This window comes from Pteronotus mesoamericanus, unplaced genomic scaffold, assembly GCF_021234165.1.
Source record: "Pteronotus mesoamericanus isolate MK-2021 breed Mesoamerican mustached bat unplaced genomic scaffold, CSHL_Meso_final contig_124, whole genome shotgun sequence".
Classification (NCBI taxonomy): domain Eukaryota; kingdom Metazoa; phylum Chordata; class Mammalia; order Chiroptera; family Mormoopidae; genus Pteronotus; species Pteronotus mesoamericanus.
In genome coordinates, this window is record NW_026555051.1 from 6,793,124 (window position 1) to 7,081,481 (window position 288,358).

At 35.7% G+C, this 288,358-nt stretch overlaps 1 protein-coding gene and 3 pseudogenes across 1 annotated transcript; 3 read left to right on the plus strand and 1 right to left on the minus strand.

The window, feature by feature from the left end:
• The first annotated feature begins 31,199 nt into the window (after positions 1-31,199).
• IZUMO3 (IZUMO family member 3) lies at positions 31,200-33,598 on the plus strand. The gene is made up of 6 exons (XM_054587872.1): positions 31,200-31,431; positions 31,562-31,636; positions 31,782-31,871; positions 32,505-32,585; positions 33,056-33,146; positions 33,461-33,598. Exons 1-6 carry the CDS (start codon positions 31,200-31,202, stop codon positions 33,594-33,596), a joined length of 705 nt encoding a protein of 234 aa, XP_054443847.1. The 3' UTR covers positions 33,597-33,598.
• Positions 33,599-79,146: 45,548 nt separating this feature from the next.
• LOC129082272 (spermatogenesis-associated protein 31A3-like) lies at positions 79,147-82,716 on the minus strand (annotated as a pseudogene).
• A 7,850-nt stretch (positions 82,717-90,566) lies between these two features.
• LOC129082283 (40S ribosomal protein S24-like) lies at positions 90,567-174,240 on the plus strand (annotated as a pseudogene).
• Positions 174,241-183,771: 9,531 nt separating this feature from the next.
• Positions 183,772-201,999, plus strand: LOC129082292 (elongation factor 2-like; annotated as a pseudogene).
• The last annotated feature ends 86,359 nt before the right edge of the window (positions 202,000-288,358 follow it).

The window sequence follows — 288,358 nt, forward strand, 5'->3', positions numbered from 1 at the left end:
AGCACTCATACATGAATAGCAGCAGCCTGAGGGGAAGCGATATCCCAGCCTGCAAAAATTACTATGCCCTACCATGTAGTGCTTAAGCCAGACTTCTGAATACAGCTTGGTTAGATTAATAACTGTTAAAGTCAGCAGATGTTTACCTTAACAACTAAGGTGAAAAGTACAAAGCAGCCAAAATGTGAAGACAAAGAAAAAGACCTCAAATGATAGACTAAGTGAATTTTCTAGAAGAACTAGATGAAATGGAGGCAAACAATTTATCAGATAGAGTTTAGAGTAATGATTAGAAGGATACTCAACAGCATGAAAAAAGACACAGAAACCATAAAAAAAGGACATCAGAAATAAAGAGTGCAACATCTGAAATAAATAATACACTGGAACAAATAAACAGAAGGTTAAATGAAGCAGAGGATAGAATCAGTGTTTTAGAAGACAAAGTAGAAAACAACACCTAGACAGAGCAGCAAAAGGGAAAAAGAATTTTTAAAAAATGAGGAGAGCTTAAGAAACATTTTGGACAATGTAAAGTGTAACAACATCCTCATCATGGGAGTACTAGAAGAAGGAGAGAGAGAGCAAGGGATCGAGAACATATTTGAAGAAACAAGGACTGAAAACTTCCCTAATCTGGTGAAAGAAAAAGTCACACAAGTCCTGGAAGCTCAGAGAATCCCAAACAAATTGGACCCAAAGAGCCCTACACCAAGACACGTCATAATTAAAATAACAAGGCTTAAAAATAAGGAGAGAATCCTAAAAACTGCAAAAGAAAACAGGGAGTTAGTTACCTATAACAGAGCACCAATTAGACTGGCATCTGATTACTCACCAGAAACATTTCAGGCTAGAAGGAAGTGGCATGAAATATTCACAGTGATGAAAAGCAAAGACCTATAACCAAGGCAACTATATTCAGCAAGGCTATCAAATAAATTGGAGAAATAAGGAGATTCTCAGTCAAGAAAAAACTAGTTTGTTAACACCAAACCAGAACTGCAAGAAATGTTAAAGGCCTTGCCTTAAGACAAAGAAAAAGAGAAAGAAAAGAAAAACTAGGAAAACAGTCTTTCAATAAAATGGCATTACATACCTACCTATCAGTAATCACCTTGAATGTAAATGGCTTAAATGCTCAGACAGAGGGTAGCTGAATGGACAAGAGAACAATACTCCTATATATGTTGCCTCCAAGAGACCCATCTCAGATAAAAAGATACACACAGACTAAAAGTAAATGGTTGGAATCAGATATTTCATGCAAATGGAAAAGAAAAGCTGGGGTAGCAGTACTTATATCTGACAAAATAGACTAAAACCAAAGCTATAGTAAGAGACAAAGAAGGACACTACATTATAATAAAGGTAACAACCCAACAAGAGGATACAATCCTAGTAAACATTTACAAACCCAACATAGGAGAACCTAAATATGTAAAGCAAATCCTGGTGGACATAAAGGGAGAGATAGAGAGAAATACAGTCATAGTTGGTGATTTTAACACCACATTAACTTCAATGGATCTTCCAAGAAGAAAATCAATAAGGAGTCGTCAGCCTTAAATGATGAGATAAATCAAATGGATTTAATTGATATCTTCAGAGCATTTCACCTCAAAGCAGCGGAATATACATACTTTTCAAGTGCACATAGAACATTTTCTAGGATAGACCACATGTTAGGACACAAAACAAGTCTCAATAAATTTAAGCAGATTAAAGTCATATCAACCATCTTCTCTGACCACAATGTTATAAAACTAAAAATCAATCACAAGAAGAACACAGAAAAACATACAAACACATGGAAGATAAATAATATGTCATTCAATGAAAGGACCAATAATGAAGTCATAGAAGAAATTAAAAGATACTTTGAAAAAAATGAATGAGGACACAACAATCCAAAATCTGTGGTACAAAGGGAAAACAATCCTAAGAGAAAAATTCATAGCATTACATGCCTATCTCAAAAAAAGAAAGAAAGAAAGCTCAAATAAACAATCTAACTTTATACTTAAAGGAACTTGGAAAAGAAAAACAAACAAAGCCCAAAGTGAGTAGAAGGAAGTAAATAATAAATATCAGAGCAGAAATACACAAAATAGAGTCTAAAAAAATAATATAAAAGATCAATGAATCCAAGAGCTTGTCCTTAAAAAAGATAAACAAGTTTGACAAACCTTTATCCAAACTTATCAAGAAAAAAAGAGAAGGACCCCGTAAATAATATCAGAAATGAAAGAGGAGAAATAACAACTGACACTAAAGAAAGACAAAAGAAAATTGTAAGAAAATATTATGAACAACTAAATGCCAATAAACTAGAAAAACTAGATGAAATGGATAAATTTCTAAAAACATACTATCTCCCAAAACTAATCAGAAGGAATCAGAGAATCTGAATTGACAGATTACATCTAAGAAACTGAAGCAATAATCAAAAAACTTCCAACAAACAAAAGTCCTGGATTTGGTGGCTTCATAGAGAAATATTACCAAACATTTCAAGAAGAACTAAGTCCTCTCCTTCTCAAACTATTTCAAAAAATTCAAAAGGAGGGTAGGCTCCCAAGTTCATTTTACAAGCCAAGTATTATCCTAATTCTAAATCCAGACAAAGACACTACAAAAAGAAAAGAAAAGAAAATTTTAGTCCAACATTCCTGATGGGCATAGATGCCAAAATCCTCAACAAAATATTAGCAATCCAAATACAGCAATGCATCAAAAAGATCATACACCATGATCAAGTAGGATTTATTCTGGGAACACAATTTGGTACAACATTCACAACACAATAAATGTGATTCACCACATAAACAAAATGAAGGATAAAAACCACATGGGCATATCAATAAATGCAGTAAAGGCATTTAATAAAATCCAGCACCTATCTATGATAAAAAGTCAGCAAAGTGGAAATAGAACATACTTAAACATAATAAAGGTCATATATGACAAACCCACTGCCAGCATCATACTCAGTGGACAAGAACTACAAGCATTCCCCTCAAGATTGGGAACAAGACAGTCTTGTCAGCTTTCGCCTCTCTTATTCAACATAGTATTAGAAGTCCTAGCCATAGCAACCAGACAAGAAGAATAAATAAAAGGCATCCAAACTGGAAAGAAAGAAGTATAACTGTCTTTATTTGCAGATGACATGGTACTGTACATACAGAATCCCAAATATTCCATCAAGAAACTACTCAGACTGATAAATGAATTCAGCAAAGTAGCAGGTTAAAAAATTAATATTCAGAAATCAGTTTCATTTTTATAGGCCAGTAATGAACTAAAAGAAAGGAAAATTTAAAAAACAATCCTATTTACAATTATTCCAGAAAAAACAAAATACCTAGAAATAAATCTAACCATGGATGTAAAAGACCTGCACTCAGAAAACTATAAGACACTGAAGAAAGAAATTGAAGATACAAAGAAATAGAGGCATATACTGTGTTCATGGATAAGGAGAATTAACATTATTAAAATGTCCATACTACCCAAAGCAATCCATAGAGTCAATGCAATTCCTGTCAAGAGTCCAATGACGTATTTCATATAACTAGAACAAATATTTCAAAAAAATTTATATGGAGCCACAAAAGGTCCCACACAGCAAAAGCAATCCTGAGAAAAAAAGAACAAAGTGGGAGGTATCACACTACCTAATATGAAACTATACTATAAGGCCATAGTTATCAAAACAGCATGGAACTGGCATAAAAACAGACACGTAGATCAATGGAACAGAATACAGAGCCCAGAAATAAACCTGTACCTTCATAGTCGATTATTATTTGATAAAGAAAGTGAGCACATACAATGAACTAAAGATAGTTTATTCAATAAATGGGCTTGAGCAATTGGACAGATATGTACAGGAAAATGAAACTAGACCATGTTCTTAAACCAAAAACAAGAATAAATTCCAAATGGATTAATGACTTAAATGTTAGACAGAAAATCATAAAAATTCTGGGGGAAAACATAGACAGCAAAATGTCAGACAGTGCTCATAGCAATACTTAGTTGGATATATCTCCCAAGGCAAAGGGAAAAAAAGAAAAAATAAACAAATGGGACTGCATCAAGCTAAAATATTTTTGCATAACAAAGGAAAACAACATAATACAGACAACCCACATAATGGGAGAACATATTCATTGATACATCTGATAAAGGATTAATATATGAAATTTATAAAGAACTTTTAACACTCAACATCAAAAAAAAACAAGCAAGCAAGCAAGCAAACAGCCCAATTAAACAATGAGCAAAAATGTTGAATAAACACTTCTCCAAAGAGATCATGCATATGGCCTATAGACTTATGAAAAGATGCTGAAGTCTCTAAATCATTAGAGAAATGCAAATTAAAACCACAATGAGATACAATCTCACACCTGTCAGAATGGCTATCATCAATAAATTAATAAACAACAAATGCTGGTAAAGATGTAGAGAAAGGGGAATACTTTTGCACTGTTGGTTGGAATGCAAACTTGTGTAGCCACTGTGGAAAGCAGTATAGAGATAATTCAAAAAATTAAAAATGGATCTACCTTTGACCCAACAATCCCACTTCTGAGGATATATCTGAAAGAACTTAAAACACTAATTTGAAAGAACATAAACACCCCCTATGTTCATTGCAGCATTATTTACAATTGCCAATATATGGAAGCAGCCCAGATGTCCATCCGTATATGACGGGATAAAACACCTATGGGATATTTACATAATGGAATACTACTTGATTGTAAAAAAGAAGAAAACCTTACCTTTTGTAAAAGCATGGATGGACCTGGAGAACATTATGCTAAGTGATATTAAGCAGTCAAAAGAAGACAAATACCAAATTATTCCATGCATATGTGGAATATAATGAACAAACTGAACTAACAAGGATAGGAAAGACAGACTCATAGAGAACAGAATAACAGTTAGGTAAGGGGGGTGGGGAGTTAGAGGATGGAGTGATTGAACAAAAAGGAAAAAAAGGACTTATGGTCATGAACAACATTGTGATGGCTGTCGAGGCAGGGGTGAGGGGGCATGAAAGGGGACTAGGTGGTAATGAAAAAAATACAAGAAAAATTATTTTTAAAACTTTAGTTATCCAAGGAAAGTTTTTAAATTATTTGTTGGGATTGAGTATATCATATTGTACTGATTTTGCTTTATTTTCTTCCCAGTGAGGTGCCCAGAGAAACCTCAGACCAATTACAGAATATGAAGAAGTTATGTCTCCTTTGTATATCTGAGAGTAGTGTTAATAAATGTGTTACCTTGCAAAATAAACACCATAATATTTAGCTCTCAAGGCAAGCCTACATTTTTTGTTTATAAAATATAAGCCTGATGTTCAGAGATACTAAGGAATGTGCTGAAAGTTATACACTGAATAAGGGAAAGGTTTGGGGTTGTAACACAAATATGTCTACTTTTCAAGTTCATGTGTCCCCAAATATCAAGATTTTTTTTTGAGTAGAGTTAATTCTCGCACTGTTGTCCATGTCCTCAAATTAACAAAAATAGGTTCCCTCAAGGAAATTATTTCTGATAGAAAAGAAAAATGATTTGTTACTTTCAATTTTTAATAAATGGAGTCTATTTAAATAAATTTTAAATAAATAGTGTTTATAATCCCAAATATCTTTTAATATTTCTCTGCACACCCAGTTCTTTTTTCCCTTCTCCCTAATTACTCATATACAGGGTTTAGAGATTACATATGTTCTACTGTATCTTGTTTTCCTCTCAGTTAAAGATTTGAATTTCCTTTAGTATTATGTGTAAAGACAAATACATGTTTATCTGACTTACTTTAAATGAATACCAGAAAAAAATGTCATATTGCTTTTTTTCTATCTTCAGGGGAAATTAAAATACAGTCATGAAAACAACTATAAGAACATAAAAGCCAAAAACAAGAAGTAATATTATTGAACACATAGTCTGTGTGAAATAGTGTGTTCTATTTTTTACATGCATGGTCTTATAAAATCCTCATGCTAAGTAGTTGGTACTATCATTCCCATTTAGAGATGATAAAACTAAGGCTAAGTAGTTCAGTATTTTGCTCTGGTTTACAGAGCTCTGAAGTGGTAGAACTGGAATTCTTAAGCTAATTTCAACTGATCCCCTACCTATATTCTTTTAACTATTAAGCTCTCTTATCTTTTATTAATACCTTCTCCCCCAAAACAAAACAAAACAAAACAAAACAAAAAAAGCCCTGCCTCTATGCCTAATGAATTATCAAATTTCTAAAAAACTAACACTTTTAGTGTGTAAGGCATTGTGGCCTAGAATATGGCACTACATTCCGTTCTAATCTTGGTCCCTATGGTAACAGATTTCTCTTCAAAATATAGAGTCAAGATTGAAACTTGTAGTTGAACTTGAACTTCATGGTCACTACCGTTTAAAAACAAATCTTACTATTGATCATTCCTTTGCATTATACTATCTTCACTAATATAAACTTTTATATTTGGACCTTTCTATATTTGCAAAGTTCTGTTGTGGCCTCGAAGTGATTGAGTTTCCTTAGTTATTTTATAATATTCTAGTAAATATTTTTTGCTTAAATACCTCTTTTCAACACTACAGCTTTATTAGGTTATAATTGATCAGTCCATTGGGAATTTAATTAAATTCTGTTATGTCTTGTAGGGTCTTCTGAAAAAAGGCCTCAATGAAATTTACCATCTAGCTATTTACTACCTAATGACATAGGAGGAAACTGAAAGGGTCAACTGTGAGGCAGGAAGTTTCAATTAAGTGGAGGAAGCTAAGTCTTGGTGGAAGGGGTTATTAACTTTATTGGAATAAGCCACCAAAAAAGGTATGGAGATAAGGCGTCACTTTCTAGTGTTGGGCAGTCTGCCTAGGGTTATAAGTTCTTCCTTTTTCATACAGTTGCTATAATAAACAGAAAATGATAACTTGAAAATATATGTTTTATATTCATTTTTCTTAAACTTACTGCAAATTTAATAATAGAAATGTTTATTTATTATTTAAAGAATGTAAACTGTAGTATTAAATATAGTAGATGAGAAGACTTTTTCAAGTTTCATATTCAATTAATCATTGCCATATTTAGCATAAATATATTCACCAGGATGGATTCTAGGATCAAATCAGTTTTTTAAGTGGTAAGGGGAAATTTTGGAGAAAAATATAAATTGTTTTTCAGTTTCAGAATTTTACCATTTTATTTTTCCCCCGGTGCTCTAAGAAAAGACCTTTACAAAGTACATATTGACCACTTTTCACTTATGCCAGGTTTAGCTCTATGTCTAAAGGGCATGTGTGATAAATTGGTCATACATTATCTCATTTGCAGTCTGAGGTTTATGAGCTCCCGTAAAACAATTACCATATATACATTTTACAATAAATGGGCAAAGTGGTTGCAAACTATATGGAAAAGTCAATAATTAATTTTAGATTTTCAAATGTAACAGAGACACAGGACTTTTCAAAAGAGATGGTTTCTTTGTTAGGAATATGCTAGCGTGTTAATTCATTACTGTGCAGTTTCTCTTTTTCCAAAGCTTGTCAAAGGCCTAATTTATGTGCAAGACTGAAAGCTGTTTAAACGGATAATATGCCTCCTTCATGAGAAATACCACCCCTTTATGCTCCATTAAATTCAAACGTTGACTCTATAAGCTACATACCAATTATTTCTTTCCAGAAACAGCAGCATAGTTTTTTCCACAAAGGACAACAGATTATCACAGGCTGCTATTAATCTCCACATAGTCCACAAAATACACAAGGCACTAGGAAGAAAACAATTGAGTAGCTATTTTAACATTTGCAAAAATACTATATTGAAAGGAAATAAAAAGAAGATGCTTGTCTGTTCGCTACTTCTATATTATTTCAAATCACCCAAAGAAGATAGAAAAGACCCTTAGAATAATCAATGCTGACCAGCTAACGTTGAAGCAGTGCCTTAGATGAACACAGATGGATCTGTGTCTGCTTGATCTCTCTTTTCCTCCTCCTGTGTGGTTGACCACTGTGCAGTCCTACCGCACATTCCACAGGTGTGATGGCACAGTGTGTGAAATGCCTATTAACATCCTAAAATAGGTTATTAAAAAAATTTTTTTTTTTACCGTGGAAGCAATTCAAGAGCCCATCAACAGACAAATAGATAGAATGGGTTCTTTTATGATACAACACTGTTACATAATAATGGGCCAATTCTGATAGTAAAAATCAAAAAAATATACCAGTGTCTTAGTATAACCTGTCATAAACTAGAATTTAATGTATATAATATAATGGCTATAATCCCTTTGGGCGGGGTGAGGGGCACGTTGAACTACTCTAAGTAGCAGAATTATTTGCAAAACTATTAACACTCACTGACTCATATGTCAAAGTCCAAGGAGAATTTCAGCAATGAGAAGCCAGTAACTAATTATTTGTGTAAAAAAGTTTGACTTTTCTCATTCATCCAATCAAAAACATTCATGTTTCTACTATTTAACTGTCATTAAACATCTATTTATTGAACATTTGTCAATAGTATCAACAAAAGGAGGCCAAGGACAGAAATGTCCTGCCCTCATAGAACTTGAAATCAAATATTGTCCTGACATTTTAACCTAAAATGTTTTTAATATGCTTTAGTGACATTTTTCCCTCTCTCCTTTATTCCCTTCCTCTTATCCTGCGTATATCTTTTTAAATTAGTAGTTTCCTGAATGGGAATCTCACTTCATTCTGTTGAGATGGAGAAATATTTGAGTGGCCTGGTCCACAGATCAAAGAGATAGCTTTGACTAGCTTAAGCTAATTAATTTATTTCATTCCCCCAGAAATTGCATCATGATGTACTGACAAATACTACAGGGAGGTTTTGTGCTAAAAGCATTTCTCAATCCTTCCTCAGGAGTTACCAGCAGAAACTCTGACTGTCCCCCAAGACTTTGAGATGTAAAACTATGAACCTGAGTCACAATTACGAGAGATAAGTTGGAGCTGGCTCTTAACTGCTTCATGAGAGTGAGAACTGTACAATCCACTTTGCATTCAGTGACATCACACTGGTAATTCGAAATGGTCATCTTGGGAGTATTTACATCATAGAAATAACAAATTCTACAAATAGAGTCTGTCTCTCTCTCATTCTCTCTCTCTCTCTCTCTCTCTCTCTCTCTCTCTCAGCAGCTGCAGAGAGTCCATAGTATGGAAACAACATAAGGCCAATGGGCCAAAGGAAAGATGTGAAACTGAGTCTTGGTGATATAATTTAACTATTAGACTAAGCTTTACTAAAAACCTGCCCTTCTTCTGAAATTTATAGTTATGCAGGCATATAACATCCTCACAAAACAACAAGGGAAAGTTTCATGTATACATTTTTTAAGGTAGAATGTTTTAAATTAACATTACTTAAAGTGTGTTATTAGATGTTAATTGAACTTTCAGAAAAAGGGAACATAAGAAGGATTGACAAATTTGAATATGTAACTCTGCTTCTCAAGGTACATCTGATGGGCTTCAGGGGGTTGATAATTTGAGAAAGACAGCTCAATTGTTGAAGACATATATTTCCTGTAGAGGTAAAGGTTAAATAATTACACAAAATATGTCATTGACCTAAGAACTGAATCCAGTGATCAGATATACTCCAGTAGAACCTGGAACATAAATTTGCTAAGTATCACTCCAGTAAAATTTGCAAAGCCCAATTTGGGATTCTATCCTAGTTATTAGCCATCTAGGCAGTGAGCTTAAGAGCTGAAACTAAAGGGAAAAAAATCTAAAATAACAGTGTGATCCAGTTAAACCTTTTGTTTTAATATTACCAGGAAGTAGTGGAGTTACTTGATTCTATGGAGGCTGAAATATTTATGAGTCTCAACAGTCAACAAATAACTTCTATCGTGTTTTTACTAATTTATTAAATGTCAAAAGTAAAGAAACTAAAATTATGATTAACAAATAAATTATTAATAATTTTCCTCTTGGTAATGTTAATTTTTGCACAATCTTTTTGTTGTGAACGTATTAACAATGTTGGGACTAGATTTAGATTTTAAGTATTTCATGAAGTCAGTCACTTTTAGAAGTACTATGCCATTTCATTTTCATGGCAACCTCAAGGTCAAGGTCTGATATTCTCTATTTATTAAGTAAAGACATTGAACCTTCAAAAAGAGAAATTACTTGTCATAGCTCATGTGTCCTATGAGGGCAAGCATTTAGGTCCAACTCCAATGTACATACATAGCTGAATTAGATCACATCAACTAAATATCTTGATGCATATATAATCTTTCCCAGTCAAAATATAAATGGGTTCAGGAGGGATGAAACTGAAGAGGAAAATGATTTTATTTTTGTTTAGATTATGGAGAATATGAAACAGAGTATACCACTGTGATGGTTGAACTAATATTCACATTTTCAAGTTGGGTTATAAAATGACATTTTATGACAAGGCTTAACATGAATCTGGAAATATATTCCTTGATTTGAATTAGTATTTGGAATGCATAGAATAGAATTTGGTAGCATAGAACAAAAGCCCAAACATGTGGTGAGGTACATATGAATTTTTTAAATTATATTTTATTGATTATGCTATTACAGTTGTCCCAGTTTTTCCCCTTTGCTGCCCTCTATACAGCGGCCCCCACTCACTCAGGTAATCCCCATACCTTTGTTCACAACCACTGGTTATGTAAATAAGTTTTTTGGCTACTCCATTTCCTTTAATGTACTTTACATCCCTGTGGCTGTTCTGTAACTACCAATTTGTACTTACTCTGCTCAACTCTTCACCCATTCCCCCAAAACCCTTCCTATCTGGCAACAATCAAAATGCTCTCCATATCCATGATTCTGTTTCTGTTCTTGTTTGCATAGCTTGTTTTTTAAGATTCAGTCGCTGATAGATAAGTACTTATTGCTGTTTTATTGTTGATAGTTTTGATCTTCTTATTATTAAATAAGTCCCTTTAATATTTCCTATAATAATGGCTTGGTGATGATGAACTCCTTTATTATTTTCTTGTCTGGGGAGTTTTTTATCTGCCCTTGAATTCTAAATGACATATTTTCTGGGTAGAGCAATCTTGGCTGTAGCTCCCTGTTTTTCTTGACTTTGAATATTTCTTGCCAATCCCTTGTAGGTTACAGTTTCCTTTGAGAAATCAGCAGATAGTCTTATGGAAACTCCCATGTAGGTAACTAACTGCTTTTCTCTTGCTGTCTTCAAGATTCTCTCTTAATCTTTAACCTTTGGCATTAAATTATGATGTGTCTTGGGGTGGGTGTCTTTGCATCCATCTTGTTCAGAACTCTCTGTGCTGCATGTCTATTTCCTTCACCAAATTAAGGACGTCTTCTGTTGTAATTTTTTTCAAATAGATTTCCTCTTTCTTGTTCTTTCTCTTCTTCTTCTGGCACCCCTATGATGCAAATGTTGGAGTACTGGAAGTTGACCCAGAGGCTCCTTATACTATCTTTCCTTTTTGGGGATTCTTTTTTCTTCTTGTTGTTTTGATTGATTGTTTTTGGCTTTTTTATTTTCCAAATCATTGATTTGATTCTCAGCTGCATCCACTTTATTATTGTTTCTCTGTAAATTGTTATTTATTTCAATTAGTGTATCCTTCATTTTTGACTGAATTTTTTTTATGCTGTTGAAGTGCTCACTAAGTCCCTTGTGCATCCTTTTAACTAGTGCTTTAAACTCTGCATCTGACAGATTGCTCATCTCCAATTTGTTTAGTTATTTTTCTGGAATTCTAATCTGTTCTTTCATTTGGGCCATGTTTCTTTGCCTCCTCATTTTGGCAGCCTCCCTGTGTTTGTTCTATGTATCAAGTAGAGTTGTTGTGACTCCTTGTCTTGGTAGCATGGCCTAATGCAGTAGGTGTCCTATAGAGTACCCTGGCACAGCCTTCCCTCTCATCCAAGCTGCGTACTCAGGGTTCATGTTCCATGTCGGCTGAGTATACCCTCCTCTTTTGGTTGAACATTGATTGATATTGGCCGATCAATGGGAGGGATTTACTCAGGCCAATCAACTACAAGGACTGACTGTGACCACTGAAAATCAACCTCTGCCCTCCACGGAGAATCACCTGTGCAGGGGTGGGGTCATGGTGTTCTGACATGGTCTGTATCTGTCCACTGGGTGAGTAGGTTCTGGGGTTTCCTGGATGGTGCAGGCCAAGTTCAGCCTCCACCTATGTTATTCCTGGGGTCACCCTGCATGAACAATCTGCAGATGGATGCTACTTGGTCTGGGCTTAGAGGTCCCTAGGAAAAGACAAGCTGTAAACCTAGGCTAGCTGCTGCTAATGTCATGCCTGGGGTCACTTAGCAAGAAGTACTGGTCAAGATAGAGGCATAAGTAAACACAGCTTGCCTCCTTCCACAACCATATCAAAATTACAACTAAACTATAGAGCCATCATCAGTCAGAACTATCAGAAATCGAGTTGAATGGAAGTGGGACAACTACAGAGTTAAAGAAAACTCATCCATCAAGACCGGTAGAAGGGTGGGGTGCAGAGATGCAGTGACACGAATGCACTGATCCCACACCCATGTGTGGTGGATGAAAATTTAGGAGTGGTATCTCAGGAACAAGGAGTTCCAGCCCCACACCAGGCTCCCCAGCCTATTGTTCCAGTGCCAGGAAGATAAGTCCTCATACCTTCTGGCTGCAAAAACCAGCAGAAGTTGAGTGAGTAGAAGAAACTGCTGGATTCTTAAAGGACCCACACATGGACCTACTCAGATTCACTCCCTCTGAGCTCTTGAGGCTCAGCACTTGAGTAGCAGCTTGAAAGGCACCAGTGGCATGCAGAGAGGAACTGAAGTGTCTGGCAACAAGGAAAGAGCTGAAAGACAGCTTTCTCTCAGACAGAAAGGCAGGCAGTGGCCATTGTTTCTTTTCTGAACCCTTCACCCACAGAGCCACAGAGCTGGCAGGAAAAACTCCATCAACCTGGCTAACACTGTTTGCCCCACCCTATAGATCCCTTAAGGCTCTGCCCCACCCCCAACTTACGGTTCCACTCAATCTGTTAACAGTGACTTTTCCATATGAATACTGGTCTTGGCTCATGCTTCACAACTTCCTAAAGTCTCTCAGAAAACAACAGCAGTCTCAGTGTGCCCCAAGCCCAAGCACATGATCTTCAAGGTGTAGAGTAAATAGGGAGGTTTTCTGTTGTTATTTTTGTTAGGATGAAATAATTAAGTTTTTATGTCTCACAGAATCAGACAGATAACTCAGAGAGACAGAGGAATTTGGAAAAGCAGTATTGTTCCATCAAAATAGCCTTTAAATTATTAGCTGTGTGATCTTTGACAAGTCAGTTCACCCTCAGTGGCCTAAGATTTTACATCTGAACATGGGGATAATGAAACATTTCTCATAAAGTCATTGTGAGGATTAAATGAGAGGATAATGACCTAAGTACCTGATACTTGTTAAATATAAACATTCATATAATGCTGTTGTTATCATTATTACAAGTAAAGCAAAATGGTTTTTTCTCTGGCTTTCTTACTTAGTAACTGTAAGATCTTGCACAAATCATTGGGTCAAAGTTTTAGTGTTTTTTTTCTTCTTTTGTAAAAATTCATCTAATATACCATCATGCTGATCTTGTAGTATTATATTTTAAGAATTAAAGTGGAAAAATGCATATAAAAGTACTTCATAAAGTATAAATTGGGGAAAGATGTCCTGACTACAAAACCTTACTTATCTTCTCAATCCACATTTCTTTGGCTTCTGCACATTTGGGAGAAAATAGCATAATTCACATTTTTTTCATCCTCACCCAAGGACATTTTTTCATTACTTTTGGAAAGAGAGAAGAAGGTGAGGGAGAGAGAAACATCAATGTGAGAAAGAAATATTAATTCATTGCCTCCATACACATCCCAACTGTAACTGAACGTACAACTTAAGAATGTACCCTGTCCAGAGATCAACCCCACAAAATTTCTGTTTATGGGACAGGGCTCCAACCAACTGAGCTACACTGGTCCAGGCATACTTCACTTCCTAAAAGAATAACTTACTTTTTTCTTAATTTTATTTTCTCACCTCTTTTTTCCCCTGTCTTATCAGTTCCTTTAATTTTCCTTTGCAGAATATAGTTAGTTCCTTTCTTGACTACTCAATTGTAAATGTTCCACAGGCTTCTCTCAAACTCCTGGTATTCTAACTCTGCTTAATCTCTTCTACTCCTATGACTTTGACACCTAAATTCATATTTATAGTCTACTTCTAGATCTGAGTATCCCCATCTTAAGATGAAATTCCCCAAATGGGGCTTGACAAAGACTAAATGATTAGTGATTGTCAAAATATATTGAATATAAAAAAGAAAAAATATGTTGAATAAATTTAATAAAGCTCTTCCCAATCCCATTATTACACTAGATATTGATAAAGAAGTAATTTTGTAGTGCCAGACACTATTAAGATATTTATCATCATTTTTGGCTATAAGCTTTTGGGAGAAATAAATACCCTCAGAATATAAACTAGGTAAATCAAGCTTAATTCAGTGATGACAGAGATCAATCTGGCATTTAATTTATAATATCCCATTCTTCCTCATTTACTTTCTTCTTCATGAAATACTTATTTATCATTAATTGTGTATAAAGTAATGTGTGAAGGAAGGAACAGAGCAGTGATCCTAGGGTGTGAAGATTATTTTAGCTTCTAGTTTTCCATGTATATAAAATCTTATTCTTACTCCTTGCTCTAGCTCTAGTTTTTGGGTTATCATAAAAGTGAGTTACACTGAGAAACAAGAGTTCATTGATAAATACTCAACTTGACAAAAATTCTGACTTGAAGTCAATCTGAAAGAAGGAAAAAAGTTAACTCCATCAAGTGAAAATTGATACACAGGTATGAATTGAAAAAAATGATTTTTTCTAAATTGGAGGATAATGCCTTTGGGAGGTAATTACCATTTGGAACCTGCTTTTACACAAATTCATAATAAGAAATACATAAAAGTTAGATTGACATATGAATAACAGATCTGTCTAGTATGCTAGATTTATTTTACTTTAAATGTTTAAAGCTCTGAAATGTAGTTTTCAAATAGTTTCCTTATTTCAGGCTGCAGAACTCCTCAGACAGAAAGGGCAACAAAATTACCTAAGAAAAGCCACCTGATTAATTTAAATTGAATTCCAAATGCAGGAGACTACCCACTATTGCTTAAATATTTACATATATCGTGTTCCTGTACTCTTTTGTGGGAATATTTTATATAAAGCGGTTTTTAATTTTTGTTAGCAAGTGGTAGTATATTGCAGAGAGAAATGTCAGGCTATTTATTTACTCATTTAATTTTATCCTCACCTGAGGACATTTCTTTTTAAGTGCTTTCAGAGAGAGAGGAAGGGAGAGCAGGTTTTAGAGAAAGGAGAAGAGGGGGAGAAAGAGAAGGCAAGAAACATAAATGTGAGAGAGAAATACTGCTTGGTTACCTTCCATATAAGCCCCAAGCAAGGAATGAACCCAAAACCCTAGCATGTACCCTGACTAGAATCAAACTAGTGATCTTTTGGTCCAGGGACAATGCCCAACCAACTTAGTCACACTGACCAGGGAAGAAATATAAGACTGTTTAAAGAAAAGAAACCATTAACAAAATATAGCCAGTTCTTTGGAATTGTTTGATAGAAAATAAAGGATTTTATTGCTGAAACTATAAGTGGAAAAGTATCAATATGGAGACAACTGAGGGGTCAAGATAAAACCAAAGTCACACCAAATCCTTAGTTGATTCAAAATGATAAAATCTACTATGGATAATTTCTTAATTGTTGGAAAAACCAGTTATAATGTTAGGTATTATATCTCATTTAACCTTTTTTATAATTCTGAAAGGAAGGTATTTATAATTTTTATTTTTGCAGATAAAACATTAGATCTATGAATGTGAAGGGCCTTTCTAATGGCCATATAATTGGTCCATGGCAGAGGCAAGATTCAAATCCACAACTGTCTGATCCCTGGGCTTGTGTTCTTTTCACTGTTCTGCACTGACATTTTATTATCTCTCTATGGAGTAGAGCAACATTATTAAAATATTTTATATATTGTTGTATGATTTAACACTACCTAGTGATTAATTTTGTATTAATATACTTAAAGTAAATTACTCTGTCTTCCCTATGGTCTATGTCTTTATGGGACAGATGATATGATTTGAGGTCATGAAAGAATCATAATGACTGATCTATGGAGGAGTTATTAAGATGTATGACTTTAAAGAATCAGTCCTCCTTAACAAAGTTTATGAACATGAAAAAAATAATTGGTACACTAATTTTTAAAAATATATTTATGAAAATATGTATTGTTTTTCATCTTTCTAATAATATAATTCTGAGATGTTTAATAGTAGGACCAGTTAAAGGACAGTTTTTTTTTCTAATAAATAGAAGTTTATCATACTAACAGGCATAATTGCTCTAAGAATATATTACTATAGGTAATTTACTCACCGGACTAACATATTCATTTACTTTTTCTAATACATCAGGTATTAAGCTAGGTTCTGGGGATGTATAAGTTAGTGACACACACGGAACTTCCATCATAGCCTATACAAAGAAATTAATCATTAAAACTGATGTAAAGGCCCTAAGAGATTAGAACCTGGTTTTATGAGAGCACAGGAACCTTGATTATAATGAGTGCTGAAGGAAGTTTTTAGATGATTTGAGCTGAGATGTGAAAGTTAAAAAGGAATTAACTAAGATAAAAAATTTTGAAAGAATGTTCCAGAAATAGAAAGAAGTATGTGCAAAGACCCTGAAGCAAGATGAATGTAATAAATTCAAAGAATGAAAAGAAGTTTGATTAAATCAATGTAGAGAGTAATGTGATGAATTTGCAGAAAGAAATAAGGTCTACATTACACAAAGCTCTACAGGACAAGTTAAGGATTTTGGCTTTGACATCAAGGTAGGGAATATCCATTGAAAAGTAGCAACAGATCTGATCAGATTTATATTTGAAAAGATTACTCAAATTTCACTTTAGGAAACCTTTAAGGGTGCCAGGATGTATGGAAGGAAAATAGTAAGTTCTTAAGCAATAATGAAGGTAAAAGAGAATCTTAGATTGGACCAGGGGTATAGAAATGGAGGTGATGAAAGTGGATGAATGGATTTTGGATTTTCTAACTATGACTTAGGCTCTGGTATTTTAACTAGTAAAATTAGATTGTGTGTGTGTGTGTGTGTGTGTGTGTGTGTGCGTGTGCGTGTGCGTGTGTTGAGTGAACAAATAAGATATGGGGTACATCGGAAATTTTTCCAAAAGAACAAAAGAAAAACTGTCTCTACAGAACATGGTTGAATAGACAGATAAATGAGGGAAGAATTTCTCATTGCATCCTGTGATAGGTTCCTAGTAAAATACCATTCACAGAGATGGGTAATATAGGAAGAAGACCAGGTCTAGATAGGAAGATTTGGAAGTGATATAGCATAGTGGTTAAGAAATTGATCTCTACCCAGGAGACCTGGATTCAATTCTTGGATCTGAGACTTGTTAGTTGTATGGATTTGGGCAATTTATTTATATTTTTTGTGCCTCATCTTCCTCTCTATAAAATAAGGTTGATCATAATGATATTACCTAACTTACAGAGAGTATTACATGGACCAGGGCAAGAGTTTAATAAATTACTATCATTATTATGAGTCATTAAGTTTAGGTCCTTTTAAACATTCAGAGATATTGAGTAAGTTTTTAGATATATGGGTGTGGAGTTCAGAGGAAAGTTCTGGACTGCAGATAAACTTAGAAGTCCATAGTGTTTAAGTGGTAATTGAAATCATGGCTGTGGCTGAGACTGCCCTCTTAGAAAATATGGAGAGAAAACAGGAAAGGGAGTAATGGTAAGATTTTGTTTGGTGTAAGGAGCACTATCATTTAATGGCTGGGTAGGAGAAAATGGGTCTTATAAATATATGAAAAAAATTAACCAGATAGATAGGAAGAAAAATGTTTAAACAACTTATATACATCAAGGAGAATAATGTATGTGAAAAGGAAGGAGATGGTTGCCATTGTTCAATATAAGGTCATGTGAGACAAAAATTGAAAGATGGATGTTGAATTTAATTCATAGGGGATCATCATGTAAAGTCAAAGGTACTCTCACCAGGGGTTATTTCTATGGACCTACAGGGTCAGATGTCAGAGTATAGTAAATTGAAAAATAATTTGGAGCAAATAAAATAAAAAAGAGAGATAACTTTAAAAGATTAATAGAAAGAAAAGGACAGATAGAATTAGTAGGATGTGAAATAAAAAAACTGAGGATTTTAAGAGATAATGTGAAAAACTCAAATTATTCCATTAGGAAATGAGCCACATATTGTAATTCCAATTAGGAATTGACAATTACAGAAAAATAAAGTCATCAGAGTATGTATACTGAAAAGACAGAACTCAGATATTGGCCTTACATTATTAACTTTCTCAGCTGCTGATTCCTTCAGGTAGCCTGCCATGGGACTAAGCACACGTGTCTGTCATGTTCAAACATCTGCATATGCCAAGGTGCTGTTCACCAGAAATATATTAGACTAACCTGATCCTTTACAGAAAGGATTATATGACTCTAGGAATTTCCCTATATACTAGAATATATGACTACTCTTATTCTAAATTTTAGCAATTTCCTACTTGCTTCTACCCATTTCTATATTGATAGGCCCAGATTCCAGAACCAATCTTAACATAGACTTGGGCCTTCACACTTTTTGACCCTTAATAGCTCCTATTCTTTAGCTGGTAATTTATTTATGTTCCATACCTTACATTTCCTGACAGGCAAGCAGTTTATTGCCATATGTTTATAGAGTGCTTATTGTGTTGCAGTCATTGTTCTCAGTCCTAGGATATAGTCGGGAACAACAGAAAAACAAAACCTAAACCCTCAAAAAACTTGCTTTCTAGTGAGGAAGGTAGGCAAATATATACACATCTACATGCATAACTGACTGAAGTAACTTATTCAAGATCACACAGTGGGTGAAATTTTTGTATACTTGTGAATAATTCTATTTCACTTTATGTAGGAGCTTTAGAATAATATCCCAACAATAAGCCCAACAGCAATTCTGCCTACGTTTTGTGAAATTCTAAGAATTATGTAGAAAAATACATAGAAAATTATTTGAGTTATTATTGTATAATTCTGTGGTGCAATTGAAACATCTTGCAAATTTGGTGGGAATGCAGCTGGTGCAGCCACTGTGGAAAGCAGTGTGGAATTTCCTCAAAAAGCTGAAAATGGAACTGCCTTTTGATCCAGTGATTCCCCTGCTGGGACTATACCCTAAGAACACCAAAACGCCAATACAAAAGCACCTATGCACCCCAATGTTCATAGCAGCACAATTTACAATAGCCAAGTGTTGGAAGCAACCTAAATGCCCATCAGCAGATGATTGGATCAAAAAGTCATGGTACATATACACAATGGAATACTATGCAGCAGAAAGAAAAAAAGAACTACTGAACTTCGCGACAGCATGGATGGAACTGGAGAGCATTATGCTAAGCGAAATAAGCCAGGGGGCGAAAGACAAATACCATATGATCTCACCTATAAGTGGAACCTAACCAACAATACAAAGATGCAAGGAAAATAAGACCAGCAACACTGAAAGGAAAAGAAATCAACAGAGACAAGAGGGAAGGAGGGAGGAGGGGCAGGGAAAAGGAAGGGAAGGGGAAAGTCAAGGAACATATAGCAAGGACTCATGGACAAAACCAAAGGGGAAGAGCTGAGGGAGGAAAGGAGGGAGGGGGCAAGGGAAAGTGGTGGTGGGGGAGGCAAAGACAAATGTATCTGAAAAAATAAATTAAAATAAAAATTTTTAAAAAAAGTTTAAAAAAAAGAAACATCTTGCAAATTTGTTAGCATATGAGATCTGTCCAGAAAGTATCCAGCCACATGCTATGAAAAATATTTATTGAGGAAGATACAAGAAACATTGTACAGAGGACAATGATGCCTCAGTCTCCTTCAAAGTAGGCACCTTGGGAGCTCACACATTTCTCCCAATCACCATCAGCTACCCCGTTCAAGTATTTTCTTGAATCTCATGTATGGTCTGAAATCTCTTCCTTTTTAAAGGTGATTTTAGTTTGGGGAAAAGCCAGAAGTTACAGGGCACCAAATCTGTCTGCAGTGGGGCTGAGTCACCTGGGTGATTTGATGTTTTGCTAAAAACCTCTGCACAAGATGTGATGCATATGTGGGTGCATTGTCGTGATGAAGCTGCCAATCACCTGTTGCCCATAGCTGCGACCTTCTGAATGATCTGAATAGTTTCTGTGGAGGAATGTTCAAGCTTGAAACAAAGTTTGATGCAGATTCGCTACTCTACTCAGTCATTTTGAATGCGGTGACCACAGTACACATGCTCACTCAGTGGTGTCTACCACCCCTGCTAACTAGTACAGTGAAGTCATCATTGTTCATGCATGTGCCTTCCAGTCCACTCCTCTGGGCTGTAAGGTTACATCAATGTCACATAAACTGTCTCATTATATTAACAATGGTTGGACATTTTCCAGACAGCCTTCATATACTTACAGTTTTTTTTCATCACTTGCTATATTTCCAGGGCTGTGTCACCCAGAATTTACTCAGGTAGTCTGACCTCCTAACGTTCTTGTTAACCATCTTTAAACTGGTCACAAAATATAGGCATATTGGGGAAAATGGTCTTTTACTAGAGATGTTTTCCTGCAGCTACTCTATTATAGTTCTGGGTAAGCTCCTGTTTTACGTCAGGTACCAGCTTGGAGCCTATGCATGGTATAGTCCATTGCATCTCACTGAGTCTGATACTATGTTTTTTAGTTCTTCAACAATCATTCCTTTAAATATTTTCAAGCGGAGGACAGGAGGAAATCAAGATGAGGATTCTGTGTGAGCCTAATTCCCATGTTTAAGTTACTTGGCTATCCCAGTGTGCCAACAAATTACAGAGTGATGGGCACAAAGAAGTACTTAATGCTGCTCTATATATGAATAGATAAAACAGCATAAAATATTTTTTACTTAACTTTTATTATATTTTTCCCTTGCCGTTTTATACACTTATACCTCTTCCCCCCAGCTATCACCATACTGTTGTCCATGTCCATGAGTCTTTTTTTCTATGTCCCTCCACCCCCTACATCCAAACCCACTAGCTGTCATCTGCTCTTCATCTATGAGTCTGTCCCTGTTTTGCTTGTTAGTTCACTTTGTTCATTAGATTCCACATATGAGTGATACTATATGGTATTTGTTTTTCTCTTACTGGCTAATTCACTTAGCATAATGTTCTCTAGGTCCATCCATACTGTTGCAAAGGGTAAAATTTTCTTCCTTTTTTTTTTGCCAAGTAGAATTCCAAAGTGTGAACGTCCCATAGTCATTTTATCCACTCACCTACTGGTGGATATTTGGGATGCTTCCATAGCTTGGTGATTGTAAATAACACTGCAATGAACATAGCAGTATTCATGTTTTATCTGTGTAGTGTTTTGGGTTCCTTTGTATATATTCTCAGAAATGGGATTGTTGGGTCAAAAGGCAGATCCATTTTTTAATTTTTTGAAATATCTCCATACTGCTTTCTGCAGTGGCTACAGCAGTCTGCATTCCCACCAACAGTGCAAAAGTGTTCCCTTTCTCTACATCCTCACCAGCATTTGTTGTTTGTTGGTTTATTGATGATAGCCATTCTGACAAGTGAGAGATGATATCTGGTTGTGGTATTAATTTATATTTCTCTGACCATTAGTGACATTGAATATATTTTCATGTGTCTATTAGCCATTTGCATGTCCTCTTTGGAGAAGTGCCTATTCAGGCTTTTTGCTCATTTTATAATGGGTTTGTTTGTTTTTTCGTGTTTAATTTTGTCAGTACTTTATACATTTTGGATATTAACCCCTTATCAGATGCATCACTGGATATGTTCTCCCATTCTGTAGGTTCTCTTTTTATTTTGTTGATTTCCTTTGCTGTGAAAAAATGTTTTAGTTTGATGTAGTCCAATGTGTTTAGTTTTTGTTTTGTTTCCATTGCTTGAGGATATATATCTGATAAAAAATTTTTATGAGCAATGTCTGAGATTTTGCTGCCTATGTTTTCTACTAGGATTTTTATTGTTTCTGGTCAATATTTAAATTTTTTATCTTTTTTCAATTTATTCTTTTGTATGGTATAAAAAGATGGTAATTTCATTTTTCTTCACATATTGATAGTTGATACATAATTAGTTCCATTGTATTGTTAGGCTATTTTCCTCTTCTTTTTCTTTCTTTTTTTCTTCTTCTTTATGCAAGTCCTCTAACATTTGTTGCAGTACCAGTTTGGTGTTAACAAATTCCTTTAGCTTTTTTCTTGTCTGGGCAACTTCTTATTTATCCTTCAATTTAGATGATAACCTGGTTGGTTAAGTAGCCTTGGTTGTAGGTTTTTATCACCTTGAATATTTCATGTTATTCCCTTCTGACCTGAAATGTTGCTGTGAGAAATCAGATAACAATCTTATTGGAGCTTCCCTGTACCTACCTGCTTTTCTCTTGCAGCTTTTAGAATTCTCTCCTTGTCTTTAAGCCTTGTCATTTTAATTATGATGTGTCTCAGTGTAGTTCTCTTTGGGTTCAACTTGTTTGGGATTCTCTGGGCTTCCTGGACTTGTGTGACTTTTTCTTTTACCATATTAAGGAAGTTTTCAGTCATTATTTCTTCAAATAAATTGTCAATCCCTTGCTCACTGACTTCTCCTTCTGGTATTTCCATGTTGTGGATGTTGTTATACTTCATGTTGCCCAAAAAGTTTTTTATGCTCTCATCATTTTTAAAATTTTGTTTTCTTCTTGCTGCTCTTCCTGGGTATTTTTTTTTCCTTATCCTCTAAATCACTGATTCTATCATCTGCTTCATTTAACTTACTGTTTATTCCTCCCACTGTATTATTTATTTCAGATATTGCATTCTTTATTTCTTACTGTTTTTTTTTCTTTTGGTTTATATCTTTTTTTCATGCTGTTGAGTATCCTTATAATATTCTAAACTATCTGATAAATTGCTTGCCTCCCTTTCATCTAGTTTTTCTTGTGGACAGTACTCTCTTATTTGGGTTCTGCTTCTTTGTCTTCCTATTTTGGCCGCTTTTTTGTATTTGTTTCTATATATTAGATAGATCTTCAACCGTCTTGTGACACCTAAGTCAAACAGTGCCTGTGACTGGCCCTGGGCAACCTGTTTCAAACTATCAGTGATGCGCAGTGTGTGGCTCCGTCTGCTGGGCCTGGGTATGTGCTGAAAGAACCGGGTTGTGCACCAAGACCTACCTTTACCAGCACCAGGCCTGGGGGTGGGTCAGCTGACACCTCAGAGCTCCCAGTAATCCGCCTCTGCCTGCAGCTTTCTATAGTGTTAAAGAATAAATGTCTTCCAGCTGTACTCAGCACCAGGGCTTAAGCACCACAGAATAAGGCAAAATAATTCCTGTGGGCAGAGCTATCACTTCCTCAGGCTGATGCACTTGGATGGGATTGCTCTGCCTGAGAAAGATCACTCCTGCAGTATGGGGAGTAACTCAGCACAGGGATCTTGCTGGCTGTTCCTTCAGTTCTCTCCACAGAGCCACCAATCCCAGGTTCTCTTCACATGGTTCTGGTCCACATTGCCTGTCCTCTGCCAGAGCCCAGACTAAGTGGCTACATGTAGAATTTTGTGCATTGACCCTTTAAGGGGTCTTCTGGGTCTCCAGCCATCTCTCCCTGGCAGACAGAAATCCCACTGTTTTCACAGCTATATATTATTGGAGCTCCATTCCCAGTTCTGGTGCTGTAGGCTGGGGGGCCCAACTTGGGGTTTAGACCCCACACTTCTCTGCAGGAACCCCCAGCCACTGAAATATCCCACCATGACTTTAGCTGCCCCCCATGGGAGCCCAGCCAGCCTTCTTACAAATCCTCTGTACTCCCTACCAGTCACGTTATAGTGATGTGGTTTCTTCTGACCGTGATTAGGCGGCTTCTCTCCAGCTAGTGTTAAGTTGGTTATTCAGGATGATTTTTCTATAATTACGTGCAATTGCAGTTTGATCCTGGGAGGTGGTTAGTATAGCTTCCACCATCTTGGGAGCTACTCTAACTGCCTCTACCATCTTGGGTCCTCTCCTAAAGTTCTTTGGAACAATAATTCTTTCACATTCACATTTCCTTCCCCTTCCCTGCTTCTTTCCAAAATGGGGTATGAGAAATCATGGCGAGGAGGGTAGGCTAACTCCTGGAAGCCAATAGGTGCATAGCATGCAGAAGAACCTTTTCCACTTACAGAAGCACTTTCCTAGGAAACATGAAACTGCGCTTTCTCTGCACTGGTGCTAACCTGGTGAAACTGATAAGGAGTTATGAATGTTGAGTAACTCTGGGATGCTTGGCCTCCATTAGGCCTAGTTAAAATCTAGTCTCTGAAAACTCAGGCTTGTTTTAACTAACTAGGAGTCCAACAATGGACTCAGTTTATCTTATCTAGCATGCTAAAATGATATTAAGTACAGCATAACCTCCATGAGCACTTTCTAGTATTTAAAATGCCAGGCTTTTCCTCCTAAGTGAAATAAGTAGTGAATTTCTTCACTGATGTGTGTTCCCTTTGTACAGCAACAATTCTTTTTAACTATGAGGGTATTTGTCTTATCCTTTGACAATGTGTTCATGTCTTTTAAGGTAAGTATCACCCCATCTCTGACTCTTGTGGTGTTAGCTGGGTAATTCTACATGGGGCTGTTCTCTATTTGCTCAGGATCTGGGGGTATTTCCTGACAGTTAGGCCCCATTAGAGTTCTGGGACTTGCTGTGGGTGTTTCCTTTCCCTTCCTGGAGGTTTTCTGTCCAGCTTTCAGACTGGTGCCCTTTACCTGAAGTTTTGACGATATACGCTGGCAAGTTTCCCAGTCATATCCTGACTTTATTCACACATACTTGCCTAGCAGCCATGGAAGGGTATTGCTCCTTTTGTACCATGTGGGAACCTCACTGTCTCAGAAGGGCCTTCTATTAGCTAATCCTGACGTGCTGATACTTTTCCTTAGGTACAGTTGTCTGTATGTGGGTGACTAGTGTAGATTTCAGAGATTCTAAAGGATGCAGGGCCAAAACTCCTCTTCCCTCAGCATTGCCTTTAACCTGCTTAATGAATCTAATAAATCTTTGGAATCCTACCCCAGAGAGAAGAGGTTGTAACATACATCTTCTGCTAACATCTCTCCTTTCCCCTCATTCTTCCCATAGTCTCTCCTGATGTGATTGGCTTTACTTTCGGTTTTATTTCCTATCAGGTAGAGATTCCCTCAAAGTCTTCCAGGCTCCAAATTTATAAGACTTTTGCTAAAGGATGAATGGAATATGGAGAGAGAAATTAGCTTCATGGCAATGGACTATAAATGAACAGGTATATAGAAACTGTTAAAATTATTTTATATATGGCATAAACTAATGATTTCAACTTTTATAATTATGATCATTATGCTAACTAGATGTAAAGCTTATAACATGGCCCAAAACCAAGTAATGATTTCCTGCTCTCAAATTACAGTCAAGAAAGAGGTTAATCTCATCTTGACTACAAGAGGTATCATGATTATTTGCCAAACTCCTAGGGAATACTGGGAAGTGATGGGGTAGGAAGCAATGTATCAGGGCTCAGGTGGAATAAATAATCCACAAGAAAAGAGGTTATAAGAAGCTTGAGGCAGAGAGATCAATTATCTTTATTTTTTATGTGTTTGCAAAGGACATCTTCCACAGAATAAGGGGAAATTATTATAAGAAGCTTCTTGCTCTATATGAAAATTGTTTTTCAGATTTAAAAAATTTTACTGAATTTATTGGGGTGGCATAGGTTAATAAAATTACATAGGTTGCAGGTGTTCAATTCTAAAATACCTCAACTGTGTATTGTATTGTGTGTTCATCACCCAAAGTCAAGTCTCCTTCCATCACCATTTATCCCCACTATACCCTCTTCTACCTCACCACACCCCTCTTCTGGTGATCATCATACTGTTTTCTCTATCTACAAGTTTGCTTGTTTGTTTGTTTGCTTAATCCCTTCACCTTTTTCAGCCAGTCTCCCAATCCCCCACTGTTCTAACAGCCATCAGCCTGTTTTCTGTATCAATGAGTTTGTTTTTATATTGCTTGTTTATTTTGTTATTAGGTTCCACATATAAGGGAAATCATGTGGTATTTATATTTCTCTGAATGGCTCATTTCACTTAGCATAATATTCTCCAGGTCCATCCATGCTGTCACAAAACCTAAAAGTTTCTTCTATTTTGTAGTCAAGTACTAATTCATTGTGTAAATATACCACAGCTTTTTCATCCACTCATCTACTGATAGAAACATGGCTATTGTAAATAATATTGCATTGAACACAGGAGTGCACACGTTATTTTGAATTAGTGTTTCAGGTTTCTTCAGATATATTCCCAAAAGTAGAATCACTGGATCATAAGACAATTTAATTTTTTTAAAGGAAACTCCATACTATTTTCCACAGTGGCTGCATCAATCTGCATTCCCACCAACAGTCAAAAGAGTTCCTTCTTCTCCACATCATCACCAACACTTGTTTATTCATTTATTGATGATAGCCAATCTGACAGGTGTGAGGAGATACCTCATTATGATTTCAATATGCAATTCACTGAGATTGTGACGTTGAGCATCTTTTCTTATGTTCATTGGCCACCTGCATGTCCTCTTTGAGAAGTGTTTATTCAGGTCATCTGCCTATTTTTTAATTGGATTGTTTTGGGTGTTGAATTTTAAAAGTTCTTTAAAATTTTGGATTTTAGCACCTTATCAGATCTATCATTCACAAATATGTTCTCCTATTCAGTGATTTGTCTTTTCATTTTGCTGATGTGCAAAAACTTTTTAGTTTAATGCAGTCCCATTTGTTTATTTGTTTTCTCTTGTTTCCCTTTCCAGAGGAGACATATCAGCAAAATCATTGTTATGAGTAGTATCTGATATTTTACAGTCTATGTTCTCATCTAAGGTTTTAGTGATTTTGAGTGTACATTTAAGTCTTTAATCCATTTTGAGTTTATTTTTGTGTATGGTATAAGAAGGTGGTCTAGTTTTATTTTTTGCACATATCTGCCCAGTTTTATCAACACCACTTACTAGATAGACTATATTTACTCCATTGCATATTCTTGCTTCCTTGACAAGTATTAATTGGCAAGAAAGATGTGAGTTTATCCGGGCTCTCTATTCTCTTCCATTGATCTATCTTTGTTTTTATGCCAATACCACACTGTTTTGATTACTATGGCCTTACAGTACAGTTTATTATCAGATCCAGTGATTACTCCAACCTTGTTCTTCTTTCCCAAGATTGCTGTGGCTATTTGGGGTATTTTGTGGTTCCATAGAAATTTATGGAATATTTGTTATGCTCTGTGAAATATGCTATTGGCATCTTGATAGGAATTGTGTTGAGTCTATAAATTGCTTTAGATAGTATGGACATTTTAATGATATTAAGTCTTCCAATCCATGAATACAGTATATGCTTCTTATCTGTATCTTCAATTTTTTTCCACGGTGTCATAATTTTCCAATAGGTCTTTTATATATTTGATTAAATGTATTCCCACATATTTTTTGATATGCTTGTAAATGGGATTGTTTTAGTTTCTTTTTCTGATAGTTTATTATTGATGTATAAAAATGAAAATGATTTCTTCATATTTATTTTGTATCCTGTTACTTTACTGAATTCACTTATCAGTTCTAGTAGGGTTTTTTGGTGGAATCTTTAGGATTTTCTACATACAGTATCCTGTCATCTGCAAATAATGACCATTTTACTTCTTTCTTTCCAATTTGGATGTCTTTGTTTCTTTTTCTTATCTCGTTGCTGTAGCTTGAATTATTTTCAGTACTTTGCTAAATAATAGAAGTGAAAGCAGACATTTATGTCTTGTTCTTAATCTTGAGATAAACACTTTATAATTGCTTTTTCTGCATCTATTGATATGACCATGTGATTTTTATCGTACATTTTGTTTATGTGAAGTATCACATTTATTGACTTGTGCATATTAAACCAACCTTGCATCCCTGGAATAAACCTCACTTGATTCATGGTCTACGATCTTTTCAGTGTGATACTGGATTAGTCTGCTAATATTTTATTGAGGATTTTAGCATCTATTTTCATCATGGATATTGGCCTATAATTTTCTTTTTTATTAGTGTCCTTGTCTTTTATTAGATAGGATAATACTGGCCTCATAAAATGACCTTTGGGATTTTTTTGGTTTGGGAAGAGTTTAAGAAGGACAGGTATTGGTTCTTTGACTGTTTGGTAAAATTAATCTGCGAAGCCATCCAATCCAAGGCTTTTGTTTGTTGGGAGGTTTCTTTTTTTTTTTTTAATTACTGCTTCAATTTCATTAGTTGTAATCAACCTATTCTAATATTCTCATTCGTCCTTATTCAGATTTGAATATTGTATGTTTCTGTATGTTGAATATTGTATGTTTTTTATAATTTATATATTTTGTCCATAGTGTCCAATTTGTTGATATATTGTTGTTCATAATATTTTCTTACAATCCCTTTTATTTCTGTGGAATGTGCTGTTAATTTTCCTCTTTCATTTCTAATTTTATTTACTTCGATCTTCTCTCTTTTTTTTCTTGGTGAGTTCTTCAGAGTTTAAATCTCAATGCATCATGCCAGCAATTTTCAATCTTTTTCATTTCATGGCACACATAAACTAATTATTGAAATTCTGCATCACACCAAAAATATATTTTTTACTGATCTGACAAAAAATAGTTATAATTTTTATTCATTCAAACTAGATGGCTATTGTTGTGTTGGCTGTTATCATTTTTTTATTTGACAATCTAAAGGAAAAAAGATTAGTGTCCCTGAATAAATAGGTATTGCATGTTTTAAAAATTCTTGCAGCATACTGGTTAAAAATCACTGCATGATATGATCTGTAATAAAGCCCAAACACTGTAAACAACTTATTTTAGTTCTTAAAAAGGGGACTTCAATTGTTAGGACTGTCTAATAGTTTTGTAGAGCAAAAACAAAAAAGAACATATACAACACTGCCCATGAACATTTTATTTGTGTAAGTACCACAAATGAGTAAATATATATCTGGGATAATATGATGAATGCATGTTCTACTATGTATCTGTTATACTATTTTAAGCTATTCTATAGATTCACACTGACTATAAGTCATAGCTTTTCCATGACAGTCCAAACCAAATATTAACATAACCAATGAAGGATTTGGGTGCTAGCCTTTCACCTTTCACACAAGCTTTCTCTTTATTCTGTGCAATCCATAAGTAAATGTATGTAGTGTTAAGTAGAAAATATCTCTTCATAATGTATATTTCTCTAGAAGAGTTTTTCCTTATACCTGCCCACCCGCCTGCCAAATTTCTAAGCCCCTTAGTGTCTGACTTTGGTCTCCCAAGTTAATTTATTCCCATTTCATGTGCCTGTATACTTCAACATGTGAAAATCCTCTGGAGTATCATCTAAACATGTGGTAACCTAGCTAAGAGAAAGTAAAATCAGAGCAGAGAGGTGTTGATTTTGGAACATCAAATGATTTGAATTAACCCCTTCTCCTCTCCAATCTTCTGATTATCAGATTCCAAGAGTTCATTTTTGGCATCATCCCAGAAAATTTTGAGAGGCAGTGGATGAAGTTTCTAGAGTCTGAAATCAGATAGATATGAGTTTAAATCCTGATTTCGTAACTACTAAATTATTTGGCAATGAGTATAGTTTGACATCTTAAAGCCTCAGTCTCTTATCTATAAAATATAGATAATCTCCCAAGGTATTTCTGTGCTATGAGGACTTGCAGTAATCTATCTGATGTGTTTAGCACATATCTGGCATATGGTAGGCACAATATTAGTGGTGGTTCTTTTAACTTGCCTCATGTTAACCTTCTGCTCCAAGACTTTCCTATACATTAGGTATAAATTCTACCACTAAACATTTAGGATTTCTTAGTTTCTATAAGTGTTTCTGAGTCTCTTTTAGTCCATAGCCATACAAGGAATATATTAGAAAAGAGGTAACTGTGCTCTAAAATGTCTGCAAATCAGCCTTAATTGCTTCAAATAACAAAGAATGTTCTTATTCAAGTAGCCTTAAACTGAAGGAAACACATGTTGATTTGGCCACCTTCCATGTAGGTAGCTTAAGAGGTCAGTTCCTGATTGTGGTTATTTTCCTTTATGTCACACATTTTTTCATCAATGTTTTCAAGATGAGTCTGCTAAAGTACCTTGAGTGTTAGGAGATTTTTACTCCTTGTATAGCCCTCCACTATTAATTCTAACCTCCTTGCTCCAGACTCTTTATAAAAAGAATTATATAAAAAAGTTATTTAGCACAGCTGGAAAAATCATCCTACAAACAAAGGCAGCTTAACCTAAATTTCTAAAAAATATACAATTATATCAAAATTATTATTATTAACGGTATCAATTATATCCAGACACCTACTACTAATTTTCAATGATCCTACAACCATCAAGGACTGGGACCCCAAGGAACTCAATATTCTGGACTTTTCTTACCTCCTCTAGAGAAGCAGGATTTCAATAAACCAGTCTCTGATCTTGTATGTCTCTCCTCCTTGGGATATGACCCAATGGTCAGGAGGGATATGGGAATTTACTAAGGACACACGTAAGGGAGAGGCCTAAAGAAAACCTTTTTCTAAGATATCACCCTGCATGGAACTTAGCTTGTATGAGCTCAAGACTTTCTCTTTGTGTTCCACATTCGGAACTCAGGTATCTGTCCTTAGCTGGCAGTTCCCTGTCTCAGGAATGAAGGATAAAAGTCAAAAAACAACTGAAAATCCATAGGGAAATAAAATTGTCCACAGGAGGGATGAAAATGGAGGGGAAGGTAGAGTCAAACTATCCAGGACAAGGCTCTTCTATCTGGATTTTTGAGGAAAGGGGACTAGGTGAACTAGTTGCCAGGACAACCTGCTGTTGGTGAGGGGAGAAGTTGTGACAAGGAAATGGGAGATCTATGGTTGTTCCTGCTCCTGCCTCTGTGCCTGGCAGCCTTCCATGGAGTCAAAGGCTGCCTGGAATGTGACCCCAAATTTAAAGAGGATATTAAGTCATTGTTGGAAAAGTTGGTACCCTCAGAAGTCCCTGGCCGAACAAAACTGCTTGAATGGCAGATTAAAGAGATGATCAATTTAAGCTTCAAGGTCTCCCACGGGAACAAGATGCTTCGGGTATTGGGTGAGGGAACCTTGAGTCCTTGAGATTTTGGGGGGTTAAAGGGAGGCAGGGAAGAGAGCACCTCTGTCTACAGAATATCCTCCACAGATATAATTATTCCCCCACATGTACATTTACCTCTCTTTTCTAGCTGTTCAAAAGGTTGTCAGTTTGAAAGCATGGCTGAAGAATGAACTTTATAAAGTGGGCAATAAAACATGGAAAGGTGAGGTTCTGTTTCAGTGTCAAAAGATTGTATTGTCCAAGCAAATATGAAGAAATATCACTGGGGACAACAAGGCAAAACAATCAGGATTAAGTCCTGAAAGGAAGGGCCAACCTAATATTCTGTCCCTTCCACCCTGTCTTAGGTGTCTTTATTCTTCAAGGCAAGCTTCTCGATGTCCGCCAAGACTTGGAATCCAAACTGAAAGAAACATTAAAGCACTTCTCTGAACTTGGTAATAAAAAATGTCTATCTAACAGCACTGAGAGTATGTGAAAGGAATAGGAAATGACGGGTGAGGGGGGGAATGTAGTTTCATATTACAGTGATTTAGAATGGGGAGAAGAATGACTAAGTAAAGACTACTTGGGTATAAATGTTACAAACTCCAAGTTTATTGATTCTAAGCTCATTAGACTTTCTGATTCTCTTTTAGCTTGTTCTGAAGATTGCGGTGAGTACAGTTTATGTGACGCCTTAAGGTTTTAGTTCAAATTCCTTATCTCCTTTGCTCTCCATGACCTTATCTCTCCTAATTGTACCACTGAGAACCCAATTCCTAGAGATGCGGTTCTAAGAAAGAATGTCAATGATATCTGACAACAAAATCTAGCTTATGAAACCTTAGATCTCTCACAGAGTTTGGAGGTACTCAGAGGCCTCCTAAAGTATAGCTTACAACCCATTGCACCAGTGTAAGCTAAGGCATCATTTCTCCCCTTACTCCCCCAAGACCTAATTTAAATTACAGAAAGTTTTGATCCATGTGAAAACTTGATTGCTAAAGGAGAAAAGAATTCACAGAAGTTTTAGCTAAGGAAACTCCATGCCATGGCTTCCCTCCAATTTTCTTTCTTCTCTTCATCAGTTGTGACTGAAGGTCTTATCCTGGATTGTTGGAGCTGTGTTCGTATCACCACCCGGTGCTTCAAAGGAGAGTATTGTGGAGGTAAAAAAAAAAACAAACCAAAAACAAAAAAACAAAAAAAAACCCCTTGTGATGTGACATTTTGAGGGGTCAGTGATCAAGATAATTAGCTGTTCATTGATTTGTTCAACAAATATTTGTTGAGCATCTTCTCTGCAGGTCATGCTTACATCACAAATAAAAGTTAAAATTTTGGGTAAAATTTGTATACCAGTATGAATTACTAGACACTAGACCAACTGAATGGCTGAGAAATACATAGTCTGGACTGAAGATAGAGAAATTTATCTAGCAGCAGTAAGGGCAAAATTTTCATAGAGTCTAAGGGTCTAAGAATAATAAAGACCACATTGATCAGGAACAGTGATGAAAGTGGTGAATACAGCAAACAGTTTGAGGTTAAAAAGAATCTTCTATTATGCATAAAGTTCTCAAGTTACTATTTTTTCTTCTCTAAGACTTACTTTCTAATTTCCCCTTTCTCCTTCTAGAAGAGGATTCAAAGAAGTCTGAGAATCGAGAAATTGCACTACTTCTATTATTGATAGCAGAAGCTGTAATATTAGGAACTGCTTTGTTACTGTGAGTTTTCCTCCCTCCAAACACTGGGTCAAGCATTCTTTTGACAAAAAGACTGCCCAATCCTCCCCTTCCTTCTAATGAACATAAGGGGAAAGAGCATTTTAAACTTTAGAATATGATACTGTCAGGAACAAAGTGAATGGAAGTTTGATGGGATAAAAGCTGAAAGAAGAGAAATGGAGGAGGTACAATGAAGCATGAGGAAAACTTTTGGACACTTATCCAGAAAAGGAAGAAAAAAATAATTGTATAATTATTCCAGGAGAATTGGGCTATTGATATTGAAGTTGGAATTATCTTGTTCTCTTCTCTAGATTCCATATTTGTGTAACTCACCGGAAGAAAATGAAGACAATACGAAGGTCATTAGAGACATACTTGGAGAAGAAACTGGGAGAATTAATGGGGATGACAGATGAGAAGAAGGAAGATTTTGGAATCAGAAAATAAATACATGTAGAGAGGAGGTCTTTTGTAATTCTCTGAAGTGCTGACCCAGAGAAGAAAACTGGGAATTAAGTTCTTTTGCGATCGTACAATCATAGTATTTTAAAACTGAGATAAAATTTAGATTTTTCTCTAGCAAAGATCCTTATTGATATCCTGAGGCAAATGAAAGCAATCAGAGGGCAAAATATTTACCCTGAGATGTACAGAAAGTAAAGCTGCTATGTTGCAATGGACATACAAAATAATACTTTGTATGATTTAATAAAAATGCATGATTGGTAACTCTCATCTATGGCTGTAATTAGAACAACTTTAAATTTCTAAGGCTGCATTTTATTTCTATCTTTTCATTTTGTTACTGTTTCCATATATATCATTAATCTTAATTTGGACAATTTTTTTATAACACATAACATTTCATCTTCTTCATGCTATCATATACAGACATCAAAATGTCCAAAACATTAGTTCTGAGTAGCTAAAGTTCGTCCAATCATTTTCCCTAACTCTATGCTCCATGACTGAATTGTATATGAATTTCTGATTGTTTAAATTGTTTCTATTGACAATATTTTTTGTGTATAGTATCTTAATTTGTGCTTTACATCTATTACCTAATTGATTTTTTGCTATAACCTTGTGAGTAATATTGCATGTCAGAGATGAGGAAACAGGAAATATCTAACTCAAGGTCACACAGCTACTAATCTAGGCTATAACATCTCCTCTGGTGGCTGATCAGCTGATTGGTACTGATAGCTATAGACATAGACATGATAGTTGGATTAATGGAGAGAGAATAAATATGGGTTTATAGAGTGCTTGTTTGATATGCTGCTATATTAATAGAATATTGAATAAATGGGAATGAAACTAAGAAGGATCTTAACACTAATATCTCTCAATTGTTAAATTTGAACTTCATGTTAAAGATTCTTAACAGAAGTGCTGTTGGCATCTATCATTTCCCAAAATTTAATGTTCATTTCATCAAAAAATATCTTGAGACATATTAACTTCATTCATAGTATTAATTAAATTGTCTGTATATTGTTTTATTTTTCATTTTAAGTAATTATATTAATGAGATAGCATACTTGCTAAATTTTATGCAATTTTTGTTTGTTTTAGATCCAGTCTTTTAAATTTCTTGCGCCATCAGTTTATTGTCCCCTCCCCACTCCTTTCCTATTCTAATCTCATCATTCCACTCTAGAAAATCTGGGTGAACAAGTTAGAATATATATTTCATTGTTTTAGCAAAACCTAAATAGCTATAAATTAATGTAAACCAAATGGACAAATGTATTTACATTTGTAATTTTTTGCAATTAAAAAATTATGCACCCTTTAATGCATGTTGATTTTCACTCCTACTTTGTGGAAATTATTTTAGGCTAGTTGGTATAAGTCTATGCACTACTTTTGTAGTTGTATATAATTCCATGGTGTGATGGCACCGTAATTATCTCACCATTCCTCTATTTTGGGTTCTCTCTTCACTTACTTGTTTTGTCATTATGAATAAGGCTTCAATAAACTTTTGTATAGACATATCCTGACTTATTGATACTTTCTTTTGCAAGAGATAGTGTTGCAGAATTGGTATATCTGAAGTGAAAGCTGTAGATACTATGAAATGTAATAAATATGATAGAAAGCTGTAATAATTTACAAACATACCAGTAATATCCAGTAGTCTATATTTGCCACATCCCCTCTAGTAATAGATTGTATGTATCTCTTCACTTTTGCCAGTTGGATTAATCAGACAATCCATCTTTATCTACTAGTGCCTCAACACCTTTTTCAAGTGATTCAGTGCTGTTTCAATGGCCCTATAGTGACCCATTCATGTGTTCTGCTAATTTTGAGTTGCCTTTCTCTTGTCAATTTAAAATAGGCCCTACGCTTTATCATATCCCTTGCAAATATAAGTATTTTCCCAAACCTATCATTTGTCTGTCGAATGCTTTAAATGTTGTTGTCATTATCTACCTTCTCATTTCTTTCTACTTCTAAGTCTTTAATACCCACATAACATAAACTAAATACTCATTGATTTTTGGATAGTCATTCCATATCCAGTTGCTTAATAAATCTGTTTCTTCATTTTATTTTTGAAACTAAAATCTCTTGTATTTTCTAGGTTTTTAATTTTATTACAGAACAAATGTTTTATATTTTGTTTTCTACAATTTAATTATTTGGCTTTCTTAGTGCATGTGCAAGAACTTCTAAGACAGTGCATAAATAATCACCATTATTTTAATAAAAATAAGAATTCAATCATTGCAAAACCACAAGTCTTTAATTGAACAGCAACTATTAGAGATAGTTAACACATTGACTCATAAGGAAATTGTGAATTATTATATTTGACTTATCCCCTAACAATCTGAAACTGTATTTGAATATCCATTATGGTGGCTTCTTTGAAGTTAAAATAATGTAATCCTTTAGAAAACTCTGATATGCAGTTGTTTTCAGGTAATATCAGTGCCTTTATAAAGTAAAATCTCAAATTCCTTCTTTAATTGGTTATAATATTTCAAAATAAGGAAAATGAATCTTCATCAGTAATAGTATTTGTCTTCTTGGCCCCAGAAAATACAAGAGTATTAAGAAAACAAAAAACCATGGAAAGTAAGAAAGGAGCACCCAGGAAAATATCACAAGGAAGAAAAACTTTCTTTTTTATCCCTTGAACTTACCTCAGCTGTTAAGGAGCTCACTATTTCTTCTGGTGACACAAAAGTTTATGTAATAAAGATAGGAAAAAATTATAAGATGCAAAGTTTCAGAAAAATCTCATAAGCATGTATTAATATAATTAAATAATTACTATAAAATTTAAAAAAATCTTTGTGTTTAAAGAGAAAAGGAAATTAAATATTTGCATTTACAAAGGAAACAAAAAATAATAAAAGATCAGGGGAATTTAGATAAAAGCAATAGTTCCTAATACTTTGTATCATACACATCTGATAACTTTATACTTTGTTATGAAATATTTGAGGTTTGAATGTTGTTCTTAATAGAGGGAAATAGAATAAACAACACCCACATTTGCAAAGAGAAAAATAGGGAATAAATAAAATTCCATTGATCCAACAGAAGCAAGTAATAAATTAAAAAGAAGCAGAGTGCATCGCAAATAGAAAACACTATAAAAATAAAAATAAATAAAAATAAAATAAATACATTAATCAAATAGTCAAATGTTAGACCGAATATTTTACATTCTAATTATAAGCTATTTATGAGACAATGCTAAAAAACATAACAAGCTAAATGTGCATAAAAGAATTGACTATCAAGCAAAACCTAACCAAAAGAAAGCAGGTATTGATTATTAATATTAAGTGTAAGAAAAGTTACACCAAAGATCAAAACAAGGAATGATACTATACAATAATAAAAGTAATAAATAGAAGACTATATAGAAACAGTAAGTTGTATGAACCTAACAACATAACCTGGGTATAAAGAAAGGAAAAAAAAACATTGACACAACTTCCACAATCATCATGGGAAAGTTAGAATAAACTAGGACACGGACCTAAGCCACCAGCTATGCTGGAGCAAAGAAAGTACACGTCTCCGGCTAAATACTACACCACAGATTACCCATATAAGAAGCAACTGAGGCACAGCCGCCGGCATCCTGTTAGAAAACTGGCTGAATCCTCACTGCCTCCTCCCCTTTCCCTCAAGCTTTCTAAAGAATCAGCCCTCCCTGATCAGATATGCAGAACACCTGGAGCAGATCAGCAGGGTGACTCACCCGCCCCCGAGGGTCTGCTACTCACCTTGAAAGCCCTTCCACCCTATCCCTTGGGGCTGCTGACCATTGGGACCCAGCCAGCCTGATCACAGGCAGTGCCCTGCCCCAAATAAAAGCCCTTAGTTGGACTTTTCTGGCTCCAGGTCCTTTCTTAGACGCCTCAGCTACCTAGCAGAAAGTTTAACACACCTGACTCAGAATCTGATAAAGCTAAAGAAAAAATATTAACAAGTTACAGATTTGTATAACACAATAAACAACCTTAAACTATTAATATTAGTTGTGTTAAACCTGTATCCATGTGTTATGTATATGTTCTTGTTATATATATATATATCAATTTTCTTCATTCTAATACAGATGGATCATTTGTAAGCATTGACAATGTGCTTGGCTTGGCAGACAATAGCAGGTTTTCTCCTAAATTCTTATTTCCTTTGAATACGTGGCTAGACTACATTCCCCAGTCTTCTTTATGTTAGGTGTGGCTATATAACTGAATTTTGACAAATAGAATGTTAGTATTGTAACGGGGCACAGCCAGGCCCCCCTAAAGGGTATTTGTAACGGGGTCCAGAGATTGGGGTGTCCAAGAAAAATATATTCTCCTCACCCTAGGGCAGGGGTGCCATGGGGGATGGGAGCCTTGAACAGGGCCATTAAGAGTCATTTTGTATGTCAATAACAGGATAGCTTCATTCCTCATATGCAAAGAGGGTTATTTTGCATATCACCAAAGCTTATCAGGAAGGTTAAAAAAGACTTAGTAGAGAAGTAACTGAGAGAGAAGGGGGAGAGACTGAGGCCTGTAGGAGAGACAAAGGGACACAGGCTCTGGGGAACAGTGTGAAGACCATGAGAGAAGAAAGAGGGGAGAAAGGACTCTTGCTCGTGGGCCATGAGAAGGTGCCACATGGTTATGGATTAAGAGCTGGAGATGGCGACGCAGCAGATGGTGCTGAGACCCGCGAGAGGCCTGCCTAGCCGAGCCCCAGACTTCTGTTCTTTTTCTTCTGAAGGACGGTACCCCTGACCGGCCTGAGTGGCCTGACTGGGCAAAGCGGGGAAGGCAGGACAGTGTGTATGTGCTGGTGATTGTTTTGAAGGGATTTTGAGGTTTAAGGGTGACATTTAGCCATTAATCAAACCTGTATAACTTTCGAATAAATAATTCCTTTCCTTTTCACCAAACTCTGTCACTCAGAGCCATAATTCCAAGGGGGCCGGGCAAAGGACCCACAACAGAGGGGTCCCGGGGAAGGAGGGTGTCGTTTGGGTAACAGCATCTGGGCATCACCCCCGCCACGGTCCTTTTGTTCGGTAACAGTATAGGAAGCCATACATCTGCTTCTAGGTCTGGCATGCATAAACTTAACAGAACAATCCTCCAGCCTCTTCCTTTCCTGTCTAATACTGGGATGTCAATATCCAAGGATGTTTTAGAATACCAAAGATACCTTTAATGTGATACAGCTATTTTGTATTTCATAAAGCTTTTACCTAGAAACTTATTTCATTAAGCTTCTGACATGTTAGAATTAGCATTATATATTTACATAATTACGTTACACAAAGACCAAAAAGAAAATTTCAGCAAATTCAAAAAATATGAAGAATCATTTTCATATTATGGCAATAAAATTAAAAACTAACAACAAATGATAAAAATATTTCATATACTTAAATTGTAAAAATCATATTTCTAAATAATTCACAAACTGAAAATGAAACTACAAAGCATTCAAGTTTCCAATGGTGTGGCTACGATTCGTACACCTAGGTCTGGCCTACAGAGAAAGATCATAGCTCTTCAAGAGGATGCGTTCCACCGGCTCCACCCCCGGCTCCGCCCCCTCCCTCCTAAAATTTCTTCCTCAAACAAACTGTCCGTGAAAATTTGTCTTCTGAACTCCTAGCACTGTGATTTAAAGAAGCCAGTTTTGCTGTGGGTGGAGAAACCTCATCAACCGACAAAGAAGATTCATCAAGATTTAAGGGCTCAGTGTCTCCAGTTTCATCAGGGTTTTCTCATACATCCCCACCCCAGTTTACAGGATCCATTCATCCCTAATTAATGTCCTTGTTTTAACAACAGAAACCCTCAAAGACTGGGAATTTAGCTTGCATAGTAATTCAGCCAATGTCAGAATGAGGTGTTTGATTTCAGCAATTTTATCCCTGCAGCTACAGGAAATAAGGTTTTTCCTCAGGGCACACCTTGAAGCCCTTAAGTCTTGTATGCAGGTGTGAGCTGAGGATTTGAATCCCTGACCTCATCCTTTATTTCACTACTTTGTCCAGCAACAAGAGGCAACCAATCAATATCATTAGGTTCCCTAATATTAAAAAAAATGTTTAAAAGTATCATGTACAGAATCAACTAACTTCTTGCTTCTTATAAGCAGTTGATTAGGAATATTTAAGGCAGATATTTTACATAGCTTTATAAATAGTTCACACCGTGGATTATCAGTGCTCTCTTTATTACCAGAAATAGTCATTAGTATCTTTACATCTAATCAGATCACAGAGTAAATTCCAGGAATCTCACAACTAATTCAAAAAATTCATCCTATAATTCTGTTACTCTAGAACTACTTTTAGCCCTGGCTGGTGTGGTTCAGTGGACTGAGTGCAGGCCTTCGAACCAAATGATTGCTGGTTCTATTCCCAATCAGGGCATGCTTGGATTGCAAGCCACATCCTTAGTAGGGGTACACAAGAGGCAACCACACATTGATGTTTCTCTCCCTCTCTTTCTCCCTTCCTCCCTCTCTAATAACACATTTTTAAAAATCTTAAAAAAAAACCCTACTTTTATTCCTAAAACCTGTATTAGTCAGGGTTCTTCAAAGAAATAGAACCAGTAGGATATGTAGATATAGATATGCAAGATATGCAAGAGGAGATTTATTATGGAAATTGAATCACACTATTATAGAGGCTGAGGTATGCCACAATGTGAAGTCTACAATTTGGAAAACCAGGAAAGCCAGTGATATAATTCAGTCAGAGTCCAAAGACCCGATAATCAGGGGGACCCACTGGTGTGCATTCTGGAGTCCAAAAGCCCAAGAATCAGGAGACCCCCATGTCTGAGGGCAGGAGAAAATGAAAGCCACAGTTCGGGAGAAGGGAACATACCTTTCCTTTGCCTTTTTGGTCTATTGGAACCTTCAAGGAATCGGACGATGTCCACCAACAGTGGTGAAAGGAGATACTCTCTACTAAGTCTATTGATTCAAATGGCAATCTCTTCCAAAAATACTCTTAGAGACATACCCAGAAGTAACATTTTACCAGCTATCTGGGCATTTCTTAGCTCAGTCCAAATAACCACTACAAAAACATAACCTATCAAATCATAAATGATCAAAACAGCATAAAAATATTGAATAGGGCATTCAAAGTAAGCAGTTAGGAAAAAAGCAAAAGTCAACTAAAAAATATGTAAAGATGGAAAATTAGATTGCATTATAAATTAATGAAATGGAAAGCAGAAAATACAGAGATAACAGATGTTAACAAAAATGTCTTCATCCACACTGAACAAAAATGTTTAAAAAGACATATTAAAAACAGAAATAAAAGGAGCAAAACTATAGATAGAATATTTTTTATCTTAAGAGATGCTTAACCATATGGCTATAATATTAAGACTTGGATGAAATGGATGCTTTTAATAAAAGTACAAATTACCGATATTGACATCAGAAAAAGAGTAACCCTAAATTGTCAATGTTCTTTAAAGAAATTTACAAGTGGTATGAGTACAACTATTGAAAACAAATGTCATGCTTAAGAAAAAGCCTGAAATGAAATACAGTATTTTTACTTTTACTTGGATAGTGAAACTATGATTTCTTCCCAACTTAAGTGTCTCTCGCTTAGTTGTGTCCTTCATTAAAGTATGAAGTACATGAGGACAAGCAAGTCTGATAAAAAGGGCTCAAATTCAGTTTTGAAAATACTAAATATCGATGCTGTTGGTGCATCAAAAACACATCGATTCCATGTTTAGATTTACATAAAGGAATACAGCAAGAAGCACAAAGCTAATGAAACATTCCAAAGCCCTTAAACAAAATAAGTAGGGAATCTGAAATATGACAGAGAATACCAGGTAGAAGGCAGAGAAGTGATGAAAACCAAGGATAGGATACTAAAGATCCCCACATTATATTACAGTTAAACCAATAAGAAGTGGACAGAGAGGAGCAACCAGCAATGTTATGTTATTAAATACCTATAATATTATAAGTATTTAATATTAAAATCCAACCTGTTCCACATAGTCCTTTGAAAGCCTTTACTTGAGATTCTGAATTTGGATTGAATTCTCATCAGCTTTAAACTATGTATTTCAAATGTGTGATCCTTCTCTCTGCACATTTTACATAAATTGTTTTATAATATAAATCCAAAATGTGGTCTTTATTATTTGTGGAATCACCATTATGAGAAGGAGCTGGTTGTTTTGCATTTTCAGTGTTGTAATATAATAAAATGGAGATGACCTAATTAAACTATTTGTTCATCTACTAAGAAAGGTCTTGTACTTCTGTTTCCAAATGTAAACATAATACAAAATTAATTGCTTACAATCCCAATTTAGGCTTAAGCTAACTGTTAACATAAAAAAATATAGATATGTAAAAATATCTTTCCAACAAGGAAATGCTCAACACAAAACTCATTTATAGCAATAGCGAAACAATGCAAATCATTTTATTATTGGGACAATAGTATACCAAGAGCTAACACATATTCCAACGTTCCAAATGTCAACCATACACAAAGTTTAGTTCTAACATTTCCCTAGGATATATATAAGTCATTATAGGAATATGTATCTCAGATAGTCTGAGACACCAGCACCAATGGAGCAAATTTTTAGGGCCCCATCATTTTGGGGGCTACTTTATTAAGAATCATTATTTTCCAGGCTTTTTTTTTTTTTCAGGATAAAGAGGACAGAGGTGAGGTTTTACTTAGCTTTTTTACTGAATGAAAATTTAATAACTAATTTTATCTAGAGATAACATTAAAAGGTGTTAGCCAATTTAATTGAGGTGTTCAATACATAAGTTATTAGAACATGAAAAAAAATAAAAGCTAACTAACAGGATATAAACAACAGCTGGACTAACACTGGATGCTTCTTAGTTTCCATTTGTTAAAAATCTTTCTAACTATACTCTCTTTCTGACTCAAAGAGAGGTTGTACCTTCTTCCATCTGAAGCAAATGCTTTGTTTCCTCACATATTTCCTGACCTGCAACCTCTTCTAGAATATTCCTTCATTATTTATCTACCTCCTCTTCCTCAATAGTAGGTCTTTAGTCACAGTATCTATAACTATAAATTAAAGCCTCCTTTTCTCATCCTGGTCCACTTCCAACAACCACCCAGCCCTCCATGCCAAACTTCTCAGAGAATTCTGCATCCCATTCCTATGTCTTAATTTTCAGTTCTCCCCTCAGTTCACCACAATCTCCATTCTGCTCCTTACCACTATATGGAAACTGCTCTAAGGTTATCAGTGGCCTGTTAGTTGTTATATTCAAAAAGTTCTCTTTATTCCTTAAATTACTTGTCAATTCTGAGACCTGTTAGAGTTCCCTCCTTAAAGTATTCCACTTGTACAAGGAAGATTTCATTTTTATTTTCAAGGTTTTGTTCTGCTTCTTCCTCCTCTGCCTATTTGTTTATATATTGAGCACCAGAGAATTCACTTCAAATCTTTTCTAATTTATACTTGGTAGAATTTCATTCATGCATATTATATCAACTGTCACCTAAATAATTTTATCTCCAAGTTCTTAGGCTTTTATTTGTACCATCCCCCAAATCCTCAACCTCTATTTCCAAATACATGTTAGATATATCCATCTGCACATAAAAAATACCAACTTTAAATTTAACATGCCTGAAACTGAACTCATTATCTTAAATTATTTCTGGTTCTACACAATTTATCATAACTTAGAATGTCTTTCAGTCCTCACAAAGAAAATATATATTGAATGTAGATTATAGACAAGGCACTTTGCTAAGCACTTTTGTAGTTTTCTTTCCATAAATCCCACAAAAATTATTAAGTTGTGTTTAAAAAATAAGAAAACTGAGTCTTGGTTAGCTTAAGTAACTTCTACCAAGCAAGTGGTTACTTGGTGGTGGAGTCAGAATGCAAATCCCAGCTCTTAAGACTTTCTCTGAGCTAGCACTGGGTCCATAGATGGGCACCATAAATTACACACAATGTAGAAATCTCAATGTATTCTGGACTCCTCTATCTCATTGATTCATCCTAGCCAGTCACTCTTCAATCAGCATTTATTTTCACTCCTAAATATCTCTTAAATCTCCCTAGCTACTGTCAGAGTTTCAGTCCTTCTCTCCTCTCTCAGGACCTATTGCAATGGCCTCCTAATCAGTCTTCATGAGTCCAGCTTCTCCAGGAGCCAAATCCATCCTCCTTTTTACATTCGATGATCAGTCTAAAAACACAAATGGATTTCAAACTTCTAATTAATGTAGTCCCCCATTCTTAAAAGAGAAGTACAAATTCTTATAACACTTTGTATACTTTAAGTTGTACCACCATGCTCTCTATATGATCTTGCCTTTGGCCAATTGTCTTCAACTCTTCTCCCCTACTTAGGGTTGGTCAAACACACTGGTTTTTTGTTTTTGTTTTTGTTTTTTTCTATACTAGCCATTCCTTGTTATATTTTTTCCCATCTAAAGATTGCCTGGTCAAAACCCACATCTAAAGTAATCTCATCTCATAAAACATTTTTTGAGATGGCCAGACACAATCACTCACCCAAGACCTTTAGTATTCACCACAATTCATTAATTTCTATAGAGTATTTATCACAAAAGACTGTTATTACTGGTTTGCATGTCTCTTTCTTAGACATAACTCCTCAGGGACAGGGACTATGCCTCCCTTATCCTCATAGTCCCAACATCTAGCAACATATTACAAAACTATGCATCAGCTTAAATATCACTTATTCAAGGAAGATTTCCTGAAACCTCATGTTATTTGGGCACTTCAATCTACACTGAATTATCATCCATTCTTCTTGTGTTGTAGGAATTGGGGATATCTTATGATATGGCCTATCCAGAAGTTATCCAACCATGCACTGTGAAAAATAGAGACATTTATTGAAGAAGATACAAGACACAAGAATAGAACAATGACACCTCAGTCCCATTCAAAGCAGGCACCTTGGACCTCACACAGTTCTCCCCATCAGCATCAGCTGCCCTGTCATATTTTCCTGACTCTCATCAACAGTCTGAAATCTCTTCCCTTTGAAAGGTGATTTTAGTTTCTGGAAAAGCCAGAAGTGACTGGGTACCAAATTTGGGCTGTTGCAGGGCTGAGTCACCTGGGTGATTTGATGTTTCACCAAAAAACTCTTCAGAGTTGTGATGCATGAGCAGGTGCGTTGTTGTGCTAAAGGCCAATCACCAATTGCCCACAGCTGCAGCCTCTGAATCATCCGAACAGTTTCCACAGAGAAATGTTCAAGCTTAATGCAAAATGTGATGCAGATTTGTTGCTCTACTTGTTCAGTCATTTTGAATGTGATAGTCCTACAGTACACATGCTCTCTCAATGGCATCTACCACCCCCACTGATTAGTACAGTGAAGTCGTCATTGTTCATGGATGTGCATTCCAATCTACTGTCTCTGGCTGCCAGGTTACACCAATATAGTGCAAAGTGTTCTTGCTTTATTGACAATGGATGGACTTTTTCTGGACAGATTTCATATATGTAACTATAAATTGATCATTTATTCCTAGAGGTCAGAAATCATATCTGCTTTTTGTTCAAAGAGCTCATTGCAGTACCTGGCACAGAGAAGATAAAAATATTAGTTGGATGAAAGTACAAATATGTAAATGAGAACATTGATGAATGCTGTTATTTGGAATTGAGTATACCCTAAATATTCTTAATACTACCATGCAGAATTTGTCTACATTTGTTTATCTTCACTTCAGTCCTCATCTTTAAAATTCTTTGCAGTTTTATATCTAACACTGCCATGAAATAAGGGTTACCTTAATGTTCTTTGGAGCTAACACATTCCATTAAGTTTAGATAAGAATTTGGTAAGTACTGAGTTCCAAGATCAAGTGCACAGGTTCCTAACGTGAAACTCAGTTCAAGGGCATCTATGAGTTCTCAGGACTTCTTTTGTACCTTAATGGAATTTGGTTAACAATTTACCAGTAGCCTGCCTTATTGCAAATGGGATCCGAAACTTAAAGAAACCACAAACTACCTAAGAGTTCTCAGAACTTTTGGCATTGATCTAAATCTAGAAATTATCTCAGAAATCAGAGATGCTATAAATCCCCTAAATTATCCTGATTGTGAAGAATAGGTAGGAGCTTAGTAAGAGGTGGTAGAGATGTTACTATTCAGGTACTTAATAGTCTTAAAATCAATAAACACAGGAGGAACTGAAACATCATACTGAGCATTTACTTTTCCTAACTTCAAGATGCGTGTTTTTCTTTTTCAACTTACCTAAATACAGGTTGAATAGCAAGACTGAGCAAGTGGACAATAACTAGAGGAAAGTCAGAGAATGGAAATAAATACTGTATCTGAAGAATAGACAAAAGACACTTCACACTCCGCTTCATCTCAAAGAGCCTGCCTACCTCTAGGTTTTGGGGTGTGCATCCCCAGATGTAGCACTACTAAGATTGCCAAGTGATTTTACACTTGCCAGCACATTGTCTTCTTAAAGAAGAAACAAATACAAACTCCTTCTAATCAAAGGGTAACACTGGCAGACAAGCATGTTTGCACCCACTTTGGACCATTACAGGCCTTTCTGTGAGGCACTGCTCTCCAAACACTTCAAGCCTTTACCTAACAAGGCTTCATCAGTCTGCCTCATGAGGTGGCCCTTCATGATTTTGGCTGAAAATAATAATAAGCATAGATTCTTTGGGATTCAGAATTCATGTTTTCTGTCATCCACACTCTCTTTATCTTGCTAACAGTGTCAACAAATGTTCAACACGATTTTCTGGTGAATAAAACACTTCCTGATTTTATCTTTGGCACTTTGGAAATCTATGTGAATACTTTCAAGTCAACAAGACATCATTTATTAAGTTGTTTCTCTAACTGATAACCTCCATTTGAGCTATGAAAACAGTCCAAAGCAAGTTCAAAGAAAAGAACGAAGAGTATTAAACAGTTTGTGATGTAGCGCTTATTAAAACATACCAAACCCTGTCTAAAAACTGATGGTATCTTTTGAAAGGAAATGCAAGGGAAATTTATCGTCATTATTTCTGGGTGGTATAGGTTACAACTTATTATTTTCTCCTTTTTGTTTGTTGGTGTTTTTGATTTTTTCTACAGTGAGCTTGATTTAAACCTGAGGGCACAATTTGTTCCAAGCTGTCCAATAGAGTAATTTAATCTAGCACTTGGTTTATGGAATAGGTTTGACATACCGAAGGGGTCCAAACTATTGCTTCATTAGACTTCTACTCTTGGAAATGAACTTAGGTTTAACATTCTTTTTCCTGCCCTAGAATTCCGATGTCTTTTGTTTTAAAGGCTTATTGTGGTAAAATTCTTTCCATGCCTCTACACAATGTACTTAAAGAGATGAGAGTCTTAAAGAGATGAGAATGTAGTCACAATTTTTAAAAATGTTATATAATCCAAATTATTTATAAATACTTATATTTAATTATAAAATAATTAAAATTATTATTATTAAAGCAACGATGTATTTGTCATGTATTATGAGTTACAAAAAGCTGAAAAGTCATTCTCAGTCCTGAGTTCTTCAGCCAGTTCTGGCATTACATGCTACTCACCTGCCAAAACAGTAAGGTCAACCTAAGACATGTTTGTCTTTTATTTGCCACCTACTTTTACTGTCTTGTCATTAGTTTCTCACTCTTTTAACTATATGCCATGTATAATCCTGGTATCTCAAAGATATTTCCATGTGCTCTCCTCTTTGGTTTAGACAGCACTGCCCAATAGAAGTATAACGTAAAACACATATATAACTTTAAATTTTTTAGTAGCCACAATAAGGAAAATTTTATAGGTGAAATTAATTTTAATACTAAAATTTAAATCAAGCTATCAAAACTTAATGTCATTTGAATGTGTACAAAATATTAATGTTATTTATTTGAGTATTAAGTCTTCAAAATCTGGCTTGTATTTTATACTTTCAGCACATCTCAATTCAAAATTTGAAAATACTTGATCTGCAATTATATAGCATAAAATGTACAGGTGTAAAACTAAGTCCAAAGTTGTCCCAAATATGCTTAATTTTACCTTAATTAAAGTTGAATAAAATTTAAAACGCAGTTTCTCAGTAACACTAGCTATATATCCCAAGTTCTCAATAGCCACAGGAGGCAAGTGACTACCATATCAGGAGCACAAGTTTAGAATCCACAACTATTTCTGTTTCAAACTTTCCAAAGTTGTATATTTTTCTCCAGGTCTTAGGGTATTAACACTTCAGCCTACACACCAAAGCCCAGTGGTGGCTCTTACAGACACCTTCATGGAAGACATATTCAGAAAATAACCACCCTAATATATACACACATGCACAAGAAAAACACTTCAGAATACATCTCTGGACTGATTGTGACTCCTGGCAGATGATGGCTCCCCGCTACAGGGGACCACTACTGCACTCTGAATTTACGTGGAGAATATTCTTGGAAGAGAACAGCACTTTAAAAATATAAATGAAGGACTAATCTTAGAAAATGCGAATAAAAACATAAATGACTTACTTTGGGATATATATGAACTCTTTCAGGCAATAAGATTGATTTATTAAATCATCACCCCAAAGATAGACTACTGTAGTACCCCAAAGAAGTAAATACATGCTTCTGGATTTACAGACGGTCACCTATTGTGTTGCTCTCGCTGATGACAGCATTTGGGGCTTCCTCCCAACCCCACTTAATTGGTCCCATTGTTGATAAATATATTTCTTAAAAAAAAAGGAGCACATGGTTTATACAGCCTTTTTGTGAGAGGAGGAGTACTGTTTTGTTTTACCTTGTTTTTGCAGGGATGAATGGAGAGGCTTGGGCAAAGATTCTTGTATAATTGATTTGCCATGATTCCATTTAAAATTCTTCAGTGAGAAAAAATTCCACAAATTCTCAGGCTATCTGGAGGAATAAGTTACCTTTGTAATCACAATATCTATATTAATATAACCATACTAATGGATCAGAGGCAGGATCTATATTTCGGAAAAGAAATTTGTAACTAAATAGATACTTTGTTTTCAATTTAACAATGTTATTTTCCACACACACATAATTATAATTTATTTTTCTTGTGTTTTTTGTAATAAGTAATGTATTTGAATTAAATGATTTATATATAATCATTTACACACAACTTAAACAAGTTTTATGGCAAGAAAGGGAGCCATTTGAATGTAGTCTTGATGAGCTGAAGATTCTTTGTTCAGAATTTTATCTTTTAATCTATGGTTTATTTCATTAATCTAATAGAACCAGCACTATAAAACATATATATAATGCAAGCCATAAATGTAAATCAAATATGTGATTTTAAAATCACATTGAAGAGGTTATAGTTATTTCTAGTCTCCATATAAAAACAAACAGGTATGTGATACATTCTATTAAAACAAATATAAAAATGAAATATTTTCCCTTTTTTCCTAAAGCAAGGCATTGAAATCCCGTGTGTATTTTATAATTAAAGCTATATCAACTCAGACTAGCCACATTTCAAGTACTCAGTAGCCACATGTAGCTAGTGGCTACCATACAAAATAGCACAGACAGAGACAATATTTACAGTGAGACATCAGTGTAAGGTGCTGAATATTTTGCTTTGTCAAGCAAGGTGGAAACACAGGAGTAGGTAAAAATTATGTTTATTAATCAGTTAAAGGTTAAGTTTTCATATTTGCTAAAATAAAATTAAAAGAAATCTGTCACTATTTTCTGTACAAAGTATTGCCTGGCCTACAGAATGTAGCACTCATTCTTTCCTATTTGAGCTATCAGCAAATTTTGAGGTTAGGCTTGCTAGATCTATACAGCACCGACAGTTAAATATCCCTGATCATGGCTTAAACTGGTTCTTGAAATTAGTTCTCATAATTACCTGTCAGTGGAATTTGTCATTGGTTTTATTTTTTCTAAACATTTTTTAATCTAACATTTTCAGAGCTCCCTTAGAAAATTGAATGAAATATTAGAATGACACACTCTGAGTAAAAAATGTTCATTTCTATCTCACCACTTCTTCTATTCAAATGCATCATTTTTTCCCATGTTAAAAAATCTGTAACATTGATCTCTGAGAATTAAAGAATAACCTTATTTTACAGCATAGTTCAGTAAGCCATTGGATATGCTGTAGACATATTTACAAAAAGAAAATATCCACAAGCTATTACACTGACATACATTGGTGCACTTGTCTTCTTACATGATATTTTTCTCCATGTTCAATGGTGCATATCAAGTTAACAACCACAATTTATTATCTAATGTATTGTGTGATTAATGAGATAGTTCATATTTTAATCAGCCGTAGATTTCTTTTCAGTAAGGTCTACTTGCCTTAAGCTCAATACAGTCATACAGTCTTAATTTTTTACAATAGTTTTTCTTCTATGATAGTTTCTTTTCTATTTATTTTAACAAAAGATTGTATGTAAATGCTATTAATAGATTTAATAATTAATGTTATGATACTTCTTTATTTTACTTCTTATTTTTATTTTTGTTTATTTTTATTGTATTTTTCCATTTCCATCTATTCCCCTCATAACCTCCTCACCCTGCAATCACCACACTGTTGCCCATGTCCAAGAGTCTTACTCCTTTTCCTTAGACCCCTCCGCACCCTAAACTCACCCCCCATAACTGTCATCCTGCTTTCTATGAGCCTTTCTCTGTTTTGCCTGTTCAGTTTGTTCATTAGATTCCACATATGAGTGAAATCATATGGTATTTGTCTTTCTCTAACTGACTTATTTCACTTAGCATAGTGTTCCCCATGTTCATCAATGCTTTTGCAAAGGGTAAATTTTCTGCTTTTTACTGCCAAGTAGTATTCCATTGTGTATATGTACCATAGTTGTTTTATGTTTTACTCATCTACTGATGGACACTTGGGCTGCTTCCATATCTTGGCAATTATAAATAACTCTGCAATGAACATAGGGGTGCCAATATTCTTTCACATTAGTGTTTTGGGTTTCTTCAGACCTATTTCCAGAAATGGGAGTGCTGGGTCAAAAAGCAGATCCAATTTTAAGGTACATCCATACTGGTTTTTTTTGAGCCTTGACATTTTAATTATGATGTGTCTCAGTGTAGTCCTCTTTGGGTCCAATTTTTGGGGATTCTCTGAGTTTCCTGAACTTGTGTGTCTTTATCCTTCACCAGATTAGGGAAGTTTTTGGTCACTATTTCTCCATAGGTTCCCAATCTCTTATTCATCCTCTTTTCCTTATGGTGTTCTCCTAATGCAGATGTTGTTGCACTCCATGTTTTCTCAAAGATTTCTTAAGCTCTCCTCATTTAAAAAAAAATTCTTTTTTTCCTTTTGCTTCTTTGCTTGGGTGTTTTTCTTTACCTTGTCTTCCAAATCACTGATTTGATCCTCTGTTTCATCTATCTTACTCTTTATTCCTTTCAGTGTATTATTTATTTCAGATATCATTATTTCTGACTGGTCCTTTTTAATGCTTTCTATGTCTTTTTTCATGCTGTTGAGTATCCTTATAATCATTACTCTGAACTCTATATTTGATAAGTGCTGGCCTCCATATCATCTAGTTCTTTTTCTGGAGAATTCTCTTGTTCTTTAATTTGGGTTCTGTTTATTTGTCTTCCCATTTTGGCTGCTGCTTTGTATTTGTTTTTACATATTAGGTAGGTCTGCATAGATTCTGGTGCAGCTGTACTTTACACATTGCCTGTGCCTGGCCCTAGGCAATCTCTTTGGGGCTATCAGTGATCCACTACTTGAGGTTCCTTCTGTGAGGTCTGTTTCTTTGCAGAAAGAATCAAGCTGTGCACCAGACTGGCTTTTACCAGCACTGAATTTGGGGGGAAGGTCAGCTAAAGTCTGAGAGCTCCCAGAGATCCACTTTACCTGTTGGCCTTAATGACTGAAAGAGCCTCCATTTATACTCAGCAACTTGGCTTAAGCTCCACAAGGTGGGGGAAGAGTGATTGCTCAGGGGAGCTTATTGTTTCCCCTCAGGCTGATGCCATTTAGAGAGGAGTCCTCTGCCTGACAAAGATGGCTCCTGCAGTATGGGTAATGATACAGCACAGGGATTCTGGTGGCTGATCATTCAGCTATCTCCCTAGAGCCACCAACCCCAGACTCTCCTCAAGTGTCTTTAGTCCACTCTACCCTCCCCCTGCCGGAGTCCAAGGTAAGTGGCCATGAATAAAATGTTGTGCATTGGACCTTTGAGAGTCTCTGCATCTCTAGCCGTCTCCCCCTGTTGGACAGAAACCCCACTGCCTTTCACAGTCACGTGTTATTTGGGTTCCTTTTCTAGTGTTGGTGCTCTAGACTGGGGAGCCACGCTTGGGGTTTAGACTGCACCCTTCTCAGGGGAATCACCCGAGCCACTGAAATATCCTTCCAGAATTTCAGCTGTCGCTCATGGAAGCTCAGCCAGCCCTCTTGTGTCTCCACACTCCCTATCAGTCTTTGGGTGGTAAAGTGGTTCTTTCCATTTGTCCTTGATTATAAGGCTTCTCTCCAGCTAGTGTTAAGTTGGTTATTCAGGATGAATTTTCATTTAGTTATAATTCCAGGTTGTTCCTGGGAGAAGGTTAGTGCAACTTCCACTTACTCCTCTGCCATCTTGGATCCTCCCTGATACTTTATTTTAAAACAACTATTTGATTAGTTGTGCAAAAGCAACTTAGACTTGCAATTAGCAATAAGTATTGTAAATGTAATAGCTATAGTTTATTTATTGCCTCATTTTATATCAGAGGAATCTTCTTTTACTTCTTACCCCCAGAGAAAAAATTCCTCCTTTGATTTTGCCTATCACATTATCTTACATTACAGTTACTTGTGAATGGTCACTCTATTCCCTGTTTGAGTATAAGTTACTTAATAAAAAGGATATTATATTTGCTTCCCTATATTATAAAACCAGCAGAGTAACTTACATATAGTAGATGCTTCATAAAAATGTGTGGACTCTATATATGAATGTCTGTAAGTATAGGACCTCAATATTAATTATTACTAGTTAACAAAGTTAACCAGTTCAGTTCAAAATCAAAACGTGGAGTCACAATAGCTATATTAGCTATTGTATATTATACTATAGTAGGAATATTCAATGGTTACTCTGTTTTGGCATTATGTATATTAGCTTCAGTGTCTTAATTATCCTATAAGGATAATTAAACCTTATGAAATAGGCATTATGAATACTCCTATTGCAAAAACAAAAAAACAAAAACAAAAACAAAAACAAACAAGAAAATTGAGTTTCTGAAAGACATGACAAAAGTACTTGTTTCAGAACAAAGAGACTGAGTCAGGGTATCTGAATCCAAAATTAGAGTTCTTAACCATTACACAATAACAATACTAGTTGAGGCCTCATGTTCTGGGAATATTATATCATAAATCCTTTAAACAATTGAGTTACTAATCCTGAGCATGATGCCATTGAATATTGTGTACTAGATACATTAGGAAAATACAAAATAAATATCACTTCATAAGGATAAGAATGTTGACACAATATTACTGAAATTACATCTTCATCACTAATTTTGTTACTGATATTTGGTAACTTTTTCATTATTTTTTTTCTGAGTAGGTTTTATGCACCTACTATGAAACTTTCTAATTCTCTTTGAGTTTTTCATTCATTTGCTTTCTCCTCTACCATATTCTAACATATTTATGTTAGACTGAAAAATTTTCTTACCTCTGAGAATGTGTTCAAGTTTGTTGGTCTATAAATAAAGTCAAATTTGGAGTAGCTACTATTTATTTTTAAACTTGACTAGACAGTTGAATTTTCTCAATAACCAGAGATGATTAAGATTTTATTTGATTTAAGTGTCTTTCATTTTTGATCTGGGTTGAAAGATCATTTGCTATCAAACTGCCTACAACATCTGGTGAAACATGCTCCTGAGGGAAACAGAAAACAAATTTTAAAAACAAGTAAAAACACACAGAAATTATCTTATACTTTCATTTTTATATATTTCTCAAACTTGTTTGACAAATTGTAAAATGCCCTCTTCCTATTATAGTTGCATTTTAGTTATCTATATATATATATTTTACACACATAACATTAAATATAGTTATATATTTGATACATAATAATATAAATATATATTCAAAATACAAAACTGCATCAGAACATAGATTGAAAGTTGAGTATCATAGCAGAAGCTTTTTCTACATATCACAGTAATGTCTGCTTGTTACATTGCAAGTTCCACTAGTTGTTCTACAGATCTTAAAAGCATGATTCTTTTAAATGCCTCCATCTGGACTAGAAGGAAAATTAGAACATCCATTTTCTACATCCATTTCCTTTGTCCCTCTGTGTCCCTTGCCAGTTCCAAATTGAGCAACACAATTAAATTCTGAAATCAAAGAGGTTTTTAATTCCCAAGTACTTTGGTTTCCTTTCCATAATGTAGAGAGAGAATTGAATATGGAACATATTGACAGCTTTCTGGCTTAATCAGTTTCCACAGCCTGAATGGACAAGTGGTTACAATCAAATAAGTATTTCTAAGTAAGCATAAAGTAGTTTGTTTGCCAAAGTTCAGATTTCTGTCAGCTGGGGCTCACAGATCAGTTGGCACCCACACTCTTGATGAAGGGAAGGAAGGAGGGAAGGAAGGAAGGAAGGAAGGGAGGGAGGGAGGGAGGGAGGGAGGGAGGAAGAAAGGAAAAGGAAAGGAAGGAAGATGTATATGTGATATGTATTTCAGATTAGAAAATTCTGATATCCCCATGTAAGTAATGATGTCTTTAATATGCAAGTTAAATGAGAAATAAAGGATCAAAGGTCCAGAAAAAAATAGTATTTTCTGAGAAAAATTATTTTACTAAAGTTGCCTTCTTTTCATTCTTTGAAGCCCTTCAGCCAGGCCTATGAATTAGTCCAGCTGCATGCCCTAGGTAAATCTGCCTTATTTCCTATGTAATGCAAAATGATCTCAGGTTGACTACAATGTTTAGCACTCAAGAAGACTTAATTATATCTTGTACATTCAGATTTTCATATTTTAAAAGCATTCTATTTATTTCTCTTTCCCACTGTTTCTCCTTTTAATCAGACATCATCATCAACATCAGCACTATATCAGCATTGAAATATAAGGAGTCCTGGGGAAAATATATCATATGTATTCATTTCGATTGACTTCTGGGAAGTTTTTATGCTTTCCTGACCCTCTTTCTTTATACTGTCACTTCGACTACAAACCACTTTTATTATACTGCCAATTGTAGGAGTATCTCTATAGTGCTCTTGGATAGGTATATCTTAAATGCATTGTCTGGAATCTCCACCAAAAATCTGTACATGGAATTCAGTGTGATTCCAATTGCACAACGAAGAACTAAGACTCACACAGCTTCACTACTTCAGTATTATGAAACTCATGAATGAAAGAGTCAAACAAAATTAAACATGTCTCTAAATGTTAATGGAGACACATCTTTTACCCCATTATAATCAGAAACAGGAAAAAAGTGAACATTCTCTTCTCTAGATATTCTTCATTGTTTTAGACTAAACTTCCTGCACTGAAGTGTTGGAATGTAACACTATTTAAAACACATTACAGCATTCCTCTTCAACTGATGACTTTCAAAGCTATCTCAGAAACATAAAATCCACCTCACATACAGTATATGCTACCCCATCTTTTACACCGGACAATACAATGAACCATACATGATTTGCCCCATTTCCTAAAGGTTGGGTTAATTTGAATAGAAACAAAAAGAAATCCTGAAGGGTAAAAATAATAACCACAACAACAAACCAAGTCACTTAATCTGAATTCAGAGGTTCTGGTTAGTTCAAACAACTAATAAAGAAAATGGAAAGAATACAATTTGCAGCAATTTTGCAAAAAAAGGAGAAAACCTTACTTTACAAATAGCTCTGGCTTCATATCTAGCCAAGCAAGCAGCAAAGCAGAGGCAGATAATAATGTGATTACTCTGGTAATGATATGCATTAGATACATTATGGGAAACAATAATGCTCCCTACTGAATGCAGTCAGTCCAGTTATTGATTTTTCTTAATGTTAAAAGTGCTACTCTAAAACTGAAAAGAGATATCCTTTATTTATTCTCTTTCCCTTTTAGTTTCCAAGTCCACAGATCCTTTGATGCAGAGTAGTATACCAAGATAATGAAGTAATATATATCTAATCTGACACCTACTGGGCCAGGCTAATGTTTCAGTTAAAAAACTGCTAGGGTACTTGCTGCTTGCAGGAAAAGTGATGTATAAGAAAAAATCTGAACTTCCCTTTTATTTTTGTTTGGTTTTGTTCTCTAACGCATCCTTACAGACCAAGCATGTTTTCTTTTCATATTATAATGGTAACATATTGATTAGTCCACAGGTTATATCCTGCTGATAGATTTACATTAAAATGTCCTCTTCAGAATATGTTTCATCTATTTAAACTTTCAATGTATTATCATTGTATAAAAAACAGGTATATACATATGGACCTGGATATAATCTCCTTCTTCCATCTTCTAAAACTATAGTTTAAATCAGTTTTTCCTGCTCACACATGCACAAACACACATACCTATCCCTATGCTACATTGCCATCATTCTACACTTTATTCCTCCTCTTAATTAATACTTGCTACCTGGAGCTGCAAATTTCTAATGAAAATAAGAACAAGTATCTCAACAAATACAAGACAGTATGGCAAATCCTGACTTTCCTTTTCATCTCACAAAATAGAGGAGTTATTTTTTCGATCTTCACTAAATACTAAACACACTGTCCTTGTCAAGTGAATAATTATGTAAAATAACAGATGAGTGTCAAAAGTTTTTTGTAAGACTGATCTGTTCCATCAGAAAAATCAAGTAATATATTTGAATCACCTTTTGCCAGATGCCTGATAGTTATTTGCTTCATTCATCTCATGTTCCCACCACCTTTCTTTCTTTTTTTTTTTTTCTTTAACTCTAGAGGAGAATAAAGAGCTTTTCTTCTTGTCATTTTCACTTTGCCAATTTCATTTAAGCTGGCCCCGGAGGACCTGAAACAGCATGTCCAAGGCCACAGACCTAAGATCAGCAACACAGAAAATAAAAAGCATCTCAATAACTTCTTCAATTTAATCAATGGAAATCTTATGTGCATTTCTAATGAATCTTCCCATACACTTTAGGAATGGAAAGTCAAAACTGAAAGATAATTCAATTTTGTCAATATACCTAATCTTCTCTGGGTCCCTTAAAATTAATTATTAAGAATGTTAAAATTGCTTAATTGTTAAAAATTTCTCCACATGACAAACTTTTCATTTAGCATATTGCTTGCTTGGCCTAAAGCCATTTAGGTGAATAAAAAAAATATATTTTTGCCTGGCATAAGAAAAAAACACATAAACAACAGTAAGAATTAATTATTCAATTTTTCTAAATGGCTCAGGGCCCAGTTACGATTACTTCTTCAAAATTTTAATAAAGCGATGTGAAATATAAAACAGAATGAGAAATAGTTCCTTTTTTCTCAGTCCACTAAGACCACTATTTTCCCCTTTCTACCCAATAAGCCTTTGTTAGAGACAAATTCAGATATCTTGTCATTTACATGGTTTTCTACAGGGAATCTTTTTTTTGTCCTCCCTTCTACTTTACACTTAAACCTCTTCACAAAAGCTTTCTGAGACCTCTTATTTATGTACTTGAATTGGCCAAAACGGCTTGGGTATGAGAAACATTCTCCATCTAAGAGTTTCTTGAGCATTTGCCAAATCTTGTGCTACAGACATTAGAAGATCTGTAAGATATTACAAGAGGCTTGTAAGTGAATATATTTATCAAAGATAGTCTGTATCTTGAATATAGAATATGTCCTACACCTATTCTTTCTTTCTTTCTTTCTTTTAATTTTTAAGTTTTATTGATAATGCTATTACAATTGTCCAATAATTTAAAATTATACAGAAGTGTACCAAGTAGAAATTAATTTCAAAGAACCATCAAAATAATAATAGTAATTGGTCCTAATTTTTCCTTTGCTGAAAAAATTAAATAGGTCTGAAAAATTCCATTATAAAGTATAAAATATTTAGGGAATTATGCTTTCAAGTTATAACAGATCTCTGCAAAAAGTGGTAACTGTAAACCTTTAAGAAGATAGTGCCAATGGTAACAGATCCAAATAGATTATTTTTGTTTTATTTATTCCTTGTCCATGTTTAAAGTTATCATAAAAATGGAGAAACTAACCTGAGCATGTATCATTTCCATCTTGCAATCTATAGTATGGTTTTAACCAAAAATATCTATTCATTAATTTCTTTGCCAGCTTGATGATTATAAATATATCTTGTATTAAAGACTTTTCTATTATTTATTTCACATATTTGTATTGGATTTTACAAGAGTCACAAACTCTTTTAGCTTTGTTTTTCTAGTCTATAAAATGGGAATAATAATGACCATTCCAAATACTGAGAGAAAAATAAAATGTATTACCAGTATTTGCTTACAAGTGATAAAAAAGGGATGCAAAAATAATTGACAGATTATTTCCATGTTAATATAGTGTGGAAGAACTGGAACCCAGAGATTTTGTTTCTAGCCTAATTTACGCACTTATTTACATCCATATACTATAGCTTCTGGGGGTGTGGCAATAAACAAGATAAAGTTTCTGCTTTCATGGAGCTTATGCTTTAATGGTAAAAAAAAAAAAAACAATCAAAAGGTCATGTGATAAGCTAAAGAGATAAAAATTGCTGTGGCAGAGAAGAGTAAGTCATTTTAGGTTGAATCACGGAAAGAAGCCTCTGCAATGAGTCCTATATGAGCAGAGCCATGAAAGATGTAAGGGAGTGAGGCATGTAGGTATTTGGAAGGTCATTCCAAGATGACAAGTATGTTTTGGAGACAGTAATGTAGCCGGTGTGTCTAGAATAGGGTGAAGCAAGAAGATGAGATCAGAACTATTTGATTAGAGAGCAGATACTATAGAATCCTGCAGCCCTTCTTTTCTCACCACATTGCTGTCCTCTAATTAGAAAGCTTTGTCCATTCTCCAAAAATAATAATGCAAAATTTGAAGTTTACAATGCTTGTCTATCATCATAGTGAAGGTGTTGTTAATCACAGTTCATAGATGAGGAAATGGAGAAACTGAAGAGCTGGCTGAGATTTCCAGAGCCATAACACCAGACAGCAATACACTTAGTTCTGAAACACCAATCCCAGTCATAGTACCGAACAGCTTCTATCCCACCATTCTATTTTTCAATATGCTCTTAGAATAAAGCTCCATTTATAGTCTTCTGTGAGTCCTAATTATGTATGGGATGGGGACAGAAACAAATTCCATTAAAATATAAAATGTCCATCTGACTTTTATATATCATTTGTTTAAAATGGAGCATCTTTAAAAGCACATTTTATAGAACATCTCCACTCACCTTGACCATACAGCACTATCACACATTTCTGATATATTTGTATAGACATGAACCACATAATAGCAAGGAAACAAATATAATTTGTTCCTCAACTCTAATACCCAAAGCTAGAAAATTTGGGTATCATAAGTTAACAGGAACTTTTACAAATATTTTGTCCACAGCCAGAAAACATTCAAGACTTTTCTACAGCAGAAATAATCTACATGCAGGCCAGCCATCGCACTTAATTAAATTTGTAAGGGTCACATCAGAGGTAAAGAATATTATCCACATGGGTAATGCAATAGGAATACTAATTCACTCAGAGGGTCTCAGCTGCCCTTTCGGCTTCGCCCTTTCTTATAGAAATTCTTATTGTCAGAATAAAAATATCAAGCTAAGCAGATCTACTAACTCATACCCTTGTTTAAGTTCAATTTGAATGTCTCATAAAATCAGCCATTACTATGAGCAATAAGTATTTATATTGAGGCTTCACCCATCTGTTCTCATTCAAATAAAGGAGGATATTGTTTGTATACAGGAAAAAATTATATCCCAAGGAAATGTATCTTTGCCATTTGCTCACCACAATAATACTCAGAGTACAATAATTTTAGTGCGCTTCATACCTATAGAGCATGAGCTATTGAGTTAAATATTACAATTAGCAACTGTAAAAACCTTCATCAAAATTTGCCACCATACTCGTAATTCCTTCAAGCAGGTTGCTCTTTTATTGTACCTTCTTCCTGTAAACCCATTACAGACAAGCTGGTTCTTGATGTTTAAATCTCGGGTTCTATAATGGACTAAGACTGACCATAATTTTCTACTGAACAGATGAAGCTCATATATATATATCTTGAAACTGTCAACATTGCCAATAGATTATTATGTACTTGCTTAATTTCTCAAGCAGAAATTCAATGAAAATAAGTACACTGAACTTCAGAAATGAATAGACCTCAGTTAAAATCCTGAATCTTACTAATTGTGTGAAATAATGCACATTAATTGTTTAATCTCACTGAGCCTCAATCTCCTCAATACTAACATGTTAATAACACTCCTTACCTCATGGCATTGTTTTTTGGCTCAAATGAAACAATACTCATAAAATATTCGATATGTATGACTGTAAGTATAAGTTACAAAGAAGTATTATATTATAAGTATGTAATACTTGCCCTGACCAGCATAGCTCAGTTGGTTGAGCTATGGGCATCCTGCAAAGTGAAAGGTCGCTGGTCGGGGCACATGACTGGGTTGCAGGGCCATTCCCGAGGTGGGGGCATGAGGGGGGAAACTGATCTGTGTTTCTCTCACACGTCAATGTTTCTCTCCCTCTCTCCATCCATTCCCCTCTCTCTAAAAATAAATAAGTAAAATCTCTTTTAAAAAGGAATATATAATGCTTATTTAATATACAAGTATTATTTTGTGTGTGTGTGTGTGTACACCCTTCCATTTCCCTTGGGTACATTATCTTCTACAACACTACTCAAAAATAACCTTAGGCCCACAGGCTCCAAGTGAATTGATTTAATATAATCCTAAATAATTAAACATAAGTCAAATCAGTGAGTTAAAAAGTTACTGTACCTGCCAGCTATCTTGTCATTAAGCACAACATGCATTAGAAAATTTGGTTAAGTTTGGTTCCTTATCTACAACCTATATCATTCATAGCACTAACTTCCATACCATCCAAATTTTTTTCCTAAGTCCAAGTTAATTTGACTAAATAGATAAAAATTGAGAATCAATTTTATACAAGGTAGTAATAAGTGTTAAAGAACATAGAAAAATTAAGAAAATATTTCATGCTAAAATATAAGTAACTCTGGTTTGGAATTTTTGTGTATTTACCCAGCTGTTTCACATTGCTAATATCAAAGACTTATGCACATAGACAATTGTTTATCAAAATTCACCCAAGCTCTCTCATATTACTTTCACCATGGTTCAAGGGAACAACACCTTGATACAAAAGAATTCTAGGCTGTAATATTTTACTGCTCCAGACCTCAGTTCATACATATAGAATATAATGGGTTTAGTCTCCAATTTATCTTATTGGTTTATCTATAAATATACTTTCCACAAATTTCAAATACCTCACCAAATATTTCACCAATTAACAAGTAAACTTATTAACTCTTGGCTACTTAAATGTTGTAGTATCTCAACCAAACATGTTGACTGATTGCGATGTTTCCTGAAAATATTTTATCTGGAAGTAAGCATATGTCTACTTTTACTATAAAATTAATGAACATACATTAAAAACATATACAACTAAACAATTAAAACTAAAACAATTAAACAATTGTTTAAAAATAATTAAAACTAAAACAATTAAAACCAGAAAAGAGCAATATAATACTTTTTTCCAGAAAAATATTCAAGTTAAATATATTGAAGTATTTCATATTCAAGTGTGTTGGAAATATGTATGTACACTCATATACACATACCTTTTTTCCTAATGGTTATAATAGTATCTACTTTATACAAAGGACATAAAAGTCACAGTTTGCTTTGTGATTATCTCACTTTGAGATTAGGAATGAAAAATGTTTGCCAGGAATTTTCTTCATCAGAATATATAGAGAATAAGAAAATATTATGTACATTTTAAATGTAAATAAATCCATTTACTGTAATTTTCATTGCATACAAATACAAGATGTGCTAGAGTTTCCTTTTCATTTTCATTTTTAGAAAATACAAAATCCTTGTATATAAAAAGGATAGGGTGAACCTGAACAAGACTGACTTCTATTTAAAGCTACATTCTTCCTCAACTGTTAAATGTACCACATACACATATAGGTACATGCCTCAGAATTATGAGAATGTGAGTGTATGTTTTTGTTTGGTTGGTGGTTGATATTTTAAAAAAAGAAAGAAAAAGTGTCAGGAAAAAAGTCTTTACTCATAAGCTTTGGGTAAAAAGAGTGACTATTTCATTACACTTGCAATTGTCATTTCAAAGCACTGTTTCTAGTTTTTTAAAGCTCTGCTAGCTCTGTGATATAACTAGATGGAGAGCATTCTACTGTGACCAAGTTACATCTCAATACCAAACCCTCATTTTTCATGTCTCCTGTTTAAAAACAAACAGCAAGCTCCAGAGAAAGACATGCAGTTAACTGATATGAACCTATACTAGAACAGTGACATTTTCAGAAATGAAATAAACAATTCTCAAAGGATTCACTTCTTAAATTTTTATCTGTAAAGAGCTTCCTAAAATCTTGCTGTTTGAGATATGACTAGATTTTATCTCCCTTGGCAGGTCAGCACTAACCTGTTTGTGAAGCAGGTTTCAGGGCTATGTGAGGGGAAAAATTTTTTCTTCTGAATTTCTCACCTAATGGCTAAATTCTTTGCCTCTCACATGAACACTTGTGATTAAGATTGCCTGGCTGCTGATCAAAAAAGAAAAATCAAATTCTGGCACTTTTAGCAACACTGACCTCTGAATTTCTCTTTCCAAAAGAAATATGAATTTGCTCCTAGATTGAAAACCATGCCTTTCACCAAGTCTTAATCTTAACTCCAGCTCCTTTTCTTTAGGCAAATCTCAAATCCATGGCAGGCAATCCCCAACTGACCTCTTCCCAAGTGTTATCAATGTAATGGACTGTTGCAAGTTACACATTACCCTGGTTTAGTGAGTTTTCCTTAGTATCATGTTTGTTGTTTTTGTTTTTGTTTTAATTTTTTGTAACAAAATACTTATGGCAGACACTAAGCTCTGGGACTGGCAGTGGCTAACTATAGGCCTTAGAGTTGGGATTCCTTTTTCTCTTCGCTAATCTCTGGGGACTGTATTTTACTGTCATGGCTTACTGTAGACTTTGGATTTAGACTGCCTCACTCTCCATTCCATATGTAGGGTGGGAAGTAGGGGTGGGTGGGGCAGGGAAAAGCGGTGGAGGGGAAATGTAGACAACTGTACGTGAACAACAATAAAAAAATAAAAAAAACAAAAAAGAAAAGAAAAAAACAGATCTAGCATTTACTAGCTTTGTAACTTTAGGCAAATTACTTAATATTTTCAAGCGTTAGCTCTCTCAATGTTAAAACAAGCATGACAACAATATCTCCCTCACAGAATTGCCATTTGCATAAACTGAGGTAAGGCATGTGAACTTCTTAGCAAAATGATTGGCCATTGTGTGTGATCAATAAATGATAGATATTACTGTTGTCAAATTTTAAATTTATGAAAAGCAATAATTTATTTTTTTCTTCAGACTGTGTAAACAACACAAGGAACACAGTGGTAAATTTATGCATTAAACTGCCGACCTCTGAGCACTGGAAGTTTTCTGATAATTTTGGTCAGAAAGCTTATAATTTAAAAATAGAATAATTTAGATTAATATTAAATTGACTACAATAAGGTGTCTTGGGAGAGTGAGTATACAGTTTATTTCTTAATGTATTTTCTTAAAATATCTGCATGTATGTAAAATCATTTCCTTTTTCCTTCCCTTTCATTCCTCAGTGTGAAGAGAGAAAGTGGGCAAAGCCAGAGAGTAATCAGGTAATGATGGGATTGGTCAGGGAAGACTTCTCTGAAGAAGGACGATCCTTGCTGAATTCTATAAAGAATGATGGCTGCATTCACCCTGGGGGAAAGAGGAGGAGAAAATACAGGGAATGGGCAAAGTAGTACAAGTTAAAATCTCGCAAGGATCTCAAAGGCAGTATTGTCCTGATCTCAATGTGATGGTAACAAAACCCTTCCTGCCTGTCTTCAATCATGTGAATTATTTGGAAACTCAATATTCCCAATTGTTGCCTTGTCTGATATGACAATGAATTGGTGACAGATTTCCATATTTAAAGCTCCATCTCCCAAAGTCATGCCATATTGGATAGATGAAAGATGTCACATTATGCCCTTTTGTAAAATGTCATTCTACCCTTCAAAAAGGAAAAGAGGTTACTTGTTTCCATATTCTTCAAGGTGTAGGCTTCTACATAAGTTAATGACAAACATTTAGCATCAAGCTCTCTACCTTTGATGCCATTTAAGTTCTCATCACTACATATTAATTAGTTCCATTTCTCATAACCCCCTAGTCCCACTACCTTGCTTTGTATTTCTTCATGGCACTGACTAACATGAGATATACTATGGAATAATTTGGTTGTATTTACTTCTATCTTCCCATATTAAAAATTAAACTTCATAAGAGCATGATTTTATCTGTTTCATTCTCTGTCTCTCCCCTTCCCAGTCCCTAGAAGTATACCTGGTACATAATAGATATTTAATAGATATACGGTTATGAATTAATAATATCATGAAATAGAAGAAAATTACTCCAATCTCCATGTCCATAAAGAAACCACCCTTATGATGGCTAAATGTTTTATCTAAAGCTAGATAGTTCTACCAAAGAATCACTATGATATAGAGTAGAATAAAGCCAAAGGTGATAAAAATACTTAGGAAAATTATTAAATAATCAAAAATTGTAAACTCAAATATATGGCTCCCTACCAGTATTCTCACTCAAATCACCTGCAGATAAAATTAATTTAAAATTTCAAGAGTGAAAATCTAATTACTTTGTTTATTTTCTTGTAAGAACCAAATACCCAGATATTTAGAAACATACAGAAAGTTTATTGAATCTTTATTTTACCTGAATAAATGTGATCTTGCAGAGACAATGACTAGAACAACTGTTACAGTTATAATTTTTGCATTTTGAAAACTGCATTTTTCCAGAATTGGTTATATTTGTAAATCACCACCAAGAAGAACACTTACTTTTTTTCTGAATTTTTATTTTCTCAACAAACACCAAATAGGGAAAAAAGAGGCCAATTTGTCTTGTGAAAGCCCTGGGTTTGCAGAAGAAATAGTTATTTTAACAAGATCAATCCCAACTTGCTTTTCACAGAAATCTCACGCCCAACACTTCAGTATGTCCTTTGTCAGTGCACTGGGGTTTAACATGCTCAGCTCCATTAACATTAATGGTTGTCCTGAACACATCAATCCCTTGGCTGTCAATGACAGAGCAGACCCAACAGAAGACACTTGTTGAACAGCTGAGAGGCTTGTGCCACAGTTGTCCTCTACAGCATGACTGATATCCTTTCATTTTTCCCTTTTGTGCTCAGAAAATCAATGGCTATAATAGTCTTACTGCAGCAAACAGAGAGCAGTGGGATCTGAGCCCATCTGACCTATCCCAAGACACATTTTCCAGAACATTTGGGGGAGCTGTGTTAGTTGCTTAACAAAGAATATGTTCTTAAATCATATAACTGTTCTGTTGCATGGAGCTTAATAATGGTCTTTTTTCAATGGAGTCCCTAAGACCCAGACTTGTCTTTGATATCCTCTTTTTTTAATAAATATTAAATATTTCTATTGCAGATTTTGTCTTAGTGTCTTCATTTTAAAAAAAAGTAATTTGCCACTCAGGAGGGCTGCATTGCACAGAGATGCTATGTGGAAGCTAAACCCTATTTTCCAGTAGCTACTAACAATAGTAATCAGACCAAAACATAGTCTTAAAATAATTTTTCTAATATCAATCAATGAGGATAAACTTACAATAAAACATAAATGTGATCTGTATGAAAAAGACCAACTCCAATAGATGTATACTACTAAAGAAAGTGAGGATTTGTCTGATCTCTCTTGTCCAGGAAAGCTAGACTTAAACATTGCCTACATTAGAACCCTGCCATATAAAATTAATTCATTAAAGAAATGGTCAGCATGCAAATTTTGAGCATATGTATAAATAATATTCATTTTGTAATTCATATTGAAATATACTTCAAGCATTTACCTTGAAATACATACTTAACAAGAGAAGCACATGGCAGTATTCAAAGAGTTATGATCTAGGTTAAAATTCCTGGCTTTATCGTTTATGAGCTTTGCAACCTTAGAAAATTACCTAATCTCTCTCAAGCAGCTTTGTCATTAATAAAATTAGTATATTAGTGGTATTATCAAAACTTCATCATTCAATCTCTGTCAGAAAGGATACTCCATACATAAAAGCTTTTAGCATTCATTATTTAGTTTCATTAAAGTCATTATAAATAAAATTTAAGTGTCTTAGAATAGTACATAAATGGTGTATTTATACATATAAGGGGGGTCTCAAAAACCCCAGAATTTATTTATTAAAAAATGCATATATCTTCTTATGTATTTAAACTTCAGTCACCTCAAAGTACTCTCCATTCGATGCAACATACCTATTGAGATTTTTTTCCTCTGCTCGAAACAAGTCTTTGAATTCATTGATTCTGATGCTTTTTAGTGCTTCTGCCATTTTTTTAAAATTTATTATTGTTCAGTTACATTTGTCTCACATTTTTCCCCATTGTTCACCCCTACCCTGTCTGCGCTACTCCAACAATAAATCACCCCCATTGTTTCTGCCCTTGAGTCCTCTATTCATGTTCCTTGGCTTGCCCCTTCACCTTCTTTCCCCCATTATCCCCCCCACCCCTTTGGTCACCGTCAGCTTGTTCTTTATTTCCATGTCTCTGGTTCAATTTTGCTTGTTTGTTTTGTTGATTAGTTTCCACTCTTGGTGAGATCATATGGTATTTATCTTTCACTGCCTGGCTTACCTCTTCCACATTGGTGAACTGTTTCCCTTTGAGCATTTTTTTTCATCTGGGGAAACAAACAAAAAAAGGACTTCCGGGCAAGATCCAGTGAATAGGGAGGGTAGGGCACAGGGGTCATGATGTTTTTGTTTTGTTTAATTTTTTTGTCAAAAACTGCTGAACACTCAGTGTGGTGCTCATAAGGCAGGTGGGCTCATAAATTACCCATCATGAAATGGGCAAGTGTGTTGTCTTCAAAAAAATTTACTGAAGCTGAATGCAGCTTCTCACAACAATGCCAGCTAGTACACTGATACATGTGGGTTTCCAGAACACTCACCTAGTGAGGGCAGCTAAACATACAAGGGGTCTGCCCTCCAGAAGATAATTCTGTTATTTGGGTCCCCCCCTCTTATGCCCATATATATGGAACAAAGGTATATGTATGTGTGTGCATATATAATAGTACATACATAAGCATATAGCATAAAAGAAATTTAAAAGTATTTTAAGGTACCATTATATATTTGTAGGACCTGTATTATTTAATAAAATATGAGGAAATCATAAGTATGTAAGTAAAAACCTCAAATGATGACTCATTCAAAGACAGTAAAAATAATGATTTTTTAAAAAATAATTATTAAACAACTTTTACAGGAATTTAAAATAAAAGTGTTTATTCGGTATCTAGGAAAAGTCACTTGTAATAATATATTTTTGATCCACATTTATTGTTATTCACCCCAGGAGACTTCAAATTGTTTTTGATTCGGAGTAGGGGGAGTTTCTACTAAAACATTGTCGTAATTTCTCACTTTGCAAATCAGCCATTGAGTTCTTCATAATTCTTTGCCCTAAAGCTATCTTCCCTTCTCAACCCCCATCTTGGCAAAAGTTACATTCAAAATCAGTGTGCTCCCAGAATGGATTTCACAGGGAGCAGTCTCACAAAAGCCATGAATCCCCAATGTGGCTTGAACTATAGTGCAAAATATACTGTGAATTTACCTTGAAATACATATTTAACAAGAGAAGGCACATGACTGAAGCCTACAGCCCTGACTATGGAACTGGCCACCCTTGGGTAATCAACTCAATGTTGGTTAATTTCCTGTGCTTGTCTTTCAACATAAGGGGATACAGTGCAACAGCTTGAAAAATGAAAGACCTTCTCATTTACACATGAAAAACCATCTTATGTGGTAGCTCCACGGGGCTGTCTGCAAAGCTCTGTGTATACATTGCATTTAAGGGCTTAGATCTCTCTGTACCTGCTGTGTCACTACAGACCCCCACTAGTTTGAAGCCTGTCAGGGCAGGAGACTTTTCAGGCTCTGCCTATAGGATGCCAATACAGCTAGCTGGTCGACTCAGTTCATTTGATGAGGGAAAAAAAAAATCAGTCACTCCAGCAAGGGAAAATTCATCAAGCCATTTTTTTGGTGTTGTGTAGACATATAAATTGGTTACCTCCGTTTTCCATTTTGCCACCTGTTCTATGGGGTTATGTAGACTCAGCTACAGGCTCATCATTTGTTTTAATCACACTAAATGCAGCATTGAATCAACTTTTCAATCTGAAAGCTGCCATCTGCTCAACTCCAGAGAAGAGATTTAGAAGATGCTACCCAATTGCTGCCCTTCAGAAGCCTGAGGCAGCTTTTCCCAATGAAAAATGCAGTCTTGGTTATTGTTTGTGTGAGACTGCCCATAAGAGACTAAAGTATTTTGTGTATTACTATATGAAGAGATTTATGTCACTGACCAGTTGTTTATAATGGGGATGTAGTGTTCCTGAACTGATAAAAGGACAGTGACCATTATCCAGTTAATAGAGTTATTAACTACAGCCAAATCGGTTCGATAATCTGAAAGCAACAAGGAGTAGCTCAGAAAGTCTTTGACCACCCACATACTGTGAAGGACTTTAAGGGTTGTCACATAAATAGTCTACAGAACAGCAGAGAGCATTTTTGTGCATTGGCTTGTCTGTGAGCCACTTGGAGTGTATAATTTCTCTTGGAAGTTTCTTCTTAGCAGCTTCATCACTGATATCAGCTCCTGGGAGTACGAAACTTATCCATAGATGATAACATATTAAAAAAAACTGTAATATTATTTAATATAAAGGGTAAATATATTATTACCTATGCTTCATAAATTACTTGGAAGTATTAATATTTGTGTAATAAAACAGATATTTAGACATATATCTAATCATATTAATCATAATCAATAAATTTATATTAATCATATTTTCTACAAAACCAATGTGAAAAAGACCTAACCATTGGTTTTCAGTAAATTGGATGCTAGATGTGTCCTTAAATATGCTAGCATTTACCACTACATGACAGGAAAGAAAGAAACAGTAAATATCATTTATCTTTTAAAAAACAGCATTAAACTTAAAATTTGATCGAGCACCTAAAAACATAGTCCTATAGTCATGGCAATAAACCAAAACAGGAATTTCTGGGAAAGTAAGTCTGTTACAAAGGGCAAAAGACTAAATTTGTAAAACTTTCAAGGTCAGTGAATGACCACATCCTCTTCACATTTACAGGATGCAAAGGGTCATTCATTATGCTGCACAATTTCCACATCAGAAGACTACAAGTGGCAAAAGTTGTGAGTTGTGCAAAGTTAGCTCCCAATCTAGTCTCCTTTGTTTTGTTTTCAAGATGCCATGCTCGGTTAAGACAAAAAATTTTCACCCTCAATTTAAAGCAACCTAGATGAGAGAGGGATGGAGAGAGAGCATTGCCCAGCTGATACAATAAAGAAAAAATGAACTTCAGCAGCAATTTGAACGACTTTACCGAAACATAAAGAAGAAATTCTTAGCAGAGAGGAGTTAAGATGGGTCACAGAGGGAAAAATAATTTTCTTATAAAAAGCAGACATTAATTTGTCTAGAATATTTAAGTACAATTCTGCCAGAGGTAAAAGGATGAATTCTCCCTGGGTCTTACTGGTTAATTAACAATTTGCTTTAGCAAAACTGGTAAGTAACTCAGTACTGTTATAAACACCTAATATTTATTAAACCTGATATATCCTGGATTTTTAAAATAGAGAATCTAAAGACCAAGTCCCTGTGTTCTATAAGCACATTGTCAAATGGGGAAGGAGGAGTAATGTTACAGCATGAATGTTTTGTGAATGTCTAAAATACTCACAAACTGTGGTAGAATTTATCCACTGAAGTTTTCTAAGAAAGGATATATGGAAAGTAAATTGTTTTAATTGTGTATGTCTGGAAATGTCTTAATTCTATCCTCAGATTAATTAAAGCTTGGCTACATACAGAAATACTCATGGAAATACTTTAGTCCAAATTTTAAAGAATCATGTTCAGCTTTCAGTATTTCTACTGAGAGATATTATGCCAGTCTGATTTTGACCCATCATTGTAATCAATTTTTCTACAAAATCTAGCTCCTTCTCTATTTTCGACACTTAAACATGTTATGTTGCCTGGGAAAGAGTCATTTCTCAACCATTTTGCTGAATGCTTCATAGACCCACTCTAAAATCTCATATTCCCCATCTTCCTTAAAAAGTCATCTTTTGTTTCTTTGATATTTTCTGTCACCTGATTCTTTCCTTCTTTTTCTCTTTCTGAAATTCTTATGAATTGAGTATTGAATCTCTCTTTGCCTGTTAGATTACATTTTTTTAAACTTTCAGTTGTTAACTATTACATTTTTAATTTCAAAGAATTCTTCCTCAATCACAGAATATTTCTTTATCATGCTGTTTCTGTTTGTTGAGTAAATTTTCTCTTATTTACAGAGAGATAGGAGAAAATTTTCTCTTTATCCCTGTAGACTTTTACCATCTTATTCAATTTCTGTTCTCTTAGCTGGGTTTTAGGAGGCAGTGCCTGCTTTTAATGTACCAAACTTAAACCAAAGTTCAAATCTGTTCAACTGTGAATTGAAGAGAGATGATGTCTACAGCCCTTTAGGTGCCAAAGTATAATCTTAGAGGTAAGGGAAGCTTGTAAGTAGGGGATACCTGAGTAGTGTTTACAGATGGGAACAAAGAGGGGACAGTCTATAGAAATTATCACCATTGTCCTGCCTCTGAAAAAGGAACATTCAAAGTCAAAAACATTTGACTTCGAGAAATATGTTACTCACACAGAGGCATAGTGCCAACAGGAAGAAAACAAGGGGAAAGACTCAAGGAAAGCCAAGGAAGACAACTCTGAATGCATTTGCATTGACAGTGTTCTCTCTAGCCCTGGTTCAAGGACAAGGGAGGATCCAGAAGCAGGAAACATATGATCTATGAAACATATGAATAAACAAAACAATAGAATGAAGAGATCAGGAGCAGAAACAGTTTGCAAAAATAGTTGTAGCAGGGCACTGGAATTATGGGGGGAGGAGGAATTAAAAAAATAAAGGAGACATCAAAAAAAGTTAGGGACAATCTATTCTAACTATGTTAAATCCCAAAGGTTTACAGACGTGGCCATTCTATTTTTAAGAGAAAGTCAAAAGATATTTTTTTATTCTAGAATTTAAACAGCTAATGGGAGATGTGACAACACTCCAAAGGTCTACATTTGGAAAAGTTCCACATGCTAATTTAATTATATTTTTCTTATTTTACATTACAAAGTATGCCCAATTTTGAAAACTATCTAGAAGCATATTTTATGTAGTACATTTCTTGGCAATACACATGTAATAATTAATAAAGTTTGGAGAGGCAGAATTGTGTTAATAAAAATAAATATTGATGCATATTGGGGACTATTTTATTTACTAATCCATACATTTTATCACACAACTAATATTTCTGAGCACCTACCATGTACCAAGCACTAAGATTAAAACATTAACAGGAAAATTCAAAAGAATTCACCATAATTTTTATAGTAGGAGAAAAAAAACAAAAATAGAGTATTTTATGAAATTAGTAGTCATTTTCAAGGAAAAAAACAACTTTGAAAATAACATTTCTTATACTTAAAATCAAGTATTGCTATAAAACTCTTTATAGCACACATATAGTATGCACTTTATAAGGAGATATTATTTTGAAAAAACCCTTTGCAGACATTTTCAAAATACATAAACCTGGCACCAATGCATTTAGGAAAAGCCATTATTTTAGCAGCTCTGATATTGATCCAAGTTGACACAATAGCAAATTAAGAGAGAAATAGAGAAAAACAAGCTCAAGAGATGAAACTATGTATCTTTAATTTTAAAAACTTTGGGCTTCAAAAATGGAATATTTGGCATACTGGCCAAGGTGGCTTAGTTGGTTAGAGTGTCTTCCCAAACATGAGAAGGTTGTGGGTTTGATTCCTGGTCAAGTCACATACCTAAGTTGCAGTTCAATCCTTGGTTGGGACAGCCAATCATAGATGTCTCACTCTCTTTCCTTCTCCCTCTCTCTCTCTCCCCATCTTCGCTTGTTTCTCTCTTTTTTTCTCTCTCTCCAAAAGCAATTAAAAAATGTCCTTAGATAGGGATAAAATAATAATAATGATATAAAATGGAATATTTGGCAATTGCAAGCAGACAGAACAACTCTTTATAATTAGTATTCTATCTGCAATGCAAGAAAGTGACCAGCACCCAGCCCAATAAACGTCTAGATCAAATATTTATTGGGTGGATGAATGAAGGAAATATCATGAAGCAGAAATGTGTGTAGACTAATGTGGGATAAAGCAGCACATCAAGGAATCATGCAAATCCAGAAACATAAAAGATTATAAGGCTATTACAGTCAATTTTCTCTAAATTATTACCATAAAATGGTAGCTAACATTAAAAACCTATCTCTCATAATTGATGTACATTTTTCTTATGCTTAAGTAATCATGGATTACTTGTTTCATGGTATGATTTCCTTCCTTTTCTATATATTCTTTTGTCATATCTATAAATGTTCAAGTTAGATATAGTTTTTTTTTCTCAATTTTATGTCATGTATTTATTAGTAGTACAAAAATTTCAAATACATTTGCATTGTTAAACAAATTAGAAAAAAACAATAGAAGAATTAAGGTCCAAAGATTTACAGTCACTTTATCAAGACTACACAGTGACCCATGTATATCTGGGTCCAGAATTTGTGTTTTTTAATTAATTATGCAGATCTGTATCCCCAATTCAAAACTATTTCAAAATTCTACTTTCCTTTTTGATGTAGTGACTTTTCAGATAAGCTATGACGCTTACTAGAAATTACCTTGCTATATCGAAGATATATTTTCTACAGAAGTAATTTATGTTTTAGGAATCTTTTAGATAAGGTAAACACCAAAGGCTTACATATCAATGCCAAACATACTACATTACCAATTTTTATGGTTCAGTCTCCATGAGTTAGCAAGTTTTTGAAGTTTCTCTTTGAGGGTGATTTCCAGTTTCAAGCCCTTGTGGTCCGAGAAAAAGTTTGGTATTATTTCAATTTTCCTGAATTTGCTGAGGCTTGCTTTGTGTCCTATCATGTGGTCTACCTTTGAAAAACTTCCATGAGCATTTGAAAAGAATGTGTATTTTGCTTCTTTGGGATGTAAGGTTCTATGTATGTCAGTTAAGTCTATTTGACTCTGTGCATCATTGAGCTCCACAATATCCTTGTTTATGTTTTGTTTCGAAGATCTGTTCATTTTTTGACAGTGGGGTGTTAAAATTCCCTTCTATCAGTGTGTTTCTGTCTATATCTTTTTTGAAGTCATCCAAGATTTTCCTTATATATTTGGGTGCTGCTATGTTGGGTGTATATAAGTTTACAATGTTTATGTCTTCTTCATAGAGTCTTCCTTTAAGTATTATAAAGTGCCCCTCTGGGTCTCTTTTTATGGCCTTTGTTTTGAAATCTATTTTGTCTGATATAAGTATTGCAACCCCTGCCTTCTTCTCTTGCCCATTTGCTTGGAATATTTTTTTTCCATCCCTTTACTTTCAATCTGTGTAGGTCTTTTGTTCTGAAGTGGGTCTCTTGTAGGCAGTGTATGTGTGGGTCACGTTTTCTTATCCATTTGGCTATCCTGTGTCTTTTGATTGGGGCATTTAGTCCATTTACATTGAGAGTTACTACTGATAGAAACCTATTAATTTTTCCTCTTTGTACCTGTGTTTTTCTCTTTCTCACTCTTTTTCTTCATCTTCTTAAACCAGTCCCTTTAGCATATCTTGGAGTGTTGGTTTGGTAGAAATGTATTCGTTTAGCCTTCTTTTGTCTGGGAAATTTTTTATTCCCCCTTCTATTTTAATTGAGAGCCTTGCTGGGTAGAGCAGCCTTGGTTGTAGGCCCTTGCTTTTCATTACTTGGAATATTTGTTACCATTCGCTTCTGGCTTGTAGTGTTTCTGTTGAGAAGTCAGCTCCTAGCCGTATCGGGGCTCCCTTGTATGTTACTTTCTCCTACTCCCTTGCTGCCTTTAGGATTTTCTCTTTGTCTTTGACATTTGCCATTTAAATGATGATGTGTCTTGGAGTAGGCCTCATTGGGTCCCTCTTGAATGGGGCCTTCTGTGCCTCCTGGATCCATGAGACCTTTTCTCTCCTCAAATTGGGGAAGTTTTCCATCATTATTTTTCAAAGAGGTTCTCTAATCCTTGCTCTTCTTCTCCTTCTGGTATCCCTATTGTGCGGATATTATTGCATTTCAGGTTGTCCTGCATTTTCCTAAATGCTTCTTCATTCTTTTTGAGTCTTTTTTCCATTTCTTGTTCTTTCTGGGAGCTTTTTTCTACCTTATCCTCCATCTCACTGATTTGATCCTTGGCTTCATCTAACCTGCTTCTGATTCCTTCTACTGTGTTCTTCAATTCAGAAATGGTTTAATACCAGAGCTTTTTAACTCACACATCTTCCAATGGAAACTTGGTCAAAATCTTGGTTATTGTAAATAGTGCTGAAATAAATATAAGGGTGCATAAATCCTTTCAAATTAGTGTTTCAGATTTCCTCAAATATACCAGGTCTGGCCTGAAGGTATCCAGCCATTTAATATGAAAAATATAGACATTTATTGAAGACGATACAAGAAAATTTGTACATAGGACGATGACACCTCAGTCCCCTTCAAAGTAGGCACCTTGAGACCTCACACTGCTCTCCCAGTTGCCATCAGCTGCCCTGTCATATTTTACTGAATCTCATTGATGGTCTGAGATCTCTTCCCTTTCAAAGGTGATTTGAGTTTTGGGAAAAGCCAGGAGTCGCAGGGCACTAAATCTAGGTGGTAGTGGGGCTGAGTCACCTGGGTGATTCGATATTTTGCCAAAAAACTCTACATGAGAAATGATGTATGAATGGGTACATTTTCGTGATGAAGCTGTCAATCATCAATCGTCCATAGCTGCAGCCTTCTGAATCATCCAAATCGTTTCCATGGAGAAATGTTCAAGTTTAACACAAAATTGATGAAGATTCCTTGCTCTACTCACTCAGTCATTTTGCATGTGATGGCCACACAGTACACATGCTCACTCAAAGGCATCTACTGTCCCTAATGACTAGTATAATGAAGTCATCATTGTTCATGCATGCACATGCCAATTCACTCTCCTTGGCTGGCAGGTTATGTCAATGTTGAGCAAACTGTTCTTTTTATATTAATAATGGCTTTACTTTCTCTGAACAGATCTCATATTCCCAGAAGTGAGTCATAAGGCAGTTTTATTTTTAATTTTATGAGTAACCTCAATACTGTTTTTCAACTGGCTGACCAGCCTACATCCCCACCAATGTGCAGTAGTGTTCCTTTTCTCAACATCTTCGCCAACACTTTGTGGATTAAGTAATGACAGCCATTCTAACAAGCGTAAGGTGATATCTCAATGTGGTTTTAATTTGCATTTCACTGATGGTCAGTGACCTTGAGCATCTTTTCATATGTCCATTGGGCATTTGCATGTCCTCCTTAGAGTGATGTCTATTCAGGTCCCCTGCGAATTTTTTATTGGAATGTTTGACATTTTGGTGTTGAGTTCTTTAACTTCTTTATAAATTTAGGATATTAACCCCTTATCAGATGTATTGTTGGCAAGTGTGATCTCCCATTCAGTAGGCTGTATTTTCATTTTGTTGATGGTTTTTATTGCTGTGTAAAAACTTTTTACTTGATGTACTCACATTAGATTATTTTTCTTTTGTTTCCCTTGCCCAGCGAGATAATATCAAAAAGAAAAACTACTAAGACAAACATCTGAGGTTTTAATGCCTATGTTTTATTCTAGAATTTTTAAGGTTTCAAATCTAACATCCAAGTTAATCAATTTTAAGTTTATTCTTATAGATTGTGTAAGAAGGTGATCTAGTTTCATTTTTACAAATGGATCTATGCGATTCTCCCAACATTATTTATTGAATGGAGTATATTTATCCCTTTGTGTGTTCTTGCCTACTTTGTCAAATATTAATTGACCATAAAGGTGTGGGTTAATTCTTGAGTTCTCTCTTCTGTTCCATTGATCTATATATATTTTTATGCTAGTACCATGCTATTTTGATTACTATGGCCTTGTAGTATAGTTTAATAACAGATAGCATGCTACTTCTAGCTTTTTCTTCTTTCTCAAGATTGATGTGTCCATTCAGGGTTTTGTGTGGTTTCACATAAGTTTGTGGAATATATGTTCTAGTTTTGTGAAATACACCATTGGTATTTTAGTAGGAATTGCTTTGAATTTATGGACTGATTCGGGTAGCATAGACATTTTAATGATGTTAATTATTTCTAACCATGAACACAATAAGTGTTTCTACTTAATGGCATTTTCTCAGTTTCATTAGTATCTTACAATTTTTTGAGTACAGGTCTTTTACCTCTTAGGTTAAACTTATTCTTTCATAGGTCCTTTTTTATGCAATTTTTTTTTAATGTAAATGGGATTGTTTTCTTAGTTTTCCTTTCTGGTCATTATTGGTATGTAAAAATGCAACTGACTTCTGGATATTTATTTTGTATCCTGCTACTTTATTGAATATATCAGGTCCAATAGGTTTTGTGTGTGTGTGTGTGTGTGTGTGTGTGTGTGTGTGTAATCTTTAGGGTTACACACACACACACAGAGTATTATCTCATTGGCCAATAATGACAGTTTTACTTCTTCCTTTCCTATCTGGATGCCTTCTATTTCTTCCTCTTGTCTGGCTGCTGTGGCTAAGACTTACAGTACTATGTTGAATGACAGAGGTGAAAGCAAACATCCCTACTTTATTTCTGATCTTAAGGGAAATGATTTTAGTTTTTCCCTGTTAAGTATGATTTTGGCTATGGGTTTGTTTTGTATTGTCTTTATCATGTTGAGGTGCGTTCCCTCTGTTCACATTTTGCTGAGAGTTTCTATCATAAATGGCTGCTGAATTTTATAAAATGCTTTCTCTGCACCTATTGATATGATCAAGTAAATAAATCCCACGTGATCATGGTGTGTGATCTTTTTAATACTTTGCTGAATCCATTTGCTAATACTTTGTTGAGGATTTTAGCATCAATGTTCATCAGGGATATTGGCCTATAATTTTCTTTCTTTGTAGTGTCCTTATCTTGTTTTAGAGTTAGGATAATGCTGGCCTCATACAATGAGCTTGGGAAGCTTCCCTCTTCTTGCAATTCTTGGAATAATTTCAGAAGGAGAGGTGTTAGTCCTTCTTTGACAGTTCGGTAAAATTCCCCTTAAAGACATTTGGCCGAGGACTTTTGTTTGCTGGGAAGTTTTTGATTACTGCTTTGATTTTGTTACTTGTAATCAGTCTACTTGGATTTTCTGACTCTTCCTGATTCAGTATTGGAATATTGTATATTTCTAGGAATTTGTTCATTTTGCCTACATTGACCAATTAGTTGGCATATAGTTGTTCATAATGTTTTCTTACAACCTTTGTATTTCTGTGGTGTCTGTTGTTACTTCTCCTCTTTTGTGTCTGATTTTATTTATTTGGGTCCTCTCTCTTTTCTTCTTGATGACTCTTGCTAATGTTTATCAATCTTGATTATATTTTCAAAGAACCAGTTCTTGGTTTCATTGAATTTTAGTATTGCTTTTTTAGGACACTATTTCATTTATTTCATCTCTGATCTTTATTATTTCCTTTCTTCTAATCACTTGAGACTTTATTGTTCTTTTTCTGGTTCCTTTAAGTGTAAGGTTACATTGAGATTTTTCTTGTTTCTTGAGGCAGGCTGATATTGCTATGAATGTCCCTCTTTTTATTGCTTTTCTCTGTGTCCCATAGATTTGGGGTTAGGGTATTTTTATTTTGATTTGCCTCAAGGTGTCTTTTGATTCCATCTTGATCTCATTGTTACCACATTCATTGCTTAGTAACATTTTATCTAGCTTCCATGTGTTTTTCCGTTTTTTTTTCTTGTAATCAATTTCAATTCTCATACCATTGTGATCAGAGAAGATTCTTGATATGATTTCAAATGTACTGACTTGTTTTGTGTCCTAACGTGTGATCTATCCTGCACTTGCACTGGCACTTTCACCTGCACTTGAAAAGAATGTATATTCTATTTTTGGATGAAATGCTCTGAAAATATCATTCAAACCATCTGGTCTAGTAGGTCATTTAAGGCTTCTATATCTTTATTGATTTTTGTCTGGAAGACCTATCCATTCATGTTAATGGGATTTTGAATTCCCTACTTTGACTCTATCCCTGTCAATCTCTCCACTTATGTCCATCAAATTCTGCTCTTTATATTTAGGTGATCCTGTGTTGGGTTCACAAATATTTGTAAGGGTCATATCCTCTTGTTGGATTGTTTCCTTTATCATTATGTAAAGTCCTTCTTTGTCTCTTAATTTTGCCTTTGTTTTAAAGACTTTCTTCATCTAACATAAGTATTGCTACCCCAGCTTTTTTTCATTTACATTTACATGAAATATATATATTTTTCATCTCTTACTTTTAGACTGTATGTGTCATTCATTCTGTGGTGGGTCTCTTGTAGACAATCATATAAGTGGTATTCTTTCCTTATCTGTTGAAAAGTGATTATTTATAGGCACATATTTATTGCCATTTGTTCTTTATAATTATGTCCCCCCTTTTTTTCCTTTCTTCTTTTTAAAGTTTTGAAACTGGAAAAGTTAGCATTCATGCTGCCTGACACTACCAGAACCAATAAATAAAGACAAGATTGAATCTTCATGGGTGTTTTATTTAGGTGCTGGTGATCTGAGAAGATGCCCATTTTGTACCCTCAAACACCATCATAAAATCTCATTTCAAGCCAACCTTTTATAAGAGGAAAACATTGGTAAGGGGGGTTCACTGGCTTTGAAGCCCTTAGCTCTGCCAACCCTTCTTTAAGCTCTGCTGGGTTTGGCCTCTTATCATCCTCCCTCCCATCAGTGGGGATAAACATCTTGTGTTTGCTCTTAAATGGGTCCTTAAGTTTTCATATTCTGGGCTCCTGCTGCCTCTGGTTGCTCTGTCCACTCACTATAAGGTCATGTGGCCAGAGTGAGCACCCATGGCCATAACCAGAGGGGTCCCTCCCAGGGCCTCTGGATCTCCTCAGACACAGGTGAGGTGGTGGGGAGCTGTCCTTCTGGGGTGAGAAATGACTTTTGTTTTCACTTTCTCTCCCAAAAAGGAGCTGAGCTGAGGTGGTCTCCCCAAGACCTTGGTGAACTTGGCTTTTGAGTGGACCTCAGATACACAAGCAGATGAAGGGTGAAGAGGGGAATATTGAAAGAGTAATGTTGAGCCTCGCGAAGCTTGAGATTTATGGGCTCAAAGACCTAGAGGAGTGGGCCCCACCTGTGCCTCTCCTGAAGTCTTATCATACATGCTTCCAGCACCTGTCAAGTGAGTGGAATAAGGGAGGAACCCTCAGAGGAAGTGTTTATGTAAGGTAGCCAATCCTTCAAGGGTGCTTGATTTCTGGGATCCATGTGAGGGTGGCACCTAGGAAAATCATGGTTGGCAGCAAGCCAGGAGCTACCCACACTCATGGGATCAAACCCTGGTTGATCTGTTCTCACTTCCTGCCTAAATGGGGCACTAAGAGTTTTTCTAGATATTTTCTTTCTGGGCCTCAGTTTAAGCTAGTTCTTGATTCACTCTTCGAGGGCCTCATGTATCTTTCCGACTTCTTTGGGTTCATCCCAAGAATCTTCACTTTGAATCTGGCTGAACTTCTGAAGAGAACTTTTGGGGTCTTCCTCATACATTTCTGTAGACCCCTGCTAAATTCCTTCCCTAGTTCGTCCTTGCTATGGGACCTTCTATGGTACCAGGACTCCATCTTCTGTGAGTCCTGGACGCTTTTACTTGTAAATGCAGAGAGCTGCAAGAGTTCTTGCTTGTCCTGTGCCTGACATACCCCTGAGAATTGGCCCTAAGCCTTCATCAGTTCCAGAGACACCTGTACCCTGAAGCAGAGACCACCCTGTTCACCTGTGATGAGCTTCTTTTGAAGATGTTGCTCCTGGAGATTAGGGCTCATAAAGTGCCTGTGACGAATGGAAACTGACCTGTGGCCATGGGAGGTCCTACTATCCTGGGGAAGGTTGGGTTTGGGTTGTCTAAAGATTTCCTGATATCTTTTAGTCATTGATGGTAAAGCCCTCCCTTTGTTCAATTCCAGATGTTGAATATCAGTTGGAAAGAATGATTGTACCTTGTTTTAAAATGTAGGGCAAGATACCTCAGAAGTACTCATCTGGGGTAGAAAAGAAGGTGATCAGATAGAGAAAGAGCCATATGAGTCTGGATCTGGATCTGAGCCAGAGATGGGGGTGGGACAGGGGCAAGTTTCTAGTGAAAACTTGGGGTTGGGCCCCAGGGAGGGGCAATGGTGGGGCCTGGGAAAGCCCTGAAGGCCTTCTAGGCAGAATTGGAAAGTGGTTACAGATTCCAATGAATAAAATGGCAAGAGGTAAGAAAGCTTGCTAGGAATCTAGGCAGTAGCCACCAGGGACTCATTGTGCAGGAAAGGAAGAACACAGAATAGCTGGCTGAATGTCTGCTGTAGATTGTTCCCCTAAAATTGGAGATGTGAGAACTGCCAAGGACTGTGTACCTGCTCTGGTTTGTTCCTCATGCTCCAGAAGGCTTGGGCATTGTGGGGTCCTGCTCAGCACCCAGTGATTTCCACATATTCCCTAAAGAGTTCAGGAGGAAGTCTAAACTTTCTTGTTATGAAAATGACCCATCCTTTTCTTTTTCCTTTCAGATCTTCCATTCTGCTTTCAGTATCAGTGATCAGTGATTAGTATCTCCAGCAGCTTCTGGACATCGGGGTTGACATATGAGGAGCCACCAGCCTCTACCTGCCTGTACATGGGGTTTTCCCAAAATGAGGCTTGAGGTTGGTGGTGGGACAGATTTTCTTTCTGGAACTCATGCTGTGATGAGGTGGGGAAGAACAACGCCTTGGTAGTTACCCACTGCCAAGACAGGAACTTAATGGGACAGTCTGAGCAGCCAAGAGCTGAGATAATTGGGATGAGAGATGCCCAAAAGCAGTTATCTGGAAATTAGCTCTTTAGAACAATAACCAGTGGAATTGTCTTCCACACAGATTGGTCATAATGTTCTGCTGACAGGGCGGAAGCCAGAGGTAGAAGACACAGGATCAGAGGAACCAGAGAGTGATGTGGACATAATGGGAGCAGCATTTTTCATAAGCACCTGGCAGAGCCAGTGGGCTCCCGTGGGAGCAGTTTTTCACACTTCACCAGGAGGGTCTCAACATAAACACTGGTAAAAGGTTCCCTCGTCCAGGAGTCTCCCCTGGTGGCTGCAGGAGATGAAAGCAGAGACTGCAACTAATAGCAGATGGGCACGCTGGGCAGGGGTGAGCACCTGTGGTCCAAGGCTCCCCATGGTCCCCAAGCTAATTTCCCAGAGCTAATGCTGTCCCTCACCCCAGGGTTGTAGCCATACTTTGTCCCCATGGCCCCCTCCCAGGTCAGTCCAAGGTGGTATGTAGCCTTGAGGTCACATCATATGTTCTAGAAAGATGAAACTGCAGGAGAGAAGAGGAAAAAGATTCCTTATCTTTGCAGAAGAGAAATCAGGCCCTGAGCCCTTTTTAGTTTTTGCAGGCAATGCCTGCAGGCTGGAAATCAGGAGAGAGGGTCACATGGTGAAGCAGTGCCTGGGGGTCTTATGGGAGGCTGACTGCAATGGCCCCTTAGGGGAGGTGCCTGGGAGAGTTGACTGGAGCTCAAGCATCAGGGTCAAGGCCACAGGATCCCTGATAGTGATGGCAACACCTATGATAGGCAGCGCTTTGTTATTTACAAAGTGCTTCTACATTTACTCCCATCTCTGGCCCTCACAGCCACCAGTGGGGAAAAAAAGGACAAGGGCACCTCACAGAGAAATCTGAGCAAAGGTGAACAAGGTGCCCACAGTTGGACCTGGAGGTCCCACCTCCCAGTCAGGCACTGTTGGTCAGGGGCAGACCAAATGCCCCAGCTGGGACACCCCTACTAAGGAAACACCTATTTCCGGGCCCTCAAGGCTTCATTCCAAGTGGATTCTAAGGAGCACCTGTATCTGACCTCCTTCCCAGGAACCTCTCAAATGGCTATTTCCTGATGGACAAGCTGTGCAGCTGGCATCCTCGGGGACCTGGCTCTGGGTCCCCAAGGACAGGACAGATGGAGACAATTCTCAGGCACGAGGCTCACGGGCAGAAGCTCCCCTTTTAAATCTCCACTTTTCTTCCTGCCCCTCCACCTTGAGTCCTTGCCGTTGAAAGACAAGAAAAAGCGAGGGCATGGCACCCTAATCTCACTCTGTCTAGAAAATCTGTAGATGCTCACTGTGCACGCACAATTTGCCTTACAACATTTAACTAATAGGGCTCTGCGTTTTTTTTCTCTTTTATTTTGGAGGTGAATAACAATTATTTATGGTTTTACTTTTTTGAAACACATAAAGAAAGATTTTCTATATAAGACTGACCATGAATTTTTTCTGTCATTTCTTCTTCTGCACAAGAAACAGACATTCTCAGACCTACAGGCCCATCTGAGCTCCCTCAGATAGGGCCCTGATTTCCTGAGGCCACATCCCCACCCCTGCCTCTGCTCAGAGGCTCTCAGGGTCTCTGGCTTGCCCTGGGATCAGGCCCGATAAAGGAGAGGCTCATCCGGGTTGGGTGGCTCAATTGGTTGTAACACAGAACCATGCATCAAATGGCTGTGGGTTCAATTACTGGTCAGAACACATTCCTAGGTTGTGGGTTCAGTCCCTGTTTGAGGTGAGTATGGGTGTCAATTAATTGATATTTCTCTCATCTATGTTTCTCTCTCTCTTTTTCTCCCGCCCTCCTTCTTCCTCTCTCTCTAAGAAACATATCCTCAGGTGATATGTTTAAAAAAAAATTTAAATTAAAAGAAAGGCCTGCCCAAGATGCCTGCCATAGGAAGGTGGCTGGTGAACCAGGGCTCTGGGCCTGTTCCCCCTGCAGAGATCCAGCTCTTACTATCCAGTCCTTGGTCACTGGTCACTACATTTGGGGATGTGCCCTAGAGCCTCCTACCACACCTGGACTCTTGGTCTGAGATCTTTGAATGGAAACACTCATGCATGCTCTAACCTCTGCCCAGATTCCCATATTCCTGGTAGGGTGATGTTCTATTCTTTCCCGTCTCAGGAGTAGCTCTAGGTGATTCAGGAAAGTGAAAATAAGAATGGAAAAAAGGTAACACTTTTTGGGTCTGGGTCAAGGATTCTTTACCTCCTTGATATTTCTCTTTCCTAGGTGGTGGTAGGGATGGATGGATTACTCTCTAAGCAGGGGAGTGACAGGAGGAAGAGCAACAGTCCACATGAGTATGTGAGGATGATATCAATAATCATCTTTTAAAGAAAAGACAGGATTCTCCATAAACTGAATCCCACTGCTTCCCTCAGGCAACTGAGCATTGGGAGTGGCTTGTGGACTACAGGCCCCAGCCCATATCACAGAGCTGTGGTCTGGTCACAAAGGGCTGCAGAATGTGGGGAAGGGGGCAGAAGGGAGTAATCTGACCGCAGCCCCACCCTCACCCAGCCTAGTAGGCTCCATCCCTGCCCCCCCACCCCAGACCTTCTAGACCTTCATCAGTTTTCTATTTATTCCACTTGGAAGCCTGGTATCACCTACTTCCAGTGTGTCTTGGAAATCTTGGCTAGAATCCACCAGTTTCCAATTGTGTAGCTTTTGAAAGTCTGAAGTTCTCTTAGGAGTTTTGGGTATTTCACAAGGATTGATGCTCTCAGAATCTCCTCTGTCCTCAACTGCATTTTTTTCACCTCACATATTTACTTTTACTTATTTTTTTGTGAGAACATTTAAGTTCTATTCTCAGCAAATTTCAGACACAATACATTGCTACCTGCTAGATGTCATCATGTTATAAGTTAGATCCTCAGGTCTTCATCTTATAACTGAAAGTTTGTACCCTGTAATCAGCCTGTCCCCACCCTTTCCACCAACCCCAGTCCTTGGAATTCACTTTTTCTATAAGTTCATCTACTTTTTTAAAAAAAATTCCCCAGATAAGTAACAATATGAAGTATTTGTCTTTCTCTGTCTGGTTTATTTCACTTAGCATAATGCCCTTCAGTTTCATCCATGTTGTTGCAAATGTCAACCTATTTTTCACACATAATAATTTTTTTTACCTTCATCAATGCACAGATAAAACTTTATTTTCTATTAAGTTTGACAAATTTGGTATTGTTTTCATCACTCAAGTGACTGACACAAAAATTTAAATTAATGACATTATTTATAATTTATAAAACAAAATAATAAAAGATAACCTCCAAATGATATGTTCTATGTTAGTAGTATTTATACTTCTGAAGTTAGAAAAGCTTCACAGAGACTTATGGAAGATTCTGTGCAAACATACACACAGTGACACATGAATGCACACATGTACACATGCATGTACACACATTTTGACTGACCAGTTCAGTATTTTCAAATTCAAGAAATAAGCATTTCCTCATTTTATCAAATATTTTATATTTTGTCTTGATGTCATCTGTTCTTACTCTGCCCTAAATAGACAGTCTGTTCTCCAGAGTTTAGAAACATGTGTGATACACTCAGAAGCCAGGAATAGGTTAGTAAAGCTAAATTTCTGACCTTTGGGGTGGACATTGGGACTGAGGGACCAAGGCTTGGATTTGAGTCTAGTCTTCGACAGTCTTTTCTAATATTCCTAGTGTGTTCTATGCCTATTCACTTTTTCAGAGAGTGCCCTGCCTTCACTCTCCTGCCCTTTGCTGACCCCTTGAACTGTAACATTTACTGAAGTAAACATAATATACTAATTGGGTGGTAATCATAGAATGGGCTGGATTAACAGACTCATGATTCATGTATTAAAAGTTTCTTTGTAAGTATTTTATAAACATCAGCAGTTGCAGCTCCTGATTAACCAAGAAATGATCCTGACTACAAGGAAAGACCCTAACTACAAGAATTGGAGAAGCATCAGTGACTCATCTCAGAACCAGAAGAACACTGCCTGCAGGCCCTATTCCCAGATATTTCCAGTGAAACTGCAGATGGCTCAATGAAACTACATGATGATGCACTCAAAAGATAACAGTGAAACCACCAAAGAGCAGAACTGAGAACCTGCACAGTGCCAGAAGTTCCTTACCTCTCCTCTTCCCATGGTCCCCCTATACAAACGAGCCAGGATGGCTGAGATGATGAGATGGTCTTTGAGATGAGAGTCCTCCATATTCCAGGTTGCCAGCCCCTGAATAAAAGCAATTTCCTTTACTTCAGCACCTGCCTCTCACGTACTGGTTTTCAAAGATCTGGGCAGCTGGATCTGCACTCAGTTATAGTACCTCAAGTCTTTCCTGCACATTACAGAGAACTTTGAGTCCTACAGGAAATTCCCTTGGGACATCACTGAATATCCCTTTTGGCAGTAAGAATTGGGGATTTACTTAGGAATTGTACTTTTTAATCACTATATAATTAATTTTTCTTAATATGAAATATAGGCTCGAAAAATGTATAGTCTTTGTTGGTCATAGAGCTTTATAGAGTTTTAAGGGGAATGAGAGCATTTGTGTTCATTTGGCTGCACAGTCATGAATGTGCAGTTCAAGAGCACACCTTCAGCATCAACTGTTGTTTTTCTCTGTCCACAACCTATTTACCCTTTATGATATTGTCAATAGGGCATGAGAGTCCCCAGGGTGGACAACTAGAGACTGGGTAGCATGGAGGGTTCCAATGTGAACTACTAGCATCAATGGACAATTAGCATGGTGGGCCCTAATTGCTGCTCCATTTTCACAGTGTCTTATGACTGGAATATGGGTCTCATTTTGACTTAGGAAATCAACTGCAGGTATACAGAGGCCTAAACACCAACACAGCCTTCACATTCTGGCCTTCTCCTTCCCCTCCAGTGAGGAGCCCGTTCCTCTCAGTCAGGAAAGCAAACTCAAAAGGCTCAGCCAGTCACTGTGATGACCCTGGTGAATGTCCTCTATCCAGGTGAAGTTTTTGGTTGAAAAAGCAAGATCCACTTGAGCTTCTGGGAGCAGAAGGGATCTTTCAAAGGGTCTCAAGGAAGGTGTCAGAAGGTCCGAGTATCTGGCTGGAGGCTTTGGGGCAGGCCAGGGCCCCTAAACCATACTGCAGTGTCCTCCAGCAGTGACCCCTCTCCCGGCCCTGTGCCAGATGCCAGCCCACATACCCAGCACATTCAGCTTCTAAGAGGGGGGGGTCTGCTCAGTGGGGATGAAGAAAAGGGATCTCACCTCCTTCAAAGTCAGGTCAAGCAGAGTCCACTTGGTCTGAGGCTGACTGGTGAGATCACAATCCATAACGTATCTCTTTTCTGCCCTGAAAGGGGACTCCCTCAATGTGAGGATTCACCAGGCTATCCTAACAATAAAAGAAAAAAAGCCCCTTATGGTAGGGAGAGCAGGAGAGAGGTCAGAGGAGGAAATTTTTGTGAATGTCAGTCTTCTAACTGATTTTAAGATAAAACCACAGATTTGGAGAAAGTGCTTTCAAAACGTAGATCTGATAAAAAATCTGTTATCCAAATATACATAACTTCTACAATCTCAACATGAAGAAAACAAGCAAAGTAACCCAATTTTTAAAAATGAGTATAAGCTTTGGAGAGATACCTCACCACAGAGTACCACAAAGTACGTGGAAGTTACCCTCACCTCCTCCCAGGACCAACATGAAATTACAATTAAATTATAGAACAAACAACCTGAATAACAAACTAAAAACAGGGTGAGCATAAGTCTTATAACCAAGAATTACAGAAGAAGCTACATTCAATCTGATAGGAAAGAGAGAGATGCTAACTGTGCTAGTCCCACACCTATGTGTGCTAGTAGGGAATCTGTGAGGATAGCTCAGCTGCAGAAGTAGCCCCTGAAGATCCCACACCAGGTTCCCCAGCCCAGAGCACAAGCCAGGAAAATGCACCCACCTAACATCTGGCTATGAAAATCACTGGGGATTCTGTCTTATGGAGAGACAAGGGTCTGGTAGAAAACAAGGAGTCCTCATAAAGGGCCTGTGCCCAAAATTTCACACTAGAAAAAGAACAATAAGCAAAGCCCTAAGTGATTAAAAGGAAAGAAAGCAATAAAGACCAGAGAAAAAAAATGAATGAAATAATGTCCTAAAAAAAAAAAAAGTTCAATGAAACCAAGAACTGGTTCTTTGAAAATATAATCAAGATTGATAAACCTTTAGCAAGAGTCATCAAGAAGAAAAGAGAGAGGACCCAAATAAATAAAATCAGAAACAAAAGAGGGGAAGTAACAACAGACACCACAGAAATACAAAGGTTGTAAGAAAACATTATGAACAACTATATGCCAACTAATTGGTCAATGTAGGCAAAATGAACAAATTCCTAGAAATATACAATATTCCAATACTGAATCAGGAAGAGTCAGAAAATCCAAGTAGACTGATTACAAGTAACAAAATCAAAGCAGTAATCAAAAACTTCCCAGCAAACAAAAGTCCTCGGCCAAATGTCTTTAAGGGGAATTTTACCGAACTGTCAAAGAAGGACTAACACCTCTCCTGAAATTATCCCAATAATTGCAAGAAGAGGGAAGCTTCCCAAGCTCAATGTATGAGGCCAGCATTATCCTAACTCTAAAACAAGATAAGGACACTACAAAGAAAGAAAATTATAGGCCAATATCCCTGATGAACATTGATGCTAAAATCCTCAACAAAGTATTAGCAAATGGATTCAGCAAAGTATTAAAAAGATCACACACCATGATCACGTGGGATTTATTCCAGGGATGCAAGGATGGTTCAATATTTGCAAAGCAATAAATGTGATTCACCACATAAACAAAATGAAGGATATAAAGCACATGATCATATCAACAGATACAGAAAAATCATTTTATAAAATTCAGCAGCATTTATGATAGAAATTCTTTGCAAAGTGTGAACAGAGAGAAAGTATCTCAACACAATAAAGGCCATATATCACAAACCCACTGCCAAAATCACACTTAATAGGTAAAAACAAAAATTGTTCCCCTTAAGATCAGGAATAAGACAGGGATGTCCACTTTCACCTCTGTTATTCAACATAGTACTGGACATCTTAGTGATGGCAATCAGATAAGGGTAGGAAATAGAAGGTATCCATTCTGGAGCAGAAGAAGTAAAACTGTCATTATTTGCCAATGGAGTGATACCATATATAGAGAGAGAACCTTAAATATTTCATGAAAAAAAGTCTGCTGAAACTGATATATTCAGTAAAGTAGCAGGGTATAAAATAAATATTCAGAAATAAGTTGCACTTTTATACACCAATAATGAACTATCAGAAAGAAAAACTAAAAAAAAATCCCATTTACAGTTGCATCAAAAAAAAAAAAAAAAAAAGCCACCACGGAATAAGTTTAACCAAAGAGGTAAAAGACCCTTACTCAGAATATTATAAGACACTGAGGAAAGAAACTGAAGAAAATACCAATAAGTAAAGACATACTGTGTTCATGAACAGAAAGAATTAGCATCATTAAAACATCCATACTACCCAAAGCAGCCCATAGATTCAAAGCAATTACTATAAAAATGCCAATCGCATATTTCAGAGAACTAGAACATATATTCAAAAAAATGTATACAGAGCCACAAAGACCCTGAATAACTATAGCAATCTTGGGAAAGAAAAATAGAATTGGAGGTATCATGTTACCTGATATTAAGCAGTACTACAAGGCCACAGTAATCAAAATAGCATGGTACTAGAATAAAAACAGACATATAGATCAATGGCAGAGAATAGAGAGCTCAGAAATTAAGTTATGGCTTAATGGTCAATTAATATTTGACAAAGTAAGCAAGAATGTACAATGGAATATGTACAGCCTATTCAATAAATGGTGTTGGGAAAACTGGATAGATATATTCACAAAAATGAAACTATGCTACCTCCTTATACCATACACAAGAATAAACTCAAAATTGATTAAAGACTTAAATGTAGACTTGAAACCATAACAATCCAAGAAGAAAACATACACTGTAATTCTTGGTCATTTCTCTTAGCAATATTTTTTTTCTGATATATCTTCTTGGGCAACAGAAGCAAAGGAAAAAAAATGGTAATACACCAAATTAAAAATCATATTTCAGTTAATGTTAAGAGGTGTCATCTACCTAGATAGATCTGTAGTCAGGATCAACAAGACTACAAATTTTGATTTAATTTGTCTGTGATGGAGTGTAAGAATCTTCCCTCCATCACAATGGAAGTCTGTGGACTAACTTTAATTTTGAACAGTGGCTTATAGCAGTGGCAATTCATTTCTGTGAGCCTCCTTTTAAATTTCCAGACTCCTCCAAAATGTTGATACAAAAACACAGGATCGGCCAAAATGCTAATAAAATGGTCTTAAGAATGAATTTAGTTTCAAGTTTTGTTCATACTAACATGGAGCTACAATTGGTAGAAAAAGCAAATACTAGCCAGTAGGATCAAATGCAGTTTGAGGAAAAGTCAAGGGCTGTATTTAGTCTGAATCATGCAACAGGAAGTTTTTTTAGCATCCTCCTCCACCTATCATTGGGATGTCATTCCTACCCACTTGTACAGTGAGACATGAGGCACTCTGGTGAGAAGGCACAGAAAGAAGTATAAGGTGATTTGTAGTTCAAGCATAGTATTTGACACCATTTTGTTCCTTTGGCCTGTTTTTCCCTTCTAAGCAATGAAACATCATTTTCCTTTTCTGTAAATCAGATATAGTGTGAATTAAATGAGTATATATGTAAAATATCTAGCAGATTGCTAGTACCAAGTAGCTAAAAATAGTTCACCATCTACGATGTACTACTTAGTAGTAGCAGTATAATTTACTTTTTATAAATCATATGACAGTTAATAAGAGGAAAATGAAGACAATCTCTAAATTATTAATAAAAAGGTAATAAATAGTATAGAATGTGAAGGGAAATGGGCTTTCCCAAAATAGAAATATTAATGAGAAAAATAAGTATTAAAGGAGGCAGAATAAAGGATTAGACTGGCTACTAAAGATTTAGCAATTTTTTTGCTAAGAGATAAAAACAATGTTTAACAAAGCCACATAGTATCAAACAGTCTCACTTCAGAAATCCCTGAGTACAGACAAATTTTACCACCAGTTAATTAAAAGAACCTGAAGTATCTCATTCCATGGAATGATATCTCACTGTTCACCTCACCCTGGCGAACATTAAATCAGCCCTCTTGCAATGGGGAGACACGCCTCCCCGGAAAGAGGGCGAGGTTTGAGCTGAGCCCGTGTGGCCGGAGACTGTCCCTCCTTGCGGACATGGCGGCCGGAAGAGGGGCAAAGGCCAACAGGGCCGACATTGGCCTCATTGGTTGGAGGGCTGGACACGCCCAGCGGCTTTCAGGGCACCTGGAATTCTAGGAGGACTTTTAAAACAGAGCACCCCGGGGAAAGCGAAAAGTGAGTTGGTGGGTTCTCTCCCTCCCCCGAGTGGGGGGAATATCAACAGTCACCAGGAGGCCCATCAACCGTGGCCAGTGCAAGTCTGTGAGCAGGATCCTGGGGACCCCGACTGCAAACGATGCCTGAAAATGGACAGTGACTGGAGATCAGCTAAGCCACCTACGTTTACAATACTTTGGAGCGGGAAAAGAGGTTCCTGGTGCAATCTTGAACTGAGCTGGAAGAGGATAATAAAGTGATATTTTGGGGGTGTCTTAGAGGGAATGGGCTTTGAGGAAGAAGCTTTCCATTATTTCCAAAGACCTTGGTAATAAAAGTCAGCACTGTGAACAGATTTCTCTTCTTGTGTTATTTTCAGTTTTGAACCTATATAGAAGTTGTAATGAGACTACTTTTGCTGTCACACTCTGACTCTTTCCTCTTACTTTTGTTACCTAGATATTTTAGGCAGAAATTTTCCATTAAATAAAAGATTTTTTCTTTCCCACCCAACTCCATCTTTGTAAACTTGTCTGGTAGGCAGCAAGCAGTAGGACCCGTCCTATTGGTTGGGTTCAGTAACATTCTTTCATTCATTCATTTTTGTCTGAAACAATGAGTATCTATAATTTTCAAGTATTTTGTTGTTAACTAGAGATACAATCTGAGAAATATATGTCTGCCTTCATGGAAGTGAAATACAAGCAATTAAACATATATCAAACTATTGCAAAATATGACATATAGAAACATAAGTACCTAGGATGGTGATACAAGAGACTAATGCAGGGGGAATAGAGACTGAGGGGTTACATAAGATGATCAAAGAATCCTACTTAAAATAATATTTTTAAAATGAGATCTCAATCTACCAGATATATTAAGAATGAACAGATTAACCCCTTATCAGATGTATTGGTAAATATGTTCTACCATTCTATGGGTTGCCTTTTTATTTAGTTCATGGTCTCCTTAGCTGTGTAAAACCTTTTTAGTTTGATGTAGTCCCACTTGTTTATTTTTCCTTTTGTTTCCCTTGTCTGGGGAGATGTATTAGATGAAATATTGCTACAACCACGTCCCAGATTTTATTGCCTATGTTTTGTTTTAGAATTTTTATGGGTTTGGGTCTAATATTTAAGACTTTAATCCATTCTGAATTTATTTTTGTGTGTCGTTTAAGAAGGTGGTCTAGTTTCCTAAACCAGAAGAAAGTGAGCTAGCATCATCATCAATAAATCACAAACGACGAGTGCTGACAAGGATGTGGAAAAAAGGGAATTCTTTTGCACTATTGGTGGAAATGTGGACTGGTGCAACCACTGTGGAAAGCAGTATGCAGTTACCTCAAACAATTAAAAATGGATCTGCCTCTTGATTCAGCAATCCCACTTCTGGGAATACATCTAAAGAAACCCAAAACACTAATTTGAAAGAACATATGCACCCACATGTTCATTGCAGCATTATTTGCAATCACCAAGATATGGAAGCAGCCCAAATGTCCATAAGTAGATGAGTGGATAAAACACCTATGGGATATTTACACAGTGGAATACTACTTGGCCATAAAAAGAAGAAAATTTTACACTTTGCAATAGCATGAATGGACCTGGAGAACATTATGCTAAGTCAAATAAGCCAGTCAGAGAAAGACAAATACCATATAAATTCAATTATATGTGGAATCTAATGAACAAATTGAACTATCAAGCAAAATAGAGACAGACTCATAGATAAAGAACAGATGACCACTGTTGGGGTGGGCAAGGTTAGGGAGTGGAGGGATAGAGCAAAAATGAAAAAGGACTCATGAACATGGAAAACAGGATAGTGGTTTCACGGAGGAGAGGGGTATAACAAGGTTAAATGGCAATGGAAAAACTATGATTAAAAAAAAAAAGAATGAGCAAAACAGTCCATTCCTGACCAAGGCCTGCAGCTTGGAGAGGGCAAGGACAAAAGAAATCCATAATGACAGGAGCATAATAAGAGGGAAAGAAAGTGGTCATGAGATGTGGTTGGAGAGGTAAGGAAGAGACAATATAGGGAGCCCTAGAGGTCATATTGAACAATTTAGATTTTATTCTAAAAGTGAAGAAAAGCCATGAAATAATGTGTGTGCTGTATGGTAGTGGTATTTTATGATCTGATAAAACTTTTGAAATAAAATCACTCTAATTGCTAATAGAGTCAATAGAATCAGTGTACTAGATGAAGCAGTGAGACCAGTTAGAAAGTACCTGAATTAGTTCAGATATGGCATGGTTGTTTAAACCAAAGTAGAAGATTGGAGATCAATATAAGAAGACAAATTCAAGATATATATTGAAGATAGAATCCAATAAAATTTTCTGTTAAGTTGTATTGGAGAGGGTAGGAAAAAGGAATAATCATGGATATGCCCTAAAATTGTAGTTTGATTAATTGTGTAAATTGTGATGATATCTACTGACATGGAAAGGACTGGGGTAAATAATTTTGGGAGAGAGAAATCACTCTATTTTGGACTCATAAAATTTTACGTGCTTGTTAATTAAGACATCAAATTAAAAGTTAGATATATGAGTCTGGATCTCAGGGGAAAGCCCTAGGCTAGATGTACATAATTGAGCTTCATAACTGTATGGCTAATATTTTAAGCCACGTCAATGTGTTAAATCTCCTAGTGAACGGGTAGAGAGGAAGGAGGAACCGAAACTAAGGCATCAAACAAGCCAATCTTTGGAGAATGTGTACAGGAAGAACAGCCATGGAAGGAGAAATGGGCGTGGTCAGTGCAGGTGATAAAGTAGGAAAGTGGCATTCATTCATTGTGTGACTAAAAATCTTCCCTGACACTGTCCAAGCTTCTTTCTGTGACTTAATTATCAAGCTCATTATTTCAATTCCTCACAATCTCAAACACAGATTTAGTCTGTTTAAGTACTATGATTCCTCTTTACTATGGCTGTCTTGTAGCATTCTATTTTAATTCTCTGAAGTCTAGTTTTTCATCTATAAAATAAAGAAAAAATCGTTGGTTGTGAGAATAAAATAGACATATTAAAATCACTAAAGACAGTACTTGGAATATAATAAGCACTCAGTAAATAGTGTTGTTATTTGAATTTGTATTATTTTGCAGAACCTCTCTCTTACACTACTGACCACAACTAGTCCAAAGTTGACCACTGTTACACAAAAAATGACTAAGATAATGACAACATAAAGTAATTTATGAAAATAAAAGATCAAGAAGTACAAATGAGAAAGGTATTAACAAAGGTCATGTGAAAGATATGGAGGGGCAATTACTTATAGCTCATGCATAAACCTATAAAATGCTTCCAAAACAAAACTGCAAGAAACAGGCAATAAAGGGAGGAGGAAAAAGAAAAGGACAAAAGGAAAAAATCATCAATTTTGTCTCAAAAAACTGGTAAATGAAAACTTTCCCTTTTCTTCTGCAAGAAAAAATAAGTAAGAATTTTAAAAATATATAAAAATTCTACCTTTGAACCTCATACAAATTTTTGAAAGGTGTGATATAAATATATGACAATATAATGATAGGGGTACTGAAGAAAGATGGCACTCAAGTAATGTGACTATTATTGGCACAAATAAATTTATCACAGAATTTCTGGTCTTAAAGGAAAACTTTGGCAACTGTCACCAATGTAATTATATGTATTTTTTAAAAGATGACTCAATGACACAATGCCTATTGATCATTTTGTTTAAGAAATAGCAGGGCAGGACTTCAGAAATTGAAAGTGTTTAACGCTATTGAATTCAAACCATAAAATATTTGTGGAGGTTGTATTGCAAAAACTAATGGTTATAGTCATAAGAATGATATGTGGTATCCAAATCTTGCAACAAAATGAAAATGGTTAGCAGCCTAGTCTCCTCCATTGAATTAGCAGAGCCCACTAAAAGGGTAAGATGGTGCATTACCACAGGAATGCTACATTAGGAAAATGCTTTCGACTAGAGATAACATCCCATATTTTCAGTCATGATATACATATGGGGTAGCCATTCAAGTGTGTGAGATATAGGAGAATAATACATAAGCAATCTGATTAGCAATCCAATAAAATGGATGGAATTAATAGGAAATAAATATCAGTATGCCTGGAGACTCAAATGCATGGATGCAGGCTTCCACTGTCCACAGTGGCAATAGATGGAGTGCATAACTTTTCACACTGTATTATCCTTAAAAGGTTATGGAATGTCACTGATAAAGACATTAAAACACAAAAATCCACAAGAGATATTTGGTTGCCACTATTCTCTCTGCATTGTAGAAACTATAATCTCAAGTGCTTATCCACAGCAAAATTGAGAGGGATTGAATTGTCGCCATCCTTCTTTAACACAGTGTAGGAAACTGTTAAAATTTAAGCCATGGGTGAGATACAGGACAAGGAGATGCAAAGAATGCATCATGAAGATTCAAAGGACGGCATATTGTATGGAACCAAGAAAATATTCAGGAAGGACGGAACATTAAAATGAACCAAAGGAAGGACATATTTAGGCAGTTTTTCTGTTTGTGTGTGTTGATTTTTCTTAAAGTTGTTAACATATTAATATGTACTGTGAAACTACAAGGTGGAATTATCATCTGATTTGATCATGAAATCATAGACACTTTCTCTCTCAATATTCTATGAGGTGAGAATTTTTAGTAAATTTGCTCTTGAGCTTTGCTTCTCAAAATTTGGTCTGTAGCCCAAAAGCATTTCCATCCTGGGCACTTGTTAGAAATTCAGAATCATGGGCCTAGCCCAAGGCACCCAAATTATTAAACTTTCAAAAGCTCTAATCTAGAGGAGTCAGCAAAGTTTTACTGAAGAGGTCAGATAGTAAATATTTGTAGCTTTGTGGGCCATACAGTCTCTGTCACTACTACCCAACTCTGCCATTTTAAAGTGAAGGTAGCCACAGGCAATATGCAGATGAGTGGAACTGGCTATGTTCTAATAAAACTTTATTAATAAAAACACATGGAAGCACAAATTTGGCACTAGGTAGTTTCCCAAATGCTCGATTAAAGCATAGCATAAAAGGAGTGTGACCAATATCTCAGTTTCATGTTGCATCAATGAGAATGAAAACGTGCTAGAAATGGGCACCAGTTTGAAGAACATTGTAGCAATGTGAAGCATAAGTATCATAGCCCTGAATTAGAGTGATGGTAGTGAAATCATAAAGGTGTGAATATACAAGAAATCCCATAGTTCAAAGAATCTGGTTGGATATACGGTTAATTCAAAGTTACTCTATGCAAGTCAAACTTTTTTTATAGAGCCTAGGAAAATAGGAATACCATTGCTGAGGACTTAATTATCAGAAGAAAACACTGGTATTGCAGGGAGAAAATGGTAATTTGTATGTTGAATATAATTTGCTGATATTATATATAAGGAAAGATGTCTGGGAAGCAATTTGAAAGTTGGGTCAATGGGCATATGCCAAATAGAGCTGAAAATTATCCTAGTGAAAAAGAAATGCTTACTGAATCAGATGAAATCTACAGAAGAATTGTGGGGAGGGGAAAGAAAGGAGACAAAGAAGGCAACATTCAGGAGATGACAGAATAAGCAGAAAACTAGAAGTTCAGCAGTGCACAAATGAACAGAAAAGCTAAATTCAAAGAAGAAAATGAATATTGCAGATAATCTGATATCCTAAGGCTCTTACATACATTCACTGAAAAATAAATATTGCCATGGTTTTCATATACATATCTATATAGAAACCTATAGATATAAGGGGGTGTGTGTGTATGTATGTGTGTGTGTGTATATATATATATACACACACACACATACATATATATGTATACAGGAGTAAAAATTATAACACCACAACCCAAGGTCTACCAAAAAGAGGCCAGATAGCATGGTTTTATATTTCTGGAAAACTAAAGCCATCTCTCATTTGCTAACAATGCTTAAATGACCTTAAAAAAAATCCTTATGATTAACTGTCCTTCTATTTCCTTGCATCTTATAACACAGTTCAGAATATTAACAGGGGGAAGGCTGAATGACAGCCAGAGATGGTCTGACAGATAATGGCAAGAACAGCTTAGACTGATTTAAGAATAAGCTGTAAACTCTGCTGAATATACCTCTATGAATACTTCCAATCTAGGACTAACAGGTTTTCATTCTTCAAGAAGTTCTCAGAATTATAAAGAATTAAAATAAAGATGATCTTTGGTGTATTCTCTACATCGAGTTCATGTTGAAAATGTACATTTAAATCACATGAGCTAACAGCATCAATTTATAAATTACAGCCAATTTTTCCCACTAAGTACTTTCTATCTTTTTCTTAGTAACATAGTAGATACCAACAATATTATACATACCAACTAGTAAGTTGTGGCTAATCAATACTAAGTACTAAGGTTAGAGCACGATATTTTTTGCTTGAGATTTTCTGTTGGCTATCAAAAATAGCTGAAGTCATCTTTCCTTTATGTTTTGCATACAGATATAACATCACTCTTTAGTTGGCAGTTGTATCCTACTTTTAGTACAAAAGAGGATAAGAATAATAGGAATAATAGCTAACATTAATTAAGAGCTTATGTGGCAGGAGCTCTTAGAAAATCTCTAAATGTATTAACTCATATAATAACTCAACCTTATTGCTTCTTTGTGCATTTTTGCACATAACAACTATCTAGAATTTATCTTAAAAATCATTAAATCCCTGAGTGCCTCAGTTTGTATTTTCCTTGCAATGTAGATTGACACTGTTCAGTAGATTCAGCCTAAAAAATTTGCAATCACAGACATAGTATGTGCTCAACAGGTTCTGGCCAGCAAGAAAAATGTTTACATATATGTTGATTAATTCAAACCCATGGAGCACACATGGAATTGGTCATATCAGTTTAAGAAGGAACCGATTCACTCTCTCAATCTGACTTGATTCCAGGGCAACATCTACACATTTTAAGAATATGGAAAGATTGCCAAGTGAATGACAGCAAATGCATAGAATTTAGTTTTATTCTTACCTGTACTCTGTTAGCTGTGTTAATGCTGATATGCTTTAGAAATCTCAGAAATGGAAAGTTATTCTAAGAGGTAGAGTTGAGATTAACAAATACACCTTACACTGCTTGTGGATGGAATTTTAGAGTCTTTAGCTAAACACCCACCACTACTTTAAAATTGTTTATGACATTTATTCTATTTGTGTTTTGTTTGTTACTAGTTCCTACCCCAACCCCGACCCATATTTCCGTGAGACTTCCAAGTCTTCCACATTGAACTAACAAGGAAAATGGGGACAGACTCATAGACAGAAAGCAGGATGACAGCTAGTGGGGCGGTAAGTTAGGGGATGGAGGGATTGAACTAAAAGGAAAAAGGATTCATGGACATGGACAACAGCATGGTGATTGCAGGGCAGAAGGGGTGTAAAGGGACTAAAAGGTGATATAAAAAAAATACAATAAGGATTAAATTACCCCAACCCTTCGTGTTATTTTTTTTTCTTGCTAAAATCAGAGAGTGAGCTTTATTGCCTCCGTCCCTCAGTCACATAGTGCATACACCATAGACATTTATTTTCTTTGCTTCCTTATGCACATGCATTAAAGCCCATAGTTGACAGAAACAGACTTTTGAAAAACATCACTGATCCTAAAATAAAATGCAGGTGATTTCTGCCCCTATGTGACCCCTTAACATCAGTGATCTATCACTTCCCAGGTGTCAGTTACTGACTAAAGAAATAGAAACAATAATATTTAAGTGATGCTTTTAAGACTGAATTAATTCATAGTGGCAAGTATAAAATATCAATTTATACAGAATGTTGCTTTTCAACTATATTAAAGATACAAAAACAGAAACAAATGGCCTATGTATAATAAATGCAGTTTTGATCCTTCTAGATAATAAACTGTCAGGGAAATTCACTCTGTTCCATAAATCATGGCACAGTATAGAATACCTACAATTTCTGGTTTTCTTTAAAGATAAAGGAAGAGAAACTGACATTTAAATGTTCAGTGCTACACTAGGGATATTTGCATATATTGGACCACTAAATGCTCACATAAAACTTAGAAGGCTGGCATTATAATCCCCATTTTACAAATGAGGAGAGTGAGTTTCAAAAAAAGTGACATAACTTGCTTGAAATGATAAAGTTGGTAAATGGCTTAGACCGAGTTTGAACTTAAATTTTTGGCTTTATAGTTTGCCTTTGCCCTTCTTACTATAAAAAACCAACTTCCTATGTGCCATACTTGGGTATGTAAAGAAAAGAGAAAGGGAAGGGGAAAGTGGCAGAGAGTTAGAAAGAAATGGAGAGGAGACACATAAAATAGTGAACTGTGTCCTTGAACAAAATTCTTATTTTCCATTTTATGCTCTATTTTAATACAAACTAATCCCACTGGTTTCATAGGCAAAATTTGGTTTGGAGGATTATAAGAATGTTTCTGTGGGGACTGAATGGGTCAGCTGCTTTAATTCCAGACTGTTTTCTACTATTCCTATTTGGTAGCAGATATTAGAGAAAAGTTAAGTATACAGCAGTCACTGACTTCAAATTAAGTCGTAATAAATGCAGATTTCCATGAAGATTCAATGAGTTAGTAATTACAGTTTTATTGCAATTTGAAATGGTGAAATAAACTCAGTCTCCACTGCCCCATACATGTAATTGATGAGTTAATTTGTCTTCAGCACTCTCACTGTTCTAATATTTCTCCATCAATGCCATGAAAATTAATAGGATGCAAAATGTATAAAATTTTACCCACTAAAAAAAAACATTGTACAGTACCAGGGAGACATATTTATTTCAACTGTGGATGGTACAGGGTCACCATTTTTTTCCCTTTACCAGTGACATTTTCAGATTTGACATTCTGTGACATTTTCGGTTTAATATTGCTAATACCCTGGCTGCAGAATTAAAAGTACACCCCGAGGAAGGGTTGAATGCAGACACATCAGGAGAGTGTAACTATTTTTCCTCCTCCTAACAAATGTTTATATGGAAACAATACACACAGCATGAAGCAAGGAACAATTCTGTTTATCCTTACTTTTTTTCAGTAGGGATTTGGGGTGGTCAATTCTAGGTTCTCAAGGGTTGATTCTTCACAGGAACCCTGATGTGCAAAGAACCAAAGTGAGATACCACCTGTGTGTCACCCAAGGACTATATAATACACATATAAAGTAGACATTAAAAGAAACGTGCTTGACATACAGCCAGTGAGGCAGCCTCACATACAGACGGCTGAAGAAAGGTCTCGATGATGACGATTCAGAAGCCACAGGAGTCCCTACACTAGATATCCTTACTTGATGAATAAGCCACAATATTAATTGAATGTTGATGCTCACTGACATTTTATAGGGTTCTGTTTAATGAATGAAAGGTTAGATTCATTTTTTAAAGGGTAGTTGAAAAGCTCCATCCGACTGTCCCTTGACAATACCTGGGGACTCCTGTTGCATCCTAAGGATGCCACTTCATCTCCTCCCTAGCTCAGTCACTGCTCACTTTCCTTCATCCTTAAGCAGTATAATTTTTCACTGGGAAGGGGAATGTCCGTACAAGATTCAACCATTACTATTGAGTAAAAGAAATATGGGCAATTTCTGAGCTGTGGGATTTGGCCCAGTGTATCATTTTCCAATGACAAATAAGATATTTACCTTCGATTGATCCAACCTTCCTTTTCCCCACTACCATTAGCCCATAATCTATTGAAAGAACTGAGCCACTCCCCAGCCTTCAAATACGGACATTTATATAAATAATATTTGGGCTTCAGATGGAGACAAAGGACCTGGGATGAACTGAGAGAATATTTGGATCTACCAGATCAAGCGAAAAATGAGATAAGTTTTCGTTTTGGATGGTCTTCTGGGTTTTTTTTTTTAAACTTTACTGATGTATAATTGACAAATAAAATTGTATATAGTTAAGGTATAAAATGTGATGATTTAGATTGTATAAAGATTACCACAATCAAGCTAATTAGCATATCCATTACCTCACATAGTTACTTTTTTTTTTCATGCATGGTAAGAATACTTAAGATCTCCTCTCTTAGCATATTTCAAAGACATGATACAGGACTAACTATAGCCAATTGCTGAACACTAAATCCTCAGGAATTATTCACCTTATTACTGAAAGTTTGTACACTTTGACCATCTAAAAATTATAGCTGGTAATCCACTTTAATGTTAGTTCTAGGTGCTCCTGGCTTCCCTGAGTGCTCTGCTTTAGGGCCTCAAATTACACCTTGGTGCAGATGCAAGGGTCCTATCAGGCAAAGTCAACATGTACCAAAGGCTAAATGTGATTGCACAGACCTTTTGAGAGTCAAACAATACCAGAAAAGACTTTGGCCCTGGAGGAGCTTCAGCCTGCTGTAGGTTTCATTCTGTTAAAATTTCACATGAGTCATAGAAACAAAGCAGTGGCCTTTCATTCTGCTCCTGCCCCGTTGGTCATAATTTTGCAAGCAAAGATTTATGAAGAAGGGCAGATGACAATGTGCAGCCACTTGCCACTGTTGGTAAGCTTGAGTTTATCGTTACAAATGTTTCTCCATTAATAATAGCAGAAGTGAAGCTCACGGTTATTTTCCTTTGCTATACAGTTTTTGCTTATTGTTTTTAATAGTTAAGCTATGTGCTTTGCAGAGAACAGATTTGAAAAGCTCCCATTTTCTTATGATTTCACTAAGCATCCAAAGGTAAATAAAGGGCTGGATTTTTTTTTCCCTTTAGCATCAACTCTCTACCTTCCTTTTTATGTATGATTAATATACTCTAACAGCATATATGCTTCCATCTATTTCATTATCTGGCAATTGTTTTGTCATATTTATTTAAGAGATACTCAATGTTATGTTGCATTAAAAATTCCTTAAATATAAACTTTTTGCAAGAAATTAATTTTCAGGGTTCCTTTTTTCTAAGTGCTCCCATATGTAAGAGACAATTAGGAGATTTATATGTAAGAGGTAGGAGTGACCACCTTAGGTCACAATCTTTCCCCTTATTTTTTTCACATTTTGACAAAGATGGCTGCTATGAAAATTTATCCCAGCTTACACTATAGTTATATATTGTTACAATATGCCATGGGCTCATATGAAGAAATTGCATATTTATTTAAACATAAGGACATGATCATTGATGTAGTAGATATTAGAATTAGATATTAGAACTGTGTAACCTAGAGAACAATGTTCTATCAAATTAGTAAATTGTTGACATTTTCAATAACCTGCTCAAAATTATTTTTGCTTACAGTACAAAGTTAAAAAGAAGAGAATAATATTTCTTGTTAGGATTAGATAGGCATGGCACCTTGGTAGACAGATGTTGGAAGCATAAATAAAGGGGACATTTATTTAGTGTCTTGTGTATGGCAAGGTACTGTATTTTACCTTCTAAAATAGATAATGTGCAGAAATGATGTTTGTTTATCTGTTTCTCCTTAAGTACCTTAATATGTTAAGGCAGTAAGATATTTGCAGAAGACAAATACTTAAGGTAAGTATAAACTTAAGATAAATATATTTGTAGCCTTTATTAATATATACATGGATGTACACACAGATAGGTATTTTATAAACATACTCTGTAGATGATATACCATATCTAAAACAGTAAAATTAATTATATTGTCATCACCATGGGTACCCCCATTTTCAAGATTTTTCTCTCTCTTATATGTTCTCTGGACCTAGTTGGGTATTTTATATGCTTACAAATGATTTATTATTATGAGGCACTGGGGAATATAGATGCATAAAATATTATTCTTCATCTTAAGGAACTTTTATTCTGGAGGGAACATTCAAAATAAAACAATGTATACTGCATAGAAAATGAACAAGGGGCACAGACACGGGGCTATGGAGAAGATGATTGAGAACAGAAGTGGTGTATAATCAGTGTCTTGAGCAATGAATAAGATTTCTGTAGGTAGAAGGGACGTCAAAGGAAAAGAAAAACCATGAGCACAAAGAAATCCACTGTCTATAGCATGGTAGGGTAACTAACTGCTTTGTAAGCCACCTGTCAATCATTTTGGATATAGATGCTATATAAATCAAAACAGAGTAATAAAATGGGGTGTGGGGATTGAACAAAAAAGAGAAAGAACTCATGGGCATGGACAATAGGGTGGTGATTATGGGACGGTGGGAGGCAAGGTAGATGGAGATGGAAGAGGGTATAGGGGAGATAAACGATAAGAGGAAAAATACAGTAAAAATGAACTAATAAAAACTTTAAAAAAAGTAAATGACAACTACAAACTCAATTTGGCCATGATTTTAGAAAACAGGAAAGTAATATTAAGGTATTTTTCTAGAACAAAAACTTATGAAGTAGGTGACAACAGAGCACAAATAGGAAGAAACTGATAATGGTGGTAGGAAAGTAATAAAAGGAAAAAAGAACATATACAGACTATAATAGAAAACAGAGTAATTTTACATTATTTTCCTTCTTTCCATGCTTTAGAAATAACTAATTTCCAAAATTTATCCTATCAGAAAAAAATCTATAATTATAAAAGATATCACCAGAATAAAAAATACAGATTAAGAAATTATGGAAATAAGTGGATAAGTAAATCTTAAGAATAAAAAGAAACTGCCAAAATATTTTAAAAATTCCATTAACTGTATTTTTGGAGAATATTTATTTGTGTACTTGATACTATTGGAATTAGAAGAGATTCTTTCCCCAAATATGTGCCTACATTACCTATATCTATCTATCTGTCCATCAAAATAATAAAGCTAAAAAGTTTCATAAAAAAAAGCCCACTAGAGTACATTGGTTTGATAAGACATAACAAAGATAATTTTAAATGTTTTTAAATAAAACTTATGGGATTTAAAAAAGATTTTTAAATGCATACTTTAGGAAAAAAAGATACACTAAAAGTTGGCTATCTAAACATCTACCTCAGAAAAATAAGAAAAGGAAAAGCAAATTAAACCCAAATACAGTAAATGGAAGAAATAGAAAAAGAAAAGAACAAGAATTACTAACTATAAAAGAATACATACAACAGAAAGAGTTAAAGTAAAACAATGCTCTGTTTGTATGAAAAGCTAATAAAATTGATAAGCCATGGTGAAACTGATAAAGAAAATGGTAATAAAATGCAAATATCTGGGCCCCAAATAAAGAAAAACCATCACAGATTCCACAGAATTATACTAGAAATTTGAAAATTTAGATGAAATGGACAAAGTCTAAGAAAAACACAGCTTAATAAAAAAGAAAATAAAAGAGAAAATCTGAACAGTCCATATTTTTAAAAATATATTTAATTCAAAATCAAGAATCAACCCACAAAACAAAACAAATTCTCAGCTCAAATGACTTCCCAGAACATTCTACCAAATATTTAAGGAAGAAATAAAGTCAACATTTCACAAACTCTCTCAGAGAATAGAAAAATAAGATAATGTGTCAAAATGATTATATGAGAGCAGCATGATTTTGATATAAAGACACAATTAAAAGAAAAAAATTACATTCACAGCTCTATCATGAACATAAATGCAAAAATGTTAAACAAAACATTAGAAATCCAAGCCAATAGTATATGAATAGGCAGTGTGCTTCATTTCACCACATAAACAGAACAAAGGAAAAAGTTTCATAAAATCATCACAAAAAATGCTAGAAATACATTTGGTGCAATTCAGCATCAATTCTTAACTCTAAAAATATGCTTAGTGTCAAAGATGTGAAAAAATTGGAACCCTTGTGCACTGTTGCTGGGAATATAGAATTATGATTTAGCAATTTTACTTCTGCATATATACCTAAAAGTATTGAAAATAGTGATTTTTATTTTGGCTTCTGGTCAAGATGGCAGTGCAGGCAAATGTGGTACTCAAATCCTCCCACAACCACATCAAAATTACAACTAAACTGCAGAACAAACCATACAGAACCACCTTAAATGTGACTGAAAATAAGTCCTACAACTAAGGATACAAAGGAGAAGCCACATCAAACTGATAAAGGGGCAAAAAATGGAACAGGCTGGTCTCATACCCACATGCAGCAAGTAAAAATCAGGAGGGATGTCTTGGCTGTAGAGATCCCTCCTAAGGAGTGAGGGTGACCAGCCTCACAGAAGAACCCCGCAAGCCAGAGTTCTAGTGACAGGAAGAGAGATCCCCATAACTTCTGGCTATAAAAACCAAGGGAGATGTGGCTGGGTGAGACAGAGAACCTCTGGAGTCCCAGGCAGTTCTTCTTAAAAGACCTGCAAATAGACTTACTCAGACTCATTCACTACAAGCTCCAATGTTGGGGCAGCAGCTCAAAAGGAACCCAGGATATACAGAGAGGAACTGAAGTGTCTGGCATCAGGGCAACTGGAGAGACAAAAGTGTTGGCAGAGGCCATTGTTCTTATGCTGAGTCCATCCGCACAGAGCCGGCAGGCAGGCTCCATATCTGAGATTCATCAACCTGGCTATCATTGTTCACTCCACTCTGGTGATTCGCTGAGGCCCTGCCTACCAAGCTGCTGGCCCAATCTAAGCTGTTTCCAGTGACTTTTCCATACAAAGGGCCTGATTTGGCTCATGCCTCAGACTTTCCTAAAATCTCAGACAAGCAGTATCTGGTCTCAGTGTGCCCCAGTACCTCTTGCTAAGTAGCCTCACTGGTGGCAGCCTGTCTCAGTTCACAGATTGGCTGCTCCTGGGAACTTCCAAGCCCAGCACAAGTAATAGCCATCTGCAGAGTGCTTTGTAATTAATGCCAGGTGGCCCTGGGTAGAACATGGTAGTGGCTAACCTTGACCTGCACCTCACAGGAGGTCCCAGAACCAGCACACCCAATGGAGAGCTGTAGCCCATACTGAAATACCACCTAATTACATAAGTGACACACCCTTTGAGTCATTAGAGCCCTGACAAAGTGTCATATTCCGTGAGGTAGGGCCCCTGCACAGCTGATCCTCCACAGTGGTTACAGCCAGTCTTTGCAGCCTAACAGAATGGGGATAAATTCCTACCACTTATTTGCCAACAACAAGGAAGGTTCATGTATAACAGGAGGATGTACTCAGCCCACATTAGGGGGCCATACCTGGAGTGTCCAGCTTGGGTGATAGGGGAGGCTATGCCACTGGATCCTACAGAATACCAACTACATAAGGAAACTCTACCAATCCTGGGAGACTTAGCAGCTCTATCTAATATGTAGAAACATACACAGGGAGGATGTCAAAATGGGGAGACAAAAAAATGTCCTAAATGAAAGAGCAGAAGAAAACTCCAGAAAAAGAACTAAACAAAATGGAGACATGCAGTCTACTAGATGCAGAGTTCAAGAAACTGGTTATAAGGATGTTCAATGAACTCAGGGGAACAGTAGATGAACTTAGAAAATAAACAGAGATAGGAAACATCAAAATAGAACTAGTGAGTGTAAAAGAAGAACAAATCAGAAATGAAGAGTGCATTACAGGGAATAAACAGTGGAGTAGATGAAATAGAGTATCAAGTCATAGATCTGGAAGATAATGAAGCAGAAAATACCAATAACAACAGGAAAAAAAGATTCCAAAAAATAGCATAAGGAACCTCTGGAACAACTTCAAGCATACCAACATTTGTATCACGAGGGTACCCGAAGGAGTTGAGAGAGAACAAGGAATTGAAACCATATGTGAAGAGTGGGAATGCAGTCTGGTTCAGCCACTGTGAAAAACAGTATGGAACACCCTCAAAAAATTAAAAATGGAACTCCCTTTTGACCCTGTGGTTCCACTTCTTGAAATATATCCTAAGGATCCCAAAAAGCCAATACAAAAAAATATATGCACCCTATGTGCATAGCAGCGTTATTTACAATAGCCAAGATTTGGAAACAGCCTAAGTGTCCATCATTAAATGAGTGGATAAAAAAGTTGTGGTACATTTACACAATGGAATACTATGCAGCAGTAAACAAAAAAAACTCTTGACATTTTGCAACAACATGGATGGACCTGGAGAATATTATGCTATGGGAATTAAGCCAGTCAATGAAAGAAAAATACCACATGATCTCATTTATATGTGGAATCAAATGAACACAATAAACTAACAAACAAAATAGTAACAGAAGCTTAAATCTATGAAATAAATGGACGGTTGCCAGGAGGGATGGGTGAAAGATGATGAAGGGGTCAACCAAAGAACATTTATGCACAACCCATAGACATGGACAACATTGACTTAGGGAGGGCAGAGGATGGGGCTGGGTGGAGGTGGGAAAGGGAGGGAAAGTGGGAACAACTGGAATAGCATAAACAATAAAAAGAAATAAAGAAAGGGAGAGGAAAGAAGGAAAGAAGGAAGGAAGGAAAGGAGGGAGGGAGGGAGGGAGGGAGGAAGGAAACATACATACTTGAAAAAATGATGATGGAAAATTTTCCTAATCTGGTGAAAGAAATAGACATTCAAGTCCAGGAAGTACAGAGTCCCAAACAAGATGAACCTAAAAAGGCTCGCACCAAGACACACCATAATTAAAATGCAGAAGTATAAAGACAAAGAGAGAATGCTAAAAGCATTAAGAGCAAATCAGTTGGTTGCTTAGAAGGTAGCTCCCAAAAGAACCGCAGTTGGTTTCTCAACAGAAACATTTTTGGGCCAGAAAGATTTGGTAAGAAATGTTCAAAATAATAAAAAGCAAGGACCTACATTAACAAGGAAAATAGAGACAGACTCATAAAAAGCAGGATGACAGCTAAGGGGAGAGGGTTAAGGGCTGGAGGGACTGAGCAAAAAGGAAAAAGGACTCATGGACATGGACGACAGTGTGGTGATTGCGGGGGAGGTGGTATAAGGAAACTAAAAAGAAATGAAAAAAATGCAATAAAAAATTTGTAAAAATAAAAGAAAACATTATTCCACACAACAAAGCTGTCATTTGGAATCAAAGGACATATAAAGAGCTTCTAAGACAAGAAAAAGGTAAAGGAGTTCATCATCACAAAACCAGTATTATCTGAAAATGTAAAGGGTCTTCATTTTCTTTTTTTAAATGCAGATTGATTTTATTTATTTATTTTTAAATGTCAAAATCCATTATAAAATATTAAAAAAATTAAATCTACTATAAAGTCTCAGCAATGAAAACAACATGACACCAGCATAGAAAAAAATCAAGTAGATCAATGAAATAAAATGAGCATTCTAGAAACAAACATATATGTTTAACAATGAAATAAATGATTAAATTGATATTTCAAATCAATGGGGAAAATAAGGCCTATTCAACAAATAAGGTGCATGGACCACTATTACTTGAAATAAAACAAATATAGAGCCTATTTCACACATTATACAAGAAATATTCAGGTGAATTAAAAATCAATATGTAAAATCTAAGGAGTTTTAGGAGAAAATACAAAGTAATGTTTTCCTTACCTTGAAGTAAAATATTCAAACCCAGAAGCTATAAAGTAAAATATTGACAATATGAGTATATTAAACCTTTAAGACTATATAGTAATATACATGCAGTAATATGTATAGTAATATACATATACATTTAAGCAATAGAATAGCGAAGTGTTTGCAACACATATAAAAGGGGTTAATAGTGTGTTTGTTGTTTTTTAGGGAAAAAGTTCTACAAACAGTTAATCAAAAAATGTATAAAGAATACCAAAAGGTCATTTAAAGCTTTTTTAAAATAATAGAAATAGGCAAGAAATCTACAAAAACAGATTTAGTTTCAACAAATAATAAAGTAACAATTCAAATAACATATTGTCACAATCAGATTAATAAGTAGTAAAAACATTGGTAATATCAAGTTTTGGTGACTGTGGAAGGAACTGGGTGTTCATAGACTCTTCATCTTCTTAAAGCAGTCCCTTTAGCAAGTCTTGCAATATTGGTTTGGTGGAGATGTATTCTTTTAGCCTTCTTTTGTCTGGGAAACCTTTTATTTTGTCTTCCATTTTAATTGAGAGCCTTGCTGGGTAGAGCAGTCTTGGTTGCAGGCTTTTGTTTTTCATGACTTGGAATATTTCTTGCCATTCCCTTCTAGCTTGTAGTGTTTCTGTTGAGAAGTCAGCTACTAGCTGTTTCGGGGCTCCCTTGTATGTTACTACCTGTTTCTCCCAAGTGTCTTCTTTAACAAGAAGAAACAATGTTAAAAATATGAAAAATAATTTAGCAATAAATACATATCTACTAACAGTTTAATCTTAAAAACAAAATAAATGAATAAGCAATACAGGATCATATTTATAGATACAGAGAACATTTTGTTGGTTTGCCAGATGGGAGCTGGGTTAGGAGAATGGGTGAAAAGGTGAAGGGAATAAGAAGTAAAAATTGGTAATTTCTGAATAGTCCTAAGGATGTAAATTACAGCACAGGGAATATACTCACAAATATTGTAATACTATGTTTGATGTCAAATGGGTACTAGTTTATCAGGATGATCACTTAATAAGTTATGTAATGTCTAGTTATTGGGTTGTACAGCTGAAACTAATATAACATTGTATGTTACCTGTAATTGAAAAGTAAGGAATTATATTTTAAAAGATCTGAAAATAGGAATACAAACATATTTTTGCACCCACGTTCGTTCATAGCAGCATTATTCACAAAAGCCAAAAGGTGGGAGCAACTGAAATGTTCATTGATGGTTGAATGGGTTAAAAAAATGTAGTATATACCCAGGGTGGAATATTACAGTCTTCAAAAAGAAGGAAATTCTGACAATACTAAAACATGGATGAACACTGAGGAAATTATGTTAAATGAAATAAACCAGATATGGAAAGACAAATACTGTGTGGTTCTACTTTTATGAGGTACCTAGAGTATTCAAATTCAGAGAGACAGGAAGTACAAGGATGGTTGTCAGAGACTGGGAGAAAAAAGGTATGAGGAATTACTATTTAATGTGTGGAGAATCTCAGTTTTATAAGATAAAAAGAGATCTGGAGATGGATTGTGGTGATGGTTCTGCAAGAATGTGAATATTTTTACTGTATATTTAAAATAGTTAAGATAGTCATTTTTATGTTGTGAATATTTTATCACAATTAAATTTCTTTTAATGAATGAAAAAAATGCTTAGCAAACTAAGAATGGGAAGAATTCTCCCTAATTTGAAAGGGTATACCAAAAAAAAAAAAAGCTACATAAACATTATATTTAATGGTGAAGTGCTGAAAGCTTCACAAAGAAAAACAAAGTTTGAATTGTAAAGAAAACAATAAAATTCTCATTGTTTACATATAACTTAACTATGTTTAAAGAAAAACACACAAAGTCTACAACTAAATTACTATCATAAATTACTCAGTTTAGTAAAGTTGCTTGATATAATGTCAGTATATACAAAAATTGTTTGCATTTCTGTGTATCACCAACAAATATTCAGGACAAAACACAAAAATGTGACATGTATTATAGCATAAAAATTCAATTAACTTAATCTATCAAAACATATGTGATACAACTACACATATAATTATAAATCATATAAGTCATTATTGAGAAATAAGACCAAATAAGAATGATGAGCTATGTTTACTGTTACAAATTCAATAATGTAAAGAAATTCTGCTAATTTAAAGATTCAGTCCTAATCAGATCTCAAGAGGGAGTGTGTGTGTGTGTGTGTGTGTTTGTGTGTGTGTGTGTTTATATATTGGCAAGTAAATTCCAAAATGTATTTGGAAACATCAATGCCAAGAATAAGCAAGAAAATATTTCAGAAGTAGTTTGATGGACTTACTGTACCAGATTTTGCAACTTAATTTTAAAGCTAGAGTAATTAAGAAAATGTTGTATTTGGACATATATATGTTCATTTCTAAAATGCTCATTTTATTTCATTGATCTACTTGATTATTTCTGTACTGGTGTCATGTTGTTTTAATTGCTGAGACTTTATAATAGATTTAAATTTTTAATATTTCTCAATGGATGTTGACATTAAAATAAATAAATAAAATCAATATGCATTTAAAAAAGAAAGAAAGAAGGAAGGAACTCCTACCTTTTGTGAAAACATGGATGGAACTGGAGAATATTACGCTAAGTGAAATAAGCTAGTTGGTGAAAGACAAATACCATATGATCTCAGCTATAAGTGGACGCTACTCAACAAAGTAAACTAACGAAAAAAATGAACCACAGGCATGGAAACATGGAGCAGACTGAATATGACCAAAGGGGATGGGGAAAGAGGACAATGGTGAAAAGAAGGGGAAGGGACTAGACAGAGAACATGTATGAATGACCCATGGTCATGGACAATAGTGTGGGAATTAACTGTGGGAATGGGGTGGAGGGTGGCATGGGTGGAGGAGGCATGGGTAAAGGGGGGAAAATTGAGACAACTGTGATAGAATAAACATGATTTTTTTTAAAAAAGAAGTACAACTAGGTAGTTAAAGGATAGCCATGGGGATATAAAGTACAGTATAAGAAACGGAGTAGCCAAAGAGCTTATAAACATGACCCATGGATATGAACAATTGTATGGGGATTGTCTGAGGGAGTGGGAGGTGCTGAGTGGAGGGCAAAGGGGAAAAATTGGGACAATTGTAATAGAATAATCAATAAAATATTTTTAAAAAGAAAATGCTGTATTTAGAAAAAGATAGACAAATAGAAAAAGAGAGTAGACAGCCCAGAAACAAATCTACAAAAATATAGCTATATCTTGATGATGAGAGTAATAGCTGGTACAACCTCTTTGGAAAACAGTTTGGTCTCATCTAATAAAGGGAAGCAGACTTTATCACTCAGCAATTAAACACCTGGTTATATACCCAACAAAAATTTGTGCATTTTGCACTAAGGACATAAACAATAATGTCCATTGCTGCTTTGTTTATAAGCATCAAAAACAGAAAATATTCTATATGTTAACAGTAAAAGTGAGTTTTTTAAAATGGGTTAAAAATCATACAAAGGAATATTATACATCAATGAAAATAAACAAGCAGCTACACATGACATGGGCAATTTCACAAAGACAACATTCAGCAAAATAAGTTAGATATAAAAAATACATTTTATGATTCCTTTGAAAGTTCAAAAAATAGGGGAAACTTTAAAAAATGATAAAATTCACTCTAGTGTTTAGCAATACATACCTGGGTGATTAAGTTATTTTAAAAAAAGAGTAAGGGAGGGATTATAATATTATTGAAGGAAGACATGAGCTAATATGTTTGGGAAGAATTGTGAAGGGGCCTTCTGTCATCTTGGCAGTGTTCTAATAACAATGTTGGTGGTGGGCTTTGTGACAAACAAGAAGCTACACACTTGTTTGATTAATTTTGCTATATTTTACAATAAAGTGGTTAAAATGTAACTGTAGAAAAAACTGTGTTATTTAAGTCAAATGAAAATCAAAAGAATGACTAAACAATATGGAGGAATGTTAACATCTTTTACAAAAAATCCTTTGTTATGTTTTATTACTAGTTTGCCTAATAGAGAGTGGGAGACACTATCAGGAAAACAATAAAGTCTTGAAATGCCATCAATTTTGCTCCAGGAATGATGTTAGATTTCACAGTAAATGACTAGAAAGGAATATTTAAATGTATTCTACTGCTGCTGCTGCTGCTTCCTCTCAATTTCTTAATTGTAATGAAATATTCATAGCTTGAAGGTGATTTTGAAATGTCCTGACTCCTCTTGGGTATAACTTTCATCCCTAAAGCTTCTTAGGCTGAAGACCCCATTCTTGCTTTACAGGGAAGTTTACAGCACTGAGAGGCGCACAGTGTAGGAAATTTAGCTTACATATAAGCATGTGAGTTTTCTATATACAACAGATAGTGAAAGGGAAAACCATGAATGACAGTAAAGTAGTCAGAATATGGAGCATTATACTACTACTCAACAAATCCACTTTATATACACCTCCCTTGACAATGTGAAAAGTTTGGATTATAAAGCAAGTAGTCTGCCCCACTATCCCTCCTAGGGCATCATCCCTACTGGTACTGCTTGTATGAGTCATGCTCTGTTTAGTACAAGTCCAAGGTTTAGTACTACTCATCCTTCACATCACAGGTCTGCTCAAATAGATGGTCAGATATCATCTTGCTGCTTGCTGCCCAAGTGAAGACAGGGCAAAGACTTTTATGCAGAAACAACTGGTTGCCTCCAACACAGATTTATCGTGCTCTCCCCAAAGCTATAGGGAGAAATAGGGATGGAAAAACCACAGCTTTTAATCAACTAGATTATATTTATAAAAAGAAAAATAAAGTGTTTGCATATGCAGATGCTACATAATATGCTGTGCGGTATGGTGTGGGAGGTCACAATATCCCACTGCCCAAGCAACCAATCTTACAGAAGTCAGTGGCTTATGGCGGAAATCATTTTAGACAAAGTGTAGGGATGTGTGACTTAAATTTACAAACCCCAGGTCTACACTGTATTCTTAAATAATAAGAGGGTAAAGTCACATTAAGAATGCCTTCATTTGTTTAACAACCAGAAACATGTTCCTTTCTTCAGCAACCCTATGGAGGGTTAAGCTGATCTGCTGTGCTGAGCAAACAGGGCTGCTCACCAACAGCATCTGCTAGGGACTTGGGAAAGCTGTTCTCCCTTAATAGATACCATTTTCCATTTTTATTTCTTCTGGTGTGTAAACTCTTAAAGAAATGATGCATTGCATGGAAATTCATCCACAGCTGAGAGTGCAAATAAGGGAAGAAAAACAAAATCATAAAAGACATTAAAAGGTACATTTCAGAAAGCAAGTTTACTCAGTTTCTTAGGCAATGAAGCGTTCAAGTTTTCCATTTTAACAGAGAGGCAGAAAATATAAAAACAAAGTGATTCCCAGGGAAAAGATACATTTAACATGGCTGAGAAAAGTTGGTTATTTTTAAACTTTTCTCCTTAAGAAAAAAAGGAAATTGTGTTGCTGTGGATTTCAGTTGTCTCCTGAGAGATTTGGCATTTTTACAATTTGTGTGGAAGAGGCAAGTGTTTGCTAAACTATTTGGGAAAGAAAGTGCATATACAATAAATCAACAGGAAACATGTATTATATTTTATTTACCATCCCGTAGCTGAGAATGTTTTGTTATACCCCGGTATTTTCACATGATCATGCATTGGCCTATAATGGTGAACTGTATTTTGAGAAACTAAAATCTATGGTTCAAAACTAAAATTCTGAAAACCAAAATTCATTTGCTGAAAATGCATACCTTTTTAATGTGTACATATATTTTGATATCTGATGTGTATTATAGTATGTTTATCTCAAGAAAACTCACCTAAGCAATTCCATTTTTGCCAGAGAAATGAAGTTGAAATTTCCTGACATTAAGAAACATTTTCCCTGCACCTACTAACTGATGCATAATGATTTGGAATTCACTAATGTCAGCAAAGCTTAAACATAAAATGAAGAATGGTAAATTATCCCCTTCAATTGTTGGTTGTAATCTTTCAAGTACATGAGTGACATTAAAAGAAAAAAAAAACACCTAAAAGTACTTTAAACCCACACACACACACACACACACACACACACACACACACATATTCATGGAATAAGAACTAACTAGAAGTTACTGATTTGCAAATCGGATTTACTTATATTAGATCTGAATATCTAGAATATATTTTGAGGCAAACATTCATTTATTACACCTTTTATAAACATTATATTTTCTAGGTGAATAAAGTTACTTATTGGTTTTTTTTACATGAATAATTAGTAATATCTTATTTAAAGTACTTTGTTAGATCTGTTGTATTTTCCTTAATTTGTGCACTTGGGTCAACTTAGTTACTGTGCACATGAAATATATACAATACACATGAAGGCTTAGTGCATTCAAGTAATAAAAACTATTAACAAATAACAGCTAATGTTTTTTGAAATCTTATATTGTGGCAGATACTGTGCTAAGAGTTTTGTGTGTATTATCTCAACAAATATCCATGTGAATAAGCATATTATTCCTCCTTCAGAAAGTTTCTTTTTTCAAGGACAACACGTGAGGGGGTTTGCCTGCCCCCCTAAAACAAAATTATCTTGTGGAGGGTGGACCTCTTATAGTCTAGGCTTCCCCTGCTGGGTAAGTGTTCTAGGAACCCATCTGTATCAGTGTACCAGCTGGCATTGTTGTGAGATGCTGCATTTAGCTTCAGTAAATTTTTTTTGAAGACTCTTTCAAAGCATTTGCCTATTACAGCAGACCTGCCCACACTGCAGGGAATGTTCAGCTGTTCTTGACCAAAAACGATATGACCTTCATGCCCTATCTTCCCTATTCACCGGATCTTAACCTGAGCAACTTTTTTGTTTGTTTGTTTGTTTCTCCAGATGACAAAAAGCCCTGAAAAGAAAATGTTTGGCCAATGTGGAAGAGTTGAAACAAAATGGAAGAAGCACTAAAAGGCATCAAAATAAGCAAATTCAAAAACTGTTTTGAGGATTGGAATAAACTTCTGAATAGGTGAATAGGCATCAATGGGGAGCACTTTGAAGGTGACTGAAGTTTAAACATGTAAGAATAAATACACAATCTTTTAAAATAAATTTCAAATTTTGGGGACCACCTTTCAATCAGTGGTAAAGATTGAATTTGAACCTAGATTGGTTTGCTTCTAGAGTTTGTATTCTTCAATTACACTCTCCATGATAGCTAAATTAAGAGAAGAGAACTCTTTAAAAAGAGAGAGAACAGAGCACTTACATGGGGAAAACTTGTGTCATGCGGCTGCAACTGGGGGTTTTGTGGACCCAAGCGCCAACGTGACTAAAGTCAGCTTCATGTCAGTCAGACAGCTGAAGTTCACTGAGGGTGCACTGTGAGCTAATAAGAGGACCAGGGACATTTAAAATGAGGGTGCATATCTTTCTGCAATAGCCAACTATTTATGTGCAAATATACATATACATACACATACATATATACTATACATACACATATACATATATACATAAATGTGAATTTTTTGGTTCCAGCGACTAGAGCAAGTGCAAAGGTAAGAGGTTACACTCAGGGATTTGAAGAGTATTCCCCAAAATGTCTGACCTTGGCATAGATTATGAAAGACTTGGAGCTTCAACAGTATTCTGATTTCTCACTTGATGCTTGTGTAAAACTCAATAAACCCAAGGCCAAATTACCAGAGTGATTTGATACCCCTCTCACTCCAGAAGTAGACAATGGCAGGGAATCAAATGGACATTAGAGATACATGTTTGGCTCAATGTTATATGCTTTCTGTATTTTCTACATTTAGTCTTTCTTAAAATAAAAATTTCAAATGTTCAAAGTAATGATACATTATTTCTGTATTTTGTATTTAAAGGCAAGTAACAAAACCCCTTTTAGAAAAAATTACCAACCCAATTACAAGAGCTGTACAGAATTCTTCTTTTCTTGTAGCAGTTACTGTTAGTAACTAGATCTTCAGTTTACTATTTATTTTTAGTTAATTACTTACTTAGTTAACCAGAATATCACCTTCACCACAGATGATGATTATTATGTTTAAGTTTTTTATTTAAGTAAAAATACATATAGAAAAAATATAACTCATAGGTCACAGCTCAATGCTAATCACAAAGTGAATATATTTGGACAATTATGACATAGGTCAAAAAAATAGTATACCATGAACACTCCAAAGTTATCTTCAAAACAATCATTATTTTGACTAACTCATAGATTATTTTTGCTTATTTTTAAAATTTTATATAAATGGAATCATATAATATGTATTTATTTGCTATATCTATCTCTTTTGGCTTAATATTGTGAGATAATTCAATGTGGTGCTGCATGCTGTTCATTCATTGTATTGCCATATGTTATTTAACTTCCATGAACACACCAAAATCTCCTTATCCATTCTTGTACTGACTGAAAATTTCGTGGTTTCCAATTTTGGTATATTATGAATAATGTTAATATAAATTTTAGTGTACATGTCTTTGGCACACAAGCACAGTCATTTAAGGAATGTATACAAGGAGGAAAACTGTTGGGTCATAGGATAATTCTTTTTTCAACTTTAGTAGACAACACCAGTTTTCTAAAATTCTTGTACCAATTTATCCTCCCAAAAGCAGTTTATGAAAATTCCATTTGTTTCATATTCTCACATCATATAATAGTCTTTTTAATGGAGTTTGTTGTACATACTTTTTAATAACCATAAATAAAAAATTAATTTAGAATTAGCATTTTTATATATTAATTTATAGAGGCAATCGCTATGATTAAGAAATAAACCCTAGGGCTTGGAAGTACAGATTTGAAAGTCCAATGTTGTTTAACCCATGCCTCTGCTGCTTCTTATCTTTGTAGTGGCCAGCACATTTCTTTGCCTTTCTAAGTCTCAAATTCCTCATCTAAATATATGGAAATAATACATAGAAGGATATTATGGGTTAAAATAGTCAAGCTTGTCATAGTATCAGGAAAAGATAAATCATTCCAAAAGCATTTTGATATTGTTACCTGATAGCACTCTGATATAGGCTGAAACAACCAAACAGCCATAATGTTGACTTTTGCCACCCTATGATCTGTGATTTAAGAACAAAATTGGAATTCAAAGGTCTATTGTCTTCCTCTACTCCTGATTTATAAAAACAGAGCCATTTAGAATCTGAACTTAACTCAAGTTCCCTGGGCCATTTCCCTGTCTTCAGGTAGACATGTATCTATAGCACTTAAGAATTTCTGATTTATCTCATTTTACCTATAGGTACACCCATTTTCTCCAGTAGATTATAACTTTCCTATTTATATTTCTCCCCTAGCCACCATACTTTAGAGTCTTCCATAGAAGAAGCAATTAATAATTGTTCATTGAATTATATTCATTTGTTCATATCACAAAACCCCAAGACCTAAAATATACCCACTATACCACACACATTACTATGAAGCAGAAGGAAAATGTATAATTCTCCATAAATGACAATGAGAACGATGGTGCTAACAAAAGCAATCAAAACAACAGCCTTCAAGAACCACTAGCCTGCTGAGACTTTTATAAATCTCCATAGTTTTCTAAAATTCTTTATTTTCCTAAAAGCTTGGAAATTGTGTTTTCCCTAAGATAAGCCCACATATTATATTTGGGTCTGTTTCATAATTCTGTGCACATGAATTCTAAGCATCTTATAATTGGCAGTACATATCCTTCTGTGTCTGATGCATCACTCCTATTTGATGAATGAAGATCCAAATAATCAATGAAGAGATTTGTATTTTGTATAAAAATAGAATGGGGAAGAAACAAGTAAACACAAAAAATCTCATTTTTCTTCAGTTTTATTCCTACCTCTATCTCTATAGTGAATATATTTTATGTAACTCTTACACTAGTTATGCTTTCAAGTATTTAGTGCGTATCTACTCTGTCCAAGGTACTGAGCCAGTAAGAATGGATCAAATGTAAGTCAATCCAATAAAAACCAGACAACAACAACAACAAAATTCACAATCATGTGGTTACACAAAGCATATGTTTAAACAAATCCAAAAAAAGGAAAATCATAGATAAGATGCTGTGACAAATCTTAGGGATCACTTTTCACTGAAAGAATGAGGAAAGGCTGTTCAAAGAAGAAAACATTCAACCTTCGTCAAGAAATAGAGAGGCTTTTCTATGAACACTACTTACACTCTTTCCCTAACAATGTAGATGGCTCTAAGCTCTCCCATCCAAGTAAGTCAGTCAGCATTTTGCTGTTCCAGCAATGATCCTAAATGATGCTATGATTTGTGTGGGATTTTAATTTGACCCTGATACCCACTTTTCAAGGAAATATGTATTTCACTTAATAACTAGGCCTGTATTGGTGACTCTGGTCATGCACAATGAATGCACAAATGAGTGTTTGAAACAAGACTATACTTGTAGAAAAATTACTTACTTAGCAATTAATGAGCCTATTTTCATTGATGCCTGAGGCACTTGAAAAAATGATGGGAATAAATTGAAGCAATTTATTTAGAAATTGCAAAATTGTTCACATGGATAGCATTTGTTACCTACTACCTTTTACAATGAGACTCAATATACTTCAGAATATAGTGGAGGAGACAATATTTATAGGATGAAAATATCACAAAAATCTCAGAAATAGTAAAAAACTATTTGACCTAATACTCAACAGATTATTTTGATGTAATATAATGAAGAAATATAAATGAAAAAAAGAATTTGTAGACAGATTTCCCTACAAAAATTAAAATGTGTAATAATATACAGTGAAGAAGAATGAGTACTATATAATAACAATATTATTAATCATAGTTTAGAAATATCCATGGATATTTACAGGATGTATAAAAGAAAAACTAAGATATCAAGAGTGAGTACATAGTTTTACAAGTTCCCTACATACAATTCATGAGTAAAAATGGTATTAAGAAAATGATTCCTATTATCTAATCTAAAATTTAATACATAGCTTTTTTCTTTTAAAGACAGGATATTCTTCCTAGAAGTTGTCATGAGATAAATTGCGCAATCCAGTTTCAAGCCATAACAGAATAGGTGTTATAGAATACTTCTCATGCTTTTCCTATTTATGCTTTTGTTTTTGTTTGGAAGTATTTGGTAATAGGAAAAGAACTTTGCATTCAAAGATGAAGTCAAAAGTTGAGTTTGAAGTATCCTCACCAAACTCAAGGTATTGATAAAACTTTACTGACTGCAACTGGACAGGTGGAAAGAGTGCAATCCCAGATATTAGTCAGATATTTTACAGAATGCATGCCAAAGAAGCAATCACACCTATTTAGAATCATGTAACTATTTAATTCCCTGTGATAGTTGAATCTAGGCTCTAAGCAGTCTGAGCAGGAATAACTAAAGCTTTAAATATTGACAAAATCTCTTAAATTTGAAACCTTACAAGGAGACTGACGACCTGGAAGATCTCTTGACTCTGATTCGGGAAATTGATTGTTTTAACAGGGATCACCAAAAAAACATGAGTAAGTATAAAATTCAGAAAAGTTTCAATAAATAAATACCCAAATGAGTATAATAAAAGCAGAGAATTAAGATAAGAATATTGAACTAATATTACCCAAACACATTTCTGTTTATTCCTTCTATATAAGAGTTTTACCAGTTCCTAGGACATACTGGTAAAATAATTTCAGCATCACACCGTTAACATACTTACATATGAATTTTCATTCACTTAATATGCACATATATAAGTATAAAGATAGGTCCATGAAACAGTTGTTTAGAAAGGTACCATAGTCAAGACTCTAAAACACTAGGTCACTGCAAGTCAATTGAGGGGAAATGTGATTCATGGGTCTCTGGTTTATTTGTAGAAAAATTGTAACAATGGAGCAAAGCGTTTCCTGTTTATATAGGCAAATACCTCTGCAAGTTCTTAGTCTCATTTGGTTGATGATGAAATATTTAACCCTGTATTTTGTGACTAAGTTACATATTACTGGGTGTAAACAGGTGGTTCTAAAGACCCAAGATTCCTAGAAATCCATCCTTTCTTCTACACATAATTACGAATCTAACATTTATGCAAGAGTGTTTAATTATATCTTTTTCTACTTAAATGTATTGAGGTGGTATTGATTAATTAATTTATATAAGTTTCAAGTGTACAGTTCCATGATATATCATCTGTATATTGTGTTGCGCGCTCTCCATCTAAAGTCAAATCTTCCATCACCATATATTTTCCCCCTTTTACCTTTTACTACTTCCCCACCACCCTTCTCTCTGGTAACCACCATACTGTTGTCTGTGCCTATAAGTTTTTGTTTGTTTTTCTTGTTTGTTCATTAGATGCTTTCAGTTTTACATCACACATATGAGTAAAATCATGGTTCTTACTTATTGTAATGTTTTGGAGTTATAGTCCACAGTGATATTTATAGATTTGTATATTTACAAATGTTTAAATAACATATTGATCAAAAACACAGTGAGAGTCATATTAGGGGGTTATGGGTGTATGTAATGCCAAGTTACATTTGTAGTCAAGACTCTGGTGTCTAGATCTGGTTCACTGGGTGGGCAATAACCTTATAGGGGTGTGGTTTAACCAGGATCATTTCTACAACATTGCCCCTTACATTTTATGCAGATCTAAAACAGTCTGAAACATTTTTAACCCAACAACTAAGAAACCAAAGCAAGGAGTAGATGCCAATTCTACCCCTACTATTCTTTGAGTCTGAAAACCTGATACAGATAATTTATCTTATGCAATGAATTCAGAACTTTCTGCAAGAATAACCTATTTCTGGGAAATAATAATAAATTCAGTAATGCTGAATCTGACAGCCTGCCTGTCCACTTAATATCACAAATTTAAAATTTTAGATCCAAAAATAAATGATATAGTAGAGGCACTGGGGCAAGAAATGTTGACACTCAAACAACCTCAGAATTTTATGGTCCATTTGAATTTTCCCCACAAGGTTTTCATCCAAGCTTTTCATTTTGAGGAGGATAAGAAACAGCTATATCCATACTTTGTTATAACTATATGCAAAAATGCAAAATCATCTGGTCAAGTTCTACTCAATTTAGAAGGATTAGATTTAGAGTATGAGTGATATTTACTATAGGTGCTGGCTGGTACTCCTTCCTTGTTCTTACATACCTATCCTTTTCTTTAACTGACTTGATATAGTAGGAAAAAAAGGATGATCAGGTGTGTGTGTGTGTGTCTGTGTGTGTGTGTTCGTCTGCCTGAAGGACCACTCATGCACTATTTAATAGCCACAGACGTAGGTCCTGGCAGGGCCACTCAAAGGCTTGGTTTATTTGAACCAATTCCCCTCCACCAGTGGTGACAGGACCTATAGTTGGAAATGAATTTTCATTCAACTCCAACAATCTGGCTGGTGTGAAAATTGTTCATAAGCAATCAATGTGTTCCAATTTGGTAATGTGCCTACTGATGCTCTATGATTATACTCTGTGTTGGGCAATATCTTGTGTCATGCAACAAAGGTCCCTGAAAGATAAAAGAGTTTTTGAATTCCAAAAACAGCCTACTGTCTTCTAGTTACAAATGCAGACTCAGACACACTCAAATTTGTTTGCTTTATTTTTTTTTCCTTCTGTAGCTGAACATTTGTTTTCTAAAGCATCCTTTTCTTTTCAACAGCATTTGGTCCTGAAAGTATTATCAAGGAATTCCCTCCAAACTTATATTCTAGCCATCAAAGTCACCCAGAAGACTTGACTTCTAGGTACATGTGAATAGCTGAAATAGAAAGCATCTAGTTTATTGCTCAGGTTTTTTATCATAACACTCAAGCAAAAGAACTCTGATAGTTCAAATAAGCAACCATCACAACCAACAGTTTTAACTAATTAGTTTCCAAATATCTCCAACAAGATGAAAAGTGGGTAAAAGACATAAAAATTTATTTAGATACTAGCAATTTTATTTCAATATTTATCCAAAAATATTTCAAAATTATAGATTGAAATTATATCTGAATTCATTTGGCACAGTTCAGAAAATTAATGTGTATTCACTCATATCTATGAAAAACTCAAATTTTTTTGTCCACAAGCTCTAACATTCATATATATCTGTGAGATAATCAGCCTTATAAAAGGTAGACCTATAATAAAATTGATATTTTCATACTAAACATACAGTTTTATCTTGTTCAATACAAAGAAAATCTCTGCCATATTTAAGAAAGATTTTACGTAAAGTTAAATTATAAAATATTCTATCATAATCCATTATCTAGATTTCATAACACTTTATAAAATGTGATAAAGACTTCTAATTGTTTATGAACATATTCTTGAAAGTCTTTAATATATGTTAGGAAAACCTCTTTGTCTATCAGTTTTTCTAATGCAATGAGTCATGGTATGAGGGAGGTACCCCATCCCACAGAGTCTCCCCAGGTCATTGAAGATAGAGGAAAATAAGTCATTCCAGACAGTCTCAGTCTGCCAGGAAAAGGGAGTGGTAATTCACCCTAGTGGAGAATGCTCTGAGACCTTCTCTTGAAGTGGCCTTTATTGAGAATGATTGGGGTATACAGCACGCATGCAAAGCTCAACGATCAATGTCAAAAGGCTATGATTGAAGGAACACAGATATTTGCCTCAGGTCAGGATCTTGTAGAAAGGGTGGTGCCCACTCAGCTCTGAAACCTGGGAAACAGATTGCATTCTATGCTCAACCCCAAACATCAGCACTCATCAACTCAAGGGTATTCTTAGCAAAGTAAGTTACATAGGATTTAATGCATTCTTTTTCCAAGCCTAATTACCCCTGGTAACTGCCTGATCCAGTTTAGGGCTGTTCCTGCCTTTAGTAATGTTTCACTGACCCAGTCAGGTGGCCAGGAAGAGCAGCCAAGAGATAAGGAGACTTTTTTCAGACGGAATGAAGCCTCTGGCTATGACAAAGCCAAGGGGTGAGGGTCTTTTACCCCTTCCCTGTGTTCCTCAAGTCCTTTCCTGATGAACTCTATGTGACTGTACCTATCTTAGGTTGTCCCTGCCATTGAGGGGTCTTATCCATCATTGACTAACCAGCCACCTTCTGGGCCAAGCAGGGTGATATGAGGGAGGCAAGGGCTGCACCCCCGCAGTGGGACAGGTTTTGTCCCCTCAGTGGCCTATTTTTCCAAGGTCTCCTTGCTCAACTCCAGCCTTGGGGCCCTGTTACCTGTTGGTGAGGCTTCAGCCCCTAAAACCAGTTGGGACTGTTCCCAACACTGGTATGAAAAAAATGGTTTGTAAATAAATTACTTGCTTCAGATGGCTATTAGTTAATTTTATCAAGATAAACTGTATATCTACAGAGGATCAGAATATCTATTTTTTCATTTAAAAATACTTGTAAATAATTTTAATTTTAGTTTAAATTTACAGTCAAACCCGTATATTAATTTACATTATTTAAAAAAGTCAAGACAGAGCTGAGTAATTTGCCTATCCTTAAAGCACTTCTATGTGACAAATAAGTAACTTAATTATTTACCTTCTAATGGACAAAGAAATTTCAGAAATATATGTAGAAAAATATCCCTGTACTAAGAATTAAGATACACTTTTCCCTTAGACAAATACAATTACAGGATATGGTGAAGAAAAAAGTCCAGTAATGTTTCTGGAAATATGGTGGGACAGATACGCAAGACACCCTCTTTTCCAGCAAGTATTCTGGTTAAACATGGGGAAAAACTTTTCTCAAGTATGGATACACTGAGGATAAAGAAAAGAAAAATGTAAGAAATTATAAAGAAGTTTGATTCTTTATAAATAATCACTGGAGATAGTAATTGCCCTATGGGTATCTGGCAATTTTATGTGCCCTAAAACTTAACTTTTAACTGACCACAAGTATACAGGGTTGTGAGTCATTACTGGTAGTTAGTAAAACAGGAGAAATACACATATATAAATCAAGTAAACTAAAGAACCAGATTCCTCTGTCAGCTTGGGCTCTGCCTAAAATGGCAAAGATTAAAATAGTCTTCCATAAGAATTCCTAACCACAGGAGCACACTAATGATGGTGTTAGAATCAAAATTCATACTTCTTACTGTAAGTGAAAGATCTCTAAGGTGGAAATTCAGTGCAAGGTATTCTTAGGTTGGTACTACATCCAGGTGCCTATCACAAGTAAAACACATTTCCTTACAAATGGAAAACACGTTTAAACATGGGCCTCAAAATCTCCCACAAATACAGTTCCAAAAAATGCAATTTGATTTTTTATTTTTTAAATCACTAAACTAGTCCTCCATATGCAAAAATTAGCAGAAACAATAAATTATGAAATTAGACCCATGAAAAGAATCAGTATAAATAAAATCAGATACAGAATATAAAATCAACATTTAAAGAAATAACTTATCTAAAATATTATGAAGGAATACCTGGCTATAAAAATTGACCAGACATATTAGAAAAAGTAAATAAATAGAAGTGAAAAATATAATCACTGAAAATAAAACTTTAACCTGAGTTAAAATGGAGATTAGACACAACTAAAAAGAGAATTAGTAACCTGAAAGTTATATCTGAAGAAGTTACCCAGATGAAGAATGTAATTTATAGGGACAAAAGAAAATATGAAAAAATGGCTAGAACACATGGAATACAAGTTGGGGACATGCAACGTACTTCTAACAATTCTTCAAAAAATAATATTTAAATATGTGATAGATGGGAATTTACCAGAATTTTTGAATAATACCAATCTTCTGATTCAGAAAGACCAACAAATCTCAATGAGGACATAATTTTTAAATAAATTCTTAACATATTGTTATTAAGCTACTAAAAATGTACAATAAAAATAAAAGTACTCAGAAGAAAAAAGAAGCATACTGAAAAGGAATAACAATTTGACTCATGTTTGCTTCTCAGCAGCAAAAATGGAATGACAATGAAATAATACCTTCAAAATACTGGGAGATAATTGTATCCAGCAACATTTCTTTCTCATACTAACAGTCTAATTATTAATTTCTAAACATAAGCAAATATTTAATAATTTCAAAACCCTATCAAAGAAGAAATAGATGGAGCAATTTGTTCTACAAGATGTTGAAACTTATAAATACTGTGGATAATTTATAGCATGTATACTAGCACAGGGATAGATAATTAACAAATGGGACAGAAATGACATCACAATAACAGACCACCCATATATGGAATGGAGTATACAAACAACTGTGCTGGAGTCATTTGCAATTCATGTAGAAAAAAATTAATATTTGATCCTTATCTCATTCTATATACACAATCAATTTCAGATGAATATGAAACTTAAATGTAATGGACAAAACTTAAAAATATTAAAAATGTAAGAGGCTATCATTTACCCCAGGTAAAGATATATGCCCTAAAGATGATATAAAAATAATTAACCATAAAAGAGAAAATATCCAAAAATATTTAAATTAAGAACTTTATTCTTTAGAAGAATCAATAAACAGAAACCAAAGAAAAGCCACAGAAAGAAAAAAATTACAAATTACATAATCGACAAAGGCCTGTTATAAAAGATATAATTTTATATATACAATTCCATTGCATATATAAAAGTGGGCACAAAGTATTTCACAGAAAAGAAAACACAAAGCATATGAAAAAATAATCAACCTATTTAGGAACCAAAGATATTCCAAGGAAACAAAATGTACAATAACTCACTAATATTTTACTTTTGAAGTAAAAAAGAAAAGTCTTATACCTTCTTTTGGAAAGGTTATAAAGCATGAGGAACCCTCAAACATTGCTGATGTTGGTGTCAGTTGGTGCAATCAAAATTTGTCATTATCTAGTAATATTGGATATAACCCAGACCCAGCAATTTTATTCCTAGATATAGTTTTTGAGAGATCTTTTACCACATGGACCTTTGGAAGTATGTGCAAAAACATTCAAAGCTGCCTTGATCATAATAGCAAACTCTAGAAGCAATCTAAATATTTCATCACATACAGCATATTATAGTCATACAATGGAATTTTATACAGGAAGGAAAACAAATGCACTACGCCTATAGGAACTGATATGAATATATCTCAAACATGGTGAATATAAAAATCAAATTACAGAAAAAAGGAAGCATTATGATACTACTTGTAAAAATTTTTAAAATAAAAATTAAACAACATATTGTTTAAAGATACCTGCATATATGGTTACTCTATAAAGAAAAACAACTACTCATTATCATTGCTATTAGGGAAGAAGGAGAATATAATTAGGAATTTCACAAGAATATCAAATTTTCTCACATTGTTTTATATCTGAAAATGGGTAGGAGGTACATAGATGTTTATTATCATACATGAAACTATACATTATATATAATTTATATGTGTATATTATTATCCTAAAATAATCTTTAAAGACTGAAATATTTTGGAGGGTTGCCCATGTCTTTTCTATTCCTCCTTATTTTGAGATTGCAAATCATGATCAGCATCTATAAATAGATACATTTAATATTACCTCTCAAATATATTGATGAATTACACACTTCCACTTAAAATCAAAGCATTTTAGAAAGCATTTAAAAGACATGACACTTGAAATTTTACTGCACAGTTAGTGCAGTAAAATATTGCCTTATTAATGATAAAGTATACTCTGATACATGTAATCCTACATTTCTAATTGTAAAACTTTTCTGTTTACATATAGTACTGCACCATATATTTTTGTAATGTAAAAACTCTATACATTAGAACATGTTTTTGTTGCTGAAGTTTAATATGGGGAGAATTTCTTTGTAAAAATTCTTTTATAATCACATAAGTCCTAAGGCATATTTAATAAAACTAGCAACTCTAAATTCTTCCCTTATAGTCTAGACTTTTCTATTTCATTGATCATAATCCTGAAGAATCACGTTTCCTTTCTGGGCACCGATAGCCTACAGAACTATTTCAACAAAAAAGATAGTGGTAGTAGAGGATTCACTCACCACCAGTCAGGACTTATATATTCATGTCTATATTCATGGAAATGATCACTGAAGCAACATTTTTGTGTTTTGTGTATGTGCACACACGCTTGTGTACACGTGTCATATATGTGATTGTACTTTATTCTAAACAACAAGGATTTACCTCAGAGCTCAACTTTTTCTGTAAAAAGGAAGGTAGTAAATATTTTAGGCCTTCAGACCACAGAATCTCTTTCATAACTACTCAACTCTGCTATTAGAGCATAAAAGCAACCACAGGAAGCAGTAAATAATAGGCATGATTGTCTTTTAATAAAACTATTTACAAAAACAAGCAAGTCATATTTTGCCCACATCCTAATCTAGATAATTATCTAAACTTCTCACTTTGCTGAAAACATAAATATGTTACATGCGAATTATGCATTGACTGACTGCTAAATGATTTCAGTTAAACTACTCTGGGTTAGTTGAGCCCCTCACCCACTCTATTGCAAAGATGCTGGCCTCTTAACTCCTCAAACACAGCTAGCTCTTTACTGCTTCTACTGTCGCTGACAGACAGGAACTATTCTCTGTAATGGAAATGCCTTCACCTAACTTTTTACCTAATTAATTCTGGATACTAATTTTTTGGGTTTTGATTTGAATTTCACCTTGTTAGAGAGGACATCATAACATTCACTCAATTTTTTCTGTATATATGCCAGTTGTTTATTGTTTAATATCTTTTTACCTCCTAGTCTGGGAGCTCCAAGACGGCAGGTTCCATGTTTATTTTCTTAGCCACTGTGTGTCCAGCACCTAGGATATTGCCTTAGGAAAATTAAACAATAAATATTTATGGAGTGAAAAAATAAGCTGTTTAGGATGATTTCTTTAAAAATTATATCATCAGTTTTCCATTTACAATCTCTCACTATCTTGAACTTCTTACACAATAACGTAAATTCCTTAGTATGTAAAAGAGGACCAGTTTCTGAAATCCGCCTAGCCTCATCCCTGCAGCATTACAGCCTCCTCATTTCCTAGCCTTAATCCCATGCTGTACTTCAGTGTGCACATGCTTACCAAACCGAGAGCTCCAAAAGTTCTGAAATGCTCAAACAGAATTAGTTGCTTTCTGCCCCTTCTCTACAAGGTAAGGTAGTTTAGCCATTTCTTCCAGTTCTCCAAATTTTCTTCCTATCCCTCTGACAAAAACTTACAAAAACTGTTAAAACTCCATTCCTAGAAGTGTTCTTCCATGTAGCTCACCTACTGTCCAGACCCCCTTATATAATTGCCTACTCTCTCCTTTGGAATCAATTCTGAAACCAGAAGGGGTTGTTCTTTACTGCTCTCATGTTTGCTTTTCTATTAATTTAGACCATACTCAAGTTTTTCAGGGGCCTCGGACCTGAATTCACTCATCTGTGTAGGTCCAGCACACAGTAACTGTCACACAAATAAAAGAAAGATTCTCCCAAACCTCTCTCAGGGAAGATTCCTGTTCAAATGATTAAGTAATGTTATGATGAATTTTAAAGGAATAATATGACTTTTTTTCTGGGATGCTAATTATTCACCCTGTCCAGTCAGCTACAAGTCTAATCATCTTCAACAAAATATATCCTTAATTTTGCATTTAGCTTAAATATTACTATGTTATCATTCGATAGTCTTAGAAAATGTTTCTGCCACAAATGACTCTTTGAAGCAGCCCACCACAGGCGTCTGTCCCACCACAGGCATCTGTCCCTCCAGCAAGGTTGCAATGATGTGATTTTAACATATACTCCTCACTAAGTTTCCTGAAAGGGCCTTTGTATAAAACCTTAGTAGGACCTGAATTTGCCTATCTTCTCCCTCACAAAGGCTTAGGAGACACATACAAAAATGTAAAAATTTTGCTCAATCTGCAAAGCTACATCCTGCATACTCAGTATGATGAGAGGCTCTTCCTCATACGAGATAAATGCATCAATTTAAAAATGAACCAGCTCAACAGCATAAAGCATTGCACAAATGATTATGGTTAATACCGTATGTTCAACTTAAATTCAAAAAGCATTCCAACTCCCTTTCCTCTATTAACTTCCTTACCTTGTGATATTATTCTTATCAATATTTTAATTTCACTGAGTCTGAATGAGAGAGAAATGTGACTGCTTAAACAGATGGCTGTTACAGACTGCATGCCACAATTAAGAATTAGTACACAAGCGGAAGCAGCCCAATACATTATAAACAATTCCTGAATACCAATGCCATCGAAACTTAGCCATAAGGAGTAAACAAGACCAGTGGGGATATATATAACAGGTCAGTTGCTTTCAATGGTCACCTGAAAAACTTGCCTAAGTAGATCAATGTGAGGACTCCAGATAGGGAAGAAATGTTTGCTTTCTTTGATTTCAAGTTCTGCCCATCTGTGCTGCCTTGCTGTCACTGGCTGTGCAACAGTGTAGGGGCCTCCAAGGGTTGCCAAATGTTCTAGCATATGCAGCGACTGGTACATCCAAGGAAGGGCATTCCATTGACACAGCATGGGCTCCAATCAATACAGACACAGTGCTCATAGGACACTCCTGAGCTAAGTGAAGTACAATTTCTACATCACCTGCGTCAGTATTCTTCACTCTTAGCCTTCCTTCAAGGATAAAACCTCTGCCAATATATGCTGTCTCCCTCTTTAAATAACACGCTTACAGGAAAAGATCTGAAATCAGGCCTTAGCTGAAATCCCAGGCATTGTGTCATCTTCATCAGAAGTCTTTGTTCTTAAGCCTTTTCTCTAATGTGGAATGAAGGAAGAGAAAATTCCTCCATGAACATATGGTAAAGCTACTTAAGGAATAGTAGGATGAATTTTTCTGATACTTTGGAAATCATATTATTCTGTGTAAACTGGTCACAATATATTCTACATTATATTCTAGAATTCTTTTTTTATTTAAAATCAAAGTTTCAAAAGGCTCTTAGAGACTCCATTTTTCTTTAGGATGAGATTCACAAATAAATTTCTTTAAATAGCTTTATTACATAATGAGAAAGGTGCTTCTTTGGGCTGCAAAAGAACCGGAAGCCTTCGAATATGCAAATATCTCCTTCTGGAGTTCCAGCTAACTCACCTATAAAATGGGAAGAAAAATACTCTCCTAATGACTTTTCAGAAAATTCAGTGGATTTTGAAATGGATAAATTTCTAAGTAGGTGTGAGATGCAATTACCATAGTGTCTCCTTTGAGGAAGAAGTGAAAATTCACATTTGAAATTAAGTAAGTGGGCGTGTCTCTGCTCTCACCTCCATCTTTCTGCAAAGTGTGGTTTTTCTTAAAAACCCAACTGAAAACCTTTATTTTTCTTATTTTCCACTGAGATCTATGCTTCAGGGGCAAGGTGCATTTTCCTTGCTGTGACCTATGTCTCTATGCTCAATTCAGAACATAGCAACATGCAATTAGGAATATCTCGAGAAAGCGAGAGGAGGTAGCAGCTTTTGACCTTTAATGAAATGCTTGTCTCTGTGTCACAGAGGTGGTGATGAGAGGTTCTTCCTTTTCGCTGTACCATTTTTAACCCTGTTAAGGATCTGAGCAAGTGAGGTGGGTTTAGGTGACAGAAATGGAGATAGAAAAAAATAGATTACCAAGAAAATATATTCTCTAGGAAGAGAAAAGAGATCTTGAGATTACAGGTTTAATAAATTGATAACCTTCAGGTGTGGGCTGGCAGTAGCATTTTGGACCTCTCCACTGAACATTACAATAAGGTCCGATGTCTAAATTTAGAATTCCTGATAAAAATTATAATTCATAGAATTGGAGGAACTAGCAGAAAAGACTCACACAGAACATTCTATTCATTTTCTTCTATATAGAATGATTTGACATTTAATTTCTAAAGATCTTAATAGGTGTAAATGAGGGGTAGGGGATAGGGTTTGGAAGGAATAACCTTACTTTATTACAAAACATGAGCCCCACAGACTAGGTAATCTTTTGCTAAATCCTCTCTCTGCAGGAGATTCTATTCACAAAACTGCCTAGGCTCTCTTATCCAAATATTTGCTCTGATAGACAGTATTATCATTGTTATTTAGCATATATATTGCTCTTCACAATCATATATTTCCTAATCTTAGCAACATATCCCCAGTGAGCAGTATCATCTCTATTTGCAGATACAAAGAATACAACGCACAAAGATTAAGTGACTTACCCATCCTGAAACAACCATTCAGTGCTGAACAAGAAACAGAGCTGATGAGTGGACTATAAAACAACAGGCATCCCATCTACTAAATTGTAAACAGAGGGCTCACTTCTTGAACATCTGAGGAGGGGCTCAAGTTCACTTTTTTAATGCCTTGTCTCAAAGGGAGAATTAAATCATTAAATCTCGGCTTATCCTTTCCTCTTTTTCAAGTTATCTCTTTTTATCCCAGCCCGAGGAAGAGTAGAGCAGTAATGCTTTCAAATCTGTGACAGTCACCTACAGGTTTAGATCAGACCTGTTTCTAAAGGCAAAGTTTTGCTCCATTCCCTTGAAAATCCATCACTCATGCTGTCCCTGCAAGGCACAGTATTCTCCTTTCAGCCTTTACTCCACTAAGTTGTAACTGAATAATACCAACCATATCAAATTGTTTCAGAACACAAACACCTTTGTGTATGAGAATTTCCATGAATATACTTGTGCATTATCTGTTCCTTGGGGGAGGGGAATAAGGAGAGGAGTCCTTTTGCTCTTACCTATCTCTTCTGTAAGACTAAGTTATTAAAAAAGTCAGGAATTATACTTCTAATTCTTTTAAAATCCTTTTTTAAAATGCATTATATGTAAAAGAAAAAAGGCATACTATGAATATGTAAATAAACATAATTTTCCAATTTCTATTCAACTTATTTTGAGGACTTGATTTAGTGCATCCCTTTCAAAAGTCCTTAAATTATATGATTGACTATGAGAGTCAAACTCAGTAACTAAGGCCAAACTCATTAACTAAGGTTGTTACCTGATACACTTTGGCAAATACAAATTTCTAGCTGTTTACTTTGTTTGGAGAAGTGATTCTCTGGAATTCTGAAGCTAAAGAAAATTCAGAGGTCATCTATTCTATCTGACTTGATTAAGGCAATATACACATGAATTTTATTACCTTTTAGTTTATTGCTGGGCTAGCATTAATTTTAATCTCACAACAGATACCTTCCAATCTCCTGAATAATCTCTGTAAAAGGAAATAGTTATGTAGACAGTCTAGACAGTGTATAGGTCAATGAATTTTACAAAATGCATTTGTGGTTTATATTTTTAAATTTCAACAAATAGTTGCTGTTATACATTATATTATCTTTCTAAATGGTTTTCACAAGTATATGGCTTTGTGACTTTCCATCAAATAACGCCAGCGATCCTGCTGTATTTTTGGCAGAAAGCCTATTCTAAATTTCAGACTCCATGTACATGCTTTTAAGTCATCCCATTAGATGGGTAAGTATTATTTCCCATGAGAAATGGCTGTTTCAATATCTATCTCTGGGTTTCAGGTAACAGGGATATAATGCTACATTAGGAAAGGAGGCATAGCTTTTTCTTTTCTTTTTTTAATCTAGTGCTATACAATTGAATTTTCAGTAACAACAGAAAAGTCGTATTCCTATGAAAATATCAAGGAACAATCTTAGTTTGTTATCTTTTGATGGATTCAAGAATCAAAAGAACAAAATAAACATCTGAGAACTTGCCATTAATATAACAAGGCCACAATGCGTACATCAGGGTGATAAAATCTGTAATATAAGATACAAGTAATCCCATCACTCTGCCTCAGTTTATCACATTTAAAACAGCTGATTTACCTCATTTCAACATTTCAGTTGCATCTTGATGAAGCTTGGAGGTGGTTCTGTAAAAGGTTCTTTTTCCTTGGAAAAAGAGCAGACATATGCAAATGGAGACTGGCCAACAGACAGAATGATCTGTGAAGTCTTATTGACAATGCTTTCCCTACTCCTTAGTTTCATAAAGGTCAGAGGCACTACTTTAAACAGGAGCCTATTAAAATCCCAAAAGACAGAACCTGTTCATCTCAAATACCTAAGTGGTGGGTGTGAGAAGAAAAATAAGAAAAAATATACCACCACTTTGTACAAGGTTAGATTAGGCCCTGGGTATATATAGCTATCTGAAGGGAGGATCAAGCCCTGAAGATTTTAATTTCAGTGAAGTCATACAGAGCTAATGGAGCCACTGGCGATCAATAGCTCCCACTCTCCTGTGAGAAGGAGAGATTTATTGAGCTCTCCCCAGTGATCCTGTATCAAGTACAGCCAGCAATGCTGATCACTGTGTCCCCCAATTCCTGCAGTGTGCAAATGACTGACTTCATTCCTAGAAGCAGCTCAGCTTTCACAGCCAGTGTTAGAGTTCTCTGATAATCTCATAATATGTCCACTGGAATAATATCTTTATGACATTTAGGCCGAGAGATAAGGTAACCAATAAATCACTTACCTCTTTCCCTCCAAGCTCAGTCCCTGTTCAAGAAAAGATACAGGACTCGGGATAATGACAATTAAAATAGCAACTTTATTGCTGGTAATCTATATCCATCAGTTTCCTCTCCCTTCTCTAGTCTCGTGGACTTATTCTACAATAAAATTTGGTTGACAGCACACTTACCTAGCTGCTAGTTGCCTCACACTCAAAAGCAAATCATGGAAAATTGGCTGTTAGAACCTAACTTCACCAATCAGATAAAGCAATCTTCTCCGAGTAAGAGTGGAAAGAATAACAGAAAGCATTTCTCCTATACTACTACCTGTCCTAATACTGGAAGTTTTCCTACAGAACACAGTTCCCCCAAATACTGTAGTCAAACCTGTATGCTTGGTCTTATTGGATATTTTGTGGACATTTATATTTAAACTTATTCATTTATTTAATGAAAATAATCATTCATAAGCACTAGAGAAAATAGTAAGGCTCAGTCCTATCCTGTTCCTTCAATGGTGATCATTTCTGATGGTAATGTACTCAACTATATTTGATCCATTGCTTCCAAGATCAGGAATGCCCTACTGTCTTCCACATAGATAAGCATTACATGCTCTCAGATATTCAAGTGATGCTTACAAAATGTTACACACAATTCACAAATAACCTAGGTAATTTGCTGCTCTTTGCATGTGGGGAAATCAGCTTGGGTGTTTGCCACTCATTTGAAATCAGAAAACAGTTTTCAAGAATGACACTGCAGTTAGATAGTGTCTGACTTAAAACACCATACAACTGCAACTTATGTTCATTGAGCTACCAGAGGAGGACAATGGAACTGCCAGTCAGTAACCAGATTACTTCCAGATCTAAATATATTTTCTTTGTCTGTTTTTCTTCCCTTACATATACATCCTTATGAACTGCTTCTGAAATCATACACCCAATGCTATATAATCAACTAAGTCAGACTTTCTAAATACTATAAACTTCCATTTATTAGCAAATTTTATTCCAACATTTTTACATCTAGAATACTGACTCAACTTGAATTTAGTTAACTTACTAAAACTGATATCTTTAATTTTCTTTGAATTGTAGATCTCTAAAACAAATGAAATAAGCAAGTGCATTCCAAACGCTTACTTTGGTTTTTCTTTTATTTTTTGCTTTTATTAAATTGCAAGTTCAGTTTGACATTTTAAAAGATCAGAGAAAGATCAGATAGGCATCTTCCACTGGTCCTAACAATTACAAACATCAGATAAATGTGCTACCTTTTCCTAAAATGAAAATCTTCAGACCAAGGGCAAATTCACTGAGCAGAGTACTCAACCATGTCCCATGTGTAAGAGCCTGCAAAGGCCACACAATCGGGTATATAAACAGTTTATTTTTTTATTATTTCATTTATGGATAAATAATTGAAGTGTAAGATGAATTTTCTAGTAAAGCAGAAGAGAAAAGAACAGACTTAATTCTTAATCCTCTAGGAAAAGTAGAGTTTCAACTAAAACTCTTTCTATTTATTGAATGATTGTGTTGTATAGTAGACACTGATGTAGGTATTATAATTCCTATTTTGCATACTAGAAAATTGAAATCAAAGAGGTTACATAACCCAGCATTATAACAGTAAATGGCAGAGCCAAGATTTAACTCTGTGTCCTTTTATTTCAAAGCCCATGTTATACTGACTATTGTACAAGGCTGGCCATTATCAAGCTATTGTAAGGTTCATTAAGTCAGATTCTGTCTCTGTTTAAATTACTCCAAAGGAGAAATAAGAAAGGCACTCTTAGAAGTTGTATAAACTTTGATAATTAAGACATTTTAAAATATACATATGCATATTGAAATATATAGTTGTATATACTTAAGCAAATAATTTATAGAAGCAAATTTATTTTTTTGAAAAGGATGTATTGTCACTTTCTTTTGAATCAAAGTCAAGGAGAAAAAAAGTCCACTAATTGAAATGACCATTTATTGAAGACCTATTGTGTGCCAGGAGCTTAATGTCCATTATCTTATTTAATCCACAAGAGATTTATGCCAAGGTGCATTAAAATCCTTATTTAACAACAACAGGAACATACATCAAAAAAGAACCTGAAACTCAGAATGATCAATAGTTGACTAAAGTAACACAGAGTAGGGGCAAAAGGACACATATTCAAATCCAATCTGTTGATTCCAATGCTTAATCATTCTTTGCTCCAATATGCCAGCTCTGAATAAGCAGTAAGCATCAAATGAGATATATAGAAGCATACATAAGCTCACTATACAACACCAACACCAATACTGACTTAAACGTTAAAAACAAGTTTGTGGAAAACAGCCAGTTTAAACATTGCTTACAGTAAGTATTTTCTGAAATATAATAGTTAATACTTTTTACTAGGTAAAATTTTAATGACACAAATGATATGAAAAACTATAATATACTGTCTGTCATTTGGAAAAAGAGAAATAAGATAATAACTACATCTCATACCAAAAAATGTAAATAGCTGTCAAGGCAATATAATAAGACTAGACAGTATATGATTAATTATTAATAAGTGGCACAGACCTGCATTACCCGAAGTATGTTACCCACATATTTTGTGGCAGTAAAAATTATGCTAGGTGGCACAAATGTAAATAATTTTTCTTTAAATTATGTTTTTATGTTTTGATTAATTGTCTAATTATGGCCAGTGGAATTAGTTTTCCTTTTATAAAAGTATTGAAGTTTCTTTTTAAACTAAATTTCTCTTTGCTTAATCATTTTGGGATACTATTTAACAGTGTCTACTAAACCTGAACATATATAGGAACACCTTATGACCTAGCAATTCTATCCCTAGTTATATACCCAACAGAAATGTGTATACATGTACATCAAACAGTAAACATAAGAAAATAGTCATTGCAGCCTTATTTGCAATCATCCCAGGCTAAAAACTAACGAAATAGCTATCAAGAGTTGAATAGATAAATAAATTGGTATATCCATACAATGAGAGCTAATTCAGCTATGAAAATGACTATACAAAATATGGATGAATCTTACAAATATTGAGAGAAAGAAGCCAGACACAATATCTAATAAAATAAAGAGCTCCTAGAAAGTAGTAGGACTCAATGCATGTTAGTTTGGATTTTTGAGAATCATTTGTAGTAGTGTTGCTGTTATTGTTACCCATTCTCTTAGCATTCATGGATGAACTCTTCCTTTACTTAGCAGCAGCGTAATATTGTCCTTTCGAGACACTTCTCTACACTCCCCTTCAAGGAGAGGTGTTGTTGTCTTGATGAGTCATGGCTTTATATCAAACATTACATTAATGGAGTAACTAAGTTAGCATATTTACCAGTATGGCCTTTTCAAAAGATCCCATTAAACTAGAAATATAGGTAGAGAAGCTTCTCTCTTTCTCCGTTGTGTCCTCTTCTGCATCCTTACATTGGTGAAGTGAAATCCAACGTGCAAATGAAAATCTCAAAAGAAATACAGTTAATCCAACATAAGTGAAAAGAAGAAAAGAAGAAATGAAACAATTATTGTACATAGAAAATATAATAGTTTGCATAGAAAATAATAAAGAATATACAAAACTATATGACACAATTACTAGAATTAAATGAATTCACAAAGGTCATGGGGTATGAAGTCAATACAGAGAAACCAACTGTATTTCTATACATGGCAGAAGCAAACAATAAAAAATACTGACTTTTTAATACATCATTTAAATGGTGTTTAAAACATGGAATACTTAAAAATAAATGTGAAGAGATAATACCATGATTTATATTAGAAGATTACATACTATAAATATGTCAGTATTCCCCAATTTTATCTATAGACACATCAAAATCACAATCCAAATCACAAGCTTTTTTAGCCAAATGGTCCAATTGGTTCTCAATGTAAATGGAGAAGCAAATATCTGTACTAGCTTAAATAAACTTGTTCAAAAACAATAATGTTGGAAGATCCACTGCCTAATAACAAGATCTGCCATAAAGTTACAGTAATTGAGATAATGTGCTATTGACATTAAAGTAGACAAACAGACATATAAAATAGAGAGTTCCTGGGGGGAAAAAAACCTTACCACACTATTGAACTAATTTTCAACAAGTATTCTGAATCTATTAAAATGGGGGAAAATACTGTTTTTTAATGGCACTGGAATAACATTAAAAAAATAAACCTTGGCTCCTACCTCAGACCACATATAAATATTAATTCAAGATGAATTGTAGAGCTACATACAAAAGGTAAAACTATAAATCTTCTAGAAAGAAACATTAAAAATGATTGCTGCAACTTTATGATAGGCAGAGATTTAATGAGAAGATATGTAAAAACAATAAACATGGGAAATAAAACTTAAATTAGACTCTCAATTTAAAGACAAACAGAGAATCCTAAAGGAAGCAAGTGAGAACCCGGTAGTGTCATATAAACGGGCCCCAATACCACTAGCAGCTGACTTCTCAACAGAAACACTACAAGCCAGGAGGAAATGGCAAGAAACATTCCAAGTCATGAAAAGCAAAGACCTGCAACCAAAACTGCTCTACCCAACAAGGCTCTCATTAAAACAGAATGCGAATAAGGGGTTTCCCTGGCAAAAGAAGGCTAATAGAATACATCTCTACCGAACCAGCACTGGAAGATATGCTAAAGGGACTCCTTTAAGAAGATGAAGAAAAAGGGTCTATGAATACCCAGTTCCTTTCACAGTTACCAATACTTGATATTACCAATATTTTTACTACTTATTAATCTGATCTTGACAATGATGTATTATTTTTAGTTGTTACTTTATTATTTGTTTAAACTAAACCTGTTTTTGTAGATTTCTTGCCTATTTCTATTATTTTAAAAAAGCTTTAAATGACCTCTTGGTATGCTTTATCCATTTTTTGATTAAATGTTTATAGAATTTTTGCCCTAAAAAAAACTCCAAAACTCTTAACCCTTTTCTAGATGTTTCAAACACTTTCCTATTCTATTATTTGTCCTTTAACTTTTTTTATATGTATATTACTATTCAGTTTAAATGTTTAATATAGCCACATTGTCAACATTTTAGTTCATAGCTTCTGGGTTTAAACATGTTACTTCAGGGTAAGGAAAATATTATTTTGAATGTTCTCCAAAAACTCCTTAGATTTTGATATTGATATTACTTAGATATTGATTTTTAACTCACCTGAATATTTTCTGTATGATGTGTGAAATAGGGTTCTATATTCGTTTTATTCCAAGTAATAGTGGTCCATGCACCTTATTTGCTGAATATGCCTTATTTTACCCATTGATCTGAAATATCAATTTAATCATATATTCCATTGTTAGACAGATATATACATTTGTTTCTAGAATGTTCATTTTTTCATTGATCTACTTGATTATTTTTGTGCTGGTGTCATTTTGTTTAATTACTGAGACTTTAAAGTGGATTTAAATTTTTTAATATTTTATAATGGATCTTGACATTTAAAAAATAAATAAATAACATCAATCTTCATTTTAAAAAAAAGGAAGATGGAACTCCTGCCTTTTGTGAAAACATGGATAGAACTGGAAAATATTGTGCTAAGTGAAACAAGCTAGTTGGTGAAAGACAAATATCATATGATCTCACCTATAAGTGGACTCTTCAACAAAGCAAATAAATGAAAAAATGAACCACAGGCATGAAAACATGGAGCAGACTGAAAGTGACCAGGGGGGATGGGGAAGGAGGACAATGGTGGAAAGAAAGAGAAGGGACTAAACAAAGAACTGTATGAATGACCCATGGACATGGACAGCAGAGTGGGAATTGACTGTGGGAGAGAGGGGTGATGTGGGATGGGTGGAGGAGGGTGAACAGGGATAATTGAGACAGCTATAATAGAATAAACATGATTTAAAAATAAAATGTTTAAAAAAAAAGAAAAAAATTCTGGTAAACAAAAGATACCATTAAGAAAATGTAAAAAAAAAAAAAAGCCACAGATTAAATCAAAGAATATATTTATTACAAATATATCTGACAAAAGATTTGAATCCAAGATATATAAATTCTTAAAAATCAAAACAATTTAAAAAATTGGACCAAGGTCTGAACAGACATGTCACCGAGGACTGGGCAATAAGCTCATTAAAAGGTACCTGATGCCATTTTCATCAGGAAAAAAAGGCCAGTTAAAAACATAATATACTATTTTATACACACAGGAAGGGTTATAATAAAAAAGAGAAATATGACCATATGTTGGCAAAGATGTGTAACAACTAGAACTTTCAGATGTTGCTAATGAGGTTAGAAAATGATTAAACTACTTTGGAAAATTGTTTGGTAGTTTTATAAACATATAATGACCTTATGACCAAGAAATTTCTTTCTTCTATATTTACCCACAAGAAACAAAAACATATGTCCAAAAAAAAACTTGTGTGGAAATTTTGTTAGCAACTTTATTCATAACAGCCACAAACTTAAAACAACTCAAAGTTCCATCCACAGTGGAGTGGAGTTTGCCAAAACCAATTATAGTATATTCATATAATAGGATACTGTTCTAAGAAAATAGAATATTCTAATGATACAGGCAGTAACAAAGATGAATCTCAAAACATTATATTAAGCAAAACAGGCCAGGCACAAGCGCATAATTCCATTTATATGAAGATGCAAGAACAGTCAAAACTAACCTATGGCGAGAGAAATCAGAACAGTGGTTGTCTGTGGTGGAGAATGCCTGGAACAGAGCACAAGTAAATGTTCTAAGATGACAGAAGAGTGTTCTATCTCTATTGGAGTGGTGGTTATACAAATTTATATACATGTACATTTATAAGCAGAGTCACTGACTAAATTGTACATTTATTACCTATATATTTCCCCTAATTAATATTCTTAAATGTAATGAGAAAAAAAAAGAGCTGATTCTGATATACTACTCAGAAAACTAAAAACTGCTCCAAGGGCTCTGAAAAATCTTTCGGCAATCTCTACTGAAATTAAATGCACTCATAGTAAAAGTAGTATCAGCTCTGGAGTCAGAAGTGAGGTTGAAGCCTGGCTTGGTCATATACTACATCTGTGACTTTGGACATGTCACTCTAGTCTCTAATTTTAATAATAGATGTGTGAAAATACTTATATCTACTTCATAGGCTTTTAAGATTATAACATAATGCTGATAAATAATGTGCATAGCAATGTTTGGTCATTGTTATTTTAATGATTTTTATTATTATTTTATATTGTTACCTTTATTGCTATTATTAATCATGTCATTTTTATTTGTCTTCCTTCTCTTGGGAAATAATAGTATGTTGTTCCTTATTCTACATATCTATTGAGATCTTACATTGGGATTCATTTTTTTATTTCTTTAACATTTTGTAATCAGAATGTTAACATTTTCATATTTGTTTTTCCCAAATTCCTCTCACATTTTGTATTAACATTTTAAATACATATATATTACATGCTTGTTTTGGCTTCTGTATTAAAGTATACCCAAGCAAAAATAAATAAATAAATAAATAAATAAATAAATTAAATGCACTCATATACATGCATCTGGACATCCCACTTTAGGTAAATGAGGAGGGACCACCCCCCAAAATGGAATTATCTTCTAGAAGGTGGGCCCTTTGTAGTACAGGCTTTCCTGGCTAGGTAAGTGTTCTCTGTATCTGTATCAGTGTACCTGCTGGTGTTGTTGTGAGAGGCTGCATTTAGCTTCAGTGTATTTTTTCTGGAGACTCTTTCATCGTGTTGGCCTATTTCATGATGGGTGATTTATCAGCATACCCACCCATACCTTGTTGAGTGTTCAGCAGTTTCTGAACTAAAATAGTTTGATTCCCATGACCCACCCTCCCTATTCACTCAATCTCACCAAGAGTGACTATTTTTGTTTCCCCAAATAAAAATAAAATGAAATAAAATAAAATAACTCCTCAAAGGGAAATGCTTTACAGATGTGGAAAAAGTGTAACAAAAAATGGCAGAAGCCCTAAATGGCATCAAAATTTAGTTCAAAAACTGTTTTGGGGCAGTGGAAAAAACATCTCGATAGGTGTATTGCATCAAATGGAGAGTACTTTTAAAGTGACTGAAGTTTAAACATGTAAGAATAAATACACAATGTTTTTATAAATAAATTACAGGTTTTTGGGTTCCCCCTCATATAATCTTCAATAATGAGTCAAAATGTTCACCAAATACAAGTACAAATTTTTTCACAACATATTCATAAGATCCCAACCTAGGAACATTCCATACATCCTTGACAATAGAATGGGAATTGTGGTGTGTTTATAGAATGGTATTCTTAACATCAATGAGAATAAATAAGCTATTGTGGATGGATCTTACAATGCTGAGTGAAAGAACACAAGAGTACAAATTGTGTTATTTCATTTCAAAAAAATACAAAAATCAATATCTAGTGTTAGGAATCAAGATAGTGGTTATTTTCAGAGGATATTAGAGACTAGGAGTGTCGTAAGGGTGCGTCCTCAGGCTAGTAATATTCTATTTCTTTATTGGGTTCTGGTTACACAGAAACATTTTCTTGTAAAAATTCATTGACCTGTACACTAATGCTTCATGTATTTTATGTATACTACACTTCAATAAGAACTTCAATTTTAAAAATCTTTGGTAAACCAGAGAAATACATTCCATGCTTTGGTCATGAGGAGTCATTCAAAACTGTCATAAAACCATGTAGCATGAATTCATCTGCCTAATGGTAAGTAAAAGTGATAGAAAAGAGGTGTGATTTTTTAAATTTTGTTTGCCTGTACTTCAGAAATAAGTTTATTTTTATTTGAGCATCTGGCTATTTCAGGTACCCCTGGGGCAAGACCAAAATTTATAGTTCTGTTGTTATATAGGCCACTTGTTTATATGGAGAATTTTATGGAATAGTTCCCCAGGCTTATGTCAGAATTGCTGTTGGAGTTTTCTCTGTTAATTATCCTTGGGGACTTCAGTGTGCACACAGATGTCAATTCAGATGGGCCAGAATACATCTTTCTGAAAGCAATGGACTCTGAGTTTTAACCAGATGGTTGAGGCAAGTTCCCTTAAGGCCAGGCTCATTCTAAACTTTGTCTATGGATTCAATTTGTGACTAGGGTTCCATTTTTAATGTTTAATCTTATTTACCCAATCATTAGTTTCTTAAAATTCTTCTAAGATTTTTAAAATTTCATAATAAATGCCTACATAAAAAAATGAACTTTCTTTTTCTTTGGATTTACCACATACCAAGCTCTGTCGTAAGTCTTTTATATAACTAATATGTTTTATCATTACAACTAATCTATGCAATAGAAACTATTATAATTATCCTCACTTAAATAATAAAAATGAAGCACAAAGAGGTGAAAACCTTGGCCAAGGTGATTTGGAAGATAGAAGATAATGTCAGGTACCTGGGTTCCAATGTCTACACTCTTAGCCATTATGCTAAATTATTCTCAAGCCAAGGGTTAAAAATTTATAAATGTGCAGAAAATGAGCTCAGTTATGAAGTCTCATTACTGAAAATCTGTACACATTCTTGATCAATGTATTTATATATGCAAAAGCCTCAGATTCTCTATAGATGGTGTGAATAATAACAGTACCTAAATAATAGCATCATTTTAAAGATAGCATGAGGTAACACATGTAAAGCACTTCATAAAAAAATCTGGTACATATTAAGAATTTAACAAATATTAACTAGATAATTATTATCATTATTTTCATTTACAGTATTTAATTATTATTACTAGGAACTAAAATCTCTGCATTATTTACAAAAGAGACACCTAAAATGAAATTTGAGTATGGAGCCTCAGTAAAATTTCTGGAATATTAAACATCACTGTGGCTGAGCTCATTTTGAAGTTCACACATTGCTAGATTATTGGATGCCAAGAAAAACTCTGGAGCCTTTACTTCTGTGCATATGAACCCTCCAACCAAGAATACCCCACATCTTCATTGTCGCTACATGTTAAAAAAAACACAATGGAAATCTCAGGGATCTTTTCCCATAGTTCACACTTTTTTTTTAACTTGACTTTTGTCTCTTGGATTATTTTTCAACTTCAGTAGAAATTAAAACCAATGAACTATTTTTTCCCCACAACTTATATCCCACCTTCTACAGAAAGATAATTCAACAAGTTAAAATAATGTGTAGGTATTATGTTCTGAATCTATTTTTTCCTATTAACTTTTATTTAATTGAAGGCTAAACACAATTGCTACTTTTTCTTTGGATTAAAAGTAGGTGACACTGTGGACTCATTTTACTAACTGTAAGTGATGTACTCTAAGAAAATTCTCAGCCAGAATCACAGAGAATACAAACAGAACTCTTAGTAACTCTGGTGTATTACTGCTAGGCAGAACATGGGCTTGACCTTGCAAGCCCAAGAGCCCAGTGGGCTTGATGTATATGCACCAGCTATTAAAGAGCAATAGCAGTGGTATGGATGATTAACATTTTTCTCTTGCTGTCTGCTGCCTTTCTCTTATTATCTTAAATTTCACTGATCAGGGTAATAAGACAAACATATATATTTTTTCTTTTAATGACCATCCTCAAGTAGTTTCCATAAATAAGTCAAAAATGGCATCCCTTATAATGCCAAAGGACTAGGGATCAAAGAAGCAGCTCCTCATTATTGCTGTTGTGATTATTATTAAGACCAGCTGTTGGGTATATACAGTACTCCAGAAGTTGTGTTGTAGGTCTACTTTACACAATTTTCCAATATATCTTCACAAAAACTTTCACAGGCTATTGCTATCTGTAGTAACCAATACTCAGAAAATATGTGTGGTTTTCTCAGTTTGACAGCAGTAACTGGAGGACATGGGATATGGACCTTGAACTGACTCATTTTAGAGAACGTTTCCTTTTCCCACTGACAAATTTGTCTAAGTTCTTCAAAAGTTTGGATGAGTGTCAATGATGTTGTTCGCATTAGAATAAAAAACTCCTAATTTTGACTAATGTGGTAAAAAATAGTTTCCAGTTCTGTGTCTCCTGCTCTACCTGTCATTGTCCTTTGCTCAAAGTGCCACTAGTATAATCCTCTTTCTTCTTATTTATGGCCTCTAGAGAGGGTTACCAACTTGGCGTACCAGAGCAGTACCTGCACATCTATGAAGCAGGCAATCTGTTTCCTCCACTGTGTCACACTTCATTGCCAGAGAGTTTAATCAGTGCTCTTTGTCTACCCTTATCTCATAGCCTGTGTCTCGCTGAGCTCTTCATGAAAACCTGTGCTCTAGAGGTTAAACCTCTAATTGCTCTTTCCATACAGGCTCAAAAATGACAAAAACACTCCACAAGTGCAGAGACCAACCTCCATCATGTCCACTCCACTGATCTTAGGCCCTCATCTTTTCAGGTGCTCTCCCTCAGGTCTCTGTACAGAAGCTACCGTACAAACTGCAGTGAGTCCTTTTCTGGTCCAACCAGTCAAATAATTCTGGTCATGGTTTAAGCCCAGCAAGAACTACCTTCATTCCTTATGTGTTCCTGAAATTTAACATGATGCCTGGTGCATTCCAGATGCTCAAAAAATGTCAGTTAACTGAACTGATCTAAAACAATTGTTTTGAAGGCAAAAAAGAGGCCATAAGTGAGAGGTGAGAGATACCCTTTGGGAACAATATGTGGACGTGAAAGATAAGGAAAGGATGCAGAAAGGGTGACTGGACTTTTGGACTCTGTAAGTAGGCTTAACTATGATGTCCTTAAACATATTGGGAATTCAAAAAAATGCTCACATGTGTCAAGAGGCAAATGGTAGGGTACTGCATTCATATTTGAACGTGCTGATTTTGAGATGCCCAAGGGACATTTGAGGGTGGGGAGGTTGGTGTCCAATATACTCTTGAGCCTAAGAGACAAATCAGGTCTGGAGAAGTAAATTGGGAGTCACTATCCTTCAGATACTATTTAAACTCAGGGGAGTAGATAACATAGTCAGGAGAGAGAGAACAGTAGCAAAAGTAAAACAAAAATCTAGGTTTCTCTTCTCCTGTTACAATGTGCTAGCCACCAAGTCTTTCAAAGGGGACCTTACTCCAAGACTAAAGAATATGTAAATATTAAATTATTAAAAATGGAATCTTGGAATCAGAGGGCACCAACAGACTTTAAAACATACTTCTCCCTCTGCCATGTATTCCTCTAAATTACAAGCCAGCCAACTATCTTTCCTGCTTTATATTTCTCCATAACACCTATCACTATCTGATATACAACATATTTTTACATAATGCTTTTTTGTCATCTATATCTCTCCAGTTAATTAAGACTATAAGAAAGGGAAATTTTTTCTTTGTGTATTTATCAGAACATCATAGGTGCTCATCAAATATTTGTTGTAAGGGCAAAAAAAGTAAAAAATAAAAACTGCTCTTTCTCCTATGGTGGCAGATAGTACTGAAATACTATGAAAGATTTAGCAACTTATTTATCCTGTCTCATTTCAATAGAGTGTTATGAAGGAGATAAACTTGTAAAAGCAGTTAAACCACATCTTATTAACTTGTAACAAACAGTCAAAAGTCATTCTATTACACAGTTTCTTTATTCTAATAAAGGAGCCATCAGAACATAGATAAAAAGAATTAGTTGGCTTGTAATTTGACTTCTGGGACACTAAGGAATAACTGTTTCAGTTCCAGCAGCCTATACTAAATGCATTAAATACACTGTATTCCATTGACAAAATGAAAAAAGTGGCATTAACATGCACTTAAGCAGTACATGTTTGTTAAGAATTTCCCTGTTCATTGGTGGTACAAACATTACATAGCACTTCTGCAAAGTATCCTATCATAACTCATACCATGGATGGAAGACATTCCTTGAAGGAATTGACATTCTAGAAGCAATCTAATTGGTGATTATCCACAATACTGGCCCATGTACTGATGTGCTCAGAAGCTATTTCAGGTAATTCTGACATACTGACTTGTTGTTGATGATGTTGTCTTCCAGTTCAATACAATTTTCTTTGAGAGGGACTGGATGTCAGACTGTATTGTCTGACATCTCATTACTTCCTAGGGCTCATTCACTAATCCTTCTTTCCTAACTCAGAGCTCCAGGACCATACATCCAGAAGTTTCAGCCATGTAGCTTACAGCATTTCTGGACACAGAACCATTATGAGAATACCCACAAAAAGCTCAGAACACTGAAATTCCCTCCACTTGATGAGAAAGTACTGATGTTAGGCCAGGAGAGTTCCATTTCTACCACCTCCACACTGAGCAGGCCTTCAATACCTCCTTGGGCCACTGTGCTTTCTGTGCTTCCATTTTGCTGCCTACAGTCTTTTTCTCCAAACACAGAGAAGCCAAACTGTCACCCACATGATCAATTCCAAACATACCTCTCCCACATAATTCTCCTACAAAAACTGGGTTCAAGCACCTCTAGCTTTCTTACTGCTCTTCAGATTTGGATAAATTCATTCTTTCTTCAGACATTTCTACATTTACTGCTCCTTCTTCCTGAATAAATAAGATTCTCACTACCTGTTGCCCAATAAACCACATTCCATAAATTACCCTTTATCTATTGCTATTTCTTTACCTTTTATACTCCACCTTTGAATACCCAATATCAGGGGAGAAGATATTTTCATCTTTTGCTTCCTAGAAAAGAAGGAGAGATACAGAGGAAAGAAAAAAGAGATAAACAGAGGGAAGGAAAAAAGTGGAAAGAAGGAAGAGTCATTCCCTTTTGTAAATTAAAAAAAATAATTAAATACTGTGTATTAATGTATATATTAGGATATTAAAGTCCAAGTCTCTTATAGCTCCCCTAACATACATACTTCCCATCCTCCATTATCCCAATGTAGTTATATGACAATGCTTTTATTTTTAAATCAGTATTTGATATCTACATCAATATAACCATGTAAATCAAACATTTCTCAGCCACAAAGTGTACTAGGATTATATTTATTTTCTTATAAAATTCCTCTCTATTTTTTGCCTATAATAATTGTCTTGTTTTTTGTTTTCTTACTTTTCCATGTATTTATCTCCAATTTATGTCCAAACTCTCAAATAGAACACTAATACCCCTTGTCACTTGATCAAATACCTTGAGTTTTGTTTTTTTTTTTTTTTCTTTTTGCAATGTCCACCTTGGAGGCCTCCCATATTCCAGAACTTGTTTCTGGAACTCGTTCCCAGGTCTTCCCACAGCTGTATTCTGGGAGTCCCCTCAGCGTCCTGTTATACATCCCCTTCCTTTCTCTCCTTTGTTGGGCCCTTGTTTCTTGAAATAGCTTATAGGGAATTTGCATTTAAAATCTAGATATTTAAAAGGCATTATTTCATTGTCTCTGTATCCAAATTTACCCTATGTCCAATGCCACCATGACTTTAAATTTTTAAGTGAAACTCTATTTTGTTTGTATGATTGCTAGAGTAACACTTTTCTACAATCTTTTAGGGCCTTCTCTTTATCTCTGACATTATAATAATTCACAATGATGAAACGCGTTTGTATCTTCACTGTGCTGGGATTAGTCTAGTCCTTATCATTACAGAAATGTATGCCCTTTAGTTCTAAAATATATTCTTATAATTTTTTAAATTTTTTATGGATTTATTTAATTTATGATTTAATACAATCTGTATCATGAGTTCGATTACATTTTCTTATAAGCCAAGTCCTTATCTACCCAATACTGAAAAGTAAATTCCTACTCTGTCCATGACTCAACTTATTTAAAAGAAACTATATGCTCCATCACGCAAGAACTTTCGCCATTTCCATTTTTGTCCTAAGAGCTTGTGATGTCTGTCACTAGGTATCATCAATACAAGCCTGGCTTTGAGATGATAGGTAGTAAATTGAGGTAAAATCCAGTGCTCTCAGTAATTCCTGATAGCCTTCCTTCTCGGTTTACTTGGTCTCAACCCCACTGGCTACCAAGAGTTTGAGGGAAAGAGGAGGTAGTTCCGCACCTAACTGGCAGATCCGTGTTTCGCCAACAGGGTCTCTCTTCCTGGCACCAGAGGGCGCCGCTATCTGTGGTCCCCTGCATTATTGTTTGTTTTCTCACGTTATCTTAAATATACTGCTGTTTATATTTTAAGGTGCCTATCTAACGACATTTTTTTCAGATATTCTCTTTGACTTTGAAGGCATTTATGTATTCAGATATAAAACAGTCAGGCTTTTTTTTTTCTCAGAATTGTACTGTTTTTAATTAATATGATACTTTATATTGTTAGCAAAATTATCTATTGTACTATTTTTTCATTAACTGTTCTCAACTTCTTGTACTTCCAGATAAACTTACATAGAAAATATTTTTCAGGTTCCAAAATAAATTCCATTTGGATCTTTATTTAAACAAGTTAACCCCTTATTGAGTACTTTTAAATACTCAATCTCTCTATCCAAAATCCGTCGTCTTTTTTTCATTGTATTAAGTCTTATTTAAGGTGTCTTCTTTATAACTTTAAGTTTGTAATTTTCTTCATGTAAGTAACAAATTCGTTTAAATTTATCTTCATGTTACTATAAATTGGAAATTATTATTGCATTTTATTGGTGTGTTTATAAATTTGTTCATTCTGGTTACTTTTGTTCTAAATGTTTCTCAGTTTATTTTCTTTTAGTTTCTAGTAAATAAGTGACTATCTACTTTAAGAAATAAGTGGTGTCATTTTTCCTAACAATTAACATCTTATTTCCATATGTATTCTTAGAATTTCCAAAGTAACATCTAATAAAGTGTATGTTGGTGAGAATCTTTAACTTGTTCCTGATGTCAGCAGCAAATACTGCAGTGTTTCACAATGCTGGTAATGATAACTGATGAGTGTAGATATTTTATCTCATGGAAATTAAATATTTTCAAGTAATATCTTGGTCTTACTTTTGTTGACCTTCTCTCTGCTGTTTCTGTTTTAATTGTTTTATTTTTTTTTTACTTTCTTATTTTAGCAATCTAAAATAATTTGGATTGATAAATCATGCTTTTGTCCTACCATTATCTTTAAATTTACCAGAAATATATCCAAATTTATAATTCTTAATCTAAAATTAAATACAGCTACTATTAATTGAGTACTTACTTTTTGCTACTAGCTAACAGACATTCATTTATTCATTTATTAATCACATAATCATGTTAGAAAGGTATTACTGGTACAATTTTATGTAGAAGAAACTAAAATTTAGAGTTAATTTGAAATAATTCCTCTAATATAATCCAAGAACTAAAATTCAAATCCTTATTGGTCTCATTTCAAAACTACATTCTTACCCAATATACTATGCAGGAAAATTACTAATTTTTATCTACTCATTTTACTCTCAGAGCTCACAGAACTTTTTAAAGTTTTGTTTTGTTTTGTTTTGTTTTTGCAATAACTGTTCAATTTCATTGTTTCCAGGTAATAAACAACTAATTTTCTAATGGCAATTTTATCTTCATTTTCCTAATATTTATTCATGCTTTCTTGTTTTATTGATTTAAGTAGAATAATATTAAATAATATCGTAACAGCAAGAGCCTTTGTTATAAACTTGATATAATGACGGTTTCTTTAGCGTTCACTGTTAAGTATACCTTGGCTGATGGTTTGATAGAGATGATTTATCACACTGAGGAAATATCTTTCTATTCCTAGTTACTTAGACATTTTATTTCTAATAAGATGAACACTAGATTTCACTAAATGTCTTTTTGTAATCTTTTAAGAAAATGATAAATATTTCTCCCTTGAGTCTTTAATGTTATTAAACCTAATAAGTTGATGGATATGACTATCATTTTATACTTAGTACATTTGAAGGCCAATATATTGTTAAGGGTTATTTGCAAGTGCATTATTTGGTGTTTTACCCCTTTTTCAATGTGTCAAACGAGTATGTAGTTTTTCTTTTTCATTTATCTTGCTAGTTAGGTTTTGGAATTATAATCATGGCAGTTACCTAAAATTAATTTTAAAGTTTGACAGTACATTTTTTACTCTTTGTGAAACAGTTCAGATAAAACGAGAAATTCACTGTTGCTTTAAAATTTGAAATAACAAAAATTTCAAGTTCTTTAAACATCAAGTTAAAAAAAAAGTGATACCTATCCAGAAAATTATATCATCAAAGGAATGATGTAGATTCAGAACTTGTATGAAGATAATTCTTTAATAATTACTTATATTTATATTTATTTTACTATTCCGGTAAGGCCTGAACATTTGACATGTTTGTTTATTTGTATTTCCTAGAAAATTATACAGTACTCTATTACAGCAGGACTTTCCAATTGAGAGTTTTAAATCAGTCCTGTATCTGTAGTAATACTCCTATTCTTTTCTCTAAGTATATATATATATATATATCTTTTTTATCAGTACTTTTGTAATGGTTAGGAAATGTTACAGCTATTTTTTAAGAACTTGTCTTTAAATTTAATAATCATTTGTACTGTTTTCTGTTTTTATGTCCTATTCTTATACTAATTATTCCTTCCTCTATCATGTCGGTTAATGTAAATTCACTGTTTTTTTTCTTATAACAGTAATAACTATTAAAAGTTATAAAATAGTGTCTGATCTAAAACTTTTAGATTTAAAAAGCCTTTATATAAGGTGTTCCATTTTATGGTTTTTGTCTACATAATCCTTATTGTTGATATTACCATATCTTAGTCTGCTTTGTACTTAACCAATAACTTCACCACTCCTTTATGTTTAAGCTATCTTGGTTAATTAATTTTAGTACTTTCTCCCCTAGACAATGTGCAATTTGATCCAACCCGAAGGTTTTATTTTCAGTTGAAGATTTTAAGATATCCCTATCCTTTGTTAAAATATATAAATTTATTTTTATTTCACATTTGTAATGTTTTCTTGAATTCTATACTTTATTTTCTATATTTTAGTTGAGATTTTGTCAAAGTACCATAATTAAGTTTATCTGGGAGGTGACTACAGGAAGCAGAAGTGAGGGATTTATAGAATGGATCCAAGAACTGATTGTTCCTCTGAAAGACAGGGAAACTGGGGATTTTATTAGCTGACTCGAAGCCCTTATTGGATGAAAGTTATCTCTGAGGGTGTTAAATTATCAGGCTTTTCAGTTGGTGAGCCAGTTCCTGTAGTTCTAGAGAAAATACTCAGACAAGGTGGAGGAAGGTGATTTACAAGGGTTTTTAAAGTGAAAAGTTGCATACGTGGAGACTGTCCACTGAAGATCTGGTTCCCCCATCAGTAGACCAAGAGGATATGGGGCTCTAAGAACATCTACTACACAGGGTTTCAGGGAGGGTTCCTCATTTTACTCAACTAATACAAAATGGGCACACATTATCTTTAATTTTACAAATACCTAGCATTAATATTTTTAATAGTTTTCATTTCTTTAAAATCATGTTTATTCTATTACAGTTGTCTCCATTTTTCCCCCTTTGCCCTCCTCCATCAATCCCACCGCTCCTCCCATTCCCACAGTCAACTCTCACACTGTTGCCCATGGCCATGTGTTATTCATACATGTTCTTTGTCTAGTCCCTTACTCTACTTTCCACCATTGTCCTCCTTCCCCATCCCCCCGGTCATTTTCAGTCTGCTCCATGTTTCCTTGCCTGTGGTTCATTTTCTTCCTTCGCTGATTTTGTTGAATAGATTCCACTTATAGGTGAGATCATATGATATTCGTCTTTCATTGACTGGCTTATTTCACTTAGCCTAATATTCTCCAGTTCCATCCATGTGTTGCAAAAGGCAGGAGTTCCTTCTTTTTTTCCTTTTTTTTAAATGCAGATTAATTTTGTTTACTTTTTAAAAATCAAAATCCATTATAAAATATTAAAAAATTAAATCCACTATGAAGTCTCAGCAATTAAAACAACATGACACTAGCACAGAAATAATCAAATAGATCAATGAAATAAAATGAACATTCCAGAAACAAATGTATATATATATGTCTAACAATGGAATATATGATTAAATTGATATTTCAAATCAATGGGGAAAACAAGTTGTATTAAACAAATAAGGTGCATGAACCACTCTTACTTGAAATAAAAAAAATATAGAACCCTATTTCACAAATTATACAACAAATATTCAGGTGAATTAAAAATCAAAGTGTAAAATCTAAGGAGATTTTGGAGAACATTCAAAATAATATTTTCCTTACCATGAAGTAACATATTTAAACCCAGAAGCTATGAAGTAAAATGTTGATATATGACTATATTAAACATTTAAGACTATAGAGCAATATACATGTAAAAAAGTTAAAGGACAAGTAATAGAATAGGAAAGTGTTGACAACACATCTAAAAAAGGGTTAATAGTTTTGGGGGTTTTTTAGAGCAAAAATTCTACATTTAATCAAAAATGGATAAAGAATACCAAAAAGTCATTTAAAGCCTTTTTAAAATAATAGAAATAGGCAAGAAATATACAAAACAGGTTTAGTTTCAACAAATAACAAAGTAACAATTAAAATGACACATCATTGTCACAATCAGATTAATAAGTAGTAAAAATATTTGTAATATCAAGTATTGGTGACTGTGAAAAGAACTGGATGTTCATAGACTCTTTTTCTTCATCTTAAAGCAGTCCCTTTAGCATATCTTCCAATGCTGGTTTGGTGAACATGTATTCTTTTAGTCTTCCTTTGTCTGGGCAAACACCTTATTTCGTCTTCCATTTTAATTGAGAGCCTTGCTGGGTAGAGCAGCCTTGGTTGCAGGCCTTTGCTTTGGTTGCTTGGAATATTTCTTGCCATTCCCTCCTGGCTTGTAGTGTTTCTGTTGAGAAGTCAGCTGCTAGCCGTACTGAGGCTCCCTTATATGATACTACCTGTTTCTCCCTTGCTGCCTTTAGGATTCTGTTTGTCTTTGATATTTGCCATTCTAATGATGATGGGTCTTGGAATAGGCCTCATGGAGTTCCTCTTGAATGGGACCCTCTGTATTTCCTGGATTTGTGTGACTTTTTCTCTCCTCCATTTAGGGAAGTTTTCCATCATTACTTTTTCAAAGCTTATCTATCCCTTCTTTCTCTTCTTCTCCTTCTGGTATCCCTATTATATGGATATTATTACATTTTAGGTTGTCCTGGATTTCCCTAAATGCCTCTTCAATCTTTTTGAGTCTTTTTTCATTTTCTTGCTCTTTCTGGGAGCTTTATTCTACCTTATCTTCCAGCTCTCTGATTCGATCATCTGCTTCATCCAGCCTGCTTTTGATTCCTTCAATTCAGAAATGGTATTCTTCATTTCCTCTTGTCTCTGTGGTCTTCAATTCAGAAATGGTATTCTTCATTTCCTCTTGTCTCTTACTGATAGTTTCTATGTCTTTCTTCATGCTGATATAGTTTGCAATAATTTCCTAGTAGTTACCCTGTTTTTTGTAATTCTCTCTGAGCTCACTGAGCTCACTGAGCTTCCTTAGAACTGTTGTTCTGAACTCTATGTCTGATATTTTACTTGCCTCTATTTCATTTAGTTCTTTTTCGGGGGAGTCCTCCTTTCCCTTTGACTGGGTTGTGTTTCTTTGTCTTCCTATTATTTGTAAGACTCTTCTTGTTTGCTTCTGCTTCTTAAATTGATCTGTCTTTACTTCCTGACTTGGTGGTGTGAACTTCTATGGTAGGGGACCACTATCTTTCTTTCTGGATCAGATGTTGACCCTGTCTGAACTTAGACAGTCTGTTCGAGACTTCCAGGAATCTACTGTCTCTGGCTGTCTCCTACAGCTGTTAATCAAGTCACTCTGCACTCAGCAGTCAGGCTTAGATACCATAGGGCAGGGCAGAGTCCTTCCTGGGGGCAGGGTTATTGGGTCCTCTCACTCTTTTGCTGCTCAGGGGAGTGGTCTGCCTGAGCCAATTCACTGCTGCTCTACAGAGGATGAGTTAGTACCAGGATCCCACCAGCTACTCTCTCAGTTCTCCCCACAAAGTCTCCTTTCCAGTCTCTCTTCAGGCATCTCCAGTCCACCCTGCTCTCACCTCTACCGAAGCCCAGGGTAAGTGGCTGCAAATAAAAATGTATGCATTGGACATTTAAACAAGTCTTTGCATCCTCAGCCGCCTGTCTCTGGCAGAGAAAAACCCTGCCTCTTTTCACAGCTTGCTGTTATCTGTGTACTTTTTGGGTCTTGGTTCTGTAGGCTGGGGACCCCCCTCTTATGATTTAGACCTCGCTCTTCTCAGGGGGATCCAACTGGCTGTGTCAATATCCTACTGGTGCTGCTGTCTACGGGCACCCTGCCTGCCTTCTTGAGTCTCTACTGCACTCCTTACTAGTTAGGCTGTGCTGAAGCTGATTCTTCTGTCTGTCTGAGGTTATAAGGCTCCTCTCTCACTATTGTTCAGTTGTTTGTTCCAGGTGATTTCGCCACAATTTAGTTGTAATTCTAGGTTGGTCCTGGGAGGAGGTCAGTGTGACTTCCATTCACTCATCCACCATCTTGATTTTTTTTTAACACTGATATTTTTAAATACTTCATTGTATACATTTCCAGTTATCATCATCAACAGTAAAACACCCACTACAATATAATCAAACTACAGAGGGCACATATTTGAATTCCATCCACCTTGCTCTCTATACTACCTCTCTCTTTTTTGAAGGGATGGAAAAATATAATCTGGAATTTTAAACTACTTACTATTAGATTAGTATCATTGTATGTTATACAATCAGTCCCTGCCTTATGACAGTTTAACTCTTGATTTTCTGACTTTACTGGCGGTTCATAAGTGAGACACAGTTAGAAACTATACTTCAAATTTCCTGTTTTCCCAAGATAGCGATATGTGAAATGGTATATCTGAGCATGATTCTGGGTAGCAACAGCAAGATAATTTTGTCCAATTTTAAGGTAATATAAGTACATTTAAGGTAGGCTAGGCTAAACTATGATGTTTAGTATGTTAGGTGTATTAAATGTATTTCCAACTTAAATGATAATTTCAATTAACTGAGACATAACCTCATTGTAAGTTGAGGAGTATCTTCCATAATTATTTGTAATATGTCCACCATGTTAAAAAACCATAACTGTAACAATTCAACCTAATTCATTATTCTTTATTTTCCTTAGCTCTTTAGTTGGTAATAACATATCTATAAGCACTTATTTTAAAGATATACCTTATATGTTTTGTAACTGTCCTGATATGCTTTTTATATGAATGACATTTTGATTATATATTTTTCCTAAACTCTTTACATTACTTGTTACTTCTCACATTTCAAAATTGTTGCTAGAATAAATATACAACTTTGATTTCTCTTCCTCTTTGAGTTTTTTCTCCTGCCTGGATGAGAACCAGGATGAGTTTTAAAAGAGAAAAAAAAAAGAAATCCACACATTTCAGCAAAATAGATTGCATTACCTGTCATATGATGAGCTGCTTTCAAATTCAGTGTCAAAGGTTTTTTTTTTAAATGATATTTCTGTCGGTTTTAATCTCTGAAAAGTTTTCTACTAGTCCATCTTTCTACATTATTTCAATATTTTTATTTTGACTTGTTATTAAGAATAAAATAATTATTCATATTTTGGGTCTTTATAGTCTGTCCCCCTTTCCGAGACACTTAAACTTTTCCACATGTAACTTGTCTGATTTTCTGATCTTTATTATTTGTGTTTCAGTATTCTGCTATTGTAGTTTTTAAAATTCTTCCTTTAATACTACCACCTCATTTTCTTTTTCTTTTTTTGATTGGGGGATGGTCTGGGTCTGAGTTCTTTTGCAGCATCCACATTTCTCTGAATACATAAGATCACAAGATGAATTTCTTTAAAAATATTTCAGTCCAGTATTTTTACTCAGAACTACTATCTTCTTTTACCTCAAGATTTACATTTATCTTCTTTTATATAGATGATTCTTTTCAGTGTTTGTTGTTTTATTTTGTTTACACATAATTGAAGAAAAAGCGCATTATAGACAAGTTACTCACAAAGATATGAGTATTTTACTTTGGTATTCTTAGTGTTTTCTTGAAAGCTATTTAAAACTTTTCAAATCTCAAGCTGAGAACTGGATTCATATAAGTTTGTATTATCCTTTTGGGGATCTAATTTCCTGTTTAATTTAGAGCCATAATAGTCATGTTGTCATTGGTGAAACTCCTGTGAAGGGGGATAACTTTTAAATTATTTCTCTTTGGTTTGTCCTCCATTTTACACAGAGTACCACTGTCCTTCTTTCTAAGGCTGCTGTCTGTTTAAAACAGGAATTCTTGCTCTTGTTTTTTCTCAGTAACCTACTTCTGAATTCAACTGATATATATTAGTAAAGAATTTCAAACAGATTTCTTTCCTAGTGCACAGCCTGTCTTCAACTATTCAATTATAGTGTTAATAAAACAGACTAAAGAAATTTTAATTATGTTCTTTCTTGATCATCTTTGTTTAATTTTTAGAATCCCATACTACCCTCTTGAGGAAAAGTTTATAAGGAATTCCCCATTGCCTTCATTTAATATTGTCCCATCTTTGATGTTTCTGGCATAAAGATGGTATTCTCCCTCAATTTTTTATCAAAAATGTTGCATTTTCCTTCTGTCTTTATATTCTTTTGTTCATTTGATGGTGATTTGGAGGAGAAAGTGGAGATTTATATACTGATGCTCAAGTTGCTTCTCATCCATGATTCCTGTCTACTCCATATTTTAGATGTCACCACACAGATGTCTCCTTAAGTCTCCATCTGTTTCTCATAATAAGTCACTTTCAGATATTTGCTTTTTTCCTCTATATCTTCAGGAAAATGTACTATTCCTCTTTTGTTACCATATGTTTTGTTTTGTTTTTTTTCCTTTTTTAGGCTCTGTTTCCACCTTTTTGAGTGGGCAAAATCTATACCAGTCTAAAGTTTGGTGACAACAGAGTGGGTGAGGTGTCATTTGTCCACTTTACCCTCCTACATGGGAGACATTTTGACAGCTCCCCCATTTCTCATCTGACCATCACATTGCTCTGCATAGCATTTAGCGTAATTCTGATAACTAACAAACATTCAATTCTAGGTCCACAGGACTAAAATTGGATCTTTTCTTGCTCAAAAAGGCCATTTCTCTGACTAAACTCAAGACTAAGAGGCGGTTGCTCCATCTCTCAGCAGTTGGAAGCATGCAGATCATACTGGCGCACATAACCCCGCCCTCTGCTGTCTCACCCACGTTTCCGATAAAGTGATTAAGCACTCAAGCGTGCAACGAGCTTTCACCGATCCCATTCTCTATTGTTTTTGTTCTGGAAGTTTAGTGTCCAAATAGACTAGAAAGAGATGAGCTGCTGATGATAATGGACTAGAAACCTTCGTTCTAACCAAAGCTAGTTACCAATGAATTCAAAGTTTGTAGATTATTAGGTTAAGGTTTCTCTCTATCTTGAGTTCTCTCAGACTTCATCGTGATGAAACAGTATGGTTTCCCTATCTTCTTTTTAAATAGATCACTGGATTTGCTTTAAATTGCCTACTATTATTTTGCTAATTTATATACTGTCATGAAAATCGGAAATAATATTATCAATTACTTTTAGTCTGATCTATGCAACGCAGAATTTTTCAACTTATTTTTGATCTTGCCATTATTTCAGAGTTTCCCCCATTTAAGCAATTGTTTCAGTCACCTGACAATTTAATTAAATAACTACCACATATCCTCAGTATGCTATGTTCTGGACATATAAAGACATCTAAAATATTATCATTTCCTTTAGAAGACTTAGTCTAGTGGGAGAAAATGACCTGTATATAAATTAGCTGCATGCTCTTATGGAGGCATTATGATATATTCATTTTGCTAGGTTTTCAAAGAAAAGAGTGGTTGTTTCTTCCAGGAAGAGTTCAGGAAAGAGAGGCAACACTTGAGCAAAGTTCAAAAAGAGAAGTAAGTGCCAAAACAAAAACAAACAGACAAGCAAAACAATGAGGGACAATTGTTGCCAGAGTCAGATGTTTCAAGCAGTAAGAAAAATGTGTGGCCTGAAACTGCCTGGTAGACAGGAGGAACTGAGAGCAACTTGGTATGGCTGAACTACACAGTGTGAGAAATACCAACCACTGTTAAGGCTGAAAAATTAAGTGGCCCATTAAAAATGTGAAACTATAGGAAGAGTCTCATATAAAATTACTGTAGTGTGAGTCTAGTACTATTACAGTATTTGTACACTTCTCTAGAGATTGGTCTTTTGTTATAGTTTCTATCTGCATTTCTACAACTATTATAACATAGGAAATATTTGCTATATAAATCATATTTTAGAAATATTCTAAGTATTCCCAGCTTTTTATTTTAGCTTGAATGACTAAAGTTCACATGTTTACATTGCTCTTCTCTTTACATCAAATATTCTAGAAATATTAAAATAACCTAACTGGTCATAGATAAAAACATACAGCAATGTATTTTCTAGATCTGAAATAGAATATATCAAAATTTTTCCCTGTATTGAAAGAAAAATGGTATACACTGACTGAAGTGACAAAGCACAAATGTATGGCATATGGCATATAGTTGAGAAAATTAGAAGTGCTTACACTGAGAGGAGGTCATAACCTAGTGGGCACAACCAGAACCTAAAGGGTACATTCCATTACTGGAATGTCAACTGAGAGAATGGCGTAAGAGTGTGTTACACCTCAGAAGGATTTACAGTGCCAGAAAGATACAATTTGACAATGAGTAATGGAATGGTAAAATACTTTAGCTTAAAATGCATGGAATAAAAGCTAAAGAAAAAAAACTCTAATAGCTATCCTGTAACAATCATCATTCATATGAAAGGTGAGTGACAATGAAAAAGAGTAAGCCAAAAATTTGTGCACTCTAGATTGTTCTGTCTCATTGTCAAAGGGGATTTCCAACTCTCCTATAATTTTTCTGAAATGAAGACAAATAATAGTGTCAGGGTAAAGACAGGGGTAGATTATAGAATTAGGTTATTCAGAATGTTTTATCTTAAAAATTGGATTTGAGTAAATATTTGAAGAAAGTGAGAATTAAACAAGTTGATTTGGAGGGCAAGTTGATATGGTATGAATATCAGTGGAATCTGAGGTCACTGAGGTGCCATGACTAAGGAACAGCAAGGACACAAGTGTGGCTGAAGCACAGAAGAGGAGCAGGAGATGAAGGCAGAAGGAGCCTCACTATAAGGCTCACTATAAGTGTGTTGTGGGCCGTTGTAAAAAAATTAATTTTATTTTGAATGAAAATGGAGAGTGACTGCAGAATTTTGAGAAAGAGAATGAATGATATATCTTATGTTTTTAAAGGATCAGGTGGCTGTGTTTATAATAAACTATAGGGAGACAAATTTGGAGAATCATCAGAAGACAGTAACCTTAGGTAAATAGATGCTTAATTAGTCATAGAGTAGCTATGGAGTCTGTTTGAGGATTCTAGATATATTCTGAAGTCTGAGTTAACCCAATTTGCTGATAATTTTGGATGTCAAAGGAAGAGATTATTTAGAGTGACTAGAAGTTTTTAGACAGAATGACAAGAAAGATGAAGAAGCCATCTCATAAAATGGAGAAGGCTGAGTAAGAGCTGAATTTGAGGAAAGGAATTTACAAATAGAGGTTTGGGATATACTGATTTTAAGAGGATTATTGGATAATCCCAGTGGAGACATTGAATTTTGCAGTTAGGTATAATAGTCTGAATTTTGAGATATTCTGGATTGGATATATTTATAAATGTGGGCACATCAGTAAGGAGAAAGTAATGAGACAAGATTGGATCAAAAGGGAGTGTGTCCATAAAAAAGGAAAGAGGACCAAGAAATGAGCACAAATATTAAGAGGGTAGAGGGAGGAGAAACCCGCAAAGAGATTGAGCAGGAGTAGCAGCCAGTAAGATAAGAGAAAAACAAACAAACAAAAAGGTGTAGTATCCTAGAAGACAAATGAAGAAAGTGTTCCAAGGAAGAAAATGCTGCTGACAATTCCAATAACACAAGGACTGAAAATTAACCATTTGATTTAGAAATGTGGATATTATTTTTACCTTGACTCAGTTATTTCAGTGGAGCAACAGAGATGAAAGTTTAATCAGAGTGAGTTAAGATAGAATAAAAGATTTGATAGTCCTCACCAAAGGAGGTGGCTATCATATTATCTGGTCCTTATCTAATTCTAATACCTATTTTTTCAAGCCAGAAATACAATAGCACTCCTACCTGTACCTCTCTTGTCAGTCCCCCTTTACTCAACCCCCCGCTTAATTGTTTCACCCTGTTCCATTTTTTCTCTTACACATTTCTAGAATCTGTTCACATTTCTCAGTGAAGATTGCACTATCATCCTAGTTTGTGCAACCTAAAACTTTCTCCTGGATTATTAAAATACTTGTGTTGTTAAGCCCTCTCCCTTCATCCTATTCATTCACTCTAACCCTGTCCATTCTCCTCACTGCATCTAATAATTTTTTTTTGGCATTTTCTTGGTTTTAATAACTAAATCATGCCCTTGTTGATAAATGACATTCTTTAATTTTTTTTTATTGCTCTCAAAATAATTACCACACTCTAACAAAAACTACCACTCTCTGCGGGATCCAGCTCATCTAACTCTTCAAACAAACAGTGGGAGAGAAGTGAGGTTGTTGTGTTTTCAACTATTTAGTAAAAGATACAACCAACTTGTAAAGATATATTTTCATGTTAATAGTAAAGAAAAACATTATCTTTTAATATACATGTGAAATCATCAATTTGATAATTGAGAAAACTTTTCTTCACAGAAATCAAAACTAGTAGATTCCAGAGACTACAAAAGACATTATCAGGTGCTTCGAAAAAAAAAAAAATGATTAGAAAAACAATAAACAAAGGTTCACAAAGTTAATGGGTCTGTTGCAGAATGTCTCAGATCTTATAACATGCTAACATTTGTTACAAATGTTAAAGAAACAGATAAAAACTATGTGACAGTTGGCAAATTTTCTTAGCCTTGAATCTTTTTGTTACCAGACTGCATCACAGAAAACTACTCTATAGAATGCTTTTGGGGATGCTTCCCTAAGAATTTATAAATATCTGATGAAGTTGAAGTTGAAATAGTCAAGAGTATGCCAAACAGAGCTAGAATTGCATAATAATGCTAAGCAGAGGAATCCCATATGACTTATACAGTGAAGGCAAGTTTGTTGGAAAGGACCAGGGTAACAAAAAGAGGAGTGCAATCAGAGTGCAATGAGGAATTAGGGTCAGTATAACTGATTGCCTATTTGACAACGCCACCTGATAGTCCCAGTCATGGGAGAAGGAATGAGTTAAAGAAGGTCACCAAGTACCCACAAAGTACTTAGCACTTACAGAAAGTAAAGAGAAGAGTTTTGTTTCCTGGATATTTAAGCTTGACATTTGGTTTATGACTTATCCATCTGTATAACTTCTAACCTTTATGTCTATTATTTTAGAACTAGGTTGACCAAACCCAGGTTATCCCAAAATAACTGAAACACCAGCATACTTTTAAGAGAAATAGCAATGAAATACATTTTTAAAAAGGACAAGCATTTCAAATAGCATATTATAACAGAGTTAAAAACAGAATGGAAAGGGAACTTAGGCTTTTGTGGACCTTGCTTTTATATATTTGAAAGAAAAAGAGGAGCAAAACCTCTTTTTACTTAAGTAGTACATTACCAAAATATTGCTGAAAAATAATTTGAGAACTTTCCGTTTTCAATTTCACATATCAGGGACAATAAAAATATATATGGTACCTGTAAAGAAAAGCATGGGCCTTGTAAAATTCCAGTGGCCCTTCTAGAGAAATGAGTTATATGGACTTCTGGAACATTCTCTGATCATTTCCCTAACTTCTTTTTTTTAAAGATCGATTTTTTTATGTCTTTATTTTTAGAGGAGAAAGGAGGGACAGAGGGAGAGAAACATCAATGTGTGGTTGCATCTCGTGCACCCCCTGCTGGGGACCTGGCCTGCAACCCAGGCACGTGCCCTACACTGAGAATTGAACTGGACACTCTTTGCTTCGCAGGCCAGTGCTCAATCCACTGAGCCACACCAGCTAGGACCATTTCCCTAACTTCTTAAAGAAGAATATAATGCCACATTGTATAATTATGGAAAAATGAACTTAAACAGGGAAAAGAGAATTCAAAAAAATTATTTTTCACAATATAGCCAGTTTTGTGATTCAGCATCCAATAAGAAGGGAAAAAAATGTGCCCACATTTTTGTTTTCCACGCCCATGTGATTTACACAGAAAAAAATGTAGGAACTGTTTTCTGCACTATTTTTTTAAAATCATCCTATGCATCATAAATTACATCTCCCATCAGTGTTTGACTCTCATTTTTGCTTCATATAGAAAGTTACCACCTCACTGATTACTTAAGAAGAGAATATGAGAAAGAGGTACAAGATATCCCTCCTCACAATCAGAACACAGAAACAAAGGCACATGGACCTTTTTTAATATTATTTTAGCATATTATTTGTGTCTATACAAAATCAAAATTCACATCATGTTTTATTAATGTTAATTGCAACATATATGAAAATGAAGTTATAATAGGGACTCCACAGGTCAAAGTTCTTTGAAGCAAGACAGACCACTGGGTAAAATTTCCAAGAATGGCAACTCCACTTGTTTCATCCCTCCCACCAAGTGTGGTCCTACAACAAGCACAGTCTTTTTTTTTCACTTACCAAATAGGATGAATTCAGTTGTGCCTGATATTAAAGAAAGCACATCTATAGGTTTATATGTTTCACAATTATTTTATGAGAGAAAAATAGGAGACAGATTTTGTTTTCTTGAACAACTTTTTCTGTGACCAAACCCTTCTGAGATAATTGATGATAGACAGAACAACGAATAGTAAAACTCACATATAGAGAGTACAGTCCAGACTGTATTCCACTAGTTTTCACTAATCACATGTTTTGTGAAATCTATTATCAGAGCTACTAAGATGTACAAAATGACCAACCTGAGTTTCACCTTTGTTGCCTTTTCAAAGCACTTTTTTTTCCTCCAGACACTCTAATGAGCAGTGAAATGGTACAAAGGTAGACATCAAGAAGTGAGAAGGGAAGAAGTAATGGCCTGTATAACCTGAAAACTATAGAATCAGTTCCTAGGTAATTGAGTGTTGGTGGGACTTGGCAAAAAGAGAGCCACTGGCTATAATTCATTCAGACTTAAAAGAAACTCTCCTTCCAATATCAAAGCATAATGAAAAACTCAGTGCAAAATACATTGCCAAGTTATAATTATAGCATTCAGTGACCCATCCAAGGACTAATGCTGTCCAATCATGAATATGAGAGAAGGGCATATAATGGGTACAAAAATTGTTCTAAAAGTGGGTCTACAAGGAGACAAGCAATTACAACACAATTTGATGAACTAGCACCAAAAACTTTTACTTTTTTTTAATACCGATCAATTCGATTGAGTCCATTCTATTAGAAAATTATGTTTTGGGGGTAAAAAAAATGTACTTCTGCTCTTGATATTTTAAAATATATTGGGGGTATGACCACACACTTAACTCCCCAAAAAAGAACATTGTGAAAGTTCAGAAAAGGGAACAATTAAACAATAAAAACCCCTTACCACATACTTGCCAGGGTTGCCTGATGTTTCAAATAACATAACATAGGTTGAAATCTTTGTATAAAGCAGGATAAGAACATAAGAAAAATTATCAATCCATTCATTTCAGAATAATTTTAATTGGGAACCTACTATGTGTCATGTATTCTGCTAGATATGAGGGTACAAAAAGAATAAGACATTATCCCTGATATTAATGCAGTATATATGTATGTATATATATATATATATGTGTGTGTGTGTGTGTGTACATATTTGTGTGTGTATACATATTTGCGTGTGTGTATATATCACTAGAGAAATAAAACATTGTAAGTTCTAAAAAACATCTCCCATTATGTTTGCTTCATTTAGTTAAATTTTCTATATAGAGTGATAGAGATATAATTCTCTATTCTATAAATTGATAGGTGCATAAACTTATAACAATTAATAAATTTTGCAAGCTAAATGAACTGTATTGCAAGTTCTCAGAATTTCCCCATTGGTGCCCAGAAACTGAGTCTGCAGAACACAGGGAAGAGACAGGATAGTCAATGGTGCTCAAAGGTTGCTATAAGTCAGAACTCTTCAGGGAACTTCACAAAAACTATAAATACCTAACCCCTGTCACAGTCATTCTGTGAACCACTTTGTAACCTTTAGCTTAGGCCATGTAAACAATCTAAATTTTGGCAGAAGGACAGAGTCATTACTAAAAGAAGAACTGGTTTATGTGTTAAGAAAAGGTCAGGAAACACATGAAAATAAAGGATATCATTGTACACCATCATCTAAATTCTCTCACTCAACTCTACTGCTTACAGTTCATTTTCTGTATCTCTTATATTTGCTTTCTCTTCTTCTCTAGGAAACCTGAGACCATATTTCATCTGGACAAAATGGCTGTCCAGGTTAACTTTTCTGTAAACTAAGAAATCACCCTCAAGGGAAAGCAAAACAAAACAAAACACTGACTTAGTAGTTCATTGAAAAAATAGACAAAGGAGATTATTCCATACCTTGCACTAACTTCACTTAGAAATCATGGACTAATTAAGCATGAACAAGGTAGATATTGATTGATCGCTTGCTTAAGGGGAACAAAAATCAGCAATGTGATCCATGAGTTCTGGATTTTAAAAATGCAATAATTCAATGAACATTTTGAATATCTCTCTATGCTGAATTAAATATTATTGAGCATTACAAAAAAATAGGCAGAAAAACCTTTCAATGCCAGCATTATTAGCATTATTATATTAATCACTCTCTATTTGATTTAATATATGCTTTCATTTTCATTCTTTCATTAAGCAAGTAATAAATAGGTATTGATCATGTGCCATATTATGTGCAGAGGATAAGATATTGAACAATACAGGCCTAGTCCTTACTTTCTTGGGTAATTCTTTCCAGTAAGGAATACAGACAGGGATGGAAACTACAGTATAGTGTGACAAGGAGAGAGTGCTATGGAGGACCAATGCAAGGACACATAAAGCCACCCTCATGGGGATGGCAGGTCACTTCACTGAAGAATTTCTGGAATTTTGACTTTTAAACTGAGATTTGATGTACAAGTAAGAACTACTCAGTTAAAGAACAAACGCTCCAGGAAAGGTGGATGCAAATTTTAGAGATGCAAACTAGAAGGGCCAGATTTTAATTTGTGAAGTTATGTTATAAAATTAAATTATATCTTAGAGAACCAGAAAGATTTAACTGTGAAAAGAGTAAGTCAGGTTTATCTTTCAGTAAATTCACTCAGCCTTTCAGGTTGAGAATAAGTTGGAGAGACTGAAGACTAGCCCTATGCAATACAACCAGTTAGAAAACTAATCAAGTAATCCAGGTTAGTGATTTTTGAGGGTATGGCTTAGAGTAATAAATAGAAAGTTGTAAAAAAAGTGATTGAAATTGAACAATGTTAAAGAAATGGCACAGAAAGTAGTTGGCAATATTTTGGATGTAAGTGTGGTGGGCATAAAAAGGGGAAGAGGCAAGGGAAGATATTTGGATATGTTGACTTTTCAGTGACCGGGCGGACATCCAAATTAGATATCAAATATGCAGCTTTCCGTGAGGTTTAGACTGAGGTTCACGAGAAAGAACAAGCTGCAGACACACGTTTGGGAAACGTTAATTCACAAACAGTAAATGAAGCCATGGGAATAACAATATTACTGTTTTAGTTTGTAAAGGATATAAGATAAAAATAAGTCCAATAAAGGAAGAGAATGCTCAAAGAACCAAGGAGAAGTAACCAGAAAAAATTCAAGAATGTGATTTATGGGAAGCCATAAGAAGTTCATCAAGAAGGATGGAGTGTTCAAGTTTGCCATATACTATTGAAAAGTTCAAATGAAAAGACTGAGGAGTCTCAAGAATGTCAGTTGATATCACAGCAGAAACTTTGCAGGCCAGAAGACAATGGCATGAAATATTTATAGTGATGAAATTGAAGAACTTACAACCAAGATTATTCTACCCAAACCCTTTGGGATAGCATCTAAATGAAATGCTATCATTTAGAATCAACAGACAAATAAAGGCTTCCTGAACCAAAAAGAAAAATAAGCTAAAGTAGTTCGTCACCATCAAACCAGTATTACAATAAATGTTAAAGGATTTGAAGAAGAAAGGAGGAAGCAGAAGGAGGAAGAAAGAAGGAGGAAAAAAGAAGAAAGAAGAAGAGGAAAAACTATGAATACTAAAATGACAATAACTATATATCCATCCACAATTATTTAGATGTAAATAGATTAAATGATCCAGTCAAAAGACATAGGGTGGCTGAATAGACAAAAAAAAAAAAAAAAAAAAAAACAAACAAGACCCTTCTATGTGCTGTCTACAAGAGATTCACTTTAAATGAAAAGACACACACAGACTAAAGGAAAGGGATAGAAAAACATTTTTCATTAAAATAGAAACAAACAAAAAGCTGGAGTAACAAAACTTATACCAGACAGAATAGACTTCTAACACAAAGGCTGTAACAAGAGACAAAAAAGGACCAAGCAATTCAACTTCTGGGTATTCATTGGAAAAAACCCAAAACACTATTGCAGTGTTATTTACAATAGGCAAGATATGAGAGCAACGCAAGTGCCCATCAATAGATGAATGGATAAAGAAGTGGGGCATATACACAATGGAGTATGGCTCTTTCATAAAAAAGAATGACTTCTTGCCATCTGCAACAACAATTAACAACATGGGTGGACCTAGAGGGTGTTATACTGAGTGACATAAGTTAGGCAGAGAAAGACAAATGTCATATTATTTCACTAACATGTGGAAACTAAAAAAAACAAAACAAAACAAAAAAAACTCACAAACCAAAAAACAAAAACAAAACAAAACAAAACAAAAAAACCCCAAGCAAACAAACTCATAGATACAGAGAATATCTTAATGGTTGCCATATTAGAGCAGGGTTTCAGGGGAATGGGTAAAACAAGAGAAAAGATTAAGAAGTACAAATTAATAGTTACAAAATAATCATGGAGATGTACAGTATATGGAATATAATAAAATGTATTGTAATAACAATGTATGATGTTAAATAGGTAATAGACTTTTCAGGGTGATCACTTCATAAGTTATAGAAATGATCAATCACTATGTGTATATCTAAAACTAATATAATATTGCATATCAACTGTAACTGAAAAACAAAAGAATTATTTTTTAAAAAAACTAAGGAGTCTTTGTTTAACATAACATTTTTGAGGGGTACTTTGAAATGCATACTTATGCCTCCTCTAGTCAGAATATTGGTATTGTTTATTTGTTTTTGATTTTGTTTAACTTCAAGTTGGCTTTTTGCCTGCCTCTTCCACTGTAAATACATTGCTTTCTACCAATTAATTTGAAACTGGGTTTTTAGTAATGCCTATTCCACAATCAAATTAAAAGGAGTGATCCTGGCCATAGGCACTAAGTAAGTATTTGTCAAAAAAAAGTTCATTTGTCATGAGACAGGCAAATCCTGATATGAATTTATAACACTAGATTATAGGCTCTATGAAAATGTGAAATAAATGAATTTAGTTTCAACACTATTATATGTTCCAGCACTAAACAGTATAACTGGCACAAATTAAATGCTCAAAATATATTTAGACTGAATGAATGAATGAAGCATCAGAGTCAAGAGCTGGAATTATCTGATATTTCCATTATATACAGTCTGCAAAATGGAGATGGATTATGGGTAAAGAATCAAATGAAATGCAAAAATACATATCATCTTATCTTCTGAGAAAAAACTGAAGGAAAGTTTTATACTAATTAGCAACAATAAAAATCCTCTGTCCAACCCTTAGATGCATTCATGCATATACTGTCCAACAAAGGTATTTAGCTGACTAAACTCTATTAAGGATTATTAGAAAATACAGAGCCAAAAATAACTGAACAAGAGGCTAACATGACAACAAACAAAATCAGCATGGACAAGGGCAAAATAAGTGCAATGTGGAAGCAACAATTTAAATGACTCATTCAGGATACTATGTTGCAAATTAATGGTGGGTCTTCAGTAAATCATTTTAAGTCACTTTCGTTAAATCTGGTTTACTAAAAACCACACTAAATGTCATCTACTTGCTCTCCATTCCTTTGCTATAAAATATTACAGACAGTAACTCTTTTGCTATAATTGTAATCATTTAATTTCCTTAGTTTCTTGTCCTTTTTATAGCATATTCAGTTAAATGTTTTGAGTACAATCATCCCTCAGTACCCATGAGGGTTTGTTACAGGGACCCTCTCCCCTTGGGTACCAAAATCCATGGATGCTCAAGTCCCACACATAAAATGTTACGCATATAGCCTATACACACCCTCCTGTATAATTTAAATCATCTCTAGGTTACTTATAATATCTAATATAATGGGAAAGCAATGTAAATAGTTGTTATACTGCATTGTTTAGGGAATAATGACAAAAGAAGTCTGTGCATGTTCAGTACAGATGCAGCCATAATAGGCCTAAGTACATAGTCACATCAGCAAAAATGTAACTTTTTTTCCTTGAACATTTTCAACCCAAGGTTGGTTGAACCCATGGATGTGGAACCCATGGATATGGAAGAGTGACTATGTATGCATTTTATGAGTGGGCATAACTCCTGCTTCAGGATAAAATAGGAAATAATATGGAACTAAAAGGCACGCCCCTCCTCCAACCACCCTGGTCCGCCAACCCGAAACAGTTTTACAGAAACAACTGCTAGCATGCTGGAGGAGGTGGTGGGTCTTTAGGATAAAAGTAAAGCAATGTCAAAAGTGAATTGGTAGCTAGAGATGGAAGAGTTATAACCTCTTCTGTCATAGCTGACAAAATAGTCAACCAGACTAGTTTTAAAAATAAGTAAAACGATCTCCCTCAACATAAATCTAAAAGCTGGCAGTACAGGGATTGATTCAATGGCCTAGGGATCCAAACTTCCTATTTACATGCTCTGATATCCCAGGATTATTACCTTCATCCTTTGTCTTGTTGCAAGATGGCTGCCACAATTTCAGAGATTTCATGTAGATAAAATAGAGCTTATAGGGATTTTTTCACTCTTTCCCTTTCCTCCCTCTCCCTTTTCAGGAGATAAATATTTCTTAAAAGCCCTCCAAAAGATTTTTCCTCAAGTTTTATTATCCAACAGTAGGTCACATATCCATGCCCTCAAGGGGTGTCCAAATTTTTGGCATCTCCGTGCCACACTGGAGAAGAAGAGTTGTCTTAGACCACTCATTAAATAATCACAAAAAAATCTCATAATATTTTAAGTAAATTTATGATTTTGTATTGGGCTGCATTCACAGCCATCCTGTGCTGTATGTGTCCTGGGGGCCACAGGCTGGACACCCCTTCATACTTTCTAAGCACACGCTCTGCCAACAAGAACAGAGGAAGATGAGAAGTGGTGGCAACCAACTGTGTCAGTCTTTTCTTTTGGTCAGACTGTTCACAGCACACGTGGCCTTTTCTCTCAGTCTCATTTCTCCCACTCAGCTCTTCCATGCTGACTTTGTTGCCTATTAGAAAAGCCTAAACAAAGGTGGTACTTTGTCTCATGTTGAGTTTATATATGAATAGTATTGCAATTTCCCTGCATAAATGTCGTGCATTTTGAATTTCAGGGTTTGTAATTGATCACATGAACAAATAACATGAAAGTAAGAAGGTTCATCTTGCACAAGCAAGAGAGTTGGAAAAAAGTTATTCTTGTACATACAAAACTGATCCCTGTTAGCTAAATAAACCATGAAAATTTCTCAATGATTTTAATAATATTTTATTGACAAAATATTAAATTTTTGGTATGAAAGGTAAAAGCTTAGCTTAATGTGTTTGGATTGTGGAAAATAAAAAAATCTTTTCTAGAGTCTTGTTATTTTAAATTAATGACAAGAAGAAATGACTATTCATTTTTTGGTACACTAGCATTGCTGTATCTATTAAAAATGGAAGACTCTCACATATTCTTAAAAAGTATATTATCTATAAAGCAGAAAGATTTTGTTATGGAAAGAAGAATGTGAGGTTAAAAATATTCTAAAATCATAATTTTTAAATTTGCAAGTTATTACTAGTCTAAACTTTTTTCATAGATAAGAAAATGGAGACTCTGAGATATGAAGTGACCAGGGATCACACAATAACTAAGAAACAGAGCTGCAATTTTAATAAATCTAACAGAAAAACTTTTCTACCTCAGAATTGCCCTTTACACTAACAGTTAATTAAATTATCTACTTTCAATCTAAAAACTAAAAATACTCATAAACTAAGGCAATTTGATTAACTGAAAGTTAATCATAATACCCTTTTCATTTCAATTTTGGCAACCAAATCTTTCTAAAACAGATTCGTTTCCTTCTTTCCTTTATTGAAAAGGTTGGACTGAATATTACTTAATGCATTGTGGATTATTTCTGATCTGGAAATCTCTTTGATATCTTTATAATGAGTACCATTTTTTATGGTTCTGTGATCAGATTTTGAGTTTACAAAGTTAAGCAGAATTTTTTATTATTAGTCCCAGATCATTCCTTGGACAATGTTCCTTTGATCAGTTCATGTGATTATTTTGTTTCTAAACACATGTCCATTTTGTTTCAGATGTCCATCTTTGTATTAAATAAGATATCAAACACAGAAAAAATTCTGATTGGGATGTATTATTTACTTTTATTTTGGTCTTTCCATAGTTCTAAATTGTTCAGTTTGGGGTTGTTTTTTTTTTTTAGTGGAAATGGCAGATCAATGATGAATGATTTGAGGATATGAAAGATTTAGTCACTGTTCCAGTTCTCTGGTATAACAATACAAGACCAGCATTAATAAAGGGCAGCAGGAAACCTTCCAAGGTGTGTTGAGAAGAGCCTGCTTTCCTCTTCTCTTCTAAAGGAGAGCTGAGAGCACATGCATGAGAGTTTGCTTCTTAGTAAACTGATTGTGGAAATGTAGGCTGGTAGCTTCAGTGGCTACAGATTCTAAATTAGCTTATCTTCTCTTATTTAATCCAGGGTTGATAAGAGTCAGGTAGGGTGGGACAGGATAAAATAGGGCAGAGCAGGGTAGGATCAGGTAAGACTTTCTAAATTAGGAAGTATCTCAAAATTGTGTATTTCAGAAGCTTGGAAAAAGATGGTCTCAAAATGAATAATTTAGTCAATAAATAGAAATTAAAATAAACATGAATATGCTTAATTAAAAATATTGATTCCTTGTGACAATTTTGCCCTCCATTTTGCTATGGGTCTTACCTATGGGTAAAATTGAGTTAAAAATGAGATCCTCATGTTATTTTGGTTGCAAAACATAAGTAAAGTACAGAATGTATCTGTTTTAGACTAATTACAGTAAAAAATGAATACTGTTTTAGTAACAATTTAGCATACCCCAACAAAGTGAAAATGAAGAGTGATGGTATGTATCATCACTTCCAAACTATAAATAAGGTAGTAATCACCAATGTAGCTGAATCCTCATCATTAACTTAGATGACTGAATACCTACTGAACCTTTGATATTATTCAAGATATCATGAGTTCTACAGACTATGAATTTACTTCTAAGATACTGCTATGTCAAATAAACTAAATTGATTTCATTGATACAGAACTATTAGCTCTATTTTTGGAAGTTTTGTTCTATTTCATAGAAATTTTAATTTCCCATTTAAAAAAACATATGTTAACTCCATAGTTTCCTCTGTGCAAACTACTGAATTATATATATTTTCTAGCTTTATAGCTCTATCTCTCTCTCTATGTATTTATTTCTGTCCCATATTTGCAAAAACATCATTATTAGTTATACATAATAGCACTCATGAAAATAAATACATAAATACCACTCTCAATTTTAATGTTTTCTTTTAATATCCTTTGAAATGCAATTTTTGAAGTGTATTTTAGAAAAAGACATATTGTACATGATTATGTCTTCCCACCCCATCTCCATCCCTGGAACAATTTATTTCTGAAACAATGGAGAAAGAGATTAGTAACCCATACATGAGTCTCATTTTAAGATTGTAAGTAACAACTTAGTCACTAAAAAGAAACAACTTCTTTTCTCATCACAGGTAGCAATTAGTATTAAACCGGAGATAGATAATAGACTTTTATCCACAATTTGAAGAATGATATCAGTAAGATGATGGAAAAAGAGATTTCAACCCTCAACACTACACAGAAACACCAATATTGGCAACCTCCTACAGAAGAGAATACCTTTTTCAATAAATGACACTGGGAAAACTGGATATTCACATGTAGTGAATATAATATAAATGTAAATATAATATAATATAAAATTGGACCCTTATAACATGCGCAAAATCAACTCACAGTAAAGACTTAAAGGTAGGACCTAAAATTGTAACATTCCTAGAAGAAAAAGGTAAGGAAAACATTCCTTGGCATTGGTCTTGGCAATTGTTCTTTTGGATATGAGACCAAAAGCATAGGCAACAAAAGCAAAAACAAACAAATATAATTACATCAAACTAAAAGAAACCCATGAACAAAATGGAAAGGCACAATGGTAGAAAATGTTTTTATATTCACTGATATATCCGTAAATATATTTATATGGAAAACCATATATCACATAAAGGGTTACACTCCAAAATACATAAAGAATTCATACAACTCAATATAAAAAAAAATGACCTGATAAAAAGATGGGCAAAGGACTTAGAAAGACATTTTTCCAAATATGACATACAAATGACCAATAGGTACAATGAAAAGATACTCAACATCACTAATCACCAGAGAAACACAATTCAAAAACCACAATGAGATATCATCTCACTCACATTAGGGTGTCTATTATTTAAAAAGAAAAAAGAAAACAAATCTTGGCAAGGAGAAGGAGAAAAAGGGAACCCTGGTATATATTAGTGGGAATATATACCAGTACAGCCATTATGCAAAACTATATGGAAGTTCCTCAAAAAATTAAAAATAAAACTAACCTATTTTCTTGCCCTGGCTGATTAAAGACCAGCCACTCCCACAAATGACACAGAAACCATTCGGACCATGACATTCATAACCAACAGATTACTTCATAGGAAATAAATGGTCCCTGACATCCTTCACCCTGGGAAGGCAATAGTATCTAAGACAGAAATTTGTGAAAAACTAGCTGAAATGTGTAAAACCACCCCAGATGTCATCTTTGTGTGTGGATTTAGAACCCATTTTGATGGTGGCAAAACAACTGGCTTTTGCAAGACTTATTATTCCTCAGATTATACAAAGAAAAATGAATCCATGAATAGACTCACAAGACATGGTCTGTATGAGAAAAAGAAAACCTAAAAAAAAAAAAAACTGCAAAAGAAGCACAAGAACAGAATGAAGAAAGCCATGAGGACTGCAAAGGCTAAAGTTAGTGCTGGCAAAAAGTGAGCTGCAGATTGGACAATAGAGGGAGTAAAGATTTTTCAGGGACTTTATCTGTGGTGATTGTGCACATTTTTCATGAGAGGATTAATAAACTAAGAACTTTTATGTGGAGGGGGAAACTACCCCATGATCTAGCAATCACACTTCTGGTATGTATCCAAAGGAATTGAAATCAGTATCTCAAAGAAACATCTACACTTTCATGTTCATTGTGGCATTATTCACAATAGCCAAGATATGAAAACCTAAATATTCATCCTTAGATGAATGGATAAAGAATATGCGGTATTATAAACCTACAATGGAATTTTATTCAGCCTTTAAAAAAAAAAGAAAATAAAATACTGCCATTTGCAACAACATAAATGGACCTGGAGGTCACCGTGCTGAGTGAAATAAAACAGACATAAAAATATAAAATAATACATAATCTCACTTATATTTGAAATAATCTAAAATAGTCAAACTCGTAGAAGCAGAAAGGAGAATTGTGGTTGTCAGGAACCTACAGGAGGTAAAAAAGGAAAGGTGATAGTTAAAAAATGCAAAGTTCAGTTATGTAAGAAAAAGAAGTTCTGGAGATCATGTCTATAGCCAACATTATATTGTATACCTAAAAATTGCCAAGAGGGTAAATCTTAGGTTAAGTGTTCTTGACCATGATAGATAGATAGGTAGATAAATAGATAGATAAAGGAGGCTCATGGAAACTTTGGGCAGTGATGAATATATTTATAGTCTTCATGATGGTTATGGTTTTTGTGAGTTTATACTTATCCCCAAACACGTCAAGTTGTATACATTAACTATGTAAAGTTTTATATGGTAATCATACCTTAAAAAACTGGTTTAAAACAGTAAAAATGAAGTAAAATAGGATAGCAAGTGTTAAAAAATATAGAAACAAAAACCAATTTGATGGAATTATGAGGTATGGGGCCAATATTATGGGCAGCTCAGAGATGATTTCCTATCTTTGCACTTGCTCTTAATTGAAAATGAATCAGTAGTTGCCCTAACAACACTTTTACAGCTTAAGTTGGAGGTTAGAGAAAAGAAAAAAAAACCCTCAAAATAATAATTTCTGATGCTTTTTCCTCATAATTAGGGAAAAGTTATCTCCTCCATTAACTCAGATGAGACTCTCACTATGTTTCAAGTCATTTCTTCAAACACATTTCCCCTGCACTGTCTTGATCTAACAGGACAGAACAAGAGAATATTTTAATCATTACTATGCACCTGGTAGGGTATTTCCTGTACATAAATACTTTTAGTTTGCTCAGAGGGCTTCCATCTTTAATATTCTATTTATCCCCAAAACATTATTGTGCCACTAGAACTAGAATGAAATTCCAAAACAAAGAAGCCAGACACTTCCATTTTAAGAGGAACCTCAGTGATGACCAGCATAGTGACTTTTACAAATCTAAATTCAACAGATTCTTGGAACCACAGCTTTCTCATCAACTTGTGGTCTGAGAGAATGGTACGAGTTAGAAATTTTAACTTCAAGCAACAAAACCAACTCTGGTTAATTTAGACAAATAAAAATGGGGGCTTTCGGGACAGGGGGAACATGGCATAGCTGCCAGAAACAAACAGTGGAAGAGCCAAAGAAGCAGGTCAACATAGAAAAAGAACAAAAGCAGTGCCAGTGATTGGGTAACAGGAACTAATAACAACATCTCTTACTTAGATGGTTCCCCAGTAGTGAAAGAACGCTGTCAGTTTTGGTCATTGTGTCTCCTCTCAAGTTTATAATTCTAGGGACCCATTTCCTGAAATTTGGTAACCAAAAAAAGAAAAAAAATGTAGGGTTATTTTTTCAAAATTGGCATCACAACTGTATCTCACAGTAAAGATGTTAAGCCCAAAGGAAGATACCAGGTACTAATACCAGAAGAAGGAATGCATTACATTAAAACAACATTTGCCCAAAGCAAACATACAGTTTATCTTAACAACCTCAAAAAGTATTCAAGATAGATTTTATTACTAAAGTTAAGGGTAAAGACACTGAGGAAAATGGAGTTAATAAATTAGAGAAATAACCAGGATTAAAACAAAATCATGGCAACTTTCATTTTGACGCATTTTCCAGCATACAATCGGTGCTTCAATATATGATAATAATGCTTGGCACAAATTGTGGGTGCAATTCAGATTCTTAACATAAGAACTAGAAAAATGGGAAGAGAGTTCATTAATCCATTAAAGTCTGCATTAGGGAAATGTCTATTTTAGAATATTTATATTACTATTAAATGCATAAATTTGATCCAAATCATCATAATTAATAGAGGTCTAGACTAAACTTCTCCTCTTATGGTTAAAAAGGGATGAGAAATAATGTTTTATATAACTAACAATAGCAGAAAATATATTGCTAATAATAATTTTCAAAAACAGCTAAAACACTGGAAGAATTGCATAGTCCAAATACTGCTTAAGAACTTTATGGGTATTTACCCATTATCATTCTCATTCATGACGTAGGCTCCATTAGTAGCACTATTTAATGGATGAAGGAATTGAAACACCAAGTAAGCACTATCATTATCACTTTTACAAAGGTATTAAAATCGCACAGCCAATAACCAGAAAGGTACAGATAGCGATCTCATAATGATTTTCAGCCTGACAATCAAAAATCACTCCAGAAATCTTATTAAGGATATCTTGCTCAGGAATCTATTTCTTTGAGTGACAAGATCAAGTAAACTTCAGCCAATTCCCTTCAGAAATTATCCTGAATCAAGAATCAGCAAGTCTGAGCTAATGAAGCATCACAGCATTTGCAACCACCATGAAAAGCACCAACAGCACCAGGACAGATAGAAGAATGGGTCAAAGACAGCAATACTGTTAACCGATGTCATAAAGCAGTCCAAAAAAGGAACATTCTTGCCAAAAAAGTTATTTTTCCATTTAACACAATTTTTTTGAATGTCACTGAGTCATCTCTTTAAAAGTGGGTTTCATCTGAGTCATCCTAGATGTCAAATCACAAAATCCTTCACAAAATTTATAGCCAAGTCTAAAGACAATAGCGTGTGCTTCTGAAAACTTGAGTGCAAGTAGGACTAAGAAAGCAGTTGTGAACTGTCATTTACCGGAGCTGATAGCTGTTTGAATTAGAAGAAAATCATAGTGTTTGGCAAAAATTCAGGAAATAAATTGTACAGAATGCCTTTGTATAATATCTGGTTTTTGAAGTAACAGTGGATGTTTTAGAACTTAATGATCCTCCTGCTATGCTTCTCAGAATAGTACCTTCTTAGTAGGCTCTTCATGGCCAGTAGTTTCAGGTTTCAACCCATTAGCCAGTGAATAAAGTATTAAATACCAATTATTTATTTACTATGTTATTCGTGCTACCGGAGATGCAAAGGACATGATTGCTTTCCACAAATAGCTCATCTAACCCATCAAAAGTTTTCAAGTACATACCTGGGTAGGCTGAATTTCACTTAGTACAACTAGCAAAGAAAATGTCTAGCATTTCCCTGAGAGGTACCCACATCTCATACACAGGCTCTCTAGATCCAACCTAATTTTCTTTTTAAGACCACCAACCAGTATTAAGAGACAGGTGAAAGACTCCAATAAATAGAGAATGTTTGTTTGGACAAATTATTTTCTTACCCCTAATAATCAGTCCCTGAAAAGTTCAAAGTAGAAACTATCACATTAAAAAAAATACATCACCCTGGTCAGTGTGGCTTAGTTGGTTGGAGTGTCTCCCCATGCACCAAAAGGTTAAGGGTTCAATTCTGGTCAGGCCACTTACCTGGGTTGTGAGTTATATCTCTGGTCGGGGTGCGTATGGGAGGCAGCCTATCAATGTTTCTCTCTCATATTGATCTCTCTCTCTCTCTCTCTCAGCAATGAAAAAAAAATCCCTTGGGTGAAGATGAAAAAATAAATAAAATAATACATCAATAAAACAATGAGGAATGTTAATTCAATGGGCTATGGTATTGAAACATAACCCTTTTTATGGTAATTCTAGCAAGCTTGAAAATAAATAATGGCTTTCACTGCCAAAAGGTACTTTTCCTTTATAAATTTAAATATTTCACTGTAAATTAAGTTGTGTAGTTTTGTGGGTTTTTTTTTTTTTGCTTGTTTTTGGTTTTTTGTTTGTCTGTTTATTTTTTGGTCTTCAAGCCCTCACTCTGGTCCCAGTGTATAGTAGCTTTGAAAAAGTATTTGTAAAAATGAAAAAAAAGTGAGATATTATGATACAACTAATTATGCATAGATAAAAAATTTAAACATTGCAAAATTGTTATACATAGGCAAGTATCTAGTGCAGAGAGAGGATGGTTGTTTAAGTCTCATGCACTCCCATCTTGGGTAAATCTATTCCTCATACAAGATTACTGAACTAATAGAAAGCTACATGTTACTGCAATACTTCATTATAATGTCTGAAAATTCTTGTGTTCTTCTTCTAGTACAACCAAAGTGTATAAGAGGAGATAGCAAGTTAATCTGGCCATGGTAAGTCTGTGTCATGGAGAAAGACTCAATGGAGACCACATCTATCTTTCTTCATTGCCTTCAAATAAGGGTTGGAAAATTCGAAACTAGTTGTTTCAAAATGCTGTCCCATGGACTCCTGTGAAGGCTGCCTCAGCCAATCGGGAGAAAACTGACTATATGACATCTGAGTTTGTCACCGTTACCAAATTCTCTCCATCAAATTTCAACAAAAAAGAAAATGTCTGTTTTTCATATTGTATATATATCAATCTAAATAAAACTATCTTTGGAACAAAAGCATGGGATACTAAAAATTGTAGATTACCATTAAATGATCTTTGTTTCCTCTCAAGTAGCAAAGTTGAATGATCATCTATTTATTACAGAGTTACGGTCACTCAAGACATTTTGTCAACTCTCTGGAAAGTGCCTTTCAACAAGATGGTCCACACTTTACTTTCTTCTTTGATGGAAGATATTCAACTCTTAAAAACTGACAGACTTACAAAGCAGTCAATTTATTCAGACTATGTTGAAGATAGAAGATTAAGCCACATAATTAATATCATGTTTGATCAAATGTGACTATAAAGCAATGCGATGTTCAATTTCCATGTGAATGAGGGCAAGGGAAAATGTTGGAAGATGGAATGTCATTCAGCATTGCTCATATATTTATGCAGATGAAAATCCTCAACAACACAGTTTAACTAGTTATAATGTTTGTATGACCAAATTATTCTAAATATTCACCTGGCTTAATATATACCAATGAAAGAGAGAGAGAGACAAAGACAGAAATAGAAAGAGGTAGAGAAGGAGGGATGCCCCTATTTATTTCTCAAGAACCACATAGTATTTAGCAAATATTTGTTAGCTATTTCTTCACTACAATTTTCACTAATTCATACTGTTCCTTGAATGATCCTTAAAATTCACTGATTCCTACCATTGGAATCTCATAACTTCATTGTCTGTGATCAAGACTATGACTAATGATCCTCAGATATAAAATCAAAGTAAATAAGAAGATTTTCTATATGAGCTTGTTGCCAATCTCACAAGAATTTACAACAAACTGAAGGCAATTTTTAATAAAAGTTAGATATGCTAAAGCAGTATTTTAATTATTAATTTGAGTTTATTAATAATGTGTATTATTAGTAGCTCCCACCATTTTTTGAGTCCTAACTCAATGCTATTCAATGGGCCTTTAAATACAGTTGTCCACTCTATCTCCTCAACAAACCTTGCTCACGATCACCCAGCTTCTAACGAATAGAGGTTTTGAATGAACCCATTCACACTCTCTTTTCATCTGAGGCTCTGCACAAACACTCCCTTCTGAGTCTCTGACATACTCTTTCCTATATCTGTTTTGTGTTCATTCATGGCACTTTCCCCCCATCACAAATTATTCATAGATTTATTTTTTCTCCTCTAACCACAGTCAGTAAGAAAAATATTTTTTCTATTTTGTTTACTACTGAATTTCTAGTGCAATATAACAGTTTTCAGCCCATAATTGGTCCTTGATAAATATTTGTTAAATAAATGAATAGAAGCTTAAATGTTTGATGAATGAAAAAATGGGCAAATGGGCAAAAATTCTTCTCCCCATCCATCCCAGATGTTTTCATCATTTTACCTCACAATTTCAAAGATATTTGTTATTTTTAAGAACAATAAACTCACTTCTACTTATCACCCTTAAATCCTTATTCACTAATCATTGTCCCCCCTTAATAAACAGTTCAGGAAGGCTAGATCGCCAACTGGAAGCTGTAGGATTACATTGAGGGCAGCAATAATGACCTGCTGATTCAGAGAGCCAAATCTAGGACTGCAGCAGCCAGATGGCCCCCTGGAGAGTTCTCACACTTCCTCAGACTGGGATACAGTCAAACCTCAGTTTTCAAATGTCTTAGTTCTCAAACAATTCGGTTCTCAACCAAGTTGTTCATGGGAAAAAAAAAAGTCTCAGTTGTCTAACAAAGGTCTGGGTTACAACTCTGTACCTGACAATTCTTTCATGCTCATACCTGTAGATTCAGTTTTTGAAAAAATTTCTTCTCAAACAGTTTTCTCCAATAAATTAAGATTGAGAACCGAGGTTCCCCTGAATTTACAAGGAAGGTTGCTATCTGAGGACAAGAGCAGTGCCTACATGGAGAGACTGAAAAGCACTCTCTAGTAGGAAAAAAAGATCACGGTGAGCACACAGCCCAAACTCACCAGGGAGATAATTTTAACCCTCTCAACAGATGGCAGGCCATGCCATCTGTTGTTTCCTTTCTTCTAGGAAATTGAAATTGGCTAACAGAGAAAAACTAAAAGACATGTAAGGGACATGAGAACTATTTTAGAAGACAACAAAGAGAAAAACTTTTAATGGAGAAAAATAAACTAAAAGGAAGGATATACAGAAATTTAAAACAAGTTAAGAAAACAAGTAAAATATAGTGGAACAGAAGAAAGGAAATTATTGGAACAAGCAGCACGACAATCAGGTATTTCTGAAATGGAAATCCTAGATATGAAAGACAAGATTTTTGAAATAAACACTCCAAAGGAGTAGCAAGATGAATATATTCAAAATTACATTACTTAACTAAAAGACTGGGTCATGGAACTCTCCCAGAGGCATGAGAAAAAGATAGAAAAATAGGAGAGAAAAAATAAGAAAAAGGACAGAACATTGGAGAACAGAAATAGAAGTGTCAAAATTCACTGAGTTGGAAAACCAGAAGAGCACATAAAGAGTGAAAGCAGGGAATAAAATAGTTGATAAAAAAATATACAAAAATATTTTCAAAACTAAAAATAGCTTTACATTAGGCTTCTATTTGATAGTGTTGGGTGACAGAGACAATTCTCTCTTTGTACAAACAGTTTCACCAGTCTCCTGGGCACACAAGAAAACTACACTTTCCTCCCCTTCCGTTTGTATCTAGGTGGATTTAGATAAATAATATAGATCAAAGGAGCCAGGGTTACTGAAAGACCACTTTAGGAAACTACCTGTCAAAGAGCTAAATACACTGTGGTGAAAGTGGGAATATTCCTTTGCCTAGATTTCAGAGTTGTTTTTTATAGCAGTTAGCCTAGTTTCATTCATAGAACCCACTGTGCACTGAGATAAATAATCAAAAAAACAAAAACCACACATAGACACATATCACCAAAGTAAATGGCAAATAAGATCACATAAAAAGAATTTAAAAAGCACAGTACTGTGTCTCTTCAATAGCACAATGATATGTAACTATTGAAGGGAACTAAAATTGAACCATTACTTTCCTATTTATCTGAAGTAATATATACATGTATTGGTAAAATAAAGTTTCAACATAAAAATTATCAGAAATTTTATCATACATGATCCTCTTTGAAAGATTCTTCAAAAGATATATTTCTGCAAGAAGAACAATGAATAGAAAAGAAATAAATGTTATAAAATAAAAAAAATTACACTGTAACTAAACAAGAAATGAAAATACAATCCTAGAATTTGCTGTAATATCAACACGAGCCAAAGGAATTTCTTTGGGTGAGACAACAGATATTCATAGAGAAAAATACAGAATTGTGGGCCTCAAATATATTACATAATTTTCAAGCCAGGAGAAATTTTGCCAGAGGCAAAGTTAGGAAAATAAAAAATAAAAACCATAGTAAATAAAAATAGTCAAAAAATTGCAGAAACAAGTCCTAGCATAACTGAAATTACAGTAAATAAAAATAGGCTTAACACAGCAGACTATGAGGGTTCTATTTTAATTTTTTAGAATATACACAAATCAATCAGGAAAAGACATAGAGGAAATGTAAGTAAATATTACTAAGTAAAAGAAGTCAATCTGAAAAGGCTACATACTGTATTATTTCAACTATATAACATTCTGGAAAAGGCAAAATTATGGGACACAAAATGATTAATGATTTCCAGGGGTAAGATTAGGAAGGGGGATCAATAGGCAGAGCACAGACAATCTGGGAGGCAGTAAAGATATTCTGTGTGATACTATAATGGCTAATGCATGTCGATCACATTTGTCTAAACCCATGGAATATATAACTCCAATAATGAGCTCTAAGGCAAATGATGGACTGTGGGTGATTATGATGTGCCAATGTAGATTAATCCTTGGTTAAAAAAAAGAAAAAGAAAAAGGTGCACTTCTGTTTAGTGATGTTGATAATGTGGGCCACTATGCATGTGCAGGTGCCAGGAGTATGTGGGGAACTCTCTTTACCTACCTCTCAGTTTTGCTGTGAATCTGAAAATGCTCTTAAAATGCACACAAACAGACGTACATAAAATCTTTCATAAGTGGCACAGTTTAAAAATGTTAAAAGCCTAGAAATATTAGGGGGAAAACAAGGTTTAAAAGAATACATACTTTTAAAGGAAAGTAACATGAACCCAATATGAACTAAAAGAAAGCCATATACTAATTTTAATATCACCCAAAATATAATTTTAGATAAAAGTAAATCACTTCTCTGTTTCACTCATATGTGTTTATTGCCAGGCACTATCTTAAACGATGTTAGTGGAGGGAACAAATCAAAATTTTCCTTTCCATCATGCAGTTTATATTCTAAAAGAACAAATATGAGAAAAGACACAATATAAAAGGAAAACAAATAAGATAAACTGTAGTAATGAGTACTTTTAAGTAAATCAGAATATGAGGAATTAAACAGCAAGGTGGTATTTGAGCAGGACCATAGGAAGAGAGGTAAATAAACATGAAGCTATAATGCAGCTATACAAGGAAACAATATTCCAGACAGGAAACAACAATTACAAAGACCCTGAGAAGGAAGGGCATCTTCCATATTCAATAACATCAAATAGACCATTGCAGCTGGAATACAGTTGGCAACACACACATATATATATATATACAGGTGAGGTTAGGACAATCATATAGGACTTTTTTTGCTGTTATAAAAATTTGAGTTTTAAGATGAATAAGGTAAAAAGACATAGGGAGGCTTTTAAGCAAAGTGAAAGACATGTTTCAAAAGGTTACCATGACTGTTAAAGCAAATGGGTATGTTAGGAGGCTATAATCCAAGCAAGAGATGATGGTAGCTTAGACCAGAGGAGTAATTACAAGTATAAAGGAGGCATTTGGACTCTGGATTATACTGACAATAAGGCTAAGAGGACAGACTGATGGATAAGTGGTAAGGTAGGAAAGATTGATATATGTCAAGGAAAACTGCAAGATTTTTTTAGTTTATTTACTGAAAAAGAGGAAGACTGATGAAAAGAAGGAGCTTTTTTTGGAGGAAAAGAATGGTGATCAAAAGTTTACTTATGGGCATATAAATTTTAAGATATTCATTGAATATTGAAGAGGATACATTACGAAGGAAGTTGACTATTAAAAAAGAAAAAAAAAGTCCTGCCTGAATATATAAATTTGAAAGTCATCAGCACATAAATGGATAACTCATCTGGATTGGTGGTTTTAACAACCAAAACAGTGATTGTAGATTGAGGAAAGAAGGTGTTCAAATATTGAGCCTCTGACATACCACTATTTACGATTTAGGGAGATCCTAAGGAGGCAGTCAAGGAAATAGAAGCACTAGCTGGTGAAGATGTAATTGGTAGATGATAATAATTATATGAAGCAATATTCAATCTCACTAATAAGAGAAATGTGAATTAAAATAACAGTGTGGTATATTTTACAGCCCTAAGTAGGACAAAATAGCATATCAAATAGCATCTTTTGTTTCTGAATGTTTGTGAAATCTTTTTGGTGAGGGGGCAAATGTCATTTTGGGGTAAAATTGTAATAGAAAACTAAAAGGACATATATTAGATAAGTGAGGGATAAGATATATAGAAGGAAGGCAAAGGGAACAGGCTTGGCAATGAAATATGAAAGGAAATAATGATAAAATTGTATAGAGTGTTCTTGCCTAGATGCATTATGAATTCTGTGCCTTGAATTGAATCATCTGAAATGTCTTGATTCCTTATATGAATAGATAAAGTTTTCAACATTCATGCAACATTTACTGTGGCTTAAATAAAAAGTTTCCCACGGAAATATTTTTTTTAAATGGAAAGTCAAATTACCTCTAGGAGTTGTACTCATTTAAAAATGAAATGATAATAAAAAGGATCCACCAAAAGTGTTTTTCAATGTCATTTTGTGCTAACATTAATAGTAGAAACAACAAAAACAAATGATTCTGACTGAATTCGCTGTCTGTGTGGAGTTGGGAAGTCCTCCACATGTCTGCATCAGATTTCTTCAGGGACTCTGGTTTCCTACAACATCTCAGAGATGTGCACATGAGGTAAACTGGTGTGTCTAAATTATCCCAGTCTGGGTGAGTATGGGTATGTGTGATGCATTCTGTGACTGAAGAGTGTTCTGTCCAGGGTGGGTTCCCACCTGGTGCCCTGAGCTGCCAGGGGAGATTCCAGGAATCCAAGACTCTGACCTGAAATAATTCTTTTCCACGTTGGGTTGGAAAAGAATTATCTCACACGTGTTTACTCATCTTTCTTAAAGGTACCTATTGGTCACATTTATTTCAATGTTTAATATTACTAATGCTTTGGGTCTATAAATTTAGTAAATCTATAAATTTAGTAAAGTTTTTGTGACCAGAAATATGCTGTAGGACCTTAACTCTTGTTTATATAAATCAGCCTATGGTAAAATTGGTTTCATTATACATCAAGTCACAACTTCCAAGAACTTATGACAACATTAAGTGAGGAATTAACTGGGAAATACACAATGTCTTGAAGCATAACACATCTAATACTTCTCCTGATTTTTTCTATATCAAAAAGCAGAAATAATAATGATGCCCAAAGAGGAAAATACCTAAAGAAAACGTTATCCCTTGTGAAACAAATTTCCAGATATCTGAAACATAACTTTCTACACACTGAACTTTTCTATTTTTAATGATAACAAGGTATTGGTACATGCCTGCATACTATATTACTCTCTGCTTTCTTAAGTAGAAAATGGTGTATGGAATTTAAACTCTGTTATTAATTTGCATTAATATCCAATAAATTAGTAATATGTTGATTTGCCACATAGCACAACAGAACTCTCCCTCTGTCCCACAGATTCGATGGTCTTTTTCTGATCACTAATGCTATGGTCATTCTGCCACCATTTATACGATTGGCCAGATACTTATCTTCCTTCTACTTTTCTTCCTTCCATTTTCTTTCTATTTTTCTTCTGTCTAAATTTCCTCCTCTTTGAAGTCTGAATCTTATAATCTTTTTCATCCTCTGAATTAACTCTTACAGTACCTGGTGCCTGTTTCAAATGATTTCACAGTCAGCAATAGTTAATTTAGTCAGCAAACAAAATAATCAGATTTTTCTGGAAGAAGTCATCAGTTTTGTGTCTTCTAAAGGGAAGCAACCATTCAGAGAAGCAGAAATGGAATTGAAAAAGAAATGGGCGTTTGAGTTCTGCAATTTAATAATTGGGTAAATTTAATCAAATTGATTAACTTGATTAAAACTATACTGTTTCACATTTAAAAAGGGACTATTAGCTTCCAGTCAAGATAGCAGATAGGTAAACTCAGTACTCACATTCTCTCATAACCATGTCAAAATTACAACTAAACTACAGAATAATCGTCACTCAGAATCACCTGAAATCTAGCTGAACAGAATTCCTATAATTAAACATATAAAGAAGAAGCCACATACAGACTGGTCAGAGGGGTGGAAACTAAGAATGAGCTGGTCCTACCCTCACATGTGGCAGTTAAAAATTGGGAGGGATATCTTGGCTGCAGAGGTCCCCTGCTGAAGAGCCAAGGGTCCCAGCACCGCATCGGGCCCCCAGTCTAGTGTTCCAATGCCAGGAAGAGAAGTCCCCACAACTTCTGGATGTAAAAACCAATGAGGACTGTGGCTGAGGGAGATGGGGACTTCTAGAGTCCCAGGCATTCCCTCTGAAAGAGCCCATGCGTGGACTTACTTGGACGCACTTCTCTAAGATTTAGTGCTGGGGCAGCAGCTCAAAAGACACAGGGACATATAGGGAGGAATTAAAGTGTCTGGCATCAGGATGAGAACTGGAGGAGCAGCTTTCTCCCAGAGAGAAGTGCTAACAGAGGTGATTGTTCCTTTTCAGAATCTGGCTCCCAAAGAGCCAGCATGGAGACATTATATCTGAGTCTCCATCAACCAGGCTAACACTGTTGGCTTCACCCTGGTGATTACCTGCGACCTTGCTGCACCCATATTTCCAGTCCAGTCAAGCTATCTCCGGTGGTTTTTCCATACAAACAGCTTGCCTTGGCTCATGCTTCAGACTTTCCTGAAATCTCTCAAAGGTTCACAAACTCAAACAAACAGCATCTGGTCTCAACCTGCCCCACACCTCTTGATTAGTGGCCCCAGGCTTGGCAGTAGTGACAGCTGACCGTGGTATTCAGCTTAGCCTCTCCTGGGCACCTATAAGCCCATTACAAGTAGCAGCCTTCTGCATATCACTGTGCAGCTCATGCTAGGTAACCCCAGGGAGGGCACAGGCAATAGCTGAACTTGGCCTGCACCTCTCAGGAGGTGCCAAAGCCAGCACACCCACTGTCCAGCTTCAGACCACACCAAAGTACCACCAAACTGCCTCCATGAGCAACAGACTCAAGTGGCAGACTCATCAGGCACCAGAGTCCCATGGAAGCAAGTCCACCCTGCTCTGTGGCATCAACCCCTGAACAGCAGATCCTCCACTGGAGTTGTAGCCAGTCCTCACAGCCAATTGCCCTGGGGCAGGGGATAAGGAGTAAATCCCTTGAATTAATGTGACCAAAGCAATCAAGTTTCAACTACAACAGGAGCGTGCACACAGCCTACACGGGGATGCACCTGGTGGGTCCAGCTGAGTTTACCAAGGATGCGTGGGACCTACAGGACACCTGCTACCTAAGGCCACTCTACCAAGATTGGGAGACATAGTGTCCTAATATATGGAAACAAGCACAGGGAGGCAGCCAAAATAAGGAGACAAAAACACATGTCATAAATGAAAGAACAGAACAAAACTCCAGAAAAGAAACTAGAAAAAATGGAGACAAGCAACCTGCCATATGCAGAGTTCAAAACACTGGTTATAAGGATATTCAGTGAACTTAAGGGAAGAGTAAATGAACTTAGTGAGAACTTAAAGATATAAGTAACATAAAAATGGAGATAGATAACATAAAAAAGAACCAGTCATAAATGAAAAACACCATAAGTAAAATGAAGATTACATTACAGGGAATCCATAGCACAATAGGTGAAGAAGAAAATTATATCAATGGTTAGAAGATAAGGAAGCAGGGAGATTCAAGATGGTAGAGGAGTGAGTGGAAGTCATACTGACCTCCTCCCAGGACCAATCTGGAATTACAGTTAAACTGTGGAGAAATCACCTGGAACAAACAACTGAACAGTAGTGAGAGTGGAGCCATATAACCTCAGACAGATAGAAGAATCAGCTTTAGCACAACCTCACTGGTGAGGAGTGCAGTAGAGACTCAAGAAGGTGGTCGGGGCGCCAACAGGCAGCAGCACCAATAGGATATTGACACAGCCAGTTGGATCCCCCTGAGAAGAGCGGGGTCTAAACCACAAGCAGGGATTTCTAGCCCACAGCACCAGGGCCCAAAAAGTACACAGATAACAGCTAGCTGCGAAAAGTGGCAGGGTTGCTGTCTGCCAGAGACAGGTGGCTGGAGACACAAAAAACCATTTAAAGGGTGAACACATACATTTTTATTTACAGCCACTTACCCTGAGCTTCAGCAGAGGTGTGGGCAGGGTGGGCTGGAGACACTTGCGGAAAGACTGGGGAAGGAGGCTTTGGGGAGAGAACTGAGAGAGTAGCTGGTGGGATCCCGGTGCTGACTCATCCCCCCAGATGACAGCAGCCATCTTGCTCAGACAGACCACTCCCTTGAGCAGCAACACATGAGAGGACACCATAGTTCCACCACCAGGAGGGACTCGGTCCTGACCTGGTAGTCCTAAAGCCTGACAGCTGAGTACAGAATGGCAGCCACAGATAGTAGATCCTTGGCTAAGGGGGCATGCAGAGTGGTCTGGAGACACTTGAGGAGAGACTAGAGATGGAGGCTTTGGGGAGAGAATGGAGAAAGTGGCAGGGGGAATCCCAGTGCTGACTCATTCCCCATATGGCAGCAGACATCTGGCTCAGGCAGACGACCCCAATCAGCAGCAGCAGCATGAGAGGACCCAATAACCCTGTACCCAGGAGGGACTCTGTCCTGCACTGTGGTGTCTCTAAGCCACCCTGCTGAGTGCAGAGTGAATAGATAAATAGCTTAAGGAGACAGCCACAGACAGTAGATTCCTGGAAGTCTCAAACAAACTGCCTAAGGTCAGACAGGGTCAACATCTGACATCATCAGAGGCAGATCCAGAAAGAAAAAAACAGTGGTCCCCTACCATACAACATACAACAACATACAACATAATGTCAGGAAATCAAGACAGGTCAATTTAAGAAGCAGAAGGTAAAAAGAAGAGTCTCACAAATAATGGGAAGAAAAAGAAACACACCCCAATGAAAGGAAAGGAGGGATCTCCAAAAAGAGATATAAATGAAATAGAGGCAAGTAAACTCTCAGATATTGAGTTCAAAACAACAGTAATAAGGAAGCTCAGTGAGCTCAAAGAGAATTACAAAAAACTACAGGGTAACTACAAGGAAATTACTGAAAACTATATCAGCATGAAAAAGGACAAAGGAACTATCAATAAGACACAAGAGGAAATGAAGAATACCATTTCTGAAATGAAGAACACAGTAGCAGGCATCAAAAGCAGCCTAGATGAAGCCAGGGAGTTAATCAGCAGGCTGGAGGAAAAGGTAGAAAAAAGATCCCAGAAAAAGCAAGAAAATGAGAAAAGACTCAAAAAGAATGAAGAGGCATTTAGGGAAATCCAGGACAACCTGAAATGTAATATTTGTAAAATAGGGATACCAGAAGGAGAAGAGGAACAAGGGATAGAGAACCTGTTTGAAAAAGTAATGATGGGAAACTTCCCTAATTTGAGCAGAGAAAAAGTTACACAAGTCCAGGAAACCCAGAAGGTCCCATTCAAGAGGAACCCAATGAGGCCCACTCCAAGACACATCATCATGAAAATGGCAAATATCAAAGACAAACAGAATCCTAAAGCCAGCAAAGGAGAAACAGGTAACAACATATAAGGGAGCCTCAGTACGGCTTGCAGCTGACTTCTCAACAGAAACACTACAAGCCAGGAGGGAATGGCAAGAAATTTTCCAAGTAACGAAAAGCAAACGGCTGCAAACAAGACTGCTCTACCCAGCAAGGCTCTCAATTAAAATGGAAGGTGAAATAAGGAGTTTCCCAAACAAAAGAAGGCTAAAAGAATACACCTCCACCAAAGCAGCATTGCAAGATATGCTAAAGGGACTCCTTTAAGAAGATGAAGAAAAAGAGTCTATGCATACCCAGTCCCTTTCAGTCACCAATACTTGATATCACAGATATTTTTAATACTTATTAATCTGATTGTGACAGTGATCTGTTATTTTGTTACTTTATTATTTGTTGAAACTGAACCTGTTTTTGTATATTTATTGCCTATTTCTATTATTATTTTTAAAAAGCTTTAAAAAACTTTTTGGCACTCTTTATGCATTTTTTTAATTACGTTTATAGAATTTTTGCCCTAAAAAAACCCTATTAACCCTGTTTTAGTTGTGTTGCAAACACTTTCTTATTCTATTACTTGTCCTTTAACTATTTTTATAGGTCTATTACTATAAAGTCTTAAATGTTTAATATAGTCATATTGTCAATATTTGACTATATACCTTCTGGGTTTGAATATTTTACTTCAGGGAAACAAAGATATTATTGTGTATTTTTTCTCCTTAGATTTTACATATTGATTTTTAACTCACCTGAATATTTTTTATATAATGTGTGAACGAGGGTTCTATATTTGTTTTACTTCAAATAATAGTGGTCCATGCACCTTATTTGTTGAATAAGCCTTATTTTCCCCATTGACTTGAAATATCAGTTTAATAATGTATTACTTTTTACACAGATATATATGTTTGTTTCTAGATGCTCATTTTATTTTCTTGATCTACTTGATTATTTCTGCGCTGGTGTCATGTTGTTTTAATTGCTGAAGCTTTATAATGGATAAATTTTTAAATATTTTATAATGGATCTTAACATTTTAAAAAATAAATAAATAAAGTCAATCTGCATATAAAAAAGAAAAGAAAAAAGAAAGAAGGAACTCCTACCTTTTGCAACACATGGATGGAGCTGGAGAATATTATGCTAAATGAAATAAGCCAGTTTTTGAAAGACAAATATCATATGATCTCACCTATAAGTGGAATCTATTCAACAATATAAACTAATGAACAAAATAAGCCACAGGCACAGAAACATGGAGCAGACTGAAAGTGACCAGAGGGGATGGGGAAGGAGAACAATGGTGGAAAGAAGAGGGAGGGACTAGCCAAAGAACATGTATGAATGGCCCATGGACATGGACAACAGAGTGGGAATTAACTGTGGGAGCAAGGGGCAGGGTGGGACGGTTGGAGGAAGGCAAAGGGAGAAAAATTGAGACAACTGTAATAGAATAAACATGATTTAAAAATAAAAATAAAAAAGTACAAATTGGTAGCTAGAGAATAGTCATGGGGATGAAATGTACAGCATATGCAATATAGTCAATAATATTATAATAACTAGCTACAGTGTCTGATGAGTACTAGATTTATTGGGGTGGTCACTTCATAAGTTACATAAATGTCTAATCACTGGGTTGTACACCTGAAACTCATAGAATATTGTACATCAACTACAGTTGAAAAATAAATATTATTACAAAAAAATCATAAAAAAGAAGATAAGGAAGCAGAAAACACCCAATTAGAACAGCCAAAAGAGAAAGAATCCCCCCCAAAATGTGGATAGTTTAAGGAGCCTCTATGACAATAATAAGTATATCAATTTTCACATAATGGTGGTGCCGGAAGGAGAACAGACAGCAAGGATTTGGGGAAAAAAAAAATTGATGGAGTCCTGGCTGGTATGACTCAGTTGGTTGGAGCATCCTCCCATAATCAAGAGGTTGAGGGTTCAACTCCCAGTTAGGGCACATATATACATTACAGGTTCAAGTCCTGGTCCTGGTACATGATCACTGGTCTGGGCACCTATGGGTAGCAGTCAATGGATGCTTCTCTCTTGCATCAATGCTTCTGTCTCTCCCTTTCTTTCTCCCTTCCTCTCTCTCTCTCAAAAAGAAAAAACCAAAACAACAACAACAAAAAAAAGAGAGAGAGAGAAAATGTCCTCAGGCAAGGATTAAAAAAATAAAAATAACTGGTTAAGAAAATATACATACGAATGCAAGAAGTACAGAAAACCCCAAACAAGGTGAACCCAAAGAGACCCACATAACACATATCAGAATTAAAATGACAAAGGTTAAAAACAAATAATCTTTAAAGCAGCAAGAGAAAAGCAGCTGGTTAGCTACAAGAGAGGTCCCATAAGACTGTCAGCTGGTTTCTCAACAGAAACATTTCTGGTCTGAATAGATTGGCAAGAGATATTCAAAGTGATGCAAAGCAAAGACCTACAACCAAAATTTGTCCACCCGAAAAATATATTAAAAATCAAAGTGCAGATAAAAAGCTTCCCAGACAGGGAAAAGCTAAAGAAGTTCATCACCGCCAAAGCAGTACTATAAGAAATGTCAAAAGGGACTTATTTAAGATGAAAAAAAGATCAAAAATATGAATAATAAATTCCAATAGCTATGTACCTATCAATTACTTAATTTTTTTACTCTTTATTGTATTTTTTTATTACCATTTAATCAATTACTTAAATGCAATTGGATTAAATGTTCCAATCAAAAGTCATATGGTGGCTGAATGGATAACAAAACAAGTCCTTTACATATGTTGTCTATAAGAGACTCACTTTAGATCAGAACACACACAGACTGAAAGTAAAGGGATAAAAAATAAATGTTATTTCATAAAATTGGAAACAAAAACAAAAGCTCAGGTAGCAAAATGTATACCAGACAAAACAGCCTTTAAAACAAAGGCTGTCACAAGAGACAAATAAAGGATCCAGCAATTTCACTTCTGGGAATTTATCCAAAGAAATCCAAAACACTAAATTGAAAAGATTATATATATATATAATCTTATATATATATTTTAAAATACTTTATATATAAAAAATATATAAGTATATATATTTTAAAATACTTTATAAATATTTAATACTTTATAAATATATAATACTTTATATATAATATATAATATATATTATATATAATCTTATATATATTTTAAAATACTTTATATATAAATATATATTTTAAAATACTTTAGCCTAGGATCATAAGAAGCTTTATCTTTGATATTTATATACATTATATATATATACACACACATTATATAATCTTATATATACATACACACACACATATATCCATATATGTTTATTGTAGCATTATTTACAATAGCCAAGATACAGAAACAACCAAGGTGTACATCAACTGATGAATGGATAAAAAAGTGGTCCATATATACAATGGAATATGACTCGACTGTAAAAAAAGAAAATTAAATCCTGCCATGTGCAACAACATGGGTGGACCTAGAGGGTACTGTGTTAATGAAATAAGTGAAGCAGAGAAAGACAAATGCCACATGATTTCATATTTATGTGGAATCCAAAAAACAAATGAACAAGCAGAACAGAAATAGACTCATAAATACAAGAACATTTTGACAGTTACCAGATGAGTAGGGAATTGTAAGGATGGGTAAAAAAGAGGAAAGGATGAAAGTACACATTGGTAGTTACAGAACAGTCATGAGGATATAAAGTATGGCATAGGAAATATTGTCAATAATATTGTAATAGCTATGTATGGTGTCTGATGGACACTAGATTTACTTCATAAGTTATATAAATGTCTAATCACTGAGTTGCACACCTGAAACTAATATAGTATTGTCAACTGTGATTAAAACAAATTTTTTAAAATCCATAAAGGGACTAATAATAAAACTTATAAGTCTATTTTCAAGATTAAATTAGACAAATACATATAAAGCATTTCTCTCTGTGCCTAGTTCATAAAATATACAATATTCCCATACTTTTGATAATTATTTTCAAATATAAACCAATTATGCTGTTTTTTCTAGATTCTAAAATATTTTAGGTTGATCAAACAGCCAGAACCTGTCCAATCAATAAACTGAGATGTTCTAGGTAACTAAAATTTTAGTTTTTAATTCTAAACTTCAAAATCCATGTATATCTTTTTCTTAAGATTTTATTTATTTATTTTTAGAGAGAGGGGAAGGGAGGGAGAAAGAGAGGGAGACAACAGCGATATGTGAGACAAACATTAATCAGTTGCCTCTTGCGTGCCCCCAACCTGGGACCTGGTCCACAACCCAGGCATGTGCACTTACCGGGAATTGAACCTATGACCTTTCAGTGCACAGACCAGCACTCAATCCACTGAGCCACACCAACCAGGACTCTTTTTATGTCTTTTTAATAAAATTAAAAATACATTGTCTTTAACTACCTTTTGAGTATTCATGTATATAATATTGCAACAATGAATAAGAAAATAAAATGCCATACTTCCCAGATTTTAATAGTGTTACCACTTTCTACTCTCATGAGACTATATATTTTAAAATACTTTAGCCTAGGATCATAAGAAGCTTTATCTTTGATATTTATATACATTATATATAAAATATATTTTTTATTCCAATTACACACTCAGAACTATTTTTAATCTTAGAATGATACCTTCTACATTGCAGTTGAGAAAAACTGAAATTACAAGACACAGATCTAATCTCAACAAATGTTAGGTCTGAGAAGAAATTTGTGGTGATTTACAAAGTTAGCAATTGGGCCAGCTCCAACTTAAACTGGCTCAATTAAAGTTTCTCTATTTGCAATTGCACAGAGGAGAAAATATGTTTGATTTTTATCAGATTTGAAGCTATTTTATCACTTGGAGGGTAGTAAAATTAACTAAAAATTTCATTAAAACATCCAGACATCTGAAATTCAAAGTATCTTTCTCCAACATTTAACTTCATAAGCAGACAGTGTTTGTCCAAAAGTTCTTGTCTGTGTGCCAGTAGAACAAAGGTCATAGATGTACCAGCAGAGAAAAGACAAACAAGATAAAGATAAATGATATAGTGTGCTGAACACAAAGTCCTATATATTGGAATGTTCTTGGTTTCAATTTTGAAGAAACATGCCCTAATTAAATTCCAAAACATTATTGATAATTTCAGTGGAAGGAACAAGTTTTATAGGCCCTGTCTTGGCTCTGGTTCTCCTAATAAAAGTGAATCTTAAGACAAAGGCTGACATGTGAGCAACTTGTTTGAGAATGTATTCATAGGTAGTAGGAGTGAGGAACAGGGAAATAAAACAGAAAAGTAAAGAAAGAGAGCCAATCCAAGAATATCCTTGTTCACTGCTACAGGAAAGTGGTTACTCCATCCCTCAGTAATAATCTGAGAAGCTCAAGAAATGTGCCTAGGAACTATCTGTACATTGGAAGAGAAAGAAGAGCATTTACCCATCTGATTCCTTTTGGGTTGTGCACACATGAATACAAAGGAGTTCCCATCATTCTCCATGATGTGGTATCAGAGAAGGTCAGGACCACAAAGTCAGAAGCACTCAGTTCAGGTCTAAAGGCTCTGAGATGCAGTGGCAAGATGCTTTCAGATCCACCTGCATGAAGATGTGGGACGCCTCCAAGGAAGGGATTGCTCTAGCAGTGGTTGGAATAGAAAGTACAGTCAGAGAATTTTAAATGTTGCACAAAAGGCATCTGTGTTAATCATCTTCCATAGAGGAAACTGACTACTTTCCCACAAGATGTAATTACTTTTCCAATATGTCAAGTCACTAGAAGAATAGATGTCAGGAACACAGCATTATTTGGAGAGTTCTGTACCTGAGGAGTTTGGAAGATGAGGGCTTTTCAGTATTACTGTACTGGGATAGTATTAATAGAATAAATTAGGTTCCCTAGTCTTTAACTCAACAAAGCGAGACTTTAAGCAACTTTGTTAAAGTAGCCTTTATCATGATTTTGTCCTACATGTTAATTTATTAAATGACATTGTATTTTCACTGAAACTCTCTTCTGTGCTGTTAATTTAAATCAACATATTTCATATTGAATAGTCTATGTTAATTTCATTTCTGAGTCCCTCAGCAGTTTAGAGCAAAGTAATAACCAACTCACCAAGAGGAAAAATTAAATAAAAAGAAAAACAAAAAACAAAACCAAATAGTAATCCCAAATGCCTCAGCTTCATAATTAATATAAACAAAAACATGTTTAATCGGCTCTCAAGTGTAAATAACACCAACAGCATATTCACAGCTCACAAATGCAATTTGTGAAACAATTTCACAACAATAAAGGAAGAAAACAAGTTTATCACAGCATGCTTCATATTTCAAAGAGAATAAGTAGCTATAACTTTAAGAAAGGCAATTCAGAAAACCTTAGTTACAATAAGAGAAACAAAAGCAATTTGGTTTTCGAAGGAAAATTATAAGAGACCCTATTTATTATGCTTTATGATACATTTTTAAAAACTAAAGGAATCCTAATTAAACATTTCTCCTCTCTTCTTGGTTAAAAGATAAAGATTGTTTCAATGAAAAGAAAGAATATATTCATTTTAACTTGAAAGATTGACAAATTGAAATGATTAATATAATAGTTACTATCCTTCTTACTGATAGTTGATAGCATATACTGGCATACGAGGTCTGTCCAGAAAGTATCCAGCCAGGTACTATGAAAAGTAGAGACATTTCTTGAAGAAGATAAAAGATACAAGAAACATTGTTTCATAGGACAATGACACCTCAGTCTGCTTCAAAATAGGCACCTGGGGACCTCACACAGTTCTCCCAGTCACCATCAGCTGCCCCATCGTATTTTCCTGAACCTCATCGATGGTCTGAAATCTCTTCCCTTTCAAAGGTGATTTTAGTTTTGGGAAAAGCCAGAAGTCACAGGGCTCCAAATCTTAGCTATAATGGAGCTGAGTCACCTGGGTGATATGATGTTTTATCAAACAACTCTCATGAAACATGATGCATGAACGGGTGTGCTGTCATGGTGAAGTTGCCAATCACCAGTTGCCCACAGCTGCAGCCTTCTGAATCATGGGAATAGTGTCCTCAGAAGAATGTCCAAGCTTAACATAAAATTTGATTCAGTTTCACTGCTCTACTTGCTCATTTTGAATGTGACAGCCACACAGTACTCATGCTCATTCAACAGTGTCTATCACTCCCACTGACTAGCACAATGATGTCATTGTTCATATGTGTGCGTTCCAGTCCACTCACTCTGCTTGGTTGCCACGTTACATCAATGTTACATAAACCATTCCCATTATATTAACAATGGCTGGACTTTTTTCTGACAGACCTCGTATTTCTGGTGAGAATTCAGTAAATATTACCTACTTCCAATCCAAGCATAACCTATAGACTCAGATTCTTTGCCATCCTATTCTGGTATGCTACTACGGTTAGAAACAGTCTTAAATAAACCTCTGCTGAGGGTGAAATTTCTCTGATGCATCTCCCTATTTTTGTGAGCCCCTGTTCATTATGTACTTCTTTCTCTAATAGGAGACAAGTCAGACATCCCTTTTCCTAGCCACGCCCTGCCTGGCCTGGCTTCTCATGCAGCTCCCAGAACCTAGAACTATCTTTCTCATATGCAAACCACCCAGGATTTAAAGAGGTAATTTACAATAAGTTAAGAGATGTTTGTGATGGATTAAACATTGCCAAAAATTATTTAACTCTTCTCTTATTGAGAGATCGTGTTCATTTTTCCTCCCCATGATTCTGGGCTGGCTTCTGACTGCTTCAAACAACAGAGAACAGTGGAGGTAGCATATGCCAGATTCAGGCCTACCATCTAAGATGACTGCCAGTTTCTGCCTTCCATGTGGAGTCCCTGAGCTACCATATAATGTCAGTCCACCACATAAGATGTTCAACCTCCTTGCAGAAAAAGTAAATAGAGAAGTCCTGAAACTATATGGAGAAAAAGACAGGTTCAGCTGTCCCCATCAAGATATCAGACAAATGAGTAAAGCCATCTTGTATGTTCCAGATGAAACTAGTTTCCAGCTAAATATCACAAGCAGCTCTCTCATCGATACCAGATGGTGCAGAATTACCCAGCAGACACTGCTTGAATTGCTGACCCACAAAGTCATGAGATATTAAAAAAAGATGGTGAAACACTAAGAGTTGGGATAGTTTGTCAACTATCCCCCCAAAATACAGTCCTTTTCTTCCCACATCTGAGTGGTCTAGAGACCAGCTACTTCAGCATAACATGCAGGCCTCTCTGTCATTCTTGTTATTGCTGCTATTTTTTAATGTATATGACTTGACACCATTCTTAGGATATTCCTATTCAATGGATCTGGAGCAGAGCCCAGAAACCTATGAGCATCTTATATTCTAACATGAAAAACTTCCACTGAAGAAATCTCCTCTAAAACAAACTTGACAGGCATCTATTCTCTGCTTGAACATTCAAATAATAGGGATATTTCCATCTCACAAAGTAAACTCAGTCTTAATTATGGAAATGCTTTTGCTGAGGGTAGAAGACACTATTCATAGGTCAAATGTCTCTGAAAAACTCCATGGCAAGAATTCAGAACCACTAATGCTCTGTAATTAATCGATTCAACTGCATCCCATGCTTCTTTAGGTCCAGCTTTGAACTAAGACTCTTGGTTCAAAAACATAAAAGAAAGAATCCATTTGGCTCAGTACATTTATCTTTGGGCAGGGCACATTATGCCAAACCTTGTCACAGGCGATGAGAGCCTGGAATCTGTTGTCCCTAGGTAAAGTGCCCACCCTGGTCAAATTAGCTGTGGACATGGGACCAGGTCATGTGCTCCAGAACATAACTATTTATTGTGGTGCCATAGAGGGGTAATCTCCAAAAATGAAATATGAAGAAACCTGTATTGTGAGGTATTTCTAATTTATTTTCTTTCACATGCAAGCCTTTAAAATTTGAAAAGATGTATTAATTATCCTTACTCCATAATCTATTCATCTCTGGTTGTAATCATTAGGGTCCAGTCAGAAGACGAAAACTACACATTATTTTAATAGACGGAATTTAATGAAAAGAATTGTCATCCAGGTATTAGAAAACTGAAAAGACATAAGGGAACACTGAGGTATCACAGAGATAGTAAGTACAGCTGCTGCCCTAAAGTTGAGAAAACAGAGAAAGAAGATATTAATAGAATTATTAGAACTTAGAACATTGTAGGAGGGATACTACAAAGTTAGGACTCAGACCTCTGAGAAAAAGATGGAGCTCGAAAAATGGAACTTTGGAGACTAGAACACACACCTCTGACATGGAGGTGCTCGGGGTATTGCTAAATTAATATAGCAACAAAACCAGGACAAACAAAAACAGGTAACTAAAACAATGGAACTACTACTTCATTTGTTCGGGTCACTATATTTTTATCACAAACATGGTGACAAACACTGTAAATTTATACAGACCTTTCAGTGAACTGTAGAATCTTTCTTTTTACATGAATTCCTACTGTGCTACTGGTTTGTGTACTAGGTGTTACCCAATATTTGCTTAGGTAGTTGACTCTTTTAACTCAGAAGCTGAATTATAATTTATCCACAAAAAGGGTTGTAATTAGTTTTGGTCATTCTACTGAGATATTTTTTTCTTTTTTCATCTCTGTCATCAAAAAATGCATGCTGTAGCTACAGTTTGGGGCTCATTTGTTGGGTCCTCATCTACCCTACATGTCAATTTCTCTTTACATGATAGGTAATAAAAAGCAAAGAAGCAAACTAGATGTTAAATAATACAAATTTTTCTGAAACTTTTATATATTGATTTTAGAGGAAGGGAGAGGGAAATGGCAGGAGGAAGGGAAGGAGAGAGAAAGAGACCAAGAAAGAAACATCGATTCATGCATTCGTTGGCCTCCTCCTGCAGAGGCCTCAGTCAGAGATGGAACCTGCAACCCTAGCGCACCAGCATGATGCTCTGATCAACTGACCCACTCTGCCAGGACTGAAACTTTTTTCCATGAACTCAACCTAACCTGTCTCTTTCTTGATCTTTCTCTCTTCAGAACGAAGTTTTAAAATAAAATTTTTTGATGTCCTTAACATCTTTTCCCAAGTCCACTCACATTCTATTAATGAAATTTATTGATTTGTGCTATTCTTGAGCCCTCATCTTTGACTAGACGTCCTTACACCCACTTATCATATATTGATTGTTAAAGACAGACTTTTTTAGATATAATTCTAGGCAGGGGGCAGAGAGAATTACAACCATGAATGTACAAGTAGACTAAACTCTGTAAAGCGGGACTTGATGCCATGATCAAGTGCTTGAAATTCAAATGACAGGAATTTAAGCAGAGACACTTAATATAAATGACCTCAGGAATTTTTTTTTTCATTGATCTGTACCAAATATATCTGAGAACATGGTTTCAGATCCTAATTTAAATTGTTTGTGCTAAGGCACTAGGATATGTATTTTTTCAGGGGGAAATACTCCCAGGTGATTCTGCTGTGCACCTCAAATTAAAAACCAGAATTTTAGAGTATCTCAAAGAACCCTTTATAGAAAACCCCTTTTTCCATATCTAATCTCAAGACTCTCTGCCCCAATAACCTAAGAAAAACTCAAATTCTATCCAGTCAAATGATTCTAAATAAACATTTCTATCTTGATAATTAAAAAAAAATTGTCACTGATAATAATGCCTTACCAGATAAAGTATTAAAGTGGAACCATTTCTGTAGTTACTGTGTATTCTTGCTTGGTTCTTTAGTTTAATAGTACAAAAATTAATGAGTGCCTATCTGTACTAGACAATAAATGTGCAAGTGATTTGGGTCTCAGTTTACTATTCTGTAAAAGAAAAAAAAGAAAGGAAAAGAAAAAAATACTTCTTGTAGTTTGGGTATTAAATGAGAAATACTTAGAGAAAACATAAAAATATTAAATAGTAATTCCCTGCCTTCCAAATATGTAATAAACAAGATGAGATATAAGTTTTAGGAGATGTAAAATTTCCTGATTTTATTATTTAATACTATAACCATATATTACATAACAGACATTCTAGAAACACTGAAGAAATAGCAATGCTATGATATGATTCTTGTCCTCAAAGAATGGAGTTTCATGTGAAATGGAAGACAATGAATGAGTAGGCCTTCCTCAGAGTCATGGAAGTCCTCATACTTGGCATTTTAATGAGTGCCACCTATAAAACAGAATTAATCATCTTCCATCACTGTGACAACTATAACTTATTTTCCTAGTTATTTTGGGAGTCAGATGGACCACCAGTGCTGTCTGACCCACACATCTATGAAATCGTGGCCATAATCCAGAGAGAAGGCTGGCCCAAAATTAGGACAGGAGTTCAGGTGTACGACATAATGACTCGACATTTGTATGCATTGCAAAATGATCACCACAATACACACCCCCGACCAAACACCAGGAAAGAAGGAGGACCTGTATCTGTAGCCAATCCAGAGAATAATTCATGATAAGCCATTAAGTGGAGCTCACAGAAGATGTTCTTTGCAGGAACATCAGGACTCTAGTGGGTGTTGGTCCATTCCTTGTGAAGACAGGTGCCATCACCACCTTCGAGCATACTCCAACATGCAGGTGGTGAGGTTGAGCATGAGACCTATCTTGAAGGTTGTCGTGGAGGCCAAAAACCTGGCCGACTTGACCAAGCTGGTAGAGGGTAAAGCTATTGGCCAAGTCAGACCCCATGGTGTTGAGCATCACTGAACAGTTGGGGGAGCACATCACCACAGGGATGGGTGAACTACACCTGGAAAACTGCCTGAAGGACCTAGAGGAGTATCAAGCCTATATTCCCCATCAAAATCTGACTCAGGCATCTGGAACCCTGAGATTGTCAGCCAGGAGTGGAACATTGTCTGCCCAAGTACCCCCATAATCATAGTGCACTGTACATGAAAGCACAGCCCTTCCCTAAAGGTCTGGCCTGCGACATCGATAGTTTAGAAGTGTCTGCCCACCAAGATCTCTAGCAGTGCCCACTACCTGGCCGCGAATACCAGTGCAAGGTGGCTCAGGTCCACAACACAGTGCTTTGGCCTTGCCTGCCCCAGCTCTATCCTTGTCCCTGACATCACCAAAAGCATGCCGTATCTCAAGCAAGATAAAGAACATGTTGGTGGCTGGTTTCCATTATGGGCGTTGTGCGTGGAACACATACGGGGTGAGCACTTCAGGTACGTGGTGTGACGTTGCAAGTGGACATTATCCCGATGACCCCCACAGCCGGCACCACCCCTTTACCAACCCTGTCTGGCGGAGCCTACGCACCATGCAGTCTGCAGTGTGCAGAACTAGAAGCAGGGGGCATCTATAGTGTTTGGAAATTATTGGTGTCTCATCTTGGAGGAGTCCTCGGTGGCTGGATCCCTCATGTTTGCCTTGAAGTCCTCCCTGTCCATCAATGAGCCCTTTGGCTTCACTGCCGACCTGAGGTCCCACACATGGGTGACCAGGACTCCCCTCGGTGTTCGTTGGACCACTAGCAGAGACTTGAGGCTCCTTAGACACCACCCGGTCCCCAACTTCCTCAGCCTGGTTCTGCTGATGAGAAAGCTCAAAGGCCTGGAGACAGACATCCGCCCAGCAACAACTCCCAGGGCGGATTGTAGGCAGCCCCTCCCAGCACCCCTCGCAGCTCCTGTGGGCGGGGCTCCATGCAGCGCTTGCATCCTGCCAACCTGAAGACCTAAACTAAGACCTAACCTAACAATCCACCACAGCAGATAGCCATCCCCTTCTCCTCACACCTCTAAATTGCCCAGACACAGTGGTGCTCTGCCTGATGGGTTTCTGGGGGCCTACTCTGTGCCCTCATCAACATAAATATAGAAAAAAAATGACATCAGTGTTTACTTCAAGAATTCAGAGGCAACAGACATTCCATCACAGCAGGGATTTACTTAGCCAGAGGGGCTGGGGGAGGGGACAGGACATCCTACACATTTTTTTGCATTTCTTCAGAAGGAAATGCAAATGTCCCAAATAAATTTAGAGTAAATGCATTAAGAGGATTTTTTAAAAAGTAGAGCCCCATACAAATGATGTTCATTTATAATAGGACTTAATCAGACAATATATTTTTCCTCATTTGCTTTTTTTTGTTTTAATGTAAATACATTAATATAACTTTTGCCCTTCAGCTTATAAGCTTTCTTTTGCGTGCTTCAACAATTTAAGAAACTAATAAGATGTCCTTTTCCTTAAAGCTATTTTGATAGTCTTTTTTTCTTTTCTTTTCTTTTCTTTTTTTTTTTTTTTTTTTTTACAGAGTGGAAGGGAGGGAAGAAGAGAGGGAGAGAAACCTCATTGTGTGGTTGCCTCTCATGTGCCCCTTACTGGGACCTGGACCAGAACCCAGACATGTGCTCTGACTGGGAATTGAAGCAGCAACCTTTTGGTTTGCAGGCCGGCACTCAGTCCACTGAGCCACACCAGCAGGGCTCACTTCTTTTTTTAAAAAACAACTCCCCAACTTTGTGATTTTTAATAGTTAAGAAAACTTTCGTGAGCTCTGCCAATCAGCTTCTGAAACCCTTAAATAAAATATAGTAATCATGGGGAGATGGGGGAATCCTAACTACAGAGTTAACTCAAGTATACTAGACTCACATGCCTTCTTGCTCACATTCAACACTTACTAGCAATACATGTACTCATAATCCACAAGCATTAAGTTAAATAAATACCTAGGCAACCCACAAGGTGACCTGGAGTTTGGGAAGTTTTTTTAATGCATACTAAATGTTTATTAACTGCTAACTTCTTGGGAGGAATTACACATAACAGGATAATTAAAGTAGCCATCAGTCTAGTTCAGTTTGACTTATCTCTCTGAGTGTTCCTTTTAATCATTTAGTCCTCCTCAGGATGAACCTTGAAATCAGTAGGCTATGTAAAAGAAACCAGTAACAAAAGACTATAAATTATGACTTCATTTATATGAAATTTATGCAATAGACAAATTTACATTGAAAAATAGATTAGTGTTTACCTAGGGGTGGGGCAGGGGAAGAGAAGATGCTATTGATGAGTACTGACTGCTGATGGCTACACTGTTCCTTTAGGGTAATGAAAATGAAAACTAGGTTATGATGATTCTTGCACAATACTATAAATATACTAAAAACCATTGAACTGTGTACTTTAAAAGGATGAATTCTATGATATGTAAACTATACCAATAAAACTCTTAAAAGAAAAAAAATTTGTTGACTAAGGTGACATTCTCATTTACAAATGAATAAAATAAAAATTCAAAAGGTAAATGTCTGGTTCAGGTTTTGAATTCTAGAATTTGCTAAAAGAGAAAAACCTCTGTGTTCAAATGCCATTTGCAATTTATGAGTATTTCCTTCTTCCTGTTGAAAATTAATCCTTTTCTGTTCTGGTTCTAGACCTATTTTCATCTCAAAGGAATTCTTTAATTATTTCATCTATTTCTCTTATCTCTTCTCCTTCTAGTGATTCTTTTCCTTTAGCAAAAATTCTCAAAATTGTTTTTCCAAAAAAATTCTCAAGACTGGTGGGAGACTCATTATTTCTATGTTCCTTCATAGCCAAGTTACTTGGTAATAACCTTTCCTTGTCTTGACTCCATTACAGTTCATTCTTCATACCTTTAGAATATATTCACTAAGATCAACAATAACTTCCTAACTTTGTTAACAAATCTCTTTTTTTCCATTTACTCACTCTTTTTTTTATTTTTCAATCACAGTTTACATTTAATATTAGTTTGTATCAGTTTCAGGTAGTTAGACAATCATATATTTTACAAAATGATCTTCCTGATATTTCAAGTAACCACCTGGCACCATATCCCCTATATTATAATTTACATCCCTGTGACTCTCCTGTAACTACTAATTTGCACTTCTTAATCCCTTTACTTTTTTGACTGATCCCCAACCCTCCTCCCCACTGGTAACCATCAGTCTATTCTCTGTAGTTGTAAGTCTATTTCTATTTTTGTTTGTTCATTTACTTGGTTCTTCAAAGTCCACATGCAAGTAAAGTCATATGATATTTGACTTTCTCTGACTTATTTCACTTAGTATAATACCTTCTAGGTCCATCTGTGCTGTCACATACAATAAAATTTCATTCTTTTTTTTTTTTCTTGGCTTAGTAGCATTCCATTATATATACTATTCAGTAATCTATTGATAGGCACTTGGGTTACTGCCATATATTGGTTATTATAAATAATGCTGCAGTGAGCTTGGGGGTGCATATATTCTTCTGAATGACTGTTTTAGGTTTCTTCAGATATATGTCTAGAAGTGGAATTGCAAGATCATAAGGCAATTTCACTTTTGATTTTCCAGGAGACTTCATACTACTTTCCAAAATGTCTCCACCAATCTGCATTCTCACCAACAATGTACAACGGTTGCCTTTTCTCCACATCCTCACTAACATTTGTGTTTGTTGAGTTATCAATGATAGACATTCTGACAGATGTGACGTGATATCTCATTGCGGTTTTAATTTACACTTCTCTGATGATTAGTGACACTGAGCATCTTCTCTTATGTCTATTGAGCATCACTTGCCCTCTTTGGAGAAGTGTCTATTCAGGTCTTCTGCCCACTTTTTAATTGTACTGTTTGTTTTTCTTGCATTCAGTTGTCTGAGTTCTTTATAAATTTCGGATGTTACCCCAAATAGCAACAGCAATCTTGAAAAAGAAGAACAAAGAGGGAGGTATCATACTACTTGATATCGAACTGTATTGCAAGTCTATAGTAATCAAAACAGCATGGTACTGACATGAAAACAGACACATGGATCAATGGAATCAAATATAAAGGCCAGAAATGAACACACACATTTATAGTCAATTAATCTATGACCAAAAGAAGCAAGAACATACAATAGGGTAAATACAGTCTTTTCAATAAATGGTGTTGGGAAAATTGAACAGAGACATGCAAAAGAATTAAATTAGCCTACCTTCTTATACCACATAGAAGGATAAACTCAAAATGGACTAAAGACTTAAATGTAAGGCCTAAAACGATAAGCAGTAAAATTTCAGACATTTCTCTGGGCAATATTTTTTTTGACATATCTCCTCGGGCAAGGGAAACAAAAAATAAATAAACAAACAAATGGGACTATATCGCAATAAAAAGTTTTTGCACAGCAAAGGAAACCACTGACAAAAGAAATAGACAAGCTACTGAATGGGAGAAGATACTCGCTAACAAATCTCTTTCTTCACATTTGTTTCTTCCTTGGGTTCTGCAACACTTGGTCACTCTCTTATTTTTCTTATATCTCATCTTTCCCAGTTCTTCTTTCTCCATCAGCTCATGAGAAGATGATGATTGCACAGTTTCATCCTCACACACCATACTGCCTCTGATCTTCCCTCATAGCTCTCCGTTTCCTCTATTAATAGCATTGCTGCTTACCCAGTTGTCCAAAACATCAACTTGAGCATCATTTCAGACCTCTCTCTTCCTCTATTTTCCCTTCTCAGCCAAATCATCCCCTAGTCCTGTCAATTCAGCCTCCTAAATATACCTCAGATGTATGTTCTCTTCTATATTTCCATAGCCAGAAACTTGAGGACCTGAGCAGCTTTCCTGTAACCAAGTACAAAAGCCTTCTAGCTTCAAGCCTTGACCTTCCTCCAGTTAGCATTTTAGTCTATGAGGGGGGACACCCCATAAAACAGAATTATCTTCTGGAAGGTGAGCCCTTTGTAGTACAGGCTTCCCCCATGAGGTGAGTGTTCTAGGAACCCATCTTTATCAGTATACCAGCTGGCTCTGTGAGAGGCTATGTTCAGCTTCCATGATTTTTTTTTCAAGACTCTTTCAATGCATTTGCCCATTTCATGATGGGTGATTTACTAGTGCACCTGCCTGCACCACACTTAGTGTTCAGCAATTTTTGACCAAAAACAGAATGACCCCAGGGCCCCATCCTCCTTATTCACCCAATCTCACCCCCAGTGACTTTTCATTTGTTTCCTGAGATGAAAAAAGTCTTCAAAAGAAAACATTTGGCCAATGTGGAAGCGATGAAACAAACAAACAAAAAAACAGCAGAGGCACTGAAAGTCATCAAAATGAACATGTAAGAATAAAAACACAAATTTTTGTAAGTAAGTTCTGGGGTTTTTTTGGTTCCCCCTAATAGCATGTTCCCCTTGGTGCGAGTGTAATATTTCTAAAATATAAATCAAATCACATTAGTTTCCTTTTACAAAAATCCTTTCATGGTTTTCAATTTCAACTTGTTTAAGTCTTAAATTCTCAGTATATAATCCAGGGTTCTTTGTGACCTTACCCCTTATATTATAGTCTACTCCAGTTTTCCACATGCCCACAGTTTGCTGAATGGGCATACTTTTTCAAGTTCTCCTGCCTTTTCTTTTCTTTTTTCTTTCCTTTCCTTTCCTTTTCTTTCCTTTTCATCCTCACCCAAGGAAATCTTCATTGTTATTAGACAGAGAGGAAGGGAGAGAGAGAGAAACATCAATGTGAAAGAGAAACATCAGTTAGTTGTCTCCTGAAAGTGCCCAGACTGGGGATCATGTGGTCCCAGATGGCATATACCTGCAACCTAGGAATATGCCCTGATAGGGAATAGAACCCATAACTTTTAGGTTATGGGACCATGCTCCAACCAATTGAGACACAACAGCCAGGGCTGCCTTTTCAAATGCTATTTATGCTGCTTAGGATGTCATGACTTTCCTTGTAAGTCTAGTAAAGTGTATCTTCCTTGACCCAGGCATCCAACCCATGGCCTGAGGGCTGCACATGACCCAGGATAGCTATGAATGTGGCCCAACACAAAATTATAAATTTACTTAGAACTTTTTTTTTTAGCTCATCAATTTTCATTAGTGTTCGTGTATTTAATGTGTAGCCCAAGACAATAAGGCCCAGAGACACCAAAAGTTTGGATACCCCTGCCATGATATTTGAGTCTCATCTTTCCTATGAAAGCTTCCATGGCAGCTCATGAAGTTTTGTACTTCCTCCTCTTAAACACACTTCTATTTTATACTTATTGCAGAGTATTACAATATTTACTATTTGTAGCTCATATAATAATGATAATATCAATAATAATAATACCCAGACTATTTTGAAATATATTTACCTAGTACCACTTTAATTTAATGTATTAACTCATTTAATCCTTACATAAGTGTTGAGGTAAGACTCATAATTATCCTCATTTTACAGATGAGATCATTGAGACATAGAAAGTTAAATAATTTGTCTGACATCTAACAAGTGGTAAGGAGGAGATTCAAACTAAGATAGATTGGTGACAAAATCTATGTTCTTAATCACCATTTCAAACCTGAAGACACTAAGCTCTGGAAAGTTAGGGTGCATATCTTACTTGTCTTTCTAATCAGTGCATCGCATATTGCCTGCCACATAGCTGGTGCCCTAATACTGTGTATTGAGTTAAAGGCCAACCCGAAAAGAAGTTGCGTGTATGTGTGTTTGTGTGTGTATGTGTGTGTGTGTGTGTGTATGAGTGCACGTCTCCAATAAAATCAGGCAGAATGTTTTCTATAAATAAAATTAAACACTTTTAGAAATAATTTACAGTTGCAGGAGACAAAAATTATGTATGTATAGATATTCAGTGCACATCAACACAGTGAAAATGTATTATAAGACAGATGGCAATTCTGAAAAGTCATAGAATTATTGATTAGATTGGCATTGAAACAGAAACTCTGTTTTCTCATTGCCCTTTGAGAACACGATGTAGGTGTTTGTACCATAAGGCATTTCTGCAAATACACTATGAAATATGGTATTCCTCTAAGTTGCAAGACACTTCAATCAAGAGTCATTGTCCTAAATCACTACAGGGTCTTTTCTCTCCACTTTTCCTTCATTCTACAAGACATTAAAATTTAAGAAATAAGAAACTGCTTCAATGGACACAATATGAAAGGGGTATTGCTCCTTATAAGAAGGAGCAGATAATGTTAAAGAAAATACTGTTAGGTCCATCAAAGAACAGCTAGTAAGACTTAAAGCAATGGCCAACCCTAGAAATTTTTTATTTGAAAAAGAAAATGGTATATAGTTCTATTTCACTTGCAAAAACTCTATCAGAGAAGAATACATCAGTTGTGTCAATTGCAGCTTGTAAAATTTCAGACTTGAGGCTGAGGGTTGGGGGCCTATTTGGAGTGAAAGAACTGGCAATATTGGTTGCAAAAACTGTGGAAGTCAGCCACAGTTTGGAAAAATGTATGTACACATAAAAAGATTGATAAGCACACTATTCCTCTCTCTTTCTATCTCTCTTACTCACACATGCACGTTTATAGATATATGTGGTGAGCAAGTAAAAGCAGCATATGGCAGTGAGGGGCCACAAGCAGTGTGGACATCAGCTTTCATCTGGTGTCACCATTTGCTAAAAATTACATGGTAAGTTCCATCTTCTCTGTGTTTCTTTCCTTTCCCCCATTTTTTTTTCATTTTCAACATGAAATTACTTTCCTTAGAGAATTATGGCAAAAATGAGAGATGTTTATAAAGTTTCTATCCTCACCATTGGTATCATTATTACTAACAAAAATTATTCCATATTAATGTATATGGGCATACAGGGCCTAATCCCAAAAGAAAAGCAACTGAAAACTAAAATTACATATGATGGAATAAAAGAGAAAAGGAGAAGGACAGACATAAGAATGGGAAAAAGGATGGAGTAAGAATGACTGATGGTGTTAAATAGCAACACACGGCAAAGATGTGCAGTAGGGAAGCGGGCCTTATACTCTATTCCAGGCCTTTTAAGAGGCCTGTTTCTTCCTAAACTGCTTACAGACTTTAGGTCTTTTTCTCTATTTATTGTCACATTTGATTCACATAGAGATGTAAATAACCGATAAAGTTATCTTACCTGCTTTATGTTCTTTGTATTTTATTATGATCAGAGCCTTGGATCACTGTGTTAACAGTCTATAGATTTTTTTACATTGGTAGTATAAAAACAGGGAAGGGTCAGGCCGCAAAGAGTAATTTTATGACAATAAAAACCCCGCTGAGCCTACTATAACCTGCAAAAACTGTCATATACAACTCTAAGAACACAAAAAAACTTTATCAGGTATTCCTAAGGAAACAATTTCTTAAGTACCAAGACCCACTGGAGACATTACATACAGTGAAATGAGTTTTAGACACAACCCTATGACATTTTTTGTAAACATGAAGTACCCATTAAGTAGCCCAGGCAAGAAACAGATAAACTCACCTGCAGAGATTGTGGGAAAGGAAGAGAAAATGTACATCGTCAAGGTAAGTAAAAGATTAAAGGAACTACAAAAATATAAAAGCATAGAAGCATAATGAGCCTAAATATAATACTACAAAGTTAATCATGCATAATCAAAAGTGCCCTTGATAATACCTCAGGAAGATGCCATATTTGAGAGAAACATGCCACTTTTCTTTATGGCTAACAAAGTCAGCTATTTTCTCCAACATTGGAACAAATTGATGTTTATTTGAGTGAGCTTGAATTTGTGGCCATGTGATATAAAAAGCATGTCTTTAAAACAGTAAGAGCAAACTCACTGTGGGGAGATACTCCCAAGATAAGTCAGAACAAAAACAGTCTGAGTAGAAAGGCATGTGTAATCTTCTGTACTATTTAAATTCCTTAAAGTTTATAACAATTCTTTCTCTCTGTTCTGTTGTCCTCTGTGTACTTATAGTTAAATTTATCTAAATTAAAAACTCTCAATGTAGGATAGAGATGAAAACTGGAAAGAGAAGAAGAATAAGACAGTTTACAATTTACCAAATCTTCCAAGAAACCCCAGAACACTCGGCTGAGCCTGCATTAATATAACTTATTTTAACTTAATTTCCATTATTATTAAAGTCCTTACTCATTTGCATATGCACTGGATGCTAGGTCCTAGAAAAAGGCAGTGAAAATGCTCACTTATTGAAGGGGTTCTATTAGGTGTTGACATTATATGATAATTCATTTAATATTGTAAGGCAGGCATTCTCCTTTTACATAAAATGAAACTCTCAGAATGAGGAGTAACTTGCTCCAGGTTAGAGTTTGCAAGGAGTAGAGCAAGGATCAGAATCCGTAACTGTTTGACTCCCAAGTGCACACTCTTCCCACTCCTAGAATCAATAAGGCAATGAGCTCCCAAGCCATGCTCATAGCAGACACAGATAATTGAGCAGATCATTCTTCTCTCTCATCACAGATGTGGCCTTAAGAAATCTCCGAGCATCTTCTAATGATGCATCTAAAAAGGCAGAAATAAATGAAATCTGTGGGTCATGCTGACTACCATCCTGGGATGGGGTCATTCCTTTTGGTGCCTCATCACACCAAGGGATGCTACAAATATTTGTTGAAATAATGAATAAAGTACTAATACTAAAAGAGAGAAAAACAAATTTGGGAATAAAAATGGAATAGAAAACTAACAATGCATACAAATAGAAAGGAAGTCTTTTGTTCATTTCTTGCACATTGGGATTTGCATGAAACAAATAAGCTGAATAGAACAGCAAACTGAATTTTAGCAGTGGTTTGGCTATTCACAACAAAAACACAATGAATATTTCAAACTAAAATCTCACCACATTTCCTTGGAAGATGGCTTCTCTTAGATCACCTCATTTCATGCTAAAAAATAGAAAGGTCAGAGTATTTCTGGAAACATTTTTCTCTAGAGAGTCAACATTTCTTAAAATGACAGCTTAGCAAGGCTTCTTAGCATCCCGAAAGTTTGGTGGCACCTGAAAGTCCCTTTTCAGCAATGGGTTATTATAATTTGCTTCCAAACTGTTTCTGTATTTTTTTTTTTTTACTGAGTCAGGATAAGTCTCTCTGTAAACTCTGTAGTCCTTTTATTCTTTATAGCTATTTGGATTGATAAGTATCTTAGGCGCTACAGTGAAGACTGAGATAAAGGATTGAAATAGGTTTTATAGATTGGATTGAAACAGATTACATAGATTTTGTGCATAACTAAAGTGAAACAGCAAGTAATTAATAGCAATAAATATCATTGATTATCTCTCTTGTAGCTGGTATGGTATATATTACCATCAAAGGGTTTCCAGCTCTCTGTGGGGTAAGTGTATACCCCCCAAAATGAATTATACAGTAAAATTCCTTCTTTTTTTCACTAAGCAGTCTCTATTAAGTAATTCCAGAAAACTATACATACTTCAGTCTTTTGCCTTACACAGGTTATAATCAATTATAGCCATTAGCAGTTATAGTAATCAAGAAAGATGAATACATACTCTAAAGAGCTCATTTTTCTCTAGGTCAGAGGCAGGTATGGGAGAAACACAAAATACATGCATATACATGGAATTTTAATATTTTCAAAGCTGTAGTAAACATATTGTTGAATGCAATAAAAGAAAATACCTTCCTCTGTAGTTAACATCCCAAGCTATGGAGTGGAATAACATGAAACAGTAAGGTATGGTTTGTTGGCCACTTCCTCATGCATACCCTTCTTCTTTCCTACCCACACACCCCATGCAATAAGCCACAACAGCACCTGTATTACCTCTGTGCTTACTTGCTAATGGGTCTTTCTTCTTCTATTGTGAATACTTCAAAGACAAGAGCTTGTCTTAGCCGTCAGTTTACTCTTAACAGAGTCACTGCTCATGGTATATTCTCAGAAAGTGACAGTAGAATGTTGTTTGTGAAATGGCTGCTACACATTGAGATCCCTAAGTCACCTGCAGATGGAAAGTGTGGAAATAAAAGTCTCAGGTATTCTCCGTTCCTGGGTGTTAATATTGAACAAAGATCCCTAGGTCCTACCTTATTCTAACCTAGCACAATGTCTCCATTCTTATTTCTGTTTTAGAACCTCATGAGAGAAGGAAGAAAAACACAGCAACAATGAAATGCGTGCTCCTCTGGTGTCCTGAACGGAGAAGGAGAAAGAGGAGGTGGAGAGTCAATCTTAGGGCTGCCCTAGGAGCTGCTTCTTCTCATGATTCATGCGAACAGGACTTAACTTTGATACTCTCCAGTATCAGACAGCTGTGATAGAAACTGTTGACAAGTCACTAAAGTCCTCTGTCTCTACCCTGGTGTTGAACAACATCTTCTACTCTGCTGCCCATTTCTTTCTCTATGTTGATCCTGTATACACAGAGCACACAACACACTGAGCTCACAAATTACTGTCCCATCTCATCACTGCAGAGTATTTTAACAAGGAAAGAAACTACATAGACTCTTATTCTATTTAATAAAAATAATAAACAGTTTAATAAATATTTTGTCATTAAATTTCCCTAAAACCCAAAGCATACTAGTTGCAGGCATTTATTCTCATTTATTAACATTCTATATTTATATCAAAATATCACTTATATTTCAACAGAGAATGGCATGTTTCTTTTGGGGGGTGGAAAGGAAATATCTGTCTTTATGTTTGCATTGTTTTTCTACTAGATGATTAGAAAACCAAAATATGAGCTTTATAGATGTTGGAAGCAATCCTGTTCTGTCACTTTTTTATGCACCTGCTGACTCAATGTCATTGAATAGCTGTGTTGCTCTCTGCTTTCCCTGACAGTCCAAAGAAATAGTAATGCATACAAATCATTTTACTGTTTAAAAATTTTGAATAAAACATGTTAACCTTGTCATACTAAGTGACAGACAGAAATGTCACCATTGTTTGCCAGGGACAAATAATCCATATACTTCATGTATAATTCATTTGATCTTTAAGAATGCTTAACAATATTGAATTTAGATAAATTTCAATGTTATGATGCATCAAACTTCCTTTATCAATTTGCACATACGCCTCATCAATTTTTACTTGTATTACTCTATTTTTGTATTAACTATGACAATCTAGAGGTTTTCTGATTTTCAGGAAAAATGTATAGGTGCTTTGTCTATGTTACAGCCACCTCTCTACATCCCTCTCTCAATCAGGCATTAACTTAGAAATTGCAGATAACCCAAGAGTTGTAAATCTGCCACAGAGATCTCAGGTGCAAGTACACGTGTCTACAAGTCTTTTGACATAGAGCCTTTGGTCTCAAAACAGAGATTGAAGAACTCAGAGAATTAAGACTCCAATCCTTTCCAAAATAAGATTTCAGAGACTTCCAAAGCTTTTCTGTCAATCAAAGCTAACCGAGGGCAAGTCTGAAATGAGTTGGCTTGGGGTAAAAATCCATGGACAAGAATATTTTGAACAGCCTTCAAAGTGAGCTGGAATTCCCTATACTGTAAATCAGGAGAAATGATGTTGGCGGCCTTCAGCTAGGTCCCGTCTCCAGAGCCGCTGTCAATGCGGATGACCTTGTGGTTTCCCTGAGTTGGAAAGGATTTCTCACTGTTGTTCTCATGTAAAACCAGTGCTTCGAAAAGGAGGAGAAACTGTTTGGTTGACAGTGCCCTCAATATAGTTAGAAAATAAAATACTACAGAATCATTTAAGAAAGGATTCACGGAGTTTAGGAACAAATTGAGCAACTAAATGTAAACCAGATTAAAATTTCCAGAAACACCTTCTGCAAGCCTATTTCCTGTTTTGGGAGGAGTAACCAATCATTTCTGTGTAACTTAAGTTTGCAAAGGGCCACCCTGTTGTTCCCTTCTCCCAAACCTCAGAATTTTTCTCCTCTGTGAGTCTTAGAAAGTTCTTTATGCCCTTAAAAATCATTTTACTTCAATTAAGAACATTTGATAGTACATCTGAACCAATACAAAATAATATTTAAAGTAAGCCATAATTTAAACATTAAAAAGAGAACATTTGATAAAATAACTAAAATTTTCATAATTCAGAGGATGAGTTGCTTTTGTTTTGGTTTGTTTTTCAGAAGGAGGCAGGGAGCAGGGAGCTAGCATAATCATACATATATTTCATAAATTAGCAATTCATATATTCTCTTCAGGTTCTTACTTTATCTACATACTTATGCATATGCCAGTTCACCTTCTCTGAGTGACACCTCAGTGTGCATATGAGCACATACAAACATACATATATTTGTTCCTTCTCTTGGTACATTGGGAAAGGCAAACCAGTTTTCACTAGCTGAGCTGTCATCTCCTTTGTGGCCCATTCACAGAGTAGTAGATTATCTGAGGAATCATTTATATTTTCAAAGGGGGAAAAAAACAGTAATATAAATAGATTTGGGTAAACAAACTTATGGGAAATTATTTAAATTTATGTTAGTCATAAGAAAAAACTTCCTTCTGAGAAATGCTAAATGCAGTAAGGGATTCTGTAGAACCCTCTTACAAAAAACTATTTGATATAGAGTTTATTTATTTAAATCACGTGGGTAACTTCTAATTTTTTTGTATAGAGCCTGTGTTGAATGTCTACATTTTTCATTTTATCTTCCAAAAGGTCATGACATTTACCAAAAATATTTAAGAACCACTTTTTAGCAGTATGGGGGCTCTTATTTCTCTACAAGGGTTTGAAGTGCTTTTACCTGGGGGTGGGAAATTACATTAGCTATAGTATAGAAACTCAAGCTTTGCTGGTCTTAAAGAATTAATTTAGTCCTTAAATAGGTAATTTGTGCCACATATCAATGGCAAATTTTCACATTCAGTCACAGTATACATACGTCTATAGATTTCCATTATTTCCAACAGTTCTAATTTCATTGTGGAACATTTACCAGATGGAAAGAGGCCATTTATGGGCTTTTGGCAGGTAAAGTTGGCTTTGCTAAGTGAAAATCCCATGTTGAAGGAGCCCATGAAATTGGCAATAATTGACTTTTGATCACACAAAGAATTTTAACCTTTTTTTATTTGCAATAAGACAAGATAGTCCTTTGAAGTGTCTTTTGTTAACCTTTTAAACACTTTTGTTGTTAAATCTGGGCCTTGAACTGACATCAGTTTGGATAGAGGATTTATTAAATGAGTTCCAAACGTAATTTACACCATTAACACTAACGACGGCAATCATTATTTTGTTGATACTATAAGCAAATATTTAAAGTATGGAAACTATAATTAATTCAATAATACTTTGGAAAGCCCCTATTTTCCAGAATACTTTAGAGAAGTAGCAGAATGGAGTACATTGATTGTATTTACATATGTATGTAATAAAGAGTAGCTACTTGATACTTTCCTTTTCCCAGGTTTTAGGGCCCTTTAAAAATCCTTCTGTTATTTTAAACCTTCCTCTTCCTCTACTGTCATTTTATTTTGGAGAGTACATAAAATATTTAGCATTTCTTTAGAAGATATTTTTAGGATTAAGATTGGTATACTGGCCTTATGAAATATTCTCCCACTATTTCGTACTTAACATACTTCTGCTTAGTATTTTTTTTCCACTTAGATCAAGCTGGTGGAAAAAAAGATGAGTGGCAAAAAAATGATATTAACTCCTAACTTGGGGGACTGGAGGCAGAAAGAGATCTACCAGACAAATGCCAACAATTGGATGGCTTTGACTATGGGTTTTGGCACATACTGTATGAAATCAGCAAGGCAGTGTGGAGAAAAATACATTTCAGCTATGCTTCCAATAACTATAAACAACCTTATACTTTTAGGACATTACTGAGACAGAACAAGAAATGGTGATAACAAATGAGTCATAGCATTTGGTTTCTCATTTTAATGAAAAAATAAAGAAATAAAATAGTAAAACTTCTCCTTTCATTTGAAGGAATACTTCTTATTAGCCAAATTCTAAGATAAAGGTTCATAGGAGTGGTTAATTTAAGAGTGTGTTTTTCATCTACTATGATTCAAATAAAATATTTTTCCCTCATGCACCACAATAAAGTTTATAATATTAATGTTTCATCATTTAAAACTCATCAATGTCCATGCTGTCTCAACAATGGTGCATTTCACAAAATAAAGTATGTTGATCGGGCAACACTGAGCACAGCAGGCAACCTTGCCCGTCTTTCTCAACTCCATTTGGAAGCCTAAATACTACTCTAAATAAAGCTAGGTTTTCTGTGCTCACATTTTTTTTTGTTTAGGTCAGCAAATATATCTTAAAAATACCCTAAAGAGAACTTCATATATTTCACATGAGAATATTTTAACAGGGTAAGAAAGTGATGAAAAGTAGATAATCTGAGGAAGAATCAGGTGGAGAAGGAAAGGAAGATTTATATCTAATGAAACAAAAAGCGGGCCACAGGAGACTGGGTTTTCCAAGGTAGGCCTGCGCTGCTGGGTGGCATGATCATCAGCACTGGGGGGCAAAACTGCTATTTATAGAAAGCAGCCTCATAATGACTCCAAAGTTGAGAATCCATTTTTGTTTTACTAAGCATCTTGATGAGTGATTTTGATGTGAAACGATTAGCCCTGGGAAAGAACTGGAAGATAGTAAGAAAGAGGGAGGTAAATGAGACAAATTTGAATTACTTTGCAGATAAAAATAGGCTAGACTTGGAGTTTGTGGATTGGGAAAATTTTAGGGATTTTTTTTTAAGTTTTAGGGATTCTTAGCCAAATATCAAGGGTGGTTTCTCCTTGTCAATGTCCTATATAATTAATTGGTTCCTTTTATAAAACACTTATTAAGAGATTTAGAACTCTAAGACACAGATATCAGTCCAAAAGGTTTTCTAATAAAGCCTCTTTAAATCTCTACTCAAAGGACTATTAAAAAGTAATCAGATATTACCTATATAGCTGCCACAGTAATATGCTGGTAAGGTTTCTCCCTTTTGGTTACAAAACTCCTAATAGTGACGACCTCTCCCTTCTGAATTAAGATAAGAAAAGTGAGGTCACTCCACAGTCAAGTCCCACGAATATTACCTTCCCTGGTAGTGAGGTGACTCAGTACTTTGTTTTATAACCAGGATAATTGTATGGAGTAACTTTCAGTTGCAGCTTTACGTTTCTCATGTGGTGCACTGAGAGAAAGACATATTTCTTTCTCTTTTCTAAAAGAAATCATTCAAAATAGCAGGATATACAATTTCTTATAAGCTAGAGTAAAAAGTAGACATTCTCCAGGACACCCCATGCTTTCACTCACTCCTCAGTTGGAACTTATGTACTCTTATATTTTGGAAATAGAATCATTTTTGTTCTAGGAGCATTCATGATAGTAGATCAAGTCTGTCTGTAGATGAAGGGAGATTTGTCATGTCATAAACCCTTCCAGCCTGCTTTTCCAAGAGTACACTAATAGCACCTGCAGAAATAGGAGACAGCACTGGCACGATCTCAGAAGAACAGAAGCTGTCTAACCAGAGAGCAGAAGGTTGAAGCCCCTGAGAAAAATATGATCATGGAGAAATACCTGCAGTGGTAATGCCTGGGGACTTTAAAAATAAGGATGTCTAAAATGCAAATGTAGTTTATTTGCAGCGCTGGCAATATATCCAACTTTTGATGCCCCCCAAACCCTCAATAAAATCTTCAAGTACAGAAATCCTTTGCTAATGTTACTTTGGCAAAAGTGCAAGAATAGGCTTAATACAGATAAAAAGAAAAGTCACAGGAAATGGCATACGCCAGAGAGATTTTAAAAATCTGAGGAAAATAAGAAACCAAAGCATAGATGACTAAGAGATATTTAAGTAGGGCAATTTTTAGTGGTGAGGGTGAAGGATGGGATTTCCACCAAAATGGACACATCAGCCAGTTGTTTATTGGTTTGGTTTGCTGATTGTTTATAACATTAAAGGGCATAGAATGTCTAGCCAGCTGATGCTTTGATAATGCACATAAAACAGGTCTCTTATCCTGATGATTATAGCAAGCCCACAATGACATTAGACAGATGACCACATTGGAAATATTTAAAATGAATATATTATTTGCCATAAGAGAATAACAATGTACATTGTTTTGACTGGATGTTACACAGGATGCTGTCTGATCATTTGTTTGTTTGACATTTTTATATTTTTGCCTGAGGTGATAGGTGGAAAAATGACACATGGGAGGCAAAAATTGAACAACGAAGCTAAATGTCTAAAAGGAGATTTGTACAAGACTAAGAATGAGGCCTGCAGAAAGATAAATCAGACCCCTAATAAGTTTAAACCACCAACCTCACAATTAAATAAGGTTCTTGCAATTCGATCCATGACTAATGTTGTGTTTGCCCATGCCTTTGTTTTACCAAAGGAACTAAGTTGAGAGGCACACTGATGAGTCACATGATCATCAACGTCCAGAACTCAATGCATTACTCAGAAATAAGTTCAATCTTTCTTGGGCTAATTTATACACAAATTTTAGAGCTTTCACCCCATTCCATTTATGAGAGAAAACAGTTGAAATAAGGGACTAAAGGAAAGTGCATTTCTAGGCTGAATCTAAAGTTGGCCACTATCTAGCTCTGTGATGTGGAAGCACCTATCTAGGCCTCAGTGTTAGCTGTAACTGTGATTTTTATTAATAGTAATGTTATATAAGGCAGTAAAATACTTGTTACATAGTAGCTACTACTTAAAAAGGAGTTCCACTCTTACTACCCATCACCTGCCTCCCTCCTCCAATTTTAGACCAATATAGGCACCCCTCAGCCTTCTCCTCCATCTGCACAGTACCTGGCTCATTCCCCATCTCTAACAAACATACTACTGTGCTATACTGATACAGTTACACTGGAACTCAAATGTATATCAAACATTGACAGATAGGTGATAAGTGAAATACTGTACAGTTATTGATCTCAGTGTTTCTTAGAGTTTTAAAGATGGAAACAGCTCCATGCACTGCTGATTCCAAATCTGTTGACTTCTTTCTCTGGTCTTTAGATATCTTTGTTTACGTTCGTTCAATACTCTATGCTAGTCTATACTTTACCACTATATCTAACTTTGCAACTGCTATAAAGGTAATTTTCACTTCCGGCTGATCATTAGAAATCATCAGGTAAACTGTTCAAAACTATTTATATTTACCCTTGAGCAACAGAAGCAGTGTACTTGGGTGTCCTTAGATTTTTTTTTCACAAACACCTAAAATAATTCTAATATTCATCTTAGTTTAGGCATGACTGTTAAGACACATGATGCTTTCCCTCATCTCACCTCTTCAGGTTATATCTAACTCTTGAACCTGAAGCAAAGAGCAAACAACCATCATAAACTAAGAAGGGGGAAACGACATCATATTCTTTTTTATTTTCTTTGGTGTCTTGATATTATTTTGGCATCGAAGATACAAAGAGAACGTATTTAAATGTAAGGACTATCTGCTTGGGAAGGATTTCCATCCCTCCTGGGGCAGCTTTTGCACTAATTCTGACTCTCAGTAGTTTTGAGCATCCTAAACTTATGCCTCTGGGACACCACCCAGTGCTCACCCTGTTGCCAATTCTCAGAAACCTATTCAAAGACAAGGATTCTGCTCACTCTGACAAGAATACCTAAAGATTAAAAAGATTGAGTTAAAAATTGCAAATCAATAGGCCTAGAGCCATGATAAATATTGGAACTGGTGGTATAAAAAGGAAAAGTGCGTGTGACAGGCACTGAGAGATATATCCATACTGAACAAGACCTTTTTTTAAGTTGGTCTCTTTCCCATCTCTCACCTCCTCCTTCAGAACTTTATTTTTGTGTGTATCACATTCTGAAAAGAAAAGAGCTTTCCTGCCAAGCAGGTACTTGGCACCTGGCTCATTGCCAGAAAAAAATATATATATATATATAATACACACACACACACACACACACACACATATATATATATGATTTTACCGTAATGTAGACTGAATAAGTGCTAATGGGGTATATTCCTTTTGTGTATATTTGCTTCTGTTTATTTTGGGAGAGTAGGTGGGAAAAATAATGAAAAAATCTTATATATAAACATTAAAGACAACTTCTATCACACAGCATCTCATAGCTATATGGCTATTCCTCTCATCTTGTTTGACATTATTCAATTTAGTACACAAGACTAGGGAGTAAGATTCATTCACCCACATTTTGTTTCAGGCATAGAGACACTTCCTTACTTATACTCTCACTGGAGTGTAACAAATTATCTTCCCTAAGGTTTCATTTCACCTACAGATCATAGTCCATGTAGCAGTCCATCTGATTTTTAAGTCAAAGAGTTAATTAACAGAGAAAAGAATACAAATATGAGGCTTTGGTGTCACGGGCTATTTAGGGCCTACAGCCCTAAACCCCAGGACTTCTCTAAATCATTTGCTATGGCATCAAAAATAGAAAGAAGAAATTTCCCCTTGGAAGGTAAAAACAACCTTAAAGGAGAAGCCTGAGTGAATGGGAAATGTGTTTGCTCTCCCACAGCCTGCTATGACTACTGCTACCGCAGGGATGTTGCACTGCTACCTGCTGCTGCCTCCCTCATGACACTGAAAGCTCCTTAAGGGCAGAGACCACATCCTGCCTGGCACACTGACATCTAGTACAAACACTTGCTGGATCAGTACATATAATAACCCCCCTTTCTATTTAAGAATTTCCCTCTCATGTTATAGAGAGGGAAAAAATATTGTAATGAGATACAGCCTTAAACACATGCTTGCTCTAGCCTCTCTCGATTTAAATCGCAGCTCTTTCATTGACTAGCTGGGCAAGTGATGGGTAATCTTGGGCAAGATACTTCATCCATCCATGCCTCAGTTTGCTCTCTCTGAAAACAAGACCGTCATAGCACTTACTTCACGAAGCTATTTTAAGGATTATGTGAATCAATATATGTAAAGTGCTCAGAACAGGGCCTGTCACATGTCACATACTGGAGTGTTAGTTATTGGTATATTCTACCTCAGTCTCCCCTAAAATCATCTGAAATAGACAGTATGAGCACACTTTGCAGTTATGAAGCTGAAGACTAAGCTCTTAATTGGCAGATGTCCTGTTTAAATTGGTTCTGCCTATTTCCAAAGTTTTGCTCTTTGCCCTACCCCAGAGTCTCTCTCTTTTGAGCTTTGTTTAATTAAATTCAGTCTCTCAAGTTTCTACCAAATGCAGAAACTTGTATGTGGTGCTGCTTAGAATGTAAAAAGATGAACAAGGAATGCTGTCTGTCTTTAGGTGAGACAAAGTTAACATTGGAAGAAGATGTGGACAAAACTAATTCCAGTACAAGGAAAACATGAGTGATGAAACAGATTTTTGAGGTTCTAGGAATGAAGGACAGAAGGAAGGTTCTAGCTAAAGGGGGAAAGTGCTTATAATAAAAGTAGTTTTCAGCTAGCCTTCTAAGACTTGTGGGTGAAAATGACAGACAACAGTGGGACTAGGGAGGAGAAGGAAGAAAAGACATTGCAGAGGAAATCATAGCATGAGCAATACTAGAGAGGCAGAAAATAGACACACACATGCCCTGCCCAGGGAGACTGATACTGGTTAAGTTTGCTGCCATGAAGTATAACTAAGCTCGAAGAGGTAGTACATGGCCAGTTTGGAAAGGATCCCAAAATTCATGTTAAGCAATTAAAACTTTGCTTTGTTAGTCATGAGGAATTAGTCTAGATTTAAGAATAACTTATGAGAAGGGTGTGAAGATGGTCATATGACGAAAGGAATATCTTAGGATATGTAGGGTAAGGGAAAGGAGATGAACTGCTAAGAAACAAGACAAGGGAAACCAATCCAAAGAAAAAGTAATAATGTCCTGAATCAAGGGGGTAACATTAAGAAATGTAAGAGGAAAAGAAGGCTATAAAAAAAACCGTATCAGGTGGATGAGAGACATATGATCCCTTGTTTCCTTAATAAGTTGTAAAACTATGGCTTGGAAAAGCAGACTATAGTCTAACCATGGTGCTATTTTAGGCTGGCTTGTTAAACGCAGGTCTAAGCCTCGTCATGTCAATAGAGCAAATATTTAATTTTTTGTTCATTTCTAAAAAAACAAAACAGGATTTTTTAAAAGCAGAAATTAGAAAATGACTAAAAATAGAGAGTTAAGAAGAGGAAGCTGAATTCCAAAATTCACAGAGCATTTATGTAATACTTGGAAATATACTGCATTATATATAGTACCTGGAAATATACAACACTATGTCATTAAATTCTCACAAAATTTTGTAAGAGAATTTAATACCATTTTTCATAAAGGGAAATAGAGGTCTGACTTTGAATATTGACTCTTGTCACTGTATGAAACTGGAAGAACTACTTAACCTCTCTAAAACTATCTTTCTTTATTTGTAATATGTAGATGGAAATATATATTTTATGGTGGTGGTGTGAAAATTAAACTAGATTATATTTATAATTTGCCTTCAAGGAACTAGCATATATTATCTTCTCACTAAGTTATAGCAATATGGTGATTAAAAAAATTTACTATGAAAAATGTTAAATTGCCCACAATCGCATTCCTTAATAAGAATCAAAAATAAAATTAAATTTTATACCCTTATAATTTCAAAGTCTGTCCTGTAACATTTCATGTTTCGCCTCTCAATGTAGAGAAACCACTGCCATGTCTTTAGAGAGTGGGATGAGAACCAAAATAATAATTTAAAAAAAAATGAAGTAACAGGAGTCCTCAAATGCATCCCAAATTGGTATTTAATTACAAGATAGTTTATTGTGTTCTAAATCTGAGCCTGGATACCATTTATCAAATAGACTTTATAAATTATATAACATTCCATATGTAAAAATTGAAATTCAAATATTGGATTAGAAAATTAGAATTCACTGCCTATTGCATAACTTGCCAATGAAAGTTTCATGAAGCATAGAGCACTTCAGAGAAATCTTTTTAATTGGCAATACGTATTCATCAGAGTTTGCCTTGTTTTTCAAGCCCATTAGCTGTGTGAGATTATTTGAAAGTATTTTACAAGATTTTAACTTTTTATCCCAAGACGTTATCAAAATATCAAAGCTGGTATTCACTGGATATGTCAGGTCTTGGAAAAGGAACACTTGTCCTTTAACAGGGGGAATGACATCTGGAATTTTCTTTTTTGCAAGCACGCAATATTCAATCAAATTAATTTTTAATTTTTTAATTTCTTAAAGGGCACATCTTAAAACAGGACTTTCTCCCTTACAATACTGAAAATGTAAAAATGTCAAGATCATTGATCAAATAGCCATAGTTACAGAATGAAAGGATTTCTGCTTTTAAATCTGAGTAATTGATATCTGGATAACAGAACACCAGCTAACCATTCGGGCAACCAAAGTTTTAAGCAATTCTATGTGAAAGGATGTTCAATATCACCAGCCATCAGAGAGATGCAAATTAAAACCACAATGAGATACCACTTCACACGGGTCAGAATGGCCATCATTAACAAATCAACAAACAACAACTGCTGGTGAAGATGCAGAGAAAAGGGAACCCTAGTGCACTGTTGGTGGGAATGCAGACAGGTGCAGCCACTGTGGAAAAACTGTATGGAATTTCCTCAAAAAAGCTAAAAATGGAACTGCTTTTTGACTCAGTGATTCCACTGCTGGGACTATACCCTAAGAATCATGAAACACCAATTCAAAAGAACCTGTGCATCCCAATGTTCACAGCAGTGTTATTTACAGTAGCCAAGTGCTGGAATCAGCCTCAGTGCCCACCAGTAAATGAATGTATCAAAAAACTATGGTACATTTACACAATGGAGTACTATGCGGCAGAAAGAAAGAAGGAACACCTACCTTTCATGGCAGCATGGATGGAACTGGAGAGTATCATGCCAGGTGATATAAGCCAGGTAGTAAACAACAAATACCATGTGGTCTCACATATGACAGGAAACTAATGAACAAAACAAACAAATGAGCACAATAGAACCAGAGGCATGGAAACAAGGAACAAACAGACATGGACCAGAGGAGAGGAGGGGAATAAAGGAGGAAAGAAGGGAAAGGGCCTAGTTAAAGAACAAGTATAAATGGCCCATGGACATGGACAACAGGGTGGGAATTGACTGTGGGAGCGGGGCAGGGGGTAGGAAGGGCAGGGGAGAGTAATGGGGGAAAGTGGGACAACTGCAATAGAACAACAATAAATAAATAAATAAATAAATAAATAAATAGGCATGCTATTTGTGCTTCAGCTTATTTGGCTTTACTCCCATCCCAACATTCAAAAAAAGAAAAAAAGTAGCAGTTGGAGCCATGAAGTAGGCTCTGTTCTCAGCGGTATACTGAGAGTTACAGGTTATTAGATGGCAGAAAAGGTTCCACAAGCAGCCAAGTAGCTCACCATATATTATAAATTGTCATGATTGTGCTTCTTCCTTCCTATGAACACTGGAAATGAGGACGATGCACATATGAATGCAGGAGGAAAATCGTTATCTCTCAACAGGTGAAGCCAAATACCACATAAGAATAGGAGCAAAGAAAATTCCACTCCTACAATCATTCAGTGAATAAATCTGCCACTGGTCAATTACAAAGAACAAAAAATAAAACAGAACAAAGACCAAAGAAAGTGGTTTCATTAAGAAAAATGAAAGCTTTTCTTCATCCAGAGGTGATGTCACTGACCTTCCACTGAAAGCACTATCCACCTGTGTATTCCCTGAGCTCCAGCCCCACCCTGTAGCCCAGTTCCCACTGAATTACACTATACTTATTTATAGGATTACTGTCCTGGGTCCAGACAGAAGTCTCCCATTCCAGAAAAGAAAGAAAACTTCCATAACCAATATCAGTAACTGCCTAATGAGATACTGAGCAAGGGAGGAAACAAGTTCTCTTAGAAGAAAGAGGAAGCAAGGCTAAGTCAAGAGTAGCCATATAGAGGGGGAAAAAGTCACCATAAGAAATTTCTTACAAGTTCAGGCTAAGATACAAAATATTTTTGAAAAACAGTTTCCATGTTTAAATCTATAAAATTCCCCTCCAATAAGTTACATATTTTGGTAATTAAGCACCATACCTCCCCCCATTTTATTCTTCCCCCGCCTCAGGAAAAGAAATATATTTTCATTTTGACTTTATTTGCCTGGAACAAATATTTCTACACAGAACACAAATGAAAAAAATATTGATATAAGGATTGTCATAAAAAATACTCTATTTCAGTGTGGTTTAAAATTTAAAAAATTTGGTTTTACTTAAATATTGTATATTCATTCTTCTCATATGCTTCAACTCTGTGCCATTCTCTTTTGCTTCAGGACCAGGGATTTTTGTGAGCAACGGAAATGGCCAATCTGGAGAAGACTGAAAAAAGAAGTTAGGCTGTCTTACCAGGACCAAATTAGACAAATGCAAAGGTTGTTAGGAAAAGCCTAGCAGCAAACTAAATGGAAAACTGGCTGGATAAGGAAAGATTTTCAGGCACAAAGGTATTAAGCTTTAAAAAGGTCTAGAAGTAAACAACAGTTGGATAGCCCTGCAGGTGAACAGGGTTTATCATTAGGCGACTCTGATGGCAGGTAGCAAGCAGAGGTTAAATCAATCAGACAGACGGCATCCTGGGATTTAGCCACTCATGGTGGAAACCCAATCACAGCAACTGAAGATCTGTGGCAAAACCCAGCTAAGGGATTCAGAACCAAACCCAGAAGCAGAAATGATGCAAGGCTGAATCCATGGGCTCTGGACACAAAAGTTTAATGTTTGCACCACCAGGGCAAATTTTTTTCCAGAGGTAAAGGTAGGGTGAAGCATGTAATAGGATAAAGAGCCTTGAGAAAGTACATGATGTCTCTTATACAATATCTAAAAGAGAATGCCTAGGCAGAAAATAATTTCAGGAAATACAAATGTGTGCAATACATATTTGACCAAATAAGAGAAAAAAGAAAAAGAATATTCTAGGCTATGGTAAGATTTAATTAGAAGAAAGAAGGTCCATATTATCCCATTAGGCTCACCAACTGCTGTTAATTTCAATTTTCCTCTTCTTCTGTCATCCCTTAATATCTCTCTGGTACCTCTACATGTAAGACATTAAAATCAATATTTAAAAAATAGCATCTGCACATCACGGTCCTGACATTAAAATTTGACAACCTATAGGAGTACTAATGGATCTTCTGATCATTTGAGTGGCTAAGGAGGATGGTCATTTTCTCCAGCATCACCTCATCCATAGCTTTTATGATTTCCTACAAGGTATCTACAAAAGACTCACATATTACTCAGACTCAGCTCTGAGGATTATACTAATGTTAGTGAATAGAATGAGATGGGAACAATCAGGGTAACTAACAATGAACAGATATAGTCAGTCTCCAGTAAGATTTTCATGCATGGCAAATCCTTATTAGCAGAAGTGCAACTGATTTGCCAGTACTCCGAAGATTAATTTTATTCTGGTTCTGATTTTATTAATTATTAATTGACTGATAACACTCATGCCAAATTTGTCAAATGAAATTCTTCCCCCAAAAGAGGAAAGGAAAGATCTATGAACAGCCTTTTTTATAGTATACCAAGGACTTATTTTTCCTCCAAGTTAACTGGCATGCCAAGGGGAGAGTGAGGGAAACGTGCTCAGAGCACTTTAGAGCTGAAGGTGCAGAGCTGAGCAGATTTGGAAACCAAATGTACTTATTAATTCCCAAAGAGATTTTAAGAGCAGAATCCTAAGGCCTGCCAAATAAAATTAATCCTTTAAAATGATAATGCAAATTTTTAAATCACAATTAAGAGCTGTAAATTGAAAGAGGATGTTTCAATATTGCACGTATTTAAGTTAAAGCTAACAGGTCACTTAAGGATGGATGTTTCCATTATTTCTTAGTTATAAGTTCAGAACAGGGTGTGTGTTTGTGGTGTGTTCTGTGAGTCCCCATGCAGTTGCAAAAGGAAAAGACAGAGAGACACAGACATAGATACAGGGAGGGGGGAAGAAAGTGTTAAAAAACAAACTGCAACTGAGTAAATTTGAAGATCTAAATGGCTTTATTAAGGATTCATGAATCACACAGCATCCCATCTAGCAACTTAAAATCTTGCTCCAAGGGGTTGTACAAAAATGGAAGGTTTTTTATAGGAAGAAGTGTGGCACAAGGGAGCTATTAACTAAAGAAAAGAGCAGATTATTTTTAGACCTGGACATCTTCTTTTGAGGGGAAGGGAATGGCAAGTTGTTGTGTTGTTTTTTTTAATCATGCAGATTGCCTCTTCTTTTTATGGAAGATGAAGAGAGCCCATGTGACAGATTACCTTGCTGGTACTTGACCAGATCATTCCAAACTGGTTAATTAAGATTATATTCCTAGGAGAGGTTGAAAGTGCAATTAGATCAGGTATTAAATCCAGGTTAGGTAGCATGGACTTTTAGCATGAGTGATGCTACTTTGGGCCACAGGCTTTATATTTAATAATAGAGAAAGAAAGATGAAAAAGGGAGATTTGGAGAATTCATAGTTAATATCATCCAAAAAATAAAGGAAGTTCTTATTTATATTTGTGTGTATATTTGTAAATCAATGTGTAACTTTATAAGGTTTTATCAAAAGATTAATTCTAAATACAAGTAGTTTGCAATAAACAATGTAGTGACTAATTCCTATGCTTGATCAATGAAGGCAACAGGAAAATTGTTCCTCAGTGATAACATAATTAAGAATAAATTACTGCATATTTGTTGTCCTTTTCAGGTCAAAAATCCTTAAAAGTAAATGTTAAAAAGCTGTCGAGTACTTCAGACATTATGAATTCTCAGTGCTTATGAAAAATTACCTATTCCATCAGATAACAAATATTCATTGTTACTACATGCCAAGGACTCTGTTGATTCCACAACTTTCCGCCTTTATTCATATGGTACCTACTCACTTAGAGCTTTTTGTCTGGTGGGGAAAAAAATAACATATATACATTGAGAAGATCATTACAAATTGTGATGGGCACTGGGTGGAGGAACACATAGAAGTATAAAATATGTAACATGTAGATTTGCCTTCTCCTGGTCAGAGAAGGCTTCTCTGAGAACGTTTGATCTGAGATATGAAGGACCAGTAGGAGTTCACCAGGCAAAGAAAGAGAGGAACAATACAGGCAAAAGCACTATGCCTGGAGGAAACTTGGCCTTCAAAGATTTTCAGCCAAGGTAGGTGACGTATTGAGTTGGGGATAACAAGAGAGGTTATTAAGGATAAAAAAATTAAATATAGCTTCTTCTTTCCCATCCTGGCATAAGGAAAGAGAGGCCAGGATTCTTTATCCAAAGGGCTCAATAGCCATGTTATCTTCATCTCCTTGCCCTTCCTCAAATTTCCTAAGCCACCATGAGGTCAGTTACATGGTTAGAGGTAGAGGTGAGGGACTTGTATTACAGCAGAGTCCCATGTCTTGATTTTTCAGAGTAGGATGCTGATAGAAGGCAGACAACATGAATGATGACCAGGAGAAAGTCAGTGAGAGTTGCTATGGAAGTGGAGCAGACAGTGAGGGCTGCCCATAGCAGCTTTGAGGATGTTTTTCACTACATCCTGTCCAGCACTGTGCTAAAAGCTTTACTGGGGCTATCTCATTTGATACTAACAACTACTTTAAGTTACAGACTATTGTTATCTTTATTTTATACATGAGAAAAGAGGATGAGGCTTTAAGACATAACTTGCTCAATATCACATGGCTTGTAAATTTAGTACTTGAGATCAAATAGTCTGACTCTGAACCTCCTGATCTAAACGTACTGTATGAGACAGTTTCCCAACAACCAAGGTAGTTGGGCCTGGAGCAGATTCAATTTGGTTATAGAAATGAAAGTGTTCATACACACTGGTGTTGTGAAGAAGAATCTTCATTGAAAGGGCTCATTCTGGAGAATGAATAGAGGAGGTAAAATGGTAACTATAGGAAAATCACTATGCCATCATTAAATGCACAGGGAGAGATCGGTAGCTTGGCCTGAACCTAAGCCTAAGGTTAATCCTTATGGAGCCAGAGTGATATGGTCAGATTTGAGAAATAATTAGGGAGTAAAATCATGAAATAGTGATGGATTGTTATAGGAGGGTCAAGGAGAAGCAAGTATCAGAGATGACATCCACATTTCTTTCTTCACTCCAAATCTCCTTTTGTATTGGTATACATGGTCTGAAACTAAAAGGCAGTACTAAGCAGAAGATACAAATGTGAAAGCCGAGCACACAGTGAAAAATTACAATTCATAATTTAAATGGTTCTTCCCAACTATAAAAATGTATTAGAGCAATTTTTATAAAAATTTTATTCCAAAAACCTTCTGGTGAAATAACAGGTCAAATAGTTCTAAATCTAATTTTAAGACAAAAATATGGAAATATCTTTTTTCACACTAGAGATATCTATGTATTTTTCAATGCCAAGACTGAAAGTGGAACTGAATGACTCATCACCAAAGTGGGCCAATTGTCTGCAAACTGATAGGAAAGCATCAGTATAGTTATGCACCCAAGGATAGTCAGCTTCAAAAATAATTTTAACAGTGTGATTTTTATATCATTTTCTTAAAAGCCAAAGGACATGTCTTTTGATGTGTCTTTTAAGACAGGATACTTCCCATGGTTAATAGGGCTAAATCATTTACCATAATATGAATGCCCTCCCAAAACGACTTAATTCAGCAATCAATGTTATCCTCACCAATACTAAGGGTAGACTGTCACCCACCTTATATTATGTTAAGATGTTTCCCTGCCATGTTACTCAATTTCACATTATTTCCCTTTCTTTCTCCTTCATTTCACCAATGAATATTTAGAAAGAAGTTTGTTGCTTACTGTTTCTACATTCCCATTTTCATACATTAGCTTTTCTAAACAGATATCACCTAACCCAAGCACCACAGAAGTTTCTAAAGGATGAGTGGGAGTTTTTGTGAAAATATACATACATACATACATACATACATATATACTGAGAGAAAAGTAAAGGAAACATACCTATATCATAATTATCTGCCACATTTAAAAATCAGAAATTTAGGTAAAGGAGTATTTTGATTAAATTCTTTTAGATCAGGCGGTTATGCCAGTATACAGGCCCAATCCATATCCCTGGTACAAAGTCATTACTCAACACACACACACACACACACGCACACACACACACACATCCTATCTTTGTCAATTCAAGCTGTTATAACAAAGTACCAGACTTTGTGGCTTATAAAAAACAGGAATTTATTTCTCACAGTTCTGGAGGTTGGAAGTCCAAGATCAGGGTGACAGTATGGTCAGGTTTTGGTGAATAACATCTTCCCTTTTGCAGAGGGCCACATTCTTGCTGCCTCCTCACATGGTGGAAGCAGCCAGCCAGTTCTCTGGCTTCTTCCAAGGGCAGTAATCCCATTTATGAGGGCTCCACCCTCATGACCTAATTACCTTCCAAAGTCCCCACTTCCACTTATTATCACATTAATAATTAGATTTCAATATATGAATTGGGGAGTAGGGAGCACACATAAAGTTTCAGTCCATGACACCCACATTTATAGTGCACTTCTGGGTTGGCAGATATATGTCACTCATGACCCAGCTCTCCACCCAGGCACAAAGCAGGAATGGCTAACCAGTTACTGCACTCTTCCCCTCAGACACTGGATGTAGCCTAAAACTCCTAAGCACAGCACTAGACAGAGCCACTATTTGTTAATCAGATATGAAATGTGTGGTGAAACTCACTCACCATACTTGGAAATGTAGAAAAACACTGAAAATGTTTGTTCTAAATTACATTTTGCCACTTAACAGCAGGGTATTTTTTTGACAAGTTAGATATCATAACCTTTCTGAGCCCTTAGGTCTTTCCTGTCTCACATGGTTGTTGCAAGGAACAAATTAAATAATGTTTGTGAAAATGTTTTGTAAACACTTTAAAATGTTGTATGAAGTTATTTCTTGTTATCACTTTTATCTAGAGCTGCACAGAAAATAGGAATATAGCGAAGTCAAATTTAAATAAGTCCTAACAAATATTTTAGTCAATATTCTTGGGATATAATCGCTTTAGTTGAAAATACGTATTCTAAAATCTGGTTCCACCTGAAGTGGCAGAGGTTCTGAGAGCCATCTGGGGACTTGATGTGATGTGAACATTCCTTTCATACTGTTCCTTTTTCCTATTTGCATTTATGCGATTAACCATGTGTGCATTACGTAAACAAATCTTTTTGCAAGTGTGCTGCCTGATTGGTGTATGTATGCTCAAAAGGAAATGGTACTGAGTAAGTAAGCATCTTGGGTTCTGCAACTAAGATACAGGAAGGAATCAAGGAAAAAAATCTCTGCTTTGAAGAGATAAAGAAAGCCTATAATCAGAGTTATCCAGGCAAAGGCATTACCTGTGGGAAGCTGCTCTACTCTGTATTCACGTAGCAACTTTCATCCAGAAAGCTCAAATTACATACTATTTATTAAGCTCCTTCATGTACATGGACCACATTGATCCTCTCAGCAGGGTTATAAAAGCACATTATGGACCCCACTATGTGAATATGAAAACTAAGGCACTGGGAAGTGAAGTGCCTCATCAAAATGCACAAAAGTAAACAAATAAAATTAAGAATACAAGGATAATTATAGGTGTGATTCACTTTCTCTAGTGTGATCCCTAATTTTTAGCTTTTTATTCCATTTGAACCCAAATTATTTCCAGCAGGAGCCACGTATGCAACAGAGAATCTCTGTGGGTGAGGGGTACCTTTATTAAAGCAATCGGTTACCTAAAACACCACTTCCCTTCCTTTCCATCCAACTGAGAAGCACGTAAGATTTTCAACCAGGGGGGCAGTCTACCAGACCTTTCACAAAACTTTAAAAATTACCTTTATTTATTTATTTAAACATGGAGATAAAACATGGGCGAATGTCCGCAAAAATACACTCCTGTCAGTTTTGAACAGAGCAATCTGCTCTTCTAGCATAATATGCTTAAAAACTCAGTGGGTGTACTAAATCAAAACACAAACAAAACAGGCACTGCTGTTGCTCTGTGTAAAACTTTTCCCACCTCAGATCTCTGCTTCTGTTGTTTCCCAAAACATTTCTGACACCTTCAATCAAATTGATACAGTTATTCTTTTGCAGCAAACATGATCTATAAATGTTACGCCTGGCTTTTCTTAAGAAAGAAAAGACACCAAAATATGTCTTTCTTCCTCCTGGAAACTGATAAAAGAAGATAAATATAGCCCCCTTCAGTAATTCTTATCTTCCTCAGTCAAAGGCTAAAGGTCTCAGTGCTGCAAGCTGAGTGATAGTAAACTTTGGAGGAGGAAAGGGAATTCAAAATTAGGGTTATTTCATCTCTATACTGACTGTTGACTTGAGGAGAAATTCGTGTTTTCCCTCCATTTAGACACACATTGTGATCAATAACCTGAATGACAAATCCCCGAACTAATTGTCTATTCCTTGCACTTTAAAAACAGGGCATACTACAGTTGCTCATAAACATTTCATATATCATTCTTTTTCTTTTTTCTACATACATGATTTATAAAGTAAACAACAAAAAGCACACATAAAACAGGCCACGAAGCCTGTTGATCCACAGAAAGTAATTTTTTCTTGTGATACCATTTCCAGTTCTGCTGAAATGTGATTTGCAAGATTTATAAAGTTTTTATAAATAATATAGATGTGAAATAAAATTAAACATCAATAACAACAAATAACTCTGAGGTGCTATTGCCACTGATTCCCTGAGTGGTATTTCTTTCTCTCTCATCCGGCAGAAGTAACGCCTGCTTGAGTGTAGTTGGTAGGGTAATAATATGTGTAATAACTTGTAGTTTTAATTTGAACATTTCATCTAAAAGGTCATATGATGTGCTTGAGTGTAATATTGTTATGTTACAGAATTACATGCTTATGATTTTTATAATAAAATAGTTTGTAATAAAAAGGGCTTTATTTGTGCTGATCCCTGTGCGTGTGTATGTGTGTGTGTCACAAAAAATACACAATGGCAGGCAACAAACAGCTCAAATCCCAAAGAGAGGCCTCCACCAAACCAAAAATAACACTATTATTGCTAATCATATTCACACACAGATATGTGTGTAAACACACACATATACATACACACACACACACAGAAAAAAGTATTAAAAAATTCAATGAATACATCATTGGAACAAAATATACCTATGGCAAAGTACATTTCAAATTAGCTTTGTCTTTCAACAATGAGACGTCATGCTTGACTTTAAGAATAACATAGCTAAAAATTAATAAAAGCCAGAAAGTTTATTTTGTTAGTGCTGGAAAAACACTACCAGGTGTTAACCTCAGTTCAGCAACCTCATTTCTTGAGTTCTGGCTAAGAAAGAATTCAAAACAAAGACTCAAATTATAAGAGAGTGTTTATTTAGAAAGTCGCAGTGGTAGAAATGAGCTGTAGGAGAAATGTGCTCAGGAAACAAGTTACAGCAAAAGAAGGACCCTTGGAGTTTAGAAGGGAGGGACAGAGTGGGGTGGCGGGGGAGAGAGAGACCTGGGGAAAGAAGGGGGTGAGAAAGGAGCAGGCACGCTCCATAAATTCACCTGAATGAACAAAACCCACAATGAAACTACAACGAATAGCTCTTCTTGCTAAAATTTCAAATCTCATAGAAAAAATTGAGAGAAAGGCAGAAGTGGAAGGGAAGAAAATACCTTCCAATCTATTTCTGGCACTCTTTGTGGGTGGCTTGATTTCTCCACCTAGATTTATCCACTCCTACTTGCTGCTACCTTGTTATGACTCAGCACCCAATATATTCTCCCCATATCTTAGCACTATGTAAGTTAAAGTTTTAGTGTTTTAAAATGTCAAGACTCAGAATTATGTGCTTCAACATGAATACTTTATTATACACTGGCACAGCCTTTTGTCAGAAAAACAGTGCTATGTGGGTCAAGGTTGTAGATCAATAAAAATAGGTTATTATCCACCTGGAAGTAGCAGGGCTACTTAGAAACATTGAGCATACACAGGTAAAGCCACCCATGGGCAAATGAACGGTATATGATGGATAAACCAAGGTCTCCATAACCCTCTAGGATCACAAGAGTAATGTTTGCACATAGATAAATGTTAAACCATATCCCCACTTCAGAGAAAAATAGAGAGTACAAGAAAAAAATTCTTGAGCTTCTTTTTTTAAAAAAACCTCAAACATTTATCAAATCCCATAGTCCAGCTTTAGACTACAAAGTCATTTCTGTGTGAAAGTATTCAGGAGAGAATGATCTCTTTGTGGATTAGTTATGGGCCTTAATTTTTTTCAGTCTCCATTAACCTTTTCAATACTTATTACCTACTCTAACACAGGATAAAGTAGAATTTTCTCAGTTACTATAAGATTTTAATAAAATATTACATTGTTGAGGAGGATGGCACAAGGATACAAAAATCAGACTTTAGTGATGTACAGAAATTTATTTTATCAGAGGCATTATTTGCTAGTATATTTTTCCTTTGAAAATGTTTTCTTTTCAACTAAATACCTGCACCCAATTATCAAATGTTCAACACCTGCATCCCCCTCTCACTCTCAGCTGTGGAATTTCCTTTCTATTTCATTGGGAAAACAGAGGCAACCACAAGGAACAATCAGGGCTCGCCACCAATTCCACACACATGTAAGTTGTATGCATATCCGTACCCACACCTGTTTGTCTTTATTTCCTGCTTTCATGTAAACTATCTGTACATAACTTCTTTCTTTGGACACTAGATCCACTCCCTTCCTAGAAGCATGATACTCCTTCTCTACTAGAGCATTCCAATTAAAATATATATACCTCATCCCACCGCTGCCTGATTCACAACTTACAGAAATATCCACCCACCTGTTGCCAGTATGTCTGTTCTTAAGTCCAACTTGCAACTGATAACAATGCAACAATAGCTACAACGACATTGACAATGAGAAACCCTCCACTGTATTAATATCACAATTCATTTTATCATTCCCATGTTAATGAATATTTGGGTTATTTCCAGATTTGAGTTGTTTCTTTGTTTGATTTTTTTTTTAAATCTGCTGTAAACACTTCAGACATTTCAGACATGTGTTCCGGTAAATATACATGAGATTTTTTTCTAGAACAAATATTTAGTAGTGATATTACTGGGGCCTACATTGTACACATCTTCAATTTTACCAGATAACGCCAAATTGCTTTCCTAAGTAATTGTACTGGTTTACATTCCATGAACAGTGTAAATTGTTATATCCTCATCAAAGCTTATTATTGTCATATTTTTTAATGTTTGCCTACCTCCTGGATATCAAATGGTTACTTATTATGATTTTATTGGTATTTCCATTATTATTAAGGAGATTAAGTTTTAACAAGTTTATAGAAGACTTATGCTGTCTCTCTGTGAAACATGCTTATTCAGGTCTTTGGCTCTTTTTTTCTGTGAAATTCTTTGTTTTCTTATCAATCTTTTAAAGAACTCTGTGTATTCTGGATACTAATCATGCATTGGTTACGTGTGTTACAGATGTATGCTCCCAGTTCACAGTTGGTCTTTTCCTTTCCTCTGTGATAATATCTAATTAAAAAAGGTAAAATAATATACTCAAGTTTATTTTGATTCATGAAATGTGCATTTGCATCAAGTAAGGCAAAAGGGTTAAAAGCATGGTCTTTAGACCTGGTCTGCTTGGCTTAAGTCCTGATTCTACAGCTCACCAGCTGTACAACTCTGACTGCTTAGTCTTCATATACTTCAGTAGCCCAATTGCTAAAGTAAGGATAATCTTATAGGATTGTTGTAAGGATGAATCATCATAATATATTTAACTTATTGTAACTGCACGTAACCTTTTAAGTACCTGATAAGTAGTAGCTATTATTATTTAATAAATTATTTCTTACTCTCAGGTCATAATATATTCTCTTGTATATTATAAAAGATTTAAAGTTTGAATTTCAGACTTAAATCTTTAACCCACATACAATTTAAATTTCTATAGAGTAGAAGTTATGGGCACCTCTAATACACTTCACAAACTTGTATAACACCTTTGCTCAGAGATAAGAGTTTTTTTTGTTTGTTTGTTTGTTTTGGTCCAATTTTTATATATAGTAGTGCCAGAGCATGTGCTCTTGTAACATGTAACACATTGACCTCTTATTTAACTTGCTTATTTTGGCATCCACAACTCACCTTCAATTAGACTCCCTCCTTCTGCATTGACTGCCCCTACTCTGTTCTCTTGCAGACTCCAGCTCCTCTGATTTGACCTCAAAATGTTAAATTGTGTTAGAACTGAATCCTATTCTCTCTTTTTTCCTCTGGTGCCTGGAAACCAGAGCCAAATTGCATGGGTTCAAATTCTCTCCTTTTCATTGATGAGGCATGGAACTGAGCAATGCCTTATCTATGCCTCCTCTAGCTTCTCTATGCCTCTATTCCCCATTAGCAACATTGATATAATAATATTTCTTGCAGGGTCATTATGAGTATTAAATTAATGACTTAATGCATGTTCATCATTTAGAACAATACTTGGTATTTGGTAAGTGCTGAATAAATAGTAGCTATTATTTTCTGAAGGATCCCAATTAATCCTATGATTTTAAAAGTCACCTAATTGCTGATGATTTCAAAATATATGCAGTCTGCCTTGAAATCTCCCTAAACTCGAGACAAAGTGCCCACTGCTCACTTGGCTACTTCATTTTTAAAATGCATAACAGGTATCTTAAATCTACCATGACTCAAGCATTGCTAATCAGCCAAACCCAAGTCTTCCTCCTCAGAGATAATGACATTACCACTCTTCTACAAGCTTAAGCCAAAAATCATCACCCTTAATTTATTTTGCTTTATTTTATTTTATATATTTCTTCCACTATCAGCCCAATGAGATCTATGTCAAAGGTATCCTAGATCTCACCATTACTTCCTAACTCCACTCTGGTAAGCAATCTCTCACCCGGTTCACCATCACAAATGCTCAGCTGTTCTCCCTTACTTTATTGTTCACCCTACTATGGTCTTCTCTCCATTCAGGTGACAGTAAGTCAATCCAATCCAACATAAATCCAGTAACTACACTGACCCCACCTCAGCCTGCTTAAAATTATCCCATGGCTCTCCACAACAAACACAATAAAATTCAAACTCCTCTCCACAGAATGGAGAGCCTCCATAGGAGATCTGGCCCCTACTTACTTCTCCAAGCTCCTCTTCCTGCCTTCTTTCCACATGCCTTCTTTCTGGATTTAGTAAACTCATTCTTATCTCAGGGCATTGGCACTGTTGGTGTGGAATGACTTAACCCCAGATCTTCGCATGGCTGCCTCCTTCTCATCACTCAGGTTCCAACACAAAGTGTTGCCTCATCAGAGGCGCCCTTCTTGATCACCCTAGTTAAAATTACACACCTCCAATTATTATAATTTTATTTTCTTCATCATACTTATCTATATTTAAATTTTTTATTTGTTTCTACATTATGTCTGTTCCTTAATCTAAGTAAGCTTTTTGAGGAGAGTATTTTTGTATTATTTTCATCTTCCCTAGAACAGTGCCTGGCATACACATCTATATTCCAATACCTAATCCTTAATTGACTGACTGCCAGATAATGTTCTAAGGCTTTTATATGCAGAACTTAATTTCATTCCCTACAGAGATGTACAATTTCCACTTTATAGATAACGAAACCTAGACACAAAGCTAGTAAATAGCAAAAGTGGAATTCAATATTATCTTTTCTTTGCCACTTTATCCCCTATTGTGTATATATTGCTGGATGTTGAATAAATATTTGTTTAAATGAGAGATGTATAAAATATCAAAGAAAAAATTCAGAGGAATGTAAAAAAGAAAAAAAAAAGCTAGAATACCATATTTAGTTTCCAACACCATCAAATGAGCTATAGAAGGTCAGCCAGAATTAGGTTTCATTATCCACAACCCAATAGAGCCTATAGGAAAAGTCCTTGCTACTTCCAGGCAAAGTGCTTCAGAATACAATAGTTGTGAAAAGGATTATAAAAAAGTACAATTGTTTTTCACACATTTACTTAGTGCTATTGTCTGTCAAGTTGCAGGCTGCACAAGAGCACAAAGCTTTGTACAATTCAAGTCTTGAGAAGTATAAATCTGATTTGCCGGAAAAAAATAAAGTAGGCTTCCAGAAGAAACCCAAAGTTCAGGGATTCCATCTGTTGTATGCTCTATATTCATACATCAGACATCTGCATGGTCTCCAGTCCCTAAGGCAGCTAGGTGACTTATCTTTGTCCAGGACCTGCTCCCACCAGGAGCAAAATAATCCAGGTAGGACCTTCTTTGCAGTGAGTTCCAGGACAGGAAGGTCCTTCGAAGTGCTAATAAAGGGTGTCGCTGCCCTAAAGGACAAAGATCTGTCCAGTTTGTAAGAGGTTCAGTTTATTTTTCAATCATTAAGTTTTTATAAAATTACAAAATGTTTAAAAGCTTTATAAATAATAATATGTGAAATCACTTTCCTAAAACCCTAGCTCTAGAATTTTGAGTTTAGAAGGCTACAAAACTTTCTAAGAAATGGGACTGAGCTTATTTATTCTCTCAGTGCCTTAAATGTAATGTGTTCCCAATCTGCCAGGTAACTCAGTCCTTAAGTCTATGGCTGCTGATTGAACCAGGAATGAGAGAACCGAGTGTAGGGAAACATAAGGAGGAATCTCTATCCAAAGTCTGCCCTTCATAACATCATGGCTTGCCCTGATTCCCTCAGGTCCCTTTACTCTTTCAGTGTATTCCTCCTTAGCTCTGATGTTGGCTTTATCTCTAACATGAGATCTTCTTCCTCAGGTTGCCCGCAGGCAAGCACAGAGCTTCATACGTGCCTCAGACTTTATATCCCCCCCTTTACAAAACCCTGGGGCAGCCCTTACCAAGGGTGGAGAACAGTGGTTGAGGAAAGCTCAGCGTCTGCTCCTCAGGCATACACCCTATGGCACACCTTTCGTTCCAGATGTCTTCTGTCAAACCAGGTCCAAGTCACTTTCCGTGAGTTAGTTGCTGGAGGGAATAGGTTCTTGCAAAGTGGTGAGAAAAGAATTTCCAGGACTCAGAAGTAGAAGTTTAAGCATAGTGGCAAGATTTATTTGGGTGAAAAGAAACGATAACCCTCAGGGATGTAGAGGGTGGGTAGGCTCTGATAGCAGCCGCCCTAAGGTTCTTGCTAATCTTCCATATACTTTCTTGGTTTGGGGAGCAAGCAGGTCATCTTTCAAACTATCCAACCTGTTTCCTGGGTTTTCCTGGGGAGTATGCTGGGCTCTCTCCGATACAACTCCTTCCCTGGATCTTCTGGAGTTTTGTGCCCCCATCCTTTCTGATCCTTTCACCAGATTTTCCCAGGCTAGACTCCTCCCCTTTGTGGTGGCCATTTTCACTCCTACTGTGCGTGGCTCAAGGCTTTGTTTTGCTATCTGGCTTCTACTTTGCATGACTCAGCAGAGAAAGTTCTCCCTGTTTTATCCCTTCCCTCCACTAATCCAGGCAAACAGGCAGGCTGTTCCCCAGGGTGATTGGAGAGCCAGTCTTTCCTGCCTGCTTGGGAATTAACATCCCTTTGGCAGAGGATGGATGTCTGTGAAGCTGCCTCTTCCTAGTTAATCAGGCTGATTCCATTTGCTCCCTTCCTTTGTTAAAAACTACCTACCTACTGTAGCAAGTTCATGCTCGAATTTGCACTCTTGTTTCACTTCCTCCCCTGCTCTGTCCTGCTTTCCCCACTCCCTTATTCATTTCTCCTAGGAGTAATACCATAATATATCATTTGCATTTCAATGCTTATATTAAGGGTCTGCTCTGGGAAACCCAGCCTAAGAAAATAAACTACCTCAAAGCTTTGTGCGGAGGATTAAATGACACATTATTGCACCTAGGAATGGTGCTGATCATATAAAGGGCCCTTGATAAATGGCAACTACCTTTTTAAAAAAAAAAAAAGAAGGGAGCTAAAAGTCTTCTCATCTTCGCAGTCTTTTCTAAATCTAATTCGGGGCCCTCATATGGAATATACCTGACAGATGCAGTTCTTGTCCAACCAAACTAAAAGTTCTGGTTCTTTCTAAGCAAGCCTCTTGTTGTAGGTAACATTCTCCCAAACAACTGTATGCAATTAGTCTAGATGATAAAACATCACTGGTTTTGGAGCCTTATCTGATTTTTGAATTTATATCTGCCACTTAATAGCTTAGCTGTTTAGTCATAGATAAATTGCTCAACTTCTCTAAGTCTTGGGTACCTCATGCGTAACATGGGAAAAAAATATCCCAACAGTTTTGCAGAGTGTAAAGATTATACAATGTTTATCAAATCAGGGACAGCTAAGTGTATTTATTAAGAGCAATCATACTGGAGTAAAACTGCCTGAACTCCAAGATCTCCTTCTTGCTGTGTTAGAGGCCTCCAAATGAAAAAATAACAGTAGGAGATAATAGATAGATGATAGATGATAGGTAGATAATAGATAGATAATTACGAAGAATTGGCTCACACAATTATGAAGACTGAGAAGTCCAGCCCCACCAGCCCCACACAATGGTATAAGTTTCAGTCTGAGTCAGAGTCTGAAGGCAGAAGAAGACTGATGTCCCAGTTTAAAGACTGATATAGAGGGAATTCTTTTTACTCAGCTTTCTATTTCATTTAGACCTTCGACAAATTGTATAAAGTCTATCCACATTGGGAAGGGCAATTTTCTTTACTCAATATCTTAGTTCATTCCGGCTGCTCTAACAAAAATACCACAGACTGGTAGCTTATAAACAACATAAATTTATTTTTTACAGTTCTGGAGGCTGAGAAGTCCAAGATCAAGACACTGCCAGATTTCAGTGTCTGGTGAATATCCAATTCCTGCTTCAAAGATAGCCATCCTTTAGCAGTGTCCTCACATGGTTATAGGAACTAAAGAGTTCTCTGGGGATCTCTTTTATTAGGGCAGTATCCCATTCATAAGGACTTCACACTTATGACTAATCATCTCCAAAAAGCCCCACCTCCAAATATCATCACACTGGACGTTAGGATTAACATATGTATTTGAGGATGGGGAACATAAACATTTGGTCTATAGCACTCAATCTACTCATTCAAATGTTCATCTCATTTAGCAACAGCTTCACAGACACACCTAAAAATAATATTTAACCAAATATCTGGATGTCCAGTGACCCAGTTAACATAAAAAAGTAACAATCACACTAATTGTGCAAACTGGGCAAAGTTACCCAACCTCTGTGATACTTATCAAAAAACTAAAGACAGAAGGTAGTTCTGGAAACTAAACAAGCTCAAATATATATAAACTACCTATACTAGTGTTTAGCATGTAGTAAGTACTCAATAAATGTTAGTAAGCTTGTGTCTTTGGCAAAGGGTAGAAATTCAAGGAATGAGAGATCTCTTCCCTTTTGAAATGGAGAAATAGCATGGTGTCTATAAATTTGAAAAAATACTCTTGGACACACTTTGAAGAGAATGATGACCAGAGTTGTTGTTTTTTTTCCTTTGAATACAACACAAGAATAGTGGGTTTAATCTTACAGCAACATGCTACTTAGTTTAGAGACACAGAATTATAAACTCTATCAGTAGATGTTTGAAATGGATTACTAAGAAGGTTATGGAATGCCCTATTCCTGGAGGTCGTTAAAGTAAGAAACAACATCATGTGTCTGGACTAGCTTGAGTCTGATATTGGCTAGGAAGGAAAAAAGAAGCAAGTTACAATTTACCCATCCCTGTTTCCTTCTGGTAATTTAATCACTACAGCTTCCTGAGAATCTGAATAAAAATATTAGAATTCTATTTTCCTAACCACACTTTTCCTTCTTTCATAGAGTAATATTTTTGAAACAAGGAAGGAAACATTTTTCTCTAATCAGAGGGTTACCCCACTGCTGACTGCCTATGAATAGAGCAAACAATATGGTAGGTTATTTCTCCAGTGTTCACTATCCTAGACACCTCATACAAGGGCTGCATCCTCTGCCATGAGGTGGCTCTTAAGGGATTTTATAATAGCTTTGTGTTATTGCAGACCACTGTCACCATCTCTGTCCTGAGATGTCTGAAAATGCTCTTATCTAATGTATATTTTCTTTGCCATGATATACTAATGCAATTTAAAGATTTTAAAATTAAAAATGGTATTGTTGCAAGGATGTCAAAAAATAGACCTTTAATTAGAAAGGCTCCCACCAGGAAAAAAGGGACAATTATGTCAAATACTGTAAAAGTAAATAATGACAGAAACAAATTCTAAACCACTGAATAAAATAGAAAACCATAAGTCTATAATTGACTTGTACTCTTAATCTTTAAAACAAGTTTTTAAGACATTCGTGTCTCTATTCACACATGAGAAAACTGAGCTTAGAATGTTTTAGTGACTTTTCTAAGCTCAAAACTTATGAAGTGATAATATTTTTTCTTACGCTACTTTTAAAAAACCGTCAAATTTACAGAAAAATTATAAGTATAATACAAAAAGCTATTTTCTTCCTGAACTATTGAGAGTTGTCGATCTGATATCCTATTATATTTAAATTCTTTAAAACTAGGACATTTTGACACATAACTAAAACACAACCATCAAAGACAGTAGTTCCATTAGGCAAATGGAAAGAAACACCTGTATGTAACAGACATTGAGTTAATATTTCCAAATTTCACTGAACAAAATATAGGTGAAATATAAATATATCTAATACCAAGATTAGGTATAATGAGTGATTTACCTTAAGAACGATGATAAAAGAACACTTCACAAAGACTTTGTCATTGACAGAGGAATATTACATAAATGGAAGCCTATATAGGAAATTTGCATGTAAATGTTTATTCATTAAACCTCCAAATTAACTTCAATTTTATAAATATAAAAGTGTAGAAGTAAAGGTATGACAATAGTCACATAGCACATTGCCATTTATTTTATAGATCATTGTACACATACCAATACACATGTAGTGTATAGATATTCTACATACATGTGACCACAAATTGTGACTACATTTTTGTCTAAAATAAATAAGTAGAGGGTAAGAACCTTAACTTTCCTGGACATTTAACTCACCTTTCCACATTTATAATCTGATTATTATCTAACATTTGGGGAGTTAGTAATATTTTTATTTTGTATGTTTTCATGCAAATATATGAAAGCATTTTGTAATAATGTGAAGACTTCAATCTACTGAAAAATTAAGTGAAGCAACGAAAAATTTCCACCCTATTATACAACTGTCAATTAAACTTTTGTAGTGTTTCAAAGATACAAAAACAGTTGCAAAATTACATGCTCATGACGATTCCTACTGGACATGAGCAAAAGCAATTTTTCAGGTACTTATAACCTCATTATTCTTGAATATTTAAATTTATATTCAGTAAATTTTCTGTATCCAAGTGTCAGCTTCATTCATGTCAATTGTGCTGGATGCTACTTCATTACAAACATACCAGGGTTCCTGACTATATTCAACACAATACTCCATATTTGTCTGATAACTTGTTCTTTATTAAAGCTTTTCTTGAAAACTTTATAAAAAATATTTTAGTTTCCATTCTTAAACATCATATACCCTGAAAATTCATAAAACCAGAAATACAAATGCACATACAACACAGTGGGTGAAGGGAAGGAGAGGAGGTGGGTGATTAGAGAAAGAATTGCAATACCCAACAGATTGCTATAAGTGAAAGCTATAATATAAATAACTCAGTAGTGAGAAGCCAAGATCCAACTCTAGAATAAAGTTTCTCAATGGATCTTCAGAACTTACCATGTGGAGTGTCACATATGGGGTCATTTTCAAACCCTTAAAATGAGTTCAGAGTGTAGAAAATAAAATGAAAGAAGGGAGAGATGCATTGAAAATCAAAGAAAAAATCTACAAAAAAACAATTTACTATGAAAGAAAAGCAAAAATGTCAACAAAATCAGGGTGAAAAAATCTGTAAGAACTAAGATTTTAGGTCAAAATCAGAATAAATCTATACGTTCTTCTTTTCTAAGAAGTACGGATTGCATTTTAAAAGTCATATAACCTTTTTTAAATATCTATGTATGGATGTTTTAATTTCCTAAATTACTTCAAACAATTATAATTATTTAGGGGTGGAATGGCCTAGAGCAGTATTGTCCAATGGGAATATAAGTTAAGCTGCACTTGTAATTTTAAATTTCTGGTAGCCACATTAAAAGAAAGGAAAAGAAACCAGGGGAATTAATTTTAATAGTGTATTTTATTTAACCCACTATATCCAAAACAATACTATTTCAACATAAAATTGTTAACAAGATATTTTATATTTTTTAAGGTTTTTAATAGTTTTTTATTATTGTTCAGTTACAGTTGTCCCCATTTTCACCCATTACTCTCCTCCACCTTACCTACCTCCCATATTCAACCTCCACCCCCGCCGCATTGTCTTTATCCATAGGTCCTTTACATATGTTCCTTGACAACCCTTCCCCTTCATTCCCCCATTAACTTTTTCCTCCTACCCTTCTCACCACTGTCAGTTTGTTTTTTATTTCCATGTCTCTGGTTCTTTTTTGCTTGCTTGTTTGTTTTGTTGATTAGGTTCCACTTATAAGTGAGATCATACGGTATTTGTCTTTTACCACCTGGCTTACTTCGCTTAACATAATGTCCTCCAGTTCCATCTATGCTGAGTCAAAGGGTAGGAGTTCCATCTTTCTTTCTGCTGCATAGTATTCCACTGTGTTGGAAGCAGCCTAAGTGCCCATTAGTAAATGAGTGGAGATATTTTATATTCTTTCCTATTATTTGTATTAAGATTTCAAAACCAGTGTGTATTTTATTCTTAGAGTCAGTACATATCAATTTCACAGTAGCGACATTAGCCTAATATAAAATTTTGGTGGCAAGACTCTGATTTCTTTTAGAGCAATTTTAGGTTTACAACAAAATTGAGAAGAAGGTATAGAGATTTCTCATTATCCTGACCCACATATGCATAGCTCCCCTATTATTAACATCTCTCAACAGATCTGTGTATCTTTTACCAAAACTGAACCTACATTGATACATACATAATCACCCAAATCCATAGTTTACTTTAGGGTTCACTCTTGGTGGTGTACTTCTGCTATTTTGGCCAAAAGTATAACGACATACCATTATTGTAATATCATATAGAGAATTTTCACTTCCCTAAAAATCTGTGCTCTATATGTTCATCTCCCCTCACTCTCAAACTCCTGGCAACCACTAATCTCTTCATTATCTTTATAGTTGGACCTTTTGCAAAATGTCATATAGTTGGAACCATACAGTATGTAACCTTTTTGGATTGGCTAATTTCACTTAGTAACACGTATTTAAGTTTACTCCATGTCTTTAATGGTTTGAAAGCTCATTTATTTTTACTACTGAGTAATATTTAATTGTCTGAATATACCATGGTTTATTTTATCTATTCACCTACTAAAGGGCATTTTGGTTGCTTCCAAGATTTGTCAATTATGAATAAAGCTGCCATAAACAGCTCTGTACAGGTTTTTGTGTCAACATAGTTGTAAACTCCTTTGGGTAAATACTGGGTTGTATAGTATGATTATGCTTAGTTTTGTACGAGGCAGACAAACTGTTTTCCAAATGGCTGTACCATTTTGTATTCTTACCAACAGTGAATGAGAGTTCCTGTTGCTCCACATCCTCATCAACATTTGGTTGTTTCAGTGTTCAGGATTTTGGCCATTTAATAGGTGTGTAGTGACATCTCATTGTTGTTTTAATTTGCATTTCCTTGATGACATATGATGTTGAGCATCTTTTCATATACTTATTTGCCATAATCTGTATATCTTCTTTGGTGAAGTTCTCTTAAAGTCTTTGCCCACTTTTAAATTAGGTTATATGTTTTCTAATTGATGAGTTTTAAGAGTCGTTTGTATATTTTTGATAACAGTCCCTTATCAGGTTTGTTTTTTGCAAATATTTGATCCCAATCTGTGGCTTGTGTTCTAATTTTCTTGATACTATCTTTCACAGAACAGATATTTTTATTTACCAACTATTCTTTTTTATGAATTACTCTTTGGTGTTATATCTTAAAAGTCATCACCAGACCCACGGTCACTTAGTTTTTATTCCATGTTATTGTCTAGAGATTTTATAGTTTTGAAGGCCTGACCTTTTTTATGGTGATAGAATCAATTATGATTACTATGTAACTATGCAGATAACTCTAACAGAAAAGATAACCAGATGCAAGTTTATTTCACCACCTTTCTTTCAGAATTTAGACATTAATTTTTTCTTCATGTCCTCATCTAAACACGATGAAAAGATTGATGGATAAATGAATGAAGAGAAAGAAAGGCCACCATTTTCCACAACAGGCCAAAATTTTCTGTTCCACAGTAAACTCTTTTATGAAGCATTCCTGGATATAGGGGACATTAATCGCAATTAGCTCTTGTTTTAAATCGTTAAGACACCTTTCTTTTTCCTGTGTGTTGCTAACTCACATGGCCATATCCTAGGTTTGGTTTTCTTGCTGCCATTTATTCTAATATTTTTCTCTCTCACTCTCTTTCCTTGGCCCTACTGTACTCACCCCACCAGTGCAAACATTTTACTAAATTGGATTCTCACTGTGGCAAACAATATATTTTTAACAAAATGGTGTAATAAAAATTTACTGTTATAATTAATTATTTTAATACATGCTGGAAGCCAAATTGATAAAGAAATTCATTGGGAAAATTTCAAGATGAACTCATTTTATACCACATGCCAATTTTTAATACATTGGAGTAATAAACCTCTGAAGAGGAGCCAACTGAGTAGCAGAAATGCAGCATATGATGCAAATTTAGGCCCCTGTACTAATAGTAATGTACTTTATAATAATTTGTTTTTTGAAAATAGTAATTTTTATTATAGATAGAAGAATCTACATATTCTCTAGATAGATACTTATGGTCTAAGTATCATAATACTATATAATTACTTATAATAAAAGCCTATCTCTCCTTGGGATATAATTTAAAATCTATAAGATAGAGGTCCTATTATATTGCAAGTATGTCCCAGGGACATTAACTATGTGATTTTTAAAATTTACTTAGCAATGCCCTTAGACTGTAACTCAACCCTAAGCTTTTTATCAGCACTATGAAAATTGCTATTTAAAAGTTACAGTGGTTATCCATCATTACAGGAAGAGATCTCAATTCACCTTTTTGGAAGAGAATGAAAACCATTTGGTGGGCAGGGGTGGGAGGATTCTTCAATGAGCCACAATTCTGTCAAAGTAAACCCAGGACACTTACAATTTCTTTAGGGAAAAATGGAAATAGTCACTGCCATGAATTCTATTTGGCAATGTAAACTACCCTGCATAAAAAACTGTGCTTCTGTGAACTATATTCCCGGACTATGTGTGGATTAGGAAAATACTATTGTTCATTGGAATTGTTTGTGTTCTTGGGTAGCTGAATAAAATGTGAGAAACTGATATGAACAGAACAGTAGAAAGGACATACAAATACGGTTTTCCCCTTGAGCTGCTGTTGTTGACTTTAAAAATATGTGATCAGACTAGACCACTGATGTTCTATATGTGGTGTCATTTGGAGAGAATAATCCAAATGCACTGATATTATTATCTCATTCAGGCCATTGAACAGCACTGCACCTATTTTGGTTAAGAAAGACTTTCTTCAAAAGTGAATTGGTATTAATACTGTCAGCCAAGTGGGGAGGAGAAAGATTCTGGGGACAGAAAATGGGGTGTTGGAAGATAGACCTTGGGCTGGATCTAATGGAGTACCTTCATCTCACTGAGCCTTTAAGTACTTGGCTCTCAGTTATAGAGCAGTAACTTCCAAGAGCATTCTCTTTGGAGAAGGTAAACTGGCCCTTGCTACCTACATGGCACCCAAATGATTTATAGGCATCAAAGTACTCATCAGGCCTTCCTTCGGGATATTTCTGTGAACTCCAAGAGTATCTATAGCAAAGAATACTTACAGATTGATACCATCATTGCTTCCTACTAGATCCAACATTTCAATAAAACTTTGTTAAAAGTTGCAGCCTTATCTTGTTCTGTGGGTGCTTGCTTTATGCTTGGCATGAAGCAGCAAAGGGAATAGTCCCTGTCCTAGTGCCTCCCAGAGCAGGGGCAGCAGCAACAGTCACCAGGAGAGCTCTGTGTGGAGAGCAACATTTTCAGGTTTTGCCCCAGCAGAGGCACAGGTGCCCCATCTTCCAACAGGCATCACTTTAATTTTTTTTCTTTCTCAGAGAGTTCTCAAGCCTGCCTGACAAGACTAGTACATTTCTTTTGAAGCGGACATTCCCTCTCCCCTTAGTGACCATTTCACATCTCTTCTTAAACTTTTCAAAACCCTTCCTCTTCCTTGCTCACTTTTATATAATAACTTTACCTTGTATTCCACTGAGATAATGAAAGTAATCAGATGTAATTGTCTTCAAGTTCCCCCTAAATGAACCTACACCCTCTGCTTTCTCTTCTCCTACAACTCTTCAGTCTCTGTCTGTCAATTATCCAAAGCACTTGTGTTCTATAGACATCATCTCTAGCCCTCTCAAAGATTTCATTTTAGGAATGACCAAGAATGTACAGTTCTTTAAAGGTTATTAATATTGGCAAGTATATAGGCTCTAGATCTCCCATTTGGAAAACAATTCACTGGATTTTCATTCTTTATACCCCAGTGAAATAGCTGTTGTCAAGATCCTTGTCAACGACTTTCATGTTTCCAAATTTTGTAATTTTTTCTTTGTCTCTTCTTGCTTTACTTCTCAGCAGTATGTTACATAGTCAAATAAATACTTTTGACTGTTTGAAACACTCATTTTCTTGAGTCTTGGGATATCATACATTATTCCATGTTTTCCCAACTTCATTTATTCCCTCTCTCAGCCACCAGCTGCCCTGTCATATTGTCCTGAATCTCACTGATGGTCTGAAATCTCTTCCCTTTCAAAGTTGATTTTAGTTTTAGGAAAAGCCAGAAGTCACAGACCACCAAATCTGGGCTATCGGTGGGTGCTGAGTCACCTGGGTGATTTGATGTTTCGCCAAAAATCTCTGCATGAAATGTGATGCATGAGCAAGCACATCATCATTATCAAGCTGCCAGTCACCAGTTGCCCAGAGCTGCTGCCTTCTGAATCATATGAATAGTTTCCACGGAGAAATGTTCAAGTTTAACTCATAATTTGATGCAGATTTTTGCTCTACTCACTCAGTCATTTTGAATGTGATGGCCACACAGTACATATGCTCATTCAATGGCATCCACTGTCCCCACTGACTAGTACAGCAATATCTTTATTGTTCACACATGTGCATTCCATTCCACTCTCCTTGCCTGCCAGGGTACATCAATGTTGCACAAACCATTCTCATTATATTAACAATGGTTGGACTTCTTCCAGAGTTGACCTCGTATAGTTTAAAAACTCTCAAATTTAAATCTCCCCCTATTCTGTCAACCTTGAATTTCAGATTCACATCTCCAATGGTAAGCAAAATAATAGCTTATTAAAAAATGAAGAACTCATGCTTTGTACCACACCACCAAGCTTCCACCCCCAAAAAATATTTTATACCTTCCCCATAGCAATAAGTAATAATTAAACCTAGGCATCACTTCTGAATCTTCTTTTTTATTTATCTAATCTGTCAACAAGTCAGGCTGCTGCTACATCAAAGCAGATCTCAAATTCTTCACATCTCTTTCTCTCTTCTACCTCCAAACAAAGCCAGTTAACATATTCTCTTACATGAACTACAATAGCCAAAATATTTTCCCTCTTTCCACTATTGTACCCATATTCTTCCTCACCTATAAGCCATAATTATCTTTTTGAAAGTAAAATAGATTATGTGGCTTACCTGCTTAAAATTTGTCAATATAACCCAATCATTCTAATTATCCTCCAGTGTCCTACAAGGTCGTATATGATCAGGTCCCTGCACAACTCTCAGACTCATCTTGCCCCCTTTGCCCCTTTCTCATTGTTTCAGCTATAATCCCTATGTTATTGTGATTTACAATAAGAAATATCTGTTTGGTCTTAGTCCCTGGTTCTGGAACAAAGCTCCTAAAACCCTTGGAATTTCTTAAGTTATGATAATGACAAAGGTGACTTGGAAAGCTCCGAAGTCATCTGCGAATGGGGATTGATCACTAGAGGAATCAACCATGTGATGAGAGGGTTAGAACTGTCAGTCCCACAGCCTTACCTGGGGTGGGGGAAAGGGACTGAAGGTTGAATCGATTGCCAGCGGCCAATGATTTGACTGTGCCTATAGAATGAAACCTCCATAAAAACCCAAAATAACAGGGCTCAGAGAGTTTCCAGATTGGTGAATATGTGGAGATTCTGAGAGAGAGCGTGGAGAGGGCATGGAAGCTCCTCACCCTTTCCTCATACCTTGCCTATGTATCTCTTCATCGAGTGTTAATTTGTATCCTTTGATATCCTTTGTAATAAACTCATAATCTAGTGAGTAAACAGGTTCTGTAGGTCATTTTAGCAAATTAATCAAACCCAGGGAGGGAGTTATGGGAACCTCTGATTTATATCCACTGAGTCAGAAACACAGATAACAACTTGGCATCAGAAGTGGGGGAGGCAGTCACATTGGTCTGAGCCCTTACCCTGCGGAACCTGATGCCATCTCTGGAGAGACAGAGCTGGAATTTAGTTGAATTGCAGGATACTCAGCTGGTGCACAGAAGTGTTTGGTGGTGTAAGGAAGAAAATCACATGTTGGAACTGAGGTAGGCCCAGGATCATACTCCTCTTCCATTGGTTACTCTAACGCTGTGGTCCTTTCTCAGTACTTTGTATTTGTTGCTCCTTCAATGTGGAACGTTTTTCCTCTGCTTCTGATCTTCTCTTAGTAGGCCCCACCTCACTCTCAAGGTCTCAGCTCAAATGTCAACTCCTCAGAGAAGACTGTTCTCACTATCATCTCTATTGTCGTTCCTTTAATCAGCTTGCCAGTCAATTTCTATAAGATCTCTCTCTCTTTTTTTATTTCCTTCACAGTAAAAAAAGTGGTTATGTAAATAAATATCTTGGGAGGTTGTAAAAAAAGGACAGAATGAAGAAACTGAATAAATCTGTTCTTAGCACATGTATGAGAGACGCTGGTGTCATTTTCAGGAGTAAATAAGCATATTTTAAGGGAATCCATCGTGCCAGTATTAACTCACCATCATCACATGGATATTAAAAGAAATAGACTTCATTTTATATTTACAGACAGTCCAAGTCAGGTTACACTGGTTGTATTTGTAACAATTTGGGCAGAGGGATGTTATTAACTCCACTTTAAAATACCAATATGAGGCCCAAAGAGATATTACAATTTTCCCAAATCCACATAGAAAATAAATGGTGAGGCTGGGATCCCAACCACTGTGTGTTTCATTTCAAGGTTTAAGGCCTTCCTTGTATTCTAGAAATAATAGACTGTGGAGCATATGGTGAAGCATCTTCTTTTCTGAAAACATTTATTGCTATTCATGAGCCCAAAGGGGAGTTAAAATGTGAATATAAATGTTGGTCCACAGGGTTAGAGGGGGAGGAAAAGAAGCAACTGTGTGTATAAAAAATGCAGCTGATGGGTGTCTTTTCAAGTATTATGATGTTTCAATAGGGCCTGTTGAATCACACATATACATAATCAGTGTAATTCCAGGAGCAAGCCCGCTTGGCTCAGCAGTTTTAATATACAGATCAATTTTGCATTACCTCCTTCTGGCTGTGAGTGCTCATAGAGGGAGGTCATAAAACATTTATTGGGCCAAGGATGCAAATTGAGCAAAGAGTGAATCTTCAATCTGTGGACAGGCTCTTGAAAGAGACTTGTCAGATAAGCCTGTGATGAGCGTTTTCTCTGCCTTTCACCCTGTGAAATGCTTTATTTTTGTTTCCTTTAAAGTATTCACCCCTTTGGAAGGGGGGTGAAAAATTAGATGGTAGATAGATAAATAGAACTATAGTATAGTAAATCATGAGAAATTTATATTTTTAAAATAAAAATTCATGTGACAAAGGCTATTAGAAAACTAAACTTGGAACATTATGACAGAATTTTGACAGAAATTCTCCATTTATATCCTATGAGTAAAACAACACTTGAGGATATAAAGGAAGTATACAAAATGAATGTTAATTTCTACCATGACTAGATTCTAGGCCAAGAATCTACATTGTGGTACAATATCCCAATAGCCAGTCAGTTAATCAATGGTATAGGGGAATTTCAAGGCCTAAATTTGAACTCAGAGAGGTAAGGCAACCAGAGTAATTTCCATACTTGCTGTGTTACATTTAATTACTTTCAGGGTGGCATGGCCTGCTGCTGCCCATCTTAATTCATCTTAAGCATTTCTCCAAACTCAGCTAATAACAAATGAACAAGGGCTCACCCTAATGCAGTCATCTTGGCACACAGAAAGCAAGAAATAAGAGAAAATGAGCAACATCAAAGAAAAGATGAGGAGAAAGGCATTCAGTGAACTTACAGGGTCTAGGTCAACCCTTGAAAACCCTGTGTGCATGGAGAGTTTTATTCATGGGCATAATTTGAAGTTTTCCTCCATGAAGCCTCACCTGCCAGTTTTAGCTAGAAGTCATTGCTTCCTCATCTAATTTCCTAAAGAATTTAGAAACCTGGTATCATTGTTTTTCTTTGACAACATCCTGGGTAACAGCTAAGAAAGGGGGAAGATATATTTTATATTGTTTTTATTTGCCCAATGGCTGTCAGATGTGCTACAGAGAGCAAAAAATATTATTTATTAATAAAGGTGATACTTCTTTGTGTTTGCATTTCTCATTTAGCAGATAATGACAAATTCATGACAATAGTCATAGCTGAATATCTCCGACCATGCTGAATAAAATAGAGTATAATTTAGAGGAAGAAAAACAGGAAAGAGAAAAAGTGCTTGGTTATGTTTAAGATCATCACCACTCAGGCCATAAGCTTCTTGAGGCCAAGAACAGTCTACTTTATTCAGTATCCCCAGTAATTAACACATCTAGAAAATCATGTAGTTAATTATCAACCAAGAGGCGAACTGTCACAGTTGTTTTGAAGGAAGCAGAGCTGAGTCTAAAATATAACAGGCAACATTCTCCCATATATGTGTTGTGGTCTTGGCAAAAATATCTCCTTAAGGATCACAGAATTTAGGGAATCCAAATAAATTACTGAGTTTTGTTAATAATAAGATTCCATTGGTTCCTCAGTCGTGACAAATGTACTATCCTAATGTAAGATGTTAACGAGAGGGAAAACTGGGCAAAGAGTCATTAAGAAATATAAAACTACTCTGAAATAAAAAGCTTTTAATGATTTAAAAAATTAATTACAGAAAATAGAGAGAAATTTAATCAGATGACTAGATATCTTCCAAAGTTTCCCTGAGAATCACATTTCCTATGGGAAAGGCCTAAGCCTTATTCACAAGATCTGGCTGAAAACGAGGAACAATGGTGGTTCGTAAAATTTAGGGGAACCACACAGCACTTTAAGGGGCAGGCATGGAGAGGTAGGGAATGAGATTCAGCAGGCCTTAGCAGGGTTTGGGATGGAAGCAAATTAAAAATCGTACTTGAACTTAAACCAACATATCCTCCTTCCCCCACTTCAGACAGCTTATGTACCTTTGACAGAAAAGAGTCCCTCCATGGAGGCAATCTTATTCAAGAGAGCTGAGTAATAAAGTTAAATCAACTGCATTGCATCGTGTAAATGAAACATCTCTAAAAAGGGAAAGGCTTGTCAAAACATCTTAAAAGGACAAATGAATGGTGATTTTAGGGATAGTAGGGAGAGTGCTGGGAAAAGATAGTGATGAAAACTCATGATTCATACCTCAGGAAGACAATGAAGCCAAAGTCTCCGGTGTGAAAGGAATCATAGGCAACAGGTCCTGGGACACGGGAGCTATGGGGAATGACATGCAGGGACTTGCATTGTGCAAAGAACAAAAGAGCATGGCAACCACAGATTGCAAGGGTAGCCATCAGTCTTGGCAAGGAGCTGCCTACGTGACCTTACACAGGATTGGACAGTTTGTGTGGCCTAGAGGACATTTGGGTTATTTTGAGATATTTAATGAGGGGATTTTCAAGGTCTTGGAACTTTAGCATTCAAGGCAGCATTAGTTAGAAGTCACAGAATTTATGAATGATGCTAATGGACATGTTTTTCAACTTCAAATAAAATTGAGCTCTTTCAAGTTAAATACCTGGATGAAGGCTTACCATAGCCAAACTATGACAAACAGCACTGTCCAGCAGCCTAAGGAAGTCCTGAATTTTTACAGTCCTGATGGAGCCCCAGTTGGTCTGCAATGGAAGGATAAGGTAGCTAGTTATTTTTGTTATTTCTTATTAATCACAGAAGTAATTTCAGTCAGAGTAACAGTCTACAATAACACAAATATTGAAGTGAGTGAGGTTAGGCTGAGCTACCTGCAAATTTGACTTCAGGGACAAAGAAAGTCCAGAAAAAGACACAAGTGGTAGAATTTTCCCCCAAGCAAGACATGGAGAAAATGGATGCCCCATCCTGCCACATTCTTAGAGACTAAAACCTGAAGTGAAGTCTAGTTGACCCTTACACAATGTGGGGATCAGGGCACTGACTTCCATACAGAAGGAAATCCTTGTGTAACTTTAACTCCCCCAAAACTTAAATTGTCCCTCACTATCTATGCAGGATTAGTTTTAGGACCACCCCCCATGGTTACCAAACTCCAACAATGCTCCAACTCCCATATAAAGTGGTGTAGATCAATCCATACAGTAAGCCCTCTGCATCTGCAGCCCCCAAGCACGGATCAAAACTAGTACAGGCATTTACTGAAAAGAATCCATGTATAAATGGGCCCAAGCAGTTCAATCCATGTTGTTCGTGGGTTAACTGTATTGAATATGATTTCTCCTTTCAGAAGTCAAGACATTGTAAGTTGCTAAACTATAGAGTACTTTTTAAAAGACTGCATGTTTATTCTCTTTTAAAAAACCAGTTCTTCTATTCCAGGTTTATACTTAAGGCTTTTGCACAATGTTGTGCCAAACCACAAATTAGAATCAGCCATCTGAGGAGCTTTCACCTGCCTTAAGAGCAAAGAAGGATCAATACTTAGTTTATTCCTACTGTACACCAAAAAGTTTTAAAGTATTCTTAGTCTATAATTAACAAAGTTGTGCCTGCTAAATTTTTAATACAGAAATCTACAAAATAAAGAGTGAACATCTTTAATTTATTATCACTCCCCAGGATTTGTCACTGTTAACAATTCGGTGGCTATGTTCCCAGGCATTTTTCATGTGAATACCAACATAAAACATAAACATAATTTTACAAAGATGTGATTATAGACTGCATGCTAGTTTTCAATCTGCTTTTGACACTTACAATTTTCTTTACATATAGAATCCTTCTATCCCTTTCTTCTAACTAAACTTGCCATAGCTAATATTTATACCTATTTCAAGAATGAGTATGGGGGCCTCAGGAATACTGCGTGTTCTGCCCAAGTGCACATAGGCAATAAATAAGACCTGAGCCCGAATCTACCATTTCTCCAAGGCAAGCTTCATGGAATAGAATTGGTATGTGTCTAGATATCTTAACATCAATTGTTTAGTCCAGGGATAGGCAAATTTTTCCTGTGAATTGGTAAATAGTTAATATTTGGACTCTAAGAACCACATTTGGCCTCTCACATGTTCTCCATTGATTGTTGGGGTTTTTTGTTTATTTTGCTTACAAGTCTTTATAAATAACTCTTAACTTGGAGGCCATAAAAAAGGCCTCATATGATGCAGATTTGGTGTGAGTGACTGTATTTTGTTAATACCTGATATAGTTCCAATTGCACAATTTAACAACATAGACTTTTAAAATGCCAAAATTTTCTTCCTTGCCACTGAATGTATCTTTCCTTTTGACTAGACAAATACATTCTTGAAATACAAATCAAGCTTTGGGAAGTTTGAGATCACTGACTCTAAATGACTCTATCCTTGTACATGCCACTCACCAGGACACCGTAGGTCAGGCAGCATGCCACAGGGCTTCACACACCCATTCGGGTCAAACTGAAGTGGACATTCGGTTTTCCCGAAACTAACAGCTTGGGAAAATAAAGAGACAAAAGTATAAATGTCTCACATAGAAGTAACAGTTGAAGCCTATATCAAAATGTTTTTGTTTTGTTAGTTGCCCAGAATTTGCCATCACCAGAACTGAATTCTTTATTTTGAGACACTAATGAGCAGGCCATGAGAAGACTGGCTGCCATTTTTATTACAACGAGGTCTTACTGCATCATGCTGTCAAGACACAACTCCCCCATGCTTCATCCTCCTCTGAGTAGAAGAAAAATAATTTGGTATGACATTTATTTTTATGCAGAAATAGCAAGGTATATTTAAAAAATAGGATCTTTGAAGACAGACAAATTTGAATATCAGTGTATTTATAGTTAATTGATATCGAGCAAGTTACTTAAACTCTCTGGGCCTCATTCACTTTATCTCTTAAAGATTGTTAAAAGAAAGAATCGTAGTTGCATAGATACTTAATATCAATAAAACAAAATAATATTTCTAATTATTATAAGGTAGAAATTAAAACTGTAGATAATATACCAAATCATCGTAGAATAGTAATTCTTAGGTGGTCTATGAAACAAAAAAATCTAGGTTTTTTGTTTTTTGTTGTTTTTTTTTCACCACAGAAACCCATCAGCAGGGGGCAGATTTCAGAAAATCTGTGAATATTCTTTACAATCTGTTATTAAAATAAACATTATTTCCTCACTTAAAAACAACTGAAAATATAAGATATCTTATTAATCTTGTTTTATTTGTAAATGTTCATAATTAGAAAAGTAATACAACTCCTTTTGACTACACCTAAAATAAATTTCTCCATCAACCTGAGCAAGAACAAACAATACTAACACAATGTCTGTTCTCTATTTCATAATGGATTCAGCAAAAGAAGAATACATCCTGAAAGATTAATAAGAAGCAAATACCCAGAACAGTGAGAATATAAAGAACAGAGTGGCTGTTTTGCTTAACCACCTGTCAGTAAATATTCATGCCTGGCTTTGGTCTTTCCCCAGGCTCATGCTTCTAAGCTTGACCTCTGTCTCAAATTTCTGTCAATAGCCTAAAAGCTACATTCAAACAAACATTCAAATGAGCATTATTCTAGCTCCTTCAGACAAACTGACACAATGGGTTTCATTCTAATTCAGGAGGCTTCTAAAATGATTTATATTAGAGCTGTCCAGGGCTCAGTGGCAAATGATAGAGACAATAATTTCTTACATATTTTCAATCTTCCATCCTTAAATTGTGGGGCAAAGTGATGTGAGGGAGTCAAAAAACAAAAATTAATAAAATAATAAGAAAGTAACCAAAAGAATTCCAAATTATTAAAAACAGATCAATTGTTCAAAAAGTAGAGTGTTTTTTCATTGAATTGATTGAGGTGGCATTGGTTAATAAAATTTTATGTTTCAGATGTACAATTCTATCATACATCATCTGTATATTGTACTGCGTGTTCACCACCCCAAATCAAGTCTCCTTCCATCACCATTTATCTTCCATTAACCTTTTACCTCCTCCACTCCCTCTTCCTTCTAGCAATTACCATACTTGCTTGTCTGTGTCCTTGAGTCTTTCTTTTAAAAAAATTATTAAATGTATTGGGGTGACAATATATTTCATATTGCACTGTGTGTTCACAAGGTATCTTTAACCAATATCTCTCGATTGTATCAGATTCATTAAAACTCTCCAGTTTTTGAGAGTTTTTCCTCAAAAGTAAACAAACAAAAAGATGATCTTTAATTAAAGGTGATATTTCGGAAACTCTTGAGTCTCACAACTCAGAGTTCTCCTCTTTTTAATTGCCTTTCTCAGGTTTCTCAAAGGAATCTTATCAAGTAACAGTTATTTTAAACACACACACACACACACACTCTCTCTCTCTCTCTCTCTCTCTCTCTCTCCCATTTCAATGGCTCTCCTAGTACCTACCAGTTCTTAGCAAGATACACCTGAAGCCATAATCTGGGCACCATCTGTTTTTTTGCACTCCATTCTACCTCCCTCTGTACTCACTACTGCGTTTGCCATTCCCCAGGAATACTGTGCACATTCTTGCCTCCATTCCTTTGCTTAGAGTGTTCCCTTGGCTAACCTGCATGAACAAAATTAGTGGCATTTCAAGGGACAATAGCATTTGGCAGGTTTTCTCTTCTGAGGCATTCAACTTTCATAATTTTTGCATATGTGTTGTATTTATGTTCAAGTAAATGTGATCTGTCCTGAAAAATATTAGCCCAACCTTCTTTCCAGCTATCAGCACCAACTTGGAACATAAGAGAAATTTTAAAATAATACACTGAATATCTAACAAAAAACTTTCTTTTTCTCTATCCCTACACCATCCACCTATTCTATTAAATAAAGTGATACTGAAAGTAAAGGGCATCCTGTTTTCTTTTCCATTTCTTAAGGTTTCAAGCCTAACATTTAAGTCTTCAGTTTATTTTAAATTTATTCTGTGTGTAGACTTCCATCAGTAGATGAGTGGATAAAACAACTCTGGGACATTTACAACATAGAATACTAATGGGGTGTAAAAAAGAAGAAAGTTTTACCCTTTGTGACAGAATGGATGGACCTGGAGAACATTATGTTAAGTGACATAAGCCAATCAGAGAAAGACAAATACCATATGATTTCACTCATATGTCGAATCTAATAAACAAACTGAACTAACAAGCAAAATAGGGACAGACTCTCAGAGAGCAGACTGACAGCTCTGGGTGGGGGGCAGTGGTTATGGGGTTGAAGGTTTGAGCAACAAGGAATAAGGACTCATGGACATGGACAACAATGTGGTGGTTCCTGGGGGGTAGGGGTATAAGGAGGTTAAATAGCAATAGAAAAAATATAATAAAAGTAAATTTAAAAAATGAAGGTCGTCTTATCTCCACAGTAGGTAGGCTTGTGGAGTACACCCCACACACTAGAATTTTATTAATGTGATGATTAGAAATTTTGTGCTACCTTCAGAATAAAAGCCTGGGCTCCAGTTGTGACTTAATGTCATTTACCTTGCTGATCATTTGGGGTAATGGCAGAAATCATGTGTAACCTTAGGTAAAATTTTAACATTGAGGCTTTGTTTAGTAACTCTCATCTGAATATCTTATTTCTATATTACATACTCTCTCACAGAGGCTGCACACTTATTTTTTAAAAATTTTCAGTTTATACTTTGTATTTTGTTATTTTATTAATATTTGTTCCCCTCAAGAGAACTCTAGTCTCCATGGGGACAGCAACCATGTATGTTTTGCTCACCATTGTATGCTTAGCACTTGACACAAGGTCTGGAACCGAGTTACCATTCATTCAATAAATATTTGTTAAATAATTGAACAGCATTTATACATTGAGAATCTGATTGAATGGTAAGTCATCTACTTGAGTCAAGAGCATTAGCTAAAATAATTAAATGGAAGGGGATATCAGGCTTAAAATATCAATATTCATAGTATCAATGTATCATTTAGAAGTCAATTTTAAAAATAAAAGATACATATATTTATATCTATATCTGTATCTCTGTCAATTTTAAGAAGCTTTGAGTCAGGTTTGAAGTTTTAAATAGTCTCAAAGAACTGAGTAAAACATATTAGAGTACATGAAACATTACTCCTCAAATTGAGAGCAAGATAAATACAAAATGCACTTTAGATTTAAGAACTTTGATTTCCTTCTTTCAAGCCACTTCAGTTTCTCTTTGGAATTAGGCATCATTCATATTAAAATTGATACATATATTTGTAGACATTCAGTAGGAATAAGGAGAATATATTCTTACAACCAAATTAAAAGTCCTTCTAAAACAGAAACTTCCTTACTTGGAAAATTAAAAACTTGGGGTAGAAATGGATGCTGCCAGTTAGGATGACAACAGGCCCCCCCCCCCAAAAAAGGAACAGTACTATGCATAAGATAAGCGAAGAATTTGTTATTGTCAAAAGAGAGAAAAAGAAAATGAAAGACTAAGAGAGAGAACAGGGAGAAGGAAAAAGATGGAGAAAAGTTGGGACTAGATACCAAGCAGGACCAATGAAATGCTCCCATGTGGCACAAAGGATTATTTTAAGAAAAACTGAATTTTTTCTTTCTCATCTATTTTTTTTATTTTTTGGTCAAATACATTTGCCTCCACCTTCCCACCACCACTTCCTCCTCCCCCCGTCCCTCATCTCCCTCCATCAATCCTTCCCCACTTGGGCTTTGTCCATGGGTCTTGTCTTCCTTGACTTGACCCTTCCTTTCCCTTTCCCCCGCCCACCCCACCCTCGTTCCCTCTTCACTCTGTTGGTTTCTTTATTCTTTCAATGTTTCTGGTCATATTTTCCTTGTTTATTTGTTTTGTAGGTTAATTTTCACTTATAGGTGACATCAAATGGTATTTGTCTTTTGCCCCCTGGCTTATTTTGCTTAGCATAATGCTCTATAGTTCCATCCTTGCTGTTGTGAAGGGTAGTAGTTCTTTTTTTCTTTCTGATGTATAGTATTCCATTTTGTAAATGTACCGTGGTTTTTTGATCCACTCATCTATTGATGGGCAATTAAGTTGCTTCCAACACTTGGCTATTGTAAATTGTGCTGATATGAACATTGGGGTGCCTAGGTTCTTTTGTATTGGCTTTTTGGGATTCTTAGGGTATAGTCCCAGCAGTGAAATCACTGGGTCAAAAGGCAGTTCCATTTTCAGCTTTTTGAGGAAATTCCACACTGTTTTCCACAGTGGCTGCATCAGTCTGCATTCCCACCACTAGTGTACTAGAGTTCCCTTTCTCCACAACCTCACCAGCACCTGTTGTTTGTTGATCTGTTTATGATGGCCATTCTGACCTGTGTGAAGTGGTATCTCATTGTTTTAATTTGCATTTCTCTGAAGGCTAGTGATGCTGAACATCTTTTCCTATGTCTCTGGGCCCTCCATATCTCTTCCTAGGAGAAGTATCTGCCCAGGTCCTTTGCCCATTTTATGATTGGATCGGTTGTCTTCTTGGAGTGGAGTTGCGTGAGTTCTCTATATATTTTGGAGATCAAACCTCTATCTGATGTATCATTGGCAAATATATTTTCCCATACAGTTGGCTCCCTTTTCATTTTGCTGATGTTTTCTTTTGCTGTGCAGAAGCTTCTTCTTTTGCTGTGGTCCCACTTGTTTAGTCTTTCCTTTATGTCCCTTGCTTTAGGGGACATATTGGTGAAAATATTGCTGCATGGGATATCTAAGAGTTTCCTGCCTATGTTCTCCTCTAGGACTTTTATGATGTTGGGACTTATATTTAAGTCTTTTATCCATCTTGAGTTTATTTTTTTGTATGGTGTCAGTTGGTGATCAAATTTCAGTTTTTTGCTTGTAGCTGTCTAGCTCTCCGAACACCATTTGTTGAAGAGGCTATTTTTAATTCCACTTTATGCTTCTACCCCTTTGTCAAATATCAATTGACTGTAGAGACATGGGTTTATTTCTGGATTTTCTATTCTGTTCCACTGATCTATGTGTCTTTTTTTTGTGCCTGTACCAGATTGTTTTGATTACAGTGACCTTGTAATATAGTTTGATGTCTGGTATTGTGATCCCTCTTACTTTGTTTTTCTTTCTCAAAATTGCTGTGGCTATCCGGGGTCATTTATGGTTCCATATAAAGTTTTGAAATTTCTGTTCTATGTCTGTGAAATACATCATTGGTATTTTAAGAGGGATTGGGTTGAATCTATAAATTGCTTTGGGTAATATGGATATTTTGATGATATTAATTCCTCCAATCCATGCACACATTGTATGTTTCAATTTATTTGTGTCTTCCTTAATTTCTTTCTTCGGTGTTGTATAGTTTTCTGCATAGGGGTCTTTTACTTCCTTGGTTAAATTTATTCCTAGGTACTTTATTTTTCTTGTTGCTATTGCAAGCAGCATTTTTTTCCAGATTTACTCTACTTCTATTTCATTGCTGTTGTACAAAAATGCCTTTGATTTCTGAATATTGACTTTGTATCCTGCTGTTTTGCCAAATTCACTTATTAGATTGAGTAGTTTTTTGGAGAAGTCTACAGGGTTTTCTATGGACACTATCATGTCATCTGCAAACAATGATAGTTTTACTTCCTCCTTTCTTATTTGGATGCCTTTTATTTCTTTTTCTTGTCTTACCGCTGTGTCTAGGACTTCCAATATGATGTTGAAAAGTGGTGAAAGAGGACATCCTTGTTGTGTTCCCAATCTTAGTGGGAAAGCTTATAGTTTTTGCCTGTTGAGTATGATGTTGGCTGTAGGTTTTTCAAATAGGGCCATTATTACTTTGAGGTATGTCACTTTATTCCCATTTTGCTGAGTGATTTTATCATAAATGGGTGCTGTACCTTATCGAATGCTTTTTCTACATCTATCAAGATGATCATGTGGTTTTTGTCTTTTCTTTTATTTATGTGATATATTGCGTTTATTGACTTGCATATATTGAACCATCCTTGCATCCCTGGGATGAATCCCACTTGATGATGGTGGATAATCTTTGTAATGTATTGCTGGATGTGGTTTGCCAACATTTTGTCGAGGATATTAGCATCTATGTTCATCAGTGAAACTGGCCTGTAGTTTTCTTTATTTGAAGGGTCTTTATCTAATTTTGGGATTAGGGTGATGCTGGCCTCATAAAAAGAGTCTGGGAGTCTTCCCTCCTCTTGGATTCTTTGGAATAGTCTGAGAAGGACAGGAGTTAGCTTTTCCTTAAATGTTTTGTAAAGTTGTCCTGTGAAACCATCCAGCCCAGGGCTTTGGTCTGCCGGGAGGTTCTTGATTACTGCTTCAATTTCCCCAGCTGTTATCGGTTTGTTCAGGCCTTCTGCCTCTTCTTCCTTTAGTGTTGGAAGATTATACTTTTCTAGAAATTTGTCCATTTCATTGAGGTTTTCAAATTACTTGGCATATAATTGTTCATGGTAATTTATTACAATCTTTTGTATTTCTGTGGTATCAGTTGTGATTTCTCCTGTTTTTTTTTTCTAATATTAATTATTTGGGTCTTCTCCCTTTTATTGTTGATGAGTCTGCTTAAAGGCTTGTCAATTTTATCTTTTCAAAAAACCAGCTCCTGGATTGGTTGATCCTTTGAATTGTTCTTTTTGTCTCTATGTCATTCAGTTCTGCTCCGATCTTGATTATTTCTTTCCTTCTACTAGCTCTGGGATTTATTTGTTGTTGTGTCTCCAGTTCTTGAAGTTGTAGGGTTAGGTCATTTATTTGAAATGTTTCTATCTTCTTTAGGTAGGCCTGTTTTGCTATCTACTTCCTTCTCAGAAATGCCTTTGCTGTGTGTTCCATAGGTTTTGGACTGTTGTATGTTCATTTTCATTTGTTTCCAAAAAGTTTTTGATTTCTTCTCTTATCTCATTGTTGACCCATTCATTGTTTAATAGTGTGCTGTTCGGTCTCCATGAGTTTGAATGTTTTTGAGTTTTTTCCTTGAGGTTAGTTTCCAGTTTCATGCCCTTGTGGTCTGAGAAAATGCTTGATATTATTTCAATTTTCCTGAATTTGTTAAGGCTTGCTTTGTGTCCTATCATATGATCTATCTTCGAAAAAGTTCCATGAGCCTTTGAAAAGAATGTGTATTTTGCTTCTTTTGTATGAAAGTTTCTATATATGTCAGTTAAGTCCATTTGATCTAATGTATCATTCAGTTCCACAACATCCTTGTTGATGTTTTGTTTGGAAGATCTATCCACTTTTGACAGTGGGGTGTTAAATCCCCTACTATCAATGTGTTACTGTCTATATCTTTCTTGAAATCCTCCAAGACTTTTCTTAAATATTTGGGTGCTCTTATGTTGGGTGTACATAAGTTTACAATGTTTAAGTCTTCTTGATGGATTCTTTCTATTAATATTATGAAGTGTCCTTCAGGGTCTCTTTTTATGGCTTTTTTTTTTAAACATACTTTGTCTGATATAAATGTTGTTACCCCTGCTTTTTTTCCCTACCCATTTGCTTGAAATATTTTTTTCCATCCCTTTACTTTCAATCTGTGTAGGTCCTTTGTTCTGAGGTGGGCCTCTTGCAGGCAACATATCTGTGGATCATGTTTTCTTGTCCATTCAGCTATCCTATGTCTTTTATTGGGGCATTTCATCCATTTACAGTTGAAGTTATTATTGATAGAAACTTATTCATTTTTTCCCTTCGTACCTGCGTTTTTCTCTTTCTCACTCTTTTTCTTCATCTTCTAAACCAGTCCCTTAAGCATATCTTGTAGTGCTGGTTTGGCATAGATGTATTCTTTTAGTCTTCTTTTCTCTGGGAAACTCCTTATTTCGCCTTCCATTTTAATTCAGAGCCTTGCCAGGTAGAGCAGTCTTGGTTGTACTTTTGCTTTTCAATACTTGGAATATTTCTTGCTATTCCCTTCTGGCTTGTAGTGTTTCTGTTGAGAAGTCAGCTGCTAGCTGTATCAGGGCTCCCTTGTATGTTACTACCTGTTTCTCCCTTGCTGAGTTTAGGACTCTTTCTTTATCATTGATATTTGCCATTTTAATTATGATGTGTCTTGGAGTGGGCCTCATTTGGTTCCTCTCGAATGGGGCCCTCTGTGCTTCCTGGACTTGTGTGACTTTTTCTCTCCTCCAATTAGGGAAGTTTTCCATCATTACTTTTTCAAATAGGTTCTCTATCCCTCTCTCCTCTTCTTCTCTTTCTCCTGGTATCCCTGTTATGTGGGTATTATTACATTTCAGGTTGTCCTGCATTTCCCTAAATGTCTCTTCATTCTTTTTGTTTCTTTTTTCCATTTATTGCTCTTTCTGGGAGCTTTTTTTCTACCTTGTCCTCCAGATCACTGATTTCATCCTCTGCTTCATCTAGCCTGCTTTTGATTCCTTCTGCTGTGTTCTTCAATTCAGAAATGGTATTCTTCATTTCCTCTTGTGTCTCATTAATTGTTTATATGTCCCTTTCCAGGTTGATATGGTTTGCAGTAAGTTCCTTGTAGTTTTTCTCTAGTTTCTCATAGTTCTCTTTGAGCTGGCTGAGCTCATTGAGCTTACTTAGAACCATTGTTTTGAATTCAATATCTGATAGTTTACTTGTCTCTATTTCATTTAGTTCTCTCTGCAGGGATTCCTCTGTTCCCCTCATTTGGGGGGTGTTTCTTTTCCTTCCCATTATTTGTGAGAGTCTTCTTCTTCTTTTTTCTTTCCTTTTTGCTTCTGCTTCAATTGATCAGTCTTGATTTCCTGACTTTATGGATTAAACTTCTATGGTAGTAGGTGGATCTTATTATTTATTTACTTTTCTATTCTTTTCTTTCTGGGTCTGCCTCTGATGATGTCAGTTGTTGATCCTGTCTGACCTTATACCATCTGTTTGAGACTTCCAGGAATCCACTGTCTGTGTCTGTTCTCTGCAATTGTTAATCTAGTCACTCTGCCCTCAGCTGCCCAGCCTAGGCACCACAGGGCAGGGCAGTGACTCCTGAAGGCAGAGCTATCATGTCCTCACAGGCTGCTACCACTCAGTGGAGTGGTCTGCCTGAGCAAGAGGTAGACTGTGGAATGGGGAAAGAGTCAGCACCAGGATCCCCCCAGGGTACTCCCTTAGTTCTCTCCCCAATGCCTCTGACTCCAGTCTTTCATCAAGGGTCTCTAGGCTGCTCTGTGTCCCCTTCGGCCAGGGATCTACTATCTCTGACAGCCCCATTGCACTCAGCACCCAGGCCCGCAAGTGCCAGTCCTAGGCGGATTGTCCCGAAGACAGAGGTATTGATTCCTTTATGCCTGAGTGAGATGGTAGCTGCAGAGTGGGAGGTGAGTCATCACTGGGGCCCCGCTGGCCACTGTCTCGGTTCTCTTAACAAAGCTTTCCCCACCAATCTTTCCTCAGGCTCCAGCCCACTCTGCTCTCCTCTGCCCAGAGACCAAGGAAGGTGGCTGCCACTGCAAATTTTTTCATTGGCCCTTTAAATGTCTCTTTACATCTCCAGCTGCCCATCTCTGACAAAGAGTGCCACTACACTTTTCAAGGTTGTCTTTTTTCTGTGTGTTTTCCTAGTTTCAGCTGCTGTAGTCTAGTGGTCCCTGTTTATGAATCAGACCCTGTTCTTCTCAGGGGGCTCTAACTAGCCTTTTCAATGTCCCTCTGGTACTGGTGCTTGTGGAAGCCCAGCCCAACCTCTCAAGCCTCCACCACACTTCTCACCCGTTAGGATGTGTGAAAGTCGATTCCACTGTCTGTCCAAGGATCAGAGGCTCCTCTCTCTCTATCATTCCATTGTTTTCCAGGTGATTTCTTCACAATTTAGTTGCAATTCCAGTTTGGTCCTTGGAGGAGGTCAGTGTGACTTCCACTCACTCCTCCACCATCATTATTCTCCCCTCTCTTTGTCATCTAAAGGAGACAAAACTTGAAAGATCAGTATCACAGACAGAAACTAAGCTCACTGAGATGAGACTCAAAATTGCCTCTGCTTTGTCCCTGGGGCATTTACCAATGTGGAGCACAGGGAAGAGAGGCAGAAAGCAGTTCTTAGAGCAGGAGCAGTTCCCTTAGGTTAAGGGGGCAGAAGTCAGACTTTGGAGAAGCACAGATATTCCAGGACAAGATCACAGAGAGGAAAGAAATGCACAGAAATGACTTAGAAATTCTGTGTACAATTTCCCCATGAGACATTGGCTGACAACAAAGCCCCATATGCAACACACCAAGAAGAAAAGTGGAAAGTAAGGCTGGGAGGCTAAAAAATTTAGCAAAGATATCTGAAGTTTCGTGTAGCTGTACTAACAAGTCTAGGGTCAGGGCCTGCCAAGATGAAAGTTCTTGGTAAGCAACCCAGAATTTCACATAATCCCCTAAGAGGCAACCTCATTACAAAAAGGCAAACTAGCCTAAGGAAGCTGAAACTAAGACTTAACTATGGAGAGATGATAGGTCCTTCTTTCTTTACCTGCGAGAGAGAAATTGAATCTTTTCTGGAGAAAGTTAACATCATCTAATCTAAATGCTTACATACAATGTCCAGCACACAATCAAAAGACATGCCAGGATTAAAAATCACATTATCAAACACCAAAAGAAAATCATAAAATGGAAACAGCACCACTGGTAAAACAAATATCAGAGATATTAGGGATTTTAAACACTATGATTACACCTGAAAGCTATATAATTTCACTAACCAATGTCATCTTAATAAATTCAGTAAAATAAATAAATAAATAAATAAATAAAATTCTTTGAGGCATTTCAAAAATAACTATGATTAAAATATCAAGAGAATGGAAGTAAAATTGTAAAATTTCAACAGAGAATGAGAATCAATAAAAAAAATCAAATACAAGTTCTACAACTGATTAAGAATTTAATAGATGAGCCCTGGTTGGTGTGGCTTAGTGGACTGAGTGCCAATCAGCAAACCAAAGGGTTGCCAGTCAATTCCCAGTCAGGGCACATGCCTGGGTTGCGGACCAGTAGGGGGAGCATGGGAGGCAATCACACATTGATATTTCCCTCTCTCCCTTCACCTCAACATAAAAATAAATAAATAACACCTTTAAAAAACAAGAATTTTATAGATTAGATATTTGGCTTCAGGTAGTGAGCACACAATGTAATGTGCAGATCATTTATCATAGAAATGTTCATCACTCCAATAAATTTAAAGAAAATAGTTTAATAGATGGATTTAATCAGGAAATCTAAATAAAATATGGACTTTAGTTAATATTAGTTCAGGAATATCAATATAGGTTCAGGAATTTTAACCAGTGTACCATATTGTTATAAGATGTTAATAATAGGGGAAACTGGGTGCAGGTAATATAGAAATAATCTGTATTTGCAGTTTTTTCTGTCAATCTAAAACTACTCTAGACTTTAAAAAATAAAAAGCAGCTACTGAGAGAAATAAAATTGAATTAAATGTAAAATTCCCCTAAAAAAACAAGACCCACAGTTAACTTCTCACAAAAATTAGTGATAGAAGAAAACAAACAAAAAATAAACCCTTGAAAACAACTTAAAACTACTTTTTAAAAACCTGTCAGTAGAATTCAATACCTAGTAAACATATCTATCATAACTGAAGGCAAATAAAGACAGTTTTAGACAAATAAATCTGAGATAATTTATTGCCAGGATACATAAACTGAAATACAAAACTAAAGAAAGTTTTTCATGAAGAAGAAAAATTATCCAAGATGAATCCCAGTAAAGCACAAAGGTAAGAATGATGTCAAAAAGGTCAAGAGTAGTGAAGAAATATTTTAGGGAGGAAAAAAAACTTTGGAAGCAATATACTTCCAGATATTAAGATATCTTATGTACTTACAGTACTTAAAATATTGTGGTACTGGCACAAGTTTAAAAGAAAAAGACCCGCTGTAACAGGAAAGAGATTCCAGAATCACGCTAAAACTGTACCTTGCTTTTCCACAAATATGCCAGTACAATGCTGTGGGGAAAGAATGTTCATTTCAATAACTGATGCTAGAACAACTGGAATAAGGAGAATATTAAAACAACAAAGCATCTAGAAGAAAATAAAAAAGAATACAAGCTCTGTTGATAAAAAAAATGCGGACATTTTTAATATAATGAGAATGGTTTGCGTGACATCGATGTAACCTGGCAGCCAAGGAAAGTGGACTAGAATATACATGTGTGAACAATGACAACTTCACTGTACTAGTCAGTGAGGGCTGTAGATTCTGTTGAGTGAGCAAGTGTACTATGTGGCTGTCTTATTCAAAATGATGGAGCAAGTAGAGCAACAAATTTGCATCAAATTTTGCATTAAGCTCAAACATTCCTCCACAGAAACTGTTCAAATGATTCAGAAGGCCGCAGCTATGGGCAACTGGTGATAGGCAGCTTTATCACAACAATGTACCAGCTCATGCATCATGTCTCTGGAGAGTTTTTTGGTGAAACATCACATCACCCAGGTGACTCAGCCCTTCTCAAGCCCAGATTTGGTGTCCCATGACTTCTGGCTTTTCCCAAAACACCTTTGAAAAGGAAGAGATTTCAGACCTTCATTGAAATTCAGGAGAATATGATGGTGATTAGAATAAATGTGTGAGGTCTCAAGGTGCCTATTTTGAAGGGAACAGAGGCATCATTGTCCTATGTACAATGGTTCTTGTATCCTGTATTTTCTTCAATAAATGTCTCTAGTTTTCATAGTATTTCACTGGATACTTTCTGGACAAGCCTCGTATATTCAAATCCTTGGTCTAAACAAAGATTTCTCAAGAAGAAAAATGTATTGTACTAATAATAGAGAAAAATGTTGATAAATTGGATTTCATTAAAAATAAAGCTATGCATTTTATCAAAGACACCATTATGAGAATGAAAGTGCAAGTCTTACATGGAATAAAAATATGTGCAATACAAATGTCAATAAAAGACTGGTATCAAGGATATATATTGAGAATTCCTGCAAATCAATAAGAAAAAAAGCTTGTGGAAATAAAAAAAATATGAACAAGTACTTCATCAACACGGATATAAACATAGCCAATAGCACATGAAAAGGCACTCTGCATCATTATTCACCAAGAAAATCTAAATGAAAACCATTATGAGGTACCACTAAATCCACCAGATTAGCTTTAAAAAAATGATAATGGCCTCACTAAATGTCAGCAATGATGTAGAGAATAGTCTTTATCATGGTACTGGGAGTGTAACTTGACACGAACCCTCTGGAAAACTGTCAGTATCTATTCAAGTGAACGTGCATGTTATATTCAATTGTAACTAAGTAATTATAATCAGGTAATTACACCCTAAATATTGTGCCAGCAGAAATCAGTTCATATGTGCACCAAGAATGTCCATAGTAGCTTTATTTATTTTATTTAATTTATTTTTCATTTTATTTTTCCATTACCATTTGTCCCCCTTACATTCCCCTCCCCACCAATCACCACATTGTTGTCCATAATAGCTTTGTTTGTAATAACTGAAACTAGAAAAACACCCAATAGTACCTAGGCAAGCAGAGACCTACCTAATAATGCCTCAAACCCATGCTTAAGAGGGCCTTCCTTAATATTTTCTGTCTCTTTCCAGTGGGTAAGACTGGCCAAAGATGGTATTGTTATCCATATGGGGTGCCTGAGCCCAGGAACCTGTTTTGGTCCCTGTTTCCCACCTTACGGATGTTTTCTAATCCTCTCTCCTACTTGTGAGATTGACCTTACCCCTCAAGGAGATCTAGGGCTCTTTGACTGGCAATTGTTTTTGTTGTTATTGTTTTAATTTAAAGTATCACATGAAATTGAGTCACCAGGATGGCGCCAATACACTGATTTCAGATGACACATTATAGACGCCAACGTCCTCTGCCAAGCAACCCTTGAACCTGAGTTACCTGTGCAGGTCCATGCATCAGCTCTTACCTTAGTGCCACCTCTAGTCTATTGTCCTAGCGACTGGTGGGGCTGGCAGCACACATCTCACCATAGGCATCCAGTGCAATCTCCTAGCCTTTCTACAGATGTAGATCACATATCAGCCAGTCCTCCAGGGTAGGCCATGTCTATGTCCTTCACAGGTTATTCAAATTGTTTATCCTATAAAATTTTGAATGGCAAATTTAACATGGTTGAAAACAAAGTAGTGTTAATAATTTCTTATATACTATGGAAATAAATTGCATTTGTCATCATAATCGATGACATAAAATAACAATCTTTGAGGGAGTCATTGGACACCCATGTTCATAGGTGGCAAAATGGCTAATATGATATCATGGGTAATGTGAGGTTATCAGAATTTAATAAAAGATATTAAGGAAATGCAAAAGCAAGAAGGTTTATATTGCTTCAATAACAACAGGTTGTGAAAAGCCACAGCATTGTGGATAATAATAACAGTGTTGCTTGCTATATTTTCCTTGTGGTGAGAACAAAATAATTAGCCAAGAATAGGACATTTGACAACAAACAACATGGAGACATGGTTCTTGGACCTGAACAAAAAGATACCTGGACATTAGGAAAATCTTTATGTCTACTGTTGGGACAATAAACAAATATGCAAATAACTCTTCTTATTCTATGGGCCTTCCAATTTTGTAATTCATTTATAATCAAATCATTGACACAGACAAGGACCTCATAAAAAGGAAAAAAAAAAGAAAGAAAAGAAAAGAAAAAAAGAAACCTTTGTCCAGGACTTTGCATACCTCAGGGGTAGCTCTACAAATCAAAAAGTCTTCAAAAGCAAAATTAAAAAATACTGTGTAATACAGTCACACAAGGAATACTAAACACCAGTGAGAATGAATGCACTAAATCTAAAAGCAATAACATTGTTAAATCTCATGTATTTAACAAGAAAGACATAAAATAATACAGACTGTATGAAACAAATATAAATTTCCAAAGTAGTCAAAACTTATCTATGAAGGTTGAACTGTTCAGATACTAGTAACCCCTAGGTAGAGATGTGGTTGTGGCAGAGTAGTTAAAGCTAGAAGAGGGTTTGAAACTAAACAAAGTATTTCTAGCAAACTTAAAGTTGAATGCACTAATATTCTTTATTCTGACCCTTTTCCCTATCCTGAAGAATATGTAAGGCTATTTCATTGTCGTATAAAAATATTCTAGGCCATCCACTTATTTTATTTTTGCCCTACAGAAGACATGTAAAAGTAACTCACAAAAATATTTTTCAATTTTTTCTATATAAAATATTTTTCTATGTTTACTATATAGGACAAGTACCAGTGAGTCCTTCTAGAGACAGAAGAGATTGACTTTCAGTAATCTCTCATGCTACATTATGTTAGGATTACATATTTGAATCTCTAAATGAATTGATTCTCCAGTGATGCCCTGTGATTTGAGAGTTTCTCTTGTTTCAATGTATGAAGCTTTCTGCCTTTCTACATTCTCCTGTTCTATATATTCTCTCTTCATGACAAATATATTGCAAAGTACAAAATTGAGAGGCTAGAGCAGAAAATGGGTAAGGAAAGGAAGAAACACTAACACTGGAAGTATTGCAGTGATTCAGTCACTTCCTTGGCTCTTTTTTTTTTCTTACCTCAAGCTAATTTACAATATATAAACATTCCTACTGGTATAATATTGTGGATAATTTAATTATGCATTTGTTTATTTTTACTTAATAATTTTAGAAACAATAACGTGTTAAATCTATTGCAGTGTTCATAACTGTTAAAGTTAAGTCCGTGAGGCTTCTACAACAACCACCTCAATTTCTATTATTTACCAGTGAAGATGACGTTGTCCTTTTCAATCTAAAATAGTTCCTTCATGGCCTAAGACTCAGGGCAGATATTTGGCAAAGTTAAAGCAAAACAAAGTCCTGAGTACAAATACATTGCTTGAAAAGCAATTGAGGACATCATAAAGACACTGATGCCTAAAACTCAATTGGATTTTAAAAGACAAATATTTTCCGGTTGTTCAAGATTAGTCTAAGGAATAGTCTTAAGAATTTACAGGGAAGGAAAAGGGAAGATGGCGGAGTAGTGAATGGGAGTCACGCTGACCTCCTCCCAAGACCAAACTGGAATTGCGACTAAATAGTGGAGTAATCACCTGGAAAACAATGGAACGATAGTGGGAGAGGAGCCTTGGTGCTGTGGACAGTGGATTCGACTCTCACACATCCCAACGGGTGAGAAGTACAGTGGAGGCTCGAGAGGGTGGGCTGGGTGCCCACGGGCACCAGCACCAGAGGGACATTGAAACAGCCAGTTAGCTTCCCCCGAGGAGAACGGGGTCTGAATCATAAACAGGGACCCCTAAACTACAGCAGCTAAAACCAACAAAATACAGAATAAAATGCAACCGCGAAAAGCTTAGGGGCACTCTCTGCCAGAGACAGGTAGCTGGGGATGCAAAGAGACATTTAAAGGGCCAACGCAAAAATTGCAGTGGCAGCCACCCTCCTTGATCTCTGGGTAGAGGCGGCAGCAGGGTGGGCTGGTGCCTGGGAAAAGACTGGTGAGGAAAACTTTGTGAAGAGAACTGACAGGGCAGCCGGTGGAGCCCCTCTGATGGCGCGCCTCCCACTCTGCAGCTACCATCTCACTCAGGCATAAGGGAATCAATTAACCTACCTTTTGTGTGCTCTGCACACAGCTTGTACATGTGTGAGCTGGGGGGCTGAGTGCAGACTGGCTGGGACAGCCTTGAGGAGAGACTGGAGACGGAGGCGTTGGGGAAAGAACGGGAGGAGGAACCAGGGAGCCCCGACTCCCTCCCCGATCCATAGTCTTCATTGTGGGCTGAAAAGGCGCGCCCCCAAAGAGGCAGAAGCACCGCCCGCAGGAACCAGACTGCCCGCAATTGAAATGCAGTCTGCACAGGTGGTGGATCCTTGGCCGAAGGGGTCACAGAACTGCCCAGAGACCCCTGAAAAGAGACTAGAAACGGAGGCATTGGGAAAAGAACAGGAGGAGGAACCAGGGTGTCCTGACTCCTTCTCCTTGCCATAGTCTCCATTGCGTGGGAAGATGTCACGCCCCCAAAGAGCCAAAAGCCAAAAAGCACATAGACACCCCAAAACAACCCAGTGCAGGCGCGCACACTTGCGCCAAGTGACCGGGCAGGGTTGGCAAGCGTGTGTGTGACCCGCGCGGGCTGGCGAACGCTTGCACCAGCCAGCAAGGCCTCCCACATATTGGCACGGATATGGTCTGTGAGGGAGTGCACAGAGCGGCAAGGACAGGCGTACATTGACTCGCCTGGCCTGCGATTGCGGGGCAGCCCACAAAGTTAGTAGATTCCGGGCCGCAGGGGTCACAGAGCTGCCCAGAGTCCCTGGAGGAGAGACCGGAGACAGGATTAACTGGAGAGTCCTGGAGCTGACTTCCTCCCATTTCCCTAGTCCGCATTTGGCGAGGGCAAGCAACGCACCCAAAGAGCCAAAAGCGGGGAAAACACACAATAGAAGACCCTAAACTGACCAGTGCCGGGGAGCTCGCCGGCCAGGAGGGCCAGATGAGTACGCGAGGTCGCGAATAAGCCCCCTGGGCTGGGGCAAGCACGCGAGAACCCAGGTGGGTGGGGTATCCTGCCAGGCCGGGGAGTGTGATCAAGGAGAGATCCAAAAAAATAGTCCAGTATGACCGAAGGGGTCACAGAGCTGCCCAAGCAGGAGTAAGGCACAGACAGTAGACTCCTGGAAGGCTCAATCAAACAACCCAAGGTCATATAAGGTCAACAACTGACATTATCAGAGGCAGGCCCAGAAAGAAAAGTAAAGAGAAAAATAAATAAATAAATAAATAAATAAATAAAGGACCCACCTCCACCATAGAAGTTTAATCCACAAAGTCATGAAATCTAGACAGCCCAATTGAAGCAGAAGCAAAAATAAATAAATAAATAAGTAAGTAAGTAAATTACTTGACAGACTCTCACAAAAATGGGAAGAAAAAGAAGTTCCCCCAAAATGAGTGGAAAAGGGGACTCCCTACAGAGAGAGCTCAATGAAATAGAGGCAAGGGAACTATCAGATACTGAATTCAAAACAACGGTTCTAAGGAAGCTCAATGAGCTCAGCCAGCTCAAAGAGAACTATGAGAAACTGCAGAGAAACTATCAGGATCTTACAACAAACTATATCAACCTGGAAAAGGACATAGAAACTATCAAGAAGACACAAGAGGATATGAAGAATACCACTTCTAAACTGAAGAACACAGTAGAAGAAATCCAAAGCAGGCTGGATGAAGCGAAGGACCGAATCAGTGAGATGGAGGACAAGGTAGAAAAAAGCTCCCAGAAAGAACAAGAAATGGAAAAAAGACTCAAAAAGAATGAAGAGGCATTTACGGAAATGCAGGACAACCTGAAACGCAATAATATCTGTATAATAGGGATACCAGAAGGAGAAGAGGAGCAAGGGATAGAGAACATCCTCGAAAAAATAATGATACAAAATTTCCCTAATTTGAGGAGAGAAAGGCTCTCATAGATCCAGGAGGCACAGAGAACCCCACTCAAGAGGGACTCAAAGAGGTCCACTCCAAGACACATCATCATTAAAATGGCAAATGTCAAAGACAAAGAGAGACCCTCAAGGCAGCAAGGGAGAAGGAGAAAGTAACATACAAGAGGGCCCCGATATGCCTAGGAGCTGACTTCTCAACAGAAACACTACAAACCAGAAGGGAATGGCAACAAATATTCCAAGCCATGAAAAGCAAGGGCCTACAGCCAAGGCTGTTCTACCCAGCAAGGCTCTCAGTTAAAATAGAAGGGGGAATACAGAGTTTCCCAGACAAGAGAAGACTAAAAGAATACATCTTTACCAAACCAGCGCTCCAAGATATGCTAAGGGGACTGGTTTAAGAAGATGAAGGAAAAGAATGAGAGAGAGAGGAACACAAGTACAAAGAGAAAAGATGAGTAAGTTTCTATCAGTAATATCTCTCAACGTGAATGGACTAAATGCCCCAATCAAAACACACAGGGTAGCTGAATGGATAAGAAAACATTACCCACACATATGCTGCCTACAAGAGACCCACCTCAGAGCAAGAGACCTACACAGATTGAAAGTAAAAGGATGGAAAAAAAAATTCCAAGCAAATGGGCATGAGAAAAAGGCCAGGGTTGCCATACTTGTATCAGACAAAGTAGATTTCAAAACAAAGGCCATAAAAAGAGACCCAGAGGGGCACTTTATCATACTTAAAGGAAGAATCTATCAAGAAGACATCAACATTGTAAACTTATATGCTCCCAATATAGGAGCCCCCAAGCTTATAAGGAAATTGTTGGATGACTTCAAAAAAGATATAGACAGCAACAACGGATAGTAGGGGATTTCAACACCCCACTGTCAAAAATGGACAGATCGTCGAAACACAACATTAATAAACATATTGTGGCGCTGAAAGACACTGAATCAGAGACTTAACTGACACATATAGAACCTTACATCCCAAAGAAGAAAAATACACATTCTTTTCAAATGCTCATGGCAGTTTTTCAAAGATAGACCACATGATAGGACACAAAGCAAGCCTCAGCAAATTCAGGAAAATTGAAATAATACCAAACTTTTTCTCAGACCACAAGGCCTTGAAACTCGAAATCAACCTCAAAGAGAAACTTCAAAATTTGCAAACTCATGGAGACTGAACAGTAGACTATTAAACAACGAATGGGTCAAAAATGAGATAAGAGAAGAAATCAAAAACTTTCTGGAAACAAATGAAAATGAACAGACAACAGTTCAAAATCTATGGGACACAGCAAAGGCAGTCCTGAGAGGGAAGTTCAGAGCAATACAGGCTTACCTTAAAAAGATAGAAACATTTCAAATAAAAGACCTAACACTACAACTTTAAGAACTGGAGAAACAACAACAAATAAATCCCAGAGCAAGTAGAGGAAGGAAAGAGTCAAGATGAGAGCAGAACTGAATGACATAGAGACAAAAAGAACAATTCAGAGGATCAACCAATCCAGAAGCTGGTTCTTTGAAAAGATAAATAAAATGGGCAAGCCTTTAAGCAGACTCATCAAGAAAAAAAGGGAGAGGACCCAAATTAATAATAACAGAAACGAAAGAGGAGAGATAACAACTGATACCACAGAAATACAAAGGATTGTCAAAAACTACTATGAACAATTATATGCCAAGAAATTTGAAAACCTTGATGAAATGGACAAATTTTTAGAAAAGTATAATCTTCCAACACTGAAGGAGGAAGAAACGGAAAGCTTGAACAGTCCAATAACAGGTGGGGAAATTGAAGCAGTAATCAAGAAACTCCTGGCACACAAAAGCCCAGGGCCGCAAGGTTTCCCAGGAGGATTTTACAAAACATTTAAGGAAGAGCTGACCCCCGTCCTTCTCAGACTATTCCAAAAAATCCAAGAGGAGGGAAGACTCCCAGAAGCTTTCTATGAGGCCAGCATCACCCTGATCCCAAAACCAGATAAAGACCCTTCAAATAAAGAAAACCCCAGGCCAGTTTCACTGATGAACATAGATGCTAAAATCCTCAACAAAATATTGGCAAACCACATCCAGCAATACATTCAAAAGATTATCCACCACGATCAAGTGCGATTCATCCCAGGCATGCAGGAATGGTTCAATATACGCAAATCAGTAAACGTGATACATCACATAAATAAGAGAAAAGACAAAAACCACATGATCATCTCGATAGACACAGAAAAAGCATTCGATAAGGTACAGCACCCATTTATGATCAAAACACTCAGCACAATGGGAATAAATGGGGCATTCCTCCACGTAATAAAGGCCATATATGAAAAGCCTACAGCCAATATCATACTCAACGGGCAAAAACTGAAAGCTTTCCCACTAAGATCGGGAACACGACAAGGATGTCCGTTCTCACTGCTTCTTTTCAACATCGTATTGGAAGTCCTAGCCACAGCGGTCAGACAAGAGAAAGAGATAAAAGGCATCCAAATAGGAAAGGAGGAAGTAAAACTATCATTGTTTGCAGATGACATGATAGTGTACATAGAGAACCCTGTAGACTCTACCAAGAAGTTCCTCAACCTAATAAGTGAATTTGGCAAAACAGCAGGATACAAAGTAAACATTCGGAATTCAAAGGCATTTTTATACACCAGCAATGAAATAAAAGAAGAAATCAGAAAAAAAAAATACCATTCGCTATAGCAAGAAGAAAAATAAAGTACCTAGGAATAGATTTAACCAAAGACATAAAAGACCTGTATGCAGAAATCTATACAACTTTGAAGAAAGAAATTAAGGAAGACACAAATAAATGGAAGCATATACCATGCTCATGGGTTGGAAGAATTAATATCATCAAAATGTCCATACTACCCAAAGCAATTTATAGATTCAACGCAATCTCTAGTAAGATACCAATGACATATTTCACAGAAATAGAACAGACATTTCACAAATTTATATGGAACCATAAATGACCCCGAATAGCCGCAGCAATTTTGAGAAAGAAACACAAAGTAGGGGGGATCACAGTACCGGACATCAAACTATACTACAAAGCCACTATACTCAAAACAATCTGGTACTGGCACAAGAAGAGATCCATAGACCAGCGGAACAGAATAGAAACCCAGAAATAAGCCCAGGTCTCTGTGGACATCTAATATTCGACAAAGGGGGCAGAAGCATAAAATGGAGCAATAACAGCCTCTTCAACAAATGGTGTTGGGAGAGCTGGACGGCTACATGCAAAAAATTGAAATTGGATCATCAGCTGACACCATACACAAAAATAAACTCAAGGTGGATAAAAGACTTAAATATAAGTCGCAACACCATAAAAGTCCTAGAGGAGAACATTGGCAGAAAACTCTCAGATATCCCACATAGCAATTTTTTCACTGATATGTCTCCTAAAGCAAGGGATATAAAGGAAAGAATAAACAAGTGGGACCTCATCAAAATAAGAAGCTTCTGAACGGCTAAAGAAAACATCAGCAAAATGAAAAGGGAGCCAACTGTATGGGAAAATATATTCGCTACTGATACATCAGATAGAGGTTTGATCTCCAAGATATATAAAGAACTCACTCGACTCCACTCCAAGAAGACAAATGATCCAATCAAAAAATGGGCATAGGACCTGGGCAGACACTTTTCCAAAGAGGAGATACAGAGGGCCCAGAGGTATTTGAAAGGATGCTCAGCATCACTAGCCATCAGAGAAATACAGATCAAAACCACCATGAGGTACCACCTCACACCGGTCAGAATGGCCATCATAAACAGATCCACAAACAACAGGTGCTGGCGAGGCTGTGGAGAAAAGGGAACCCTAGTACATTGTTGGTGGGAATGCAGACTGGTGCAGCCACTGTGGAAAGCAGTGTGGACTTTCCTCAAAAAGCTGAAAATGGAACTGCCTTTTGATCCAGTGATTCCCCTGCTGGGACTATACTCTAAGAACACCAAAACACCAATACAAAAGAACATATGCACTCCAATGTTCATAGCAGCACAATTTACAATAGCCAAGTGTTGGAAGCAACTTAAATGCCCATCAGTAGATGATTGGATCAAAAAGTCATGGTACATATACACAATGGAATACTACGCAGCAGAAAGAAAAAAAGAACTACTACACTTTGCAATAGCATGGATGGGACTGGAGAGCATTATGCTAAGCGAAATAAGCCAGGGGGCGAAAGACAAATACCATATGATCTCACCTATAAGTGGAACCTAACCAACAATACAAAGATTCAAGGAAAATTAGACCAGCAACACTGAAAGGAAAGGAAATCAACAGAGACAAGAGGAAAGGAGGGAGAGGGGGCGGGGAAAAGGAAGGGAAGGGGAAGTCAAGGAACATATAGCAAGGACTCATGGACAAAACCAAAGGGGAAGAGCTGAGGGAGGAAAGAAGGGACGGGGCAAGGGAAAGTGATGGGGGGTAGGCAGAGACAAATGTATTTGAAAAAATAAATTTAAAAAAATAAAAAAATAAAAAATTAAAAAAAAAAGAATTTACAGGGAAGAAATGTTTTATAAAGACCTAAATAAACACTTCTCCAAGGAGGACATACAGAGAGCCCACAGACACATGAAAAAATGCTCAACATCACTAGCCATCAGAGACATGAAAATTAAAACTACAGTGAGATACCACTTCACACTGGCCAGAATGGCCATCATAAACAATCAACAAACAACTGCTGGCCAGGTTGTGGAGAAAAGGGAACCCTGGTATACTCTTGGTAGGAATGCAGGCTGGTGCAGCCACTGCGGAAAACAGTATTGAATTTCCTCAAAAAAAAACTAAAGATGGAACTGCCTTTTAAACCAGTGATACCAGTGCTGGGATTGTACCCTAAGAATCCTGAAACACCAATTCAAAAGAACCTATGCACCCTCATGTTCATAGCAGTGTTATTTGTAATAGCCAAGTGCTGGAAATAACCTAAGTGCCCATCAGTAAATGAGTGGATCAAAAAACCATGGTTCATTTATGCAATGGAATGCTACAACAGCAGAAAGAACTCCTATCATTTGGGACAGCATCAATGGAACTGGTGAGTATTATGCCAAGCAGAATAATCCAGGCAGTGAAAGACAAATACCATATGAGCTCACCTGGAAGTGCAACTTAATCAACAAAAAAACAAGCGAGAAAAATAGAACCAGACACATGGAAATACAGAACAAACTGACAGTGATCAGAGGGGAGGGTGGAAGGGGTAATGGGAGAAAGAAGGGATGGGGCAAGTCAAGGAGCATGAACAGAGGAGTCAGGGGCACAGACAATGGTGGGATGGGATTGACTGTGGGAGCGGGTGAGGGAGTGAGGCAGGGAGAATAATGGTGAAAAAGGTGGGACAACTGTAATAAACAATAATAAAAAATAAAATAAAATAAATAAATAAAAATAAAAAAGAAAGAGTACACAGAAAGTACAACTTTAAAAAATGCAGTTAAAAGTTCCCAGAGTCTATCTGTAGATTAGCTGAAGCTTCCAAACCTGTCCTCCACTTCTTTGATATTTATGACCATAATAAATATATAACAGACTCCCAAGATGCCCCAAATATTTGCATTGCTTCAGACACATTGCAAAGAATCCATGCAGCAGGCACGAGCCAGCAGGCACAAGCCAACGGCAGCACTCTAGGCCAGGTTTAAACATTTCAGTTGGAAAGGCAATTTCAGCTGACTACTCTTGAATTGTCAGCATCCCTTAGCCCAAATCAATCAGATTTGTCCCACTGTTACTTTAAAGGAAACATTTCTGCCATATCCATTTGATTTTTTGTTCCAGAATACAAATGGAAACAAAAAGTCAAAGGTGGGACTTGTAGGGAAACGCCATGTCTGGTTTCAGGAACTGTAACCCTGCCAGGCGGGAGGGCCCCAAGGCTGGAAATAAGCAAAGAGGCCTTGGAGAAACAGGCTCCTGAAGAGACATAACCTGACCTCCTCTGGCAGGGGCATAGCTCCTGCCTCTCTGCTTTGCCATGTGATGATCGGTAATCCATGATGGATAAGTTATCTCATGCAGAGATGACAACCTATGACAGATATCGATTGTGTATTGGCAGCAGACAAGAAATCGGGAGACACGGAGAAAGGGCAAAAGGGCCCACACCCCTCAGCTCGGCTTGGACAAGGCTCGAGTCCTTATTCTATCCGAAAAAAGTCTCCTTGTCTCTTGGCAGCTCCCTTCCCCCATCTGGCTCAGACTGGAAACAATACTGGAGTCAGTCCTAAACTAGATCTGGTGGTTCCCAGGGAAATGAGGCCTAAAAGTAAATTCTTTAAAGTGTGCTTTGTTCTTCCCTCAGAAGCTATAGCCAGCTCATGCTGAGGAGGAAATTGACATTATCCACAGACCCTAACCCTATACCCTTAGGTACTCTTCTGTCACTATGCTCTCTGTTTAGTCGTTCAGTCGTCTCTCGTTTATTAGTCTCCTCTAGGACCCATGTAAATTGGCGTGTTCCCGCCATTTGTTTTCTTCAAAACATCACCCATTCTCTGTAAACATTAACATAGAGATGTAATGAGATAACCTGTGCATTCCTGTTACTTAGCCCCACTGATAACCTTTTCAATAAAAGCCTTTGAACAAAGGGACTCTGGGCCTTCCCCATGGCCCCTCTCCTGGAAAACAGAGAAGTGTTTGCGATGACTCGTGTTTATTCCCCCATCCGTGACATCCCTGGGACGGGCTCTGCAGGATTCAGAGTCCTCGCTCTCATCTCAGCTGGCCCCGGACAGTAACCCTCAGACCCGGGAGTGCTCTGCTCCCCCTGATGCGCTTTGTCCCCGGATGCAGCACTTGCTGCCCTAACTGGGGATGAGCGGTGACCCGCTACAGCGCTCCCCGCCATGCGCCCCCGCACATTACAGGGACTGTTACCGTGTTTGACACAAACATAACCTACTGGGGCTACACAGCCCTCTTGTCTAAAAGAAGTACCTGAAATGGCCCCATATGGTCCTTTCGATGCTTTTACCCTAAAGTGGATCCAAACCTCAAGGCTTGTAACCTGCAAGCTTAAGATCACAACCCCATTGCTTAAATTCTCTGGAACTTAGTCTACCCATCTGTAAAAGGAAAGGAATTATAATTAGCTCAGCAGAAATTGGAACTTGATAGGGATACTGCACATTAAAATTCTAGCACATTATGAGCCACATAGTAGGGGCTGAAATTATCAAAACGTGATTTAAATGATTATAAGCCCATATATATTTGTGTGTACATTTAATTAAATCTCTTGATCAGATTTTTAATCAAAGTTATAGTTTTGCATTTATCTCTATCAGTGGCAGTTTGATTAGCTTTTCCAGTAATCTAGACCACTCCTTTCTACTTACTTTCCTTCCAATTAACTTCAGTTTGAGCACTGAACATGTCATTAATATCACCCTCATTAGATAGATCTGTAATAATAAGGAAAAAAAAACTCAGTCTAGTCAAGCTTGCCACTACAACTTAATTAGAGGTTATATTGAAGATACTTCAAACTGGTGAATTATATATGTTTTAAATATTTTTGTGAAATGGCTTGTTTTAGAAAATGGTAGGAATGTATTCAGCGAACCTCTTCTATGAAGAGTGACATGAGAAATATTAAGGCTTCTTTGGACCCTAATGTCTCTGTCACAACCTCTGCCATTGCAGCAAGAATATAGCCATAGGCACTATACTAATAAATAGGTGTGTTTTTTCTCAATAAAACTTGATTCACAAAAAATAATCATTGGACTGGATTTATCCCATGGAGCACATTTTGCCAACCCCTGTCCAATCCTCCTACAAATGACGAAGAAAATATTTAGGTTTTCCTTACATCCCTCCAAACCTAAAATGTCAAAAGGGAGTGAGTAATCACCAGGTATAGAACAAAGAACATTAGGGCTGAGCACTGCTTCTGACCAGGAGATTTTACAGATTGACTGAAAGCATCTGAAAGGTGAAGCTTTGCTTTTAGTGGTCTAACTCAGAAGAGGATGTTGAACAGTACCCACCAAGACAGGAGACCTGGGTGACTTCAGGCCTGGAGGCTCTACCCTGACAAGTTAGAGATGGGACTATATTTCAGTGTGTTAAGTGTTCCTCAAAAAATCAAGCCTTGGCCCTAGTAAGGAGACTTAGAGAGCAAAAATACCGCCACCATACTTGTTATTTTACATGTGCTCTCCAGATCTGCTTTCTACCCTTCTCTTCCCAGCTCTTTGCTGCAGTGTCATGAACCCCTAATTGAGGACACCTGGCTTCTGTTTGGTTGTGGAAAAAGGGAGGCTCTGGTCAGGGCATTAGAGACAGGGAGGACAGAGAAATTAGGGGATCACTTCCCCCATCCCATTCTGCTTTGGTGCATCCAGCTACAAGTAACACTCTACAACTGGTCCTCCACTGCTACCTCCCTTGTTCCTTCAAATGCTCACTGGTGACTCAACAGCCCTTGTTGGTTTCCTATCACACAGCATTCTGTAAATAGTCCCTTAGTTCCTTCAAGTGCATTTTGTTGCTGACATGGCCTTAACCATTCTATCCTCTCTAGAAAACAAACAACATTCCAGGCCTCAAATTATTTTTAAAAGTAGTTTCTGAATACAGCATTCAACAAAGAGAGGTAACGAGACAAGACAAGATGAGCCAAAGCAGGAAGTACAACAGAAAACAGAAAGAGATACATTGGGAATACAGATTTAAGAGTTATCAGGCATAGACAAGAAAGCAATCATTCTTCCTACATTCATGGAGACTCAAGCTCAGAAATGAAGAAAGGCATGATGAACAGAAAAAATAAAATAAAAAAGGTTACATGTGGTAGATTTAAATAAACATCAATTACAGAAAATAAAATTAACAATATCTTGTGGGGTTTAATATTTAAATAGGGAATTAAAACATAGAATAACAATATATAAATCAGGAGGGGGTAATTGAATAAAAAGTGTTCTAAAATCCTTGTATTTTCCAAAAGAATAATTCAGATAAACACTTAGTAGTATTTGATAAATTGTAGGTGCACAATTTTACTTTTAGGATACACCCATTAATAGATATGTTAAAAATTTATAATTTCCAAACTCTTAAATATATATGTGTATATATCTATTGTGGATATATATGTATTTATGTTTATATGGGTGTATATAGGTGTCTGGGTGTATAACAACAAAGAAAAAAGGGAATATAGAATAAGAAAAGCAATTATTAATCACATAAAAATATAATAAACTTAAACACAAATATTCCAGTAATTGCATTAAGTGTAAATTAACTTCATGGCAAAGTTAAAAAGCAATGATTGTTATATTAATTTAAAAAAATAATAACTAGCTATAAGCCCTTTGAAATTGGAATTTATAGAAAGCTTGAACGTAAAATGATTTTTAAAAGGATAAATCAAAGTCCCCCAAGGCTATTATAACTGTAGGAATATTAAACAAAACAAATTTTAAGAAAAAGAGAATTATTAGAGAAATGGCCCACATGAGGAAAAAATGTTAAATACCAGAAATGTGAATTAACAAATACCAATACCTACCAATTCCACACCTAAGAATGCATTCCATGGCAGTGGTTCCTCAAGCGTGTGTACAGCAGATCGACAGCTGTACCACAGCAGATCACCTGAGCACATGTTAGGATGCAATTTCCTATCAAGGCCTTCTGATACAGAAACTCCAGGGTTGAGTCCATCTGGGTTTTACCAAATCCATTAGATTATTCTTAAGCATGCTAATAAAGTTCAAGAAGCGCAATCCCACAGAAAAGAGGTATGTGCATCTGGACACTTGCATAGTTATATTTATAACTGTTCAATAGCAAAAAATGAAAACAATCAAAACCAACAATATATACAATAGTACAATAAAATGTAATTTATTAGTTTTCATTAAATAGAATATTACAAAGAAATTAAAATGAGTAAAATATAACCACACATAAAACACAGATGAATCGTAAAAATAAAGTAAATGATTTAAGAAAATTGGGTCTGCATATGAACAAAAATGACTGGGAAAAAATAAAATCAGCACAAAAAATACATGATGTGTGATCCCAAACAAAGAAAATTCAAAAACAGGCAAAACTAGTCTTAATTGGCTAGAAGTCTTAATTGGCAAGCAAACTTTTAAGGTAGACCCTATAATCCTCACCTCCTGATGTTCATGCTCCTGCATGATCCCCTCCTCTGCAATGTGGGAAGGACCTGTGACTCCCTTTTAACCAACAGGATACAGCAAAAGTGATGGGATGTACATGATTATGTATATACATGATTATGTTACTTAAGACAGTGGCTGTTTCTTTCCTGCTGGTTTTGATGAAGCAGATGACTATGGTGGAGGACCTATATGGAAAGTGTTTCCAGTTCAGTTCCTACAAGTATTTTAGCAAACTGACAGCCAGCAAGAAAATGAAGCCCTCATTCCTACCGAAAGGAAATGAATTCTGCCGACAACGTGAGTGAGCTAGGAAGTTCACACATTCATATTAGACCCCCCTACCCCAGCTGACATCTTGATTGTTGTCTCGCAGAAGACCTAGCCGAGCCATGCCTGGACTCTCTTGACTCACAGAAATGTGAGATAATAAATATGTGTTGTTTTAAGGCATGAAGCCTGTTGTACTTTGTTATATAGCAATAGGAAGCTAATATTGGAAGTGTCTTAGCTCCGATTCCGTAGAGTGAGGTGACAGGGATTCTTGTTCAAATCATTCCTTTGTTAGAGGAGTGCTGCCAAGAGGAGAGAAGTAAGGAAAGCAAGGTAAGGCGGGGGAAAGAAGCCTGCAAGAATGAGGTATCAGCAAGAGACCAGCTTTAGTCTGATCCCAAGGTGAAGCACTGGAGCATCACACAGAGTTCCACCCTGACTAAGCCAATTGGCCTTCTGTGCCACGGTGTCCATTGGTCAGTACTGAAGCTACAGAGAGAGAGGAGTCTCACTCCCAGGTAGCAATTCCATTTGGCCAAGGGCAATTCTCCAGATAAGTAGGCAGCTGCTAGTTTTTGCCATGGAAATCTCCAATCATCTGTTAAAAGAGATGTGCAAGACAGGATAGTGACTAACAGCATCCACTACAATCTGCATAATTGAGATAAAATTTAAAGGAAAGCTAGGAAGTGGACAGCATAAAAAATCAGTTTAATGGCATAGTTCATGCTGAGATTTTCTGGGATTCTGGCAATGTTCTATTTCTTAACCTAGGTGGCAGTGACATAGATGTACTCTTTGCATGTAGATTATTTATGTTATGCACTTTTCCACATGTTCATTGAATTCACAATAAAACAGAATTTTAAATATTGTGCCTGGGCAAAAATGGAATTTCTAGGTTAAGGGAATCTGGGGAGTATCTGAGGACTTTATTCACCTCTCTGATATTGTACTCTTTCATATTGTACTTTACTATGGTACATGTAATACATTTTTAAATTTTACTGTGTCCATTTATATTCTCTGAATCTTGCCAAACCAAAAATTTGAAAAATTCTGTTACAGTAACTATTAGGGAAAACAAAGTAGAGGCCACATCTTAAAAACCGAAGTGGAGATCTCAACTTTGAGTGGGGGAAGGTAGAAAATGCACAAAGTATAAATAGGTTAACTAGAAAACAAAAGCTAATACATAATCATACAAACTATGGATAAAGACAGGAGAATTAAATTGCTGGCATTCATCTAAAAAGTTTTCTGGAGGAGGTGATTCTTTGCATTCTAATTATTCCAGTTTTCTAGAATTAAAAAGGGGGTAAGCACATTCAGATATAATATAGATATAAAGAACAGACAAAATAAACCTCAAGTTTTCAGCAGGAAAAAATTCACCAAATAAAATTTAAATCACAAATACCAGTTCTTCATATTAAAAATGAAAAATATCTGACAGAATCCAAAGTGACTTGGGTCATTTTAAGTCAAAATTCCAAGGAGATTCTTACTATTTTTCACACTGTTTTTCAAACAGCACGATAGAATCCCATGAGACAGATTTTAATGTGATGACCAGCCATAATCAACAAACTCCCTAGAACATTCCAAGCCATTACTATCAATTACAGACAGATAATGATCTCTCAGTGACTTTCATAAACCAAGATTTTTCTCTCTAAACAACAGGAAAGGAAATTAAAGGTGAAAGATAATGAATATCTAAGGAAATAAATATCTAAATGAATATCTTTTTAAAAAGTTTTAACATGTCCAGCAAATAATTAAGGAGGCTTGACTTCCTCATAATTTTTTCAACTGTATCATCAAGTCAGAATAGGTAGATAAAATACACAGGGGCAGAGAAATATTTTAGAAAAAAGAACTAATAGAGGCA

Excerpts from the sequence above, each read along its gene's own strand:
- IZUMO3 (XM_054587872.1), top strand. The coding sequence starts at position 31,200 with ATGGGAGATCTATGGTTGTTCCTGCTCCTGCCTCTGTGCCTGGCAGCC. Across the intron at positions 32,586-33,055 it reads CAAAGGAGAGTATTGTGGAG|AAGAGGATTCAAAGAAGTCT; the intron begins GTAAAAAAAAAA and ends TTCTCCTTCTAG. Across the intron at positions 33,147-33,460 it reads TTAGGAACTGCTTTGTTACT|ATTCCATATTTGTGTAACTC; the intron begins GTGAGTTTTCCT and ends TCTCTTCTCTAG.